General features: G+C 44.3%; 4 protein-coding genes across 13 annotated transcripts; 2 read left to right on the forward strand and 2 right to left on the reverse strand.

Moving 5' to 3' along the window:
* Nucleotides 1–13,626: 13,626 nt before the first annotated feature.
* LOC118397487 (protein NPAT-like) lies at nt 13,627–31,325 on the reverse strand. 4 transcript variants are annotated; one of them, XM_035792272.2, is made up of 17 exons: nt 31,138–31,325; nt 30,795–30,913; nt 30,606–30,666; nt 30,422–30,500; nt 30,272–30,312; nt 29,331–29,537; nt 29,083–29,158; nt 26,270–26,393; nt 25,877–25,968; nt 25,665–25,746; nt 25,454–25,550; nt 22,735–22,803; nt 21,255–22,565; nt 19,579–19,703; nt 19,349–19,439; nt 17,958–19,255; nt 13,627–17,767 (listed from the first exon to the last, which is right to left on the reverse strand). In XM_035792272.2, the coding sequence occupies exons 1-17, from the start codon at nt 31,172–31,174 to the stop codon at nt 17,687–17,689; spliced, it is 3,990 nt and encodes a 1,329-aa protein (XP_035648165.1). In that variant the 5' UTR covers nt 31,175–31,325; the 3' UTR covers nt 13,627–17,686. The 4 variants fall into 4 exon arrangements, with proteins under 4 accessions (XP_035648165.1, XP_035648162.1, XP_035648160.1 ...); XM_035792269.2 differs by having other exon boundaries at nt 22,684–22,803; nt 26,270–26,381; nt 31,138–31,324; XM_035792267.2 differs by having other exon boundaries at nt 22,684–22,803; nt 31,138–31,324.
* Nucleotides 31,326–31,392: 67 nt separating this feature from the next.
* Nucleotides 31,393–40,448, forward strand: LOC118397488 (serine-protein kinase ATM-like). 5 transcript variants are annotated; one of them, XR_004828425.2, is made up of 9 exons: nt 31,393–31,676; nt 32,402–32,613; nt 32,833–33,827; nt 33,991–34,092; nt 35,410–35,523; nt 35,614–36,131; nt 39,113–39,218; nt 39,763–39,892; nt 40,070–40,448. XR_004828425.2 is itself a non-coding variant. In XM_035792273.2 (2 exons), exons 1-2 carry the CDS (start codon nt 39,698–39,700, stop codon nt 40,151–40,153), a joined length of 279 nt encoding a protein of 92 aa, XP_035648166.1. In that variant the 5' UTR covers nt 39,408–39,697; the 3' UTR covers nt 40,154–40,448. The 5 variants fall into 5 exon arrangements, 1 of the variants encoding a protein (XP_035648166.1); XR_004828423.2 differs by having other exon boundaries at nt 32,833–33,312; nt 33,635–34,092; XR_004828424.2 differs by having other exon boundaries at nt 32,833–33,312; nt 33,660–34,092.
* Nucleotides 40,449–40,842: 394 nt separating this feature from the next.
* Nucleotides 40,843–51,664, reverse strand: LOC118397489 (beta-secretase 2-like). Of its 2 annotated transcripts, none has more exons than XM_035792274.2 (9): nt 51,099–51,664; nt 46,387–46,475; nt 45,917–46,130; nt 45,183–45,314; nt 44,506–44,640; nt 44,025–44,126; nt 43,599–43,748; nt 43,291–43,459; nt 40,843–43,173 (listed from the first exon to the last, which is right to left on the reverse strand). In XM_035792274.2, the coding sequence occupies exons 1-9, from the start codon at nt 51,387–51,389 to the stop codon at nt 42,929–42,931; spliced, it is 1,527 nt and encodes a 508-aa protein (XP_035648167.2). In that variant the 5' UTR covers nt 51,390–51,664; the 3' UTR covers nt 40,843–42,928. The 2 variants fall into 2 exon arrangements, with proteins under 2 accessions (XP_035648167.2, XP_035648168.2); XM_035792275.2 differs by lacking the exon at nt 51,099–51,664 and adding an exon at nt 46,616–48,456.
* A 24,573-nt stretch (nt 51,665–76,237) lies between these two features.
* LOC118397490 (cell adhesion molecule DSCAM-like) lies at nt 76,238–215,856 on the forward strand. 2 transcript variants are annotated; one of them, XM_035792276.1, is made up of 33 exons: nt 76,238–77,133; nt 94,795–95,112; nt 95,221–95,367; nt 177,765–177,911; nt 178,126–178,404; nt 178,625–178,900; nt 180,238–180,534; nt 181,693–181,965; nt 183,312–183,590; nt 183,877–183,996; nt 186,219–186,398; nt 198,343–198,539; nt 198,796–198,892; nt 199,109–199,237; nt 199,404–199,571; nt 200,082–200,152; nt 200,265–200,508; nt 200,766–200,912; nt 201,771–201,926; nt 202,169–202,299; nt 202,472–202,625; nt 202,801–202,918; nt 203,344–203,507; nt 203,699–203,797; nt 204,796–204,984; nt 205,787–206,077; nt 206,273–206,449; nt 207,003–207,033; nt 207,572–207,684; nt 207,789–207,938; nt 209,038–209,331; nt 209,435–209,737; nt 214,716–215,856. In XM_035792276.1, exons 1-33 carry the CDS (start codon nt 77,091–77,093, stop codon nt 215,114–215,116), a joined length of 6,183 nt encoding a protein of 2,060 aa, XP_035648169.1. In that variant the 5' UTR covers nt 76,238–77,090; the 3' UTR covers nt 215,117–215,856. The 2 variants fall into 2 exon arrangements, with proteins under 2 accessions (XP_035648169.1, XP_035648171.1); XM_035792278.1 differs by having other exon boundaries at nt 209,038–209,238.
* The last annotated feature ends 13,957 nt before the right edge of the window (nt 215,857–229,813 follow it).

Consider the following 229,813-nt stretch of genomic DNA (forward strand, 5'->3'; position numbering starts at 1 on the left):
CATTGTTTAAAGTGGCTAGTGATATATTTACATCATTTCCCATCAATTCCCATTATTAAAGTGGCTGGAGTTGAGTCAGTGTCAGTGTGTTGGCAGCAGCCACTCAATGTTAGTGGTGGCTGTTTAACAGTCTGATGGCCTTGAGATAGAAGCTGTTTTTCAGTCTCTCGGTCCCAGCTTTGATGCACCTGTACTGACCTCGCCTTCTGGATGATAGCGGAGTGAACAGGCAGTGGCTCAGGTGGTTGGTGTCCTTGATGATCTTTATGGCCTTCCTGTAACATCGGGTGGTTTTGGTGTCCTGGAGGGCAGGTAGTTTGCCCCCGGTGATGCGTTGTGCAGACCTCACTACCCTCTGGAGAGCCTTACGGTTGAGGGCGGAGAAGTTGCCGTACCAGGTGATACAGCCCGCCAGGATGCTCTCGATTGTGCATTTGTAGAAGTTTGTGAGTGCTTTTGGTGACAAGCCGAATTTCTTCAGCCTCCTGAGGTTGAAGAGGCGCTGCTGCGCCTTCTTCACGATGCTGTCTGTGTGAGTGGACCAATTCAGTTTGTCTGTGATGTGTATGCCGAGGAACTTAAAACTTGCTACCCTCTCCACTACTGTTCCATCGATGTGGATAGGGGGTGTTCCCTCTGCTGTTTCCTGAAGTCCACAATCATCTCCTTTGTTTTGTTGACGTTGAGTGTGAGGTTATTTTCCTGACACCACACTCCGAGGGCCCTCACCTCCTCCTGTAGGCCGTCTCGTCATTGTTGGTAATCAAGCCTACCACTGTTGTGCACACCGAATCAGCGTATTCGTCAATATTGTTATCTGACGCAATACGAAACATATCCCAGTCCACGTGATGGAAGCAGTCTTGGAGTGTGGAGTCAGCTTGGTCGGACCAGCATTGGACAGACCTCAGCGTGGGAGCCTCTTGTTTTAGTTTCTGTCTGTAGGCAGGGATCAACAAAATGGAGTCGTGGTCAGCTTTTCCGAAAGGGGGGCGGGGCAGGGCCTTATATGCGTCGCGGAAGTTAGAGTAACAATGATCCAAGGTTTTTCCACCCCTGGTTGCGCAATCGATATGCTGATAAAATTTAGGGAGTCTTGTTTTCAGATTAGCCTTGTTAAAATCCCCAGCTACAATGAATGCAGCCTCCGGATAAATGGATTCCAGTTTGCAAAGAGTCAAATAAAGTTCGTTCAGAGCCATCGATGTGTCTGCTTGGGGGGAAATATATACGGCTGTGATTATAATCGAGGAGAATTCTCTTGGTAGATAATGCGGTCTACATTTGATTGTGAGGAATTCTAAATCAGGTGAACAGAAGGATTTGAGTTCCTGTATGTTTCTTTCATCACACCATGTCTCATTAGCCATAAGGCATACGCCCCCGCCCCTCTTCTTACCAGAAAGATGTTTGTTTCTGTCGGCGCGATGCGTGGAGAAACCCGCTGGCTGCACCTCCTCGGATAGCGTCTCTCCAGTGAGCCATGTTTCCGTGAAGCAAAGAACGTTAGTCTCTGATGTCCCTCTGGAATGCTACCCTTGCTCGGATTTCATCAACCTTGTTGTCAAGAGACTGGACATTGGCGAGAAGAATGCTAGGGAGTGGTGCACGATGTGCCCGTCTCCGGAGTCTGACCAGAAGACCGCCTCGTTTCCCTCTTTTTCGGAGTCGTTTTTTTGGGTCACTGCATGGGATCCATTCCGTTGTCCTGTTTGAAAGGCAGAACACAGGATCCGCGTCGCGAAAAACATATTCTTGGTCGTACTGATGGTGAGTTGACGCTGATCTTATATTCAGTAGTTCTTCTCGACTGTATGTAACGAAACCTAAGATGACCTGGGGTACTAATGTAAGAAATAACACGTAAAAAAACAAAAAACTGCATAGTTTCCTAGGAACGCGAAGCGAGGCGGCCATCTCTGTCGGCGCCGGAATGCTTTACAACAGTCTTGAAGGAGTTAACACACATGCTGAGCACTTGTTGGCTGCTTTTCCTTCACTCTGCGGTCCAACTCATCCCAAACCATCTCAATTGGGTTGAGGTTGGGTGATTGTGGAGGCCAGGTCATCTGATGCAGCACTCCATCACTCTCCTTGGTCAAATAGCCTTTACACAGCCTGGAGGCGCAAACCAGATGGGATGGTGTATCGTGAAGGATGCTGTGGTAGCCATGCTGGTTAAGTGTGCATTGAATTCTAAATAAATTACTGACAGTGTCATCCCCACACCATCAAACCTCCTCCATGCTCCACAGTGGGAACCACACATGCAGAGATCATCCATTCACCTACTCTGCGTCTCACAAAGACAAAGCAGTTGGAACCAAACATCTCAAATTTGGATTCCAGACCAAAGGACAGATTTGCACTGGTCTAATGTCCAGTGCTTGTGTTTCTTGGCCCAAGCAAGTCTCTTCTTATTGGTGGCCTGTAGTAGTGGTTTCTTTACAGCATTTTGACCATGAGGTGTGTGTGTGTGTGTGTGTGTGTGTGTGTGTGTGTGTGTGTGTGTGTGTGTGTGTGTGTGTGTGTGTGTGTGTGTGTGTGTGTGTGTGTGTGTGTGTGTGTGTGTGTGTGTGTGTGTGTATGTATGTATATATATATATATATATATATATATATATATATATATATATATATATATGTATGTATATATATATATATATATATATATATATATATATATATATATATATATATATATATATAAATATTGACACTAAAATAACACATCCTAGATCTGAATGAATGAAATATTATTATTATTATTATTAAATATTGTTATTAAATACTTTTTTCTTTACATAGTGCTGACAACAAAATCACACAAATTATCAATGGAAATCAAATGTATCAACTCGTGGAGGTCTGGATTTGGAGTCACACTGAAAATTAAAGTGGAAAACCACACTACAGGCTGATCCAACTTTGATGTAATGTCCTTAAAACAAGTCAATATGAGGCTCAGTAGTGTGTGTGGCCTCCACGTGCCTGTATGACCTTCCTACAATGCCTGGGCATGCTCCTGATGAGGTGGCGGATGGTCTCCTGAGGGATCTCCTCCCAGACCTGGACTAAAGCATCCGCCAACTCCTGGACAGTCTGTGGTGCAACGTGGCGTTGGTGGATGGAGCGAGACATGATGTCCCAGCTGTGCTCAATTGGATTCAGGTCTGGGGAACGGACAGGCCAGTCCATAGCATCATTACCTTCCTCTTGCAGGAACTGCTGACACACTCCAGCCACATGAGGTCTAGCATTGTCTTGCATTAGGAGGAACCCAGGGCCAACCGCACCAGCAGATGGTCTCACAAGGGGTCTGAGGATCTCATCTCTGTACCTAATGGCAGTCAGGCTACCTCTGGCGAGCACATGGAGGGCTGTGCGGCCCCCCCAAAGAAATGCCACCCCACACCATGACTGACCCATCGCCAAACCGGTCATGCTGGAGGATGTTGCAGGCAGCAGAACGTTCTCCACGGCGTCTCCAGACTCACGTGCTCAGTGTGAACCTGCTTTCATCTGTGAAGAGCACAGGGCACCAGTGGCGAATTTGCCAATCTTGGTGTTCTCTGGCAAATGTCAAACGTCCTGCACGGTGTTGGGCTGTAAGCACAACCCCCACCTGTGGACGTCGGGCCCTCATACCACCCTCAGGGAGTCTGTAAATGACCGTTTGAGCAGACACATGCACATTTGTGGCATGCTGGAGGTCATTTTGCAAGGCTCTGGCAGTGCTCCTCCTGCTCATCCTTGCACAAAGGCGGAGGTAGCGGTCCTGCTGCTGGGTTGTTGCCCTCCTACGGCCTCCTCTATGTCTCCTGATGTACTGGCCTGTCTCCTGGTAGTGCCTCCATGCTCTGGACACTACGCTGACAGACACAGCAAACCTTCTTGCCACAGCTCGCATTGATGTGCCATCCTGGATGAGCTGCACTACCTGAGCCACTTGTGTGGGTTGTAGACTCAGTCTCATGCTATTGGAAATTCGTTAGTGACACCTCAAGTCAAGACCGGTAGAAAGGGAGGGAGTTGAGAGATTAATTTTCATCAGGATATTTTCTCCTGGTGTTATTGGTCGACTTTGGGCCTATGTGTTTTACTTAGTTGATGATGAAGTTATTAGCTTACTGCTTCATTGGCCTATAGGCTATTTCTGAGTTCTATGTGCTCATTTATTTAGCCGCCAATGGATTGCAGTGTATCAATGTGTCCATATGGCAGAGGCTGGTGCTCTTGCCTTAGAATTCAACTAACTTTTAGATTTGTATCCTTTTACTTAAGATTTTTATTATTCACCACGTTTTTGAGAAAATAAAACGTTATTATTGAATTGAAACTGTTCCCCAAAAATGCGCATATAAAAATAATCATAACTGGCATGCAGATCGGTAGAAAAATGGGTGGATAAATTGTCAGATTCATTTTGAAACTGGCTATGGTCTTTAAAACACCCATTTAAAAAAATAGTGAATGCACCAGCGTGTGCACACATTGGTCCTGTGTAAAAACTTGCCCGCCTAAGGAATCCAAGGCCCAACCAACTGACTCGTTCTTGTGCTGGCCCTGTTTCACCTCTTTCTTTTAGACCTATTGAAACCAAGTATTAATAAAAGCATTGTGATTAACAATTCCCTGTGCGTTTTGTTGTAGGTGCCATAAAACCTGGGAATAATATGGGAGGGGTTCTCAGAATGTCATTTTATAGTTCATGTGACATTTTTTATTAATTTAGCAGACACTCTGGGACTTAGTTATTGCTACAGGGAGACAGGACGGACAGCTGATCGTCCTCTCAGTGGCAGACCACGTGTAACAACACCTGCACAGGATTGGTACATTCAAACATCACACCTGTGGGACAGGTACAGGATGGCAACAACTGCCCGAGTTACACCAGGAACGCACAATTCCTCCAGTGCTCAGGCTGTCCACAATAGTATGAGAGAGGCTGGACTGAGGGCTTGTTGGCCTGTTGTAAGGCAGGTCCACACCAGACATCACCGGCAACAACGTTGCCTACGGGGAAAAAAAACCCACTGTCGCTGAACCAGACAGGACTGGAAAAAAGTGCTCTTCACTGACGAGTCACAGTTTTGTCTCACCAAGGAGTTTTGGTCGGATTCGCGTTTATCGTCAAATGAATGAGCATTACACAGAGGCCTGTACTCTGGAGCGGGATCAATTTGGAGGTGGAACATCCGTCATGGTCTGGGGCGGTGTGTCACAGCATCATCGGACTGAGCTTGTTGTCATTGCAGGCAATCTCAACACTGCGTTACAGGGAAGACATCCTCCTCCCCCATGTGGTACCCTTCCTGCAGGCTCATCCTGACATGACCCTCCAGGATGACCATGCCACCAGCCATACTGCTTGTTCTGTGTGTGATTTCCTGCAAGACAAGAATGTCAGTGTTCTGCCATGGCCAGTGAAGAGCCCGGATCTCAATCCCATTGAGCATGTCTGGGACCTTTTGGATCGGATGGTGAGGGCTAGTTGCCTTGGTGGAAGAGTGGGGTAACATCTCACAGCAGGTACTGGCAAATCTGGTGCAGTCCATGAGGAGATGTACTGCAGTACTTAATGCAGCTGGTGGCCACACCAGATACTGACTGTTACTTTTTATTTTGACACCCCCTTTGTTCAGGGACACATTATTCCATTTATGTTAGTCACATGTCTGTGGAACTTGTTCAGTTTATGTCTAGTTGTTGAAACTTATGTTCATACAAATATTCACATAATGTTAAGTTTGCTGAAAATAAATGCAGTTGACAGTGAGAGGACGTAACTTCAAAATGGAGGTGGCCTCAATGGCAACCAAGGGGCCAGGGTTCCGGTCCAGAAGCACGGTTTCTACTGCTCCTACAGTTTTGCTTCGGTACTGCAGGTTAACTGACGATTTCCATATATGGCCACATAAAGAAGTCAGATTAGAAAATTCCAAATAAGACACTTTATTCATCATCTTTGTGCACAAAACATCCATTGCATTTTTCAAATAATTGTCGCTGAGGCAGTATTTTTTTTTCATCACACAGAGCCGAAGATATGAACATTTTATATTAATCCAATGTCTGCCATGCGTTTGGGTGACATGACTTCGTAGCATGTCAGATCTTATTGGATAGGTATTTTAAGTATCAGCTAACCTTATATGTTATAGCAATGTGTCAGTCAATGACAGTCGATGACGTTGGACACAACCATTGGTTGATGCATTCAACGTCTGAGCAGGGGGACGAGACCTACAGTCGTGGCCAAAAGTTTAGAGAATGACACGAATATTAATTTCCACAAAGTTTGCTGTCTTTAGATAGTTTTGTCAGATGTTACTATGGAATACTGAAGTATAATTACAAGCATTTCATAAGTGTCAAAGGCTTTTATTGACAATTACATGAAGTTATTATATTTGCAGTGTTGACCCTTCTTTTTCAAGACCTCTGCAATCTGCCCTGGTATGCTGTCAATTAAAATTCTGGGCCACATCCTGACTGATGGCAGCCCATTCTTGCATAATCAATGCTTGGAGTTTGTCAGAATTTGTGGGTTTTTGTTTGCCCACCCGCCTCTTGAGGATGGACCACAAGTCTTAATGAGATTAAGGTCTGGGGAGTTTCCTGGCCATGGACCCAAAATATCAATGTTTTGTTCCCCGGGCCACTTAGTTATCACTTTTCCCTTATGGCAAGGTGCTTCATCCTGCTGGAAAAGGCATTGTTCATCGCCAAACTGTTCCTGGATGGTTGGGAGAAGTTGCTCTCGGAGGATGTGTTGGTACCAGTCTTTATTCATGGCTGTGTTCTTAGGCAAAATTGTGAGTGAGCCCACTCCCTTGGCTGAGAAGCAACTCCACACATTAATGGTCTCAGGATGCTTTACTGTTGGCATGACACAGGACTGATGGTAGCGCTCACCTTGTCTTCTCCGGACAAGCTTTTTTTCCGGATGCCCAAACAATCGGAAAGGGGATTTCATCAGAGAAAATGACTTTACCCCAGTCCTCAGCTGTCCAATCCCTGTACCTTTTGCAGAATATCAGTCTGTCCCTGATGTTTTTCCTGGAGAGAAGTGGCTTATTTGCTGCCCTTCTTGACACCAGACCATCCTCCAAAAGTCTTCACCTCACTGTGCGTGCAGATGCACTCACACCTGCCTGCTGCAAGTACAGCAAGCGCTGTACTGGTGGTGCCCCGATCCCGCAGCTGAATCAACTTTAGGAGACGGTCCTGGCGCTTGCTGGACTTTCTTTGGCATCCTGAAGCCTTCTTCACAACAATTGACCCGCTCTCCTTGAAGTTCTTGATGATCTGATAAATGGTTGGGTCTTTAAAAAAAAAAAAAAAAAAACTTTTTACCCCTTTTTTGTGGTATCCAATTGTTGTAATAGCTACTATCTTGTCTCATCGCTACAACTCCCGTACGGGCTCAGGAGAGACGAAGGTTGAAAGTCATGCGTCCTCCAATACACAACCCAACCAGCCGTACTGCTTCTTAACCACACAGCGCACATCCAACCCGGAAGCCAACCGCACCAATGCACCTGGCAAACTTGGTTAGCACGCACTGCGCCCGGCAGTGCGACAGGAGTCGCTGGTGCGCGATGAGACAAGGACATCCCTACCGACCTAACCCGGACGACGCTAGGCCAATTGTGCGTCGCCCCACGGACCTGCCGTCGCGGAAGGTTACGACAGAGCCTGGGCGCGAACCTAGGGACTCTGATGGCACAGCTGGCGCTGCAGTACAGCGCCCTTAACCACTGCGCCACCCGGGAGGCCCATTTAGGTGCAATCTCACTGGCAGCAATATCCTTGCCTGTGAAGCCCTTTTTGTGCAAAGCAATGATGACAGCACGTGTTTCCTTGCAGGTAACCATGGTTGACAGAGGAGGGACAATGATTCCAAGCACCACCCTCCTTTTGAAGCTGCCAGTCTGTTATTCGAACTCAATCAGCATGACAGAGTGATCTCCAGCCTTGTCCTCGTCAACACTCACACCTGTGTTAACGAGAGAATCACTGACATGATGTCAGCTGGTCCTTTTGTGGCAGGGCTGAAATGCAGTGGAAATGTTTTTTGGGGATTCAGTTCATTTGCATGGCAAAGAGGGTCTTTACAATTAATTGCAATTCATCTGATCACTCTTCATAACATTCTGGAGTATATGCAAATTTCCATCATACAAACTGAGGCAGCAGACTTTGTGAAAATGAATATTTGTGTCATTCTCAACTTTTGGCCACAACTGTATTGGCGCTTTCAAGACAACTGGGAACTCTGGAAAAAATACGAGGTCAAATCACAGCTTCAGGGATTTTCAGGTCAGAAAGTCGGAGTTCTAGAAAGATGCCAGAGTTTACGACTTGGAATTCCGAATTGAATGACCATTAAATGATTTTTCCAGTCAGAGCTCATATTCTTCTGAGTTTCTAGTTGTCTTGAACGCACTGAAGTTAAAGATTTCAGAGTTCCCAGTTGTTTTGAATGCGGCGTAAGTGTTTCATCCCAATTTTGGAGCCTTTCATGCAGCAGGGAACGGAAGTTGCTTGCTGATGGTAGCCAATTACTGCAGGACTTGTTAGGTTGAAGATTATGGTCATGTTCCCCTGCTCAGACTTTGCCTCAACCAATGGTTGCGTTCCATGTCATCAACTGTGTCATTGACTGACAGATTACTATACGATGTGGTTAGCTGATACAACACCTGGATAGGTATTTTAAGTAAGATTTGGCATGCGTCAGCAATGCCTGAGTAGAGGAAAACATATCATTGGCTGTACTACATCGTCTATCATCCTGAGCTCCCACATGATGACCTCTGACGTCACCTTCTGAGGATATTACCTCGATAACAGAATTGTCCACAGTTTAATCTCGGTTATCCAAAAGTAAATGACCACCAAGTTTGTCATTTCCTGTTTTATGGGGAATGCCATGAACAATTTTGATTAACTTTGTGCAAACCAAAACTCTTGGCCAAACCCCTCCCTTCCGCTAATTTCACCAATATCATGGCCAAAAAGTGAATTTATGTTTTCATACATTTTTACTATATAGACAATTTTGACTGTAATCTAGTGGAAACCGTTTATCATCCGCACACAGATTTGAAAATCACAGCACCACCTTTACCCAATCCTGATTTGTCCAAATAATAAATGGCAAAAACCCCAAACCAGGAACTACTGCTGCTCGAAATAGCATAATTATAAGTGAGCCTCGACATATTCTTGACAGATTATCAGATTCATCTGTCCGCGAGAGATTATTGTCAGTTAAGTGCAACAACAAAACATCATTTCTAAAAAAACAATTTATTAAAAGTACCGCATGATAGCGGTGCTATTAGTTTATGGTTGACATAGGCTAATCGCCAAAAACCTATCTGCGTTTCTCAATGGGTTTAACGCACTTGAACATATCAAACGAGTATTTACCACTTCACAACACTGTCCCACTTGGTTATGAACGCAGCATTTGCAAATTAACACATCCAACAAAAACATTTGACAGAAGGACACGCCCATTTCATGCCTCAAAAAACAAAGGTGTTTATTTTCAGTTGATTCATTGGAGATTCTACAGTTGAGGTAATTTTAATGCAGGTTTTTTTTATTAACTTAATTTTCATATTGACACATTGGTCAGACATGGAAATTCGCATTCCAGAGCAGGGACATAAAGTGGACTCAAGAACAGATCGTCAGCGAACTGAAATGGTTGAATATTTGGTATGAGAAAAGAAAGGACGGGAATAGCCAAACTGTTCACAACAGCAAGAACTGGACATATGTGACGCTGCCATGGACTGGGAAATAATGGCGATGAGTCCTGTTTGGAAATGCCCGAGATTAGTTTAATGTAAATAAATGGCATCCTCTGTCGAGGTTTCATTCAACAATGAGTTGGTAAAAGTCGTAGACCATCCGTTAATGTTTGGCCAACGTCTATACAACTTGACTGTGCCTCACACCATATTCCCTATCCGCCCAATATTGTACTAAATTAACGTTACTCCTTAGTTCAAGGACCTTACAAAATCTGTTTTTTAATGGGGGAAGTAAAGTAAAAACAGCAAATACTTCATCCACACGTGAGTCGATTCTCAATTGCGGTACGAGTCTACATATTCCCTAGGCCAATGGCTGGCAGATTGGATGCAGTACTTTTGAACAGGCCCCATGGAGTAAATTGGGCGCCCGAGTGGTGCAGCGGTTTAAGGCAATGCATCACTACAGAGCCTGGTTCGTTCCAGCCTGTATCACAACCGGCTGTGATTGGGAGTCCCAAAGAGCGGCGCGCAATTTTCCCAGCGTTGTCCAGGATAGGGTTTGGTTGGGGTAGCCTGTCATTGTAAGTAAGAATTTGTTCTCAACTGACTTGCCTAGATAAATAAAAATGTAATTGTCCGACCATCCTCAGTCCTTGGGTAAACTGCTTTTTTGCAGACATCCATTTCTCTCACATCAGTGCAAAGCAGGGGAACATGTGTAGTTCTGCTATTCAAATTAGGTAACCATTGGTGTTGTTTTTGGTATTAATTGGGGGTTAAACCTGTTATGCAATGGGTATTCTTTATGGCAATGATTTGCTTTCTTGGGTTTCTCCTTTTTAGAACAGGCGATAGACGCCGTCTGCATTGCGTTAACAGACTGACTTTAGTCCATGGACAAGACGACTTCCCAGGAGGAAGGTGGGGAGATTGAGGGTCAGGAGCAAATTGTAGCGTGTTCTCAGATTCAGAATGCAGAAAATTGTTGTTCAAATATCAATATGATTTTTCCATATTGGTAACACTGATGTGAAAGGGACACCAGCAAAAAGCAGTTGGCCAGACAATAACATAATTTAACATCATCATCCGTAACGGGTCTGCGGTCAAACGACCACACCTCATAACTGTCAAATGCTCCCTAAAACACTTCAGCGAGCAGGCCTTTCTAATTAACTTGGCCCGGGTATCCTGCAAGGACATTGACATCATTCCGTCAGTAGAGGATGCCTGGTTATTCTTTAAAAGTGCTTTCCTCACTATCTTAAATAAGCATGACCCATTAAACAAATGTAGAACCAGGAACAAATAGGCCCTGGTTCACTCCAGACCTAACTGCCCTTGACCAGCACAAAAACATCCTGTGGCGTACTGCATTAGCATCGAATAGCCCCCGCGATATGCAACTTTTCAGGGAAGTATGGAACCAATATACACAGGCAGTTAGGAAAGCAAAGGCTAGCCTTTTCTAACAGAAATTTGCATCCTGTAGCACAAACTTCATGGGACACTAAAGTCTATGGAGAATAAGAGCACATCCTCCCAGCTGCCCACTGCACTGAGGCTAGGAAACACTGTCACCACTGATAAATACGCGACAATTGAGAATAAGCATTTTTCTATGGCTGGCCATGCTTTCCACCTGGCTACCCCTACTCCGGTCAACAGCCCTGCATCCCCCGCAGTAACTTGTCCAAGCCTCCCCCATTTCTTCTTCACCCAAATCCAGATAGCTGATGTTCTGAAAGAGCTGCAAAATCTGGACCAAATCAGCCGGGCTAAACAATCTGGACCCTCTCTCTAAAATGAACCACCGAAATTGATGCAACCCCTTTTACTAGCCTGTTCAACCTCTCTTTCGTATTGTCTGAGATCCCCAAAGATTGGAAAGCTGCCGCGGTCATCCCTCTCTTGAAAGGGGTAGACACACTAGATCCAAACTGCTACAGACCTATATCTATCCTACCCTGCCTTTCTAAGGTCTTCAAAAGTCAAGTTAACAAGCAGATCACCGACCATTTCGAATCCCACCGTACCTTCTCTGCTATGCAATCTGGTTTCCGAGCTGGTCATGGGTGCACCTCAGCCACGTTCAAGGTCCTAAACGATATCATAACCGCCATCGATAAGAGACAACACTGTGCAGCTGTATTCATTGACCTGGCCAAGGCTTTCGACTCTGTCAATCACCACATTCTTATCGGCAGACTCAACAGCCTTGGTTTCTCAAATGACTGTTCACCAACTACTTCTCAGACAGAGTTCAGTGTGTCAAATCGGAGGGCCTGTTGTCCGGACCTCTGGCAGTCTCTATGGGGGTGCCACAGGGTTCAATTCTCGGGCCGACTCTTCTCTGTATACATCAATGACATTACTCTTGCTGCTGATGACTCTCTGGATCCACCTCTACACAGACGACACCATTCTGTATACTTCTGGCCCTCCTTTGGACACAGTGTTAACTATCCTCCAGACGAGCTTCAATGCCATACTACTCTCTTTCCATGGCCTCCAACTGCTCTTAAATGCATGATCTTCAACAGATTGCTGCCCACACCTGCCCGCCCGCCCAGCATCACTACTCTGGACGGGTTCTGACTTAGAATATGTGGACAACTACAAATACCTAGGTGTCTGGTTAGACTGTAAACTCTCCTTCCAGACTCACATTAAGCATCTCCAATCCAAAATTAAATCTAGAATCAGCTTCCTATTTCACAAAAAAGCATTCTTTACTCATGCTGCCAAACATACCCTTGTAAAACTGACTATCCTACCGATCCTCGACTTCGGCAATGTCATTTACAAAATAGCTTCCAACACTCTACTAAGCAAATTGGATGCAGTCTATCACAGTGCCATCTGTTTTGACACCAAAGCCCCATATACTACCCACCATTGCAACCTGTATGCTCTCGTTGGCTGGCCCTCGCTTCATATTCATCGCCAAACCCACTGGCCCCAGGTCATCTATAAGTCTTTGCTAGGTAAAGCCCCGTTTTATCTCAGCTCACTGGTCACCATAGAAGCACCCACCCATAGCACGCGCTCCAGCAGGTATATTTCACCAGTCACCCCCAAAGCCAATTCCTCCTTTGGCCACCTTTCCTTCCAGTTCTATGCTGCCAATGACTGGAACGAATTGCAAAAATCACTGAAGCTGGAGACTCATATCTCCCTCACTAGCTTTAAGCACCAGCTGTCAGAGCAACTCATAGATCACTGCACCTGTACATAGCCCACCTGTAATTAGCCCATCCAACAACCTCATCCCCATACTGTTATCTATTTTGCTCCTTTGCACCCTAGTGTCTCTACTTGTAAACTCATCTTCTGCACATCTATCACTCCAGTGTTTAATTGCTATATTGTAATTACTTTGCCACCATGGCCAATTTATTGCCTTACCTCCCTTATCCTACCTCATTTGTACACACTGTATTTAGACACTTTTATTGTATTATTGACTGTGTTTGTTTATTCCATTTGTAACTCTGTGTTGTTTGTATTGCACTGCTTTGCTTTATCTTGGCCAGGTCGCAGTTGTAAATGAGAACTTGTTCTCAACTAGCCTACCTGGTTAAATAAAAAAGTAAGGTTATTTATTTCTCTCTATGGGCCCAGCTCAAACCTAGTGCACTATATAGAAAGCAGGGGAACACGGGTGCCATTCTGCAATTCAAATTCGGTAGTGATAAACCATGTTGTTTTTGTAATTAATTGGGGGTGGGGCATCAAACTTTTTTTGCAATGGGTGTTTCGCTCAGTGACATTGTTGTTTTCGCTCTTGATAATGGAACTTATGTTTAAAGTAATGATTAGAATATTCCACCCCGAAACCATATAATTGTATGAAATTTATTAGAATCATAAAGTTACTAGTAATGATGTCTGTAGGTTTAGTCAGTAAAATTATATCTCTGTACAAAATGTCTTTATAGTATCTTAAACACAGACTGTCTGAGACAAATTTAGTGCCGGAATATGCTAGGGGCTCAGAGATTTGAGGAAGGACAGGGAGTGCTTCCCACGGTCTCCATAATCTTTGTCGGCTGGATAGTGATAAAGTATGTGCGTAGGATACCTACTGTTCGTGTGTATGTACAGTGGGGCAAAAAAGTATTTAGTCAGTCATCAATTGTGCAAGTTCTCCCACTTAAAAAGATGAGGCCTGTAATTTTCATCATAGGTACACTTCAACTATGACAGACTTTTTTTTTTTTTAAATCCAGAAAATCACATTGTAGGATTTTTAAAATGTATTTGCAAATTATGGTGGAAAATAAACTTTTGTTCTTGACCAAATAGTTCTCAATACTTTGTTATATACCCTTTGTTGGCAATGACAGAGGTCAAATGTTTTCTGTAAGTCTTCATAAGGTTTTCACATACTGTTGCTGGTATTTTGGCCCATTCCTCCATGCAGACCACCTCCAGACAGTGATGTTTTGGGGCTGTTGCTGGGCAACATGGACTTTCAACTCCCTCCAAAGATTTTCTATAGGGTTGAGATCTGGAGACTGGCTAGGCCACTCCAGGTCCTTGAAATGCTTCTTACGAAGCCACTCCTTCGTTGACCTGGGGTGTGTTTGGAATTATTGTCATGCTGAAAGACACCACCACGTTTCATCTTCAATGCTGATGCTGATGGAAGGAGGTTTTCCCTCAAAATCTCACGATACATGGCCCCATTCATTCTTTCCTTTACACGGATCAGTCGTCCTGGTCCCTTTGCAGAAAAACAGCCCCAAAGCATGATGTTTCCACCCCCATGCTTCACAGTAGGTATGGTGTTCTTTGGATGCAACTCAGCATTCTTTGTCCTCCAAACACAACAAGTTGAGTTAACAAAAGATATATTTTGGTTTCATCTGACCATATGACATTCTCCCAATCTTCTTCTGGATCATCCAAATGCTCTCTAGCAAACTTCAGACGGGCCTGGACATGTTCTGGCACTGCAGGATTTGAGTCCCTGGCGACGTAGTGTGTTACTGATGGTAGGCTTTGTTACTTTGGTCCCAGCTCTCTGCAGGTCATTCACTAGGTCCCCCCGTGTGGTTCTGGGATTTTTGCTCACCGTTCTTGTGATCATTTTGACCCCACGGGGTGAGATCTTGCATGGAGACCCAGATTGAGGGAGATTATCAGTGGTCTTGTATGTCTTCCATTTCCTAATAATTGCTCCCACAGTTGATTTCTTCAAACCAAGCTGCTTACCTATTGCAGATTCAGTCTTCCCAGCCTGGTGCAGGTCTACAATTTTGTTTCTGGTGTCCTTTGACAGCTCTTTGGTCTTGGCCATAGTGGAGTTTGGAGTGTGACTGTTTGAGGTTGTGGACAGGGGTCTTTTAAAATGATAACAAGTTCAAACAGGTGCCATTAATACAGGTAACGAGTGGAGGACAGAGCCTCTTAAAGAAGTTACAGGTCTGTGAGAGCCAGAAATCTTGCAAATACTTATTCTCCACCATAATTTGCAAATAAAGTCATTACAAAAATCCTACAATGTGATTTTCTGGATTTCTCTCATTTTGTCTGTTATAGTTGAAGTGTACCTATGATGAAAATTACAGGCCTCGTCTTTTTAAGTGGGAGAACTTGCACAATTGGTGGCTGACTAAGTACTTTTTTGCCCCACTGTATTTGGATAACTATCTATATTGACCCTTTTTGCACTAACTCTTGACTCTTCGCATACATTGCTGCTACTGTTTAATCATCTAGTCAGTTGCCTAGTCACTTTATCCATACATAGTGCCTTCAGAAATTATTCACACCTCTAGACTTAATTTTTTTTTTGCTGTGTTACAGCCTGAATTTAAAATTGAGATTGTCACTGGCCTACACACAATACCCCATAATGTCAGAGTGGAATTACATTTTTAGAAAATGTTTCAAATTAATTCAAAATGAAATGTCTTGAGTCAATAAGCATTCAACCCCTTCGTTATGGCAAGCCTAAATAAGTCCAGGAGTAAAAATGTGCTTAATTAACAAGTCACATAAGTTGCATGGACTCACTGTGTGCAATAGTGTTTAAAATTATTTTTGTACCCCACACATACAATTATCTGCAAGGTCCCTCAGTCAAGCAGTGAATTTCAAAAACAGATTCAACCACAAAGACCAGAGGTGTTTTCCAAAGAGGGCACATATTGGTAGATGTGTAAAAAAAAAAAAGCAGACATTGAATATACCTTTTAGCATGGTGAAGTTATTAATTACACTTTGGATTGTGTATTAATACACCCAGCCACTACAAAGATACAGGCGTCCTTCCTAACTCAGTTGACGGAGAGGAAGGAAACCGCTCAGGGATTTCACCATGAGGCCAATGGTGACTTTGAAACAGTTAAGAGTTGAATGGCTGTGATAGGAGAAAACTGAGGATGGATAAACATTTTAGTTACTCCACAATGCTAACCTAAATGACAGAGTGAAAAGGAAGCCTGTACAGAATTAAAATATTCCAAAACATGCATCCTGTTTTCAATAAGGCACTACAGTATAAGTGCGAAGAAATGTGGCAAGTAACTTAACACAGAGTTGTTTGGGGCAAATCCAACATCAGTGAGTACCACTTCAAATTTCAAGCATGTTATTGATATGCTTATCATCTGTAAGGACTCAAGTTTTTTTTATGATAAAAAGAAACGGAACATAGCTAAGCACAGGCAGAATCCGAGAGAAATCTTTCCAGTCAGACAAATTCACCTTTCAGTAGGACAATAACCTAAAACACAAGGCCAAAATTGCTTACCAAGACACAGCATCATATGATGCAAAATGCATCATATGGGCAAGACTTCTGTATTTTGAAAGTTACATGTCTTAAACTTGATTGCTTACATGCAAAATATTTTGGGACGAAATAAACAATGAACTAATGAAACAAATGCCAAAATATTGTATATTATATAACTAGGCAAGTCCATTAAGAAAAAAATCTTATTTACAATGACGGCCTACTACGGCCAAACCCTAATGTCTCTGGGCCAATTGTGCACCGCCCCATGGGACTCCCAATCAGGGACGGTTGTGATACAGCCTGGAATCAAACCAGGGTCTGTAGTGATGTCACTAGCACTGAGATGCAGTACCTTAGAAGAATCTCTACTGGCACAGCAGTCTATCACTGTGATGATATAAGCCTATTATTTAGTAGTAATTAACTCAAGTGAATCAAATGGTGCAATATTAATTTGGTTATAGTGAATTTCACAGATTGGGTTATCAGACTGTGTTCTGATAGTGATATTTTGCTTTGGACTGAAAACCGGTCAGTTTTTACCTGCACAGAAACAATATTAAATGAAACTAGATTTTTCTAAAACAAGATTTAATTTAAAATCACTAGTAAAGAAAACATCTGCACAAATGTATTTTATACACACACCACGCAGCCCAATTCTGATATTTTTTCCCACTAATTGGTCTTTTTGACCAATCTTTTTCACATCTGATCTGGTCAAAATACCAATTAGTGAAATAAAGTTCAGAATTGTGCTGCCTATCTTACCACAGCCATAGTGTGTTGGGTGGATCATTTAAAGTTTAGACACAGTGAAATGTTGAATTCTTGAAATTATTAATACAAGATTGGGAAACCATTCTTAACATTACAGTCCTTGAATGGAACCAAAGTGTTCTCAATCTAGCATTTCTGCAATAATGTCTATACAGTATATACATCACATGTATAATTAGTTGTTACGCCAAAGGATGTAGGACAAACCCTACAAGCAGGCATACCAACGAAGAAAAAATAGCTGAGGACATGCTCCACCTATGATTTAACCATAGGCACTGTGACAGTAAATTATGGCTTGTTCAATTCCTGGAGAGTAGGTAGGTAGTGTTTGGGAGATTCTCATATCATTGTCCAACTGCTATAACTCAACCCATCACTCATCATAATGCAGTGAAGACAGGAACTTATCCACATCCAAGTCATCGGGGAAGGAATCCATTAGTTTCTGTTGTTTCTGAGGGGTACACATCATAAAGAGATGCAGTGGTTTTAATGTGCTTTCTCATTATACAAGCAAAGAAGGAAACTGAGTTCACATTTAATGCAGGAGATTATGCCAAATATCTACAACTGGGTTGATGCAATCACATTCAATTATGAACCTCAGAAGAGATTAAGATACACCGATTCAATAGAAAATTCACCTTTGCTTTCTTCTTACTGCCAGATGAACCTGAGATATCTTTCTTTGCTGGCGGGCTGGCCAGGGGCTCAGGCTGCTTGCGCTTCTTGCTCTTGAAGGCTACAGGGGTCACTGCTCCAGCCCCCTCCTGGCGCAAGCTGTCTTTCAGTGGGGTGCCTGTCCTGGCAATGGCGGCTCGGGATAGGATCATCAGTGTGTGAGCCGCCATGTTGATGCTGTTTTCACTCCCTGCTTCGCTGGCTGGGCTGCAGGAGGGAAGGTCCGGGGTGGTGGGAGGGACCAGGTGCCTGGGGGTGCCCTCTCCGTTTCTGTCTAGCTTCTGACGTGCAGGGGTCCTGGGGCAGTATAGAGACTCCTGGAGACGGCCAGGGGTCCGAGGAAGAGGCAGCTCCAGACAGCCCATGCCAGGCTTCTTAGGAGGTGTGGAGGGAGGGTTTAGACCCTGGATGTTGTGGAGCATTTCAGCTGCCTGCTTGGTCAGTGGGCTGGTCTTGGAGGGGAATTTGCTGGAGCAAGCATGGGGGACAGGGGTTTGGGGGGCCGGGCTGAATGCTCTTGGTGCTGGTGTGGGCTGCTGCTCTCGCCTTCCCCCCTCCAGCTCATTCTCCTTATTGGCAGTGACATGAGGGGGATCCTGAGAAGATGTCCTTTTCTCTGTCCGTCCCTCCCGCTCCTTGGCAGGAGATTTCTCAGTAGGCTCTTGTCTATATGAGTCTTTCTCTTTCCTGCTCCCTGATCTCAGTCTGTGATCAGAGGAAGAGGACCTGGAGCTCTGGACATCCTTAGGTCCAGCTCCACCATTATCCTTCTTGTCTGCTGATTGAGATCTCTTCCTGGACTCTGACTGTGAAGCATCAGTCCTACTGCTACCAGCACTCTGAGATCTACTGGTACTTGCACTTTGACCTCTAGCATTTTGATCTGCGTCCCTCTTTGAAGGGGTCTTTTTCGCAGCTTCTTTCTGCTTTTGGACAGTGGAGGATTTCTCCATCTCTGTTCCGGTCCATGATGTCTGAGTGTTGTCTGTACATCTTACAGTCTCTATTCTCCTTTTTGGCCTGCTGCTCCCCAAGATAGCAGAGGCAGATTTAGGTATCTCTTTCTCCACCTGTTGGACAGGCAATACAGCAGTAGCTGTAGCTTTGGAGGTGGAAGTTTCACCAGCAGACCCATCAAAGCAAAGCATCCTCCTATGGCTGGGGCTCGAGCCAACTGCTCCCTTCTGCTGCCCTGTGCTTTCAGAGGATTGCGGGTGGACCTGCTTTGTAACTATATTCGATCCAGAAGCTCCCGTTTTTCCTGAAATGTACAAGCAAGCAACAACATTTGTGCATAAATTACAGGATAACAGTAAACAGACAATGACATGGAGGACTGAACACCATTCTTTACCTGAGACTGCAGTGTCCTTGGGAGCCAGTTTAGGGTCGGTATTCACTGCTGCTGGCTGCTTTGCTGAAGCAGGGCTAGGCATGGCTATTAACTGAAACAAACAAATGATCACTAGATGCACATGTTGTTGTAGCTAAATTAGCCTATTGGTTCAAGAAAAGGATTAAATGCAAATATGTAAAACAGTATAAAAAAAAAAGATTTAAAAAAAAAAGAGATGGAATGCTTACCTGATTAGGAACTACTGAGAACTGTGTTGCATTGTTCTGCCCAACAACAGATACAGGAACCCCCATGCTTTGCAGCATGGGCTGAACTGGTGAAGATATGATGAGTCTAGATCCTGGGAGGATAACTGGTTAGACATTTCCCACCAGCAAAACAGCATGGCAAATTAAGTGAGTGATGACTATTGGGGTCATTCAACTGTAAATGTATGCCAAACAAAAAAAACATTGATTTCAAAGTATACAACTTCATGCACAAAGTCTACTTTTAACAATTTACACAGAAAATGTGAATAAATTAAGTGTACTGCAAGAACTGTGCAGATGCAAAGTTTGGTAACAGAATTTCAGTAAAACATCCCTTCGTTTTTTTAAATCTACTTTTCCCCAAAATGTTTAAATATATGCTCTGAATTAAGAATTCAATGATGTCTGCAGAAAGAATGAGATGTCAGTTATTGACTCTCTTGGTTATTGAACTGCAGTAAGTGAAGTGGATTTACACACGGTAACAGAATTGAGGTAACGAAATTTCATAATGGATCCCTGATCTGTACTACACAGAAATGCATAATTATGGATATGAATATCATTCTATTCCTGGTGGTGTATCCTAAATAGTTACACATTGCATACTTGGGTATTATTCTACAAACTAGCTATAATTTTAATGAGCTCTGCCCCCAAACAAGACCAAATTTGGTTGGTCAGGACCGGACCAAATTTGAACCAATCATAAAAGTCTATGTTTCACAAGTTTGGACATCAAAGTACTGCTCAGTACAGTATATTAGTGTACTCAACTCTAGTGTGCTGTACTGTATTCTACTTTTCCTAATTGTACTGAACTGTGCTGTTCAATCTTGTGAACCAAAGTGTGGTTTGTGACTACTATGATTTCCCATTGTAGCCAATTGAATAACAGAAATTCCATTGACGATTTTTCAGAAATTCACATTTTAATCACTTAAGAAAAGTGTTAACAGTAAAAGCACCCTAACTAATTCATAGGTCTGCCCTTTCTTGTTACTTCTGAACTTTCATTATCTTCCCTCAAGAGGGAGAGAAATTAGAAAATATATTAAAGATGCTAGTTTTTGGTAACGGAACTTCAAGGCACATGGCAATGTTTCTTAAACTTACAGAAGGCAGAACAATTTCTCCAAAACGACATACAAAAGTGTTGATATAAGTCTTGTTTTGATGTATTGCTAATACCTTACAAGACCTTTCTAAGACTCCTTTTCTATCTGTTTGACCAGAAATCAAAGCCTTAGCTTATTCCTAATTTTTAGGATGGTAAATGGCCAGAAAAGGTATGCGTCGTAATACAAAATGTGACTCTTCGCATTCATTTGTCACACAATATGTAACTTTTTAGGCGACCCAACCAAATTCACATAAAAATGTGTGTTATAGATCTGTCACTTATTGAAAGCAAGTCTAACAAGCAGTAGATCTGTTTAAGTGCACTATTTCTATGCTTCCCGTTCTTAGATGACTCAGCAACTGATGATTTTCGGTTTTGTACACCAGCTTCAAAAAGCTGAATACACAATATTTTTGGTTAAGGAAAATATATTTCAAACTGAAATTAGGTGAACTATTAGAATTTTAGCAACCAGGAAATGGTGAGTGATTTGAATAGTGCATCTTTAAGTATTTATATACAGTCTTACCAGGGGAATAGCAGGGTGGAGTGGCCAGAGTATATGAGGTAGGGGGTACAGTCTGTACCTGTGGGGCGCCACTGGGTAATATCACCTTGTTGGACTGGGGGTCTGTAGCTGTTGTGTCTGTCACTAAGATGTAGCTGTTGGTGGATGTGGCTGAATCAAAGGGCAGCTGAATGTAGTAGCCAGGCTGTGTCAACGCAGATGACGTCCCTGCCAATGCTGCCACATCTCCTGCTTTCCCACTAAGAGGATTGGTCTCTGCTGGCAGGAGGACTTCTGTCCTCTGTAAACTGCTCACCGCCTGCACAGTCTCCTCCTGAGCCATTGGGGCTCCACTGAGGGCCGGGGCCTTAGCAGGTGACTTGGTGGGAGAGGAGAGGAAGATGGTGGGGATCCTATCCCCAGTGATGCTGGACACAGCCTGGTTCAGGGCAGAGTCACTGGAGGGCTCCTCCTGCTCATCGCTGATTATGATCTTCAGGGCAACAATCTTACTGGGGTCTACTTCCTTGCCTGTAGGGTTGGGGTTTGGGATGAAGGTTGGGGCAGCAGGAGTTGTTGTAACTGAGGGGACAGCCATAGAGTGTATGGTCTGTGGTAGAGGTTGTGAAATTCCTACACTGCTGGGAGGGGTAATATTCCTATGAGGCAGGTTAGAGGCCTGTATGGGAGCCTTGTTTGACTGATCCAGCATTGGCATGGAATTGGACAGGGCAGGTGAGGAGTTAAGAAGTGAAGCTTGGTTATCCATCACTTGTCTACCATCAGCCCCCACTGTGTTCTCATTGCCTAATATGTTTTTCACAGCAGAGATCGTCCTGGTTTCAGATGAAGGTGTGTTGCATGCTGACGCCGGACGAATTGTTCCACTCTCCTGTCTGACTGGCTCAAAGACATCTGGCGGAGCTATACTGTCAAGGGGGGTATTGAGAGGTTCGTCTATATCCACGCCTGATACATCCGGATTAAAGATGGAGCCTGAGTCAACCCTATCAGAGTCCTTTGCGGCAGAAGAAGCAGTGGCGGCAAGTTGATCAATACGTGCTGAGGGTCGAGTTGCAATATCTCCCCTTTTCACCCCTTTGCTACTGGATCCAGGAGTTGAGCTAGCTCCATTTCTCAACCCTCTGCTACTGAGTCCAGGAGTTGTTGAGATAGCTCCATTTCTCAACCCTCTGCTACTGGGTCCAGGAGTTGCCTTTGAAGTGCTTGAAACAGGAGGTGCAGATTTCCTTGTTTTCTTACTCTTGGGCTCTTGACTGGACTTTGTTACTCTATTTTCTTGTCCACATGTCGAGTTTTCAGGCCCAGTGCCTAAGAAATTAAAGATAAATCCCACTGTCAGAAAGAGATTGCTGATGAAGCATCAATAATGTTTAGTATATGATTCCAACAGGCATTATTTAAAAGGTCATGCGGATTTTGTCCATACCTGGGTCTCCAGTCTCAGGAGAGCCATCAATACATCTAGTCTCAGTCTCACCATTGTCTGTGGTGGTATTGCTCACGTTCCCAGCTCCTTGTTCAGTATCCTCACTGGTTTTGCTTTTGCCTTAATGCAAAGAATCAAGAGATTTAGTGGAATAATTACATTTTATAAAAGCTTAGTCAAACAATCACCAGACCCACTTCATGCATCGTCAGGAGCAACAAAATCCTGCACATGATCTAGATCAGGGGTGTCAAACTCAAATACCCAGTGGGCCAAAATGTAAAACCTGAACAGTCACGGGCCAACATTGAACAAATTAAACTTTTAATATGGACCCAAACAAGTTTTGCTTTAACATTGAATATGGAACAAGCATCGCTTATTACCATACAATATATAGTTCAATAGTGGAGACATGCAAAATCGAATTTCAAATGAAAAAACATCAATGGCATTCATTTATTAAATAAATAAAATTTAAATAAAAATTGTATGCCTCTTTTCTATTTGCAGCCTTCTGATTTAAATACCAAAATCAACTTTTTCCACTGGCTAATAATTTAAACAAATAAAATGATAATAAATCAAATCAACCATTCAAGCCCATGCCTTGTAGCAAGAAAAAGTGCATAAAGAAAACGTTAATTATTGCACACTGGTCTAATCTGATGTGCCCAAGCCAGATACCTGGCATCTCTTCTTGGATGCTAGTTCATCAATGTCTGGGCTCAAGCTCTGAGCTGAAGAAATCCTCAGTATCGAGCGAAGATGTTCATCAGTCAGACGTCTCCTGTGAGTTGTTTTGGTCATCTTCATCGAGGAGAAAAGTTGCTCGCGTAGATAAGTGCTGCCGAACATGGAGAGCATCTGAGCAGCTTGGATGCGGAGCTGAGGCATTGTGTCAGGGATGAACCGTGGAAACTGTGCGGCGCCCACAGCATCATACTTTGACTTCAGCGTGTCGTTGCACTGGAGTTCAATCAGCTCCATTTGGATGTTGGTTGGTGCATTTTCCACATCAACTGCGAAGGGATTACTAAGCAGTTCAAACTTGCATTTCTGGGCATCGAAGTCGGCAAATCGCCGGCTAAACTCAGCGGCGAGAACACTGAGTTTTTCAGCAAACTGTGCGCATGGGAACACGGCGGTAGAGATCTGCGCTTTTATGGATTGGCAGCAGGGAAAATGGCAAGGGTTTCCTTGCAGCATCTGATTCTCCCACAGGCACAGTTTAGTTTTGAAGGCCCTCACTGCAGCGTACATGTCTGTGATGATGCGCCCCCGCCCCTGAAGCTGCAGGTTCAGCGCATCGAGATGGCTCGAGATGTCACAGAGAAAGGCCAGCTCACACAGGAACTTTTGCTCCCGGAGCTCTGCTGTATCCTTCCCTTTGGTTTCCAGGAATTTACATATTTCCTCACGCAGCTCGAAACATCTGTTCAGTACTTTTCCTCTGCTTAGCCATCTCACCTCTGTGTGATACGGCACGTCTGCGTATTCCGAACCACACTCCTCCAGAAAAGATTTAAACAGGCGGTGATTTAGACCTTTGGCTCTTATAAAGTTAACTACCTGTGTTACTGTGGTCATAACATGTTCCATCTTTAGGGCTTTGGCACACAGTGCTTCCTGATGTATGATGCAGTGGTAAACAGTTAGCTCACCTGCACAGTTCTCTTCCCGCATCTTCTCCCGAACCATGCCCACCAGTCCACTCTTTTTACCGCACATCGCTGGCGCACCATCTGTCGTTAATCCAACGAGTTTATCCCACGGCAGCTTTATTTCAGTTACACATTTGGAAACCTCCTCAAAGATTTCCTTTCCTGTGGTTGTGCCATGCATTGATTTGAATCCTAATAGCTCCTCCGTAACACACAGATTTGAGTCCACTCCACGGATGAAGACTGACAGCTGAGCAGTATCAGATGCGTCGCAGCTCTTATCCACAGCGAGGGAGAACGCAACAAAATCTTTTCCCTTTTCCATCAGCTGGTCATACAGATTGGTGGCAAGATCACATGTGCGATCAGCTACTGTGTTCCTGCTCAGGCTCACGTTTGAAAATGCTTGTTTTTTCTCTGGGCATACGAGGTCACAAACCTTCATCATGCACTTTTTCACGAACTCTCCCTCATTAAAGGGCCGGGATGATTTTGCGATCTCTGCTGCCACTATATAACTAGCCTTTACAGCAGCCTCGCTTTGTGATGTGGCTTTTTTAAACATATGCTGTTGTGAAACCAAACTTCTATTCATCTCCTCTACTTTCTGGCTCCTTTGAGTCATGTCCAGGTCCTTGTATTTGTCATGGTGTTTCGTTTCATAGTGTCGTCGAATGTTGTACTCCTTACTTACAGCCACGTTGACTCCACAAACAAGACAAACAGGTTTGTCTTTTACATATGTAAACAGATATTCTGCCTCCCACTTGTCCAGAAAGCTCCTGTTTTCTGCCTTTCTTTTCGCCATTTTTGGGAAGGGTTAGCTCGCTGACAGTTGTAGCGTCTATGTTGCTATGACTACTGTCACAGAGGAGAGAGCGTTTCTGGGTACTGTCCTGATTGGCGCGCGAAAACAGCAGAGCATTATGGGATTCGTAGTATTAGTGGTGAATGCGCTGTATAATACCGGCGGGCCAGCTCTAGTAGTAATTTGGTATTGTCTCGCGGGCCAAATATAATTACCCCGCGGGCCAAATTTGGCCCACGGGCCAGAGTTTGACACCCATGATCTAGATGAAATCATCAGCAAAGATTAAAATGTTTACCGTAATCAAAGAGGTCAAAAAGAGCCTGGAAGGCTGGGTCGGACTCGGTCTGCTCCAAGATGTCTTGTATAACATCATTAGACATATGAATCTCCCCCTGCACAGAGTAAAATGTCAGTAGAAAGCACAAATCCACACTATGCACTAAAGACGGACAATGTTCTGCAAGTTCGAATGGAGTTATAGCAAGTCTGTCAGAACATGACATTACCTGCAGGCCCAGAATTTCATCTATTGACTGGTCAGGCTCCATGGTGCTGCATGATGCCTTTAAAGCCTGAGGACTGACATCACTAAAGTAGAGAGTAAGAAACACATGCACAGGTAAGAAATAATATCTACTCTACCAAACAGCCAAATGTAATACGTAATGAAGTCGGTACTGTTCAAATGTTACTCAAGAATATCTACTTTTATTATTACCTTGCTAGAATTTTGTTGATGTTTTCAGCAAGCTTCTCTTGTAAGGACTTGTCATTTAGAATCCTCTCTCTTGCATTTTGTATCAACATTTGCTGCAAAAACACAATTTAATGATAAATTCACATCAGTCAACTGGGTTTAATTGAAGCAAGTGTTTTTTTATATATAATTCTTTAAAATCTAGTCATATTAGTACATTTGGTCTCCGTTCCCTTAACCAGAGTTGAACAGCACATTCACCTTTGATAGAAAAACTAAACAAAAAGATGCTGCTCCATCTCCCCATCTCCTTCTTCCCTCACTTTAAATACAAATCAGGTAGTCCATGATGGCTTTGATCAATCCTGTTAACAGTGTTTCAAATGGAGAGTATTAACTTTGTTTTGTACTCACAGGGAAATTCTCTGTGACTGCCTCTTCACTCTGGGGCTCTGCTGTCAGGCTACTGGCCGCCATGTTGGCTCTTCCAGTCCCACCGGATCCACTGGAGCCCCCACCTCTCCTCCTGGGGGAGTCACTGGGAAGATTACTCTTTTATCATAACTCAATCTGCTAAGGATATGCATCTTTCCATTTCAAGACAATTCGATACGCATCTAGATACATGGGCTCCAATATGTTACAAGAACGATACGTTTTAGTTTGAAACAAGTCGGTGCGATTCGGTTTGAACATAGCAAAATTAGCTATGACACAGCCAACGACTATATAGCACAACTTTAGATTTCACTCCCATCTCAAAATAAAATCTATTGTAAGCCCCATTCAGCAGATACAGCCAGATAAGAGTTGCGTACCAGTAGCTTACTAAAACAGAATTTTCAACAGCGCATAGATAACAATAACTTAGCAAATGACATAGGTTGCCACAACTAATAAAGCCTAATATCACGCAAGCCATTGTAGTATTTTAATTCTGAAGGTGCCACACAGATATGGAAGTTCAAGAACAGGCCGCCTACCTCGCGTTGGTCAGCGCGCAGTTCGACTGGGCTACTGATATTGCCTGGTGTTGTTCGGCATGCAAAAATTAATTGTAGATAATTTACTGTCAATAGTTACAGTACCTTCAGAAAGTATTAGTCTTTTTTTTTTGTGTGCGTGTGAAATTTACCCCTTTTTTCTCCCCAATTTCGTGGTATCCAATTGTTGTAGTAGCTACTATCTTGTCTCGTCGCTACAACTCCCGTACGGGCTCGGGAGAGACGAAGGTTGAAAGTCATGCGTCCTCCGATACAAAACCCAACCAGCCGTACTGCTTCTTAACACAGGGTGCATCCAACCCGGAAGCCAGCCGCACCAATGTGTCGGAGGGTACACCGTGCACCTGGAAACCTTGGTTAGCGCTCACTGCGGCGGCCCGTCACAGGAGTCGCTGGTGCGCGATGAGACAAGGACATCCCTACCGACCAAGCCCTCCCGAACCCGGACGAAGCTAGGCCAATTGTGCGTCGCCCCACGGACCTCCTGGTCGCGGCCGGTTACGACAGAGCCTGGGCGCGACCCAGGGACTCTGATGGCACAGCTGGCGCTGCAGTAGTATTCATAACCTTGACTTATTCCACATTTTACAACCTGAATTCAGAATGGATTAAATAAGATTCTCTCTCACCCATCTACACATAATTACAAAGTGAAAACCTGTTTTTAGAAATCTTTGCAAATTTATTGAAAATTATATACAGAAATATAGGTATTCATACCCCTTTGCTATGACACTCCAAATTGAGCTTAGAGGTGCATCCAAGTCCACTTGTGGCCAATTCAATGATTTGGACATGATTTATAAAAACACACATACATATACATATACATACATATATATATCCCACAGTTGACAGTGCATGTCAGAGCAGCAACTATACCATGAAGTCCAAGGAACTGTCTGTAGATCTGAGATATTATTTTGATGGGAAGGGTATGAAACCATTTCTAGAGAGTTGCAAGTTTCCAAGAGCACATTATTGGAAAATGGAACTACCCCAGACTGTTTAGAGCTGGCCATCTGACCAATTAAGCAAGCGGGCAAGAAAGACCTTGGTCAGGGAGGTGAACAAGAACCTAACTCTGACAGTTCTTTGGCTGAGAAGGGAGAACCTGCCAGAAACACTCTCTACAGCACTTCACCAATCTGTGCTTTATGGGAGTGGCTAGACCAAAGCCACTCCTGAGAAAAAGGCACATGACAGCACGCCCGGAGTTTGCAAAAAGGCACATGAAAGACTCAGAGCATAAGGCAAAAGATTGTGGTCTGATGAGACAAAACTTCAACTCTTTGGCCTGAACGCAAAGTGATATGTCTGGAGAAAACCAGGCACAGCTCATCACTCGTCTAACACCGTCCCTACCAGTATGCTATGGGGATGCTTTTCAGCAACAGGGACTGGGAGAATGGTAAGGATAGAGGGAACAATGAATGGAGCCAAATACATGAAAATCCTTGATGAGAACCAGCTTCAAAGTGCAAACGACAGACGGGGCGAAGATTTACATTCCAACAGGACAATGACATCATGCCAAAGCAACAATGGAATGGCTACAGAACAAGAATGTTTAAGTCCTTGAGTGGCCCAGCCAAAGCCCAGACATGAATTGCATTGAAAACCTGTGGAAAGACTTGAAGATTGCTGTTCACCACCGCTCCCCATCTAATTTAACAGAGCTTGAGAAAATTTAGAAGGAAGAATAGGAGAAAAATCCCCAAATCCAGATGGGCAAAGCTGATACAGACCTGCCCAAGACGACTCAAAGTTGTAATTGCCACCAAAGGTGCTTCTACAAACTATTGACTCAAGAGTGTGAATACTCAGGTAAATTATATATTTCCGTATTTCATTTTCACAAAATGTACAAAAATGTTTTTAAAAATTCTCTCCACTTGGTCATTATGGTGTGTTGCCTGTAGATGGGTGTGAAAAAAAAAATCAATTTCCATTTGAATTCCATTTGTAACTACAAAATGTGGAATAAGTCAAGTGGTACGACTACTTACTTTCTGAAGGCACATGCAGTTCGATACTGAAGCAGTTATCACCAAGGATGAGAGGTAGAAAAATAACTTTAATATGAGCAAAACATATTAGTGAAGAGCCGATTGAATTGGTTGGAAAAATGCACACAGTTGAATTGGTATATTCCTACAATCTACACATGGGTAAGAAGAACTTACAAAGAAGTAAACAAATAGATGAGAATGACTATCTTACCATTTCCGACGCCCTGGGGATAATGGTCCTGTGGTTAACCGGTTGTCTGGAACCGTTATTTGCAAAGGTGACTCCCCTGTAATAAAAAGCAAGTGTCAATTATTCAATGAAGCTTTGACATTCTTTCCTATAAGTTGGTATTAATGTTCATAATGATGACAGCAATTGCCAGTTAAAATGAGATGTGATAGACAACTACTTTAACAACCTTCCCCAGTACACTGCTGCTCATGGATGAGTTTACTTACGGTTCACATTAATGAGCAGACGTCCTCCATCTTGGATCTGGGGCTGTGTGCCGCAGATGGGGGAGGGTCTGTTCTGTTGGGAGCTGGAGCAGACTGGGGTGGCGATGCCCTGGCCCGACGATGACAGAAACCCAGAGCTGGGGGACTGCGTTGATGACAAGGCTCTCTGTCGCCCCCTCATGTTCACGATCCCATTACGTGTGCGGACTGCAGAGGAAATAGGTTTATGAATCACATCATACAGCAGGTTTCCCCAATAGACAGCCCGTGGGTGAATTTATTTTATGTCAAATCGCTTTGACATAAAATATTGTAAAATCACCTGGAAATTAGTATTCCTACACATAAACAGAGAGGAATATATGATTGTATACCAATGTAATGAAGGTTTAAAATGATTATGTTTTTATCAAATACTTTGTTTGGGATTCTTGCATTCAATTTGCAGTGTTCAAAACAATGTGTTTTGTTTGATGTAATCTTTATAGTTATGCTGCCATATAGCCAGCAGTCTGCCTACTGTTTAGACAATGTTTGCAATGACGATGAAAGAATTACATTAAATTACTATTGACTGCTGATTTGTGAACAAGTGGCAGAGTCACAAGCGACTGAGCAGCAACTGAAAGGAGATAGGCTAGTAGATCCTGCATGCACAGATGTCTCTTGCAAACAGCAAGTCTGAATCCAGAAAATTCAGAACCACAGCCACTATATGATTTATTACTATATTCCAGGTAGGCCCCCCGCCCAAGGGGGAAAAAAAACTGCCCATGGCTGAATGTAATTAGGGACCCCTGTCATACTGCCATGGAGTTCAACACTCTGCCTGACAGCTTGAGCCACAACATTACAAAAAAGAGGCAATGAAATCCAAGTTCAGAGGTAGTACTAAAACCATAACCATTTAATGTGCAAGAATATTTAATTAAAGCACTTACGTCTTTGATTCTGGATAATAGCTGGGGAGTTTTGCATAGACCTAATGAAAGAAATACATAGAATTGAAAATGTCAGAAAGTGACACCATCAAACAGCAATCTGTTGGCAAGTTTTTCTTTGCCATTTTATAGATAAAAATAGGTCCTTACTTTATTTGATTGAGTGTGAAATCAAGCTTTTTCCACAATGATGTCATCATGACAGGTATTTGAGTCTCTTCAATCGTCTCTAAGGAGAAATAGCAGGGAAGTGTGACAACCAAGAATAAAATACAAACGTGAAAGTCCTTGTACTCATTTACTGAAAGTGGTAGTGGTCAGAGGTTATGCTTACCTTTAGCTTTGACAGCAACATACTCATTCAAAATAGTTGTCAGGTTTTTCCCAAAGAGGGACTGCAATGGGAATACACATGAATTAGCTACCTAGCTAAGTAACGTTAATCCACTAACGAACTCACTAACTATATAGTCATTACAGTGAAGAGTTGAGCACAGCTATATACAGTATGAAAAAAACTTACAAACACACAAGCAGGAATAGTTGCATCATCTGAGCTGTGTTCTGCGTACTCCTTCAAGTTGGGGCTTTCACGAATGAATGCCTGGCTTGTAGAACACAGTCCCTCTTGTTGCATGTATCCTGTAAAAGAAAACAGTGTACAAGAGTAGCAGAATTGGAGGCGTAGCTTTCCACAGTAAGAGGACAGCGAGTTGGTTGGCTTGCTACAGTGCAGCCCTGGACGCAATATCACCAGCAGGATATTGCAGATAGTATTCTAACGTTAGCTAGCTTACTGCCACTTCCACATAGCTAGGTAGCTTTAGGTTAGCAAGCAATACAAACAGGACCCAGTTCAGACTTACCTAAAACGAGCCGCGCTATGTCAGACGGAAGCAACATGGCTGCAATGTCGAATTATTGCAACAATTACAAGTTACATTATCTGTAAAATCAAGTAAAAATACATTAATCACGAATAAAGCAAGTAACGCTACATTTGGTCAAAACATCCAGGGTACAACATCCTACGATTCGTGAAAAGGCGGGGAACTCGAGCACACGTAACCCGGAATTTCCATCATATTTGGAAGGTGTGCATTATGGGAAATTGTGTTTCAATGGGGAGTGTCCACTTTCAGTTTTTAGCTCATTTCAAGTTACTTCCACGACGTTACATATAGAAGCTGATACCCGTTTTGTCATTGAAGTTTGTTTTGATGATTGTTATTACTGGTGGTGGCTTTTGCATCTCTGCACAAAACATTATGTTCTTGTATACAGAAAGAGGCTTATAGCTTCAGACAACTCCTCCGGTCTCCTGACACAGTGGAGGAGCTGCATCACATTCTGGAACCAGAGCATCTAAAGGCTCCAAGCAGCTCACCTGGGATGCAGGCCTCAGGTAGTATGTCTTCCTACACAGTTTATTACCCAGATGGGTTCTTCATTCTGAACTAGAACTATGAAATATCCTTGTTCATGGTACTGAGGGAGAGAGGAGAATGCAGAACATGTTATTGTTAGACATCAGGTATCCTATGGAAAGGAGGAGGGCCACAGTCTGCTTTCAGGTGTTGGGTTGTAATTTGAAATACTTGCTACACCAGAAGTTAATGGTTATCTCTAGGAGGAATGTATATGGTGGGGTCAATTAAGGTTGTGTGAGCCAGGGGCTTGGAATGTTATTGAGTAAGGGAAAGGCAATCACATGGTTGCGGTCACTGATAAGGTATGATGACAATAACACACACCCTAGTCAACTCCATTACTGCAAAAGGTGACCTGTATCATGCAAGGGAGTTGCCACAGTCATTTTTCAGTAGTTACGCGCCTCAGAGACTAAGTGTAAGTGGTCTAACGTGTAAACCTACTGAACTGAACTCTTAGCAATTGAGTCGACAGCAGTAGAGCTATTGGAGGACGGGATCATTGTAATGGCTGGAATGGAATATATGGAACAGAGTCAAACATGGTTTGGTTTCCATATGTTTCATAGCCTTCCATTCCAGCCATTACAATGAGCCCATCATCCTATAGTTCCTCCCACCAGCCTCCTCTGGTCAACAGTGAGACCTACCATCAAGAGACTTAATCCATTACACTGTGTGTGATCTGTTCTCTCTCCAGGCAGGAGAGACACTTGTCAGTGGTGGAGCACTTGGTCTGCTGCCATGAACTGCCATATGAGGGTGTGTCGGCTGGGTGAGGAGCTCCTGCCCTCTATGCTCTATGTATGGAGACAGATGAGGCGCAGCAGCACTCTCAAAGAGGAGATAGTAGAGTTATTCAACCTGCAGCTCTGTGTACATCATCTCAAGGGTCAAATACACAAGACACAGGTATGGCTGGAATGTTGTGAATAGACTGAAGACTGAAAAAACACCATTGTCATACGAATCTGTTTAGATGTTAAACAATAAAAACTGTGTAGAACAACAGACAGGTGTGAAGTGTTTTCATCACTGAAACCCTTGATGAAGTAGTATGCCATTTTAGATCATGATTGATACAGCCCATCTGATATATTTTCTTGCCCATGCCACCCCTCACTGTTCCAGGAGCCTATGCTGAGGACTGGGCCAAATGGCAGAGTCTACTCTATAACCTCTATGATGCCCTGGTGACTGAGATCAGCCAGATTGGGAGCCGGGAGAAATATGCCACAGGGTTGCGCCACATTGCTGTGAAGGAGAACCTTATTGAGCTAACTGGAGACATCAGATGATAAATCTAAGATCCTTAATTTTCACATCTTGACTTAATTTACCATTTCCAGGCTAAAACCTGAGCTGTGCTGACATAGTTCACCTGTCTTTAAGATGGTTTTGGTATTGTTGGTCTCATCTTCATGTTTTGGGTGTTTGACTGATTCTTAGCTCTATAGCGAAGATTGTAACCTTCAGATTCTGGATGTGACTCAGGCCCACCTCAGAGCCACCCAGAGAGGAAGTCCCCAGGGCACGCCCAGCAAGTGCAGACACATCGAGCTGGGCTGGGAGGTTCTACGAGACCACCTGCAGCCACACCATCATACCATGGTGAGAAAAGACTATCACACCAAGGTTCAGTGCTCATTAACTTGCCAAATATACTTATATTTAGTGCAGTCAAACTCTTCATATCTCAATATCCTCTGTGTTCCCCTACTCAACAATACAATGCTCCTATATAAGCTACAGATGACATTAGTGTTGACCTCTAAGTACCCCTCCATCGTGCCTGGCTAGGAGCTGGTTCCTCTGCTGTCATGTCATATAAAGTCACTTCCTCAACATTTGATTTACTAATTTACTCTTTGCAAATTACAGTGCATTGTGCTTTTAACTCTGAATGACCATTTCAATGTCTGTCTGTGTGCAGTGTTGCTGATCTGTGTTTGGCCCAGATCCTTCTCAAGGTCCTGTTCCTAAGCTTGGGCACTGGGTGGGACCATGCAGGGCCGTGGAGGGGGTCGGGCCCCCCAGCATCAAGGAGAACATCATGAGCTGGCTGCTGATGAACGAACAGAGTGAAGAGGCAGAGGAGAGCTCAAGATCACACCCTATCATCTGCAGTGGGCAGTTTATCACTGGGCTCATATCTCATTTTTATTCACGCTTAACCGCTCTGCTAGTGTTGTCTAATTGGGATTATTTTGCCTTGATACAATGTTTTATGTCTGTAATTGTTTTAACACATCCCTAATACAAGTTTGTGTCTTATTCCTCTTTGCCCAGGGATTTTCCTCACAACCTAATTCGCAGAATCCTTGTGCCTTTGACCCTCAAAGACACCCGAGCTGGCCTTATGTTTCTCCTCGGAGCAAAGGAACTTGAGAGGTGAGGGAAATGGGATCCTAAAACAGATCAATTTAACCATATTGTTATCAGTAGCGAGGTTTCCATTAATTTGGTGACATATTTTAATGTGAATATTCTCAAATCTGCATAAAAACAATATTCGCATTTTCCCACCAGAGATGTTTCCATCAAATTGACTTGTTGCAGATAAAAGGCTGTGCGTGATGACGAAGTGCATATAAAAATAACTTTTGCGGTTAAATTCCCACATACTGAATAAAAAATACAAGTTCAATTTTCAACTACTGATGGTTTTGCGAATGTGCCCAGCGAACTACTCGCAGATACAGTGTTCTAGGCTACTTACATGATGACATTATTATGGATAAGAGCACGATTATTTTTATTTGTCAAACGGCAGCCAAGCGTCGATCATCATGTCACCAGAATATGACCCTTGATATTTATTGGAAAGGAGAAATAAACTCACCATTCATTTATTTAATCTGTGGCCTAATAATGCATGCTTTCCTGAGTTGTAGTGGGAGGACCACACAACATTTACTCACATGACTCCAAGTTTACTACGATATGATGGTTATTATATCAATACTGGTGCATAAAGGTGTTTCCACTGCCATTTCTCGCATAATTAATTTTACTGACACAAAAACATCCCACCTTGTTTAGAATATTTTTTAGTTTTTGTCAACATTTGGAAAGTTTTTACTGAGAAATTTGCTATTTCTATCAGGCCAGTCTTTAAACTTTCTGTCATGTACTTTACTCGCATAAAAAGTTTTGATGAAAACCTGGCAGGTGTCCAAAAAATGTTGGGCAAGTCAGTATTTTACTTGGCAAGTCAGTTAAGAACAAATTCTTATTTACAATGATGGCCTACCCCGGCCAAACCCGGACAACGTTGGGCCAATTTTGCACCGCCCTTTGGGACTCCCAGTCACAGCCGGATGTGATGCAGCCAGGATTCGAACCAGGTACTGCTGTGAAGCATTTTTCACTGAGCTGCAGTGTCTTAGCCCACTGCGCCACTCCATAGATTTCATGCTGCCTCCAATCTTTCCCTCTGCTTAAAGTGCTGTGACTCAAGACCAAACTCAAGTGAAAGCGAAAGATAGCCTGAATGAGATTGAGAGCATGTACCTGCAGTTCAGTTTCAACGAGATGCCCTTTGACTCCATGGTGAAAGTGAAGGGAGTGATGGTGTCCTCAGCTATTACACCAATGGAACACTCTCACCAGCCTTAATGCCATCACTGAGGCTAATGTCTATGAAGTTAAAAAGTTAATATTTACATGTTTAACATGTCTACCATGCATGCTCTCTTCCATCCATAGGCTGTTCTTGGAGATGACACCGGACAGCGGACACCGGACATGCTTCCTCTGAAATGCCAGCAGACAGCCTTTGAGAACGTCTACCTGAAAGCCTAAGAAGGGATGAGGCTCCAGGTAAACCTGTCTTTCACATGTTACTCTGACAGACATTTTTATGGCCAGTCCATCTCACTATTCCTCTGCCCTCCCTGGTGTGTGTCACAGAAGAGCAGCTCTCCTGAATACCTGAATGACGAGACATTTAACCGCAAGGCCACGCTGCTGAAGAATGTGTCGGTGGTGCTGTGCTGCAGCCCCGTCTGTGAGAAACAGTCCCTCTTCGCCCTCTTCCAGTCCAACAAGGAGAACAACATAGAGGAGCCACTCATCAAAGAGCTAAGGGCAAATCATTTGGCTACACGTATTTACAGTCTCATAAGGTTAAACTGAAAGCACTTTATAGTGTAGGTGGATAACTCAGCCTTTCCACCGTCACTACATACAGTATCGCTGTCTGACTACTATCAGTATGCTATGATATTGACAGACTGAATGTTAACCTGGTTTGTCCCTCACCCCATGTAGATCCTGGGCAGTGAGTCCAGAGTTCTGGGCTACAGAAGTGTGGAGGGGTTTGTTAGCTCTCACCTGGATTACCTGGTGGCAGAGGGGCTGGGCTAGCCTGGCTATACCCTGGAGTCCTTCTCCTACACCCTGCTCAATCACCCCACTCTCTTCTACAGGTAGTTGCACATGCTTAGTTTACATTATACTTTAGCCCATAAGTTGTATGACCATAAAATAACTTTTAGTGAATTTACTGATCTGACAGAATTGGAGTGACGGAAGCAACTCCTCAGTACAAGGCACATGACAGCCCACTTGGAGTTTGCTAAAAGATACCTAAAGGACTCACAGACCATGAGAAACAAGATTCTTTGGTCTGATGAAACCAAGATTGAACTCTGGCTGAATGGCAACTGTCACGTCTGGAGGAAACCTGGCACCATCCCAACTCTCCTTCCGTGGCCTCCAACTGCTCTTAAACGCTAGTAAAACCAAATGCATGCTTTTTAAACATTCGCTGCCCGCACCCGCTCGCCCGACTAGCATCACGGTTCTGATTTAGAATATGAGGACAACTACAAATACCTAGGTGCCTGGCTAGACTGTAAACTATCCTTCCAGACTCATATCTCCAATCCAAAATTAAATCTAGAATCGGCTTCCTATTTCGCAACAAAGCCTCCTTCCCTCACACCGCCAAACATACCCTTGTAAAACTGACTATCCTACCGATCCTCGACTTCGGCGATGTCATTTACAAAATAGCTTCCAATACTCTACTCAGCAAACTGGATGCAGTCTATCACAGTACCATTTGTTTTGTCACCAAAGCCCCTTATACCACCCACCACTGCAACCTGTATGCTCTAGTCAGCTGACCCTCGCTACATATTTGTCGCCAGACCCACTGGCTCCAGGTCATCTATAAGTCTATGCTAGGTAAAGCTCCGCCTTATCTCAGCTCACTGGTCACAATAACAACACCCACACGTAGCATGCACTCCAGCAGGTATATCTCACTGGTCATCCCCAAAGCCAACACTTCATTTGGCCGGCCTTTCGTTCCAGTTCTCTGCTGCCAATGACTGGAACGAATTGCAAAAATCACTGAAGCTGGGGACTTATATTTCCCCCACTAACTTTAAACATCAGCTACCTGAGCAGCTAACTGATTGCTTCAGCTGTACAGTTGTGGCCAAAAGTTTTGAGAATGACGCAAATATAAAGTTTCACAAAGTCAGCTGCCTCAGTTTGTATGATGGCAATTTGCATATACTCCAGAATGTTATGAAGAGTGATCAGATGAATTGCAATTAATTGCAAAGTCCCGCTTTGCAATGCAAATGAACTGAATCCCCAAAAAACATTTCCACTGCATTTCAGCCCTGCCACAAAAGGACCAGCTGACATCCTGTCAATGATTCTCTTGTTAACACAGGTGTGTTGACGGGTGTTGACGAGGACAAGGCTGTGAGTGTTGACGAGGACAAGGCTGGAGATCACTCTGTCATGCTGATTGAGTTCAAATAACAGATTGGAAGCTTCAAAAAGAGGGTGGTGCTTGGAACCATTGTTCATCCTCTGTCAACCATAGTTACCTGCAAGGAAACACGTGCTGTCATCATTGCTTTGCACAAAAAGGGCTTCACAGGCAAGGATATTGCTGCCAGTAAGATTGCACCTAAATCAACCATTTATCGGATCATCAAGAACTTCAAGGAGAGCGGATCAATTGTTGTGAAAAAGGCTTCAGGGCGCCCAAGAAAGTCCAGCATGCGCCAGGACCGTCTCCTAAAGTTGATTCAGCTGCGGGATCGGGGCACCACCAGTACAGCGCTTGCTCAGGAATGGCAGCAGGTAGGTGTGAGTGCATCTGCACGCACAGTGAGGCGAAGACTTTTGGAGGATGGCCTGGTGTCAAGAAGGGCAGCAAAGAAGCCACTTCTCTAAAGGAAAAACATCAGGGACAGACTGATATTCTGCAAAGGGTACAGGGATTGGACTGCTGAGGACGGGGGTAAGGTCATTTTCTCTGATGAATCCCCTTTACAATTGTTTTGGGCATCTGGACAAAAGCTTGTCTGGAGAAGACAAGGTGAGCGTTACCATCAGTCCTGTGTCATGCCAACAGTAAAGCACCCAGAGACCATTCATGTGTGGAGTTGCTTCTCAGCCAAGGGAGTGGGCTCACTCACAATTTTGCCCAAGAACACAGCCATGAATAAAGAATGGTACCAACACATTCTCCGAGACCAACTTCTCCCAACCATCCAGGAACAGTTTGGTGACGAACAATGCCTTTTCCAGCAGGATGGAGCACCTTGCCATAAGGCAAAAGTGATAACTAAGTGGCTCGGGGAACAAAACATCGATATTTTGGCCAGGAAACTCCCCAGACCTTAATCCCACTGAGAATTTGTGGTCCATCCTCAAGAGGCGGGTGGACAAACAAAAAACCCACAAATTCTGACAAACTCCAAGCATTGATTATGCAAGAATGGGCTGCCATCAGTCAGGATGTGGCCCAGAAGTTAATTGAAAGCATGCCAGGGCGGATTGCAGAGGTCTTGAAAAAGAAAGGTGGGGATTCAATCTTGCAACCTTTCGGTCACCAACGCTCGAACCACTAGGCTACCTGTCGCCCAAATACAGGTGTGCCAAGATTTTAGCGTCATACCCAAGAATACTCGAGGCTGTAATTGCTGCCAAAGGTGCTTCAACAAAGTACTGAGTAAAGGTTCTGAATGCTTATGTAAATGTCACATTTCAGTTTTAGATTTTTTATACATTTGCAAAAATGTTGCTTTGTCATTACGGGGTATTGTGTGTAGATTGATGAGATGAAAACACTAATACGTTTTAGAATAAGGCCATAACGTAACCAAATGTGGAAAAAGTAATGGGGTCTGAATACTTTCCGAATGCACTGTATAAACTAGGATTGGGATCCAGTCCTTTTCACTTCATCCCCTGAATTGGCTGAATTGAAATGGAATTGGCCCAACCCTGGTGCCATGTCTACCAACCCTTTTAGGGTGCGCTAACTACAACCAGCAGCAGCAGCCAAGTGAACCTGCAGTAGAAGCTGTAAAAGCAGTCTTAATGTCTGTCTCTCGGACAGACCTAACTTTCTGTATCACTGTTGGACTTTCCACAGCAAATCTACTGCCTGATTCACAGTAACCTGGCGGACATTGTGGTGGAGCTGTTGATGACCCTGTATGATGGGCTGCTACTGAGGAGGGCAGAGGGGACCTGAGGAGGTGCATAGGATAATGTTCATTACACATCACTCCTTCACACTCCACAACCATTTACATTTTACATTTAAGTCATTTAGCAGACGCTCTTATCCAGAGCGACTTACAAATTGGTGCATACACCTTAAGACATCCAGTGGAACAGCCACTTTACAATAGTGCATCTAAATCTTTTTAAGGGGGGTGAGAAGGATTACTTACCCTATCCTAGGTATTCCTTGAAGAGGTGGGGTTTCAGGTGTCTCCGGAAGGTGGTGATTGACTCCGCTGTCCTGGCGTCGTGAGGGAGTTTGTTCCACCATTGGGGGGCCAGAGCAGCGAACAGTTTTGACTGGGCTGAGCGGGGACTGTACTTCCTCAGTGGTAGGGAGGCGAGCAGGCCAGAGGTGGATGAACGCAGTGCCCTTGTTTGGGTGTAGGGCCTGATCAGAGCCTGGAGGTACTGAGGTGCCGTTCCCCTCACAGCTCCGTAGGCAAGCACCATGGTCTTGTACTTGCATTCACAACCTTTCATTGTCTGTGATGATATGTTCCATGTTCTCTCTAGGGAACTGGACCCAGCCCCAATCCCACCCTCTTTCAGCTCCAATGTTATCAAAGCCACACTGGACTACTTCAGCAAATGTCACAGTGCCAGTCACCAGTCGTCCCTGGTGGCCATTTTATCCAGGACACTGGTAAAATGCTGTCCTTGTCTCATAATTGTGTTGCAATTGCTGTAGAATGTTATTATAACACAATGGAACAGAATTTGGCTTTACAAAATTGAGTGGTTTCCTGGGCCCAGTTTAAAAAAAAACATTTAATCTGGAAAGGAATCCGGATTCTGTGATCAGCTTGTGTTGTGATTCTAGATCTCCATCCAGAGGATCCTGCTGGCGGTGTGTCAGAAGGCAGCTGAGACGATCAATGCCTACGAGAGGATCCCAGGGCAGTGATTGGAGACATTAGCCTGTGTAGTGTGCTGGTTTTCCTGACTCTCTGTGGTCACTAAAAGATCCCATGGAATGTAAGAGTAGGGGTGTTAACCCTGGTGTCCTGGCGAAATTCCCAATCTGGTTCTCATACCCTCATGGCCACCTAATCATCCCCTGCTTCCAATTGGCTCATTCATCCCCACTCCTTTCCCATTTAACTATTCCCCAGGTCGTTGCTGTAAATTATGTGTTCTCAGTCAACTTATGTGGTAAAATAAGAGTTAAATCAAATAAAACACAACCACTTTCCAAATGACTTTTGGGCATTTACTGGTGTATGAAGTTACCGTCCCTTGTGTTCCTCTGTATAAGCCCTCCCCTTTGACCTGCCCATCATGCCGATAAAGAACCTATAAGATGTCGTCATTCCTACGATGGAGATCAAGGTAGAGAATGGGTTTGATCATCTGTGGTTCCCTCACTAATCAATCACTTGACATAATTGGATTTTTGTTATGCAATAGGATGTTTTGCAGCCATTTTGCATAGAATTTGCACTGTAATGTATGTATACACCATGTCACATGGTATACTTGCCACCCCTACTCTGCTCTCCACAACAATCATTACTATACCTACAACAAATATTTTCTTAAACATTTCGCTATTCCTCTGATGTACAGTACCAGTCAAATGTTTGGACACGCCTACTCATTCAATGGTTTCTCTTTATTTGTACTATTTTCTACATTGTAGAATAATAGTGAAGACATCAAAATTATGAAATAACACATATGGAATAATATAGCAACCAAAAGTGTTAAACAAATCAAAATATTTGAGATTCTTCAAAGTAGCCACCCTTTGCCTTTATAGCTTTGCACGGTCTAAGCATTCTCTCAACCAGACTGTAATCAATTATTAGGTTTCTGATGCAACGTTTATATGAGTAGTTTTCTTGTGTTGCTCAGAATTATTTTAATCAAATGTCTGATATATAATCTATTTGATTCTAGTATAGGTTCATTGTATCATAGGATAATAAATAGCTGATGTTAGATAAAGATAATTGGCTGTTGTACGAGAGAAATTGAGAGCCTACTCCCTCGAGTCAATCTGAGGTATTTAAATATGGACGGTTCCACACGAAATATGGATGGTTCCACCACCACTCATACAGACCTGACACCTGTTTGTTCAGTGTAGTGTTGAATGAATGGACTCACCTCAACAGGAGGACTTGCAAGTAAGTGTTTTTATTTATATTTTCTTACCTATAGAATGTGCCTATGCAGTTTTGAATGTTTTCTGTGTCTTATTTCCTACACCGTGGATATTAAGAATGAATAAATTGTTTTGTTTCATTGACTTCTAAGAATTGTAAAATGTCATATCTATAATAAGATTTCCTTAAGACAAAATTACCACTAATCCAGTAAGTTCCTCACTGTCTTCTGCATACTGTACTGTCTCCCCTATGCTTGAAGAGTGGTCTTGGTAGTTGCTCTTGAATGCAAGAGTAGAGAAACAGAACCTGCACCATGGTGCTCTCTACTAGTGTAACTCTTTATTCATAATATTCAAGTGAATGGTGAATTTCTTTTATCCAGGTTGGAATACAGGCCGGGCGTTTTATCACGTTGTAATGAGAGCCTTTACTTTAATCTGATCAATTTAATTATATACAATCACAATTTTGGCACTGATACATTTAAACAATCGTGAGTTTAAATTAAAACTGCACCTGATTTTGTTTCAAACACCTTTGCAAAAAAATATTTAACTTTTTGAAAATACAGTACAATACTTTTTTTTGGCCAATGCATTTCCCCTATTGAAATCATGGGTAACATAAAATGTAGAAAATATTATTTAACATAGAAATACTCCAATATAAATGTGGCCTTACAAATCAGGTTTCTGTATGTCTACTAATGGTGAGGTTTTGAAATATTATACAATCATTCATTTTGACTTAAATATCAACTACACAATGTCATTACAAAATCCTATTAACACGGATTGCTTCATTCTCACTCATACAGATGGAGTGATATTCATAATTTGACACTTTTGATAACTTTTTACAGTTAAACAGAATGTCGCAAACCCATGCTAGTTCCCATATGAGATGGCTGTGACTTGATAGCATTGTAAACGACAAGGGACGTATATCAACCTATGTGTATCATCTTCTATTGTCTGACCTCCTGGTTGTACTTTGAATAAAAACATTTAGTCAACTCCAACTCTTAATAAAACAGCTTGACAAAGGACATTTCCTACAAAACTTTCATCACACAGCAAAGAACAAAATTGTAATGAAAGAATGGTAATGATACCTATGGGGAACATTCAACAAACTTGAGTAATTTACAATATGCTATTTTGAGTTGAGGCTTCTGAGAAGTAAAAAGAAACATGGCTGTTTAAGAGATCTTAGGACCTTGTCTCAGGTGAGAGCAGTGCACTTCACTACCATGTTGTAGGCAGTGGGGAATCAGCAGGAAATATGTGCAAGAAGAGACTGGGCTGGCATAGATAGCATTCCTTTCTGCTACCCAACCAGTCTAATAATGTGTCTAAATTAAATCAGAGGTTGCTGTGAAACTGGAGTGCAAAAAAACTGGTAACATCTAAACTAAGAAAAGCATTCTCTGGTCAAACTACAGTCTCCATGATGTGTCCAGAGAACAGTCCTATTGGTCACTGCAGCCCCAACCCCTCCCCTCTCCCTGCCTCAGTAGAATTGGAACTCCCGGTGGCCATCGTCGTCCTACCCGAGGCCCGCCTCAGTCATTTGATGCGGTGGCGGACCAGCGAGGACTCATCAGTGATCTCGCCGGACCGGTCTCGGTGACGACAGGGCAGGACGAGGAGGAGGAGCAGGATGAGGAGCACCACGACACAGACGGCCACCAGGGCGTAGGAGATGACCCAGAGAAGGGGCTCCTTCAGCAGCCCTCCAGCAGCACAGTCAGATGCCACGTCTGCAGATGAGAAGGGCCCAGAGATCTCTGACACGGCTATCCCACCGTTCACTGCAGAGAGGAACCAGGGTTATAATAGCTAAGGTACTGTGGAATGTAAGAAGTGTATACAAAGAGCACTTGACCAGGCGCATCTAAAGACCCAATAATAATGTCTCCAGCACTCACCTGCACATCTGCTGACAGCGAAGCCCACTCTCTTCTCTGCCCGGTCGAAAACGACGTAGAAGCCCTCCATGACGGTTGCTCCTATCACCAGGCCGTTGGCTGACGACGAGATGCCGAAGCGGAAGCAGTCCAGCGTACCGTCCACATCTGTGATTGGCTGGATATACAGCTGTAGGGAGCAGCCACACTAATGTCAATAAAAGAGCTGTCGGCAAACAGATCTAAAGCTCATAACAAGATGGCTGATGTTGGTTAGAGTAAGCAAACAACAAACACAGAGGCAACATGGGGGACGTTTGTTGTGTCACCTGAGGGAGGATGGAGATTTTGAAGGACTGGCTGGTGTTGGTGCCTCTCAGGTAGATGGACAGTTTGGGGAAGAACCTCCACGGTGTCTCCCCCTTCAACCAGCAGGCCAGTTTAGTGCCACCCCAGAACCCTGAGGTGAAGTCCTGGATCTGGACCATAGAAAGACAGCGATGGATTAAGACTCCAATAAAATTACTCTGAGTTGTAAGAAAAAGGTGTACTTTACATAGATAACCACTCATTTTCTCTCAGATCCGTAGACCAGAACAAAGTTGCCATATAGGGGTGGACAAATATAAGCCATGGTATAGAAAGGAAATAAGTTGCAGTGTCCTCAGTCTACACAGTTACTGAAGTGTCCTCAGACAACCAGGTTATCCTAGAAGTTCTTTGTCATTTGATCATGGGCACAGCGGCTGACATACCAGAGATGTTCTTGAGATGGCCTCAACCACAGCACTGAACACATTCACAGGCAGCCGCAGAAGAGTGGTTCCACTGTCCACTATGGCTTTATCCTTGTTGTACTGAGAGAAGGAGAGAGAATGAAAGAGAGAGAGAGGAAGATGTATAAAGAAAGTTGCATATTTCATTTCAGAAGACCTTGATCAAACAAAAAGCTGAAATGTCCACATTGGTTCCTGGAAGGCTTCAGAAACAGGTTTACCACATTCTTGTGTCTCAGCTCAGGCATGCTTTATTAACTGTTGCTTTATATCCTCTTTCCAGACCTGCACTCCAGGCTCATCCAGAAAGAATGCTCACTAGAAACAGCCTTAGTCTTATGGCCACGGTTAGGCTTTGTTCCTCAAACCTGACGTGTTGTGCAGATTTGAAATACTTTGCAAACCATTTAGACCAGGAAAGGGCAATTCAGAAAACAACAGTGGACAGTTTGTCTCATACCTCTTTGCAGTCCAGATTTAGATTCTGATCCCCAACCTCCAGCTTCAATACTTCCACCTGATAGTACCACTCTTCCTTTATTGGGGTGTACCACATGGACCCCAAATACAATGTTGGTTCAACCCCTCCCATGACCTGAAACAAAACAGGGTTTTCATTCACTTGACAAATTAATGAATACAATGATAGCCTGAATACTGTAATACAACTACAATGGCATGCCTTAGCAATGTTTGGCATTGCATTGCAGACACTGATTACACCCCACTATCTCTCCCATCTGCTGCGCTCACTCACGTGGTCGGCTCAACCGCGACTGCTCTTAAAACACCAACAGACCTGCACTCGGCAAGGGGCTATCTTAGCTTAATTAGCCACTCGCTAACTAGATTGGGTGTCCAATGGGGCAACGCATTGAGAGGCGCAGAGACTTGCTAGCTATAATGCTTCTAAGAAGCACCATGCCGCTCAGTCTAATCCACCCTTGAAATGTTTATCTGGTCTGGGCGTCGGGAGAAATATTACGCCAAGCAATTGCCTAGCGTGTGTGAGATGAACAGCCTCAATAATCATCTTCTTTGACAGTACAACAACCAGCCTTTGTAAGGAAGTCCCCCCCACCCCACCATTCACTCCTCCCATTCATAACCTTTAGCTTTCTCCTCCTGACTACTCACAAGACTTCCCCCCGTGGGGTCGGCAGTGGTGCTGGCTGACAACCCAGCTCCGCACATCTGTAGGGAGAACACATCTGGGATGTCTGTCTGTCGTACCACGGAGTTAAAGAAAGGCTCCACCGAGGAGTCAGGCTGGGAAACAGGAGACATAAACACAAAACGCTCTGGTCATTAACTTAGTGTAAAATAGTGTAACGTATTGGCGGTCCTATTGGTCAATAGTGAAGCTGTAAGCACAGAGAATGACAGGAGAAAGTCTTATCAGTTATCACCCTGACTAAACAGGATCCCCCCCCCCCTCTATACCTTGATATATATACCATTTGAAGTCAAGGGCCAGATATATGCATGTGATGCATGACAAACATTCTGAAAATCATCTGAACCTGAACAAAGCTGAGATCCACAGTACAGAGTGGTCACTGTATGTCAATGATTTAAAATAGTTGACCTCAAAATCTGCATAAGGCATACATTGTGTAAGCTCAGAATAGCCTAACCAACATTACGCCCCATGGTTCTGTGTGATGATGAGATCACAGTTCCATTCTGAACAGTATCATGTGTGTGAACCTTCTCCGGTTGAGTTAATTTGATCTTTGATAACATTCAGCAGCTCTTCACGCCCCACCACGCTTACAGACACCACTGTGCCAAATCAAACAGACATGGCGATATCCTTCATATCCAGAGTCTCAGAGGGCATGAGGACCCCACCCCCCCTCCCCATTTACCCGAGCCAGCAGGGGGTAGGCCAGACCCAGGATGCCCTGCCAGTTGACCCCTGGGAGGAAGAATCCGTCGGAGGAAAAGATGGTGGCGATGTTGATGGTGAGGGTGCCAGCGATGCTGGGTATGAGGACGCGGTCGGTGCCCAGCTCGCCCTCCCAGTTGCCCTGGGTGTACTTGACGGCCACGCCCCTGCCAGTGGACTTGTACGTACTGGAGCTGAACAGAGGGACAGTCGGGGAGATTAAGCAGCACTCTTAGACAAAGGAAATCTTATCAAATGAATGCCTGAGACAATTATAAACAAACATAATTTATACTACAATCTGATCATGTTTTATGAGATTGATGTGAAACACTGATTATTTAATTAAGGCATTTTCTAATATTATGAGGCCACCAAATGTAATGCATAGCCTTCTCATTGACCCAATAGAAAGAGTTTCCACGGAGCAAATATGCGAGCCTGACTCACAGTGCTGTGTTGAAGAAGTGTGTGATAAAGGGATGTGCTGCTGCAGCCACTGCAAAGTTACTGCTTCCCGTATCAACCAGGATATTCAGCTGGAAAAACAAAAGAGTAGTGAGTACTTTATCAGTCATTCAACCATCTGCATTACTCCTCCGCACCCCTCTTTAAGACACCATAAACACACAAACTGACTCAGTCAGCGATCGTGATTTGAACAGGGCAGGTTATTTACTATGCTTCTGACGTCTGAAGATTTGGAAAAAAAAGCTCTCTGGTCTGGTATCTTTTGAAAAAACATGCCCACGTTACTCCCGCCCATTGCTCCATAGTCTAAAACTCTCTCCATCCTGGTATTTGTCAGCGGTGTGCGAGCAGGAGCGGAACATGAGCTAGCAAAGCAGCAGTTGAGATCTTGTCGTCTCAGGCATAAATTCAACTAGGGGAACTAATGAGATAACCAACTTCTGTCACATCGGTGACGCACAGAAGGGTCATTACTGAACATTCCTCATCATTAAAGAGGCTGTGCTCCGCTCGCAACAAAGGAGTTTATTTACCATTTAAATGTGTTAGGCTGCTTAACTAGCCTTTAAAGCACTTTGGATTGATGGAGGAGAGGCAACATAAAGGGAACACACAGGAAAGCGGTCTGCTGGTGTGACATTACACTTCCTGCGTCTTCCCTAAAGCAGCCTGAGGAAAATGTGATTTTCGGGATATTTGTTTCCATCCAACTAAAGCATGGGCTTCGTCAAAGCTAAGAATAAGAAGTAACTCATTCAGAAATTTTACAGTGAAGACCTTACTTGACACCCAGACAAAACAAATGTAGCATTCTGCTCTCAATAAATAGGCTGCTCGAGTATTCTGCATTCTTGTTGTCGACCCGGTTCTGAGAAGAAAACAAACCCAGTTAAGCAGGAACCATTGATGACCGACAAAACGGAGTAAATAGGCTTAGCTATCCCTCACAATATAGGCTATACAAAAACCCTAGCAGGATCTACACACAACACCCAATAATGACAAAGTGAAAACATGTTTAGACTTTTTTGCAAATGTATTGAAAATTAAATACAAATTATTAATTTACATAAGTATTCACACCCCTGAGTCAATATATTGCTACCATTTGGTAGCGATTACAGCTGTGAGCATTTCTGGGTAAGTCTCTAAGAGCTTTGGACACCTGGATTGTACAATATTTGCACATTATTGTTTTTAAAATTCTTCAAGCTCTGTCAAAAATGTAACTAGGTTATTACTTAACTCCATTGTATATTTGGCAATGGCATGCCTTATATTTTATGTTATTGTCCTGCTGAAAGGTGAATTTGTCTCTCAGGAAAGCAGACTGAACCAGGTTCTCCTCTAGGATTTTGCCTGTGCTTAGCTCCATTCCATTTCTTTTTATGTATAAAAAAAATAATAAACTCCCTAGTCCTTGCGAGGAAAAGCCTACCCATAACATGATACAGCCACCACCATGCTTAGAAATATGAAGAGTGGTACTCAGTGATGTGTTGAATTTGCACCAAACACTTTGATTTCAGGATATAAAGTTAATTTCTTTGCCACATTTTTGGCGGTTTTAAGTTAGTGCCTTATTGTAAACAGGATGCATATTCTGTACAGGCTTCCTTTCCACTCTGTCATTTAGGTTAGTATTGTGGAGTAAATCCAATGTTGTTGATCCATCTTCAGTTCTCTCCTATCACAGCAATTACAAACTCTAACAGTTTTAAAGTCACCATTGGCCTCACTGAAATCCCTGAGCGGTTTCCTTCCTCTCCGGCAACTGATTTAGGAAGGATGCCTGTATCTTTGTAGTGACTGGCTGTATTGATACACCATCAAAAGTGTAATTAATAACTTCACCCTGCTCAAAGAGATATTTAATGTCAGGTTTTTAAAAAAACAATCTACCAATATGTGCTCTTCTTTGCGAGGCTTTGGAAAACCTCCCTGATCTTTGTGTCTGAAATTCACTGCTCGACTGAGGGACCTTAAAATTATCTGTATGTGTGGGGTACAGAGATGAGGTAGTAATTCAAAAATCATGTTAAACACTATTATTGCACACACAGTCCATGCCACTTAAGCACATTTTTACTCCTGAACTTATTTAGGCTTGCCATAACAAAAGGGGTTGAATGCTTATTGACTCAAGACATTTAAGCTTTTCATTTTAAATTAATTAGTAAACATTTCTAAAAACATAATTCCACTTTGACATTATGGGGTATTGTGTGTAGGCCAGTGATACAAAATCTCAATTTAATCAATTTTATATTCAGGTTGTAACAACAAAATGTGTAAAAAGACAAGGGATATGAATACTTTCTGAAGGCACTGTACTTCCTCAAAGCTCTGTTGCGTCCCTATTAGTTGGACTGGCCGAAGTCCCACCACTATGGCTTTGCCATCTGAAACCCTACTGCCACCACACAGATGGCAGCACGCCACTCACGCTGGGCCCAAACCAGAAAGACCATCCTGACGCAGCCTGTTGCGGAAAACTAGGGGCATTTCCTTGTACCTCCAACCCTCTCAATCTTCTTCCGTACTCCCCTAGCTTGGCTGGGCGGAACCACCAGGCAAATCCCTTCTCTTCCCCATCCCTGTGCCAGCATAGCGGCTTGGTCGCCTGTGGTTGAGCCTTGCCTGGCTAATTAGCAGAGGCTCTGTGGCGGGGATGTGCATCTGCTACCTGTTTGTACCAATTAGCAGATGTGAGGCACTCCAGCCGACACCTCGGCTTAGCTGTGACGGGGCTAACAGATGTGGCAATTAGTGGTTCATCTGAATAACGCCTTGTTTAACACCAGGCCTTTAATTATATCATAGATAGAACTGTTTGAGGATTGGTGTTATTGTGCCCCCCTCCCCTTGTTCTCCCCCCTCTCTTCCCTCCCTACCTCTTCTCTCCCCTCCCAACCTCTCATCTGATTATAGTCAGAAGTGCTACTTAGCCAGGTTCATTTTAGTGAGGTCAGATTCCTTTAGTGTGATTATTCCACTAATAAGCACAAGGAAATGACAAGGCAGAAATATGCTTGATAAGATTGTGGGAACCAGAGTCTGGCTGTGCCATAGCCATGGTATCTTGCCAACACCCAACTCTTGGTCCAACAATAAAAAGTGTTCCAGCTAAGAACACACTGGCTTTATCAATAACATACTAACATATTGTAAACATTCCAAAGACTGAGAAGTGTGGGTACCTAAAACTGCATGCAATTAGGACCAAATGGCAAAACCAGGCATAAATGAGGACAGGGGGAAATAGATGGTGATGGAGAGGGAGATATTTATATGAAACCTAGAACAAAAGAACAGAAACCGTGGGCCACATTCCTCCAGATCCATTGGTGGAGTTTGAGCAGATTTCAGCTTTCTCCCTGAGCCTTTGTGCCTCATAATCCTGGTCAGCTGCCTGGCCAGTGGAGCCCAAGCAGAGGCTCGGGTCTAGCAGCATCATGTGAGCTCATGTGCGTGGGGGCTTACATGGCAGAACTAGGCCCTGGGCTCAGAGCTGGCTGCAGTCTCACTCTCGCCGTCACCCCCTCCTGCCCGCCCGCCCGTGCCCCAGGGGCTAACAGCCTCCCCACACCCTCTCTCCAGATCACATGCTGGCTAGAAAAACTATTTGCAGACAGACAGGCTTGGTCATAAGTTAGCCTACTAAATATCATGGCCTAAATGTGAACATGTATTGCATTATGTAGTTGAATTTGTAGGCTCTATTACAGTGTATTAACAACACACACACACACACACACACACACACACACACACACACACACACACACACACACACACACACACACACACACACACACACACACACACACACACTGAGAATACCAAACATTAGGAACACCTTCCAGTGCTTGACTGGAGCTCAGAGAAGCAGAGTACTGGCACCTCAAATTTTCTACTGCTTGAGCTCCTATTCCTCTTATAGAATATTAGCTCAAAAGTATTGTGGAGGTCCTGCACCTAAATATAAACAATACCAGCACCCAAAATGAGTACTGGAACACAGTTCAGTCAAAGTCAAGCACCTTCCTAATATTGAGTTGCATCCCCCCTTTTGCCCTCTGAACAGCCTCCATAACACCTCCACAAGGTGTTAAAAGCATTCCACAGGGATGCTGGCCTATGTTGACTCCAATCCTTCCAACAGTTGTATCATGTTGGCTGGATATCCTTTGGGTGGTGGACCATTCTTGATACACACGGGAAACTGTTGAGCATGAAAAACCCAGCAGCGTTGCAGTTCTTGACACAAAAAGTGCGCATGGCACCTACTACCATTCCCCGTTCAAAAGCACTTAAATCTTTTGTCTTGCCCATTCATCCTCTGAATGGCACACATACACAATCCATGCTTGAATTGTCTCAAGGCTTAAAAATGATTCTTTAACCTATCTCCTCTTCATCTACACTGATGGAAGTGGATTTTTAAAAAGTGACATCAATAAGGCATCATAGCTTTCACCTGTTCAATCTGTTATGAAAAAAGCAGCTGTTTTGCATACACACACACACACACACACACACACACACACACACACACACACACACACACACACACATATATATATATATATAAATAAATGTCTACTTCATTCGATTACATTTGGACTAAAGAGGTCAAGAAATGTATTCCACATTGAAAGCTTTAAAACAATAGGTCATATTTGTTTTACCTTTTGACCAGGGGTACCCAGTGTCATCTCCATGTAGTAACCTCTGCCAGAATCGCCTTGTAAGTTATTGACCATGTCCAAAAAGTTCACTATTCCAGCTGGATCAGATGCCAGGGACAGTCCATTTTCTGAGGCTTGTATTAGTTTCAGAGGAGTTAAATCCAAATCCAAAGAAGAGTTAAACTTACCTGTAAATATTTTAAGTGGAATGGTATAGAGAGATTTTGCCATTCCAAAACAGAGCATGATAAATAATGCTCTAATGGGGATCGAACCGTTATGGTAAGCCATGGCAAATATTATTCAAGTCAAACCTCGGAAAATGTCCAGCTCCTTGTTCAAAGTTTGCTCCTTAGTTTTCAGCTTGGCCATCATTAGACCTCTAGTGAGGTAATCATGTTGAACGTGATGTTCAGACGACGACGCTGAAGAAACATAAGAAACGACCTCGGCTTTCAAATTCAGACGCTTTCAGAAGTTTACTACTCTCTCCAAAAGTTATTTGCCTTATTTATTATTTTGGATGGATGACTTCCTGAATTCCATATCACGGATGTGACGAAGTGCCACCACTTTTATTTTTTTGGTCAGGGAAGATTTGCTTGGAGGGCGCCTATGGGCGCACCATAGAGATAGTTAGAGGACTTATATCTGTGTCTTTTTAAGCGTATGTGACAGCATGGGCAGCGTCAATGAGGCTACAACCCATAGCAATCCCCACCCAGTTGACTACTAGGACTACTTTAACATGGTGGAAGCCCTCAATGGCGCTGCCCATGATAAAATGTACTTTTGGACACTAGAGGCCTCTATCATTGTCAACGTGATTTCCCTGTGTTTTGTATATACTTCCACACTATGACTTTGGAATAATACTGTAAAATTGTGAACCTGATGATAATGCTGTTTTAGTGTAAGAGCTGTTTGAAAAGACCGGCTGAAATTTCTGCCTGTTTTGGTGGGATGGAGTGATATCACCATACAGTAAATTAGTTAATAGACCAATAAACAAAGAAAATTCCCAAACTCTGCCAATAACAGCTATTATTCAGTTTCCCCCTCCCTACTCAGATCACTCCCACACTAACTTAACATAGTAGGCATAAAATAATTGCCTAAAACTAGATCCCCTACATACTGGTCTTGAGGAGAAGAAGAAAAACTGTCCAGGGGAGGGTCTCTTCTGCACTGTTCAACCAATCTAGTCAATGTGGAGGAGAAGTTAAGATAGTGTCACCTTGTTATTAATGTCCAAAAGTGGAAGTCAGATTACAGGCTCTCTTTCCATTAACCCCTGAAAACTGGAACATCCGGCTGCTGGGAAACTCCCAGATAGTTGTCGCAAAATTCTTCCTTGAGAAATTGCAATTTGCTAAGAAACTATTTTTTGTTTGTTATTTTTTTACCAAATCAAATCAAATTGTATTGGTCATACACATGGTTAGCAGATGTTAATGCAAGTGTAGCGAAATGCTTGTGCTTCTAGTTCCAACAGTGCAGTAATATCTAATAAGTAATCTAACAATTCCCAACCACTACCGAATACACCCATCTAACAAGTAATCTAATAATTCCCCAACAACTTCCTAATACACACAAGTCTAAAGGGGTGAATGAGAATATGTACCTGTAAGTATATGGATGAGCGATGGCCAAGCGGCATAGGCAAGGTTCAGTAGATGGTATAAAATACAGTATTCATGTGATATGAGTAATGTAAGATATGTAGATATTATTAAAGTGGCCTTATTTAGAGTGCCATTGTTTAAAGTGACTAGTGATCCATTTATTAAAGTGCCCAGTGATTGGGTCTCAATACAGTATGTACATGAGATATGAGTAATGTAAGATACGTCGACATTATTAAAGTCGCATTATTTAGAAGGGGTATTGTTTAAAGTGACTAGTGATCCATTTACTAAATTGTCCAGTGATTGGGTCTCAATGTAGGCAGCAGCCTCTCTGAGTTAGTGATTGCTGTTTAGCAGTCTGATGGCCTTGAGATAGAAGCTGTTTCTCAATCTCTCGTTCTCAGCTTTGATGCATCTGTACTGACCTCGCCTTCTGGATGACAGCCGTGTGAACAGGCAGTGGCTCGGGTGGTTGTTGTCCTTGATGATCTTTTTGGCCTTCCTGTGACATCGGGTGCTGTAGGTGTCATGGAGGGCAGGTAGTTTGTCCCCGGTGATGCATTGTGCAGACTTCACTACCCTCTGGAGAGCCTTACGGTTGTGGGCGGAGCAGTTGCCGTACGATGCTGTGATACAGCCCGACAGGATGCTCTCGATTGTGCATCTGTAAAAGTTTGTCAGGGTTTGGGTGACAAGCCAACATTTCTTCAGCCTTGTGAGGTTAAAGAGGCGCTGTTGCGCCTTCTTCACCAGACTGTCCACACATTTCAGTTTGTCTGTGATGTGTACGCCCAGGAACTTGCAACTTTACACCTTCTCCACTGCTATCCCTTCGATGTGGATAAGGGGGTGCTCCCTCTGCTGTTTCCAGAAGTCCACGATCATCTCCTTTGTTTTGTTGACGTTGAGTGAGAGGTTGTTTTCCTGACACCACACCAGTGCCCTCACCTCCTCCCTGTAGGCTGTCTCGTCTTTGTTGGTGATCAAGCCCACTACTGTTGTGTCGTCTGCAAATTTGATGATTGAGTTGGAGGCGTGCATGGCCACACAGTCGTGGGTGAACAGGGAGTACAGGAGAGGGCTATTTTGTTACCTTACAATTTGGAATTTTGGGGGGGTTGTATATCATTTTGATTTACACAACATGCCTACCACTTTGAAGATGCAAAATATATTGTTTTATTGTGGAATGAACAATAAATAAGATTTTAAAAAACTTGAGCATGCATAACTATTCACCCCCCAAAGTCAATACTTTTTCATTACAGAATCACCTTTTGCAGCAATTACAGCTGCAAGTCTCTTGGGGTATGTCTCTTTAAGTTTGGCACATCTAGCCACTGGGATTTTTTGCCCATTCTTCAAGGCAAAACTGCTCCAGCTCCTTCAAGTTGGATGGGTTCCACTGGTGTACATCAATCTTTAAATCATACCACAGATTCTCGAATGGATTGAGGTCTGGGCTTTGACGAGGCCATTCCAAGACATTTAAATGTTTCTCCTTAAACCACTCGAGTGTTGCTTTAGTAGTATGCTTAGGGTCATTTTTTAAATAATTTATTATATAACTAGGCAAGTCAGTTAAGAACAAATTCTTATTTACAATGACAGCCTAGGAACAGTGGGTTCACTGCCTTGTTCAGGGGCAGAACAACAGATCTTTACCTTGTCAGCTCGGGGATTCAATCTAGCAACCTTTCGGTTACTGGCCCAATGCTCTAACCACTAGGCTGCCTGCAGCCCCATTGTCCTGCTCGAAGGTGAATCTCTGGAACACTGAAACAGGTTTCCCTCAAGTATTTCCCTGTATTTAGCGCCATCCATCATTACTTCAATTCTGACCAGTTTCTCAGTCGCTGCCGATGAAAAACATCCCCATAGCATGATGTTGCCACCACCATGCTTCACTGTGGGGATGTTATTCTCGGGGTGATGAGAGGTGTTGGGTTTGCACCAGACATAGCATTTACCTTGATGGCCAAAAAGCTCAATTTTAGGCTCATCTAACCAGAGTACCTTCTTCCAAATGTTTGAGGAGTCTCCCACATGCCTTTTGGTGAACACCAAACGTGTTTGCTTATTTTTTTCTTTTTCCTGGCCACTCTTCTGTAAAGCCCAGCTCTGTGGAGTGCACGGCTTAAAGTGGTCCTATGGACAGAAAGTCCAATCTCCGCTGTGGAGCCTTGCAGCTCCTTTAGGGTTATAATTGGTCTCTTTGTTGCCTCTGATTAATTCACTCCTTGCCGGTTTTACATTTACATTTACATTTAAGTCATTTAGCAGACGCTCTTATCCAGAGCGACTTACAAATTGGTGCATTCACCTTATGACATCCAGTGGAACAGCCACTTTACAATAGTGCATCTAAATCTTTTAAGGGGGGGGGGGGGTGAGAAGGATTACTTTATCCTATCCTAGGTATTCCTTAAAGAGGTGGGGTTTCAGGTGTCTCCGGAAGGTGGTGATTGACTCCGCTGTCCTGGCGTCGTGAGGGAGTTTGTTCCACCATTGGGGGGCCAGAGCAGCGAACAGTTTTGACTGGGCTGAGCGGGAACTGTACTTCCTCAGTGGTAGGGAGGCGAGCAGGCCAGAGGTGGATGAACGCAGTGCCCTTGTTTGGGTGTAGGGCCTGTACAGAGCCTGGAGGTACTGAGGTGCCGTTCCCCTCACAGCTCCATAGGCAAGCACCATGGTCTTGTAGCGGATGCGAGCTTCAACTGGAAGCCAGTGGAGAGAGCGGAGGAGCGGGGTGACGTGAGAGAACTTGGGAAGGTTGAACACCAGACGGGCTGCGGCGTTCTGGATGAGTTGTAGGGGTTTAATGGCACAGGCAGGGAGCCCAGCCAACAGCGAGTTGCAGTAATCCAGACGGGAGATGACAAGTGCTTGGATTAGGACCTGCGCCGCTTCCTGTGTGAGGCAGGGTCGTACTCTGCGGATGTTGTAGAGCATGAACCTACAGGAACGGGCCACCGCCTTGATGTTAGTTGAGAACGACAGGGTGTTGTCCAGGATCACGCCAAGGTTCTTAGCGCTCTGGGAGGAGGACACAATGGAGTTGTCAACCGTGATGGCGAGATCATGGAACGGGCAGTCCTTCCCTGGGAGGAAGAGCAGCTCCGTCTTGCCGAGGTTCAGCTTGAGGTGGTGATCCGTCATCCACACTGATATGTCTGCCAGACATGCTGAGATGCGATTCGCCACCTGGTCATCAGAAGGGGGAAAGGAGAAGATTAATTGTGTGTCGTCTGCATAGCAATGATAGGAGAGACCATGTGAGGTTATGACAGAGCCAAGTGACTTGGTGTATAGCGAGAATAGGAGAGGGCCTAGAACAGAGCCCTGGGGGACACCAGTGGTGAGAGCGCGTGGTGAGGAGACAGATTCTCGCCACGCCACCTGGTAGGAGCGACCTGTCAGGTAGGACGCAATCCAAGCGTGGGCCGCGCCGGAGATGCCCAACTCGGAGAGGGTGGAGAGGAGGATCTGATGGTTCACAGTATCGAAGGCAGCCGATAGGTCTAGAAGGATGAGAGCAGAGGAGAGAGAGTTAGCTTTAGCAGTGCGGAGCGCCTCCGTGATACAGAGAAGAGCAGTCTCAGTTGAATGACTAGTCTTGAAACCTGACTGATTTGGATCAAGAAGGTCATTCTGAGAGAGATAGCGGGAGAGCTGGCCAAGGACGGCACGTTCAAGAGTTTTGGAGAGAAAAGAAAGAAGGGATACTGGTCTGTAGTTGTTGACATCGGAGGGATCGAGTGTAGGTTTTTTCAGAAGGGGTGCAACTCTCGCTCTCTTGAAGACGGAAGGGACGTAGCCAGCGGTCAGGGATGAGTTGATGAGCGAGGTGAGGTAAGGGAGAAGGTCTCCGGAAATGGTCTGGAGAAGAGAGGAGGGGATAGGGTCAAGCGGGCAGGTTGTTGGCCGGCCGGCCGTCACAAGACGCGAGATTTCATCTGGAGAGAGAGGGGAGAAAGAGGTCAGAGCACAGGGTAGGGCAGTGTGAGCAGAACCAGCGGTGTCGTTTGACTTAGCAAACGAGGATCGGATGTCGTCAACCTTCTTTTCAAAATGGTTGACGAAGTCATCTGCAGAGAGGGAGGGGGGAGGAGGAGGATTCAGGAGGGAGGAGAAGGTGGCAAAGAGCTTCCTAGGGTTAGAGGCAGATGCTTGGAATTTAGAGTGGTAGAAAGTGGCTTTAGCAGCAGAGACAGAGGAGGAAAATGTAGAGAGGAGGGAGTGAAAGGATGCCAGGTCCGCAGGGAGGCGAGTTTTCCTCCATTTCCGCTCGGCTGCCCGGAGCCCTGTTCTGTGAGCTCGCAATGAGTCGTCGAGCCACGGAGCGGGAGGGGAGGACCGAGCCGGCCTGGAGGATAGGGGACATAGAGAGTCAAAGGATGCAGAAAGGGAGGAGAGGAGGGTTGAGGAGGCAGAATCAGGAGATAGGTTGGAGAAGGTTTGAGCAGAGGGAAGAGATGATAGGATGGAAGAGGAGAGAGTAGCGGGGGAGAGAGAGCGAAGGTTGGGACGGCGCGATACCATCCGAGTAGGGGCAGTGTGGGAAGTGTTGGATGAGAGCGAGAGGGAAAAGGATACAAGGTAGTGGTCGGAGACTTGGAGGGGAGTTGAAATGAGGTTAGTGGAAGAACAGCATCTAGTAAAGATGAGGTCGAGCGTATTGCCTGCCTTGTGAGTAGGGGGGGAAGGTGAGAGGGTGAGGTCAAAAGAGGAGAGGAGTGGAAAGAAGGAGGCAGAGAGGAATGAGTCAAAGGTAGACGTGGGGAGGTTAAAGTCGCCCAGAACTGTGAGAGGTGAGCCGTCCTCAGGAAAGGAGCTTATCAAGGCATCAAGCTCATTGATGAACTCTCCGAGGGAACCTGGAGGGCGATAAATGATAAGGATGTTAAGCTTGAAAGGGCTGGTAACTGTGACAGCATGGAATTCAAAGGAGGCGATAGACAGATGGGTAAGGGGTTTTGGTGGGAGGCCCTCTCTTGGCAGGTTTGTTGTTTTTAATAGTGGATTTAATGGTGCTCTGTGGGATGTTAAAAGTTTTGAATATTTTTTTATAATCCAACCCTGATCTGTACTTCTCCACAACTGTCTCCCTGACCTGTTTGGAGAGCTCCTTGGTCTTCATGGTGCCACTTTCTTTGTGGTACCCCTTTGCTTAGTGGTGTTGCAGACTCTGGGGCCTTTCAGAACAGGTGTATATATACTGACATCATGTGACCGATCATGGGACACTTAGATTGCACACAGGTGGACTTTATTTAACTAATCGTGTGACTTCTGAAGGTAATTAGTTGCACCAGATCTTATTTAAGGGGCTTCATAGCAAAGGGGGTGAATATACATGCACGCACCACTTTTCCACATACATTTTTTTAAAAGTTTTACTTCACCAATTTGTACTATTTTGTTTATGTCCATTACATGAAATCCAAATAAAAATCCATTTATATTACAGGTTGTAATGCAACAAAATAGGAAAAACGCCAAGGGGGATGAATACATTTGCAAGGCACTGTAGGTATTATTTTTGTCCAGATGGGATAGGGCAGCGTGCAATGTGATGGCGATTGCTTCATCTGTGGACCTGTTGCGGCGTTATGAAACCGAAGTGGGTCTAGGGTGGCCGGTAAGGTGGCGGTGATATGATCCTTGACTAGCCTCTCAAAGCACTTCATGATGACAGAAATGAGTGCTTCTTGGGTACAGGAGAAACGGTAGCCATCTTGAAGCATATGGGGACAACAGACTGGGATAGGGAGCGATTAAACATGTCAGTAAACACACCAGCCAGCTGGTCTGCTCATGCTCTGAGGACTCAGCTAGGGATGCTGTCTGGGCCAGCAGCCTTGTGAGGTACTTAATTGTTACCCGGAAATGATTTGATATTGAGATAAATTGGCAGCATTGGACCTTTAAAAGTGATTTGTGTGCTGTATGGCTAGTCTTTAAGTAGAGGAAATATTTTTTAATTTAGGACTTTTTTGTAAGATACAAAATAAATAGGCATACATGAGCTTATATTGTAAATGGAAGAATAACATGGAAATTATTTTGTATTCTTCAATGGTGAAACAGAATGACCCACACAATGACCCATGTGCACAGAGAGGTGTTATTGTCCTATTTGCATCGTGTTCTGATTTGACCCTTGCCCTCCTCGTCCTACCTCAGGCAACAACTGCTGATCCATATGATTGCATAAAAATGACCCAACTACCTGCTCCAGTGTCATTAAGTGACATTAAGGTGGATTCCCTTTAGGCCCTGTTTCACTCACTTGACCAATATGGTGTGGATGACCTGCAAACTGTCCAGTCCGTCTCTGTCACCACAAGTGGAGGGAGAGAGACCCTATGGGTCAGAAGGATCAATATGACACACCACATCACCACACTTTATTCTCTAAAAGCAGCACAGAGACAGGCACTGTCTCTCTCCACAACCCCAATGAGTTCCACTTGGGCTAAGACAGTTCCAGTGTCACATGTCCTCAGTGAAGTTCCACAGCCTACAGCGGAGCTGATAGAGTTTTAATCGCCAGGGAAAAGCATTTACCAAGCTGCTCCATAGCAACACAGCTGCATGCACTGTATGGCCTCACATGATACAATGAAATGGTACCTACTATGGATATCACCATTTATATAACACCTGATGTTCCTGTATTTGAACTGTACGTAATGTTAGCATCAATGCTTTCATTTGGCCTCTGCCTTTTAAGTCAAGAAATGTATTCCAGGCAGTCTGCAAGTCAACAATTCATCAGAGTTGTAACATCTCCACATTAAATGTGGAATGAAATTAAACAGAAAGAAAGGTTAGGCATGTGTTCCTAGGATAAAAAAAAATGAAATGTATACATGTGTATACCATGCTCCATGCCATGATTTAAATGCTAGTTTGAACTTCTGTTGATTGACCAAAATTATACCTGCCACTTTATGGCGTCATGTGAGTAGGGATAACAAAGCAAAATGGCTGTGGTATGAGAACAATGAATACAATGTTTGTTTCGAAACAAAATAGTTCAGTAATTGTGCTGTAAAAAAATGGTTTAATAATTTGCCAAGAAATATGGAATTACTGGACTTCTCTCACATGTCTCTCAAGGACTTCCTATCATCACAAAGGAGTGGTGAGTGTACTGTACTGTATTAGATTTATACAATATATCCTATTTTATTATAATTCCAGTTTTTTGGGGGGGAAAGAATTGAACTGAATTACATTTTCTCTGGCTCGGCTGGAATATTGGTATTATGTTTCCTTGGTGTGCATTCTATCCTTCTTAACTTCCTGTAAAGACATTATTATCATAAACTCATAGCAGCTTTATGGTCATTCATCATTTTGACTGTGTGTGTCTTTGTGCAGGGCCTCAATGGGCCAATCAGAACAAAGATATCTTTAAACTCTTCCTTGCACACATTGAGGGGATTCGAATAAGCTGCCCCAGAAGCCGGTGAGTGAGGTGAGCTCTGCTAAAACGGAATGATTTACGGAATCTGCATCGCTCTGTCATATTGTCATCAATGCAGTATGGTGCATCTCTTTTCCATAAAATATATGTTCAAATTCTCAAACTAGTTTTCATTGGGAAGACAGAAAGCGTTTTTATCAAAACCAATCACTTTTGCATGTGAAAACACAGAATCCTACTTATTACTGCAACCGTAACATAATTAACCTAACCTGCTTTGTAATTCTCGTAATCTCCTACTTAGGTTCTCCTAACCTGCTACGAAAAGTAAAATCTGACAAAAGCTGTATCTCACCTAGTCAAAACCCTAATCGAATCCCTTAATGCTGCTCCACCAATGACCAGAAGAGGGCACTCCTGGCCATTACCTTTCTTCCATGTGAGCTGGAGGCACTGTGACATACTGGTGAGCAAATTAGTCAGATTAGTAAACAGCCTCACAGTGCTGTGCAAAGCTTCTTCAGATGAACATTGGTTCCTAATCCTCACAGAGCTCTGATCACTACATCTGATGAGAGACCAGAGAGATGACCACACGGAGAAAGAAAAACAACTCTTCCTTCAAGTTACCCCCTTCATACATGTCAACTTCTAGAGTTTATATATACACATACGTCTAGATGAGATGAGATTTCACAGCCTAACACATTACAATTCTGGTACAATGTAAACATATGATGAGAACTTTTTTGGCTGAGACTATATATTTTGATTGCACACATCGTGATTGTATAATACAGTATTAGCTGTAGCAGTTGTGAGCATTGCATGCTCAGACTGCAATGAGGAGATCTGTGAAGTAACTAGACATTGTTGGCGTTTTTCACTTTCATTATGACCACAGTTGACATTATGGAGGCAGCGCATCCTCTGAAATGTCTTCACATAATTGTCCACCTGTTATGCATTCCTGTCCTTCCGTCCATCCACCTTGCCCTACCTATTGCCTTAGCCAGAGCACAACAATGGTGTAATCAGCATGCCTTGTTCAACAGGCATAATGACTGGGACATCTCTAAGTACATAATGCTCGTCTTAGACGCTGTGCATCTGTTGGCATTTCCATGTGACATTGGATACTGTGTAATTACAGCCAGGAAAGAGCTGGACAAGCTGGGATTAAAGGGGATGGAGCATAATGACCTGGCCACATGTTTCTGCTGAAAAGCTCATTTTCTACCATCACCCTGCTTGCCTGGGTCTTTTCATTGGGCAGGCAATAGCATTGTTTGTATAGAGATTCTTAGCCTGGCTACTCTGCTTCAGATTTTTGTGGAGATCAGAAAGTCTGTGGTCAAATCAAATCAATCAAATCAATCAATCAAATCATGCACCGAATACAACAAGTGTAGACCTTACCGTGAAATGCTTACTTACAAGCCCTTAACCAACAGTGCGGTTCAAGAAGAGTTCAAATATTTAGCATATAAACTAAAGTAAAAAAATTGTAAAAAGTAACACAATAAAATAACAATAACAAGGCTATATACAAGGGCTATATACAAGGGCTATATACAAGGGGTACCGAGTCAGTGTGTGGGGATAAAGGTTAGTTGAGGTAATTTATACATGTAGATAGGGGTGAAGTGACTATGCATAGATAATAAACAGAGAGTAGCAGCAGTGTAGAAAACAAATGGAGGGGGTAGTGGCCATTTAATTAATTGTTTAGCAGTCTTGTGGCTTGGGGGTAGAAGCCGTTAAGGAGCCTTTTGGTCCTAGACTTGGCACTCCGATACCGCTTGCCGTGCGGGAGCAGAGAAAACAGACGATTTTATGGGCTTTCCTCTGACACCGTCTATTATATAGGTCACGGATGGCAGGAAGCTTGGCGCCAGTGATGTACTGGGCCATACACACTACCCTCTGTAGCGCCTTACGGTCAGTTGCCGAGCAGTTGCCATACCAGGCTGTGATGCAACCGGTCAGGATGCTCTCGATGGTGCAGCTGTTTAACTTTTTGAGGATCTGGGGACCCGGGGTGTCAGATAGCCTAGTGGTTAGAGTGTTGTACTAGTAACTGAAAGGTTACAAGATTGAATCCCCGAGCTGACGAGGTAAAAATCAGTCGTTCTGCACCTGAACAAGGCAGTTAACCCACTAGGCCGCCATTGAAAGTAAGTATTTGTTCTTAACTGACTTGCCTAGTTAAATAAAGGTTTTTAAAAAAGCTACATTATTTTCAGTCTCCTGAGGGGCAAAAGGTTTTGTCGTGCCCACTTCATGACTGTCTTGGTGTGTTTGGACAATGATAGTTTGTTGGTGATGTGGACACCAAGGAACTGAAACTCTCAACCCGCTCCACTACAGCCCCGTCGATGTCAATGGGGGCCTGTTTGGCTCACCTTTTCCACCTAGTCCACGATCAGCTCCTTAGTCTTGCTCACATTGAGGGAGAGGTTCTTGTCCTGGCACCACACTGCCTCATACTTGCAAAGAGATTTGACCATCGTTGCCCTACAGAATGAGTTATACTCAAAGTCACTCATTGACCCTTAAAATGGGGATTACTGTGGATACATATGATACATAGTAGCAGCAAAGCAGTCCCTGTAGGAGTCAGGATCCCTGCCACCTCCTGCTCTTAGCCCCCACGACAGACACTACCCTTACCCACCGTTTGCATTATCACACACACACACACACACACACACACACACACACACACACACACACACACACACACACACACACACACACACACACACACACACACACACACACACACACACACACACACACACACACACACACACACACACACACACACACACACACACACACACACACCATCTGTGTTAGCATGGTGCCCGCCAGATGCTCACAGCATCACAACACAGATGTTCCTATGGTAGCAGCAGGAAGGGAGGCTGGTGGTTGGTGGCAGAGCAGGGTAGTTTTCATGGCATGGTGTTTAAAGTACAGTATGGAGCCCCTGGGGAAGAAAGAGTAACTCCAAAGAGCTCCCAGGATGAGTTCATATCTCCAAGGTCACGTGCAGTAGACAATCAGAGGCATGATACTGAGTTTTGTTACCAAGAGAGTGAGAGATCAGATACACTTACCAGATTTGTTGACTATCTGTAGGTCTATGTTCCACAGCAAATTGGTTCAGTTTGGTTAATTCATCGTTAAATGTCTGTTGTTGTTCGCTCTGTCCCTCTGTGCTACTGCTATCTATTCATTTCATGGCATGCAATCTGCATCTCCACTATCTCCCGCCCACCAGTGCTGTATGTGTTGTGTGGCTGTTTTCTGGTTCAGATATCCTTCTATAATGAAAGAAGGGCGCTTCCAGGGAGAAACACCCACCCGGCTGCTGCCTTAGCCGGGGTAAGAGAGTGCAGAGTGTGCTTGCCCCCTGGCTGTGTGCTGGTGATTGTGCTCTGAGAGGAGGAGATAAATAAACATAGAGGTGGGGAGGAAAGAGGGTCTTCATACATTTTTATGACCACATAGATAAGATCAGTTGTGTGCCATCGTTACTAGGCAACACTGCAACCCTGTGTTGGATTGAGTTGTGAAGCTGAGAAGTCAAATTCCACATTCTTATTGCCGTCATGCTTCTGCGTTTGTTAACAATCAGGCAGCTCACTGCTCCGTGCATGGTCTGTGTCAAGACCGAGAGACTAGTTTAGACTTTGAGTGATTAAAGGCAAACACATTATTGATAAGAGAATATCAAAATGCTATTACACCATTGTTATAACACTATAATAACATTGTGGTGAAATGATCTGATGATCATGATGGGTTGAAAAGGGTTGTTCATTTAGGAGATGAAATGCATAATGATGATTTATTGATCTTTCACTTTTCCAGTGAGGAATGGGAGAGAGGGAGGCAAGGGGAATGCAGCTATAAGCACCAAATCACCAAACAGCCCCTTTTCGTCCTCTCTATCCTTTCCTCCCTCGCTCCTTTCCTCCCTCTCTCCTCTCACTTTAGCCCCCTCTAGCCCCCTCAGCGCCCTAGTTTAGCACGTCAAGATTGGCTACAGATATGCTGCTCTGTGCCTTGGGGCTAGCCAATGGAAGGCCGTCAGTAGTTGCGGTAGTAGGGTGGGGCGTTGGTGTTGTGAAGTGGTACTGGATTGCTCGGGGAGTAGAGGTAGGGGGGTGGATAACTGCTCTCTATGGATGAAGGTGAATGGGTGACAAGTCATAGAGGGAGAAAGACAATGGAATGCATGTGTTTGTAAACATAATACATAATCAGTATTAGTCCACCAGTGGGGATCATATTTCTATGTTCTATATTTGTGATTTGTTTACACAAAATACTTTTATATTGATCCTGCAATACTGTTTGCAATGGTTGACATGTAATTTTTCTCTTGACCAAAGAACATCACTGCTCATTTTTATATCTTGAGCACTCAGACTCAAAAGCTCTCTCACTTGGCGGTCCTCATGTAGACTGTGTTGATATTGAATGATTCAAGTGTTTATCTCCTCTGAGAGTGATATGGTTGATAACAGAACACCATCATGTGTTGTCTTTCACAACATTCTCCCTCAGCCAACTTAACTCTACACACTGTTATATTTGGAGCCACACGCACAGTTTGTCACTTATCAGCATCATTGTTTTAGTCAACAAAGGGGATCATTTACTGGTGCTGTGGACAGTTCTATTCTGAGCTAATGGGTTGCATAGTGAGAGGGAACCTGATCCTCCTTTGGGTGACTTGGAAAAGGGCCGCCTGACATTTTTCTGATGATAGGTAAGTCTGTGTTTTGTTATAAGAGACACCCGGCTTCAGAGAAGTTGTCAAAACAAGAATGCTGTCCTGGCAATTACACCTAACCCACCATCTGCAGCACAAGTGCCATGGAAAGGCCAGGGGAATGATGATGGGAGAGAGGGTGAAGTGGATGGGCAGACTGGATAAAGGCAGCAGGCAGGGCCATCATGGAGACAGGTCAAACAGTTCATTAGATCTCTCTCATTGTTTTGGATGGAAAAAGTGCAGACAGGAATAAAACTAAAGAAATAGGCCTTCACCATTATGTATTTTTACCAAAAATAGGAACATTTTGAAAGTAACTTAAAATACTACAACAGTGTTTTTTTTAGTATAAAGTACTGTTGCATGACCACAGTTTGTATTGGATATGATGACATAGAAGAAACATCAGCAACACAAATATTCAACCCATTTTGTGAAAGCAATGTATTTCTGGTGAGTGTGTGTTTCTGGAGAGTCCTTCAATATAGAGATATTTATTTTTAGTTCTGTTGTTGTCTGCCACGACCACACGACAAGGGCAAGCCTACATGCAGTAGCCCATTGGCCTCATTATCAGATGCCTTTTCCAGTATTTGAACAACTTGATGGGAGGTTAAATTACACCCCACCTCCACCTAACCCCATGCCATATTCAAAATGTGATGTAAGAAGTCCTTCCATTATGTGTGTATACAGTATATCTGAAATACATTTACACTGATAAACCTGCATTGGAGTGGCTACTGCTTTGCTGAAAACTAACCATCTATGCCTAGCCTTACTTCATTAACATCTAGTACATTGTGAACAGTCAGTGGTCCAAGGATCGTGCTCTGGGAGTGTGAATGATGGTATTGTGTTTCACAATGTAAGTAAACCACAGAGATTTTACATCTATCACAACATTGAAGTGATAAATGAAAGCACCTGCTCTCCATGAAGAATTTAGGGTTTCAGTAACATTTGATATATACGTACAGTATATCACCTACTTATAAAATTCCTCCATTGAGTGTCATATTTTAAAATACGATGGAGATGTACAGTACCTTCGGAAAGTATTCAGACCTATCACGACTCAGGATATGAACCAGATGCAGACACAGGAGGCGGATAGTTCGTTTCTCACCATATTTATTATTAACAAAGGGGCAGGCAAAGGTCAGGTCGAGGGCAGGCAGAGGTTCGTAATCCAAGGCAGAGTCAATTAGGGACAGAACGGCAGGCAGGCTTAGAAAACAAGAACTAGAGAACTGGAAAAACGGGAAGCACCCTGGTAAAACTGACAAAACAAGACAAACTGGCAACAGACAAAAAGAAAACACAGGTATAAGTACACAGGGGATAATGGGGGAAAATGGTAGACAACTGATGGTGGGTGGAAACAAGCACAAGAAAGGTGAAACAGATCTGGGTGTGACACAGAACCCTTGACTTTTTCCCCATTTTGTTACGTTAGCCTTATCCTAAAATTGATTAAATACATTTAAAAATCACACAACCACACAATACCCCATAATGACAAAGTTAAAATAAGTTTTTTTGAAATTTTAGCAAATTCATGAAAAATAATAACAGTAATATCTTATTTACATAAGTATTCAGACCCTTTGCTATGAGACTCGAAATTGAGCTCAGGTGCATCCGGTTTCCATTGATCATCCTTGAGATGTTTCTACAACTTGATTGGAGACCATCTCTGGTAAAATCAATTTATTGGACATGATTTGGAAAGGCAGACACATGTCTATATAAAGTCCCACAGTTGACAGTGCATGTCAGAGCAAAACCAAGCCATGAGGTTGAAGGAATTGTCCGCAGAGCTCTAAGACAGGATTGTGTTGAGGCACAGATCTGCAGAAGAGTACAAAAAAATATCTGCAGCATTGAAGATCCCCAAGAACACAGTGGCTCCATCATTCTTAAATGGAAGAATTTTATGGGAGAGTGGCCAGACTGAAGCCACTTCTCAGTAAAAGTTTGCCAAAAAGTACCTAAAGGCAAAGGTCAGGTCGAGGGCAGGCAGAGGTTCGTAATTCCAAGGCAGAGTCAATTAGGGACAGAACGGCAGGCAGGCTTAGAAAACAAAAACTAGAGAACTGGAGATTCTCTGGTCTGATGAAACCAAGATTGAACTATTTGGCCTGAATGCCATGCGTCACGTCTGGAGGAAACCTGGCACCATCCCTACGGTGAAGCATGGTGGTGGCAGCATCATGCTGTGGGGATGTTTTTCAGCGGCAGGGACTGGTAGACTAGTCAGGATTGAGGCAAAGATGAACGGAGCAAAGTACAGAGAGATCCTTGATGAAAACCTGCTCCAGAGCACTCAGGACCAAAGACTGGGGCGATGGTTCACCTTCCAACGGGACAACAACCCTAAGCACACAGCCAAGACAAAGCAGGAGTGGCTTCGGGACAAGTCTCTGAATGTCCTTGAGTGGCCCAGTCAGAGCCTGGACTTGAACCCAATCGAGCGTCTCTGGAGAGATCTGAAAATAGCTGTGCAGTGATGCTCCCCATTCAATCTGACAGAGCTTGAGAGGATCTGCAGAAAAGAATGGGAGAAACTCCCCAATACAGGTGTGAAAAGCTTGTAGAATCATACCCAAGACGACTCGAGTCTGTAATTGCTGCCAAAGGTTCTTCAACAAAGTACTGAGTAAAGGGTCTGAATATTTCTGTAAATGTGATATTTCAGATTTTATTTTTAAGAAAATTAGCAAAAATGTATAAAAACCTGTTTTTGCTTTGTCATTATGGGGTATTGTATATATATTGATAAGGGTAAAAAAAACTATTTGATCAATTTTAGAATAAGGACGTAATGTCACAAAATGTGGAAAAAGTCAAGGGGTCTGAATACTTTCCGAATGCACTGTTTGTAATTATTCTTGAAGTCCATAATGTAAAAGGGCACTTTTCCCCTGTAACGGCGTTCTTCGTTTGTAGAAAGAGAGTCGGACCGAAATGCAGCGTGGTGGTTACTCATGATCTTTAATGAAGGATCGCGATACATGAAATAACTATTACAAAATACAAAACAACAAACGGAACGTGAAATCTAATTACAGCCTATCTGGTGAAACTACACAGAGACAGGAACAATCACCCACGAAATACACAGTGAAACCCCGGCTACCTAAATACGGTTCCCAATCAGAGACAACGAGAATCACCTGACTCTGATTGAGAACCGCCTCAGGCAGCCAAGCCTATACAACACCCCTACTCAGCCGCAATCCCAAATACTACAAACCCCAATACGAAAATACAATATATAAACCCATGTCACACCCTGGCCTGACCAAATATATGACGAAAACACAAAATACAATGACCAAGGCGTGACAGAATCCCCCCCCCCTAAGGTGCGGACTCCCGGACGCACCTCAAAACCATAGGGAGGGTCCGGGTGGGCGTCTGTCCATGGTGGCGGTTCCGGCTTGGGACGTGGACCCCACTCCATTAATGTCCTAGTTCCTCCCCTTCGCATCCTGGGATAATCCACCCTCGCCGCCGACCATGGCCTAATAGTCCCCACCCAAAACCCCACAGAACTGAGGAGCAGCTCGTGACTGAGGGGCATCTCGGGACTGAGGGACAGCTCGGGACTGAGGGGCAGCTCGGGACTGAGGGGCAGCTCGGGACTGAGGGGCAGCTCGGGATGAGGGGCAGCTCGGGACAGGGGCAGCTCGGGACTGAGGGGCAGCTCGAGACTGAGGGGCAGCTCGAGACTGAGGGGCAGCCCGGAACCGAGAGGAAGCCCAGTACTGAGAGGAAGCCCAGTACTGAGATGAAGCTCAGGTAGGTAGTAGGCTCCGGTAGATCCTGGCTGGCTGGCGGATCTGGAAGATTCAGGTTGACTAGCAGATCTGGAAGATTCTGGTTGACTGGCAGATCTGGTAGAATCGGGTTGACTGGCAGATCTAGAAGATCATGGTTGACTGGCAGATCTAGCTGCTCTATGCAGACTGGCAGATCTGGAAGAGACTGGTTGACTGGCAGATCTGGAAGAATCTGGTTGACTGGCAGATCTAGAGGATCATGGCTGACTGGCGGATCTAGCTGCTCTATGCAGGCTGACAGCTCTGGCTGCTTCATGCAGACTGACAGCTCTGACTGCTCCATGCAGGCTGACAGCACCCTGCAGACTGGCAGCTCCTTGCAGACTGACAGCTCCTTGCAGACTGACAGCTCCTTGCAGACTGGCAGCTCCTTGCAGACTGACAGTTCTGGTTGCTTCATGCAGACTGACAGCACCTTGCAGACTGACAGCTCCCTGCAGACTGGCAGCTCAGGCTGCTCCGAACAGGCAGGAGGCTCCGGCAGCGCTGTAGAGGAGGAAGGCTCTGATAGCGCTGAACAGGCGGGAGACTCCGACAGCGCAGGAGGGAAGGAAGGCTCTGATAGCGCTGAACAGACAGGAGACTCCGGTAGCGCAGGAGAGGAGAAAGGCTCCGACAGCACAGGAGAGGCTAGGTGCACTGTAGGCCTGATGCGTGGTGCTGGCACTGGTGATACTGGAGCGAGGACACGCACAGGAAGCCTGGTGCAGAGCGCTGCTACCGGAGGACTGGTGTGTGGAGGTGGCTCTGGATAGACCGGACCGTGCAGGCGCACTGGAGCTCTTGAGCACCAAGCCTGCCCAAGCTTACCTGGCTCGATGCCCACTCTAGCCCTGCCAATATGAAGGACTGGTATGAACCGCACCGGGCTATGCACCTGCACTGGAAACACAGTGCGCTCCATAGCATAACACGGTGTCTGCCCGGTCTCTCTAGCCCACCGGTAAGCACAGGGAGTTTGCGCAGGTCTCCTACCTGGCATAGCCATACTCCCATTAAGCCCCCCAATAATTTTTTTGGGCTGCTTTTCGGGCTTCCTTCCGGGTCGCCGTGCTGCCTCCTCATACCAGCGCCTCTCCGCTTTTTCAGCCTCTATTTCCTCCTTTGGGCGGCGATATTCACCAGGCTGAGCCCAGGGTCCTTTTCCGTCCAGTTCCTCCTCCCATGTCCAATTCTCCAAGTGGTGCAGCCTCTCCCACTGCAACTGCTCTTCACGATTAACAAGGAGAGTTGACTCAGATCTGACTCCTGACTCAGCCACTCTCCCTCTGAGCCCTCCCCCAATAAATATTTGGGGGTGACTTTCTGGTTTCGGTCTGCGCCGCCGTGTCTTTCTTTTCGACTCCATTTATCTATAGCCCTCTTCGCACTGCTCCAGCGAATCCCAGGCTGGCTCCTGCACTCTCTCTGGGTTGGCCGCCCACCTGTCTATTTCTTCCCACGTCGTATACTCCATTCCTCTGCTGTCCATAACGTCCTCCCTTCGCTGCTCCAGCTGCCTGTTACCACGCCACTCGGCCCGTGTGTGGTGGGTGATTCTGTAACGGCGTTCTTCGTTTGTAGAAAGAGAGTCGGACCGAAATGCAGCATGGTGTTTACTCATGATCTTTAATGAAGAATCGCGATACATGAAATAACTTTTACAAAATACAAAACAACAAACGGAACGTGAAATCTAATTACAGCCTATCTGGTGAAACTACACAGAGACAGGAACAATCACCCACGAAATACACAGTGAAACCCCGGGTACCTAAATACGGTTCCCAATCAGAGACAACGAGAATCACCTGACTCTGATTGAGAACCGCCTCAGGCAGCCAAGCCTATACAACACCCCTACTCAGCCGCAATCCCAAATACTACAAACCCCAATACGAAAATACAATATATAAACCCATGTCACACCCTGGCCTGACCAAATATATGACGAAAACACAAAATACAATGACCAAGGCGTGACATCCCCCTGCTGCCTACAGGTGTTGAATTTTAATTTGAGACAGTTTACTACAGCTGGAAAATAATCCTGCAGCAACGGGAAATGTGACATTTTCAGTGGATTATAATGAATTGTTGTAGGAGAAAATCAAGTCAGAAGCCTTTTTAAATCTCAAATACACTGCAAGTTTTACATTTACTGCATCGTAAATTAAGATCCTACATCTGTATACATCAGACATGGCTGAAAATCTATTTCATGGCACTGGTATTGTATCATTTATATTTTATTTTAGATGTCCATCAACATAAACCTCCTGGATACAAAAATGTGGAAGTACCTTTATTATTTAGGCCTACCAGCTTTATAGGCAGATCACTGAAGGCTATTAGATCTCCATTGATGCTATCTGGTATATTTATATTTGCCACCAAACACACAGAAACCGAGTGTGAAGGAGGAGCATAATGATGATATGAAAATATTGTGGAAGGTCACCTACTGTACTTCCTCGGAAAGAGATCCTTAACCTTGGATAACTATTTTACATGATTTTATTCATAGCTATTTATTCTCCCGTGTTTACCTTTTACGCAACGTGAATATCAACAACAAGGAGTGCAGATGTCATCACTGGACTTCGCTATGCACTTTACTAAATGGTGGCTATAAAGAACTACGAGAGACTCACTTGAAGTTACTTTAGACCACAAAGATGAGATAATGTGTAATTTGTGAGATTCACAAGGAAATGTTGTTTTGTAGAAAGGGCTTACATGATATTTCTAGCCACTTCCCTTCCTGTTCCTGCCAAGAGAAGGTGGTTGAAAGGAGACATACTTCTGACAGATGGAAGGTTGGTGCCTTCATAGAGGTTGACCTGGAAATGAATCCTGTCGGTGACAGGAGAACAATGATGCATTGTTATTACACCCTTATTATTTATGTAATAACATAAGTATTGCACAAATATCTCACTTGTGGGGATCACATTATGTTTGAGATGTAACTTTAACTAAATAATCCCTACACTATCAAAGGGGCACATTCAACTGCAGTATTTCATGTCCAAACGATGAAGCATCCCCAGTTTTTTTTATAAGGATCTCTATAATTGGCTTGATTACAGATATCATTAACATGCTCAAATTAAAAACAAAACGTTTTGTTTCTTGTTTAGTCTTTTAGTTAGCATGAAGCTGAATGGCTTACAGTGTATTCATACCCCTTAATTTATTGCACATTTTGTGTAAATCTGAATTATAAATGGATTAAATATATATTTTTTCTCTCACCCATCTCCACACAATAATTCCTAACAACTAAGTGAAAACATGTTTTTAGAAATGTTTGCAAATTTTTTGAAAATGTAATACAGAAATGTCTCATTTACAGTTGAAGTCAGAAGGTTACATACACCTTAGCCAAATACATTTGAACTCAGTTTTTCACAATTCCTTACATTTAATCCTAGTAAAAATTACCTGTCTTTGGTCAGTTAGGATCACCACTTTATTTTAAGAATGTGAAATGTCAGAATAGAGAGAATGATTTATTTCAGCTTTTATTTCTTTCATCACATTCCCAGTGGGTCAGACATTTACATACACTCAAATACTGTTTGGTAGCATTGCCTTTAAATTGTTTAAAGGCAATGGTGTTTATACTTGCAGCTAGCACTGCGATGCAGTGCCTTAGATCACTGCGCCACCCGGGAGGCAATGGGAGATTTTCAATGGGATTCAAGTCTGGACTTTGGCTGGGCCACTCAAGGACTCACAGTCTTGTTCTGAAGCCATTCCATCGTTGCTTTAACTGTATGCTTGGGGTCATTGTCCTGTTGGAACGTAAATCTTTGCACTCTGAAGCAGGTTCTCATCAAGGATTTTCCAGTATTTGGCTCCATTTCATTGTTTGGCCTCATCAGACAACATACTGAGTGGAAAGCTCCATATTTGTTCAATTTCACAATGGAAACGTTCAACACTAGACATTTTTTAAAACTCTTCTCCAGATTTATGCCTCATCACAATTCTATCTCAGATATCTAAGGACAGTGCCTTGGACTTCAGGGTATAGTTTCTGCTCTGTGGGACCTTGTATAGACCAGTGTGTTTCTTTCTAAACCATGTCCAAACATTTGAATTGGCCACAAGGGTACTCAAATCAAATTTTCTTTTAGTTAATTATCCTTTATTTAACTAGGCAAGTCAGTTAAGTACAAATTCTTATTTACAATGACGACCTAACCCGGCCAAACCCGGCCAACACTGGGCCAATTGTGCACCGTCTTATGGGACTCCCAATCATGGCCGGATGTGATGCAGCCTGGATGCGAGGTACTGCAGTGACGCCTCTTGCACTGAGATGCAGTGTTTTAGACCACTGTGCCACTCGGGAGCCAGAGTGGATAATCATTGTAGTGACATCTCAATGATGATCAAAGGAAATTGGATGTACATGAGCTCCATTTGGAGTGTCATAGCAAAGGAGTGTGAATACTTATGTAAATGAGAGATTTCTGTATTTCATTTTCAATAAATGAGCAAATATTTCTAAAAACATGTTTTCACTTTGTCATTATCGGGTATCGTGTGATAACAAAAATCTATTTTGAATTCAGGCTGTAATACAACAAAATGTGGAATAAGTCAAGGGGTATGAATACTTTCTGAAGGTACTGTTATGTCCAACGCACCATAATATTTCCATGCGATCAGACCCCTCCTCTGCTCTGTCCCTCCCCAGTCTGAACTATGTAGCAGAAAAAAACAACTATTGCTAGCTTAATAACCAATATCATTAACAGGTTCAAAATAAAGTCTGTTTTTAGTTGTTGGCATGCCGCTGGATGCTTTATTTATAACGCACCATAATTCCATGTCCAATCCCTCACCTGGGAGGATACAGAGCAGCCATGGCAGGCCCATTGGACAGACCTGATTGATAATGAGATGTAGCTGGACAAGACGAGCCCCTCAGGTGGTCTTCTAACAGGATTGCTTCCCATCATCTGTAGGGCGCATCCACAGGCCATCTCTGCCTCGGACATCCCAGCAATGAGCACCAGTAAACAGCCAAAACCACTGCACAGCCAGCCTCACAAAGCTACAGTCCCCTGTCTTGGGGCTGGGTCCATTGTGCTTCTACAAATGCACGAGCTTACAAACCCATGCAAATAGTTCCATACTAGAGCAGACCATTCTAAATCCAATGTAAGTGGTTTGCAGGCAGTGTTTGTTGACCCACTGGCCTGACTCCTCTTCCTGTCCGTCCCTGACCTCACTTTATTGGAGTGCTCATGATAAAAATACACTACATGACCAAAAGTATGTGGCCACCTGCTTGTCGAACATCTCATTACAAAATCATGGGCATTCATTTGGAGTTGGTCCCCCCTTTGCTGCTATAACAACCTCAACTCTTCTGAGAAGGCCTTCCACTAGATAGAACATTGGAACATTGCTGCGGGGACTTGCTTCCATTCAGCCACAAGAGCATTAGTGAGGTCGGGCACTGATGTTGGCCGATTAGGTCTGGCTCACAGTCGGTATTCCAATTCATCCCAACGGTGTTCGATGGGGTTGAGGCCAGGGCTCTGTGCAGGCCAGGCAAGTTCTTCCACACCGATCTTGACAAACCATTTCTGTATGGACTTTTCTTTGTGCAAAGGGCCATTGTCATGTTGAAACAGGAAAGGGCCTTCCCTAAACTGTTGCCAAAAAGTTAGAAGCGCAGAATCGTCTAAAACAGGGCTGCCCAACCCTCTTCCTGGATATTTACTGTCCTGTAGGTTTTCAGTCCAACCCTAATTTAGCTTATCTGATTCAGCTAGTTAAGGCCTTGTTGAGCAGCTAATTAGTAGAATCAGGTGTGTTAAATTAGGGTTGGACTGAAAACCCACAGGACGGTAGATCTTCAGGAGGAGGGTTGGGCAGCCCTGGTTTAGAATGTCATTGTATGCTGTAGCGTTAAGATTTCCCTTCACTGGAACTAAGGGGCCTACTGTAGCCCGAACCATGAAAAACCGCCCCAGACCATTATCCCTCATTCACCAAACTTTACAGTTGGCACTATGTGTTGGAGCAGGTAGCGTTCTCCTTGAATTCGCCAAACTGCATCCTATGACGGTGCCACGTTGAAAGTCACTGAGCTCTTCAGTAAGGCCATTCTACTGCCATTGTTTCACTATGGAGACTGCACGGCTGTGTGCTCGATTTTATACACCCGTCAGCAACGGGTGTTGGCGAAATAGCTGAATCCACTAATTTGAACGGGTGTTCATATACTTTTGTATATGTAGTATATATAGTATACCAAATTAAATGAACGCTAGACCATTTCAATTTGAATAAATCTCTTCTTGCGTCTGGAGAACTGTCCAGTGTAAGTAGCTTTTACCGAACAAAAGGAATGCTGTTGACGAGAGATGCTGGAACAGTGTGTTGAGAGAGTGAGACGGCGAGAGAGAACGTGCTGAGAACCAGGAAGAGGACACGTCCTCCTACAGCAACGTCCTCCTCACCAAGTCGAGAGACAGAGATAAAAACAACCAACAGAAAATCTGACAAACACTCATCCTTTTAAAATCGCTGATTTCAAGTAAATTATTCAGCAACTAATAACATAGCCTCCTCACCATAACGTATCCTCCTCATGGTTATTTTTCAGTAGTTAGAATTTTATTAGGATCCCCATTAGCTGTTGCAAAAGCAGCATCTACTCTTCCTGGGGTCCACATGAAACAGAACATAATACCGAACTATGATGCACAAAACAGCTCAAGGACAGTGGTACATACATTTAATTTAGCAGTCTATATGCCTGGAGAGGGATAGGGGCCAGTCCTGGATGTGTGACTGCAGACAGAGGATGCTGACAGACAGATCCTCTGTTTGCAGTGAATGGCCTCTTGTGCAGGTCTGATGATTTTAGAAGCTTATCAGACAGGATCTGCTCCTGGGCAGAGGCTGGGCAGGTCAATGTTAAATGCACCAAATCCAGCTAGAATTCACAATCAAAACAATAGCATAATGCTTGCTGATGTTAGAACATAATTTAGTATTCAATTCTATTTCAACACAATGCCAAAATGTAATGCCAACCAGAAATATAGTAAAAAATAAAGAACAAATTACTTTTAAAAATGTGTTTCAATAAGATATCGTTACATATTTTACATGCATTTCACCGACCTAATGGTAGATTTGAGTGTATGATTAATTCCAAATCAATTTATAAAATGATTTCCCACAAAATATATTATAAAAAAACTCAAGGGCTCTTTGCATCAATAACATTTTGAAGGCATAGTCCACTGTCCCTCTCCTGTATAAAAAAATACGTGTATCGTCATGTTCCTATTGTGCCTTTAATAAAAGTACCACTTATTTACTTACGCACGCACTTTGTGTGCCTGTATAACACCGTGCGTAAAATGTTCTCCTTGTTAACCGGCTCTTCAGGTGCGCCTTCTTTAACTGCAAATGTTCCCTCCCTGCTGTACATGCTCTCACCTAGCGCCTAGGAGGACTGGCTGGCGCCTCTGCTCCTTTAAGGGCAATGAGGAATTAAAGTGGCTGCAGAGGCAGGGGAGAGGGTTATGAGGCAGCGAGGGTTACCGCATGGACCAACGCGATTAAAAGGGCAGTGGGAAGATGCGCGTGCTTGCCTCTTGCTGGACGGAGAGCGGTGGTGAAGATGGTCTGACTTCAGCTCATCCGGATTGGGTTTTCATTCTTATTGAACTGACCATTTACTCTTTATTTTAAGTTATTTTATTTGTCACGTTTTGTTTCCCAACCTGCTTCTATTTTTCAGTTTTCGATTTAAGATGCGTTTTTTGGATTCCACATTGTTATTGTTTAGGTGTCCCGGTTTTAACACCCAGACATTTTTTTGAGGACCTATCGTTGCCCGCGTGCCACTACCCTGACTCAGCATCACACCTGGACTGCAGGCGAGCACTGTATCCCCATCGAGCATCCCTTTGAAGAGCAGGGGAAGTAGCAAGGCACGGAGGACCAGAGAAGAGCTGCGCAGAGTCGGATCACAGCTTTAACCAAGACAATCAGAGATACACATACTATATCCTCCAAGCGTAAAGGGTCGGAAAGGGGAGAGGAAGAGTAGGCTACGAGAGTACCAGGGAGGGAGTTATAGAGAAACAAGGAGGAGACGGTGAAAACATTCAGATCAGCAGAGATTTGGACTGGTTACTAGAAGCTAGTAGCAAATGTTTAACATTACACCTGCCACAGAACATAATTATAGGAAAGCAGCGGCCAAAGAGTGCGGAGGAAGACGAGAAAACATAGCTTTGGGGGATTTGAACGGAGCGGGGCATGTGGATATTTGCAGTTATCTTTTTCCAGAGCATCTTAAATGGTAAGTTTAATTTTCACATTTGAATGTTAGTTATGTCAGTAATTCAGTGAGTAAAGAAAAGTAGATTAGGGGGTTGGAGGTCACCTGTGTTACACATGATACCATTGTATGGTTGCCAACAGTGCTAGGGAGAGAGGAACCGGAGTGAAATGTGCTTTAATCTGTTTTACCTATAAAGCACATCATTGGTTAGTATTTGATAGAATCACATATATTATGTTTTTAGGCAGTTAGGGGATTTCTTATGATGCCTTCATTATTCAATTGCTTGCTGATGAAATAAATTGATGTTGCCTTGCCTTGTTCAAGAGAGGTTTGATAAAGTAGACGTGACCTTAAGGTTTAAACCTTAATTGTTGTCAGTTACATTTACTACATCGAATGTAACCCATATTTTCATGTCTGGATGTATATACCGGTAGTCTATGATTTCAGTCCGAAGTAGCATGGGCCTCAATAATGAGTGACGTATTTTATATACTGGACATTTGGTTTAACCCCCTTCCCCTCCCCCATCCAATGTATTTATTTAGAGTTGTATATTTTAAAATTCAATGTCGGGTATTCAGATTCGAAAGGATATTAGGGACATGTAAAAGCTGATAATGTAGCCTATCATTTTATGTGAATTAAATTGATTCGTTTAAGTCTATCCTTAGAGATTTATGATATTAGATTAAAATACTACATTGATTTTGAATACATGCATGCAAGTTTTCATTAAACAATGCAATGCATTTCTAGCCGTTGCACAGGGGTGTAGACAAATGAAGACATGTAAATGAACAATAATGGTGTATCAATGAGAGAGAAAAAATGTAAGCCACCAGGACCTGATAATGTTGAAAAATGGCTTACCAGAAAAGGGACCCCTGTAGACACTGCAAACACGTGTTTTATTTCTTATTGAGATAATGCTGGTAAATAGATTTGAAAGAGCTTGCAGGCCATATATAATGTAACAGAAATAAAAAACTATGATATTATACAATATTACACACAGAATTATTCTGTCTCCTTTCATGTGATCAATTCATATTGATTTGCAATCTCCAAAGATTGAAAAAGACCAAGAGATGATATAAAGACAATTTCTTAATGCATTCAGTTAAAAGGTGTGTGTGTGTATATTTGTGTAGTGTGTGTGTGTGCTTTCATAAATCTGTGAATTTGCAATGTGAAGCTGATCGGGGAGAAGAGTAAATTGATACAATTTATTACTTACACAGGATCAAATAAACCATTATTTATTGGATATAATCTCTTCCCCAGGAAGGGAGTTATGACAAGGCTGGGTGTGTACGGAAAGGGGTAGAAAATATATCTTCTTGCAAAATGTAAAAGCTGACAAGATGGGGGTGTTGCAGATATTGTAAGTTAACAGGGTAGAACCTCTGGTTGTGGTTATGTCGTAGAGGGTCGCTGAATTTACCGCATCAGGCAAAAAGGGGGCATTGGAGGTTTGGGATTAACCCATTGTAGCACATCGAGGGACGTTCATTTTCTACCAACGCAGATATGACAAGTTGAACCCAACCCACTTGGCAAGAAAATCAATGGTTAATTTCTAGTTCCTTGTTTCACTCCACTCCCCCTCCCTCCCCCCCAAAATCCCAAAACTTAAATGATACATATTTGACTATCATCCCCTTTTCCTTGTAATGCAATTCTCAGTCAGCTGCTTATTGACATCTATGTTAGGCTATTCCATCTCTACTCCACATAAAATCTTATCTCCCTCACTCACACTGGCTTCTGTGGAAACTCATAAAAGAACAATAAGCATTCGTTGTTAATCATTATAATTGTGCTGTGACATGAGATCAACTGTCTGGCCAGCCTGGATCCATATACTGTATAGTCTCAGAAGCCTTCATATTGACAACCTAATATAAGAATAGAATAAACGGTACATGCTAAATGTATATTGTATTATTTGGGAATGGCTTCATCCTTCTGTGTTGTTCTATTGTCCTACATGTTATGCCTTTGTGGACAGTGGGCATAGAATGCAGTTGGAGCTGTGATCATACTATATTTCGCTGCACTGTATTTCATTATGTTTTCTGTGTTTGGTTTTCTGAAGATGGTGATTATCATGATAATGATGAGGTCTGTATTGACTGAGCTGAGCTGACGATGGTAGAATGAAAGACCTTGTAGTTACACAGAGAAATTGGATTCTAGAAAATGTTTTCTTTTTAGAGTTAGGTTTATCTATAGATCCTATTAAATTACTGTTCTAAATACTCAATTTGTATTCTAATTCCTAATTCTATAGGTCTATCACATGCTCACTGGCCTTTCTCTATGGAAACCTCCATTATGGGTGTCAGGAAAGTGTGAGTTTGGCACAATAAGGCTATACTGAGCGGTGACCTGGAAGTGCTTGGTAAGGGCCCAGCCACTTCCTGAGCCCTTATTGTGCATATTCTGGCATAATGATAATTGGGGAAATTATACATGAAATGCACAATACAAGATACAGCTAAAATATCTAATTTTTGTGGAAACTGGGTCAGTAGATTAGTTTTCTCTGTTGTAATTAACCCCCGAATACAAAATACTACAGGTATGATATTTTTAAGCATTCTTATAATTTTAATTCTGGCCTATTAACTCCATTTATCCATATTTTCCGAAGATATTATGATTTTATTTTGAACCATTAAAGCATTTATAAAACATGAATTAATAATACGTAACTTAAAATATGTATTTATTTTGTGTACTGTGGGTTACCTTTGATCATTTTTATTCTAATTGAATTGTAATTAAGAGATACAGTAGGATATAGCTATCTTTAGATGACTAAGGAAACATGTTTATTTTTGCTCTCTGAAAGATGCCTTAAAGCAAAACCAATCCAAGCTCCAATTCTGTTTGTAAAAATTACGAGGCGAGGCAGCTCACATAGGGCCCTTATTCATGGGGTGCACGTTTGTCTTACTATTGTTTTGAACATTCGTTTTAGGACTGAGCGTTCTACTCAATGCATTGTCAATAAGTGCTGATAAAGATTTAATCAAAAGTGCATTACAGTGGCTTGCAAATACAATGAAATGTCAAAAGGAGGCAAATAATTAATAGGAAAAACCTTTGTCAGATTGACTTTAGATGTTAGCTAGCTAGGATTGGGGGAGACCACCAGATTTTAGCTAGCTAACGTTAGCATTGCTAGCTATTTTTGACAAACTTTGCTAGCCAATGACAACATTGCCATCTATCGAAAGTACATTTTACAACATATACTGTATATCATGGCAAAGTTGTTTCCTACTAAATATGTGCAATGTCAATGTATTACCAGCCCACTATACTGTAATTTAGACAAAAGAGTCATTGGCCTCCATTCACAATGACTGGGCTTATCACAACTTATTGGGCACCACTATGGCAGAGGGTGGCTTGAGAACGTTCATAACAATGGCATGACTCGACAGAGTGACTGAGGTGCAACCTGCAGATTCCAGCACAGTGATTGAGAGACAGACCTGAGCAAGGCCATTTGAGATGGCCTACATCTATTTTGTCTTCAATAAATTAACATTTACATTAAGGTCAATAGGTCACGCACACTTCTCATGTACACATTTCTATCTCAATCAACTTGCCCGTCTTTCACGTTGTCGAGAGATGACTCTATATATAAACTAAACAAACAGGGTAGCCTAGTGGATAGTGGTTAGAGCGTTGGACTAGTAACCGGAAGGTTGCAAATTCAAACCCCGAGCTGACAAGGTACAAATCTGTTGTTCTGCCCCTGAACAGGCAGTTAACCCACTGTTCCTAGGCCGTCATTGAAAATAAGAATTTGTTCTTAACTGACTTGCCTAGTTAAATAAAGGTAAAATATATATATATTTTTTTAACTCAACAGTTTCAACAATTTTACTGAGTTATAGTTCATATAAGGAAATCAGTCAATTTAAATAAATAAATTGGGCCCTAATCTATGGATTTCACGACTGGGCAGGGGTGCAGTCATGGGTGGGCCTGGGAGGGCATAGGCCCACCCACTTGGCACCCAAGCCCATCCACTGGGGAGCCAGGCCCAGCCAATCATAATTAGGGATTTATTACAGATAAAAATACTTCTCAGCAAACCCCCCTCCCTGCCAACATCACTTAGACTGCCAAGTTAGCATGACAACACATTAGGAACCTGAGAAGGGAAATGCAATGGAGACTGGGGGCAGCTTGATTTGACTAAACTTGGCAGAGAGGAGGAACCTGTGTTTCAGTGGAGTTAATCTACTGGGGGCAATTAAGGCAGCGCACTGATTACAGATCCATCTGTTCCTGTATAGTGAGGTGCTCCTCTTGTAAGACGTATGCCTTTGAATCCTCCATATCTATTTAAAGATCTTTAAGACTTACTGTATTTTGGTAGCAGTGGCCTCATGCAGGCAATTGAGGAGGACTTAGTGGACTAGACCTGAATGACAGAACATTTAGTAGATAGATGTGTTCAAAGTTGACCTGTTTTTCATACCCTACCATGAGACATCCATGTCTTCGTCACTGGAAAAAATAAACGATTGGGTTTTATATAATTTAAAAGCTTACAAACAGGGTTATCAAACTATTAAAACATTTCTTGAAATAAATGTTATCAGCCAAAACATGACACTCACCCTCAAGAGTATGCTGTGTCTCAACTGACGAGCCCAACGGGCTCGGAGAGCCGAAGGTCGAGTCATGTGTCCTCCGAAACATGATCCGCCAAAACGCGCTTCTTAACACCTGCCCGCTGAACCCGAAAGTCAGCCGCACCAATGTGTCGGAGGAAACACCATTCAACTGACGGCCGAAGTCAGTCTGTAGGTGCCTGGCCCACCACAAGGAGTCGTAAGAGTGCGTTGAGCCAAGTAAAGCCAAGTAAAGCCAAACTCTCCCCTAACCCGAAACGAGGCTGGGTCAGTTGTGCGCTGCGCCATGGTACTCCCGATCACGGCCGGTTGTGACACAGCCTGGGAATGAACCCGGGTCTGTAGTGAAGCCTGAATCACTGCGATGCAGTGCCTTAGGGCGCTGCACCACTCGGGAGGCCCTCAATGTATGTATTGATAGATACAGTACCTATCTGAGAAGTAAATGTGAGTTCAGTTCAAACATGATTTCATCACTTGTTTAAGGTCAATTATTCCCTACAGTAGTTCCCCTTTTCGAGGGTGTTTGCTTGTGGAAAAGTATGTGTGGTAGCATTGTTGTTGTCATTCCTGAGGAATGGTTGCTAATGGTAATGTCTGATAATGGAGACCCTGATGTGTAATAATGGATCTCCCAGTTCACACATACTGACTCCATAATGAAGATGCCTACTAAAGATGTTCAGCAGCCGTTTTGCAGTCTAATTAGTAATGGGGCATGGGAGACTCACAGTGGTGGTGGTATGTTTCACTGAATGTAAAATCTAATTACAAATCAGACTGTTTATCCTTAAGGATTCTGCTGAATCAGAACAATATAATTGCATTATCACCATGTAAATGGCTTTCACATTAAAATGTTAACTATACTGTTTAGCATCGACGGGGGGGAAAAAACGCACACAGATCTATATGTTTGATCAACCATGTAGAGAGGGGGGTGTGTCTGGCATAGACAGGTCATGTTATTTTATGTCGTGCTATTTTATGTCATGTTATTTTAAAAGGCTGAGCACCTAGAAAAGTGGCTAATGCAGTTTTTAGAGATTACCCACATCATAAATACATGCACTAACATTCTACCTATGTCTAATGCACATACTGTATGTTGGATTATAACTACTGTGTGTGTGTGTGTGTGTGTGTGTGTGTGTGTGTGTGTGTGTGTGTGTGTGTGTGTGTGTGTGTGTGTGTGTGTGTGTGTGTGTGTGTGTGTGTGTGTGTGTGTGTGTTTGTTTATAGAGCCCAAGTATGATGTAATGTAACTCATAAGAATGCAGTGAACAGGACAGATGTTGTAGGTGTGGTTGATGTGGCTAACCAAATCAAATTGTATTTGTCACATACTTCGTAAACAGTGTAGATTAACAGTGAAGTGCTTACTTATGGGCCCTTCTCAACAATGCAGAAAGAAAAAAGAGAAATAATAGAAAAATAATAACACAAGGAATAAATACACAATGAGTAACGATAACTATTCACAAAGTCACAAAGATCACATAGAATTTATGAGGGAAATAATTAATTAGTCACTTAATCTGGTACCTAAATGCCCATGCTTTGACCTACTCACCCATGTGAATTAACTTGATTGATCCCTATATGCCCAGTGCACGTGTTTGCTCTGGTATGGATGGATCACCTTGGTGACTCTCTAAGGGTTTGTCCCTTTGAGCTTGGTATTTTCCTCACATTTAATCTGCTTCTCTTTGTCTTATTGACTGCCACTCTTTTACCTCCTTCTAGTGTTTCATCTCTTGTACTGTCTCCTATGTCCTTATCACAGATAAACTTCTCAATCAGTCATTCTGTGAATGCACCAAGTTATGTTTCCTGAGGTATTTTACAATTAGAGTCTTCAGAGGCCTTTTATGCATAGTACCAATAGTAAAGTAGGCTGAGGGGTAATAGAGGCAGGACAGAGGCAAGGGTGGATAGACAGTGAAGGAAAGACAAATTAGTCCAGCTTGGTTTCTCGACACGGCTTTATTTTTAAACCTGGCACAGACGGTAAGATTTAAGACCAATTTAGTGCCTGCTATTATTAGCTGTCCATTTTAAAAGTGCTGTCATTTGCTGGGTTGAGGAAAGATGTGTGTGTAGGTGTGTGAATGTATCTGCTGTACCCAGAGGAGTCAGATTGATGCTTTTGCATCCTATGATCATTCTGGTGTGAGAGACTGCATGTCTTTGTGCTTATTTCTATATGCCATATGCTCAACTATGAATATTTCTGCTAACCCTAGAGTCACCTTTCATATTAATGTGTGCTGCTGGAAAAGACCAGAGTGGTTTAACGATCAAAGGCTAGAATCACTGTTATGGTTTCACTTTCTGGGCGTTTTCTACACTATAAGATGCAAATACTGTTTGTGTTCACAATATGCTAACTTCATATCTGTTCTCAGAATACAGAGAAAGAGACACAAACCACAGTGTATGAATGAGCCTGCCTTCCAATGAATTTGGATCAGTTACCAATTTGATGTTTTGATATGCACAGTTGCACCTCTAAAAAGAGGTGGTTCCTTTTTAAAGAATCTGTGTCCCCAGGAATCAGTAACTTTGTGACTGCTGGTAAATGTCTCATTAGTGTTGCTAGCCTGAGCTTTATTATGTGTTGCTTTCCCTCTCTCTATCAGCCTTTCCCCAGAAGTGATTATGCTAATTGCTGTTTGATCAGATGATTACATTATAATTCGATTAATCCGGAGTACTAAATGCTATGAATACATTTGCGTCTGCTTGGCTTGCTGGCTTTACAGAGCTAACGTCCCCTGTCACACAGCGAACACACAGGAGAAAGAGACTACCCTAGAACATGTATGTTTTGGAGGGATGGTGTGTAGTGAGGAAGGGGGATAATAAAGCAAGCAAGAGATTGACGGAGAAGAGAGGAGGAGGCAGGTTGGCTGGCTGGGGGATTCTTCAGGGAACACATGCTGTGCTCCTTAGTGTTAAATAAACATGTTTGCTTTACGGTTTGGATGTGATAAATGTTTAATATAATACGTCTATAACGATTGTCAAAAAGGTCTGGAGTATTTAAGTGAGTGTGGCACATAGCATATTTAAAGGGCCCTGGTTATGGGGCAGCTAATAAGATGACAGGAGCCAGCTGTTGTGACATTAGCACTGACACACTTCACAACGCCAGCTGTTCATGACAGACTTCTGTTTAACAACAGTGGAATGTGGATCAATGTGATCACTTCTGTTGGTTTCTCAGCTGGTGTTACATCACTGTCTAACAATAAATGGGGCGTTTGCAACTTATTTTACATTGTCTACATGGTTTATGATCACCTGGGCATTTTCAGTTGATTTTGTTGACCTTTTCACCTGTTCGCCTATTTTACTATTTTAATTCCACCTCCACGCTGTCTACATTTGCCACCACTCTGCAAGATGCTGTTCCCATAGCGAGCATGCAGGTTGGCAGTGATGAGTATATGCAGGACAACATCATTGATGCCCCTGCACCTGTGGTCAGTTCATCATTAATTCTGCAGAAAAGTAATCAGTCTCCTTCCAGTGTTTGTCTACATAGACAGTTATCCATCCACCATCTAAAGACCCCTCAAACTACGCTATCAACAGTATGTAATATACTAAATTATTCTAACTCTGTGTGAGGAAGCTAAGCAGGGTTGTATGTCAAAATACCGTTGACCCCATGTCCTCTTGACTTGGGGTGTGTTCAGTTCGGTTTACCGCTGCGTTTTTTAACAGCCTTCGCGGTATGTTTGATCCTGTTTGGTGGCTGTGGCGAGGTTTGGCCTGGTCAATATGGGTGTGACAATTAGAAATCGCAAAACTCGTGCAGCACACCATACACAATCGCCCTCTGGGCCACAATAATCATGCTGTCTTTAACTGGTTGTTCAGTACAGTAGCATTTCCTGTACAAAGGAATCCGACAAAGGATATAAGAAGAATTCAGCACACTATACTCAAAAGGTTCACTGCTCGTTCTTTATTCATACAGTCCAGTGTGACTATGCCCTCCTCATCTAAAAGGTTGCCACCCAGTGTTGGTCTACTATATCATTAAATGAAGATGGTCTAACATCTTGGCATTATCTCTGTAGGTTTAAGCAGTGGTTAAGTTTAGTCGACACGCATTGACTCCCCCATGCTACTCACTCTGCCGCTCACAGGATTGGTCAAGGGGATTAGCTTCAGCTTGCCATAAATACACCATGTTGTTTTCATTTATGTTCATTTGTTTGTGGAAATTTGACCCAATATGAAAATGCTGCACTACCAATTTCTTGAGAAATATGGAAAGAAACCTGAGTATTCCCTTATCAGTGTGGCTTGCAGTATGAATCATCCTTGAAAAGTCTGGGCACTGAGGAGGACAATCATTGAGTAATTTTAAGAATTTTGTATTCTCATGAGAATACAATTGTTTTCTCCCATCTATTTGATTGAATATGCAAATAGTTTGCTCGGGTTAATGCCTCAAAGAAACTCTTTCTCCACACTTTAGTGTTCATATTGCACCACAAAATACTATTATTTGTACCCTGGTACTTTTATTCAGCTGTAGTAGCAGCAGAGGGAGTTGCTATAGTTTGGTATCCAGTATACTGTAATCCCCCATCAGATTCTCTCCCTCCCGTTGGTTCATCAGCAGCATGATTTAGACATCAATGTCTGGAACGCTGACATTCTCCCTACTGGGATATGCTGCTGCTGCTGCCTCCTTCTCTATTAATGAGACATCCACTCTCACCCGTTTAACACATGAAAATAAAAGTAGATCTAGAGAGATGCACCGTGGGGCTCCGCTTTACCATATCCTACTCCTCTGACATCAGACGATGGATCTGTCTTTGCATATCACCAGTGAGCAGAGCAGAGCAGAGCAGACAGCGGCCCCTTTCTTCTGTCATGTCCTGGTTAATATTCATGAAAGCAAATTGGGAGACTGTCATTTAGCAAGTTCCTGTACAAGCCCTGTGTGTAGCCCCTGGGCAGAAAGAGGAGAATGCTTACTCACATTGGATAACCCCCCTCATTGCCCCCTACCTCTTTCCTTTTCTTCCCCATCTCCTGTCTCTGCTCCTGATCCCACTCCACCTCCCAGGCACAGCACAGAGGGCTGCTTTAATTACCCAGCGTTCCTGGTTGACAGAGCCTGTCACAGTGCAGCAGCTGCCCGCCCCGTCTCACCCTGCCCCGTGTGCCCAAGCCAACTGAGAGCCCGACGACAGGCCACTGGCTCACCAGACGTGACATGGGTGCCCTATAAAATACTTGGACCCAACTGATTAGTCCACCATCCAACTCTCTCTGGATCTCCCTATTTCTTTCTCTATTTTTCTGCTCTCTATGTCTGTCAGATGAGCTCATGTTAAAATGATGGGCAACATATGGAATAGCACCAATGGATGATTGCAATTTAAACAGTAAACATCCAAGCAAATGCAGTACATAAACTGTACATGTGGCTGTATTCATTAGAGGAAGGCAGTAAGGGGTTAAAGCATGCATACATGTTGTTCGAGTTTGTACCATCAGCATCGATTGCACGTTGAATTAAATGAAGCGCGTCCATAGTCCTGAAAGCCCTCTGTGATGGCTGATTACACCTGTCTGTCAGCTGATGAATTCTACTGCCTTTGATTGATCAGCTTAACTCAACAAATTTGAATATTCATATTTATAATCATATTCATGACAACTGTGTTGTGTAAACATTGGTTTTTCACACTGCACCTATATGTTAATATGGGGGCCTGTTCTGGGAGCAGATAATAATCATGCTAAGCATTCCATCCAAAAATCACAACAAGGCAGTTGCATAATGGCAGCGTGATTGAGAGTTATTTTCATATTAAAATGAGAGAGGAGCCATCTGGTGCTATGGAATGTTGATGTTAATGGACATAATTTCAATACTGAAGTAAAAGGATAATAGATTGCAAATTGTTGTTACACTCAAGTGTTACACTTTCGGAATTACTGCTCATTGATGTGTTTCATTACAGATGTTTTCATATTAGCATCATTGTTTTGTTTTACCAATCTAGTGCTGATACCACACATTTAATGGAATGATTAAGCTATCATTCTCTGTGCATATACATAAATTATTTCATGCACTGCTCTGCTCAGTTGCTTAGGAATTAAACATGCATTCACAGTAATGATATACTGATAATATTCCCAGGTGCATGTCACTACTGTACAGTAGTTACTTTTATATAGTATATCTAGTATGTCGATACCCCTTCAAATTAGTGCATTCGGCTATTTCAGCCACACCCGTTGCTGACAGGTGTAAAAACAAAATAGAGCACACAGCCATGCAAGCTCCATAGACAAACATTGGCAGTAGAATGGTCTTACTGAAGAGCTCAGTGACTTTCAACGTGGCAACATCAAGGATGCCACCTTTCTAACAAGTCAGTTCGTCAAATTTCGTCCCTGCTAGAGCTGCCCCGGTCAACTGTAAGTGCTGTTATTGTGAAGTGGAAAAATCTAGGAGCAACAATGGCTCAGCCACGAAGTGGTAGGCCACACAAGCTCACAGAATGGGACAGCCGAGTGCTGAAGCCTGTAGCATGTAAAAATCGCCTGTCCTTGCTTGCAACACTCACTACCGAGTTCCAAACTGCCTCTGGATGTCAGCACAAGAACTGTTAATTGGGAGCTTCATGAAATGGGTTTCCATTGCCGAGCAGCCGCAAACAAGCCTAAGATCACCATATGCAATGCCAAGTGTTGGCTGGAGTGGTGTAAAGCCGCCACCATTGGACTCTGGAGCAGTGGAGACGCGTTCTCTGGAGTGATGAATCACGCTTCACCATCTGGCAGTCCGAAGGACGAATCTGGGTTTGGCAGATGCCGGGAGAACACTATCGGTCCCAATGCATAGTGCCAACTGTTACGTTTGGTGGAGGAGGAATAATGGTCTGGGGCTGTTTTTCATGGTTTGAGCTAGGCCCCTTAGTTCCAGTGAAGGGAAATCTTAACGCTACAGGATACAATGACATTCTAGACGTTTCTGTGCTTCCAACTTTGTTGCAACAGTGTGGGGAAGGCCCTTTCCAGTTTTAGCATGACAATGCCCCTGTGCACAAAGCGAGGTACATACAGAAATGGTTTGTCGAGATCGGTGTGGAATAACTTCACTGGCCTGCACAGAGCCCTGACCTCAACCATATTGAACACCTTTGGGATGAATTGGAACGCTCACTTCAAACTAGGCCTAATCGCCCAACATCAGTGCCCGACCTCACTAATGCTCTTGTGGCTGAATGGAAGCAAGTTCCTGCAGCAATGTTCCAACATTTAGTGGAAAGCCTTCCCAGGAGAGTGGAGGCTGTTATAGCAGCAAAGGGGGGACCAACTCCATATTAATGCTCATGATTTTATCATGAGATGTTCGATGAGCAGGTGTCCACATATTTCTGGTCATATATGTGGTCCTCACGCAAAGCATCATGTGCCTCTGGCATAAACATTTTCCTTGTTTGTTTTCATGGTTAGATTCCCATCTCTGGGCTCTCCAACATTTGCTAATCTCAGAAAATAGAAATCTGTTAAGGGATATGTTTTGGATTTATATTCCCAACGAGAATCCTCCCCCCTTCTCACTGAAAAAGACGGTGGCGATGAAGTGGTCTTGTCTTTTTTCTTCTCCCTCCAGCTTTGCTGATAGAAACAAAGCTTGGTTAATTATGGATGCATATATAACATTATTGAACAGTGTCACTTCTTTAGTCTTTATGGTTCAGCCCATGAAAAATGATGGCAATTACACATTTCTTCTGTGGTTATTTAGTAAGTGGTTAGGTTTGAGAGGAGTTGTTCGGGCATGAGAAGCATGACGCTTTGTGGGGCTTCTGAGGAGGTTGTACCTGGGTGGAACTCATGTAGACCTCCTTGGTAAGGAATGGGTGTAGCAGTACAGTGACATGATACTCAGTATGATTAGATCCACAAGTACCTTAGACTTCTCTGCAGTTGGTCTTATCGAACCAATCTTTGTTATGACTACACTGTGCTAAATTGAGTTTCTTTTATGAGTTTTAAGTCTTATTGGTCATATGTACAGGATACACATGGTCTACACCGTCCAAGTAAATGCTTACTTGCAGGTTCCTTCTCAACAATGCAACAACAATAAGAAATAATAAAAGATAAGAATACCATCATAAAGTAAATGGCTCAGTAGGATAGATTAAATATGTACTCCCCAGTGTAAATGAACAAGGTGTCCAAGTCAAATTGAAGAGATGGCTTTTTGTTTGGGAATTCTATTCATCAGTGTTATTTCTGTTTGAAATGACTGGAAAGGACTTCTTGTTCCACTCGTTTTAGAAATGTAATGTGTGCTGCATCTGTGTTCTTTCTCAGTCATTGGCTCTGATTGCTCTTGATAAACCACCAAATATCTGTAACACAGAAATGTTTCACTGACACAGACTTTTAGAAAGGCGTCAAATACTATATTCAACATATCTTACATTTTTATCAATGCAATAGGGATTTGAATGTTTCTAAAATATTAACAACATCACCAATTATTGATTAATTATTTAAGACACCTATCTATACACTCCCTTGAAAAAAAGACTGGGTCTCAATGGTTAAATAAAGGTTAAATAAAAATAAATAAATACACGTCGATGATTTCAAAGAGAATTTTTCATTAATATTAGCACACCTACAGGTTGAGGATGTATTATCAATCGGCCACAAAGAAGGGTTCTATGTTTAGCCCCAGCTGAAAAAGGAATGAATTACAATTTGATAGGATTTTGATGTATTATTTTACAATTGAGTCTTTAACGCAGCTACAGACCCATACAGAGCAATACGATTTTCACTCCATTTTAAAAGATTTAAACAGGCACCACCTTGATAGAACTGCTTTTTTTATCTCAATCAATGTTATTTATTTATTATTGAGCAAATCATGATGGGCTTCAATGGATAAGCCTAGGTCATTCATAGACACAATTCAAACCTTCCTGAAGCTACAGTATGTTGCAGATGCTAGTATGGAGAGAGAGAGAGAGAGAGAGAGAGAGAGAGAGAGAGAGAGAGAGAGAGAGAGAGAGAGAGAGAGAGAGAGAGAGAGAGAGAGAGAGAGAGAGAGAGAGAGAAGCCTTCCTGTTGGAAGTCATGGGCGTAATGCAGCTAGACTCAGGATACCCTTAAGTGTCTGTGAAATCATGTGTGGGTGTGCATCATGAGTCACCCCTATCGTCTGTCCTGTATGTATGGCTGCCATTGACAGGTTGATCAGTCTGAGGAGGCTAATGCTCAGCTCGCGCCTCCATCACCCATTAAGGACTGATCTCAGTCACAGCCAGGGATTCTCTCAGGCCTACTCTCTGCCATAGACAACACTGTCTGACTGACTCATAGGGTCCCCTAAGAAATACAATTATGGATGAGCCACTGGTTATACAGGAGTGTGTTTTCTTTAACGCCCACTACAGTAAATGGGTTCAACTGGTAAGTCAGAGTGGCTACCATTGATGCCAACTTACCTCTGGACTGAACAGAAACTCTCACATCAGAAACTGCTGAGTAGAGCAATATGGACGTTTTTGTTGTTGTTGTTGTTGTTGTAATTATTTGTTTTTATTTTTGTATTTGTGTGTGCGTGTGTGCACGGATGGTTGTGTGTATCTCTTTGTGGGTCAAAGCCGCTGGAGCATAGAGAGGGTGGAAACCACTGCGATTTGAAACCTTGTTAGAAATGTATGAAGTGCTAAAATGTTTTATCCCCAGGGAGGCCTAGCTAGCTGTCACTGGTAAGCCATTTACTGCTAGGCACGGACTCTGACACCAGACAGAGATCCAGAGGTAGGCAGCAGGCAGGCACAGGATCATGCTCAGCCAGGAGTAGTTATACACAGAGTGTACAAAACATTAAGAACACCTTCCTAATATTGAGTTGCACCAATATTGTCCCTCAGAACAGCTTCAATTCGTTGGGGCATGGACTCTACAAGGTGTCGAAAACGTTCCACAGGGGTGCTGGCCCATGTTGACTCCAATGCTTCCCACAGTTGTGTCAAGTTGGCTGGATGTATTTTGGGTGGTGGACCATTCTTGAAACACATGGGAAACTGTTGAGTGTGAAAAACCCAGCATCCCAAGTACATACTACCATACAATATTTAGGCACTTAAATCTTGGCATTTATTATTATTATTATTATTATTATTTTGTTTTACCCATTCACCCTTTGAATGGTACACATGCACAATTCATGCCTCAATTGTCTAGAGGCTTAAAAATACTTATTTAACCCGTCTCCCCCCCCTCATCTACATTGATTGACGTGTTTTTAACAAGTGACATCAATATGTCATGGAAAGAGCAGGTGTTCATAATGCTTTGTACACCTAGTTTATACACCACTCAGTAATCAACCACCTAGAAATTAGCACTGAGCCACCTGATGCTAATTAGTCCCACTTCATGTTTCTCTCCCTTCCAAGGGAGCTACGTAACGACACACACTTTTACATCATCAACACTCTTTCCACCTTGTTGCTCCCCTGCTCAACCAAAGCAGCATACATGTTGTCTATGAGCAAATTACCTCACTTCAAGGACTGTTATTTTACTTTTATGTAATGAATGTGATTTAAGCGGTATCAAGGATTAGATGATGACTAAAAAGGTCCATATTAAAGACACTGTAAACATCAGGTTTATAACAAAAGCATTTATTGGTTTCATCATGGCCAAGTAAATCACTATCCTGATGTATTTACAAGTAAACATGCATATAATACCAGTCAAAACTTTGGACACACCTACTCATTCGAGGGTTTTTATTTATTCTTACTATTTTCTACATTTTGGAATAATAGTGAAGACATCCAAACTATGAAATAACACATATGGAATCATGTAGTAACCAAAAAAGTGTTAAACAAATCAAAATATATTTTATATTCTTCAAAGTAGCCACCCTTTGCCTTGATGCCAGCTGTGCACACTCTTGGCATTCTCTCAACCAGATTCATGAGGTAGTCACCTGGAATGCATTTCAATTAGCAGGTGTGCCCTGTTAAAAGTTCATTCGCAGAATTTATTTTCTTATTAATGCATTTGAGACAATCAGTTGTGTTTTGACAAAGTAGGGGTGGTATACAGAAGATATCCGTATTTGGTAAAAGACCAAGTCCATATTATGGCAAGAACAGCTCAAATAAGCAAAGAAAAATTACAGTCCATCATCAATATAAGACATGAAGGTCAGTCAATCCGGACAATTTGAAGAACTTTGAATGTTTCTTCAAGTGCAGTCGCAAACACCAGCATGCGCTATGATGAAACTGGCTCTCTTGAGGACCGCCACAGGAAAGGAAGACCCAGAGTTACCTCTGCTGCAGAGAACAAGTTTACTAGAGTTAACTGCACCTTAGATTGCAGCCCAAATAAATGCTTCACAGAGTTCAAGTAACAGACACATCTTAACATCAACTGTTCAGAGGAGACTGTGTGAATCAGGTCTTCATGATTGAATTACTGCAAAGAAACCACTACGAAAGGACATTAATAAGATGAAGAGACTTGCTTGGTCCAAGAAACACGAGCAATGGACATTAGACCGGTGGAAATCTGTCCGTTGGTTCAAATTTGAGATTTTTGGTTCCAAACGCTGTGTCGTTGTGAGACGCAGAGTAGGTGAACGGATGATCTCCGCATATGTGGTTCCCACCATGAAGCATGGAGGAGGAGGTGTGATGGTGTGGTGGGGCTTTGCTGGTGACACTGTCTCTGATTTATTGAGAATTCAAGCCACACTTAACCAGCATGGATGCCACAGCATTCTGCAGCGATACGCCATCCCATCTGGTTTGCATTTAGTGGGACTTTCGTTTGCTTTTCAACAGGACAACGACCCAAAACACACCTCCAGGCTGTGTAAGGGCTATTTGACCAAGAAGGAGAGTGATGAAGTGCTGAATCAGATGACCTGGCCTCCACAATCACCTGACATCAACCCAATTGAGATGGTTTATGATAATTTGGACCGCAGAGTGAAGAAAAAGCAGCCAACAAGTGCTCAGCATATGTGGGAACTCCTTCAAGACTGTTGGAAAAGCATTCCTCATGAAGCAGGTTGAGAGAATGCCAAAAGTGTGCAAAGCTGTCATCAAGCTACATTAAAGAATCTCATATATAATATGGATTTAGTTTTGTTGAACACTTTTTTGTTTACTACATTATTCGATATGTGTTATTTCATAGTTTTAATATCTTCACTGTTATTCTACAATGTAGAAAATAGTCCAAATAAAGAAAAACCCTTTAATGAGTAGGTGTATCCAAACTTTTGATTTGTACTGTATATTGGATCTTAATTTGACCAGTATTGTCGTAGCAAGTAGAGTAGAGTAGAGTAAACAGGCGCACTTTTATTCCGTACAACAATAGACACAAAAAATGTGTCCCAAAACACGGAACATAAACTATAAAAGTATTGCGCGTGAACATACACCGTTAACAATGAACAATTACACACAAAGACATGATGGGGAACAGAGGACTAAATACATGTAGATTGATTGGGGAATGAAAACCAGGTGTGTATGGAACAAGGCAAAACAAAGGGACAAAATGGAGCGGCGATGGCTAGAAAGCCGGTGACGCCGATCGCCAGTCGCCGAACGCCACACGAACAAGGAGAGGAGCCGACTTAGCCGGAAGTCGTGACAAAAATAATCCTGCAGCAACAGGATTTTAAATTTTAGTCCATAATGTTGCTTGATCAGTGGTTAGGCTATTAGCTGGCTAAAATGAGGCTACATGAAAAGTGTAATACTGGTAATATAACCATGTGTTAGTGCAGGTTTTCACTGAATTTATGTAAATCATTAAGCTGATCTGCATTTTCTCAGCAGGAAAATTTGCAGCAACAAAGTGTGATCAAATTAAGATCCTGCGCCTGTAGTATACCCAGTTAGTCAGTTGGCATGTCATCAAAAAATGTTGTTCTCTTTGTTCTCCTCTCTTGCAGTTTTTAGTGAAGATCTACGTTCCAGCTTATATTTTGTCAATGCATCTTTGCAAGAGGTAGTGTTTGCCAGCACCACAGGGACCCTGGTGCCCTGTCCCGCTGCAGGGGTGCCCCCCGCCTCGCTGCGCTGGTATCTGGCCACCGAAGAGGAGATCTACGATGTGCCCGGGATCCGCCACGTGCACCCCAATGGCACCCTCCAGATCTTTAACTTCCTCCCCTCCAGCTTTAGTAAGCTAATCCATGACAATACCTACTATTGCACAGCTGAAAATCCTTCAGGGAAAATAAGAAGTCAAGATGTCCACATTAAGGCCGGTAAGTGCTTCTTTTAAATAGTGACTGTTGTTTCATTCCTTAATTTCTGCTTGTACAGTATGTATTTAATTTGCTTTTGCCAAATGCCACCCCTCTTGCTATCCTCAGTATTTCGGGAACCCTACACCGTTCGGGTGGAGGACCAGAAAGCCATGAGAGGCAATGTAGCGGTCTTCAAGTGCATTATCCCTGCCTCCGTGGAGGCTTACGTCACTGTCGTATCGTGGGAGAAAGACACAGTCTCACTATCCTCAGGTAAGACAATATTCTTATATCTTGGTCAGAATTTTGTTCAATTCCTTGCTTGGACTCTTCTAATCAGCTATTGGATTACAAATTCAGAAGAGGGATTCTTAGGTGTAGCTAACAAAATTGGAATCATTCATTGCACAGGTTGATATTGTACATTAAATGTTAAATTGATGCCCACCCTCTGGGCAATTTTGCTTTATATGGTGCATTTAGAAAAACTATAGACAAGCACGCACCTCAAGCCATTTGACAGAGGGCGAATTGTGGGACATGTTTTAGTAACATGTTAAATGTGTCTGCTCAAGCACAAAGATCCCTTCCGTGATCCATGTCTGTGTGTACTGGTTGCTAGTCGAGGGCATCACTGTTTCTGCTGCTGGAAGGAGATATTATATGATCTATAATGACTGCACATGAGTTTTGCAGATTCAGACGAGTGAAAAAGATGCTAGCCTCTGTGAAACCTAGAAGTTATCACTTTTTACTGTCACATTCATAGCCTTGAAAAGTAGAGTAGCATGGGATGTGGAATTTTGACTTCTCTTGTTTAAATTACGTACTTAACTATATAACATAGGGCAGATGTGTAAAAGCTAGTGTTTTTTTTAAAGTGAATTTAGGTCATGCAGTATTGTATTCCTATGGAAGCTTTATTTTAATTTGTTCAACTTTTACAACTTTTACAACAGCCAGGGTATTGTGAAGGTGAATAATGTGTTTTATCATTACCCAGTTCTTAGGCGTGCTTTTACATGCATTACAAACAATCTAGATGGGATTGTCCCTGTTTATTCCACACGAGGCCTGCCAGAAGCATCATCAGCATGGTCAGAATCAGTGCTCTTTCCCTGCTAAATATTTGATGATGTCCTGATGCATGAGCAAATGCACCTTACACTGTTATGGAGAGGGTGTGTTTACGGCATGAGCAGGGGTTACAATGGGCATTAAAGGTGTGTGTTTTATTTCTTTACCAGGGGTTTGATCCCAGGTTGTGTGTGTGTATATGTTTGTATATATGTTAGCGTAAGGTTATCAACCAGGCCTGGAAACAAAGCAGATTGACCCAACCTATTCTTCTCTGAGGGTTGCCAGCCCTGCACTTTACATTTTTAATGAAAGAAGACTTGGTCTCGGTTGACACAAAATAAAGCTATCCAACTGCTGTGCTAAATGATTAATCTAAGGTTTTTGACTGGTACTATATGTATTTTATGGATTAATGTTTCATAAAATCCATTTAAAGTAGACACCTTAGCATGAAGTGTTATCCTATATATCTTAAAAATCATGTACAAGCGACTGGTTTGCATTGCGTCTCGTCTGAAGCCTTTGAATTTCCAGTGATTCATATCAGGGGAAAATATATGTATAATTACAGACTATGGCTGGTTTTAATTAATCAACTGTGATTGAAAAGTTAATTACAATATGAATGACCTCTTAAAATAAGGACTGCTTAGTAGTCATTTGAAGTGGCCCTGTTTTCAGTCTGAATGAGCACCGCAACTCACAAGCCCTAATGTTGCCACTAACTTACCATTAACCTGTCATGCATTTTAAAATGTACCTCACTGTGCAGCTTTTCAAATTCACGGCAGCCGCTCGGCTCCCCTCTGCTTTTGATAAACAATTGACAGAGCTAATAGGGAGATGAAAGAGAAAAGGAGTGCAGGCGGCTGCCTTTTATATGGGACGCCTAATGCATCTCCAGCTTTTATATGGGACGCCTAATGCATCTCCAGCTGTTTTATGTGTGTGTATCAAGTGGTGGGGCTGTTGAATATGGGATGGGCTGGACATCTTTTTGTCTTCCGCATCTGCTTTGCCTTTGTCTCTCACCTTTCACATGTGATCCAATTTAATGAGGGGGCCTTGATGGGAGAAAGGCTGATCAAAACTAGCTCTCTAAGGGATGCATACAACATGTGGGCATACAGGTTTGTATTCCAGTCCTATGGTTATACAATAACTTATTCTTCCTCTCTTCTCTCTCACACTCTTACTCTTTGTTTTGCTGGATGAAGTAGAGGTGGGGTTTGCTGCACAGTGAACCTGTCTCATTCAGAGCACGTCTCTGCATGGCCCTGCATTGGTCCTCTGGGTTTCAGTCTTCTCCAATGATGCTACACTCTGCACCTACTAGGAAACTTGTATTCATCCATGTGAGGTGGGACTTTGTCTTGAGCAAATGGCGTTCTGTGTATACAGTATCTTACACATGTAGTTTGCTGGCGTTCGCAAACAGTTGCACATATTTAAATGTTCATTTAAGTGTCAGGATGTTTCCATAGTGCTGCTGCATCAGACCTTTTTGCACCAAGTTTGTAGCCTGGTAGATCACATTGCCCCAGACAGACAGACCAACAGACAGGTACAAGGCCTGTGTATGAGCATGACAGCCAGTGTCTGTCTACTGTTGCTGGAGATAGTGCTTTCTCATTAGAACAAACACACGTGCCTTTCATCTTTTCAAGCTGAAGATTAAGCTGGAGATGGTGCAAGGAAAGCTTTTCTCAAGCATTAAGGCACAGGCTTACTGCAATGCTGGAGGGGAAGGATGGCTGTAAGCCTCTCCCTCCTCCTCTCTCCTCTCTTTCTCCTTTTCCTTCTCTCTCCTCTTTTACTCCCTCTCCTCTCTCCTCTCTTTTCACCTCTCCTTCTCGCTCCTCTCTCTTTCTCCTTCTCATTCTCTCTCCTCTCTTTCTCCATCTCCTCTCTCCCCTCTTTTTCCCTCTCCTCTCTCCTCTCTCCTCTCTTTTTCGCTCTCTCCTTCTCTTTTCCGTCTTTCTCCCTCTCCTTCTCTTTTCCGTCTTTCTCCCTCTCCTTCTCTCTCCTCTCTCCTCCTCTCTCTCCTTCTCATCACCTCTTTCCCTTCCTCACTTATAAGGAATGTTGTTGAAAGGCATTTGTTATTACATGTATTGGTGAATGCATTGTATACTGAGCAGCTTTCCTATTTCTTAGTGTTGGTACAATACCACAATGGTATTAAATGCAGTCATACAGTATGTACTGTATAATCTTCTGGATTTGACCTTCTATAAGGGTCGTAGTGGCCAGAGAAACGGGCCTTACGATTCTACTGATGCAGTCATAAAGTCTCTATCCTGGATGATCAGTGAGTCTTCTTCCCGTTCATCATTTACTGGCCTTGACTGTCAGCCTGCCATCCTCCATTGCATAACACTTGGCAGAATTCCCGAGTCAATTTACTGCTGGCTGCAAAACAATGTTTTCTATTTGGTTTATGCAAATGTACCATCTAATGTTCTGAGCATTACCAGAGCCTCTGGAAACATTTTTCAGTCACATTTATGTGGGCTGCTTCACAACTGTGTACTTTACACTAACTGTTTAAATGCTACTGCAATCTCTCCTCCTGCTCTTGATGCCACTCACCCTCATTCAAGGTACTTGAGTAGTGCTAATCAAAGCTTATCAAGGAGTTTGCCTGCTAATAGCATCAGTGTCTTAACCAGCCAATCTCCATAATGTCTGGGATGCCCTTACAGGAGCTAGAGTAGGGAAGGAAGGAAGCTATCATCACACAGCAGGGATTTATCTCGTCAGCTTCATGACGCCTCCCCATTTTTTCAAATCAAATCAAATCAAATGTTATTTGTCACATACACATGGTTAGCAGATGTTAATGCGAGTGTAGCGAAATGCTTGTGCTTCTAGTTCCGACAACGCAGTAATAACCAACAAGTAATCAAACTAACAATTCCAAAACTACTGTCTTATACACAGTGTAAGGGGATAAAGAATATGTACATAAAGATATATGAATGAGTGATGGTACAGAGCAGCATAGGCAAGATACAGTAGATGGTATTGAGTACAGTATATACATATGAGATGAGTATGTAAACAAAGTGGCATAGTTAAAGTGGCTAGTGATACATGTATTACATAAGGATGCAGTCGATGATATAGAGTACAGTATATACGTATGCATATGACATGAATAATGTAGGGTAAGTAACATTATATAAGGTAGCATTGTTTAAAGTGGCTAGTGATATATTTTACATCATTTCCCATCAATTCCCATTATTAAAGTGGCTGGAGTTGAGTCAGTGTCAGTGTGTTGGCAGCAGCCACTCAATGTTAGTGGTGGCTGTTTAACAGTCTGATGGCCTTGAGATAGAAGCTGTTTTTCAGTCTCTCGGTCCCATCTTTGATGCACCTGTACTGACCTCGCCTTCTGGATGATAGCGGGGTGAACAGGCAGTGGCTCGGGTGGTTGTTGTCCTTGATGATCTTTATGGCCTTCCTGTAACATCGGTTGTTGTAGGTGTCCTGGAGGGAAGGTAGTTTGCCCCCGGTGATGCGTTGTGCAGACCTCACTACCCTCTGGAGAGCCTTACGGTTGTGGGTGGAGCAGTTGCCGTACCAGGCGGTGATACAGCCCGCCAGGATGCTCTCGATTGTGCATCTGTAGAAGTTTGTGAGTGCTTTTGGTGACAAGCCGAATTTCTTCAGCCTCCTGAGGTTGAAGAGGCGTTGCTGCGCCTTCTTCACGATGCTGTTTGTGTGAGTGGACCAATTCAGTTTGTCTGTGATGTGTATGCCGAGGAACTTAAAACTTACTACCCTCTCCACTACTGTTCCATCGATGTGGATAGGGGGGTGTTCCCTCTGCTGTTTCCTGAGGTCCACAATCATCTCCTTAGTTTTGTTGACGTTGAGTGTGAGGTTATTTTCCTGACACCACACTCCAAGGGCCCTCACCTCCTCCCTGTAGGCCGTCTCGTCGTTGTTGGTAATCAAGCCTACCACTGTAGTGTCGTCCGCAAACTTGATGATTGAGTTGGAGGCGTGCGTGGCCACGCAGTCGTGGGTGAACAGGGAGTACAGGAGAGGGCTCAGAACGCACCCTTGTGGGGCCCCAGTGTTGAGGATCAGCGGGGTGGAGATGTTGTTGCCTACTGGGATTGACAGAGGGCACCTACAGGCAGGCAGAGACAGGACAGTTATATTTCCCCGGAACCAACCCTAAGTCAGGCCAACCTTGAAAAGAGGGCAGAAAGAAGCTCTTACTGGTTCTGTTGGTGTGCCGAGGGGGAAGAAGACAATGGAGAGGTGAGTGGGCGAGGCTGAAGCTTTCCTTGGTAAACATAGGCGTCCACACTGCATTGCATGGGCCGCATTGTTATCTCTCTCTCTCTCTTTCTCAGAAAGAGGGAGAGCATGATCTCTATCCAACCACAGAACGATTACGAGGCATCCCTGGGCTTGTGTGTGTGTGTGTGTGTGTGTGTGTGTGTGTGTGTGTGTGTGTGTGTGTGTGTGTGTGTGTGTGTGTGTGTGTGTGTGTGTGTGTGTGTGTGTGTGTGTGTGTGTGTGTGTGTGTGTGTGTGTGTGTGTGTGTGTGTGTGCCTGCGTGTGCTATTCCTCCCACCCTGCAGTAAAGCCTTGTGAAACAACACAGCACATCATTTTACTCCTGCTCCACCCAGAGCAGCAGCAACTGAAATGCTGACCCTCATCTTTCACTAGATCCCAGTTCATAGTCTACTCATGCACAGCTGCTAGAAAGCTGGGGAGATGGGGTATTGGGAGTGTGTGCACGACTGTGGAGAAGGATACAATCCAGAACTATCGATACTTGTGTGCATTAATCACGCGGCTGCCAGAGAGAATTATGGGAACATGAGCTGAAGGATGCATTTGTGCATTTGCAGCATGAATGCTGTTTGAAGGGGAGTTTGTGGAATTGGGGTGAGGGGAGAATGGACCCTTTTCTATGTGAGTAGGGTGTGCAGAGGAGATGGTCTGGGGTGGGTTGTTAATCTAAATGTACATCAACACAGTGATATTTTTGTTATATGGCCATATGAACTCTTGAGAACCGCACTGCTGGGTTTTCATTTCATGTTAAAAACATATTGTTCACACAACTCAGCCCTCAATATGAACCATAGAAGACATTTTGTTCTTCTATTTTATTAATATGTGAAGATGGCATGTTGGAGTAAACGAGTAACCAACGGTCTTTGCTATTGATGTTTGAAGTCCTCAGCTTTTCTGTGATGTGGGACAGAGGGAGGGAGGCAGTGTTGGGGTCAATTCAAATTCAAATCGGTCAATTCATAAATTAAGCTACATTTCCAATTCAATAATTGAGAAAAGGGCAACTATTTTCATGACTTCTGAATAAACTGGACAGGAGAAGCTATTCATTTCAGTTGTTCAATTTTTTAAATAAAAAATTCTGATCACTTCCTGAATTCAGTGACTTCAATTTGAAGTGACACCAACCATGGAGGGAGGGATATAATTGTTTGTATATTTTTACATTGTACAACATGAGTAAAACATCAATTGTATGAGGTGCACTCATCTCTTTTAGTAGGGATGTACAGTATAAATAAAGTAGTCAAGAGTATTACTGCAGTATTACAATAGTAGAGCAATGTTCTATTGGAGAGGCCGAGCACCAGATTTCCTGCTGATACAGTGCCTGCCTGTCACCCAGCCTAGCAGAGCTATAGAAAACAAACATAACTGTTGATCACAGTTAGAGCTCTGAGCAGGCGTTCTTACATCCCAGTCAAAGCTCTGAGCAGGTGTTCTTACATCACAGTTAGAGCTCTGAGCAGGCGTTCTTACATCACAGTCAAAGCTCTGAGCAGGTGTTCTTACATCACAGTTAGAGCTCTGAGCAGGCGTTCTTACATCACAGTCAAAGCTCTGAGCAAGCGTTCTTACATCACAGTTAGAGCTCTGAGCAGGCGTTCTTACATCACAGTCAAAGCGTTCTTACATCACAGTCAAAGCTCTGAGCAGGTGTTCTTACATCACAGTTAGAGCTCTGAGCAGGCGTTCTTACATCCCAGTCAAAGCTCTGAGCAGGTAATAATAATAATAATAATATATGCCATTTAGCAGACGCTTTTATCCAAAGCGACTTACAGTCATGTGTGCATACATTCTACGTATGGGTGGTCCCGGGAATCGAACCCACTACCCTGGCGTTACAAGCGCCATGCTCTACCAACTGAGCTACAGAAGTCAGAGCTCTGAGCAGGCGTTCTTACATCACAGTCAAAGCTCTGAGCAGGCGTTTTTACATCACAGTTAGAGCTCCGAGCAGGCGTTCTTACATCACAGTCAAAGCTCTGAGCAGGCGTTCTTACATCACAGTTAGAGCTCTGAGCAGGCGTTCTTACATCACAGTCAAAGCTCTGAGCAGGCGTTCTTACATCACAGTTAGAGCTCTGAGCAGGCGTTCTTACATCACAGTCAAAGCTCTGAGCAGGCGTTCTTACATCACAGTTAGAGCTCTGAGCAGGCGTTCTTACATCACAGTCAAAGCTCTGAGCAAGCGTTCTTACATCACAGTTAGAGCTCTGAGCAGGCGTTCTTACATCACAGTCAAAGCTCTGAGCAGGCGTTCTTACATCACAGTTAGAGCTCTGAGCAGGCGTTCTTACATCACAGTCAAAGCTCTGAGCAGGCGTTCTTACATCACAGTTAGAGCTCTGAGTAGGCATTCTTACATCACAGTCAAAGCTCTGAGCAGGCGTTCTTACATCATAGTTAGAGCTCTGAGCAGGCGTTCTTACATCACAGTCAAAGCTCTGAGCAGGTGTTCTTACATCACAGTCAAAGCTCTGAGCAGGTGTTCTTACATCACAGTTAGAGCTCTGAGCAGGCGTTCTTACATCACAGTTAGAGCTCTGAGCAGGCGTTCTTACATCACAGTCAAAGATCTGAGCAGGTGTTCTTACATCACAGTTAGAGCTATGAGCAGGCGTTCTTACATCACAGTCAAAGCTCTGAGCAGGTGTTCTTACATCACAGTTAGAGCTCTGAGCAGGCGTTCTTACATCACAGTTAGAGCTCTGAGCAGGCATTCTTACATCACAGTCAAAGCTCTGAGCAGGCGTTCTTACATCACAGTTAGAGCTCTGAGCAGGCGTTCTTACATTACAGTCAAAGCTCTGAGCAGGCGTTCTTACATCACAGTTAGAGCTCTGAGCAGGCGTTCTTACATCACAGTTAGAGCTCTGAGCAGGCGTTCTTACATCACAGTCAAAGCTCTGAGCAGGCGTTCTTACATCACAGTTAGAGCTCTGAGCAGGCGTTCTTACATTACAGTCAAAGCTCTGAGCAGGTGTTCTTACATCACAGTTAGAGCTCTGAGCAGGCGTTCTTACATCCCAGTCAAAGCTCTGAGCAGGTGTTCTTACATCACAGTTAGAGCTCTGAGCAGGCGTTCTTACATCACAGTCAAAGCTCTGAGCAAGCGTTCTTACATCACAGTTAGAGCTCTGAGCTGGCGTTCTTACATCACAGTCAAAGCTCTGGGCAGGCGTTCTTACATCACAGTTAGAGCTCTGAGCAGGCGTTCTTACATCACAGTCAAAGTTCTGAGCAGGCGTTCTTACATCACAGTTAGAGCTCTGAGTAGGCATTCTTACATCACAGTCAAAGCTCTGAGCAGGCGTTCTTACATCATAGTTAGAGCTCTGAGCAGGCGATCTTACATCACAGTCAAAGCTCTGAGCAGGTGTTCTTACATCACAGTTAGAGCCCTGAGCAGGCGTTCTTACATCACAGTTAGAGCTCTGAGCAGGCGTTCTTACATCACAGTCAAAGCTCTGAGCAGGCATTCTTACATCACAGTTAGAGCTCTGAGCAGGCGTTCTTACATCACAGTCAAAGCTCTGAGCAGGCATTTTTACATCACAGTTAGAGGTCTGAGCAGGCGATCTTACATCACAGTTAGAGCTCCTAGCAGGAGTTCTTACATCACAGTTTACTGAAAAATAAGAGCAATATGGCTGCCATTAGGCCGCTTAGGATGGAAATGATTAGTTGGGGATCTATGGAGCGATGTGTACTAAGTATGGTTTAATCTTTAATAAGCAGTGATGGGTTTATGGTATTTTGCATTTTGGTATCAGTCGTCGGAACTGGAATGGGCCTTTCCAGTGCTTATGGATTACACTGCTGTACTATTGGACTGGACCCAAGCCAGCCTACATCATGGCAGCTGGCCAAGAAACAGATTAGTAATAAGCACGGCGTGAGATAATTACGGGCAGACCAACCAATTAATTTCTGTTTATAAACCACTCCTAGATTTGAGGTTGTGTTTACCCATGGTGCAGTGGGGCAGGCGTCCCCTGGTCGGGGTGTATTGGTGGCAGGTGGCGAGGGTTGTGGTTAGCGCCTCTCATATGGTCTGGAACACAGGATAAACACAGAGAACAGAGGCCAATTGATATTCAATCAACCTCCCATAATGCAACAGTGTCTGATCCCATCTTAAAAGCCTTGAAAAATGCACTTAAAGAAACTAAAACACCCACTGAATGACCAATGGGATTTTATTTTCTCTCCTTCATGCTTTCAATTTAAGATGAATGCATCTTCCTCTCAGGGTGGTCAATCTAGAAAAATACAGTAAATCGCATTTAGTCCATTAAACTTTCACACGAAAGCTGTGAGCCATTCTGCCCATACTTGGGGCATTAACGTTGATTGGAAACAGTTAAGACATTGAAGACACTGAAGTAAACTAATCAAGTGGAGTGAAACTGCTTCTTGTGCGACAAAGAACTCATCTCAGACATCAAATGTCATTGCAGTTTTGGTGTTGTTGGTGGATATCATATTTGTATTCAAACAAAGCTGAGCTTAAATCATGCATTAAAAAAATATTTGATACAAATCTGTCATTAGTGTTAATATACAGTGTGTCTACAGTGTACCAGTGCTCCTCACCACTGCTCCCTGACAGTATTATCATTTTAAGGTGACCTTCCATCTCTGTTTCGATGGATGAAACATCAACCTTCATTGGCCCCTTTTCTACAGCCCTATATGGCCAATTCCTTCTTCTTCTTCCCCTTCTCCCTTCTTCCTTAACACTAACCCTAGGAACATGGACAAAGAACACCAGTGGCATGTCTTTGACCACTCCTTCCCCCTTCAGCCTACACTACAGTATGTCTCCCTTGAATGTGAGTATCAGACCTGCGGTGTGTGGTGGGTTTGTGGACATTGTTATCTATCCATCCAGGACGGACGGACCGTCAGACAGTTTTCATCAGGAGAGAATAGCAATTAGTGTTAGCATGGTGATATGGTTTAGGGTGTTGGGTAGCATGGTAGGGTCTCGGGGTTGTTCTAGGATAGGTCATTTGAGTGCTTCTGGTGGCAGCTGGGTGGAGGTGAGGCTCTCTCCTGGCTGTCACTAAGATGCTTATGGTCTAGAAAAGGGGTGGCCTGGATAGCTAACTGGGTGTGCAGGATTTTGTTCCAGCCATGTACTAATGTAACAACCCTGATTCAGCTTACCTGAAATAACAAAAGTGAGGATCGTAAAGTAGGGATGCGATTTATTTTGAGATGCACAGCCTTGGGCTTGGTAGGTGCACTCTTGACATTTTCCATTTCGTGCATACCGCAGTGAAAGGGAAAGCAATTATCTGTCCCTGTCTTCCTTTGGTATTATGGAGCCTTTCATAGTGTTGTTGACTGTGACGTCACAAGGTGGCGGCTGTGGAGACTGACCTTTTGACAGACGCAGCCTGCAATCTTCACATCCGTGTAGGAGTTCAGCCAGCCAATCAGAGCAGCTCCTGCTGCTGCACAGTCTTATCACCTGCATACAGCTGCTGCTGCCCCTGTGATGGAGCAAGGAGGACAGGGAGGGAGCGAGGGAAGGAGGGAGGGAAGAAGCAAGAGTGAGAGGGAGAGATGTTTCTGCGGTCCAAGAGGATGATTTCCGCTGCATGTACCAGGACATATCCATGTATTTTAAAGCACTACGTTCACATTTCATTTTTAGGGTTTGATATTGCTGTTGTGCTTAAACATATTTGAAGAAGAGTTTTTTTAATGCTGTTTGAAAAATGTTCAGTGCCTCAATCATTGCAATTAAGTATAATGTTAGAAAAAATGTTAAATAGGGTTTTAGAGCAAAAGCTTTGTAGCCTTAGTGAAATTAAATAAATAAAAAAAGCTCAATCCGAATTGATTTTCCTGTTAAATTCTGCTGTACTTGTTACCATGGAAACCTGGTCATGTTCCCCTGGCCTCCTAGGGCAAGTGTAATTGTTGTCTGTTTCTCAAAGCCAAATTCTCCAGCTCTCTCAATGGTTCATCTACCAATCACATTAAAAAAAACATTCTCAAGGATATATTCCTTTTGGAGTCTCTACAATTGGAGCTTTATGAACCTGCCTGTGTAGCATTTAGCAGCCTCTGAATACTTTCATAAGAAGATAGTGTACTATGTTTACCTTTGCTAGCAATGAAGTAATGCCTTCTCTTCTCCCGTTCTATTTGATTATACATTATTGCCTACTTCAAAGGACTGTTGCATTTGTAATGTAAAGAACTGCTTGTAGGGATGTACAGTAACTGCCATTGCCAAGCCTCTCTCATACTGTTTTTACAGGATTTATATTTCCTACCCAAATGAGAGGAGAGAGACAGCTTTCGATTTCTTGCAGGAATAATTAACTGAAATTTGGGCGGTATCGCATGCTTACTCAGCAAAAAGGCAGAGGGTTCTCAACTATTCGGCTTTGATTCAAAAGGGGCCTTGGGGTCACCAGTTTCCTCAGTATTTCAAGTCAGATGTTGTCCTGTCACTGTGTTGGACATATCCCAACATTCTCTTCCAGATCAATAGTAATTAATAGTCCTCCCTAGAGGGATACTGACTGAAGTGTCCATGTACTATATGGTAAACAGTCAGACAGCTCTGTAGAAGAGAGGTTTAGAATAGCTGGCATTTGATACTAGGCACAGTGGTCATATGTCACTTCCTAGCCCCTTTGCTGTTTTGATAAAGACATTCTGTACAGTATAAAAGCATGGGTCTGGTCTTAACTGGACACCTGGTGTTTACCTACACACCATCAATCAAAGTCCCCATGGCCAAAATTGTATTTTTGACAAATGTACATTTATTGAGAGATTGAGAGAAAGACTTGCCTAATATTTCTTGAAATCTCATGTTTATTTTATTGTTATTGTCATTTGATATTACAAATTATTATGTAGAAAGCCTGTTATTATTCTTAAATGTATTTCATTTGTCAGTAAGTGTCACGTTGAGACCTTTATTTTCTGTGTTTTGTGTTTAGTTAGTATGGTCAGGGCGTGAGTTGGGTGGGCAGTCTATGTTTGTTTTTCTATGTTTTGGTTATTTCTATGTTTCGGCCTAGTATGGTTCTCAATCAGAGGCAGGTGTCATTAGTTGTCTCTGATTGAGAATCATATTTAGGTGGCCTGGGTTTCACTGTGTGTTTGTGGGTGATTGTTCCTGTCTCTGTGTGTGCACCAGATAGGACTGTTTTGAGTTTTCACATTTTCTTGTTTTTGTTAGTTTGTTCATGTGTACCTTCACGTATTAAAAAGTACCATGGACAATTACCACGCCGCGTATTGGTCCTCTGATCCGTTTCGCCTCTCCTCTTCGGAAGAAGAGGAGGAAATTCATTACAGAATCACCCACCAAAATCGGACCAAGCGGCGTGGTAAAGGACAGCGACGACAGCAGCAGCAGCATCAACAACAGAGGCCACCATCACAGGACTCCTGGACATGGGAGGAGATACTGAACGGAGAGGGACCCTGGGCACGGGCTGGGGAAAATCGCAGCCCCAAAGCAGAGCTGGAGGCAGCGAAAGCTGAGCGGCGGCAATATGAGGAGCCAGCACGGCAGTGCGACAGGTACGAGAGGCAGCCCCAAATTTTTTTGGGGGGCACACGAGGTGTGGTACTAAGCCAGGTAGCAGACCTGAGCTCACTCCTCGTGTTCATGATAAGCAGCGCATTACTGGTCAGGCACCGTGTTATGCGGTTAAGCGCACGGTGTCGCCAGTGCGTGTCCATAGCCCGGTGCGCTATAGGGCAGCCCCGAGAGTGCCATGCGAGTGTGGGCATTGAGCCAGGGCGTATGGTGCCTGCTCAGCGGGTCTGGTCGCCGGTACGCAGTCTTGGTCCAGGTTATCCTGCGCCGGCTCTGCGTGCTGTGTCTCCGGGGCGCTGGGAGGGTGCAGTGCGTCCTCTGCCTGCGCTCCGCTCGTGCCGGGCAACTGTGGGAGTGGAGCCTAGGGGAGAGGTGCGTGTAGTAAGCACTAGATCTCCCGTGCTTACCCACAGCCCGGTTCAACCTGTGCCTGCACTCTGGAGGGTCCGGGCTAGAGTAGTTGTCCAGCCTGGGGAAGTGGTGCCAAGGTTGCGCACCAGAGCTCCAGTGCTCCCCCACCCCCCGGTCTTTCAGGCTCCTCCTAACACCAAGCCTCCTGAAGGTCTCCCCAGCCTGGTGGTTCCTGTGGCAGCCCCACGCACCAGGCTGTCTCTCAGTCTCCTCCCTGCAGGTGCTCCCGCCTATCCGGCGCCGCTGCCGGAGCCTCCCGCCTGTCCGGCGCCGCTGCCGGAGCCTCCCGCCTGTCCGGCGCCGCTGCCGGAGCCTCCCGCCTGTCCGGCGCCGCTGCCGGAGCCTCCCGCCTGTCCGGCGCCGCTGCCGGAGCCTCCCGCCTGTCCGGCGCCGCTGCCGGAGCCTCCCGCCTGTCCGGCGCCGCTGCCGGAGCGTCCCGCCTGTCCGGCGCCGCTGCCTCCTGTGGCAGCTCCACGCACCAGGCTGTCTCTGTCTCCTCCCTGCAGGTGCTCCCGCCTGTCCGGCGCCGCTGCCGGAGCGTCCCGCCTGCCCGGCGCCGCTGCCGGAGCCTCCCGCCTGTCCGGCGCCGCTGCCGGAGCGTCCCGCCTGTCCGGTGCCGCTGCCGGAGCGTCCCGCCTGTCCGGCGCCGCTGCCGGAGCGTCCCGCCTGTCCGGCGCCGCTGCCGGAGCCTCCCGCCTGTCCGGCGCCGCTGCCGGAGCCCCTCAGCCCAGAGGCGCCAGAGCCCCTGCCCCTCTGTCCAGAGCTTCTGCCCCTCTGTCCCGAGCTGCCCCTCTGTCCAGTGGGGTCATTGAGAGGGGTTGCCATGGTGAGAAAGCCACGGAGGCGGACAATAAAGCGGACTAAGACAATGGTGAAGTGGGGTCCGCGTCCCGCGCCAGAACCGCCACCGCGGACAGACGCCCACCCAGACCCTCCCCTATAGGTCAAGGTTTTGCGGCCGGAGTCCGCACCTTTGGGGGGGGGGGTACTGTCATGTTCTGACCTTTATTTTCTGTGTTTTGTGTTTAGTTAGTATGGTCAGGGCGTGAGTTGGGTGGGCAGTCTATGTTTGTTTTTCTATGTTTTGGTTATTTCTATGTTTCGGCCTAGTATGGTTCTCAATCAGAGGCAGGTGTCATTAGTTGTCTCTGATTGAGAATCATATTTAGGTGGCCTGGGTTTCACTGTGTGTTTGTGGGTGATTGTTCCTGTCTCTGTGTGTGCACCAGATAGGACTGTTTTGAGTTTTCACATTTTCTTGTTTTTGTTAGTTTGTTCATGTGTACCTTCACGTATTAAAAAGTACCATGGACAATTACCACGCCGCGTATTGGTCCTCTGATCCGTTTCGCCTCTCCTCTTCGGAAGAAGAGGAGGAAATTCATTACAGTAAGCTAGCTTGGCACACCTGTATTTAGGGAGTTTCTCACATTCTTCTCTGCAGATCCTCTCAAGCTCTGTCAGGTTGGATGGGGTGCATCGCAGCACAGTTATTTTTAGGCCTCTCCAGAGATGTTTGATCGGGTTCAAGTCTGGGCTCTTAGACATGTCCCGTAGCCACTCCTGCATTGTCTTTGCTGTGGGCTTAGGGTTGTTGACCTGTTGGAATGTGAACCTTCACCCCAGTCTGAGGACCTGTGCGCTCTGGAGCAGGTTTTTATCCAGGATCTCTCTGTACATTGCTCCGTTCATCTTTCCCTCAATCCTGACTAGTCTCTCAGTTCCTGCCGCTGAAAAACATCTCCACAGCATGATGCTGCCACCACCATGCTTCACTGTAGGGATGGTGCCAGGTTTCCTCCAGATGTGACGCTGGGCAATCAGACCAAAGTGTTCAATCTTGATTCCATCAGACCAGAGAATCTAATTTCTTTAGGTGCCTTTTGGTAAACTGTGGGCTGGCATGTGCCTTTTACTGAGGAGTGGCTTCCATCTGGCCACTACCATAAAGGCCTGATTGGTGGAGTGCTGCAGAGATGGTTGCTCTTCTGGAAGGTTCTCCCATCTCCACAGAGGAACTCTGGAGCTCTCCATGACCAAGCCCCTTCTCCCCCAATTGCTCAGTTAGACCGGGCGTCCAGCTCTAGGAAGAGTCTTGGTGGTTCCAAACTTCTTCCATTTAAGAAGGATGGAGGCTACTGTGTTCTTGGGGAACTTCAATGCTGCAGACCTCTTTTAGTACCTTTCCCCAGCACCATCGAGAGCACTGGTTGCATCACTGCCTGGTATGGCAACTGCTCGGCCTCCAACCGCAAGACACTACAGAGAGAGGTATGTATGGCCCAGTACATCACTTTGGCCAAGCTTCCTGCCATCTAGAACCTCCATACCAGGCGGTGTCAGGAAGGCCCTAAAAATTGTCAAGGACTCTAGCCACCCATGTCATAGACTGTTCTCTCTGCTACTGCATGGCAAGTGGTACCGGAGCGCCAAGTCTAGGTCCAAAATACTTCAGCTTCTACCCCTAAGCCAAAATACTCCTGAACAGCTAATCAAATGGCTAACCAGACCATTTGCATAGCCCCCCTTTTACGCTGCTGCTACTCTCTGTTTATTATCTATGAATAGTCACTTTAACTCCACCAACATGTGCATATTACCCCAATTACCTCAACTAACATTTTGACTCTGTACCAGTACCCCCTGTAAATATAGCCTCGCTATTGTTATTTTACTGTTGCTCTTTAATTATTTGTTACTGTTCTTTTTTCTTTTTCACTTATCTATTTACTTATTTTTTCTTAACTTCATTGTTGTCAGTAAGCATTTCACTGTAAGTTACAGTGAAGTACACACCTGTAATATTCAACGCATGTGACAAATACATTTCATTTGATTTGACACAATCCTGTCTCGGAGCTTCACGGACAATGTCATTCGATCTCATGGCTTTGTTTTTGCTCTGACATGCACTGTGGGACCTTACGTAGACAGGTGTGTGCCTTACCAAATCATGTCCAATCAATTGAAGTTACCAGAGGTGAACTCCAATCAAGTTGTAGAATCGTCTCAAAGATGCTCAATGGAAACAGAATGCACCTGAGCTCAATTTCGAGTTTCATAGATAAGGGTCTGAAAACTTATGTTAATAAGGTATTTCTATTTTTTTCTATAACCCTGTTTTAAAATGTTTTTCCATTTTAGAATAATGTAATGTAACAAAATGTGGAAAAAGTCAAGGGGTCTGAATACGTTCCGAATGCACTGTATATACACTGAGTGTATAAACATAAGGAACACCTTCCTAATATTGAGTTGCACCCCTTTTTGCTCTTAGAACAACCTCAATTCTTCGGGACATGAACAAGGTGCTGAAAGCGTTCCACAGGGATGCTGGCCATGTTGACTTCACTGCTTCCCACAGTTGTGTCAAGTTAGCTGGATGTCCTTTGGGTGGTGGACCATTCTTGATACATATGGGAAAGTGTTGAGTGTGAAAAACCAAGCAGTGTTGCAGTTCTTGACACACTCAAACTGGCACACCTGGCACCTACTACTATAACCTGTTCAAAGGCACAACTTTTGCCTGGCCCATCAACCTCTGAATGGCACACACACAATCCATGTCTCAATTGTCTCAAGTCTTAAAAATCATTCTTTAACCTATCTCTTCCCCTTCATCTACAGAGATTGAAGTGGATTTAACAGGATACATAATTAAGGGATCACGCATGGAAAGAGTTTCTAATGTCTTGTACACTCAGTGTATGTTTACCATTTTCCTATTTTGCCCCTCTCCCTGACTCTATTCCTCTCTCACCTCTTTCTCTCTCTCCCATTTTCCCTCTGAAATGCACTACTAAAACAAGTAAAAGTGATCATTTGAAACATCTATTGTGAGTGCCTGGCAGACAGATATAGGCTGCATAACTATCAGTTCTTCTGTGGAAGAAATCTATTTGCTTTGATGAAGCTGCTTGCATAATCCTTTAGTTACACTTGCCAGCTGTGAGCAAAGATATGGCACTTTGGGATTTTGCATGAGGACAAAGAGGATAAAGAAATGGGAGGACAGAGAAATGAAACTGATGCATGCATGTGCAGGGTCCTTTGCATGCCCAGGGTCCTTTGAGTTCTTTAAAATGACATTGAATTATAAGTGGAAGAAAACGTTGATGAGCACACGCCGTTTTAGGATAATTATAGGAAAGTTGGTGAAATGCTGAAAATAAAATGTCATATATACAGTACCAGTCAAGTTTGGACACACTGTAACGCTTGTCTTCGTCCTCCTCTGACGAGGAGTAAGAAATGTCAGGCCAATGCGCAGCGTGGTAAGTGTTCATCCTTTTAATAAACTGAACTGAACACTAAATACAAAGTAACAAAAGAGAACAAACGAAACAGCTCTGTCAGGTGCAACACACACTAAACAGAAAATAATCACAATAGACACAATAAATAAACACAATAGAAAACAGACTCCCTAAAAATGGTTCTCAATCAGGGACACCGATTGACAGCTGCCTCTGATTGAGAACCATACCAGGCCAAACACAGAAATAGCAAATCATAGAAAAACTAACATAGACAACCCACCCAACTCACGCCCCGACCATAATAAAACAAAGACATAACAAAAGAACTAAGGTCAGAACGTGACAGTACCCCCCCTACCCGAAGGTGCGGACTCCGCCTCCTCAACCGCCTCCGTGGCCTCTTTCGAGCGGCGACCCTCGCCGCCGACCTCGGACTGGACTGGGGACCCTAGCAATGGACAGGAGATTCCGGTGGCTCCTGGCTGACGGACGGCTCCGGCGGCTCCTGGCTGACGAGCGGCTCCGGCAGCTCCGGACAGACGGGCGACTCTGGCAGCTCCGGACAGACGGACGACTCTGGCAGTTTCGGACAGACTGGCGACTCTGGCAGCTTCGGACAGACGGGCGACTCTGGCAGCTCCGGACAGACGGGCGACTCTGGCAGCTCCGGACAGACGGGCGACTCTGGCAGCTCCGGACAGACGGGAGACTCTGGCAGCTCCGGACAGACGGGAGACTCTGGCAGCGCTGGACAGATGGGAGCACCTGTAGGGAGGAGACGGAGAGACAGCCTGGTGCGGGGGGCTGCCACCGGTGGGCTGGTGCGTGGAGGTGGCACCGGATAGACCGGACCGTGAAGGTGCACTGGAGCTCTCGAGCACCGAGCCTGCCCAACCCTACCAGGCTGAATGCTCCCCGTAGCCAGGCCAGTGCGGCGAGGTGGAATAGCCCGCACTGGGCTGTGCTGGCGAACCGGAGACACCATGCATAGGGCTGGTGCCATGTACCCCGGCCCGAGGAGACGCACTGGAGACCAGATCTGCTGAGCCGGCTTCATGGCACCTGGCCCGATGCCCACTCTAGCCCGGACGATACGAGGCGCTGCTATGTACCGCACCGGGCTATGCCTGCGCACGTGCGCCTCACAGCATAACACGGTGCCTGCCCGGTCCCTCTCTCTCCACGGTAAGCACGGGGAGTTGGCGAAGGTCTCCTGCCTGACTTCGCCACACTCCCCGTGTGCCCCCCACCAAGACATTTTTGGGGCTGCCTCTTGGGCTTCCAGCCACGCTGCCGTACTGCCTCCTCATACCGCCGCCTCTCAGCTTTCGCTGCCTCCAGCGCTGCCTTGGGATGGCAATGTTCCCCAGCCTGTGCCCAGGGACCTTTGCATGTCCAGGAGTCCTGAGATTGCTGATGCTGCTGCCCGTTACCACGCTGCTTGGTCCTTTGGTGGTGGGTGATTCTGTAACGCTTGTCTTCGTCCTCCTCTGACGAGGAGTAAGAAATGTCAGACCAATGCGCAGCGTGGTAAGTGTTCATCCTTTTAATAAACTGAAATGAACACTAAATACAAAGTAACAAAAGAGAACAAATGAAACAGCCACGTCTGGTGCAACACACACTAAACAGAAAATAATCACCCACAAAACACAATAGAAAACAGGCTCCCTAAATATGGTTCTCAATCAGGGACAACGATTGACAGCTGCCTCTGATTGAGAACCATACCAGGCCAAACACAGAAATAGCAAATCATAGAAAAACTAACATAGACAACCCACCCAACTCACGCCCTGACCATACTAAAACAAAGACATAACAAAAGAACTAAGGTCAGAACGTGACACACAACTCATTCAAGTTTTTTTTTCTTTATTTTGACTATTTTCTACATTGTAGAATAATAGTGAAGACATCAAAACTATGAAATAAAACATATCGAATCATTTAGCGACCAAAACAGTGTTAAAGAAATTAAAATATATTTTATATTTGAGATTCTTCCAAATAGCCACCCTTTTGCCTTGATGACAGCTTTGCACACTCTTGGTATTCTCCCAACCAGCTTCATGAGGAATGCAGTCTTGAAGGATTCCCACATATGCTGAGCACTTGTTGCACAGCCTGGAGGTGTGTTTTGGGTCATTGTCCTGTTGACATCAAATTATAGTTCCACTAAGCGCAAACCAGATGGGATGCTGTGGTAGCCATTCTGGTTAAGTGTGCCTTTAATTCTAAATAAATCTCTGTCAGTGTCACCAGCAAAGCACCCCAACACTTTCACATCTCCTCCTCCATGCTTCACGGTGGGAACCACACATGCGGAGATCATCAATTCACCTACTCTGCGTCTCACAAGACATGGTAGTTGGAACCAAAAATCTCAAATTTGGACTCACCAGACCAAAGAACAGATTTCCACCTGTCTAATGTCCATTGCTCGTGTTTCTTGGCCCAAGCAAGTCTCTTTTTCTTATTGGTGTCCTTCAGTAGCAGTTTCTTTGCAGCAATTCAACCATGAAGACCTGATTCACGCAGTCTCCTCTGAACAGTTCATGTTGAGATGTGTCTGTTACTAGAACTCTGTGAAGCATTTATTTGGGCTGCAATTTCTGAGGCTGGTAACTCTAATGAACTTATCCTCTGCAGCAGAGGTAACTCTGGGTCTTCCACTCCTGGCTCTCCAGTACCCATGAGAGCCAGTTTCATCATAGTGCTTAATGTTTTTTGCGACTGCACTTGAAGAAACGTTAAAAGTTCTTGACATTTTCTGGATTGACTGACCTTCATGTCTCAAAGTAATGATTGACTATCGTTTCTCTTTGTTTATTTGAGCTGTTCTTGCCATAATATGGGCTATCTTCCTTATACCACCCCTACCTACTGATTGGCTCAAACTCATTAATAAGGAAAGAAATTCCACAAATGAACTTTTAGCAAGGCACACCTGTTAATTGAAATGCATTCCAGGTGACTACCTCATGAAGCTGGTTGAGAGAATGCCAAGAGTGTGCAAATGTCGCTACTCCAAAAATGTATTTTATGCTGCTGCATAAATTATGTAATATGCCAGGGAGATATGTGTATACTGTAGCTAAGAAAGTAATACTAAGTGTATGTTGTGTTGTAAGCTGTTAGTAACCCATGTGCCACACCCTAATAATTTAGTCCCTTTCCCCCTCATAACGTAGCCGACTGTTCTGCCTTGGTGGTGCACATGTAGCCTAGAACCTGTTTTAGTGTTATGTGATCATCAAATATTGTAAGAGCTTTCATTGTCTGCTTATGCGCCTTTTATTTATCCTACGGTTCTGACTTGGTGTACAGGGAGAATACTGTAAGAACGACCCATGTTCTGAATTCAATGTTAATTTCATATAACAAATAGTTATATTGACCTACGTCCATCCTAGCTCGCTCATTAATCAAAATTATGGATTGCCTCTTATACGCTCGTCATCATTTGTTTAAGCAAGTCAGCCATAATAGCTATGTTTTTTGAAAAGGCAGCAAATGAGGCTGAATGAACTGGTTTGCCTCCAGACAAAAGGCTCACCTGAAAGTCAGGTGTAGCAGTGGTAAGGATTCACTACATGGTGCTGAAAAGAATGCTCTGCTGTTGGGACAGCTTTATGTAGGCCCTAACAGGTTGTGGTCACCGTTTGTAATCCGTTATAGTGCAATGAATGTATTGTTTAGTGTTGTGTTTTGTAGAGGCTTTGCTGGCATGCATCTAAAACTACTTAAGAACACCAATGAGTTTACCCCATCAAGTTTTACATGCTAAAATCGCCTCTGGCTCAGACTCTTCTGCCCTTGCGCCTGTATTCCAAGCCCTTTGTGTGTTCTGTGTGCTTGGGTTTAATGGACAGCTACTGAAAGCTATTCCAATATGTAGAGAAGCATGCTACACATTCCACTTACCAAGACCACTCATACCAGAGGGCTGCAAGAAAATTAACCATAGAACAGAGTGAGAAATCAAATGTGCCCTGATTTTTATTTTATACTTTTTGGGGGACTTCCACATACACTTCCTGTATTTACAACATGGCTGCCATCACTGTCTTTGGCCTTTTTCTGTCTGTCAGGCACAAATAACATTAACATTTCATTACCAGTGTGATACAATAGTAATGTATGTAAAAAAAAAATTGAAATTTCAGCATCCTGGCAGGTTGAAATATTTATGCCACTGCGAGGTAAATGGCTCCAAATCTGAGAGTGAAAATTGCAGAAGGATGCAAGAAGAAATTGCTTGTAAAGCTGGGCTCTCAAGGGCTGGGCTGCATAGTCAATGAAGTGAAGTGTGTATTGTACCCCCAGCATTGAGACTGCTTCATGCAAGCCCATCCTATTTTTACAGGGAAGACAGGTCTGTTGCTATGCTCTTTTGAGAAGGTCTCCTGCAGTAAAACAAAAGAGCATTCGCCACTATCACACCTCGTAGTGGACACAGAAGGAGAATTAGAGGCTCTGTGCTGGCTGGAGGTTTTTGTTGATAATTGATGATTTGTTCCGTTATGCACGCTGAAAAGGACAGTTGACACCTGCAGAAACGGACTACTGGATTGTAGCAAAGGTGTCAATGCATAGAAGAGAGCAAAAAAAAAGCAGACATACCACTATATATTTATACAGTATGTATAAATGATTTGAAGTATTTATCAAAGACATCATCCTTTGCTTAATAGATTTCATATGACAAACTTAAACGCACAAAATCAAATGTATTTGGTTGTAGAAGTTACTTCTATAGAATCTTGTATTTAGAATTTTAAAAAATATTATTATTTAATGATTTATATTAGAACATTTGGAATGAAAACACGTTTTTGACCGTTTTTTTTTAATGGGGCCTTGCTCTCAAGACTTGGAACAGTGCCACTGATCCAATATAATGCAGCTGTAATACAGCTGTAATATAAGAAAACATGTTAACAGTATTGTTGATATTATAATCTATACAAAGTTTTTAAACAGCATTTGTTTTGTTGCTGTGATTCTTGTTAATACAGGATAATACAGGATTATTATATTTTAAACAAAAGTTTATTCCTAATAACAGGGGTAGGGAAATGACATGTTAAGGCAGGCAGGGGTCAATTAGAAGGTATAAAGGGTCCAGAACGGCAGGCAGTCTCAGGGTCAAGGCAGACAGGGGTCAATAATCCAGAACGGTGGGGTAAGGTACAAAACGGCAGGCAATCTCAAGGTCAGGGCAGGCAGAATGGTCAAAACCCGGGAAGGATTAGAAAACAGGAGTAGAAAAACAGGCAGGACAAAGGAAAACGCTGGTAGGTATGAATGAACAAAACTAACTGGCAACAGACAAACAGAGAACACAGGTATAAATACACAGGGGATAATGGGGAAGATGGGCAACACCTGGAGGGAGGTGGAGACAAGCACACGGACAGGTGAAACAGATCAGGGTGTGACAGTATAGTTGGACTGCACACGTAATGTAATCAGTAATCATGTAGTGAAAAGTGTACCGTAAACATTGGAATCAAGAAGGTTAAATCAAAGTGAACTGCAGTCTGTTGCTAGAGTGACTAATTCTCAATATCCCCCACTGTTCAAGGATATGCCGTGTAACACAAAAGTCTTGATATGTATAGTATATGCATTCATAGCCTATTTAGAGTAGATGCCTGTTGTGTACAACTGTGCATGAATGCTGATGTGGATGCATGTGTGTGTATTTGTGTGCATGAGAAGAAGGAAAGTTATAGTGTGTGTGCATGTGAGAGAAATGAAAGGAAAAAGATTGAGTAAAGCAGTGTGTGTGGATGAGGCAGGTGATCAGGCTCCCAGTACATAGAGCTCCAGCTAGCTGCTGGTAATAATGGTTATTTTCTCCTCTCCTTTCCTCAGCATTTGTGCTCGGGCCTCTGGCAGATGGATTGTGGAACGTTACACCTTTTAATTGGGGGAGGCAGGGCGAGGCTGCTGTGGTGTTGCTGTAGTGTAATGGAAGCCTGGGAACAGAACAGCCTTGGCTGCTGCTCTGCTCTGGGGCCAGACAGGGAAGCAGGGAGCAGGCAGCTAACCAGGACAGCCAGTCCATTATCAGCAGAATACAAATAGCAGCTAGAGAGGAGGACTATGGATTAGGCCGTTCTATTACACAATGTTTTTCATGCTGCTTCAGAGGGAGGGGAGGGCTGCGGTGTGTCTGTCTGTATGGAGGGAAGGAACTCATCAAGTTGCATGTGTTTGACATGCACAGCGGCCCACACCTACATGTGGCAGATAGCAAAGTGGTTAGAGCGATGGGCCAGTAACTGGTCGCAGGTTCGAATAACTGAGCCAGCAAGGTGAAAATCTGTTGATGTGCCCTTGAGGAACACACTCAACCCTAATTTTCTCCAGGGGCGCTGTACTACTATGAAAAACAGCACATTTCATGTGACTAATATATATATATACAGTGGGGAGAACAAGTATTTGATACACTGCCGATTCTGCAGGTTTTCCTACTTACAAAGCATGTAGAGGTCTGTAATTTTTATCATAGGTAAACTTCAAATGTGAGAGACGGTATCTAAAACAAAAATCCAGAAAATCACAGTGTATGATTTTTAAGTAATTAATCTGCATTTTATTGCATGACATAAGTATTTGATCACCTACCAACCAGTAAGAATTCCGGCTCTCACAAATCTGTTAGTTTTTCTTTAAGAAGCCTTCCTGTTCTCCACTCATTACCTGTATTAACTGCACCTGTTTGAACTCGTTACCTGTATAAAAGACACAACTCCACTCGCTGTGTTTGGAGGAAGAAGAAGGATGAGTACAACCCCAAGAACACCATCCCAACCGTGAAGCATGGAGGTGGAAACATCATTATTTGGGAATGCTTATCTGCAAAGGGAACAGGACGACTGCACCATATTGAGGGGAGGATGGATGGGGACATGTATCGTGAGATCTTGGCCAACAACCTCCTTCCCTCAGTAAGAGCATTGAAGATGGGTCGTGGCTGGGTCTTCCAGCATGACAATGACTCGAAACACACAGCCAGGGCAACTAAGGAGTGGCTCCGTAAGCATCTCAAGGTCCTGGAGTGGCCTAGCCAGTCTCCAGACCTGAACCCAATAGAAAATCTTTGGAGGGAGCTGAAAGTCCATATTGCCCAGCGACAGCCCCGAAACCTGAAGGATCTGGAGAAGGTCTGTATGGAGGAGTGGGCCAAAATCCCTGCTGCAGTGTGTGCAAACCTGGTCAAGAACTACAGGAAACGTATGATCTCTGTAATTGCAAACAAAGGTTTCTGTACAAAATATTAAGTTCTGCTTTTCTGATGTATCAAATACTTATGTCATGCAATAAAATGCAAATTAATTACTTAAAAATCATACAATGTCATTTTCTGGATTTTTGTTTTAGATTCCGTCTCTCACAGTTGAAGTGTACCGATGATAAAATTACAGACCTCTACATGCTTTGTTAGTAGGAAAACCGGCAGAATCGGCAGTGTATCAAATGCTTGTTCTCCCCACAGTGCCAGTCAAAAGTTTGGACACACCTACTCATTCAAGGGTTTTTCTTTATTTTTACTATTTTCTACATTGTAGAATAATAGTGAAGACATCAAAACTGTGAAATAATACATTTGGAATCATGTAGTAACCAAAAAAGTGTTAAACGAATTCAAATATATTTTATTTTTGAGATTCTTCAAAGTAGCAACCCTTTGCCTTGATGGCAGCTTTGCACACTCTTGGCATTCTCTTAACCAGCTTCACGAGGTAGTCACCTGTAATGCATTTCCATTAACAGGTGTGTCTTGTTAAAAGTTAATTTGTGGAATTTCTTTCCTTATTAATGCATTTTAGTCAATCAGTTGTGTTGTGAGAAGGTATACAGAAGAAGTTTAGTATAAAACCAAGTCCATATTATGAAGAACAGGTCAAATAAGCAAAGAAACAAGCGTTCATCATTACTTTACGACATGAAGGTCAGTCAATCTGGAACATTTCAACAACTTTCAATGTTTCTTCAAATACAGTCGCAAAAAACATTATGTGCTATGTGTTTTACACGTGTTTTCACTTTGTCAATATGGGGAATTGTGTGTAGATTGCTAAGGATTCTATATGTTTTTAAAATCAATTTTATAATAAGGCTAATGTAACAAAATGTGTAAAAAGTCAAATGGTCTGAATACTTTCCGAAGGTACTGTATTTAAAAAAAATCTCTACTGTATGATGGATGATGATGTGATATTAGTAATGTAGGATGTTATTAGAAATGACAGTATATGATTTTCATATCATGATACACCCTGTAGGATGTATTTCCTATCCATTTGCATCAGTAGGTTTTTGTCTGTCATCCATTTGCCTTTTTCTGGTAGCGAAGACAATTATTACTTGAAAATTAAGTATGTCATTTGGGGATTTTGCTACGTATTTCACAAAGGGTGTCTTGATGGTAGTTTGTAGTGATGTGTGTGTGTGTGTCACTCTCCCTACATGTCATTCTTTTCCTGGGGAGGGTGTTTGTCATGTCTGATTATAGTTAACCCCTGTGAAGCGGCTGGTCCCTCCCTCCCTCCCTCCCTCCCTCACCCCTTCTGGTTTTCAGACAGGCAAAAACCAGAAGAGAATATTCCCCCTCAAGGTCTCCCTCCCTAGCTCTCCCACGGGTGGTGTCTCCTAGGAAACCGTGTCAGAGTTGACTGTGGAGCACAGATGGATCGCTGCCCTTTATCAGGTTATACCACTGGCCCATTAAAAAATAACCAGCCTACCACTGTGATGCTACTACAAACCCCTCTTCCCACCCTAAATGGACTGTCCCTTGTTCTACCCACCTGACACGTGTGGACATTGGGTGTGCCAGGCTGAAACAGGCAGGTTGTGTGGTGCTGAGGCTGTGTGTGTGGCTGAGTGATGGAGGAGGATATCTCCTAGTGAATAAGATGGAGTGAAGAGCATTTCTACACAAGTATCTTCTACCCTTACTGTGTCCTTGGGAGAGAAACAAAATGGAGACCACCCTTTTCTCTGTCTGTATAGACTGTCTGCTGGATATAACTGCTATCTTGATCATTTCTTACCACTTAGCACACAATGTACAAGTAACAAGGTAGGTGGTATTCACAGGACATAGCCTTCTGTATATGGGAGTGTAGGAAATGTTCAATAATAATTTAACACGAGGGCAGACATACACACAGTACCTACCTACTGTTTACATGTTCACAACCGCCTTGTTTCAAGTAACTGGTGCCTGAGAGAGACAATATATATGCCCTACAAACATGTTGTTTTAGAAGACTCCCAGAGATTATTATGGACAGTGTCTGCCTGACACACAATGTTTTTAGTACTTCATGACTTGACTTCCTGGCCATCATTAAAGGCAAACAGAGTGAAGATGAGCCTCTTTTACTTTGCATTAACTGTTAATCCAAACTGAACTTTTCTGTACTTAATTTATGTTTCTCCAGACGTTTGGTGAGACACTGACTCGGGTGGGCCTCACCTCACCCTGACCTCAGTCCTAGGGACCACCACAGCTAGTCAGGGAGTCAGAGATGGATGTGTTGGCCTTCAGTCAGACAGTCAGGCGGACACACAGTGACAGGCCTCTACAGTAATTACCCCAGCCAGGCCTCATCCACACAGGAATGTACTGCCATGTGGTAATCCTGGGAGTATATGGAGACGGGAGAAATTAGCATCCCACAAGAAAATAAATAAATGAATAAAGGAACATTAGGGGCTAATAGTCTGATCCATGTGTGTGGGTCTTGAAACAGAATCTGCTTTCTACCATCAGCGTCTGTTGGCACTCATCTCTAAACCGTCTAATAACAACAACAACAACAACAACAACAACAACATCTACAACAACTCACTTGTTGGGAGAATTAGAGATGGTATCCCCTTTATAGCCATAGTTTTCTCAAAGCTACAGTGTATCAAAGATGGAAGCCAAGCCATTTGATTGTGGAGGGGAAAAGTTCTCTATATTGTCAGCATCACATCCTCATTTGGATAGACCTACCGCCAGAGACAGTTTGTAAACCGATCAACCTGCCACCAAGCTTGTACTTACAACAATTTTGGTTCCCTGTCGATCCAGTTCTCTCTCCTTTTTTTGGCACCAGGGTATCTTTTCCAGGCTGATTTGCATCAGTAAACCAGGGTAAGCAAGGCTTTTAATGCCCAATGTGGCTGTAATGAGCTGTCGCATTACGCAGAGTGCTGAGGTTCAAGCTTATTAGTTGCTTGGTTGCTCATAACATTTATATTTTTCCTTCAGTACTTCACTGTTACAAATTTGTCAATTAGATTTTTCTCCATCCCCTCTCTTTTTTAATATACTGGTGCTCTAAATATAGACTCCTATTATGTACAAGGCCTGGGCCCTCTACTCAATTGTATCAGCGATCAGAACTGTGGACACACGACTCAGATATTGCAATAGAAGTTACACACTAATACTAGCTAGTGGTAGATAATGCTAGCCCCACAGAGATATCCCCTGGTTAACAGTAGGCTACGTGCTAGGCTAATTTAGATTGGAGGGAAAGGGGCTTTATCTGTGAATAATTGCCCATCTCCATACAGCTTTTTAGCTTTTTGGTCTTTATACTAAAGTAGTATGGTTTGAAGCTGTGAGATCATGCTTGAAGCCTGTATCACTGACTGGTACTTCAATAGTAGTCTAGCCTAATCCTAGCACACAGTGTATTGTGTCTAAAGCATCATAATATATTTGTTTACCTGAAGGACGTATGGAGGAGTGGGGTGGAAGCTGTCCAATTTTCCCTTTTCTTTCATTTAAAGCCTCATAATTTGAATGTACTGCAATTTAGAGGGACTAGGATTCAACACATGAACCATATGCAATTACTTTACCAAAAAGTGAGATTGGATATATTTTATAAGACATGATCTACAGAATGTGTACAGACAACCAGCAACAATAATAGATCAAGCTTAGCCTTGAACTGATTCCAGGTAATTCAGAGGATACGACCACATTTAGTTATCTTGAGAGAAAATGGAACAAGAAGAGAACACTAGGATAAAAGCCAACATTACAGAATATCCTACATGTACAGTGGGGAGAACAAGTATTTGATACACTGCCGATTTTGCAGGTTTTCCTACTTACAAAGCATGTAGAGGTCTGTCATTTTTATCATAAGTACACTTCAACTGTGAGAGACGGAATCTAAAACAAAATTCCAGAAAATCACATTGTATGATTTTTAAGTAATTAATCTGCATTTTATTGCATGACATAAGTATTTGATCACCTACCAACCAGTAAGAATTCCGGCTCTCACAGACCTGTTAGTTTTTCTTTAAGAAGCCTTCCTGTTCTCCACTCATTACCTGTATTAACTGCACCTGTTTGAACTCGTTACCTGTATAAAAGACACCTGTTGGCGCAATTATTAGAACATCTAAGAAGTTCAAGATGACGGTCAGTCACCCTCGGTCTGGGGCTCCATGCAAGGTCTCACCTCATGGGGCATCAATGATCATGAGGAAGGTGAGGGATCAGCCCAGAACTACATGGCAGGACCTGGTCAATGACCTGAAGAGAGCTGGGACCACAGTCTCAAAGAAAACCATTAGTAACACACTACGCTGTCATGGATTAAAATCCTGTAGCGCACGCAAGGTCCTCCTGCTCAAGCCAGCGCATGTCCAGGTCCGTCTAAAGTTTGCCAATGACAATCTGGATGATCCAGAGGAGAAATGGGAGAAGGTCATGTGGTCTGATGAGACAAAAATATAGCTTTTTGGTCTAAACTCCACTCGCCGTGTTTGAGGAAGAAGAAGGATGAGTACAACCCCAAGAACACCATCCTAACCGTGAAGCATGGAGGTGGAAACATTATTCTTTGGGGATGCTTTTCTACAAAGGGGACAGTATGACTGCACCGTATTGAGGGGAGGATGGATGGGGCCATGTATCGCAAGATCTTGGCCAACAACCTCCTTTCCTCAGTAAGCATTGAAGATGGGTCGTGGCTGGGTCTTCCAACAAGACAACGACCTGAAACACACAGCCAGGGCAACTAAGGAGTGGCTCCGAAGGAGTGGGCCAAAATCCCTGCTGCAGTGTGTGCAAATCTGGTCAAGAACTACAGGAAACGTATGATCTCTTTAATTGCAAACAAATGTTTCTGTACCAAATATTAAGTTCTGCTTTTCTGATGTATCAAATACTTATGTCATGCAATAAAATGCTAATTAATTACTTAAAAATCATACAATGTCATTTTCTGGATTTCTGTTTTAGATTCCGTCTCTCACAGTTGAAGTGTACCTATGATAAAAATTACAGGCCTCTACATGCTTTGTAAGAAGGAAAACCTATCAAATACTTGTTCTCCCCACTGTATGTAGGGCTCTGGGTAAGATATTAGGCCTGGATCTTACCGGTCTCTCTTCCTAGGCCTATGTCTCCTGTACAGTGTTCGATGTGCCAATTGATAACAAAAGGGAAGGCAAATTAGTTCTGGCTGAGAAAAGAGGCGTTCAATTAAGCATCCGTTTGTTTACTCAAAGATCCCAACCAAGAAGCTGAGTCTCTCGGGGTGGCAGCAAGTCCCTTGGGAGGCCAGTAATTAACGCTGAAGGGGGGGAGGAGGCGGGAGGTCCTGTTAAGCTGCGTTTTCATCTTCCAATTGCTACACCGTAAAATAATGTGCCCCGAGGCGACTGTTGACATTGTGTTCCAAGCCGTCACACTGTAGCGCTAGCTCTCCATTATTCTAATGTATTTATATATCACAGCTAAATGGAAGGCCCTGTTACAGATTCATCTACATAAAAGAGTACCGTAGCGCCGGAGGGCTTGAACAGATGAGAGCATTTAGTAAAGCCCCCGTCCCCCCTTACACAACCTTCTTCCACTGCGTAGCTTAACCTCTGCTGACTACTCTGTTAACTTGGCGCTTGTCATCGCCAAGAAGCAAGTTACCAAATGCCATGCTGTTTGTGGGTACACACACGCACACACACACACACACACACACACGCACACACACACACACACATGCACGCGCGCACACACACACACACGCACGCACGCATGCGCACATACACACACACACAAACATCTTTCTATGACAAAGAGAGCTATTCCCTCTGCAAACGGGTCTCAGATGATGAAAGTGAATCATTTCTGCTGTGGAGTGTGGATGTGAACGGAGGGATACCATTTTCATGTCTCTCTCTCTTTTCTCTCTCTCCATCTCTGCATAATGTAGTCTGTTTCGTTCCTCCTACGATGAGTGTACTGGAGCAAACTGGTTTCCAGCTGATGGCTTATTTTCCTGTGTCTGTGTGACGCCCAGGCTGTTTCATCACCGCCTGTCTTTCTGTGGGGCTGTCACCATCAGTGCCGCCGTCACCACAGCGAGGAAACCCCCGCCCCTGACGTCACCACCTTCTAATCCACAGCTGATTGACGGCTGCATTGGATATGGCTGGCGCTCTAACAAGGGTGGCAGCTTGTAGTGTGTATGTTTGTGTGGGTGTGTTTGTGCATGTGTGTGTAGGGTTATATTGAAATGGATGAGATGGACCATAACTGTCTTCAAAGAGGCCATTCGTCCCCATTCACCAGGTGCTGCCCCTCCGTTTCAAGCCTGTAAAGAGTGTTAATTACAGTCCATGTAATTAAGCCTGATATCTGAGTGCTCTGGCCTTAGGACAACGTTGCCTGAGCGTTTGTCCTGAACGTATGTACACATACGAGGAGGAGACCGATAAAATACGTCAAAGGCCATTTGTGACAGCTGGTTCATAATCAGATTACCTCCCGTTCAATCTGGGTTGGGGGGCGCAGTCCAACTTCTGGCAATTTGGGCTAGCCCAGCTGTGGTTACATTGGAGGACCTGCAGCCTACAGTATGTGACTGTAGCTAGTTCATTCTCTTTGACCCCTTTACCCTACGACCGGCCTTCCCTGGATGGGCCGGGTCAGGTTTCTCCCCTGTGTTTGATAGTGCCTGCTCTGCAGAAGGTGACTTGAAGGGAGTACTAGCGTGTCAGTGTGTCAGACAAGCTGATGACTTACATATACTCTGCCCCACTTATGCACGCACACTCCCTCGCCCTGTCCCTTTTCTCTCTCTCTCCCCTCCGCTTCTGCCTCTCTCTCCTCTCCTCTCCTCCCCTTCTCTCTCTCTCTCTCTCTCTCTCTCTCTCTCTCCCTCTCTCTCGCTACCCTCCCTTTCTCCCTCCTCTCTCTCTACTCCCCTTCTCTCTTGCTCTTGCTCTCTCTCTATCCTCCCCTTTTCCCTCTCATACTCTCTCTCTTCTCCTTTTCTCTCGCTCCCTTGCTCTGCCTACTGTCTAGCTCTGTGACGGTAATTAGTGTTGAAAAGGACATTTTCAGCAAAAGCTTTCAAATGCTATTTAGTTATCCCCTTGAGCTAGAGAGCCTGCCTCACCCCATACACCCTTCCTTGTTACTGTCTCTCTGTCTTATGATCGCTGTGCATCTTGATGCTTGTGCTTTTGGTTATTTGCATTTAGTTTGTTCTCAGCTTAGATATTTTCTCCCGTTTTTCTACTCTCTTTTCCCATAATCAGCTTGGAGCTGAGTAATGTGTGTGCATGTGTAAGTTTGTGTGTGTCTTTATAGTAAATGTTTGTTTGTGTTGTGAGGGAGATTGCCGGAGCAGTTTGGCACCTCTCAGCTGGACCTGCCAGAACCTCATAGTGATGACGCAGTGCGAAGGTCATCCACACCACAGGGGGCAGCATCCACACTTCAGATTCCCCACCAGGCTGTTTTCTCTCCCCCTCTGATTCACCACGGGCGTCTGCTGACCTCTCTCTGGGTCACAGGGGTGGCACTTCTCTGTGTCACAGCCCAGAAGCATCAACACCGCCTCCCTTCCCCACTTGGCCACCTGACCTGATACCCTACAGTATGTACAGTAAAATCTTACATTTCACAATAGAAGGGTTGTATCTGTATTGTCTTTCTCTGTTTGTTATTGCTGGGTTGGACCTGTACTGTACATACTTTACATTAAATACATTGGCTTTCCTGTGGTGGAACACAGTGGGTACCTCTGATGGGAAGGGTGGCATGCTTCCAATTGGGTTTACTAGGCTGTCACTCAAGATCTAAAGTTATCCCTGCCCCTCAGTACTGGGGTTCATTTCCTGGCACAGTGGAAACAGAGCCACACTCACTCTGTCTGACTGACAGCCATTCAATGAGATATCCACTTGAGTGTGGCTGAGTGTTCTGTTCTTCAAACAGATTATTTTCATTGGAGTCTACCGACAGTAATCTTCATTATAAATAAGCTGCTGTAAAATAGATAATGTTAAGAACTTAGTTACACCACAAGGTTATGTGCGGTGCTTTTTGTAACCAAATGTTAGCCTAGTTACCACATATATAATGTAGAAGAAAAATAGAGACATAATCTCATATGTCAGCTATTGTACAGTAGCAGCACTACAAACACACTGTCTGTAGCATCTCAGGGAGACAGCAGCAGAGCTGGTTAGTGTGACACTGGTTATTGTGACAGTCTCTCTGCAGCCTCCGACTGCAGTTATCCAGGAGAGGATGATGACGTCTTTGTCTGGGTTTTTCTTCCTGGGTGAACAGGGTGGATCTCCGGTCCCCCAGTCCCCCCATCTGGCATGTCTGTGATAGGACTCTTAGAGCTGAGAGAGGTATACACCACTGCTCTCTGCTCCTGTCACCGCTCTGCTCTACACCACCCCGCACCGCCTGTGACTCCCTGCCGTTGTCACAGTAACCATCTCACCTTCCCTCCCCAGTCACACCTAATGAGATGAGTGTATCTGCTGGAGGACAGAGAGAGAAAGACAGGGGAATCGGGAGCGAGGGGGAATGGAGAGCAGAGGCAGAGACAAGAGCCCCATAAGCAAGCTGGTCCTGGGGCTCTGTTCACAAACACAAACAGATCCCACAGAGCCCCAAGACAGCAACACAATTAGACACAACCAAATATTTGAGAAAACATAAAGATAATTACTTGACACGTTGGAAATAATTTACAAAAAAACTGAGCAAACTAGAATGCTATTTGGCCCTAAACAGAGCGTACACAGTGGCAGAATACCTGACCCAAAATTAAGGAAGTCTTTGACTATATACAGACTCAGTGAGCATAGCCTTGCTATTGAGAAGGGCCGCCAAAGGCAGACCTGGCTCTCAAGAGAAGACAGACTATGTGCACTAAATCAAATCAAATTTTCAAATCAAATTTATTTATATAGCCCTTCGTACATCAGCTGATATCTCAAAGTGCTGTACAGAAACCCAGCCTAAAACCCCAAACAGCAAACAATGCAGGTGTAAAAGCACGGTGGCTAGGAAAAACTCCCTAGAAAGGCCAAAACCTAGGAAGAAACCTAGAGAGGAACCGGGCTATGTGGGGTGGCCAGTCCTCTTCTGGCTGTGCCGGGTAGAGATTATAACAGAACATGACCAAGATGTTCAAATGTTCATAAATGACCAGCATGGTCGAATAATAATAAGGCAGAACAGTTGAAACTGGAGCAGCAGCATAGTCAGGTGGACTGGGGACAGCAAGGAGCCATCATGTCAGGTAGTCCTGGGGCACGGTCCTAGGGCTCAGGTCCTCCGAGAGAGAGAAAGAAAGAGAGAATTAGAGAGAGCATATGTGGGGTGGCCAGTCCTCTTCTGGCTGTGCCGGGTGGAGATTATAACAGAACGTGGCCAAGATGTTCAAATGTTCATAAATGACCAGCATGGTTGAATAATAGTAAGGCAGAACAGTTGAAACTGGAGCAGCAGCATGGCCAGGTGGACTGGGGACAGCAAGGAGTCATCATGTCAGGTAGTCCTGGGACATGGTCCTAGGGCCCAGGCCAGTTGAAACTGGAGCAGCAGCATGGCCAGGTGGACTGGGGACAGCAAGGAGTCATCATGTCAGGTAGTCCTGTGGCATGGTCCTAGGGCTCAGGTCCTCCGAGAGAGAGAAAGAAAGAGAGGAGAGAATTAGAGAACGCACACTTAGATTCACACAGGACACCGAATAGGACAGGAGAAGTACTCCAGATATAACAAACTGACCCTAGCCCCCCGACACATAAACTACTGCAGCATAAATACTGGAGGCTGAGACAGGAGGGGTCAGGAGACACTGTGGCCCCATCCGAGGACACCCCCGGACAGGGCCAAACAGGAAGGATATAACCCCACCCACTTTGCCAAAGCACAGCCCCCACACCACTAGAGGGATATCTTCAACCACCAACTTACCATCCTGAGACAAGGCCGAGTATAGCCCACAAAGATCTCCGCCACGGTACAACCCAAGGGGGGGCGCCAACCCAGACAGGCCGACCACAACAGTGGATCAACCCACCCAGGTGACGCACCCCCCCCCCCCAGGGACGGCACGAGAGAGCCCCAGCAAGCCAGTGACTCAGCCCCAGTAACAGGGTTAGAGGCAGAGAATCCCAGTGGAAAGAGGGGAACCGGCCAGGCAGAGACAGCAAGGGCGGTTCGTTGCTCCAGAGCCTTTCCGTTCACCTTCCCACTCCTGGGCCAGACTACACTCAATCATATGACCCACTGAAGAGATGAGTCTTCAGTAAAGACTTAAAGGTTGAGACCGAGTTTGCGTCTCTGACATGGGTAGGCAGACCGTTCCATAAAAATGGAGCTCTATAGGAGAAAGCCCTGCCTCCAGCTGTTTGCTTAGAAATTCTAGGGACAATTAGGAGGCCTGCGTCTTGTGACCGTAGCGTACGTGTAGGTATGTACGGCAGGACCAAATCAGAGAGGTAGGTAGGAGCAAGCCCATGTAATGCTTTGTAGGTTAGCAGTAAAACCTTGAAATCAGCCCTTGCTTTGACAGGAAGCCAGTGTAGAGAGGCTAGCACTGGAGTAATATGATCAAATTTTTTGGTTCTAGTCAGGATTCTAGCAGCCGTATTTAGCACTAACTGAAGTTTATTTAGTGCTTTATCCGGGTAGCCGGAAAATAGAGCATTGCAGTAGTCTAACCTAGAAGTGACAAAAGCATGGATTAATTTTTCTGCATCATTTTTGGACAGAAAGTTTCTGATTTTTGCAATGTTACGTAGATGGAAAAAGCTGTCCTCGAAATGGTCTTGATATGTTCTTCAAAAGAGAGATCAGGGTCCAGAGTAACGCCGAGGTCCTTCACAGTTTTATTTGAGACGACTGTACAACCATTAAGATGAATTGTCAGATTCAACAGAAGATCTCTTTGTTTCTTGGGACCTAGAACAAGCATCTCTGTTTTGTCCGAGTTTAATAGTAGAAAGTTTGCAGCCATCCACTTCCTTATGTCTGAAACACATGCTTCTAGCGAGGGCAATTTTGGGGCTTCACCATGTTTCATTGAAATGCACAGCTGTGTGTCATCCGCATAGCAGTGAACGTTTACATTATGTTTTCGAATAACATCCCCAAGAGGTAAAATATATAGTGAAAACAATAGTGGTCCTAAAACAGAACCTTGAGGAACACCGAAATTTACAGTTGATTTGTCAGAGGGCAAACCATTCACAGAGACAAACTGATATCTTTCCGACAGATAAGACCTAAACCAGGCCAGAACATGTCCGTGTAGACCAATTTGGGTTTCCAATCTCTCCAAAAGAATGTGGTGATCGATGGTATCAAAAGCAGCACTAAGGTCTAGGAGCACGAGGACAGATGCAGAGCCTCGGTCCGATGCCATTAAAATGTCATTTACCACCTTCACAAGTGCCGTCTCAGTGCTATGATGGGGTCTAAAACCAGACTGAAGCATTTCGTATACATTGTTTGTCTTCAGGAAGGCAGTGAGTTGCTGCGCAACAGCCTTCTCTAAAATCTTTGAGAGGAATGGAAGATTCGATATAGGCCGATAGTTTTTATATTTTCTGGGTCAAGGTTTGGCTTTTTCAAGAGAGGCTTTATTACTGCCACTTTTAGTGAGTTTGGTACACATCCAGTGGATAGAGAGCCGTTTATTATGTTCAACATAGGAGGGCCAAGCACAGGAAGCAGCTCTTTCAGTAGTTTAGTTGGAATAGGGTCCAGTATACAGCTTGAAGGTTTAGAGGCCATGATTATTTTCATCATTGTGTCAAGAGATATAGTACTAAAACACTTGAGCGTCTCTCTTGATCCTAGGTCCTGGCAGAGTTGTGCAGACTCAGGACAACTGAGGTTTGGAGGAATACGCAGGTTTAAAGAGGAGTCCGTAATTTGCTTTCTAATAATCATAATCTTTTCCTCAAAGAAGTTCATGAATTTATCACTGCTAAAGTGAAAGTCATCCTCTCTTGGGGAATGCTGCTTTTTAGTTAGCTTTGCCACAGTATCAAAAAGGAATTTCGGATTGTTCTTATTTTCCTCAATTAAGTTAGAAAAATAGGACGATCGAGCAGCAGTAAGGGCTCTTCGGTACTGCACGGTACCGTCCTTCCAAGCTAGTCGGAAGACTTCCAGTTTGGTGTGGCGCCATTTCCGTTCCAATTTTCTGGAAGCTTGCTTCAGAGCTCGGGTATTTTCTGTGTACCAGGGAGCTAGTTTCTTATGAGACATTTTTTTAGTTTTTAGGGGTGCAACTGCATCTAGGGTATTGCGCAAGGTTAAATTGAGATCCTCAGTTAGGTGGTTAACGGATTTTTGTCCTCTGCCCACAAAATGAGGTGGAAACTGAGCTGCACTTCCTAATCTTCTGCCAAATGTATGACCATATTAGAGACACATTCACTCAGATTACACAGACCCACAAAGAATTTGAAAACAAATCCAATATTGATAAACTCCCATATCTATTGGGTGAAATACCACAGTGTGCCATCACAGCAGCAAGATTTGTGACCTGTTGCCACAAGAGAAGGGCAACCAGTGAAGTGTTTATTTATCATTGCAACACTGTATATAGACAAAATATGACATTCACACAACTTTTGTGAGTGGAGAGAGAGAGAGAGAGAGGGCAGAGAGAGAGGAGAGGGAGGGAGACTTTCACCAACGGTATATGTCTATAAACATCCAATAACACTCTTGTTAATGGCTAATTACCCTGGACTAAGGAAATTGTGATTACAATCGGAGATGAAAATTAAATTAAAGGTAAATGTTCCTGGCACTGTTGCTTTCGGCTCCATTCTGCTCAATTCATACTGTAATGTAATTACTGTTATTGAAAACCTACAGGGGGGTAGCTCTCCAGGAACAGGGATGGAGCGAAAATCTACAGGGGGGTAGCTCTCCTGGAACAGGGTTGTAGAGAAAACCCACAGGACGCTAGCACTCCAGGAACAGCATTGGAAAGAAAACCCACAGGACGGTAGCTCTCCACGAACAGGGTTGGAGAGAAAACCCACAGGACGGTAGCTCTCCGGGAACAGGGTTGGAGAGAAAACCCACAGGATTGAAGAGCCCTGTACTAGACCAACAGCTGTTGCCAACAGCTCCAGACCTGTTGCCCTGCTGTGTGTGAGCATCTGTTCCTCAACGCTACAATGCTGTTTAAACTCCTGTATGTCTGTAGTGGTGCCCTAAAAGCCCCATCCGGAGCCATGAATCAAGCCTCCAGGGCCAGCCCAGATTGCCAATTATGCACTTGAATGGAGCCACCGAACACAAACGAGAGCAAGTGACGATGGCAATTTGAGTGAAAAAAAGCTTCACCAACAACAACAACATGGCTGTGGTTTATATGCAATCATATTTATATACCTGTCTTGACCGGAGGGAGAAAAAAATAATAAATAAATATTTTGTGCTTTTATGCCTCGGTCCTGTGTGTGTGTGTGTGTGTGTGTGTGTGTGTGTGTGTGTGTGTGTGTGTGTGTGTGTGTGTGTGTGTGTGTGTGTGTGTGTGTGTGTGTGTGTGTGTGTGTGTGTGTGTGTGTGTGTGTGTGTGGTTACCGGCATTCTGTCGTCTCTGTGAAACAGTAAGCAGTCTTTAATGCTGTTTTATTGTCTTTACCCCAGGTTTAATTAAAGCCAGTTTACATGTCCCACTAATTGTTTATGTGATTAACGGCACATTTGGACAGATGGTAATAGAGTTATATCACAGGGAATGGATCTCACACCTTAATCCTGTGTTATGACTGACCCAGGGTGGCCTGCTGAACTGGCAGGGTTGGACTGTTGCCCTTTGCCAGTATGAGGCTGCTGTATGGCTTGTGCAAGGGTCATATTGGCTATCTGTGTGTATGTTGGAATCTGGGTTGCGATTTGAACCGTATGTTTTACATATCTTTACCCTATAAATAAGGTATGGTTATATAATACAGAGGCAATCAGAAGAATGGTCAGATGTCAATAATGTACATGAGCACTTCTCTTCTCTAGAACATCAAATTCACACATGATCCTCCATGTGAAGGTCTCCTCAATTCACTAACTTGACTATCATCAGTCCCTGTGTGTTCAGTAATCAGGTGTCGGTGACAATATTAACAGTCGTCTGCTGCTTCCCACGTCAACATCAGACTGAGCAGCGCTCAGATTCACTCCAGTTTTTACCGTCAACGTAATTAGTCACATCTGAGTTTAATTACTTTGAGTGGAGGAAGTCGTAATCTCAAGTAGATCAAATTAAGCTCTATGCAAATCCTGAAGTGTCTCGTTTCTGTCTCTGTGGTGACAATCTATATTTGCGGTGGTAGCCACATGACGCTGCTCGGTTGTTAAATGGGATCTTAACACTGGAATCACCCCATTAGAATTGTTAAGTGAGTGGTTGCCTCCATGAGAATGGACTAATTGTGCGTCTGTGTGCGTGCGTCTGTGTGTGTGTGGTGTGTGTGTGTGTGTGTGTGTGTGTGTGTGTGTGTGTGTGTGTGTGTGTGTGTGTGTGTGTGTGTGTGTGTGTGTGTGTGTGTGTGTGTGTGTGTGTGTGTGTGTGTGTGTGTGTGTGTGTGTGTGTGTGTGTGTGTGTGTGTGTGAAATTGTGGCCAGAACAAAGTGTGGATTTATGTATGACATACGGTATGCCTAAATTGTGTTTTCAGAACCTCTTTAAGGTGTATGTAACAGGGACACTAGCAATAGCCTAGCTGTAGAGAATAAAAAAGAAAAAGACTATCTAGGCCAAGTAGCTATAGGAGTGGAGCGTGAAAAATGTTGGTGGCTACTCAGTCCAATGATAAGAGAATACAATGATGACATCATAACAACCGGTCTACATATGGTTGCGTTACATCAATTTCCATCATAGTTACAGACAGGAGAGAGGCAGGTCTCCTCTGAGTCACCATAGCCATGAAGTTTAGCGCTGTTACTCAGACACTGTCCAAGCACTTTTCCTTCACCGAAACTGTCAGACAAGCCAGTGGTGTACAGCACATAACCTTTGGGGGGCTCCTGAGTGGCGCATCTAAGGCACTGCATCTCAGTGTAAGAGGCGACTGCTAAATCAATGTGAATGTAAAAATTCTGATATGGGTCACATGTAAAACTGTGTGCGGGCATTCAGAAAAAAAGATTGCATATAGAAAGTAAATCAGATTTTAGTTCTTTAATTTAGTTAACTGTAACCTGTGTGCATAATTTCCAATCCCCCATATATATTTTTGTAAATATATACAGGACCAGTCAAAAGTTTGGACACAACTACTCATTCAAGGGTTTTTCTTTATTTCTACTATTTTCTACATTGTATAATTATAGTGAAGACATCAACACTGTGAAATAACACACATGGAATCATGTAGTAACCAAAACAATTCCAAGAGTGTGCAAAGCTGTCATCAAGGCAAAGAGTTGCTATTTTAAGAATCTCAAATATAAAATATATTTTGATTTGTTTACCACTTTTTTGGTTACTACATGATTCCATGTGTGTTATTTCATAGTTGTGATGTCTTCACTATAATTCTACAGTGTAGAAAATAGTAAAATTAAAGAAAAACCTTTGAATGGGAATGTGTTCTAAAACTTTTGACCAGTAATGTATGTATATCAAATCAAATCAAATTGTAAAAGTCACATGCACCGATTACAACAGGTAGACCTTACAGTGAAATGCTTACTTACAGTGAAATGCTTACTTACAGTGAAATGCTTACTTGCATTTTAACAATGCAGTTAAAAAAACATGAATAAGAAATGAAAGGACTTAAACAGCAGCAGTAAAATAACAATAGCGAGACTATATACAGGGGTACCGGTACAGAGTCAACGTGCGAGGGCACCGGTTAGTTGAGGTATTTGAGGTAATATGTACTATGTACAAGTAGGTAGAGTTATTAAAGTGACTATGCAGAGATAATAACAGAGAATAGCAACGGCGTCAAGGGGATGGGCAATGCAAATAGTCTGGGTGGCCATTTAATTAGATGTTCAGGAGTCTTATGGCTTGGGGGTAGAAGCTGTTTAGAAGCCTCTTAGACCTAGATTTGCTGTGTGGTAGCAGAGAGAACAGTCTATGACTAGGGTGACAGGAGTCTTTGACTATTTTTAGGGCCTTCCTCTGACACCGCCTGTTATATAGGTCCTGGATGGCAGGAAGCTTGGCCCCAGTGATGTACTGGGCCGTTCGCACTACCCGTGCCTTGCACACGGAGGCCGAGCAGTTGCCATACCAGGCAGTAATACAACCAGTCAGGAGGATGCTCTCGATGGTGCAGCTGTAAAACCTTTTGAGGATCTGAGGACCCATGCCAAATCTTTTCAGTCTCCTGAGGGGGAATAGGTTTTGTGGTGCCCTCTTCATGACTGTCTTGGTGTGCTTGGACCATGTTAGTTTGTTGGTGATGTGGACACCAAGAAACTTGAAGATCTCACTCAACCTGCTCCACTACAGCCCCGTCAATGAGAATGGGGACATGCTCGGTCCTCCTTTTCCTGTAGTCCACAATCATCCCCTTTGTCTTTATCACGTTGAGAGAGAGGTTGTTATAATATAATAATAATAATATAATAATAATATATATATAATATAACAATAATATAATAATATAATAATAATAATATATGCCATTTAGCAGACGCTTTTATCCAAAGCGACTTACAGTCATGTGTGCATACATTCTACGTATGGGTGGTCCCGGGAATCGAACCCACTACCCCACTACCCTGGCGTTACAAGCGCCATGCTCTACCAACTGAGCTACAGAAGGACCTGTTGTCCTGGCACCACACGGCCAGGTCTCTGACCTCCTCCCTCCTCCCTCCTCCCACTGTTGTGTCATCGGCAAGCTTATGAAGGTGTTGGAGTTGTGCCTGGCCGTGCAGTCATGAGAGAACAGGGAGAACAGGAAGGGACTGAGCACGCAACCCTGAGGGGCCCCTGTGTTGAGGATCAGTGTGGCAGATGTGTTTTTACCTACCCTTACCACCTGGGTGCGGCCCGTCAGGAAGTCTAGGATCCAGTTGCAGAGGGAGGTGTTTAGTCCCAGGGTCCTTAGCTTAGTGATGAGCTTTGAAGGCACTATGGTGTTGAACGCTGAGCTGCAGTCAATGAACAGCATTCTCACATAGGGGTTCATTTTGTCCAGGTGGGAAAGGGCAGTGTGGAGTGCAATAGAGATTGCTGTGGATCTGTGGATCTTTTAGGGTGGTATGCAAATTGGAGTGGGTATAGGGTTTCTGGGATACCATATCCGACGCAGGGCTTAGCCCTGCATTGAATCCTGTATTGACTCTTTGCCTGTTTGATAGTTTGTCGGAGGGCATAGCAGGATTTCTTATCAACTTTCGGTGTAGTGTCCCGCTCCTTGAAAGCAGCAGCTCTAGCCTTTAGCTCAGTGAGGATGTTGCCTGTAATCCATGGCTTCTGGTTGGGGTATGTAGGGAAGACATCATCGATGCACTTTTTGATGAAGCCAATGACTGATGTGGTGTACTCCTCAATGCCATCGGAAGAATCCCGGAACATATTCCTGTCTGTGCTAGCAAAGTCCTGCAGCTTAGCATCTGCATCATCTGACCACTTTTTTATAGACCGAGTCACTGGTGCTTCCTGCTTTAATTTTTGCTTGTAAGCAGCAATAAGAGGATAGAATTATGGTCAGATTTGCCAAATAGAGGGCGAGGGAGATCTTTGTACGCGTTTCTGTGTGTGGAGTGAAGGTGATCTAGAGTTGTTTTCCCTCTGGCTGCACGTTTAACATGCTGATAGAAATTTGGTAAGTTTCCCTTCATTAAAGTCCCCGACCACTAGGAACGCCGCATCTGGATGAGCGTTTTCCGGTTTTCTTATAGCGCAACAAAGTTTCCTTCACTCACGCCGCCAAACTTAGCCAAGTAAAACTGACAATCCTACTGATCCTCGACTTCGGCGATGTCATCTACAAAATAGCTTCCAATACTCTACTCAGCAAATTGGATGTAGTCTATCACAGTGCCATCCGTTTTGTTACCAAAGCGCCTTATACCACCCACCACTGCGACCTGTATGCTCTAGTCGGCTGGCCCTCGCTACATATTCGTCCCCAGACCCACTGGCTCCGGGTCATCTATACGTCTATGCTAGGTAGAGCTCCGCCTTATCTCAGCTCACTGGTCACAATAACAACACCCACCCGTAGCATGCGCTCCAGCAGGTATATCTCACTGGTGATCCCCAAAGCCAACACTTCCTTTGGCCACCTTTTCTTCCAGTTTTCTGCTGCCAGTGACTGGAACGAATTGCAAAAATCGCAGAAGCTGGAGACTTACATTCAAACATCTGCTATCTGAGTAGCTAACCGATCACTGCAGCTGTACATAGTCCACGTCAATAGCCCACCCAATCTACCTACCTCATCCCTTATTGTTTTTGTTTACTTTGCTGCTCTTTTGCACACCTGTATCACTACTTACCATCATCTACTCATCATCATCTGCTCATCTATCACTCCAGTGTTAATCTGCTAAATTGTAATTACTTTGCTACTATGGCCTATTTATTGCCGTACCTCCTCATACCATTTGCACACACTGTATTTCAACTTTCTTTTTTTTCTATTGTGTTATTGATTGTACGCTTGTTTATTCCATGTGTAACTCTGTGTTGTTGTTTCTGTCACACTGCTTTGCTTTATCTTGGCCAGGTCGCAGTTATAATTGAGAACTTGTTCTCAACTAGCCTACCTGGTTAAATAAAGGTGAAATAAATAAATAAAACATAATAATAATACAGCTCATTGAGTGCGGTGTTAGTGCCAGCATCGGTCTGTGGTGGTATGTATATATATATATATCATTTATAAGTCCAAAAATGGGTGTAGCAACTACAGATTGCCCCTTTAAGTCTATCAAAACTTTGAGCATGTGCCCATTTTTTTATCAGAATGTATAAGATTGGGCAATAAAAGCCCCACTTTTATCCCACAGGCTTGGATCCTCACTATGCAGCTGTTGCAAGAGTGCATTTTTCACTGGCTGTCCACTGGTTTCAAAAACAATGAGTGATAGCTTGCTTAAACTTCTTGAATTCAACCATTATTTGGTTAAAATACAATTGTAGACTTGTGAACAGCCATCCACAACAACCACAGTCCGTATGGCACAAATATCTAAATTAGAGAGCAGGAGTGTGATTCACATCAACGCGCTATCAACAATAAGTGATATCCGTGTTGCCGCAGACTACACCACAGCTGTCATACTTACCTCCAAGCGTTTATTCAATTGGATAATCTTTGGAAGACATTTTGTTTTTAATTTATCCGGTTTTTTTTTGCTTAGGGTAATTTTTAAAATTAATTTATTATATAACTAGGTAAGTCAGTTAAGAACAAATTCTTATTTACAATGACAGCCTAGGAACAGTGGGTTAACTGCCTTGTTCAGGGGCAGAACGGCAGATTTTTACCTTGTCAGCTCAGGGATTCGATCGAGCATCCTTTTGGTTACTGGCCCAATTCTCTAACCACTAGGCTACCTGCCGCCCCATATAGCTTGGACTGTAGCCTACAAAAGCCTATTCCTGCTCTTTTCCCGCAATCTGTCAAACACATTTGGAGTGTCATCATAGTGGTCTCTGACTTGTGGTCAGACTCACTCAGGTGGAACAAACTTGAACTTGCGCCTTTTTTCAATGCTGATTTGAATGTCATTGAGAAAACAGAGTGTCCGATTTTTTCCCACAAACGTCCTTTCTGAATTTAAAAGTAATCTTCTAAATAACTAAGTAGTTTTTCAAAAATATCTGTAATCTGATTACAATATTTTTGCTGGTAACGGATTATAGTTATTCAGTTATGTAACGGATGACATGTAATCTGTTACTCCCCAACCCTGTGGACAATAGAAAACATTAGTCTGGAGCACATTAGTCAGTTTTATACCCTCCCTTTGCAACCCTTCTCAAGTCATCAGGATTTATATACTGTATGTCAGATATGTATGATATTAGAACCTACACTTAATGCTCTCATCGACATCATACAAATGGCTTTATAAAATACATGTGATTAATTGGTTGACTTTATTTATTGAGTGATCATTCTGTCGAGCTAAATGATGAAGAGAGATCTTATTCACTCCCCACAACTTCAGCTGTTGGCTGTATGTTTGTTGTCATGCAGTCCTTTGACAATTTACACAACAGCTGGGCATTGTTCATGCAGTCACTAGTTCTGATATGAGGATCATCCCGTAAATAAATAGGCCAACTGTGGAGGCCCAGAGCTCTGGAGGATGCCTCCGGTTTGTAGAATCAAACCACTCATTTATGAATGGACATTCCACAGCCAATCACCATAATCCCATAGATTAAATCATGTTGGGTTTTGCTGAGATCATTTTCTTCTCATGTCAAATCTGCTCAAAGAGAATTCATAGTGAAATCTGCCAGGTTATTCATGCCGTGGCAGAAGACATGATGCAATATCAAGTGGCTTCCATAACAGATTAAGGAGATCTAATTTGTATCATAATCTCACATTACAGAATACAGCTCACAGAAGAGGGAGGTGGGGGGGGTAAGGGAGGGAGGAGGAGGAGAGGGACAGAGGGAGGGAAGAGGGACAGAGGGAGAGGGGGAGGGGAGAGAGAGAGAGAAGGAGAGGGAGAGAAGAAAGGGGGAGAGAGGGAGGAAGGGGAAAGGGGCTGGTTTCCTCGGACATCTGGTGATGAGGATGTGTTACTCCCTGTAGCATGCCTCCTCTAGATTGGCCGCTGAATATGTGATGATGAGGAATCACCAGAGATACTGTATGAGATGCATCAAAACAGAGCGAGGTTGCACCTAAGACACCGATTTAAGGTTGGTTTTTCATTTCCCTGTGCAATGGTTAAGTTTAGAACTTGGGGAGGATAAACAGATCCTAGATCTGTGCATAAGATGTAAAAACACAGGGCGATAAGGAGACCGCAGCCGTGGGCTTTCACGTTATGACAAATTGAGCCATCATTTCTCACAGTGACATATTGACCTTTGATGACAAGAATGATTACAAACAAAATAATTCACTTATTGGAGGAAATATAAAGTAGCATCCATACTAATTTTGTTCTGTCTCAACATATTCAATATACCTCTAACCTCTTTCTTAATCTGTGTTGGTTGTGTCATTGGCATCAAGTAAGTAAAAACAGTGTAGCGTTTGAAGTTTAGGAACAAAGGCAGTGTGTATGTGTTGAGGCCAGAGAGACAAGCTAGCAGCAGACGATGCTCAAGAAGCAACATACAGACTAATAATAATGACTCCTCGTCTGTTTTCCCCCTCAGACTGAGCTAATATAGTTTTTGCTGGGTAATGATACCGAGACGGGAGAGCATATTCCCAGTAATTGATCCTGCTGGCTACCGCCAAGCTCTAACGAGCTAAACGAGGAGGAAAACCCTCTCAGCCAAGAGCAGAGTTTTTTATAAGAGAGAGAAAGAGAAATTAATGCATGCAAGTTAGATTCAGGGAAGAATGCACTTTCTAATACAAAGACGTTCCTGGGGTTTATCCGTGGTTTCCGTGACGGTGGCATGCTGTAGCAGATCAAAGAGAGGAGTGTAAAATGGTTGGAGAGAGGGCTGCTTGAGCATTCTCTCCTTTTTCTTCTGCTGTAGAGAGGGAGGGGGAGAGGGAGGGAGCATGCGGACAGAGCACTCCCTCTTTCATCTCTTACAACATCCTCTGGGGGTTTGGGATATTCTGCGACCCCTATTTCAAAGGGGTTGCAGAACTGAAGATTCATCTCTCCTCTATCATGTTGTCTCTGTGCTGCTGAGTAGAAATCTAAGGGTTGCTGCAATTGTTGTCTTGTCTTTTTTTCTGATCAAACAAACACGCCTTTAATTTTCACCTGATAATACAGTCCGACATTGATTAATCAGGATGACACACAGACTAATAATTGCTATGTCTGCTTCTGAAAATTACTGTGTACTAGATCATCTCAGGGCTGGATTTAGTTTCTGAATAATTGTTCAATGTTAGGCTACATATTCATTTTCTGTCCTCTATGCAACGGATTGTGAACCTGCCTCCAGATACTGTATGATATCTTCAAATGCATCTAGACAGTGGAACCTCACACAGCACATACCATTTATACATTTGACTTTGTTTACATTCTGCGTGACTAACAGTTCACAAGAAGCAAGTGCTGTTGTTGATTAGTGCTGACTACACAATCACATAACAGCTATTTATTATAGGTTAATTGCTGGTGTATTAAATTAACCCATTTCTCCCCTTCTTTTCTCTTCCATTCATACCTTGGAATCATCCTGGAAACAGGTAAGCCATATAAATATATTGTACTGTGTTCAATTATCATAATTAGAAAAAAAATCTAGTACTGAAACTGAAATATTGTAGTGTAGCCAGTGGATTCAAATGTTTGTCAGGTGATTCAACAGCATCTCTAATCAGTAGTAATAACAGATAGAAAGTACAGTACTAGACAAATTACCAGAAGTCATCGCAACATAAGGATGCCTGGATGGTTTGAGAGTGGTGTTTGTAAGATAAAAGCCTAGGGTGTGTTGTTGTGTGATGCCTGAAACAGAGACAACAGAGAAAGGCTGCTGAATGCTGAATATTCTTGGCGCGTGCTCGGTGCTCGGGTTGGAGCCCAGAGATAAGACGTTTATGTTCTGCCAGCAGGGGGAAAAAGGCCAATGGGTGCCGTGGAGATGTGTAGACATCAATGGTTTAATGGCTTGAATCTAACTGGGGCCAATTAAAAGGCAAGCAGGGTGAGCAGGGTTGGGCGGCCATTCATTTCAGGGGAAATTGAGGTTGAAATGAGCCATTGTTCTGCCACACGGCCACATCATCGCATACTGAGTGCCAGATCTGCAATGGTACTCTAAAGGGTAGATAGAGGCGAGAGAGGGAGGAGGATTGCTGTCTTGAGTGGAGATTATGAACAGTGAATGGAGTGTGTGGAGAGAGATAGAGAGAGAAATGGAGAGACATCCACACATACAAAGACAGAGTGGGGAGGGGAGGGAGAGAGAGAAAGAGAGACAGGGGGGAAAGATCGAGAGGCAGAGTGAGAAAGAGAGAGAAAGACACTGGGAGACAAAATGCTTTGCATTTGATTTGGCTGTAGATGTCTTCCTTGTCTTTATGTCGATAGGAATTGTCTGGCTGTATTTTCTGCCCGTCTCTGTGCGGATAGGGCCAGGGGTTGCCTGGTAGAGTTTGAGTCGCATTCCCCAGGTGTGACATCAGCTGAACAGACACCACACACAGCCGAATTGCTGACTGAGCCATAGACGCACACACACACACAATGGCGATCATACATCACAGGTTATCAGGTGTGTGTGTATGGGTGGGAGGGTGGTTGCCATGCCATGCCATTACAGGACAGAGATTTGACCCTCAGCTTCTCACCTTTTCTTTAGAGAAACTCCTCACTGAGGTTGGGCACTAATGCTGGGTGATTAGGCCTGGCTTGCAGATGGCTTTCCAATTCATCCCAAAGGTGTTCGATGGGGTTGACGTTAGGGTTCTTCCACACCGATCTTGACAAACCATTTCTGCCATGACCTCGCTTTGTACACGGGGGCATTGTCATGCTGAAACAGGAAATGGCCTTCCCCAAACTGTTGCCACAAAGTTGGAAGCACAGAATCGTCAAGAATGTCATTGTATGCTGTACTGTAGCATTAAGATTTCCCTTCATTGGAACTAAGGGGCCTAGCTCGAACCATGAAAAACAGCCCCAGAACATTATTCCTCTTACACCAAACTTTACAGTTGGCACTATGCATTGGGGCAGGAGGGGACTCCTGACATCTGCCAAACCCAAATTCGTCTGTCAGACTGCCAGATGGTGAAGCGTGATTCATCACTCCAGAGAACGTGTTTCCACTGCTCCAGAGTCCAATGGCGGCGAGCTTTACACCCCTCCAGCCGACACTTGGCATTGTGCATGGTGATATTAGGCTTGTGTGCGGCTGCTTGGCCATGGAAACACATTTCATGAAGCTCCTGATGAACAGTTCTTGTGCTGATGTTGCTTCCAGAGGCCATTTGGAACTCAGTAGTGAGTGTTGCAACCAACTCTGCCGTCCCAGTCGGTGAGCTTGTTTAGCCTACCATTTCGCATCTAACCCGCTGTTGCTCCTAGACATTTCCAATTCACAATAATAGCACTTTGACCAGGGCAGCTCTAGCAGGCTCTACCAGTTCACTTCACCTATTTTGTGTGGACCGAGTCCTCTTTGCATTCACATTGCTTCGTTTAGAAAGGAACCAAGATATTTTTCCAACATACAGTCTGGGTTTTTACAAAGTGCAGGACAAGCCATTCAATCAGATTGTGTTATCGGACAGCTAGATATACCTACTTATATTATGGAAGCTAATAGCGTTTTGTTAAATTATTGTAACCAGAACATACTATTAACTTGTATCAAATCAAATCAAATGTATTTGTCACATACACATGGTTAGCAGATGTTAATGCGAGTGTAGCGAAATGCTTGTGCTTCTAGTTCCGACAATGCAGTAATAACCAACGAGTAATCTAACCTAACAATTCCAAAACTACTACCTTATACACACAAGTGTAAAGGGATAATGAATATGTACATAAAGATATATGAATGAGTGATGGTACAGAACAGCATAGGCAAGATGCAGTAGTTGGTATCGAGTACAGTATATACATATGAGGTGAGTAATGTAGGGTATGTAAACAAAGTGGCATAGTTTAAAGTGGCTAGTGATACATGTATTACATAAAGATGCAGTAGATGATATAGAGTACAGTATATACATGTAAACATTATATTAAGTAGCATTGTTTAATGTGGCTAGTGATATATTTTACATCAATTTCCATCAATTTCCATTATTAAAGTGGCTGGAGTTGAGTCAGTGTGTTGGCAGCAGCCACTCAATGTTAGTGGTGGCATTGAGATAGAAGCTGTTTTTCAGTCTCTCGGTTCCTGCTTTGATGCACCTGTACTGACCTCGCCTTCTGGATGATAGCGGGGTGAACAGGCAGTGGCTCGGGTGGTTGTTGTCCTTGATGGACTACCTTTATGGACTACCTGTGACATCGGGTGGTGTAGGTGTTCTGGAGGGCAGGTAATTTGCCCCTTGATGACGAGTTTGGAGGGTACTATGGTGTTAAATGCCGAGCTGTGGTCGATGAACAGCATTCTCACATAGGTATTCCACATAGGTATTCCTCTTGTCCAGATGGGTTAGGACAGCGTGCAGTGTGGTTAAGATTGCGTCGTCTGTGGACCTTTTTGGGCGGTAAGCAAATTGGAGTGGGTCTAGGGTGTCAGGTAGGGTGGAGGTGATATGGTCCTTGACTAGTCTCTCAAAGCACTTCATGATGATGTTGTCGTTTAGCTCAGTTACCTTAGCTTTCTTGGGAACAGGGACAATGGTGGCCTTCTTGAAGCATGTGGGAACAGTAGACTGGGATAAGGATTGATTTAATATGTCCGTAAACACACCAGCCAGCTGGTCTGCCCATGCTCTGAGGACGCGGCTGGGGATGCCGTCTGGGCCTGCAGCCTTGAGAGGGTTAACACGTTTAAATGTTTTACTCACGTTGGCTACAGTGAAGGAGAGTCTGCAGGTTTGGGTTGCAGGCTGTGTCAGTGGCACTCTATTGTCCTCAAAGCGGGCAAAAAAGTTATTTAGTCTGCCTGGGAGCAAGACATCCGGGTCCGTGACGGGGCTGGTTTTCTTTTTGTAATCCGTGATTGACTGTAGACCCTGCCACATACCTCTTGTGCCTGAGCCGTTGAATTGTGACTCTACTTTGTCTCTATACTGATGCTTAGCTTGTTTGATTGCCTTGCGGAGGGAATAGCTACACTGTTTGTATTCCGTCATGTTTCCGGTCACCTTGCCCTGGTTAAAAGCAGTGGTTCACGCTTTCAGTTTCACACGAATGCTGCCATCAATCCACGGTTTCTGGTTTGGGAATGTTGTAATCGTTGCAATGGGAACTACATCGTCAATGCACTTTCTAATGAACTCGCTCACCGAATCAGAGTATTCGTCAATGTTGTTGTTGGAAGCAATGCAGAACATATCCCAATCCACGTGATCGAAGCAGTCTTGAAGCGTGGAATCAGATTGGTCGGACCAGCGTTGAACAGACCTGAGCGCGGGAGCTTCTTGCTTTAGTTTCTGTTTGTAGGCAGGGAGCCACAAAATGGAGTCGGACAGCTGTACCTTTGATTGGTAACAGAATAAATAGCAAAAGAATAACTGCACAATAAATAATGCTGTAATTGAAACGTGTACACGGTAGGCTACTACCCCTTTAAGAGCTAGAATAGATTTTGTACCCCATGTTGTGATTTTCACCAAATATATTGTTTTCTCACACGATACAAACCCCAAAATCAATAAACATATTATGAAGATCGCTTAGCCTATAGATCACATTTTGCAAACAAATAATCTGAACTAAACCCTCCACACATTTTGGAATTTCTGTCCGCCCTTGACAATCACTAATCAATATCCAAAAACAGCACACATTTTTTTGCCCAAACCTGCAGATCATCTTCTTCTCTCTTTTGTGGCACCAATATGATGGTTTATGGCAAGGGAAACAGTGATGCAGTAGTCTAGTGTGTGGTGCAGGAATAATAACAAGTTAATCTGGGGATCTTCGCATTCACATTGCCCTAAAAAAGGGAACCGGAATTCAAGCGAACCGAACTCGGGCAACCTATCTGAGTTCACAGAAATTGTCTGAAAGGGACCAAATGTGAAAACACCCTATAGGGCCCCTCTCCGTTGAGCTTTCAATATCCTCTTATGACGGTTTCAAACTGTAACCCAGAGAGGCGTTCTGCCTGCGTGGCTGCTGAATGTGTCCACATGTGACCTTTGGTTAATGTCACACGTCACTGGCTTTAATGTCACCCCAACACAACATGACAGGGCTTTTTTCCAAACCCCATTTCCCTTCCCTGAAACAGAGGCATCGTCAAAGATATTTTAGTGTAGAGCAGGCAAGGTGGGCCCCATTAATTACCCCTGCGAGTGGCCTGGATGGAAGAAGGGCAGTCACCTGAAAAGGAGAAGCAGGGGCAGGGTGGTGGGGTGTAGGAGTGGGGTTCCCCAAGGGCGGGGGGGTGCTAGACGTGTGCGTGTAAAATGTATGGAATCAGCATGCTAAGGTGTTCTGAAAACCCACATTTGGTGTATTTAATTGATTTGAGGTTTTGATGTCATGTGTTTTCTGGATACACATCAGTTTAAAAATCTTTCTGAGTATTCCTTTCGAAAAATGCTCACATCCCAGTCAAATCTCACACACAAAAGAGAAAAAGCTTGGGGTTTATGACCATATCAGTACGGTGTTGTGAGGAATGACAGAACAGGGGATACTGCAGGATGGGCAGTGTCGGGCTCCATCCCAAATGGTACGCTATTCCCTATATTGAGTACTACTTTTGACAAGGGCTCATTTGGGACGAAGCCTCAGACAGAGACAGGTCCCTAAGATGGACGTGCCCCGGGCCCTAAGATGGACGTGCCCCGGGCCCTAAGATGGACGTGCCCCGGGCCCTAAGATGGACGTGCCCCGGGCCCCTGGCTGAAGGTAGTTTTTAACGAGCTCAACCTTACAAAACCATATGTGTCATCTGATTACTGTAGCTCTGCTGCATCCTCTGTCTCGCCCTCTTTCGTTCACTCTCTTTTACTCTCTCTCTCTCGTTTTGGATGCTTAATTGGAGTCATTGTCTGAAAGGACACTTGGGTTATATTGGGAAATTTACATTTTGTTGTTGTTCAGTATTAGATAATAGATTTGATAGTTTTTATTTATTCATTTTTAGGGGGTAGATACATGTATATTTTTTTGCTGTTGGCTAAACGTGTCAAAAGTGGTACAAGCAATGTGTGCTATTTAGGTGTAATCTAGTCAGATACAGAAGTTGTCCTCAGTATTCTAACACAACAATATCACAGTTGTCGTGTCTTTGGCTATGCCGGATTAAGTGATATGACATGCTATTGTATAAAATAATTTCTCTGTAATTAATATTACTTGATTGAGCTAATCATGTAAATGTAATTAACTAGAGAGTCGGGCACCACAAAATAATATTTATAGAGCTGTTATCTTCCGAATAAACTCTTAAAGACCTAGTAATATTTTACATCAATAGCAGTCAATATTAATCGTCATCTTAATTGAGTCTCATCTGAAAGTTGTAAATTCTTGGTTATCTGCACGAACCATGGCTAACAAGTTGATTCAGCAATACAAAATTGGGTTTAATTAGTTATTTACTAAATAACTAACTAATCACACAGAATTACACATACACATATTTAAATCATAACTTGATTACAAATTCATAAAGGAAAACGTCCCTAGCGGGCGGAACAGATATGACAGCTGGTTACACAAAAGAAAAGGGTCTGGGTTTGAGTGAAAAAGCGGGAAGACTGAGGAACAAAAGGCGAAGCTGTGCTATCGTAAATACAGTATATTATGCATTCTAAATGACCGCCCATTTGGAAAAGGAAAATGCAATAAATATTTACTCTGAGCTGCGCTTCGGTAGGTTGGTGGTAGATGGAAGACTGTGTTGCCCAACCGTGTCCTTTGTTCTTTGAAGAATGTCTCTGCTGGTAAATTGAATACGTTGTAGTAACGTCGTTGTGTGGTAGACGGGATACTCTGTCTGTTCCTTCCTAACCCTCGTTTGCAGCGGCTGTTGCTAACTCAACGGCTAAGAGGCATCACTTCTGTAGTGAATAAGAGTTCAACGTTCATACCATTCGCAACCAAAGCTCATGCTGATGTTGGCTTCGTTCTGTAGTTATTATCTGAACCATTCTGACATCGGACCATCGTCCTCACTTCCTTCGGAACAGGAGGTTATATTTTCGTCAAGGGCTTTTATAGGAAGGGAGAGGAGGGCGTGTTTGAAAAGTTTTATAGCCAATCCTCCGCCCTCCTTCACAGGGGCAGGCTACTGATTGAGCAGAGCCCTACCTTATGAAAACCCAAATATCACATTTTAGAAGCTAAAATCACATTACATCCCATCACAAATAATTTCATATTCAAACATTTAAATTGAACAACAATTCCATGTGAATCCGATGACTCTGATGTGTAGACTTTCCACAGTTTATGTCATCTTATCATTGATAAGAATGTCTCAGATGACAACCGAACTGACATCATATTCATTAAGTACCACCGCATATGTTCAACTGGTCGGATTACCAGAATATAGTTAATTTCCCCCCACCTTCTGATGTTCCCAGAATCTCTATGTTAACCAAAGGGTTTGCAAATGTAACATCAGTAGGGGTAGAGAGAGGAAAAAGGGGGGAAGAGGTATTTATGACTGTCATTAACCTACCCCCAGGCCAACGTCATGACACAGTCATACTTCAGTATTGAAGTATGATTGTGTAGGATACCTGATGAGACTATGTCGGCGAGTGGATATACTGCCTTTACCGTTCTATTGGCGAATGTGCAATCACTGGAGAATAAACTGGACAAGCTCCGTTCAAGTTCTTCAGATCAATGTTTCTCCGAGTCGTTGCTCAAAAAGGACATGGAAAATATAAATTAAGTTATTTTTTCTAAACATCGGCTGGACAGAACGGCAACGTCGGGTAAACTCAAGGGGGGTGGCGTGTCTCTTTCTTAACAAAGCTGTTCTCTAATATTAAGGAAGTCTCTATGTTCTGCTCGCCTGAGCTAGAATACCTCATAAGAAGCTGTAGACCATACTATTTACCAAGAGAGTTGTCATATATATTTTACCACCACAAAACGATGCTGGCACTAAGACAGCACTCAACAAGCTGTATATGGCCATAAGCAAACAAAAAAAATTCACCCAGAGGCGGCACTCCTAGTTGCTGGTGATTGTAATGCAGGTACTGAAATCATTTGACCTAATTTCTACCAGAATGTCACCTGTGCAACTAGATCACCTTTACTCCACACACAGAGACGCATAAAAAGCTCTCTCTTGCTTACAAGCAAAAACTCAAACAGGAAGTACCAGAAGTACTCAATATGGAAGTGGTCCGAAGAAGCTGATGCTAAGCTACAGGACTGTAGCTTAGTTTACCACATCAGTCACCGGCTTCATTAATAAGTGCATCTACAACGTCGTCCCCGCAGTGACCGTATGTACATACCCCAACCAGAAGCCATGGATTACTGACAATAACCGCACTGAGCTAAATTCTATAGCTGCCGCCTTCAAGGAGCGGGATACAAATCCAGACACCCAGACACCCTGGACTCACTTCAATCTATATTGCACTCCACACTGCCCTTTCCTATCCGGACAAAAGTTCAACGCCATAGTGCCCTCCAAGCTCATCACTAAGCTAAGGACCCTGGGACTGAACACCTCCCTCTGCAACTGGATCCTGGACTTTCTGATGGGCTGCCCCCAGGTGTTGAGGGTAGACAACAACACATCCGCCACACTGACCCTTAACATGCTTAGTCCCCTCCCGTACTCCCTGTTCACCCATCACCCACAACTGCGTGGCCTCGCACAACTCCAACACCATCATTAAGTTGTCTGACGAGACGACGGTGGTAGGCCTGATCATTGACGACGATGAGACAGCCTGTAGGGAGGAGGTCATGGACCTGGCAGTATGGTACCAGGACAACAATCTCTCCTTGTACATTCCCTCGTTATTTTATTGTGTTACCATTTCCTTTTTTTGGGTAAGTGCTCATAAACATTTCAGGGTTAAATCTACACCTGTTGTATGTGGAGCATGTGACAATTCATATTTGATTCACTGACCTGACAAACCATGGATCATTTATGAAAGGCATTGTCAATATTTTTGATGGCTTTTTTTCTCTAATTAATGTTTTTCATGTGGGCTTCGTGCTTTGTTTCATGCTAAACTATTTTCCAAGCCGATACTAACCAGGCCAATATGTAGCACTGACTGCTCAAGTCAGCATGCAGCAGCTCTCAATCATGATGGGGGACTTCTTGAAACACAGCGCCCTGGGGAATAATGGTTATTTTGCGTGTGTGTGTGCATGCGTGTGTGTACTGCACAGTACAGTATTTGACTTGATTATTTGAGGGGGATGGGGTGCTTGCTGGAAGTGAGGGAGAGGCAACAGTTGCCCTGACAACATCAGTAGCTGTCAACACCTCTGTCTTAATAGTGACAAATGGTACTTATTACATCAGCGTTAATTTCCCCCCATCTCCTTCAGATGAAGATACTTAGCCCTGCACTGATCAAATTGTGTCAGCATAATTACTAAGAACAGACCCTATTAAAAGCCAGGGCTTCAGATTCAGTGTCGAATCTCATGGTTAGGCCTATCATTCAGCTGCATCTCTGGGAGGCTGATGTAGACAACCCATATACTAATGTCCTTAAGTCCAGAACTCTACTCACTCAGACAGAAATACTGTAGGAGGACAGGCTAGGGGGTAATAGACATACGGCTCAATTCAATGGAACTACACTTCAGTATTTACAATACATAGGAGGAGCTTTTTCCCATGGTCAAATAAAATCACAGGATGGTTTTGATTCTGATACAACCTACTTTTCTTACCAATTAGACTCCCGTCACAGGTGCTTCCAGTTGTGTGTGTGGGCAGTAATTTGTCAACAAAGACACTGCATTGTAAGATAGTGTGTACGCTTATTACTATGAAATTATTAATGGGCCACCAGTCCTTTCTTGGACAAAATTGGTCTTCGAAGAAGACCTGACATATGAGTTATTTACAATAACTCAATAAGACAACATTTCAATAATAGTAATACATTGATTAATCTGAAGGTATGAATTATTTAAGAATCTATTGGAGTTATTTTCCAGAATAACAAGACAAACAAGTTATTCATACAATCAACATTTAAGAACACTAATCTAAATATTTACAATCATAATGAAAGTGATCATGAAAAGGTAGGGAATAGAATGAAAGACAAGAAGGAGACCTCAAGATATCTGAATATTAAAGACGTGATGCTCAGACTGCTGTCCTCGGCTCTGGTTAGGCCACATGGAAGTGAACAAAGGAAAGATGGTGGTGTTTCCTTTGTCCTGAGTTGAGGGGTTTCTTGGTGGTGGTTTCTTGCTCCTTTACTATGAGTTTGGATGGTCCCTCGTGCGCTGCTCCTTTGGGTTGTGTTACTCTGGGTTGGGTTACTCTGTCTGCTGGCTCTTCCTTTGAGTTGCAGAGGCTGTGGTCTAAATTGTCTTATCCTTATTTCCTTGAAGAAGGTTAGCTTAAATGTACCGTTTAGGCTACACTAACTCTTTAAAGAGTAAGTCTCCTTCTGAGACTGTTTAGTGCATGGGCTCTTCCGTCGTATTTTCACCTTTATTTAATTGACCAGTTAGGCCAGTTGAGAACAAGTTCTCATTTATACAACTTTGACCTGGCCAATACAAAGCAAAGCAGTGCGACAAAAACAACAACACAGAGTTACACATGGGATTAACAAACGTACAGTAAAAAAGACAATAGAAACATCTATGTACAGTGTGTGCAAATGTAGTAAGGTTAGGGAGGTAAGGCAATAAATAGGCCGTAGTGGCGAAATAATTACAATTTAGCAATTAAACACTGGAGTGATAGATGTGCAGAAAATGAATGTGCAAGTAGAGATACTGGGGTGCAAAAGAGAAACAATAACAAAAATAACAATATGAGGATGAGGTAGTTGGGTGTGCTATTTACATATGGGCTGTGTACAGGTACGGTGATCGGTAAGCTGCTCTGACAGCTGATGCTTAAAGTTAGTGAGGGAGATGTAAGTCTCCAGCTTCAGTGATTTTTGCAATTCGTTCCAGTCATTGGCAGCAGAGAACTGGAAGGAAAGGCGGCCAAAGGGGGTGTAGGCTTTGGGGATGACCAGTGAAATATACCTGCTGGAGCGCGTGTTATGGGTGGGTGTTGCTATGGAGACCAATGAGCTGAGATAAGGCAGGGCTTTACCTAGCAAAGACTTAGATGACCTGGAGCCAGTGGGTTTACAGGTACTATTCCCTAAAAGTTACTTTTTCCCTAACTTATCAGTTCACTACTTCTTGCCATTAAAGGCAAAGGTCCAGGCCCTGTGGTCTGCCTACTGAACATGGAGGTTCTTCTCCCTCCTCGATAGAGAACCAGCTTGATAGGTCCAGCAGGATAAGAGGCTAAGCGAGTGAGGGGGAGACGTCAGAGTCCTTTTGTAGTCCTGTGAGGTCACATAGTATCACACTCAGGTGTGAAGGGCCACTTTATGACCCTTTGTCTTAGGGAGAGAGAGAGAGAGAGAGAGAGTGCTAATTTGATATAGAGCAGACCTAACCCACTCTATGATATTAGTCAAAACAGGAAAATGTTACATATGGCTATAAATGAATAAGGACATTATCTCAAAAGAGAAAAATGTCCTTGTGTGCTACCTATATCCCCCCAATAGAATCCCCATACTTTAACAATGACAGCTTCTCCATCCTAGAGGCGGAGAAAAACAATTTCCAGGCTCAGGGACATGTACTAGTCTGTGGAAACCTAAATGCCAGAACTGGACAAGAACCTGACACCCTCAGCACACAGGGGGACAAACAACTATCTGGAGGTGACAGCATTCCCTCCCCCATATACCCCCCCTAGACACAACTACGACAACATAACCAACAGAAATGGGTCACAACTCCTGCAGCTCTGTCGCATGCTGGGTATGTACATAGTTAATGCTAGGCTTCGAGGGGACACCTATGGTAGGTACACCTATAGCTTATCTCTTGGCAGTAGTACTGTAGACTACTTTATCACTGACCTCAACCCAGAGTCTCTTAGAGCGTTCACAGTCAGCCCACTGACACCCCTATTAAATCACAGCAAAATCACACTTTACTTGAACAGATCTATGGTCAATCATGAGGCGTCAAAGCCAAAGGAACTGAATGATATTAAGAAATTCTAGCGATGGAAGGAAAATTGTGTGGAAATCTACCAAAAAACAATTAGGCAACAACAAATTCAATCCCTTCTAGACAATTTCCTGGACAAAAGGTTTGACTGTAATAGTGAAGGTGTACACTTGGCATTAGAAAACCTAAACAGTATATATTTTTTTTCTCGGCTTCCCTATCAAATCCCAACATTTGAACAACAATGACAAATGGTTTGCACAAACCTAAGAAAGAAATTGAGAAACCTATTCAACCAAAAAAGAGAAAACCTGAGCCTACGTCTTCACTATGGTGAATCACTAAAACAATAAAGAAATACACTACGGAAAAAGAAGGAACAGCAGGTCAGAAATCAGCTCAATTTAATTGAAGAATCCATTGAATCTAACCACTTCTGGGAAAATTTGAAAACTCTAAACAAACAACAACACAAAGAGTTATCTATCCTGTCCTGCAGGTGTGATATTCGGATGTACTGATCCTGTGCTGGTGTCGTTACAAGTGGTCTGCCACTGCGAAGACGATCAGCTGTCCGTCCTGTCTACCTGCAGCTCTGTCTTAGGCGTCTCACAGTACGGACATTGCACTTTATTGCCCTGGCCACATCTGCAGTCTTCATGCCTCCTTGCAGCATGCCTAAGGCACGTTCATGTAGATGAGCAGGAACCCTGGGCATCTTTCTTTTGTTGTTTTTCAGAGTCAGTAGAAAGGCCTCTTTAGTGTCCTAAGTCTTCATAACTGTGACCTTAATTGCTTACTGTCAGTAAGCTGTTAGTGTCTTAAAGACCGTTCCACAGGTGCATGTTCATTAATTGTTTATGGTTCATTGAACAAGCATGGGAAACAGTGTTTAAACCCTTTACAATTAAGATATGTAAGGTTATTTGGATTTTTACGAATTATCTTTGAAAGACAGGGTCCTGAAAAAGGGACGTAACAAATCTTAGAATCAACTATTAAAGACTACCAGATCCCACTGGATTCTCCAATTACATTGAGTGAACTACAGGACAAAATACAAACCCTCCAACCCAAAAAGGCCTGTGGGGTTGATGGTATCCTAAATGAAATGATCAAATATACAGACCACAAATTCCTATTGGCTATACTTAAACTCTATAACATCATCCTCAGCTCTTGCATCTTCTCCAATATTTGGAACCAAGGACTGATTACCCCAATCCACAAAAGTGGAGACAAATTTGACCCCAATAACTACCGGGGGATATGCATCAACAGCAACTCTCGGAAAATCCTCTGCATCATTAACAGCAGACTCATACATTTCCTCGGCGAAAACAATGTACTAAGCAAATGTCAAACTGGCTTTTTATGAAATTATCGTACGACAGACACCAGTCTCACAAGTCCTCAACTGGCAGCTTCATTAAATAGTACCCGCAAAAAAAACTCTGGGATGCTGGCATTCTAGGCAGAGTTGCAAAGAAAAAAACCCTATCTCAGACTGGCCAATAAAAAGAAAATATTTAAATGGGCAAAAGAACACAGACACTGGACATGGGAGCTCTGCCTAGAAGGCCAGCATCCCGGAGTCGCCTCTTCACTGTTGATGTTGAGACTGGTGTTTTGCGGGTACTATATAATGAGGCTGCCAGTTGAGGACTTGTGAGGTGTCTGTTTCTCAAACTAGACACTCTAATGTACTTGTCCTCTTGCTCAGTTATGCACCGGGGCCTCCCACTCCTCTTTCTATTCTGGTTAGAGCCAGTTTGTGCTGTTCTGTGAAGGGAGTAGAACACACCGTTGTACGACATCTTCAGTTTCTTGGCAATTTCTCACATGGGATAGCCTTCATTTCGCAGAACAAGAATATACTGACGAGATTCAGAAGAAAGTGCTTTGTTTCTGGCCATTTTGAGCCTGCAATCGAACGCACAAATGTTGATGCTCCAGATACTCAAGTAGTCTAAAGAAGGCCATATTTATTGCTTCTTTAATCACAACAACAGTTTTCAGCTGTGCTAACATAATTGCAAAAGGGTTTTCTAATGATCAATTAGCCTTTTAAAATTATCAACTTGGACTAGCTAACACAACGTGCCATTGGAACAGAGGAGTGATGGTTGCTGATAATGGGCCTCTGTAGATATTTCATAAAAAATCAGCCCTTTCCAGCTACAATAGTAATTTACAACATTAACAATGTCTACACTGTATTTCTGATTAGTTTGATGTTTTTTATTGGACAAAAAATAGCTTTTCTTTAAAAAACAAGGACATTTCTAAGTGACCCCAAACATTTGAACGGTAGTGTGTATTTCAACAAATTGGCTGTAGCACCCGGCGTCACCCAACTAGATTCTGAAGTCAAATGTCTACTGTTTGCTGATGATCTGATTCTTCTGTCCCCAACCAAGGAGGGCCTCCAGCAGCACCTAGAACTTCTGCACAGATTCTGTCAGACTTGGGCCCTGACAGTAAATCCCAGTAAGACAAAAATAATAGTGATCCAAAAAAGGTCCAGTTGCCAGGACAACGAATACAAATTCCATCGAGACACCATTGCCCTAGAGCACACCAAAACTTCTATACATACCTCGGCCTAAATATCAGCGCCACAGTAACTTCCACAAAGCTTCCACGATCTGAGAGACAAGGCAAGAAGGGCCTTCTATGCCATCAAAAGGAACATAAAATTCGACATACCAATTAGGATCTGGCTAAAAATACTTGAATCCGTTATAGAACCCATTGCCCTTTATGGTTGAGAGGTTCGCTCACCAACCAAGAATTCACAAAATGAGACTAACACCAAATTGAGTCACTGCATGCAGAATTCTGCCAAAATATCCAGTGTACAACGTAAAACACCAAATAATGCATGCAGAGCAGAATTAGGCCAATACCTAATGCTATAAATTAGAATGCTATTTGGCCCTAAATAGAGTACACAGCGGTAGAATACCTGACCCAAAATGAAGGAAGTCTTTGACTATATGCCGACTCAGTGAGCATAGCCTTGCTATTGAGAAAGGTCGCCAAAGGCAGACCCTGCTCTCAAGAGAAGACAGGCTAGGTGATCACTGCCCACAAAATGAGGTGAAAAATTAGCTGCACTTCCTAACCTCCTGCCAAATGTATGACCATATTAAAGACACATATTTCCCTCAGATTACACAGACCCACAAAGAATTTGAAAACAAATCCAATTTTGATAAACTCCCATATCTATTGGGTGAAATACCACAGTGTGCCATCACAGCATCAAGATTTGTGACCTGTTGCCACAAGAGAAGGGCAACCAGTGAAGAACAAACAACACTGTAAATACAACATATATTTATGTTTATTTATTTTCCCTTTTGTACTTTAACTATTTGCACATACCTACAACACTGTATATAGACATAATATGACATTTGAAATTTATTTATTATTTTGGAAACATATGTTTCCCATGCCAATAAAGCCCCTTAAATTTAAATTGAATTGAGAGAGAGCTTGGAGGAACTCAGTAGTCCATAACAGTTCAGCATTATAGACAGACAGTAAAAGGATGATCAACATTGTTCAACACATAACATTAAAACGACATGACGCTACAGGATGAACATTTCTATGGCAGGTTCAATTTAATTCCAGCCTCACTTTAGTTTTATGAAATAGAGAGCTTAAACCTAGCTTTAAAATAACTTGAATTACCATAAGCAATTCCAGTGGCTTAATATATGTGGGTTTGGTGTTGCCAATAGCTCAGTGGAGAATACTGTTGTTTGTCTCTTGTTGGTGACTGCATGGAGAGGGAAGGAAATTCACAAATTAGTGTTGTCTGATGGAAATGTGTGAATTGCTGTTGTTAAGCTGCTGCAATAATGAGGTTATGATGGCAGACTACTCATGGCACATTATTTAGACTCAGCCTGTATAAACTCACAGAACAGTTGGTTGGTGAAAATGGTGCTATATTGAATAACTAATTTTACAGTCTGTGGATATTCGACATTGTCAAATATACATGTAGTGCCAGTGGAAGAGTTTCCAGCTGTGGTGTTAGTTAGCTGGTTTAATGTGACACATACAGGGGTTCCTGTGGCATTGGCTATCATCTCTCTTGTAGCCTACACAGAATGTGGTTCTCAGATATAAAGACACTGCAGACTAGAGGTAATAATTTGACGGACAGAAGTGTGAATGTTGTTGTCTCTGGCTGGAGCAAGCACAGGCCTTTGTCTTCCCAGTTGATTGGTTTTGCTTGCAGTGTGCTGTCTGTTTGTGCTGCAGCTAGCATTAACCAGCCCATCAGGCATCTCTCAGGGATATTTAACTGCCATGAAATAGATTACCCCCACATACAAATATCCCACCCCACAGCTAAAATCCCACCATAGATCTATAGTCGCCTCTCCAACCATGCGCAATCCACAGCAACAACCACTGTTAATCCAGGAACCTTTTCTCATTGTTGGCTAGAGGTGCTCATACAAGAAGCCAGCTGTAGTAGAGTACATCTAAGGGTGGCCAGCCAGCCAGTCACTCTCTGCACTATACTGACCTTGGCTTCTGGTTGCATGGAAGCAGCATGGAGCCTCTGTTGTTGTCAGAGCAGAGGGAAGAAAGAAAGAAAAGAGATCTTTGAATACCTTTCATCAGGCCAGGAGTCAGAGAGAAAGAATAGCACTCCCTCATTATACAGTATCGTGTGGAGATGAGAGCGGTTGGTTGGTGCGTGGTCGTGGAATGGCACGGCGGGAGAACACCTCCACAATGGCACCAGGTATGCAGAGAGCACATGGAGGGAAGGTGGATTAATTATACATGCAAGTACAATACAGTAGCTCCCTGCCTGCCTGGCGTGTCTGTGCCCAGCCGGTCTCAGACTAAAGGCTTGCACACATCGCACCGAATGTGGATCTGCCATTCGCCTGACGATTGTTCAGCGTGCTGTTTCAGGGACCACCTGCTGTAGACGTCAAACTGCCAACATTTTTCATGCGTTTCTACATGTAAAATCGCTGCGCAATCAGTTTGCAAATTACATTCAGAGGTGCTAAGTACTCTTGGCCAGCAAACGCTATTGGTCTGTCTGAGCCCTAAGGCTGTGTGTTTATAGGATCTAAAGTACTGAAAAACTCAGGTCCCAGAGGTTATGCAGACTGGAGCTCTGGTGTTTTTGATGAGGCTAGTATAGTTCAATAATCTCCTGTATAGGCCTTGTATTACTTAGAAGGGTTAAAGACTCGTTGACATCACAACTTGAAGAGGGAGTTTGAAATACTAACAAGATGCATTTAACCTTTTGATGAATCAATTATTGTTGTATAAAACAGGTTAATTTAGGAAAGCCATTGTTGTTTGTGATAAAGTACTGTACAGGTCATTCTATACTCAACTACTGTACACTGTTAATATGTGTTAGTGGCTACCTGCATTTTTTTATCGGCTCCTTCACAATCCAAACTAGGTTTTTAATTGCCGTCTGTCTTTCGTCATGTAGAGAGCAAGGCTGGGAGGTCAACCTCTTCAAGAGTCTACTGGGATATGTGCTAATAGTGCTCACGGAAATGTTTTGGATAATTGTATAATCGAGCCATAATTGGTACTATATCAGATCTTCTATAGCACATGCTTTTATTTGCTACTTTGAGAGGTTTTCTTCTGTAAAGTACTGTACATACATTCTATACTGTATGCTATTTCAGATAAAATCCTTCAGATATAGTCCTAAATCACAGGTTCAAACCAGTGCTTTAATCAAAACTAAAGGTATTTGGATAAAGGTTAACTCCATATGATTTATTCAAATTACATATTTCACGTGTAAGATTTGTGTTTAAATATGCATAGTTCATCTCATGGCAGCTGGGCATTTTTTGCATGGATTGATTCAACCCAGCTGAATGATTTATGGTGAATGAAAAGGCATCTTTAATTTACTGAGGAGAGGTAAATAACACCAGCCACTCACTGCAAAATGGAGGACGCTTTCTTTACAGGCCAATCACAACAAGCCATCAAATAATTCCTCTAAAATCACTTCTTGATTTTACAGGTCTTTGATCTTTGAGGGGGTTAGGGTTGAGTGATGGATCAAATGAGTTACTATGTGGCCTTAAGGGGTGTTTTGATGTAGCACAAAGAGGAAGAGGGGAGATGGTGACACGCTTCGTCGCCCTTACACACACACTCATTATTGACGCTCCACAGTGTGCTGCGTCCCTACCCTACTCTACCCGTGGGTCGGTGTGGTGTGTCTGGGCCAGCTGTCTAGTGGGCTGGGCTCTGTGTACTGGAACAGATAGGATTATTTTATTGACCCTGCAGGTACAGGGTTCCCCCTCACCTCTACAGGCTGGCTAGCAACCCCTTCTAAACTCAAATGACACTAGTCAGCTCACATACAGTACATATAGATGAATAGGGAGAGAGGACCGAGAGAGGTAGAAAGGAGGAGAAAGTGAAAAGAGGGACTGAGAGGTGGCTAAAGGAGAGGAAGGTCCAGAGAGAGGGCTTGGTGTGTTAAATATTGTCCAGGGTGTGAGGACTGGGCTGTTGGTGAATGTAGCCTACGTACACTATGACAGCCATGATGGAGCCATGTGGTCAGCCAGCCGGGTGTCCATGCAGCCACCCAGCAGCACTACAGGCTGAGGAGGAGAGGAGCTCCCTCGCTCTTGTCCCTGAATGGTGAGGTCAGAAGCCCAGTGACCTGACCTCTATCAGACCAGATTAGAGATCAGATCAGACACAATGCACCGCTGACCTCAGAGCAGCCACCAATTAGACTCATGCCGTCAGAACAGAATACCCTGTCCAGGAGGACAAGGAGAGAGTGTGGAGGAGCAGGCAGAGCCCAGATCTCTGTCTGTACAATGTCCATATTGTAACGGCGTTCTTCGTTTGTGGAAAGAGAGTCGGACCGAAATGCAGCGTAGTGGTTACTCATGACTTTAATAGAAAAAGTGACACATGAAATAACGATACAAAATACAAAACAACGAACGGAACGTGAAACCTAATTACACCCTATCTGGTGAAACTACACAGAGATAGGAACAATCACCCACAAAATCCAAAGCGAAACCCAGGCCACCTAAATACGGTTCCCAATCAGAGACAACGAGAATCACCTGACTCTGATTGAGAATCGCCTCAGGCAGCCAAGCCTAAACAACACCCCTATTCAACCGTAATCCCAATAATACAAAAACCCCAATACGATATACAACAACATAAACCCATGTCACACCCTGGCCTGACCAAATAATAAAGAAAACACAAAATACAATGACCAAGGCGTGACACATATAATACCACACCTATTTCCCATAGATTTTTCACCCAGTAAAATACTACTTGAGTAAAAGTCTAAAACTATATGGTTTTAAATATACTTAAGTATCAAAAGTAAATGTAATTGCTAAAGTATCAAAAGTAATAGTACAAGTAATTTCTTATTCCTTATATTAAGCCAACCGGATGGCACAATTTTCTTGTTTTTTATTTATTTAGCCAGGTGCACACTCCAACATTCAGACATCATTTACAAATAAAGCATTTGTCTATAGTGAGTCCGTCAGATCAGAGGCAGTAGGGATGACCAGGGATGTTCTCTTGCAAAGTATGTGAGTTGGACAATTTCCCTGTGATTCTAAGCATTCAAAATGTAACGAGTACTTTTATGTGTCAGTGAAAATGCACGGAGTAAAAAGTTATTGGAGTAAGTTATATGGAGTAAAAAATTATTTTCTTTAGGAATGTAGTGAAGTAAAAGTAAAAGTTGTCAAAATATAAATAGCAAAATAAAGTATAGATACAATTTGTTTTTTAAGTGGTACTTAAAGTCATTGTACTACACCATTGCCCACTGGGCACACACTGGTTGAATTTCAATTAAATTTAGTTGATCCAACGTGAAATAGACGTTGGATTGACGTTTGTGCACAGTGGGAAGCCACATGGTAAGAATGATCCTATCCATAGTTTCTCTATTGAACTAGGAAACACAGTCTATGTCACCAGAGGATCCAGAACCCCCTCCCCTTAAAAAGGAGGACACACATTCTCATCTGTAAGTTGTGCCTTATTTTTATTTTTTAATTTTTTATTTTATTTCACCTTTATTTAACCAGGTAGGCTAGTTGAGAACAAGTTCTCATTTGCAACTGCGACCTGGCCAAGATAAAGCATAGCAGTGTGAACAGACAACACAGAGTTACACATGGAGTAAACAATTAGCAAGTCAATAACACAGTAGAAAAAAATGGGCAGTCTATATACAATGTGTGCAAAAGGCATGAGGAGGTAGGCGAATAATACAATTTTTGCAGATTAACACTGGAGTGATAAATGATCAGATGGGCATGTACAGGTAGAGATATTGGTGTGCAAAAGAGCAGAAAAGTTAATAAATAAAAACAGTATAAAAACAGTATGGGAATGAGGTAGGTGAAAATGGGTGAGCTATTTACCTATAGACTATGTACAGCTGCAGCGATCGGTTAGCTGCTCGGATAGCTGATGTTTGAAGTTGGTGAGGGAGATAAAAGTCTCCAACTTCAGCGATTTTTGCAATTCGTTCCAGTCACAGGCAGCAGAGTACTGGAACGAAAGGCGGCCAAATGAGGTGTTGGCTTTAGGGATGATCAGTGAGATACACCTGCTGGAGCGCGTGCTACGGATGGGTGTTGCCATCGTGACCAGTGAACTGAGATAAGGCGGAGCTTTACCTAGCATGGACTTGTAGATGACCTGGAGCCAGTGGGTCTGGCGACGAATATGTAGTGAGGGCCAGCCGACTAGAGCATACAAGTCGCAGTGGTGGGTGGTATAAGGTGCTTTAGTGACAAAACGGATGGCACTGTGATAGACTGCATCCAGTTTGCTGAGTAGAGTGTTGGAAGCCATTTTGTAGATGACATCGCCGAAGTCGAGGATCGGTAGGATAGTCAGTTTTACTAGGGTAAGCTTGGCAGCGTGAGTGAAGGAGGCTTTGTTGCGGAATAGAAAGCCGACTCTTGATTTGATTTTTGATTGGAGATGTTTGATGTGAGTCTGGAAGGAGAGTTTGCAGTCTAGCCAGACACCTAGGTACTTATAGATGTCCACATATTCAAGGTCGGAACCATCCAGGGTGGTGATGCTAGTCGGGCATGCGGGTGCAGGCAGCGATCGGTTGAAAAGCATGCATTTGGTTTTACTCGCGTTTAAGAGCAGTTGGAGGCCACGGAAGGAGTGCTGTATGGCATTGAAGCTCGTTTGGAGGTTTGATAGCACAGTGTCCAATGACGGGCCGAAAGTATATAGAATGGTGTCGTCTGCGTAGAGGTGGATCAGGGAATCGCCCGCAGCAAGAGCAACATCATTGATATATACAGAGAAAAGAGTCGGCCCGAGAATTGAACCCTGTGGCACCCCCATAGAGACTGCCAGAGGACCGGACAGCATGCCCTCCGATTTGACACACTGAACTCTGTCTGCAAAGTAATTGGTGAACCAGGCAAGGCAGTCATCCGAAAAACCGAGGCTGTTGAGTCTGCCGATAAGAATATGGTGATTGACAGAGTCGAAAGCCTTGGCGAGGTCGATGAAGACGGCTGCACAGTACTGTCTTTTATCGATTGCGGTTATGATATCATTTAGTACCTTGAGTGTGGCTGAGGTGCACCCGTGACCGGCTCGGAAACCAGATTGCACAGCGGAGAAGGTACGGTGGGATTCGAGATGGTCAGTGACCTGTTTGTTGACTTGGCTTTCGAAGACCTTAGATAGGCAGGGCAGGATGGATATAGGTCTATAGCAGTTTGGGTCCAGGGTGTCTCCCCCTTTGAAGAGGGGGATGACTGCGGCAGCTTTCCAATCCTTGGGGATCTCAGACGATATGAAAGAGAGGTTGAACAGGCTGGTAATAGGGGTTGCGACAATGGCGGCAGATAGTTTCAGAAATAGCGGGTCCAGATTGTCAAGCCCAGCTGATTTGTACGGGTCCAGGTTTTGCAGCTCTTTCAGAACATCTGCTATCTGGATTTGGGTAAAGGAGAACCTGGAGAGGCTTGGGTGAGGAACTACGGGGGGGGGGGCGGAGCTGTTGGCCGAGGTTGGAGTAGCCAGGCGGAAGGCATGGCCAGCCGTTGAGAAGTGCTTATTGAAGTTTTCGATAATCATGGATTTATCGATTCTAAGTATGAGAATCAGGAGAAATTTGATTTGTCGGGGCAAAGTGATGGTGACTGTGTGTTTCTGGAGAATGGAGGGAGTGCCAGCTCCTTCAGATCAGCAGGGCTGGGAAGGGAACGTGTGGAGCTGGGCTGGGTTGGGCTGGGAAGGGAACGTATGAAGCTGGGCTGAGCTGGGCTGAGCTGGGAAGGGAACGTGTAGAGCTGAGCTGGGCTGGGCTGGGAAGGGAACGTGTGGAGCTGAGCTGGGCTGGGAAGTGAACGTGTGGAGCTGGGCAGGGCTGTGCTGGGAAGAGAACCTGAGAAGATGGGCTGAGCTGGGCTGGGATGGGAACGTGTGGAGCTGGGCAGGGCTGGGAAGGGAACGTTTGAAGCTGGGCTGAGCTGAGCTAGTCTGGGAAGGGAACGTGTGAAGCTGGGCTGAGCTGAGCTGGGCTGGGAAGGGAACATGTGGAGCTGGGCAGGGCTGGGAAGGGAACGTGTGAAGCTGGGCTGAGCTGAGCTGAGCTGGGCTGGGAAGGGAACGTGTGAAGCTGGGCTGAGCTGAGCTGAGCTGGGCTGGGAAGGGAACGTGTGGAGCTGGACTGGGCAGGGCTGGACTGGGAACGTGTGGAGCTGGGCTGGGCTGGGAAGGGAATGTGTGGATCTGGGCTGAGCAGGGTTGGGCTGTTTGCCTTCATCACAAACATCAGGCTGCCTGTTTCAGTGACTTCGCCTCAGGTTCAGAAGCTTAATGTATACATGTATATACACTGAGTGTGCAAAAGCATTAAGGACACCTCCTCTTTTCATGACATAGACTGACCAGGTGAATCCAGGTGAAACTATTACCCCTTATTGATGTAAACTCCACTTCAATCAGTGTATATGAAAGCTAGGAGACAGGTTAAAGAAGGAATTTTAAGCCTTGGGACAATTGAGACAGATTGTGTATGTGTGCCATTCAGAGAGTGAAGTGCCTTTGAATGGGGTATGGTAGTAGGTGCCACTGGTAGGTGTCAATAACTATTTTGAAGGGGGGGGTGTATAAGAATACTCTGTGTATAATAGTACTGTATGTCTGGAGGATCTGTTACAGACTAACATTGATAGAAGAACAGGGACAGAATATCTCTGAGTGCTGTGAAATCAGAAGCCAGATAATGGAGGAGTCCGAGGCAAGGAGAGACTAATAGAAAAAAGAGCGAGATAGGAGAGAGAAAGACAATAGATTTTCTTTCATTTTGATTTTCTGCTGCAGTCTGCTGAGCCCCTGTCTTCTCTCTAGCATCCCCTCTTCCTGCTCTTCAGTCTGTCATAACACAATAACAGAGGTCTGACAGCTTCAAAGACACTGGATGAGCATGGAGGTGCTTGGGGAGAAAATTGCTGCAGAACACAGGCAGCTCAGTGGCAAGAGAGAAAAAAACATTTTGTCTCGCTCAAGATGGATTCCACTCGGAGATTGCAGGGTACCAAAGACAGAATCAAAATGGAGAACTCGAAAGGAAAAAAATAAAGGCTTTTTAGACATAATTGCTTTTGGTCTATGTTGGTGATATCAAATACTCTGATACAAATCACACAATTGTATATGTTCACTTTGATTGCACAATGTATTGTGCAATCAATATTGAATATTGAAGAAGTAAATCATACATATAATTTATGAATATCAATATGAAAGAGATGCTGCAGGGGTTATTATTGATGTACCTGTTCTCTTCAAACTTAAAAGAAAAGCCTGGCAATGATACACACACCTCCCTCTCTCCCTCCCTCTACGGATCTCACTGCTGGTTGCCCGTCTCACAAAATTGCATTGAAACCAGGAGCTAGAAGCTCCTTCAGGATATCAAATCCATGGACTCTGGTGTCTATTCTAACTAGGTCAACTTTTACATAAGCTGCAGACTCTTTCTCTCTCTCCTCTCTCTTGATATTTTCACTACCAATCTACACTACATTTACACACTACCAATCTATACCAATCCCCATTATGACAAAGCAAAAACAGATTTAAAAAAAAATGTTTGCAAATGCATTACAAATAAAAAAATATCACATTTACACAAGTATTCAGGCCCTTTCCTCAGTACTTTGTTGAAGCGCCTTTGGCAGCGATTACAGCCTCGAGTCTTCTTGGGTATGATGCTACAAGTTTGGCACACCTGTATTTGGGGAGTTTCTCTCATTCTTCTTTGCAGATAATCTCAAGATCTGTCAGGTTGGATGGGGAGTGTCGCTGCACAGCTATTTTAAGGTCTCTCCAGAGATGTTTGATCGGGTTCAAGTCTGGGCTCTGGCTGGACCACTCAAAGACATTCAGAGACTTGTCCTGTAGCCACTCCTATATTGTCTTGACTGTGTGCTTAGGGTCGTTGTCCTGTTGGCAGGTGAACCTTTGCCTTAGTCTGAGGTCCTGAGCACCCTGGAGCAGGTTTTCATGAAGGATCTCTCTGTACTTTGCTCCGTTAATGTTTCCCTCGATCCTGTGTAGTCTCCCAGTCCCGGACAGTGAAAAACATCCCCTCAGCATGGTGCTGCTGCCACCACCATGCTTCACTATAGGGATGGTGCCAGGCTTCCTCCAGGCATGATGCTTTGCATTCAGACCAAAGAGTTCAATCTTGGTTTCATCAGACCAGAGAATCTTGTTTTTAGGTGCCTTTTAGAAAACTTGAAGCGGGCTGTCATGTGCCTTTTACTGAGGAGTGGCTTCACTCTGGTCACTCTTCCATAAAGTCCTGATTGGTGGAGTGCTGCAGAGATGGTTGTCCTTCTGGAATGTTCTCCCATCTCCACACAGGAACTCTGGAGCTCTGTCAGAGTGACCATCGGGTTCTTGGTCATCTCCCTTGACCAAGGCCCTTCTCCTCTGATTGCTCAGTTTGGCCAGGCAACCAGCTCTAGGAATAGTCTTGGTGGTTCCACACTTTTTCCATTTACAGTTGAAGTCGGAAGTTCACATATACCTTAACCAAATACATTTAAACTCAGTTTTTCACAATTCCTGACATTTAATCATTTAAAAAATTACCTGTCTTAGGTCAGTTAGGATCACCACTTTATTTTAAGAATGGGAAATGTCAGAATAATAGTAGAGGGAATTATTTATTTCAGCTTTTATTTCTTTCATCACATTCCCATTGGATCAGAAGTGTACATACACTCAATTAGTATTAGTATTAGTATTTGCCTTTAAATTGTTTAACTTGGGTCAAACATTTTGGGTAGTCTTCCACAAGCTTCCCACAATAAGTTGGGTGAATTTTGGCCGATTCCTCCTGACAGAACTGGTGTAACTGAGTCAGATTTGTAGGCCTCCTTGCTCGCACATGCCTTTTCAGTTCTGCCCACAAATTTTCTATAGGATTGAGGTCAGGACTTTGTGTTGGCCACTCCAGTACCTTGACTTTGTTGTCCATAAGCCATTTTACCACAACTTTGGAAGTATGCTTGGGGTCATTGTTCATTTCGAAGTCCCATTTGCGACCAAGCTTTAACTTCCTGACTGATTTCTTGAGATGTTGCTTCAATATATCCACATAATTCTTCTCCTCATGATGCCATCTATTTTGTGAAGTGCACCAGACCCTACTGCAGCAAAGCACCCCCACAACAATTGATGGTGTTCTTCGGCTTGCAAGCCTCCCCCTTTTTCCTCCAAACATAACGATGGTCATTATGGCCAAACAGACCAGAGGACATTTCTCCAAAAAGTACGATCTTTGTCCCCATGTGCAGTTGCAAACCGTAGTCTGGCATTTTTTTGGTGGTTTTGGAGCAGTGGCTTCTTCCTTGCTGAGCAGCCTTTCAGGTTGTGTTGATATCGGACTCGTTTTACTGTGGCCTTTTGTACTTTTGTTAGGTGACCCAAACTGGGTCTGGGACATGCTTAACAACACAAGCTGTCCTACAATCTAAGTTAGATCCCCTCAATCTCACACAAATTATCAATGAACCTACAAGGTACAACCCCAAATCCGTAAACACGGGCACCCTCATAGATATCATCCTGACCAACCTGCCCTCTAATGATCTAATGACCTGCCGTCTGATCTCTTCAACCAGGATCTCAGCGATCACTGCCTCATTGCCTGCGTCCGTAATTGGTCTGCGGTCAAATGACCACCACTCATCACTGTCAAACGCTTCCAAAAACACTTCAGCGAGCAGGTCTTTCTAATCGACCTGGTCTGGGTATCCTGGAAGGATATTGACCTCATTCCGTCATTAGAGGATGCCTGGTTATTCTTTAAAAGTGCTTTCCTCACCATCTTAAACAAGCATGCCCCATTCAAAAAAAATGTAACCAGGAACAGATATAGCCCGTGGTTCACTCCAGACCTGACTGCCCTTGACCAGCACAAAAACATCCTGTGGCATACCACATTAGCATTGAACAGCCCCTGCGATATGCAACTTTTCAGGGAAGTTAGGAACCGATATCCACAGGCAGTGAGGAAAGCAAAGGCTGGCTTTCTCAAATAGAAATGTGCATCCTGTAGCACAAACTCCAAAACGTTCCGGGACAATGTAAAGTCCATGGAGAATAGGAGCACCTCCTCCCAGCTGCCCACTGCACTGAGGCTAGGAAACACTGTCACCACCGATAAATCTACGATAATTGAGAATTTCAATAAGCATTTTTCTACAGATGGCCATACTTTCCACCTGGCTACCCCTACCCCGGTCAACAGCCCTGCAACCCCACAGCAACTTGCCCGAGCCTCCCCCATTTCTCCTTCACCCAAATCCAGATAGCTGATGTTCTGAAAGAGTTGCAAAATCTGGACCCCTACAAATCGGCTGGGCTAGACAATCTGGACCCTCTCTTTCTAAAATTATCCTCTGCAATTGTTGCAACCCCTATTACTAGCCTGTTCAACCTCTCTTTCATATTGTCTGAGATCCCCAAAGATTGGAAAGCTGCCGCAGTCATCTTCCTCTTCAAAGGGGGAGACACTCTAAACGCAAACTGTTACAGACCTATATCTATCCTACCCTGCCTTTATAAGGTCTTCGAAAGCCAAGTTAACAAACAGATCACCGACCATTTCGAATCCCACCATACCTTCTCCGCTATGCAATCTGGTTTCCGAGCTGGTCTTGGGTGCGCCTCAGCCATGCTCAACGTCCTAAACAATATCATAACCGCCATCGATAAGAGACAATACTGTGCAGCCGTATTCATCGACCTGACCAAGGCTTTCGACTCTGTCAATCATCACATTCTTATCGGCAGACTCAACCACCTTGGTTTCTCAAATGACTGCTTCGCCTAGTTCATCAACTACTTCTCAGATAGAGTTCAGTGTATCTAATCAGAGGGCATGTTGTCCTGACGTCTGGCAGTCTCTATGGTGGTGCCACAGGGTTCAATTCTCGGGCTGACTTTTTTCTCTGTATACATCAATGATGTCGCTCTTGCTGCTGGTATTTCTCTGATCCACCTCTACGCAGACGACACCATTCTGTATACTTCTGGCCTTTCTTTGGACACTGTGTTAACTAACCTCCAGACAAGCTTCAATGCCATACAACTCTCATTCCGTGGCCTCCAACTGCTCTTAAATGCAAGTAAAACTAAATGCATGCTATTCAACCGATCGCTGCCCGCACCAGCCCGGCATCACTACTCTGGACGGTTCTGACTTAGAATATGTGGACAATTACAAATACCTAGGTGTCTGGTTAGACTGTAAACTCTGCTTCCAGACTCACATTAAGCATCTCCAATCAAAAATTAAATCTAGAATTGGCTTTCTATTTCGCATCAAAGCGTCCTTCACTCATGCTGCCAAACATACCCTCGTAAAACTGACTATCCTACCGATCCTTGACTTCGGCGATGTCATTTACAAAATAGCCTCCAACACTCTACTCAGCAAATTGAATGCAGTCTATCACAGTGCCATCCATTTTATCACCAAAGCCCCATATACTACCTACCACTGTAACTTGTATGTTCTCGTTGGCTGGCCCTCGCTTCATATTCATCGCCAAACCCACTGGCTCCAGGTCATCTATAAGTCTTTGCTCATCTCTTGTGACTCCCCATCCCGCATGCGGGAGCGTAATCATCGCCGGACACTAATTAGCATAACGCAATGGACATAAATATCCCTAGAAAATATTCCTATTCATGAAAATCACAAATGAAATATATTGAGACACAGCTTAGCCTTTTGTTAATCACCCTGTCATCTCAGATTTTCAAAATATGCTTTACAGCCAACGCTAGACAAGCATTTGTGTAAGTTTATCGATTGCCTAGCATAGCATTTTGTCCAGCTAGCAGCAGGTAACTTGGTCACGGAAATCAGAAAAGCAATGAAATTAAATCGTTTACCTTTGATGAGCTTCGGATGTTTTCACTCACGAGATTCCCTGTTAGATAGCAAATGTTCCTTTTTTCCAAAAATATTATTTTTGTAGGCGAAATAGCTCCGTTTGTTCTTCATGTTTGGCTGAGAAATCGCCTGGAAATTGCAGTCACGAAAACGGCGAAAAATATTCCAAATTAGCTCCATAATATCGACAGAAAAATGGCAAACTTTGTTTATAATCAATCCTCAAGGTGTTTTTCAAATATCTATTCGATAATATATCCATTGGGACAATTCGTTTTTCAGTAGGACCGATTGGAGTAATGGCTACCTCTGTATTTTACGCGAGAATCTCTCTGGCAGCATCAGGTGACCACTTGCGCAATGTAGCCGCTTACGGGTATTCTTCAACATAAATGCGTAAAACTACGTCACAATGCTGTAGACACCTTCGGGAAGACGGAGAAAGAGTAATCTGGTTGATAGCCCATTCACAGCTCAATAGGGACTCATTGGAACGCAGCACTTTCAAAACATGGGGCACTTCCAGATTGGATTTTTCTCAGGCTTTCGCCTGCAACATCAGTTCTGTTATACTCACAGACAATATTTTTACAGTTTTGGAAACTTTAGAGTGTTTTCTATCCTAAGTTGTCAATTATATGCATATTCTAGCATCTTGTCCTGTCAAAATATCCTGTTTACTACAGGAACGTTTTTTTCTCTCCAAAAATGAAAATACTGCCCCCGAGTCACAACAGGCTAGGTAAACCCCGTCTTATCTCAGCTCACTGGTCATCATAGCAGCACCCACCCATAGCACAGGCTCCAGCAGGTATATTTCACTGGTCACCCCAAAGCCAATTCCTCCTTTGAATGCCTTTTCTTCCAGTTCTCTGCTGCCAATGACTGGAACGAATTGCAAAAATCAATGAAGCTGGAGACCTCACTAACTTTAAGAATCGGGTGTCAAAGCAACTCACAGATCCTTGCACCTGTACATAGCCCATCTGTAAATAGCCCATCCAACTACCTCATCCCCATATTGTTGTTTATTTGTTTTGCTCCTTTGCACCCCAGTATCTCTGCTTGCACATTCATCTTCTGCACATCTATCACTCCAGTGTTAATTGCTAAATTGTAATTACTTCGCCACTACGGCCTATTTTTCGCCGTACCTCTCTAATCTTACCTCATTTGCACACGCTGTATATACTTTTAAAAATGTTGTGTTATTGACAGTACGTTTGTTTATTCCATGTGTAACTCTGTGCTGTTTGTGTCGCACTGCTTTGCTTTATCTTGGCCAGGCCGCAGTTGCAAATGAGAACTTGTTCTCAACTGGCCTACCTGTTGTTCTGGGATTGATTTGCAATTTTCGCACCAAAGTACATTCATCTCTAGGAGACAGAACGCGTCTCCTTCTTGAGTGGTATGACGGCTGCGTGGTCCCATGGTGTTTATGCTTGCGTACTATTGTTTGTACAGATGAACGTGGTACCTTCAGGCATTTGGAAATTGCTCCCAAGGATGAACCAGACTTGTGGAGGTCTACAATTTTTTGGCTGATTTCTTTTGATTTTCCCATGATGTCAAGCAAAGAGGCACTGAGTTTGAGAGTAGGCCTTGAAATACATCCACAGGTACACCTCCAATTGACTCAAATCATGTCAATTAACTTATCAGAAGCTTCTAAAGCCATGACATAATTTTTTTGAATTTTCCAAGCTGTTTAAAAGCACAGTCAACTTAGTGTATGTCAATTTATGACCCACTGGAATTGTGAATAAGTTAAATAATCTGTCTGTACAATTGTTGGAAAAATGACTTGTGTCATGCACAAAGTAGATGTCCTAACCGACTTGCCAAAACTATAATTTGTTAACAAGAAATGTGTGGAGTGGTTGAAAAACAAGTTTTAATGACTCCAACCTAAGTGTATATAAACTTCAGACTTCAGCTGTAAGTATGATGGAGGCCACTGTGTTCTTGGGGACCTTCAATGCTGCAGACATTTTTTGGTACCTTTCCCCAGATCCATGCCTCGACACAATCCTGCCTCGGAGCTCTAGGAACAATTCCTTCAACCTCCTATCTTGGTTTCTGACATGCACTGTCATCTGTGGGACCTTATATAGACAGGTGTGTGTCTTTCCAAATCATGTCCAATCAATTGAATTTACCACATTTGGACTCCAATCAAGTTGTAGAAACATCTCAAGGATGATCAATGGAAACAGGATGCACCTGAGCTCAATATCTAGTCTCATAGCAAAGGGTCTGAATACTTATGTAAAAAATGTATCTGTTTTTTATGTTTTATAAATATACAGAAATGTCTAAAAACCTGTTTTCGCTTTGTCATAATGGTGTATTGTCTGTAGATTGATGAGGATTTTTTTTCTCCATTTGATAAAAAAGCTGTAATGTAACAAAATGTGGAAAAGGTCAAGGGGTCTGAATACTTTCTGAAGGCACTATATTTGTAATTATGTATTAATATAAACAATAGATATTGAATTAATGATTAAATATGCCCATATTAAATTGAGGTTTTTCTGGTCCTTTTGTATATTTGACCAATTGGTAACTTTGTAAAAAAAACACATACTGTTCCTATGCTTGACTTGTCATTGATTCTCTGTACATTTCAGGCCACATGGGGCCTGTAAGCATGACGTTTTACAGTCTATTTTGATCAGGCTTTATCTAAAGACATCCTCCTCGTTGTCAGAGACAAGGCACGGCCCTGCTACTATAGCTGGTTTTAACTGAAGCTGCCCCTGGCTGGTGTACCCTGGGACCTAAAGGCTCACTAAGCTGTCTCTGTCGTAGCATGCTCGCCAAAGCACAGTGAAGACAATCTCTCTAAATTCATTTTTCGATCAGTTTTGACATCAATCTGCTCTCATGGGGATAACGCATGGTTGCAAGAGGAAGGTATCATTCCTTATGGATGTTGACAACCCCACTCAGTCGGGTTTGATCCCCAGAATTAACATAATATTACTGCACAGACTGAACTGCTAGTGACACCCAAAGAGGACTTGGTTTCTGAAGCAGAGGTTCAGACCAGATAGATTACTGGAGCTAGGGAGGACAGAGGTCAAATGTGAAGGTTATTTCAGGTAAAAGGTCTTGGTATGATGTGTTCAAGGATATGCACTACATGACCAAAAGCATGTGGACACCTGCTTGTGGAACATCTCATTCTAAAACCATGGGCATTAGTATAGAGTTGGGCCCCCCTTTGCTGCTCTAACAGCCTCCAAAAGGTGGCAGAGTAGCCTAGTTGTTAGAGTGTTGGACTAGTAACCGGAAGGTTGCAAGTTCAAACCCCCGAGCTGTCGTTCTGCCCCTGAACAAGGCAGTTAACCCACTGTTTCTAGGCCATCATTGAAATTAGGAATTTGTTCTTAACTGACTTGCCTAGTTAAATAAAGGTAAAATAAATAAACAACTATTCTGGGAGGCTTTCCACTAAATGTTGGAACATTGCTGCAGGGACTTGCTTCCATTCAGCCACAAGTGCATTAGTGAGGTCATTACTGATGTTTGGGCAATTAGGCCTGGCCCGCAGTCGGAAGTTCTTCCACATCGATCTTGACAAACAATTTCTGTATGGACCTCCTGAAATCTTGCTCTGATTTATCATCCAAATGGTCCCAGAGATAACATGAAGTGTCGTTTTGTTAGACAAAATCCTTTTTCATATCCTAAAAAGGTCCATATAGTATGAACAATCGATTTTGTATTTCCACCCGTTCTATTTGCAAAGACAGGAATCTGTGAAAATCTAACCCTAAACGTTGTTTCAACCAGTCAAATCACGTCCGTTTGTATTCGTCAGAGTTCCTAGAACGTAACCAGACTTCACTATATCATAAGGGGTGTAGTATATCCTATAGAACACCATGTTTGATCAGAGAGCGACGCCTTCATGGCATGCCGATGACGTGGGCGGTCTTCACTTGAACAACTCGGGGGCCAATCGGGGTCAAATAAAGATAGCTAGATAGCCAATGAGACCCTGTATCTGTCGTAAAATGTAGCTACTAACCTTGTACGACAGCATGCCTTTTATGTTATGAAAACTGGTTGTTTTGCAAATGTTGAATTTATAATATGGCTACTAATACTGGAAAAGCTAAATCAAAGTCCAAGTATACAGATTTGACAATATTCTGACATAAAAATGTAATATGAATGCAAATGTCTCCTCCACGATTTGCCCAAATGTACCTGGGTGACTTCGCACTAAATGGCATGTAGTTCGCTCATACTTTAAGTTATCCATCTGAAACTTTTCACACACACTGCTGCCATCTTGTGGACACCATAGGAATTACAAACAGAGTGATGGCTGGAACTGGGTCCTTTCTGTTGCATTTCAAAGATGGTGGTAGAAAAAAACTGTTGTTTTTTTCTTTGTATTTTCTTCTACCAGATTTATTGTGTTATATTATCCTACATTCAATTCAAATTTCCACAAACCTCACAATGTTTCCTTTTAAATGGTACTAATAATTGCTTCAGGGCTTGAGCTACAGGCAGTTAGATTAGGGTATGTCATTTAGGCGAAAATTGAAAAAAAGCCGGCTATCCCTAGATTTCCCATCATTAAAACTAAGGGGCCTAGCCCAAACTATAAAAAAGAGCCCCAGACCCTTAGTCTTGCTCCACCAAACTTTACAGTTGGCACTATATATTGGGCCAGGTAGAGTAATGCTGGCATCTTCCAAACCCAGATCAGTCCATCGGACTGCCATGTGGTGAAGTGTGATTCATCACTCCAGTAAAGGCATTTTCACAGCTCCAGAGTCCAATGGTGGCGGCTTTACACCACTCCAGCATATACTTGGCATTGCACATGGTGGTCTTAGGCTGGTGTGCTGCTCAGCCATGGAAACCCATTTCATGAAGCTCCCGACGAAGAGTTATTGTGCTGATGTTGCTTCAAGAGGTAGTTTGGAACTTGGTAGTGAGTGTTGCAACTGAGGACAGACGATTTTTACGCGCTACACGCTTCAGCACTCGCTGGTCCCGTTCTGTGAGCTTGTGTGGCCTAGCACTTTGCGGCTGAGCCGTTGTTGCCCCTAGACATTTCCACTTCACAATAACAGCTGTTACAGTTGACCGGGGCAGCTCTAGCAGGGCCGAAATTTGATCAAGTGACTTGTTGGAAAGTCACTGAAAGTCACTGAGCTCTTCAGTACAACCATTCTACTGCCAATGTTTGTCTATGGCGATTGCATGGCTGTTTGCTCGATTTCATACACCTGTCAGCAACAGGTATGGCAGAAATAGCCGAATTCACTCATTTGAAGGGGTGTCCATATACGTTTGTATATACAGTGCATTTGGAAAGTATTCAGACCCCTTGACTTTTTCCACATTTTGTTACATCACAGCCTTATTCTAAAACATTGTTTAATTTAAATTTCCCTCCTCAATCTACACACAGTACCCCATAATGACAAAGCAGAAACAGATTTTTAGACATTTTTGCAAATGTATAACAAATAAAAAACTGAAGTATCACATTTACATAAGTATTCAGGCTCTTTACTCAGTACTTTGTTGAAGCATCTTTGGCAGTGATTACAGCCTTGAGTCTTCTTGGGTACGATGCTACAAGCTTGGCACACCTGTATTTGGGGAGCTTCTCCCATTCTTTACACATCCTCTCAAGCTTTGTCAGGTTGGATGGGGAGCGTCGCTGCACAGATATCTTCAGGTCTCTCCAGAGATGTTCGATCATGTTTAAGTCCGGGCTCTGGCTAGGCAACTCAAGGAAATTCAGAGACTTGTCCCGAAGCCACTCCTGCATTGTCTTGGCTCTTTGCTTAGGGTCATTGTCCTATTTGAAGGTGAACCTTTACCCCAGTCTGATGTCCTGAGCGCTCTAGAGCATGTTTTCATCAAGGATCTCTCTGTACTTCGCTCCCTCAACCCTGACTAGTCTCCCAGTCCCTGCCGCTGAAAAACATTCCCTCACCATGATGCTGCCACCACCATACTTCACAGTAGGGATGGTTCCATGTTTCCTCCAGATGCGACACTTGGCATTCAGGCCAAAGAGTTAAATCTTGGTTTCATCAAACCAGAGAATCTTTAGGTTCCGTTTGGCAAAATCCATGTGCCTCTTCCTGAAGAGTGGCTTCCGTCTGGCCACTGTACCATAAAGACCTGATTGGTGGAGTGCTGCAGAGATGGTTGTCCTTCTGGAAGGTTCTCCATAGAGCAGGGCTATCCAAACCTATTCCTGGAGAGTTACGCTCCTGTAGGTTTTCACTCCAACCCCAGTGGCAACCAACCTGATTCAGCTTTTCAACCAGTTAATTATTACAATCAGGTGTGCTAGATGAGGGATGGAGTGAAAACCTACAGGACTGTAGCTCTCCGGGAATAGGGTTCGACAGCCCTGTCATAGAGGAAGTCAAGAGCTCTTTCAGAGTGACCATTGGGTTCTTGGTCACCTCCCTGACCAATGCTCTTCTCCCCCGATTGCTCAGTTTGGCTGGGTGGCCACCTCTAGGAAGAGTCTTGGTGGTTCCGAACTTCTTCCATTTAAGAATGATGGAGGCCCCTGTGTTCTTGGGGATCTTCAATGCTGCATTGTTTGGTACCCTTCCCTTGATCTGTGCCTCGACACAATCCTGTCTCGGAGCTCTACAGACAATTCCTTCGACCTCATGGCTTGGTTTTTGCTCTGACATGCAGTCAACTGTGGGACCTTATATGGACAGGTGTGTGCCTTTCCAAATGTCCAATCAGTTGAATTTACCACAGGTAGACTCGAATCAAGTTGTAGAAACATCTCAAGGATGATCAGTGGAAACAGCATGCACCTGATCTCATAGCAAAGGGTCTGAATACATATGTAAATAAGGTATTTCTGTTTTTATTTTTAATACATTTGGAAAAACTTCTTTAAACCTGTTTTCGCTTTGTCATTATGGTGTATTGTGTGTAGACTGAGCATTTTTTTTATTTAATCCATTTTAGAAAAAGTCTGTAACGTAACAAAATGTCGAAAATGTCAAGTGGTCTGAATACTTTCCAAATGCACTGCACAGTGTATACTGTATATATCAGATCATTCATGTTTGTGAATGCCATGGATTATGCAGGACCAGGTGTATCTTCTAACTGGATGGATAGTTTTCTATTGAGCTGATTGGCCAGACGACCTCCTGGATTTTTTTATGTGAATAACCCCTCCCCTCTCTTTTTCTCTTCTAGGACCTAGATTTCTCATCACAACCACAGGAGCCTTGTATATTCTGGATGTCCAGAATGAGGATGGATTGTATAACTACCGCTGCACCACACGGCATCGCTACACGGGCGAGACCAGGCAAAGCAACAGCGCCCGGCTTTTTGTGTCAGGTCAGTCTATGGTGCCCTAAATCCCTTAAATAACGGTACTCCAGAAACATCTAGATTTCTGTACAGTACACAATGTTGCAGTAATATATCAGAAACTTCTGCATCTTCATATATTGCAATGTCCACAACACAGTGAATGCTATCGTAACACTATCTCTTCTAATAGTGAACTCTATTCTTATCATAACATATTCTCTCTATTATCTCCCATAAGATCCCACTAACTCAGAGCCGGGGATTCTGGATGGCTTTGACCGTCGGGAGGTCATGGCGTCCCATCGGGTAGAGCTGCCCTGTAAGGCGTCGGGCCATCCCATGCCCAAGTACCGCTGGCTGAAGGACAACAGCCCCCTGGAGCCCGACACACGTTTCCACCAGAGTGTCACTGGCTTGCTGATAGAGAGCGCCCAGCCCACCGACTCTGGCACCTACGTGTGTGAGGTGTGGAACAGCTATGGCAACGCTGAGGTGGTGGGCCGGCTGCTTGTCAAACGTGAGTCCAAACACCACATCACACTCACACATCAGGAGCTATCCCAGCCTGGGTACCATGATGTCTCTGCGTTAGCTGCTATAGCCCTGTCACTTTGTTTACCTATTTGTTTGATAATGTTCACACAACAAAATATTTATTTCATGGTATAACAATGTCATAGGCCTCCAGTTTGGTTTGTGGTTTTTGATGTGTGTTCTGTGTTTTCTCTGGTGTCCAGAGCCCCTGAAGGCGGTGGTCAGCCCACGAAAGGTGAAGGGCAGCGTGGGGAGTAAGGTGTCCTTGCATTGCAGTGTCAGTGGCTCGGATGAGTACGAGCTGTCGTGGTACCGTAACGGAGAGATCATCTACCCCGGAAACAACGTGCGGATCACAGGCATCAGCAGGGAGAACCTGATCATGGAGGGCATGGCCAAGAGCGACGGAGGGGCCTACCAATGTTTCGCCAGGAAGAACAAAATGTCCGCTCAGGATTTTGTTCCGGTCATCTTGGAGGGTGAGATACAGTAGTGGTTTCTTGTAAGATCAAAGTTGCTATGACAGTTATTGGATATATTTATGATGTTGTAACAAGACAGTGGTTAGAATATATTACCATGTGTTTTTTTCCCATGTGTACTGTACTGCTTGGCAGTTGACTGAGCGTTCACGGTTTTATGTTGTGTGCAGGAGCGCAACTTTTGTGTTAGAAGTGGGGGGGGGGGGCCTCCCGGGTGGCGCAGTGGTGAAGGGCGCTGTTCTGCAGCGCCAGCTGTGCCACCAGAGACTCTGGGTTCGCGCGACCGGGAGGTCCGTGGGGCGACGCACAATTGGCCTAGCGTCGTCCGGGGTTAGGGAGGGTTTGGCTGGTATGGAAATCCTTGTCTCATCTCGCACCAGCGACTCCTGTGGTGGGCTGGGCGCTGTGCGCGCCAACCAAGGTTGCCAGGTGCATGGTGTTTCCTCCAACACATTGGTGTGGCTGGCTTCCGGGTTGGATGGCGCTGTGTTAAGAAGCTGTGCGGCATGGTTGGGTTGTGTATCGGAGGACGCATGACTTTCAACCTTCGTCTCTCCCAAGCCCGTACGGGAGTTGTAGCGATGAGATGAGATAGTAGCTACTAAACAAATGGATACCACGAAATTGGGGAGAAAAAGGGGTAAAAAATTCAACAACAAAAAACAAAAAAAAAGAAGTGGGGGGGACATAATTATTGTTCCATTTTTTTATCCAGTCAGATAAACTCAGCCTACCTGACCACTCTGAGGTGTCTGCATAGTCCTAAAGCACACCATTGCCTCACATTCCATGATAAAACTGGGGGGGGGACAAAAATGCAATTTCAAAATGTGGGGGGGACATGTCCCCCCTGTACCCAGTGAACGTTTCACCCCTGGTTGTGTGTATGTTTTGTCTCCATGTATGTTTAGTAGCACCAGCGGTGACTTAGCACAAAGGGATTTTGGCCCTGGATCGATGCAGGGCCTGTGTTAATGCGTTTTGTTGTGCTGCTGTAGAGCAGCCAGTGTCATTAGGGCTACTATCCCAGTCAGCTTTAAACTGCTTACCTGAGCCTGGTTGCTTGGGCAACTGTCTCGCGTGGCCACAGAACTGTATAAGGAGGATATTGATCATCTATAATGATGTAGAACATACCAGGGTTAGCAGATAGCAACAGCAGGCCACTCTAAAATAAAGCTGTTTTTTATTTGGCCAAGCCTGCCCCCAATAATGGCAGGCAAAGAAAAAAGGTAGGTGGACAGGTTTGAGTGACAGATGATAGATATTCTATTGCTGCTTTTGTTCAGTCTTATTAACCATTATTCATGGTCTCCATTTCTCTCCCCTTTCAGACGGCACTCCGAAGATTCTGTCCTCCTTCAGTGAGAAGGTGGTCAACCCCAACGAACCGGTCTTCCTGGTGTGTAACGTCAAAGGCACTCCCCCTCCCTCCTGCACCTGGAACCTGGACGACGACCCGGTCATCAAGGACAACCACCACCACCCCGGCCACTACGAGACCAACGAGGGCCACGTGGTCAGCCAGCTGAACATCACTCACACTAAGGAGGTGGACGGAGGGGTGTATCGCTGCACCTGCAGGAACTCAGCTGGGGCAGTCTACCACCAGGCTCGAATAAACGTAAGAGGTGCTTGTCAGATCAGCTCCTCCAAAACAACAAAAACATACACCTAACTCATGTTTGTTTGGTTTCCAAATTCAATGCCTGTTTCTTTGAGGTTTTTGTTGTATTCTCCCTCCTTTGTAAAGTGCCTACAGATTCCTAACCTTTTTACTTTTTACTCATTTTCAGATTTTTTTGTTGTCTTTCTTTCTTTCTTTCTCTTTGCTCCCTTTATTCCTCCGTTGCAGCTTTTGGACTCCATTGTTTAGTTTCCCCTAATTTTGTATCCCTGTGTGAATCTCTCATCGCATCGTCCCTCTATGCTCTTAGTGTGATTGTGATACTCCAGGTCTTTTTCTCTTCTATCCCGACACTGCTTGTCGTCACCCATATCTGGTTGGCCTGTTTGCATGTCAGTCCCTCATACTGTCAATAACAATGCCAGGTCACAACCACCCATGTTTTGTTAGTGTGTGTTTGTGTGTATTGTGTGTATGATCCATACATAACATGTCTGTTCTATTGACTGTGTCTTATTTGTTGAACATAATACCTCTCTTGTCTTTAATAGTCATCTGATCCTCTCCACAGATCACTGTTGCTGAGATGATTCCCGTCAGCTGATTTGCACTGCTGTTCCATGTGTAGATGTTTAAACACAGTTGACCAATTTATTATTATTTTCTTTGTAGGCCTTACTGACAGGCAGGTTTTCAGTCCAGTGTGGTGTAACTGTTGAGCGTCACATAGGTTAACTTTGTTTCTAGGCTGGTGGTGGTTTTATCTTTAGACTGCAAAAGGGAATATAGTTCTCGCTCTCTTGTTTCCTTAGTTAGTTTTTACTTATTATATTGTGGCTGAATGTATAGATTATTTATTCAGACAAGACAATTAGTTTCAAGTTGCTCTTGGATTTGTAATTCAGTTAACTCATACGGTGAATATTGTCCACTAAAGTGTTCTGTCTTTCAGCTGTCAGCCAACCCTACCTTGTCCTTGTCTAATATGGTCCTGATTTCACAGCCCTCTCTTCAGAGTCTACCATGAGGTCCTGTGGTAAAAACTAACACATTTGGGTGTGCTGTCAATACATACGGCTTGATGTTGCTGACTGTCATGTCACAATCCCCTCACCCATAAATGTGTTTATAGAGAGCTCTCTCTCCCTCTCTGTATTTTTAGGGGCTGCCAGCATCCGTCCAATGAAAAACATCACGGCCATCGCAGGGCGGGACGCGTACGTCCACTGTCGCGTTATTGGCTACCCGTATTATTCCATCAAGTGGTATAAGAACTCCCACCTGCTCCCCTTCAACCACAGGCAGAGGGCTTTTGAGAACAACGGCACTCTGAAGCTGTCTAACGTGCAGGAGCTGGACCAGGGAGAGTACAATTGCAGGGTATTGGTCAAACCTCACCAAGAGACCAATCAGAGCGTCCATCTCAGTGTCAAAGGTAGGAAGAGCCTGTCTCCTTGACTCATGCACTGTGACAGTACACAGTAAACACACTAGCATACCACACTTGGGTAAGTGTAAAGGACGTCACACTGCTTGCTTAGCGAGTTCCTCTTCCTCTTGATTTGGCCCACACCTGGCGCAAACTCCTGACCTCTGCCATGCTAGCACACACGACCACCCTCCTGAAGTTTCTTACCAGTCGGCACCACATGAAAAGCTAGCTATTCATTGGCGCAAGTGAGGACACTGCAGGCTGAGGAGTAAGTTTCACACATCTCCATGTGATACATAAGCATTCTAAGAGGCATGAGAGTGTAGACAGTAGAACATGGCAAAGCTGTAGGCAGAGATAGGAAGTGACCTCGCAATGACCATACTCCCAGTGGCCTTCACATCAAATTGTGTAACATAAGCTACAGTAACACATTCACCACTGCTACGACTGCACTGCTATGGGATGTGAGACTAAGCTAGGGTCATTAGTATGACTGCACGTACAGTAGCGATTGAGCTTGATTACCAGAGGCCCAAGAATACGTAATGGTAACGTTAACAAGTGATTCCCCACGCCTCATATCCATGTCATGAAGGATGCAGCCACTGCTTAACTTAAGACATTTCCATAAGATGAGCCTGGGGGGGCGGGGGAAAAGGGTGACCACATGATATAAAGCAACACTTCCCCGCTACAAGTACCTTAGTTAATTTGCTCTGCTCATGCTTCAAATTCTGAAAGCGGCTGGTGAGATCCCAGGAGTCCATTATCCCTACTTTGTTGTGAATTAAATCAGTGCTGAAGTGCTGCTTATTTTAATGTCATTTTAACTTGTTGATTCTCAAATACGGCTGACTTGCGAGATGGCTGGAGAGTCCCCTGAGAAGGTGCAACAGTGGACTTACTGAGGAGGATCTCACATCTAGGTCATTATCTAGTCTAGCATGAGGCCTGATTCTCCAATCATTTGTTTAACATGGTGGTTTTTCCCTACTTGAGGATCGTTAGGTTTTCTTTAATCTTCTCTTTTTTAGACAGACATGGCATGAATCGCCAAAATACATAATCACCCTTTCAACTGTTTCTGGAATAGTACACCTGTGCTTGGTACTGTTTGCTCTGACTCAGAGTACAGAATGTTCGGCTAGACAGGAGGAATGACTAAGGTGGAATTATGTGATGATTCACTCTTAGTCCTTTTGAGTTTAGAGTCTAAACAACGATTTCCAAGGACCAAAGGGATTGATAGAAGATTGAAGTATGACACACAGGAGATTGGACCGGTATAGTGTATTGTCTCTCAGCCTAATGTGGTTATGGTCATCTCTCCCCCTCTTCCCCTCCAGTTCCACCGTACATCCAGCCCTTTGCATTCCAGCGGTTCTCCATTGGCCAGCGTGTCTTCATCCCCTGCGTGGTAATGTCAGGTGACCAGCCCCTGGACATCACATGGCAAAAGGACGGGCGGCCAATCCCTGCCAGTCTGGGGGTCACCATTGACAACATAGAGTTCACCAGCTCACTGCGGATCTCCAACCTGTCCCCAGACCACAACGGAAACTACACCTGCATTGCGCGCAACGAGGCTGCAGCCGTTGAGCACCAGAGTCAGCTCATTGTCAGGGGTGAGAGGAGGCTAGCACGTTGTTCCTCTGTCTCTGTCACTGCTTCTAGATGTATCTCTCTTAGACTCCCTCCTCTTCTTACTCCCTGACTCTTACTGTCTTTCTTTCTCTCTCTGTTTCTGTTTGTTTCTCTGCTCCTCTCTCCGTTGCTTCGCATCTGTCTTTATACTGTATATTTCTCTCCACTGCACACTTTTTTGTCAATCTTAATCTATCTCTCATACTATCTTTCTATCTCAGAAGTACTAGTAAGTCAGTCTGTGTGTGGTTCCCTCTGCTCCTCCAGTTCCTCCCCAGTTTGTGGTGCAGCCCACAGACCAGGATGGGATCTATGGCAAAACTGTGACCCTCAACTGCTCTGCTGAGGGTTATCCACGCCCCACCCTCGTATGGAAACACTCCAAAGGTAAACATATACGTAAATCAAGCATCAGAAGACTGTCGGTAGCATTAATTCAATGGTTATACAAACGTATTAAAGGACATTGTTTCGGGATGTAACAGCAGCTGTTTTGGATAGAGTAACTGTAGTTGTAATTGAACACATATGGTTTCATCCACAGCCCATGTATGATGTGGTTCAACAACTGCAGGTGTACACATACACTCTCACAAGTCACAGATGTGAAGCCACTGTGGGTTGTTTGGTGGGGGAGCTACCAGTGAGGTGGGAGAAAGCAGGTGAATAAAGTGGCACAGCACTTGACCAGGATAGCTGAAGAGGGTACCCAGGTGTTTGCTGCTCCGTCCATAACACGGGTGAAATCTTCCCCCAATGGAGAGACGACAACTAATCCAACCAATGGTGTGGCGTGTGGGGGCAGTGTGAGGGGCATCAAAGGTGTGGGTCAGGGCCAGACTCAGCAGCCAGGCTTTGATGGGATTTGTTTTTGACTTGGGCTCCCTGGGACCGAGAGGAGATTGGGTTTGATGTGAGAGAGACGCTCCTGAATATCTTAGACGCCCTGTCTGATTAATAACGCCTGACAGAACCTTGATCCTTCACTACGGCGATGGCGAGAGAAGACTTGGCCGGCGCCTTTATCTGAGATGTACCTCTAATTTATAAGTGCAAGTGTCTGTGTTGCTGTATATTATGGCACTGGAGATGCTTTTTATTCTCCCAGTCAGGTGTTAGCAGAGCAGAGCAACAGAGAAATAGAAAAGTGAATAAGGAAAGGTCAGCTGGTATTATCATAACTGCTAGCTTTCTCTGGATATGCAAAATCCATGATCCAAGAGCACTTTCTCTGTCTCTCTGTCTCTCTGTCTCTCTCTCTCTGTCTCTATGTCTCACTCTCTCTCTCTGTCTCTCTCTTTCTTTCTCTCTCTTTCACTTTCTGTCTCTCTCTCTATCTCTCTCTCTTCTCGTTTACAAGGCAGCAGAGTGGGAATAGTACTGCCACTTGACCCCTCGTTAACCAGAAGCACTTGACTGCATTTTTAATTAAGGACCAAAACCCACAGCTCACGAAATGTCCTTATCTTTACACGCTAACTTTAGCGCATGCTGATATCTGGCCCAGTTCAGACATATGTTTAATACTCTATGAGCGAGCCTGGATGTGTTGCTACAGCTCTGAGTGGGTTTCCATTCCCAGGCAGCTCATTGACCTGAACATTTTCAGCATTAGACATTTCCTACACTACAGTAAGTCATTTTGACCTTTTTGAATGAGACTGTCCAACATTACCTCCAACGGAAACATGGATGATTATAGAAAATATACTTGTTCCCTGATATGTGAAAAGTATAATGCTGTGTGCTGGTATGCTGAAGTATACCTCACCACCAGAGATATTTGAATACTATTTGACCCACAAAAGTGTGTACATACTAATACTAATCTTTGTGTTTCACCAAGACAAAATCGATGCTTTGGGGATTAGGTTGTATTTACCCCAAAATATATGTACAATACATTTTTCCGTCTTTGATGTGTAGATTTGTACATGTACATGCCTACAAGTTCAGTGTTGTTCACATGAAAAATACCAATCATAGCTTACAGGCATCAAATCCTGAGAGTCAGTGGATAAATAAATCCTCACATGTAAAAACAAAGGAAAAGAAAAGTACTTTGCTGTGTAAAGGAAACGGCACATCATTTCATTGGCTGATTCCTTGTTTCAAGGCCTCATTGCAGTCTTGTTGTTTTCTTCCTTTACAATCTGCTCTGGTGTTGAACATGGGCACCATCTCTTTCATGATTACCCACTTTTAGTGGCTACATTCTCCACAACAGCTGCTGAGGTTTAGGGGCAGCGTTAAGATGCATGTTTACTGTCCTTAAATCCCTAAAGCTTTGTCACTGAAGCGTTACACGCTGTACAAGTTGAATAAGGATGTGCATCTGTCAATAGTCTGCACCCAAAACATGAGCTTTAAAAACAAAAACAGTAGTAGCTTTGGGTTTAAATTAGTTAGGGGAAATTGTAGAACACCACCCCCATGTGCTCTTAAGCTTACTTTGCTTATGCCATAAATACAATGGTTCCGATTAAGGATTAGAGGATATTGTAGACTTCTACATTCAAAATGTTTATGATGGTGATTTTTGAAACGTGCTAAATGCATTTGAAATGTGTATCATCCATGATTCATGTCCCTCCTTGTCTCCACCCCAGGTAACGGGGTTCCCCAGTTCCAGCCCATCGCCCTGAACTCTGGCTCCCGTATCCAGCTGCTGGTCAACGGCTCTCTGCTAATCAAACACGTGCTAGAGGAGGACAGCGGCTACTACCTGTGTAAGGTCAGCAACGATGTGGGAGCTGACGTTAGCAAGTCCATGTACCTCACCGTCAAAAGTAAGACTCCAAAACTACTGTAACGTTTCTTTTTGACTTCCTTGTTAGACAAACTGTTTGGTTTTGTTGGGTGAAGCATCAAATGACAAGTATGTATTTCATTGTTTTTATTTAACCTTTATTTAACTGTATCATGTCTGTGAATTTGGGTCTGAGGAAAGAAGGGTAAGTGTAAAATGTTGACCCCACAGTATAGTCACTGGTACTTTGGCCATGGGGGGGTGGCGGGGTGTGACCATGTGTTTTTTGTTGAGCAGCTAAGGACTTTATGTCCCCTCCATTACACGTTCAACTCTTCATTCAAGCAGAGTCTGCCATGTGGAAAAGAGAGGGAGAGAGCACAACACCACTACACCACTGTGCTCTCTCTTTCTCTGCCCTGCTTTCTCTATCTCTATCTCACTCTTTCACCCTGTCTGTCTGTCTGTCTGTCTGTCTGTCTGTCTGTCTGTCTGTCTGTCTGTCTGTCTGTCTGTCTGTCTGTCTGTCTGTCTGCCTGCCTGCCTGCCTGCCTGCCTGCCTGCCTGCCTGCCTGCCTGTCTGTCTGTCTGTCTGTCTGTCTGTCTGTCTGTCTGTCTGCCTGTCTGCCTGTCTGTCTCTCTCTCTTTCAGTCTGTTTGTCTGTGTCTGTGTATGATAATGATACTGTTGCCCTACTTGTACTACATTGCCTGCATCACATTTGTTATCTACTGTATGCCATCTCTCATGCCATCTCTCATGCCATCTCTCATGCCATCTCTCATGCCATCTCTCATGCCATCTCTCAATCTGTATTTCCCTGAAGTCACAGACATGTCTTGTACCACCCCATATGTTATCTACTGGTATCAGCCCTGTCCCTGGCTGCGTATTGATTTGTATTACAGTGTTCTCCTATAGCCTTGTAGACATCATGTGTGAATGACAAGAGGGAGAGGACCTGCCTTGCCAGGTCTATTTTAATCAGTACCAGCAGCAGCCAAATGTAACTAACTGTAGCATCACTAATCACTTTCTGGTTACAAAACCAACCTGAGACAGAACCAAGAGGAACTGGGATACAGTTCAGTGACATGAGGTCACTCATTAGACACTGTCATTCCAAAGGTTTCGAACAATGGACCTTAGGGTTGCTCAGATGGCCTATAGGCTACTGTAGTAACTGTACATTGAATCATCACACCGTTTAAACAGACACAGTCTGAGTGATGAGTCATGACATACTGAAAGAAGGACATGGTTTTGTATTGGAGTCCAGACAGTTTGTGGTGTCTCTCTCTCTGCTGTGTTGACTGGTGTGGCTGCAGAATGTGGAGTATGTTAATGACCTGGTCACCAGTCTCCTGGCACTGCCAGTCTGGCTTAGATGCGTGGGGGAAGTATTCTCATTTGATGGTGCTCAGATGTGAGGAGAGCTTATTTTCTGTTGCTGTTCTTATCAAGCTGTTGCAGGAGCCCCCCTGCTAAGTCGCTCTCTCTGTCAGAGCCAAATGCAGCTCCCTCCTGGCATTGACTGCTACATAATAATGCAAACACACACACAAACACACATAGACAGACATACACATGCAAATATGGTCAGACACGTGTGCTCCTACAGTACACACAATGCCACATTTACACACACACATGCGCGCACACTATCTCTAACATGCATCCATTCAGATTCACATAATGTAAATAAATACACCCTCTCACACACCCTCTCACACACATCAGTAACCATACATTCACATGTACACATCATAAATTCACACAGGCTTTTAGGTTCCATCTCATGCCTTTGTGTTTCATATATTTACTCTGATTGGTGTAAACAAGCATGAACAATCTATTTAGACAGAGTCTCTGATCATGGTGCGGCTAAGACACTGAGAAGATCAAATAAAATCAAATGTTATTTGTCACATGTGCTGAATACAACAGGTGTTCGTTCACCTTACAGTGAAGTGCTTACCTACAAACCTTTAACCAATAATGCCGTCTTAGGAAAATACACAAAAAAAAAGTAAGAGATAAGAATAGCAAATTAAAGAGCAACAGTAAATAACAATAGTGGGGCTACTGGTACAGAGTCAATGTGTGGGGCACCTTTGTCGAGGTAATTGAGGTAATATGTACATGTAGGTAGAGTTATTAAAGTGACTATGCATAGATGATAACAGAGAGTCGCAACAGTGTTCCAGTGTTCCAGAGGGGGTGGGGGGAATGCAAATAGTCCGGGTAGCCATTTGATTAGATGTTCAGGAGTCTTATGGTTTGGGGGTAGAAGCTATTTAGGAACCTCTTGGACCTAGACTTGGCGCTCCGGTACTGCTTGCCATGTGGTAGCAGAGAGAATAGTCTATGACTAGGGTGGATGGAGTCGATGACCATTTTTAGGGCCTTCCTCTGACACCAAACCAGGCATTGATTCAACCCGTCAGGATCCTCTCGATGGTGCAGCTGTAAATCCTTTTGAGGATCTGAGGACCCATGCCAAATCTTTTCAGTCTCCTGAGGGGGAATAGGTTTTGTCGTGCCCTCTTCACGACTGTCTTGGTGTGCTTGGACAATATTAGTTTGTTGGTGATGTGGACGCCAAGGTACTTGAAGCTCTCAACCTGCTCCACTACAGCCCTGATGATGAGAATGGGGACATGCTCGGTCCTCCTTTTCCTGTAGTCCACAATCATCCCCTTTGTCTTGATCAAGTTGAGGGAGAGGTTGTTGTCCTTGCACCACACGGTCAGGTCTCTGACCTCCTCCCTATAGACTGTCTCATCGTAATCGGGGATCAGGCCCTACCACTGTTGTGTCATCAGCAAACTTAATGAGGGTGTTGGAGTCGTGCATGGCCGTGCAGTCATGAGTAAACAGGGAGTACAGGAGGCTGAGCACGCACCCTTGAGGGGCCCCCGTGTTGAAGATCAGTGTGGCGGATGTGTTGTTACCTACCCTTACCACCTGGGGGCGGCCCTGTCAGGAAGTCCAGGATCCAGTTGCAGAGGGAGGTGTTTAGTCCCAGGGTCCTTAGCTTATTGATGAGCTTTGAGGGCACTATGATGTTGAACGCTGAGCTGTACTCAATGAATAGCATTCTCACATAGGTGTTCCTTTTGTCCAGGTGGGAAAGGGCAGTGTGGAGTGCAATAGAGATCACATCATCTGTGGATCTGTTGGGGTGGTATGCAAATTGGAGTGGGTCTAGGGTTTCTGAGATAATGGTGTTGATGTGAGCCATTACCAGCCTTTCATTTCATGGCTACAAACGTAGCCCACTACCATGGGTCGGTAGTCATTTAGGAAGGTTACCTTAGTGTTCTTGGGCACAGGGACTATGGTGGTCTGCTTGAAACATGTTGGTATTACAGACTCAGACAGGGAGAGGTTGAAAATGTCAGTGAAGACACTTGCCAGTTGGTCAGTGCATGCTCGAAGTACACGTTCTAGTAATCCGTCTGGCCCTGCGGCCTTGTGAATGACGAGCGTCAGACCCGGTGTAGTACGATTCGTTCTTAGTCCTGTATTGATGCTTTGCCTGTTTGATGGTTCGTCGGAGGGCATAGCAGTAATTGTTATAAGCTTCCGGGTTAGAGTCTCGCTCCTTGAAAGCGGCAACTCTACCCTTTAGCTCAGTGCGAATGTTGCCTGTAATACATGGCTTCTGGTTGGGGTATGTACGTACAGTCACTGTGGGGATGACGTCCTCGATGCACTTATTCTTAAAGCCGCTGACTTATGTGGTGTACTCCTCAATGCCATCGGAAGAATCCCAGAACATATTGCAGTCTGTGCTAGCATCTGCTTCATCTGACCACTTTTTTATAGACCGAGTCACTGGTGCTTCCTGTTTAAATGTTTTCTTGTAAGCAGGAATCAGGAGGATATAATTATGGTCAGATTTGCCAAATGAGGGCGAGGGAGAGCTTTGTATGCGTCTCTATGTGTGGAGTAAAGGTGGTCTAGAATTTTTTTCCCTCTGGTTGCACATTTAACATGCTGATAGAAATGAGATAAACGGATTCAAATTTCCCTGCTTTAAAGTCCCCGGCCACTAGGAGCGCCGCCTCTGTTTGCTTATGGCGGTATACAGCTCATTGAACGCGGTTTTAGTGACAGCATCAGTCTGTGGTGGTATGTAGGCAGCTACGAAAAATACAGATGAAAACTCTCTAGGTAGATAGTGTGGACTACAGCTTATCATGAGATACTCTACCTTAGGCGTGCAAAACCACGAGACTTCCTTAGATATCGTGCACCAGCTGTTGTTCACATACTGTATATGCATAGGCCCCCACCCCGTGTCTTACCAGAGGCTGCTGTTCTGTCCTGCCGATGGAGTATATAACCCGTCAGCCTTATGTTCTTAATGTCGTCGTTCAATCACGACTCGGTAAAACAAAAGATATTACAGTTTTTAATGTGCCATCGGTAGGATATACGTGCTTTCAGCTTGTCCCATTTATTTTCCAGCGATTGAACATTAGCTAGCAGGACGGAAGGCTAGGGCAGATTAGCCACTCGTCGCCTCATCCTCGCAAGGCACCCTGATCTTTTTCCACTAAATCTCTGTTTCCTTCTCCAGCGAATCATGGGGATCTGGGCCTGATCGGGTGTCTGTAGTAGTATATCCCTTCCATTCGACTGATTAACAAAAACTATTTGTCCATTTTGAGGTGAGCAATCACAGTTCTGATGTCCAGAAGATCTTTTCGGTCATAAGAGACGGTAGCAACAACATTATGTACAAAACAAGTTATGAACAATGCAAAAAAACTAACAAAATAGCATGGTTGGTTAAAAGCCGATAAGACGGCAGCCCTCCCCTCCGGCGCCATTGTTCACAGATGCAACAGACAGTGGCTGTATGCTAGCTAGCATGGCTACGATGCCCTGGCCTACTCCACCCAGTGTACTGTACAGTATGAGCTTGTCATAGTTAATGAGGCTAACATGGAAGTGCTTATGTAGCACTCTGTGTTTCCATCAGTACATTAGCTCACTGAAGGCCATGGTTGCCATGCAGCGGCTAGACCTGTGGTGACACTGACTCTCAGCCCTCCTAGAGACAGCAAATTTACACAGCCAATCAGCAATTGGCTGGGCCCAGGCACCATTACTTTTTTCACATTAGCACACAGGTCATTGGTCAGCATGCCATAAACAGTAGCTAAGCAGTTGATTAATGCCTACTTATCACTGACAGACCATTGGCTGTACACCGTAGCCATGCCCAACAACAGCAATACACTTCCAGACACAAGAAAGTATCTTCCTCTCCTCTCTACCTTCTTTTCCCTCGAGGTATTTGTCTCCTGTTGTCATCGCAGCGTTCTGTGGCAGTGTGGTGGTGAGTGAGTGTGAGAGAGTAATTGTGCAGGAGAACAGGGCATTAAAGTGGCTCCACCCAACCAGTCATCCTTGTACTGTATGGCCTGTGAGAAGAATGCTGGGCCGGCCTGAGGAGTGTGTGTGTATGTATTGTAAATATGCGTGTGTGGGTGTATTGTAGGCTATATGCATTTAATTGTGCGTGTGTGTGTGTGTGTGTGTGTGTGTGTGTGTGTGTGTGTGTGTGTGTGTGTGTGTGTGTGTGTGTGTGTGTGTGTGTGTGTGTGTGTGTGTGTGTGTGTGTGTGTGTTTGGGGGGTATTGCCCAGTGAGGCATTGCGTGGCGTGGTGGCCTACTTTTCCACGATGCCCGGCGAGGAGAGATGATGAAATGAGGGTTGAAGCGTATTATCCTCACACAGCACCGTCACCCCAGCCTCCGTCCCAGATCAGCCTCCACCATGACACTGAGACCAGCACGCCCCAGGACACACAATATCATTGGGAATGAACAGGGGGAGGAGGGGAGAGCAAGAGATTTGCTTTTAATGTATCAGTCTCAGTCTTTCATAGCCTACTGTAATTGTGTGTGTATGTGTGAGCTGGCTACATTGTACTGTACTGTACTGTACTGTAGGTTAGGATGGAGGAGGTAGGTGGAGAGCTGCTCCTGACCACCAGATTCAGTAAGCCTTCAAAAGCTTCATCAGGAAGACGCAGGGAGATTTAGGGCTGTTATAGAAAGGGCCGTTACAGTAACACAAATTGTAAAGGGGACCTACTGTGAGCGTGTCTCTGTGTAGTGAGCTGTATAGATTCACTACTTTATAGATTCCTGCTCGTTCTCTTCTATAGCCTACTCTCATTTCCTGTTTATTTTTACTCAAATCTCTCAAGACTATTTTAATTTAATGACGATCGACATCTTGGAGAGGGGAAATTCTGATTATCCAAAAATCCCAGAGTTGTGATGTCTTTGGGGCTTTTGTTAGTGGTATCCATCATGCTACTGGGGGGTTGGAAGCTATCATTACATGATGGTACAGCTGTACTCTTGTCACTCATCATAATATCACATTTCATGCCTTATAACCCCTGAACTGTGCACTCAGACTCAAGATGCTTTCTGTAAAAGTGTACTTATTCGCTTGAGTGGATTGAAAAGGAAGACCATTAGTGTTTCAGTATGCACTGCTGCCTGCCTGCCCTCCCTCTCCTAACTATCCTGTGTGTGTGTGTGTGTGCACATTTGTGCATGCATGTGTGTGTCACCGGCCGATGAAGCTCTTCAGTGCGTTTCTGCTTCATTTAAACCCATCAGTACTTAAATTAGAGACAGACTAAGTAAGGGCACAGGGGAACAGCTATTTGCATGTGGTGTTCTACCTTATTTTCAGTCCCTCTCTTCTACAGAGAAGGGGTACAGATCAAAAAGATACAATGATTTTTCTCCTGCTGTGCAGATAATACATTTCCCTCAAAATGTGTACACCTTAGCCAACTAGAAATCCTACATTAAGATGTTTTCATTTTATTTGATATACCAATGTTTTGGGGATTTCCCTGGATTTCCCTAAATGAAACTCTATAATGTTCTGTTCATCATGCACAATTTCAAGACCGGCAGTTTTTGCAATTCATACCTTTTAATAATGCTACTGGATGATTGTTTTCTTAGTCAGTTGTAGTCCATCTCCATCCAATATGGCAACCTCCCCCTCAGTCTCCCTCTGCCCAGTGACACATAGCCAGCCCTGACTGGGACCTGACAGACAGATAGGAATAGAAACCTCCTCCTCAGTCTCCCTCTGCCCAGTGACACATAGCCAGCCCTGACTGGGACCTGACAGACAGATAGGAATAGAAACCTCCTCCTCAGTCTCCCTCTGCCCAGTGACACATAGCCAGCCCTGACTGGGACCTGACAGACAGATAGGAATAGAAACCTCCTCCTCAGTCTCCCTCTGCCCAGTGACACATAGCCAGCCCTGACTGGGACCTGACAGACAGATAGGAATAGAAACCTCCTCCTCAGTCTCCCTCTGCCCAGTGACACATAGCCAGCCCTGACTGGGACCTGACAGACAGATAGGAATAGAAACCTCCTCCTCAGTCTCCCTCTGCCCAGTGACACATAGCCAGCCCTGACTGGGACCTGACAGACAGATAGGAATAGAAACCTCCTCCTCAGTCTCCCTCTGCCTAGTGACACATAGCCAGCCCTCACTGGGACCTGACAGACAGATAGGAATAGAAACCTCCTCCTCAGTCTCCCTCTGCCCAGTGACACATAGCCAGCCCTGACTGGGACCTGACAGACAGATAGGAATAGAAACCTCCTCCTCAGTCTCCCTCTGCCTAGTGACACATAGCCAGCCCTCACTGGGACCTGACAGACAGATAGGAATAGAAACCTCCTCCTCAGTCTCCCTCTGCCCAGTGACACATAGCCAGCCCTGACTGGGACCTGACAGACAGATAGGAATAGAAACCTCCTCCTCAGTCTCCCTCTGCCCAGTGACACATAGCCAGCCCTGACTGGGACCTGACAGACAGATAGGAATAGAAACCTCCTCCTCAGTCTCCCTCTGCCCAGTGACACATAGCCAGCCCTGACTGGGACCTGACAGACAGATAGGAATAGAAACCTCCTCCTCAGTCTCCCTCTGCCCAGTGACACATAGCCAGCCCTGACTGGGACCTGACAGACAGATAGGAATAGAAACCTCCTCCTCAGTCTCCCTCTGCCCAGTGACACATAGCCAGCCCTGACTGGGACCTGACAGACAGATAGGAATAGAAACCTCCTCCTCAGTCTCCCTCTGCCCAGTGACACATAGCCAGCCCTGACTGGGACCTGACAGACAGATAGGAATAGAAACCTCCTCCTCAGTCTCCCTCTGCCTAGTGACACATAGCCAGCCCTCACTGGGACCTGACAGACAGATAGGAATAGAAACCTCCTCCTCAGTCTCCCTCTGCCCAGTGACACATAGCCAGCCCTGACTGGGACCTGACAGACAGATAGGAATAGAAACCTCCTCCTCAGTCTCCCTCTGCCTAGTGACACATAGCCAGCCCTCACTGGGACCTGACAGACAGATAGGAATAGAAACCTCCTCCTCAGTCTCCCTCTGCCCAGTGACACATAGCCAGCCCTGACTGGGACCTGACAGACAGATAGGAATAGAAACCTCCTCCTCAGTCTCCCTCTGCCTAGTGACACATAGCCAGCCCTCACTGGGACCTGACAGACAGATAGGGATAGAAACCTCCTCCTCAGTCTCCCTCTGCCCAGTGACACATAGCCAGCCCTCACTGGGACCTGACAGACAGATAGGAATAGAAACCTCCTCCTCAGTCTCCCTCTGCCCAGTGACACATAGCCAGCCCTGACTGGGACCTGACAGACAGATAGGAATAGAAACCTCCTCCTCAGTCTCCCTCTGCCTAGTGACACATAGCCAGCCCTCACTGGGACCTGACAGACAGATAGGAATAGAAACCTCCTCCTCAGTCTCCCTCTGCCCAGTGACACATAGCCAGCCCTGACTGGGACCTGACAGACAGATAGGAATAGAAACCTCAGTCCCCTCAGTCTCCCTCTGCCCAGTGAAACCTCCTCCTCAGTCTCCCTCTGCCCAGTGAGCACATAGCCAGCCCTGACTGGGACCTGACAGACAGATAGGAATAGAAACCTCCTCCTCAGTCTCCCTCTGCCCAGTGACACATAGCCAGACCTGACTGGGACCTGACAGACAGATAGGAATAGAAACCTCCTCCTCAGTCTCCCTCTGCCCAGTGACACATAGCCAGCCCTGACTGGGACCTGACAGACAGATAGGAATAGAAACCTCCTCCTCAGTCTCCCTCTGCCTAGTGACACATAGCCAGCCCTGACTGGGACCTGACAGACAGATAGGAATAGAAACCTCCTCCTCAGTCTCCCTCTGCCCAGTGACACATAGCCAGCCCTGACTGGGACCTGACAGACAGATAGGAATAGAAACCTCCTCCTCAGTCTCCCTCTGCCCAGTGACACATAGCCAGCCCTCACTGGGACCTGACAGACAGATAGGAATAGAAACCTCCTCCTCAGTCTCCCTCTGCCCAGTGACACATAGCCAGCCCTGACTGGGACCTGACAGACAGATAGGAATAGAAACCTCCTCCTCAGTCTCCCTCTGCCCAGGGACACATAGCCAGCCCTGACTGGGACCCGACAGACAGATAGGAATAGAAACCTCCTCCCTCTCTCTGTCTCGCTCTCTCTCTCTCCCCTTCTCTCTTTCTCTCCCTACTGCGCTTTATTACCAGGCTCTGTAACATCGCTGGATATTAAAAAATATACATCAACGAAGCAATTATGGGCCATCAAAAAGAATACTGGAAGCCTGGGGGGCTACTGAGGGCTGTTTGGTGAATGTAGGCAGGAGAGAGGAGTCTAGCTGAGAGCAGCCTTTTGTTGTCCCCCAACCTTCTTTAACAAGTCTCAGGTTGTTGTGAGGATGGTTTAAGATGGAGAACACCTTGAGCTGCCTGTTTGTTTTCGGTCATCTTTGACACCTGAGGCCTTTACTGTAGCAGTACTGGGAGTGTCACAGCAAACTGAGTATGACACTGTGACAGCACAGAGGAGGCAGTCTGTAGCTTTAACAGACAGCCACAGCAGACAGACATTTCCCTGCAATTTGATCATGTGGACCTGTGCTGATCACACAGTGATGGAGCTAGGTTATGTGCCAGAGGTACGTGTGTGATAACAATAGCAGATCATTTGCCTGTGTTGTTCGAAAGGAATGTCAGAACTAGGATTCTTCTTATTTTCTGAATTTTTTCTCCCCTCCTCCGGCTCCCCCTCTTCCCCCCTCCCCACAAAGGCGGAGCGCTCATCAAGGCATGCCCTCGGTCTCACGGGGGCAGGAGTAGGAGAACATCAGGCAGGTCCCCTGCTGACTCCGCCCGCCACGGCGCTGCCTGATGCCTCAGATGTAGAAACTACCCCTGTTAAGGAGCAATAACATTTAGAGAAGGCTGAGGAGGATTTTTGAATGTGCCTCACTTAAAATTCATAGTTGTCACGCTAAATAAATCAGCGTTCTTTGGCGTAGCTTGAGAGTGAATAAGAGATGAGGCTTAAACGTTGGCAGACCTTAGTCTGACACATTCAATCATGTCAGAGACGGGCTGTCAGCTAGCAGAGCCGCATCTCCCTCCTACACACACACCCCTCTGAGTGTGTCACCTGGGATTATGTGTGGTTTGTTTTTTCTGCATGTCTTTCTCTGTTTCTCTGAATTTGTGTGTGTATGTGTGTGTTCTGTGTATGAGTGTTGCCTTCTTGTGTTGGTGTGCGACTGTGTGTGTGTAGAAGACGGCGGAGAGGTTGAGGCTCTGAGTGTGTGTGTGGAGAGGTAGTGAGACAGCAGTGGGGCCAGAGGAGTTGTCTTGTCTGCTGTGTATGAATAATCAAAGTGGGCTCTCATCATTAAATCATAGCTGTCCTGGTGGGATAGGAGAGAGAGGAGAGAGATCACAGTTACACTGCTGCAGGGGAACATGCTCTCAGACAGTGTTTCTGAGACGTGCCACGAGTCCTCTCTGCTTGTACTACCCACTTAGCTTCTGGAGAAACAGCTCCTTTAACACACACACACACACACACACACACACACACACACACACACACACACACACACACACACACACACACACACACACACACACACACACACACACACACACACACACACACACACACACACACACACACACACAGAGGAGAATGGCTACAGCACCAGCCCCCTGACTTATCCCATTGTCTTAGCCAGTAGGATGTACTGTATGGATGATCTTGTTAAACACATACAGTAAACATACACATTCATATACAATACATTATTTTATCTGCTTTGAAGTCCATTCCTCTCTGAAACATCAGCAACAATGCACTGTACATACAGCATGTGCTGCCTTGGTAACAGATATCAATACAGCAGGTTGTACCATTAAGGCTTTCAATGTAACTGTGATCTACACAAACCTATGTGAGACAGTACAGGACTGTGTTGTGTATCTGTACAGTAGTAGAAGACACCTGCAGCAGTTTATAGCTGTACTGGGGTATTTCCCCAAATATACACACACACACACACACAAACACACACACACACATATAGCCGCTGCTAATAAGCGCGGTGCGTCATAGTGTCGTAACGCCAGACGAGCTCTACACACCATGGGGAGTTCAGACTAGTCACGGCTTTCCTCTGCTCCGTAGCACCCTGTCTCTGTCTCTGTCTCTGTCTGAGACGCTCTGCCTCAGGAACAACACGTAAACAGTTGCTGTCTGTCTGTAGCAAATATGCTGTAGCAGAGACCAGATTGCTTACCTGAAGGCCTGTTTTTGAACCATTAGTGTTCAATATATTGTGGGAACCAGGGCGATCTAAATGGGAGTTCATGCCTCTCCATAGTTGACTATTCTCATGTTGGGAATGAGTCCCCCCTTAGGCTTTAGGGTGGCAGAGGCCAGTCTGTGAACTTATAGTGAATTGTTAAAGGAGAATGTATGAGCCTCTGTTGAGTTGAATAAAAGTTACAATCTCTGCATCAATCTCTCCCTTTCTTTCCTCTCCCTCTCTCCCTCAGTCCCAGCCATGATCACGTCGTACCCCAACACCACCATGGCCACGGTGGGCCAGCAGAAGGAGATGAGCTGCACGGCCCACGGGGAGAAGCCCATCATGGTGCGCTGGGAGAAGGAGGAACGCATCATCAACCCAGAGACCAGCCGCTACACCGTCGCGGTCAAAGAGGTGGCTGACGAGGTCATCTCCACTCTGAAGGTGCGCTGGGGGCCTGGGGCCTCCACCTCAAAAGGGGGTGATGTATATTGTTGTGTTTGTACTGAGCTGGTATTAGTATAGTACGCTCTCAATATAGCATGAATAGTTATAGTAGCCTTTGAACTTGAAGTGATTGATGCTGGAGATTTTGTGTAGCCTATAAAATAACCAGAGGTTATTATCAGTTGAATACTGAACTATGATGGTGCATTATGGTGATGCTTCCTGGTTAAAAACACCTTTGACCTCTCCTCAGATTTTGCCCAGTGTTCGGGAAGATTCTGGATTCTTCTCCTGCCATGCCATCAACTCCTATGGTGAAGACAGAGGGATCATTCAGTTAACAGTACAAGGTAAACCCCTGGCTTCTGCTCCAGCTTCTTAACCTGTTTCTTCACAGTGGAACCTTTCTGTTGCTACTGTAAGTTGTTCCTGACTACATAAGCCAACATCTCTGGGCCTTAGTTAACTTCAGCCTGCAGTTTGTTTTCTCCTTGTCAGGACAACTAAGTGAACAGGTTAACCTCTCTATCTAATCTGTGCGTGTGTGTGGTGTTAAACCCGTTTAGAACCTCCAGACCCTCCCGAGGTGGAGATCCGAGAGGTCAGAGACCGGACCATTGCCCTCCGCTGGACCATGGGCTTCGACGGAAACAGCCCCATCACAGGATATGACATTGAGTGCAAGAACAAATCAGGTAGTGCTGGCATATAGGCCTATGGAATAACGTGATAAATCCATAGGAAATTGCATATGACATAGTTATAACTAAATATGTTTCTGCATTAGCAAACTTGTTTGTTGTTGGTTGTCATGTCATACAGAGATGCTAATAGGTTCATTGTGTTTGCCCCTTCCCCCAGCCTCGTGGAATTCAGCCCAGATAACAAAAGACGTGTCCCCCCAGCTGAACCAGGCCACCATTATAGACCTGCACCCCTCCTCCACCTACAACATCCGCATTTTTGCCAAGAACGACATCGGCAAGAGCGATACCAGCAACGAGCTCACTATCACCACTGACGAAGCAGGTCAGCCCACGCAGATCTCTCCTTCACCGGGTCAAAACAGCATGTAGTTATGTTCCAAACCAGGTTGACACATATTCTGTTTGTCTTCAGATTTTAGTCATGGATATGTATTTATTTGTATTGTAATATTCCCTTGAATACAGTAAAGGTCTGTCTCTCGTTCATAACAGAGCAAACATATTTCTAGTGCTGCATCGCCATCTAGTGAAATATTTCCTAAATATAATTAATGTCTGAAAAGCCTCCGTCAAAGATGGTGGATTATACAGATGATTCAAAAAGGCCTTTTACCATGGAACATTTTTTTCACAGTTCTGGTCTACTTAAGGGGTGTCTCTCCCATATGCACCAATGCGATAGCAGCTGGGTCTAGTCTACTTAATTAATTTGCCACACACCAACCAGAAAAAAGTATTGCTTTCCTCTATGGTCTCTGCTATCATCTCTGCCTCATTCAACTGAATCTCTCATAAGAGTATTTTGTGTTAATATTACACATCTGTTCTACAGCCCCCGATGGCCCCCCACAAGAAGTACAACTGGAGGCCACCTCTCCACAAAGCATCAAAGTCACCTGGAAGGTACTGTGTCTTCATGGAGTTAAACAGACAGATTTTCCTGTTTCTATCTGTGTCATGAGTATGTACAGTCTGATCCATCCCTCCTCCTCCTCGTCCTCCTCCTGCTCCTCAGGCCCCCCACAAGCACCTTCAGAATGGGGTGATCCGGGGCTACCAGGTGGGTTACAGAGAGTACAGCTCTGGAGGCAGCTTCCAGTTTAACATCATCAGCATGGACACCACAGGGGACAGCAGCGAGAGCATCACCCTGGACAACCTGAGGAAGTTCACTGAGTATGGGGTGGTGGTGCAGGCGGCTAACCGTGCAGGCACCGGGCCCTCCTCTCAGGAGGTCATCACCAAAACACTGGAGGATGGTTAGTATGGATCAAGGGGTTAAGGGGTGGGGTAGGGTAGAGTTGTGTGTGTGTGTGTGTGCGTGTGCCTGCATTCACAGTGTAAATTCACTGCCGTAGGTAGACTACCATCTTCTGGATGATTGCTGAATTACCTCAAACCGAAAGATTTGAAATCAGCAATACAGTTAGAAGTCAGTAGGGGGAGTTAATTCAGCCTAGTTTGACCATTGTCTGTACATTTGTCCTAACTTTGTTTCCCTCCTGTCCCTTAACAGTCCCCTCGCGTCCCCCTGAGAATGTCCTGGCCATGGCCAAGTCTCCAGAAGTCATCTCTCTTTCCTGGTTGACCCTGCCCAAAGAGGCCCTCAATGGAAACCTGCAGGGCTACAGAGTCATCTACTGGGCCAATCTGCCAGATGGAGGTAGGGGCTTATTAACAGACACTCAGAACACACCAGCTAGCAGGCACTTAGCGGACCACTGGTGGTGTGAGCACTATGATCATAATGGTTTTAGCCCAGTCTCTAATTTTCTTACTTGGCAGATTTGCACCCCTAGCTTAGTTTTTATTATTAGTAGTAGTTTAGTTTTTAGTTTTCTCAACAGGCAACACTAGATTATGGGTTTTCTTTTTGAATTTTTGCAATATTTCAGCAACATTGCCATTTTCTCCTTAATTTCATTCTGCCAGTGTTGGTCAAATGAGTTACAAATTAAACGTATAGCTTTACTTATAAATCAACTATCCAATGAGTATTATATCTCAATAGACACATCCTGTTCTGTATATAATCTAGTCCATTAGTTGTTTAGTAGCTTCATTCTAGTGAGGTGGGTTATATGGAGGAAGGTACCACAGGGCCAGAGTGGGCAGCACCCAGAGCTTAACACCCTGCTCCTGCTCAGGCCCTGTGGATGGGATCCAGCCTGCAGCCTGCCGGGCCTCCATCAATAATTCACTGCTTCAGCTCTGTCTACAAGGACACTCAGTCAAGGACAGAGGAGACGCAGCAGACAGAGCACTACTGCCAGTAGTCAGTCATTGCAATATCACAGATACTACCTCGGTCAAAAATCACAGTATTTTACTGTGTATGGGCATCATCTTGTATGGTAGTTTGCAGTGTGGTCTTACAGGGAGCATGTTATAGGCTTATTGTGTTGTTGTGGTCACTGTACTGTAGTTCTTTGAATTCTATCACACTGGATCATAGACTTGATTTGACATGGTGTGAGAGTGAGTGATAAACTGTTGTGTAACCGTTGTGTGACATTGTCAGAGTTGGGAGAGATCAGGAACGTGACCACCTCCTACCCGTCTCTGGAACTGGATGGTCTGGAGAAATACACCAACTACAGCATCCAGGTTCTGGCCTTCACCCGGGCCGGGGACGGGGTGCGCAGCGAGCAGATCTTCACCCGGACCAAGGAAGACAGTGAGATACAAATCCTGGCTTGAGATACACTTGAGATAGATGTGGATCATTGCTTTCACATTGACATCACAGCATGATTCCTGCAAAAGTTCAAGCTATGCATGAATACGTCAAATCAGATTTCAGGAATAAAGCACTGTCTGCAATGGGCTTGAATAGGGTCATGAGCCCATATGTTTCTATTAATACTTGCAGTATATATGTATGTTTAACATAATCTTTACTCTCCTTCCTCCCTCTAGTCCCTGGGCCTCCAGCGGGGGTTAAGGCCGCAGCCTCCACCAGCTCCGTGGTGTTTGTGTCCTGGCTCCCTCCTCTCAAACTCAACGGCATCATTAGGAAGTACATCGTCTTCTGCTCCAACCACCCCACTGTACGGAGCTCTATTATCATTACCACAGCTCTCATTATAACGCCGCCTCCAGTCCTGCCATTCTGGGCTGTATTTGAAAGTCCTGTACGGAGAGAGAATACTCTTGAAGATTACTCCCCTGTTAAATGCACAGATGTGTAACCCCCTTCCCTTTCTCTGTCCCTCTCTCCAGGTGATGAGTGAGTTTGAGGCTTCTCCTGATGTATATTTCTACAGAGTGCCAAACCTGGCCCGCAACAGGAAGTACAGCATCTGGGTGGTTGCCGTGACAGCCGCTGGGCGAGGCAACAGCAGTGAGACCATCACAGTGGAACCCCGGGCCAAAGGTACAGGCTGCCTGTGTAATAGTGTAACTATCAAAACTAATCTGGCTGAAGTATTATTGATTGCACTATGGTGTTGGCATCTATGATATTGCTTGCGTTCTGTTTTTATTCATCATTGTTTTTCATAGGAGTAGAATGGTACAGTCACAGTGGTGCATGTATGTAACCCCCATAGCTCCGGCCAGGATCCTGACGTTCAACGGAACAGTGACTACACCCTGGATGAGGGACATCATTCTGCCCTGCAAGGCGGTCGGAGATCCACCCCCCACCATCAAGTGGCTGAAGGGAAAGTAAGTCAAGGCCATAGAGATGTATAGAGATCGCAACGTTTTATCTGTGCCATTATGGCTTCTGTGACAGTCATTGAGGCTATCTACATTTTAAAGTATTCATTTTGTTCTTATTTTGACGTTTGAAAAAAGTGCAAAGCTAATATTGGTGACTTACCGCCACCTGCAGGGCTGGAGTCTTGAAGCAAATATTGTGTGTCGTTCATTTATTGTAGCCACTCTATAGCGGTCATATAGCTTTAAGCTGTTTACGAACTAGGCAAACCATGCAAAACGGGGTTATTTCCAAGTAATGATCTCTATACATCTCTATGGTCAACACCCATCTGTCACATGATTCAACACAATGCAGGAATGTCTTTTTTTTTTTTACTCTGATCACATACTGTACTGAATATCATGTGGTCAACTCTACCTCTCAACAGCAATGGTACCCCTGCTCCTGTTCTGATTGACGGACGCCACAGTGTCCATAGCAACGCTAGTTTCATCATCCGGACGGTGAAAGCAGAGGACTCTGGGAACTACAGCTGTGTGGCCAGCAACAACTGGGGCTCTGATGAAATCACGCTGAACCTGCAGGTTCAAGGTAAGACAGAGAGAGATGCAAAAGGAGAATTGTCCAAAACTGTCCAATACTAATTGGTACTAACACTTCAAAGGCCTTTCTATGTAGGTTAGCAGTAGGTCTTCTGAGAACACTTAGTGGATAGTTTGATGTAGCACAGATGCTTTGTTGTCATGGATCTAGTTCAAAACATCATTCCTTTTGTTCTACAGTTCCTCCAGACCAACCACGCCTCACAGTTACCAAGACAACTACCACGTCAATCACTCTGTCCTGGATACCTGGGGACAATGGAGGAAGCTCCATCAGAGGTGAGTGACATTAGGCCATTTGGACACACCAGAGACACCTCTACAAGGCATAGACCTCCTTTCCGACACCCCAGTGACACTTCAACAAGACAAATATTCCCATTCAGACACACTAACTAATGACATTTCAACAAGAGATAAAGTAGACCTCCATTCAGACACACTAACTAATGACATTTCAACAAGAGATAAAGTAGACCTCCATTCAGACACACTAACTAATGACATTTCAACAAGAGATAAAGTAGACCTCCATTTGGGCAAACCAACAACACCTCAACAAGCCACTGGTAACTACTAAGACACACAAATGACACTTCAGTTACACGGCTAGTATCCTATTAGGACATTGGGTGAACAAAATCATCTTACAAGGCCCTCCACTTCTCATTATCTTAGACAGGCCTGGTAATTGCGCTGAGTGGGGTGCTAAAACAGTGGAGAGGGAATAGATTAAAAAGGAACAAAGTAGATTAGGTGGGTTAAAGTGGAAGGTTAAACCACTCAGTCAAGAAGAAAGCCCAATCACATTTGGAGTTGCACTGGTGATTTATCATAGCTGGTCATCACTGGAACACAACAGGCTTCTGGCCTCTCAGGCTTTTTAAAATAGATTTTAAGGGATATCCAGGATGATTTCCTATGGTATTTGTTTTCATGTCATGAGTCAAATGATTTTGTTTAGTCTTTGCTCTAACACCAATACAGTGTCTTATTTGCCTCTTGTCCGAGTAAATGGTGGCTATGATCAGGTGCTGTTGTCCTGCCTTATGTTACATTTAATGTTAATCAATCTCAATGGCATGTTTATAGGTATTTAGCCGATGTCTAACACTGAACAATCTGTTGGAAGGGAAGTGCAAATACTACAAGGTTCCACTTTGCTGTGCCAGCACTGTGAGTGATTATCTGGGTAATGTAGTTATTAGATTAACTTGGAGTATGTTGGGAGAGATTTTACAGTTATGCTCTGTCTCTGTCTTTTTCTCTTTCTGTAGGCTACATCCTGCAGTACTCAGAGGACAACAGTGAGCAGTGGGGCAGCTTTCCCATCAGCCCTAGTGAGCGGTCGTACCGTCTGGAGAACCTGAAGTGTGGCACCTGGTACAAGTTCACCCTGACTGCTCAGAACGGAGTGGGCCCCGGACGCATCAGTGAGATCATTGAAGCAAAGACCCACGGAAAAGGTGCAGTCTTTTTAGCAAGGATGGGCAACTGGCCCTCGGATCAAGTTTTTTTTTTTTTTTTTTTACTCAGTCGGGTTCTAAACGTTCTATTGGAAGTTAGAATAGTTGAATACACAAAGTGCAATTTTGAAATTTGGTTGTGCATCAGTAGTTTTTATCTTATGTCAGTCAATGATAGTCAATCAATTAGCCACGTCAGCTAAACATTTCTAGATTGATAAATTAGTCTAGCGGCCAGCTATCTAAACTTAGTAATCATGGTCGAATTACCGGCCGAGGGGCCCCATTGATTTTGTTAGTCAGTCTCACTCAGATATCACAGATATCACAAACTGCAAACACTTCTCTCCACCCTATGGTAAAATGTAAAACTGCTAATTTTCCTCTCCACCCCATGGCAAAATGAGTAGAATTGCATGAAATTAGTTATAAAACTGCAACATTTTTTTTTTAAACGTAAAAAAAAATCAGTCCACTGTCAAGAGGGGGGCTGCTAAAATGTTTTGCTCACAACGTGGTGGCGGTGGGGTGGGGTGTGTGTGGGCGCATGTGGGTATGCAGACCTACAAGCAACTTTTTTGTGGCCCCCACCCCCTTCAATGTTGCCCATCCATGCTCTATAGCATCTCCACCACCACTGTCCCCTTAGAACTGACTCTAACTCAGCAGTTCTATCCAACATTTTATCAAGCAATCCCTCAGACTAGCTCAATTATTATGTGACCTGATCTGGCTCATGAATAAAATGTTACAGGCATCCTTAGAAGTCTACATCTGATCTCTTCTCCCCTCTTCTTTCCAGAGCCCCAGTTTGCCAAAGAACATGAGCTGTTTGCCAGCATCAACTCCACCCGGGTCAGGCTCAATCTAATTGGGTGGAACAATGGTGGCTGCCCAATCACCTCGTTCACCCTGGAGTACCATCCGATGGACACGGCAACGTGGACCACGGCTCAGCGCACCTCCCTAACCAAGAGCTACATCCTGTATGACCTGGCGGAGGCAACCTGGTACGAGCTGCAGATGAAAGTGGTCAATAGCGCCGGCTCCGCTGAGAAGAAGATCATGTTCGCCACGCTCAACGCCGATGGAAGTGAGTTCAGTTCAGTGGTCTTCTAATATGATACATTTTTTTCCTGAACCAGGATAATTTCATATACCAAAGAAGGCCTTCCAAAGAGACATATTTGACTACGATGCCTCAACCCTGGTGGTGCATCCTTAAATAGTCATGCCTGATACTCAGGATGGTAGGTTCCCCAAGCTTATCTGGTTCCTCCCTCCGCAGGCACCATCCCTCCTCTGTTGAAGACAGTGGACCCCATCACAGACAACATGTCAGGCAACGAGGGGCTGAAGATGATGGTGACCATCACCTGTATCCTGGTGGCTGCTGTCATGGTCTTCATCCTCCTGATGGTGCTGAAGAGGAGGAGGAGGGAGCAGAGGCTCAAGAGGCTACGCGGTGAGTCAGAACACACTCACAAGCACGTACACACACAATAGAAACAAAGCACTTAATAACACACAAGCACTTTTTAGAGCTGTATGCTTCATGCTCAAGAGAGTGAGGATCAATTAACCTGAGCAGAACCAGTAGAATTCTGACTATTGACTTTCATTATGTAATAGATTGTTTTACTTAACTAGGCAAGTCAGTTAGGAACACATTCTTATTTACAATGGCAGCCTAGGAACAGTGGGTTAACTGCCTTGTTCAGGGGCAGAACGACAGATTTTTACCTTGTCAGCTCAGGGATTTGATCTCGCAACACTTTTGGTTACTGGCCCAACACTCTAACCACTAGGCTATCTGCCGCCACAAGAGGCTAAGAGGCTATCAGTTTAGCTAACAGCGTAGAACGGTCTGATCAGATCTAGTGTTCCACTTTTAATTTGCCCCACTCTAATGTTCTAGTTTTGCACATCTAGGAAATTAGCTTGGTGCTTTTGATTTTAATATGTTAGCTTCTGTCAACTCTGCGTTGTTACTAATTTACTATATGCTGACTTTACAGATGCAAAAAGCCTGGCAGAAATGCTGATGAGGTACGTGAAGAGGAATACATGTTAACTTTAGATAGGAATCATAAAATACTTTAAACTAACTGTCCAGTGTTTCCAGATTTCTATTAAGTATTACCTATAATTACTTACAATATGAGTGAAATAGTTTCCCTTCCAACGTTCTTTTATTCCGTTTTTTTAAAACAACTTTTCTGTGTTGGAATGGTGTGTGCGTACCCCGACAACAGGATGTTGTGGGCATATACCAGCCATTAAAAATATTAATACAAATAGATTGCTGATGATTGGCCAGCTCATCCTCCTCAGGAGTATGATATATATACTGTATGAGGAAATAGCAAGTCTTTTTAAAAGAGTCTTTTTGAGTTTCAAGTTTGAGGTAGGGTTTTTGAAGCGTTTTTTTCCCTCCAATTTATGCTTTGGCCACAAATACGTCTACAGGATGAGTCAGCAACGTTATTTGAGTATGAGTTATCAAAATATGAGTTTTTAAAACTGATATTTTCACTGGACAGTTACTAACTATGACTGAATACTTGCAAACAATACTATCTCCTAGTAAAAACACACGGACACCAGACACATCCAACAAGCAGCAGACCATGAGAATGCACATCGATATCCCCCGAGCCCAGCTGCTCATCGAGGAGAGAGATACTATGGAGATTATTGGTGAGACCCCTGTCTTCCCCACCAGTATGCTTATCCCTTGCATGTTATATTTGATAATCTTTTCTAAGAACTCATTGTCTCCCTCCCTGTTTTCTGTCTGACAGACGACAGGTCGACGGTGCTGCTGACTGATAATGACTTTGGGGAGACGTCCAAACAGAAGTCGTCCACGGTCACGCACACAGTCCACTACCAGTCCCTGTCGCAGGCCACCGGCCCACTGGTGGACGTCTCCGACGCCCGGCCTGGAACCAGTAAGAGCCTATTTAATCACCTCTATATCCCACCCCTCACCACCTTTACTCTGACGTACAGTAAGCTACTAGCCTAATGTCATCCCCTGGAAACATAAGAGATGCTCTTTGTCAAGATTCACATTTTTTTATATAGTTGCATTCAATCCAAGCATCATTGTACATATTTCTCTCTCATGTGCATGTAACTGTACCCCAGTCCTCCAATCAGTGTTTAGACTTTAGAGTTTTTTTAATAAACAATTAACCTCCAGGTATCCACATACCCTGATCCCAAATCCATTCTAAGCAAACTAGAATCTTCAGCTTATCATAGTTTCAACACTCAGATCCACTTACAGAGCCCACAGCCCAGAGCAATGTGAGTCAAGGCAGTGGCTAGACAGTGGCCTATGGAGGCTCTTGCTGCTGAGCCAGTCGAGTTGAGCTGATGAAGAGTGGAGAGGCCTCTGGCTCCATCTGACCGCTCACCTGATTGGGCTCATTGAGGCTGGCCAGGAAGCACAGTGGGCCCAAAAAAATGAATAAACAATAAGCACAGTGAGCCTGAACCTTATCTGCTGACTCAGCCACATCTATCCAGAGTGTTGGGCAAACACTGACCGCTGTGCCAGTTTCCAACCCACTGATGGAATTACTACTATCTACTACTATTACCACTGCTATTCTTCTCTGGCTTCTCCAGGCCGGATCTAATCATGGCCGTTCTCAAGGGACATTCTGATTTGGTGCCATTGATGCATAGCACAGTAGGTTAAATGTCTGGGTCAGACCAAATATGATACTATTTTTGTCTTTGGGAAATATTATATTGACTGTGAAAGGTTAGGATGATACTGTAATTTCAAACCTAGGAATTATTATTGATCAATAGATGTTTGTGTAATTTGATACACAGACAATTAAGACTCAATATACAGTATGCAATTTACTTTCTAGTAGCTCTTCAGTGGTATGTCTGAAATGACACCCTTTTCTATATGGACACTGGTCAAAAGTAGTGCACTACATAGGGGATAGGGTGTCAATTCTGACACTGCCTAGGCCTGACACTGCCTAGGCCTCTCACCAGTAAAGACCTTGGCCCTTTCATGCCCAGACCCCACAGCACGCCGCACTGCCAAAGCAGGCCCTGCAGCCAGCAGGAACCGCTATGCCAGCCAGTGGACCCTGAACCGGCCACAACCACCCACCTCCTCCCACACCCTGAGCACAGACTGGAGACTGCCCACACCGCGTGCTGCCGGCTCTGTGGACAAGGAGAGTGACAGCTACAGCGTCAGCCCATCGCAGGACACAGGTACTGGACTGACCCTATGTCTCACATACAACATTAGTCTGCAGCAAAGGGGAGACCACTACTACTGTACGTGGAAGGGTCAGAGTGCTCACGGTATGTTTTAAGATATTTCCTATATATCTTAGGAAATTTCAGCTATATACATACACTATAATGGATGTTGTGTCTCTGTGTGTGTTTGTGTGTGACTACGCAGACCGCGCGCGGAGCAGCATGGTGTCGACGGAGAGCGCGTCGTCCACGTACGAGGAGCTGGCCCGGGCCTACGAGCACGCCAAGATGGAGGAGCACCTGCGGCACGCCAAGTTCACTATCACAGAGTGCTTCATCTCCGACACCTCCTCGGAGCAAATGACGGCCGGCACCAACGACTACACAGACAGCCTGGCATCTAGCACGCCGTCTGAGTCAGGCATCTGCAGGTTCACAGCCTCCCCGCCCAAGCCTCAGGACATCAGCCGGGTCATGAACATGGCCGCACCAAAGGCCCACAGACCGGGTAAGGAGAAGGCAGCACTCATATACAGAACAGACATACACTGCAAACACACAGTACAGTTCAAACCTTACTGAAAGGAAATGATTATGTATTATTTTCCTCATTACTCTAGATCAGTGTTTTCCAACTCGGGTCCTCCCCCAACAGGCATATGTCCCTCAACAAGCACACCTGATTCTACTAATCATCAAGCCCTTGACAAGTTGAATCAGATGTTTTCGTCTGGGGCTACAACAAAAATGTGTACTGTTGGGGGTACTAGAGGACCGGAGTTGGAAAACACTGCTATAGATAGCAGTTCAGTTCTGCTCCAATTAGGCCTTGGGTCACAGCATTACAACTGTAACTTCCACAGCTCTCTGGCCTGTTCAAAGTTAAGTTTCATAGCTTTCATTTAACACGGCATTTTACAAAATGCCTATTGCAAAATAGTGATCATGAGATACTCTTCCTCAGATAACACCTCTGGCATGCTGTTAATGCTCGATGAAGTACAAACACCATTAAAACCCAGTAATACCCTTCACAGTGCTGTGTTTAGCTTCAGCTCTCTGCTGAAATGTCTGCACATGGAGGAGCTGTCCTTACGTCCATCTGTCAGGCTATCCGCCTTTCTGACACTGTCATCTCCCGGGTTGGCCTCATATGACCTGCTTCTTCTCACCTCCCATTCCTATTGGTTACACTGTCTAGCGCAGTTTGTGGACAGACCAAACAGACTGGGTTGAAATACATAGATATGAGGAAATTCCCATTTTCAAATACTTTTTGTAAAAAATACACACATACACAGAGACAGAATGTATTGTGCGTTTAGTGAGTCCTGGCCTGCCTAGTTGTCATTCTGGGCTGGGGGTATGAAGACTAGCTAGTTGTTGATGGTGTCTGGAGGTAGGGACTGGGCTGGGGTCAACGACACGAGGTAGACCGGTTTTGGCTATCTGAGCTGGGTCTTGAGTTTCCGTTCCTCATTATGTTTTCATGGTGAGTACACAAGCCATCTGCCCACAGTCATCAGCCAGCAGGAGACTTAAACCGTCAGCTAAGGGCAAGTAGAGGCTATCTGTCAAGCCAATCTAAAGCTATTGTCTGTCAATACAAAACAGCACTTAACTTCCACAATGGAGACGTTCAGCGTGATATCGGTCTTTCAGACGCAGAGCCTGATGTAGCGTCGTGCTAACCCTGGTTTCACTTTCATCCAGCGGGAGTTGGGCAACACCAGCGACACATAGACAAGTTTAGAGGTTTCTACAGTAAGTCCCTGTTGAAGACCGTTGTTACCAGTCTTGTATGCCATCAGCCAGCTCTGTTGTGGCACACACTGTGGAATTCACCCATGTTAGTTTGAACACAGTTCATTTTTGTGTGCTTTTTCCCAGTGAGTGTCAGTATGATCAGGAAAAAAAGTCAATTTTCAATATAAAATGTCAACGATCTGTCTGTCTGTCTGTCTGTCTGTCTGTCTGTCTGTCTGTCTGTCTGTCTGTCTGTCTGTCAGTAGCCCCCTGCCCCCCTTCTGTAGTAATGTACCTTTGCCCTGAGTTGACACTGTGACCTCATCTGTCATTCACACAGGGATACGGAGGAGGGCACATGTCAATCACAATCACACACACCTGATACTGATACAGTAGGTCAACCTGGGGTCAGTGGGTCAACCTGGCAAGCCCATTTCTTTGTGTGTGTGTGTGTGTGTGTGTGTGTGTGTGTGTGTGTGTGTGTGTGTGTGTGTGTGTGTGTGTGTGTGTGTGTGTGTGTGTGTGTGTGTGTGTGTGTGTGTGTGTGTGTGTGTGTGTGTGTGTGTGTGTGTGCGAGTGCGTGTGTGTGTGTGACAATAGAGTGATTGGGGCAAGCTGGATGGAAACATTGGGCAACGATCTGTGTGACCGCTCATAAACAGTCTGTCCTGTGCAATTACTGTTATGAGCCAATCATAGAGGATGATCTTGAGGTTCTCAGCTCATAAACATTTACTGCAACACTGTTTCTTGTGTTGAGTAGTCAAAATGTGATGGGCCTTTAAACAAGCCAAGGTGTCTCTGTGTGTTTGGGTGTGTTTGGGTGTGTGTGGGTGCGTGTGGGTGTGGGCATGCGCGATGTGTCTGTATGTTTACTAGTGTGTGGGTAGTTGAAGGCTAGATTACAGAAAATGAGAACAGCTTCCATTAGCGCAGATCGACTTGGGCACACAGAATGTTGAAACATTCATATTCATCAACCCCCAAACCCCCGCATAGAGACATAATGCATGACTGGGAATCATTGTTGTGTAGCTGATATAAGTTGTGCCATTACCCACGCCCTGCAATTTACAGCCTGATGGATTTCAGCTAAATAAATTCCCAATGAGCTCCCAAAGAAAAGCTTTAAAATGGTTGCCATTTACAGGTTTTAATAAAGCCTATTAGATACACAGTAAATTATTCATGCTCCCTGTGAACTCTGGGATTAAGTCACTAAGGTCACATGTAGGATACAATCTACATAGATGGGCCGGTCCTCCTCTATGTGGTGGGGGATAATGATTTGGCATTGAAAAGGCCAGTCACTGAAGCCTGCTGATCTCTGTGGCCTCTGAAAGATTAATATTGAAGACATCCATTAGAACAGTAATGGAACAGTACACGTCTCCCCACCACTCCTAATCAAGTGTAAAATCTTCAGTACGACTCATACATCTCTGGCTACTGGACACATCTACTGGACGGCTACTGGACACGTTTGTGATTATCTAATTTACTAAATGAAATATGTAATTTATTTAGTGGATGAGTTACATTTACAGCAGAAGTGATGGTGTCATCATCCACTCAACCGTATCCAGTGATTCACTGTCTGCATGGGGGAATACTGTGTTGAGAAGTATTTTAAAGTGCTGCAGTGTCATTAACTAAATGTACGCTTGGGTTACGTCACATGCTTGGTTTATTCTGGTCCTGGACAGCAAAGAATCTGTCTCTGAATGAGATTTGAAGCACCTTTTTGCTTCAGTTAACCCCAAGTACAGATGAGGAGAGTTTGAGAGTGGGCAGTGCAGGACTGTTCGATGTGATAGTCCTGAAGAAATGGAAAGGTGATTTGAATATGAATCTGACAGGTTAATGCAGCAATATCATAGGATAAGTAATCCCTTCGCCAAGCCATGTAAAATTATATCGTCCTGAAATCATTATAGAATCTGTATCCTCCTGACTCAATATGATAGATTGGATTACATTATCCAAACTGAAATCATATTTCCTCCACTCATATGAGTTCCTATCATATACCATGTATCCTGACAGTAAGTACTGTACATACCATATGAAAAGACTCGAAAGTAACCGAGTAATGCTGACATTGATAATTTTCCTCCCAGCTCAGTGTAGTGAGTGTACCCCTCTAACCTTCCTGATTGGGTACCCCTCTAACCTTCCTGATTGGGTACCCCTCTAACCTTCCTGATTGGGTAACCCTCTAACCTTCCTGACTGGGTACCCTTCTAACCTTCCTGATTGGTTACCCCGCTAACCTTCCTGACTGGGTACCCTTCTAACCTTCCTGACTGGGTACCCATCTAACCTTCCTGATTGGATACCCCGCTAACCTTCCTGATTGGTTACCCCTCTAACCTTCCTGACTTGGTACCCCTCTAACCTTCCTGATTGGGTACCGCACTAACCTTCCTGACTGGGTACCCCTCTAACCTTCCTGACTGGGTACCCCTCTAACCTTCCTGACTGGGTACCCCGCTAACCTTCCTGATTGGTTACCCCGCTAACCTTCCTGACTGGGTACCCCTCTAACCTTCCTGACTGGGTACCCCTCTAACCTTCCTGACTGGGTACCCCTCTAACCTTCCTGACTGGGTACCCCGCTAACCTTCCTGATTGGTTACCCCGCTAACCTTCCTGACTGGGTACCCCTCTAACCTTCCTGACTGGGTACCCCTCTAACCTTCCTGACTGGGTACCCCTCTAACCTTCCTGACTGGGTACCCCTCTAACCTTCCTGACTGGGTACCCCGCTAACCTTCCTGACTGGGTACCCCACTAACCTGCCTGACTGGTACCCCTCTAACCTTCCTGACTGGGTACCCCGCTAACCTTCCTGACTGGGTACCCCACTAACCTGCCTGACTGGTACCCCTCTAACCTTCCTGACTGGGTACCCCTCTAACCTTCCTGACTGGGTACCCCGCTAACCTTCCTGATTGGTTACCCCGCTAACCTTCCTGACTGGGTACCCCTCTAACCTTCCTGACTGGGTACCCCTCTAACCTTCCTGACTGGGTACCCCTCTAACCTTCCTGACTGGGTACCCCTCTAACCTTCCTGACTGGGTACCCCGCTAACCTTCCTGACTGGGTACCCCACTAACCTGCCTGACTGGTACCCCTCTAACCTTCCTGACTGGGTACCCCACTAACCTGCCTGACTGGTACCCCTCTAACCTTCCTGACTGGGTACCCCGCTAACCTTCCTGATTGGTTACCCCGCTAACCTTCCTGACTGGGTACCCCGCTAACCTTCCTGACTGGTACCCCTCTAACCTTCCTGACTGGGTACCCCGCTAACCTTCCTGATTGGTTACCCCGCTAACCTTCCTGACTGGGTACCCCGCTAACCTTCCTGACTGGTACCCCACTAACCTGCCTGACTGGTACCCCTCTAACCTTCCTGACTGGGTACCCCGCTAACCTTCCTGACTGGTACCCCTCTAACCTTCCTGACTGGTACCCCTCTAACCTTCCTGACTGGTTACCCCGCTAACCTTCCTGACTGGGTACTCTTCTAACCTTCCTGACTGGTACCCCTCTAACCTTCCTGATTGGGTACCCCGCTAACTTTCCTGACTTTTTACCCCGCTAACCTTCCTGATTGGTTACCCCTCTAACCTTCCTGATTGGTTACCCCTCTAACCTTCCTGATTGGTTACCCCTCTAACCTTCCTGACTGGTTACCTCTCTAACCCCCTCTCTGGTCTCATCCCTCAGGTGGAGAGCTGGTGCACCTGCCCCCGTACCTACGCATGGACTTCCTGTTAAACCGTGGCTCTGTGTCGGGAGGCCGGGGGTCCAACGGTGGTAACGGGGGAGGGGAGGCAGTGGCGTTGGGCCAGGCGTGTCTGGAGCCCCAGAAGAGCCGCACCCTGAAACGGCCCCCGCTCCTGGAGCCCACACCCATGGAGGTGCCCACGTCCAGGGAGGTGCAGCAGTGGCAGCCAGGGACTGCCTCCACCCTGCCCCAGCGTGAGCCCACTGGCCGTGAGGCCACCGGAGACCTGGCCCAGGCACAGGCCGCCAAGCTCAGTAGCTCACAGGAGTCCCTGCTAGATTCCAGAGGACACTTAAAACAGAGCAACAACCCCTACGCAAAGTCCTACACACTGGTATAACACAAGGAGTTACACACTCCAGGACTTGGACTGTATACTGTACTGCAGCTCTACACAGAGAGCTGGCACAGAACTATGATGATGATGGACACTTTTCAACAACAACTGAAGTTGTATATTTCTGACTCCAAGTATTCCTTTATTTTGTTCTTTCTCCCTTCTTTCCTCTTCTGGCTGTCTCATTTCTCTGTTTTATTTTCTATTTTGAGTATTATTTTATTCTAAACACCATATGAAATTGCCAAAATAATGTATTTAAATTTGACAGAGAAAAAAAAATACTATTGAATTTATATCAAGGATAATTACAGTCATTCTTATTATATATAAAAATATAGAAATGTCTAAAAACAAGAAGAAGAAGAGGAGGACTCTGCAAGGGGATATTGCTTTCTTCATTTATTTATTTTGTATGTCGCAGTGTGATCAAATCGATGATTAGGTATCTGGCCGTTTTTCAACAACGAGAGGAGTCAAGGAAAAGAACTCCATTAAAGCTGAACCTGTCTGTCCATGCCGTCTACTCAATCTACTCAGATAGATTGTTACTACGTTCTTCAACCTTTCCAATGACTGCATGGAAATCTATGACAATTATAGGAATGGCTGGAAAATCCAAAAGAGAATTTTGTCACACTATGAAAATTATATAATGTGAATATATATAAAAGAGATCACTTTTATTTGTGGATATTACAAGGAAAATGATTTGGTTAATAAAGTCCTTAGTCATGTTTGCACACGTGGGTTTGATTGGAGATACTACTGTTTCTTCTCTCTGTTCCTCCATCCCAGCCACCACAGAGCCCAGCACACAGATCACTTAATCAAATCTAATTTTATTTGTCACATGCACCATTTACAACAGGTGTAGTAGACCTTTTATTTTTTATTTTATCTTTAGTTAACTATGCAAGTCATTTAAGAACAACTTCTTATTTTCAATGACGGCCTGGGAACAGTGGGATAACTGCCTGGTCAGGGGCAGAACAACAGATTTGTACCTTGTCAGCTCGGGGGTTTGAACTTGCAACCTTCCGGTTCCTAGTCCAACGCTCTAACCACTAGGCCACCCTGCCACCTTACTGTGAATTAACCAACAATGCAGCGTAAAAGAAAAGTATGCGCGAAAAAATGTACTAAATAAACTAAAGGAAAAATAGTAATACAATAGAATAACAATACCCAGGCTATATACAAGAGGTACCAATACCGAGTCAATGTGCAAAGGTACATGTAAGTCGAGGTAACTGCAATAATTGGTCTTGGTGTATACATGGTAAATTATTCTGAACAGGTCACCTGGATTGGATGTCTCACATTATAATAGCAAGTAGAGGGCAGGCAGGGTATAGACATCACTGCTCCCTATCAGACCTCAGGGGTATCTGAGTCCAGTGACCCCTTCACCTTTAGTGCAGAGGGCTCTCTGCTTAAATAAGTATGATTTATCTACAGTAGTGACAACTTATTGGTACATTCACCTGAAAGCCCAAATCTAATTTTAACACTGTAGTGAAGGGTATTGACAAGACCTTATACTTATTTCAGTGAGATGACAAACTAATGAAAGATGAGACTTCCTGTGTCTTAGTCTATATTTCGAGTCCTTTAGCACTGGTTGTACCAGCGCTCTTTTGATGTGACTTTGAATGGCTCTCACTGGGTTGGCCTGGAGTTGTCACCACCAACAGAGTGCACTGTGTAGTCACTCAACACAGCACCTCTTTGACAATAAATGAGGAGGAATTGGTTTAGCTTTAGAGAGGGCTGTACAGTACTTAAACACATTGTGACATTCTCATGGGAAGCTTCAAGGGCAGTACAGGAACCCGCTGTAGTCTATACAGCCACTTGGAGCGTCGCAAGACTCTAGCGCACAGAACCCAATAAATTATTCATCCCCACAACGACATTGGGTCCCAGATCAGGTTTACATTGTCACACACTGATCCCTATAACAGAATATGGGGCACCACACACACACACACACACACACACACACACACACACACACACACACACACACACACACACACACACACACACACACACACACACACACACACACACACACACACACACACACACACACACACACACACACACACACACACACACACACACACACACACACACACACACACACACAGCACTATGCCACTGCAGGGAGTGGTAGTAACATCTTAATGAACGTACTACGTCTCTGGAAAGTTAGAAACAATACGGAGGTGGGGCTATTGGGTTTGTCTACTGTCCAAATGGGTCTGCATGTAGACACAGCATCTATAATGCAGCACTGGAGATCTGATGAGCTACTCTACTGAGCCTGAGGAGTCACATCACAGCTATGGGGCTTACGTAATGACAGAAGTAGGCACTTGTTGTGTTTTGAAAAACATTGGAGCCTTTTGTTGTGCTTCACACATCTACAGTACATGTTGACTTATTCCTAATTGACTTGACATCACATATATACTGTACATACTAACATGATGTAACTGTTCCTGTCTTTACATGGAAAGTGTGGTTATAACTCATTTATTCTACACATCGTCACTGTCTGATGAAAACCTTGAAACAAATTGTTGGTCAATATAAATGTTTTCTTTTCATTTATTGAAAGCAGCAACTCCCCTCAATGTACTCTGAATATTTCATGACTCTAGTACCAAAAGCAAAATGTGTTCGAAATAGCTTCGGATGTTTTATAATTGTACGTTCGTTAAATGGAAATTATGGAGAAAAAATATAATTTTCCTAAATGGTTTTGGTTTAGGGTAATGGGGTTTCCATAAGACAGCAACAATATTGAACATTTTCATCATTTAGCAGACACTCTTATCCAGAGCCACTTACAGTAGTGAATGTATACTATTTCCGTATTGGTGCCCCATGGGAATCAAACCCACAACCCTGGCGTTGCACGCACCATACTCTACCAACTGAGCCACACAGGACAATATGAGCATATATATATATATGTCAGTGATAAGTAGGTGCCATGTACAGTAGTGAATGTACTGTGCTGATTTCACTCTCATACATTAAGTATTTGTTCCTCTGACCGGAGGCCATTATTCCACCTCCCAATGCGCACACCTTAGAGAAGCTCTAAACCTAATCAGATTTTAGATACAGACACGACGACCTTCCCCTGGGGAAACAAGACGTGAATGCCTCAGTGTCAATCAGGAGAGATTCACAACTTTTTCTGAAGTCATAGCCTGCATCCAAATGTGAAAATGGTGTTACTTACAGTATAAACTGATGAGCTCATTCAGAAAGTGTTTTTGGGGTTCGGAAATGATAAGACAGTTTTGTAGCACAGTGTACAAGGACCGTACAGCCTCACAGGGAGTGAATGTACAGTAGAAGAGGGGTTTCATGGCTTTTCCCACTCTATCTGAGATGGGCTGGAATTCTAAAGTTGTGTGTGTGTGTGTGAGCTGATTTGGCTAGAGGTCAGAGATAATGCCCTGAGGATGGTTCTATTGGTTAGGGAGGCTCTGAGGGGATTGTGCTGCAGTGTCAGTTTAGGCAGGTTTGGAATAGACCACCACTCACCCGTAAGCCTCATAATGAGGTGCCAGAAGAACAGGCATCAGATGGGGGCAATTTGGAGCTCATGAAATACTGGGCATCTCCCTGGAGGTAACCCTGTGCTGCTTTCATCTGTCAGCCCTTGTCCTCCTCACAAGACCAGTCTTCCCCCATGATCCTTCTGACACTGTCTCCTTCTCTCTTCTCTCTCTCTGGATCCTGAAGCTGTCTTGTCCATGTCCTAACTGAAGCTGTCTTGTCCGTGTCCTAACTGAAGCTGTCTTGTCCGTGTCCTAACTGAAGCTGTCTTGTCCGTGTCCTAACTGAAGCTGTCTTGTCCGTGTCCTAACTGAAGCTGTCTTGTCCGTGTCCTAACTGAAACTGTCTTGTCCTTGTCCTAACTGAAGCTGTCTTGTCCTTGTCCTAACTGAAGCTGTCTTGTCCTTGTCCTAACTGAAGCTGTCTTGTCCGTGTCCTAACTGAAGCTGTCTTGTCCTTGTCCTAACTGAAGCTGTCTTGTCCGTGTCCTAACTGAAACTGTCTTGTCCGTGTTCTAACTGAAGCTGTCTTGTCCTTGTCCTAACTGAAGCTGTCTTGTCCATGTCCTAACTGAAGCTGTCTTGTCCGTGTCCTAACTGAAGCTGTCTTGTCCGTGTCCTAACTGAAGCTGTCTTGTCCGTGTCCTAACTGAAGCTGTCTTGTCCGTGTCCTAACTGAAGCTGTCTTGTCCGTGTCCTAACTGAAGCTGTCTTGTCCGTGTCCTAACTGAAGCTGTCTTGTCCGTGTCCTAACTGAAGCTGTCTTGTCCTTGTCCTAACTGAAGCTGTCTTGTCCGTGTCCTAACTGAAGCTGTCTTGTCCGTGTCCTAACTTAAGCTGACTTGTCCTTGTCCTAACTGAAGCTGTCTTGTCCGTGTCCTAACTGAAGCTGTCTTGTCCGTGTCCTAACTGAAGCTGTCTTGTCCGTGTTCTAACTGAAGGGTCTGAGCTGCGCTGCTGGATGCTTCTGACAACAAATGGTCTCTCATGAGCTTCCTCTATTCCTCTATCATCAGACTGGACTAGGTGGGAGACTTGGTTGGGTTGGCGTCCTCCTGGCGAGGGGGTGGATTTATCACCTTATGCCACATAACTGTATTCATCTCCTCATCCCTCCTTGCCCCCATCCCAACTTCCTCTGAAGTAGGCCTAGAAACCAAATGAACCATGGCGGTGGTCTGAGATTTACACACCACCCTCCAGGGCATGCGAAAAGTTTATTAACTGCTCTCTTAAATCAGCCAGACAGAATTCTCCCATCTGATCGGCTAGAGGAATATGCAGCTCCTAGATTGTGAGATCAAATCAAATAAAATGTTATTTGTCACATACACATGGTTAGCAGATGTTAATGCGAGTGTAGCGAAATGCTTGTGCTTCTAGTTCCGACAATGCAGTGATAACCAACAAGTAATCTAACTAACAATTCCAAAACTACTGTCTTATACACAGTGTAAGGGGATAAAGAATATGTACATAAGGATATATGAATGAGTGATGGTACAGGGCAGCATACAGTAGATGGTATCGAGTACAGTATATAGATATGAGATGAGTATGTAGACAAAGTAAACAAAGTGGCATAGTTAAAGTGGCTAGTGATACATGTATTACATAAGGATGCAGTCGATGATATAGAGTACTGTATATACGTATGCATATGAGATGAATAATGTAGGGTAAGTAACATTATATAAGGTAGCATTGTTTAAAGTGGCTAGTGATATATTTACATCATTTCCCATCAATTCCCATTATTAAAGTGGCTGGAGTTGGGTCAGTGTCAATGACAGTGTGTTGGCAGCAGCCACTCAATGTTAGTGGTGGCTGTTTAACAGTCTGATGGCCATGAGATAGAAGCTGTTTTTCAGTCTCTCGGTCCCAGCTTTGATGCACCTGTACTGACCTCGCCTTCTGGATGATAGCGGGGTGAACAGGCAGTGGCTTGGGTGGTTGATGTCCTTGATGATCTTTATGGCCTTCCTGTGACATCGGGTGGTGTAGGTGTCCTGGAGGGCAGGTAGTTTGCCCCCGGTGATGCGTTGTGCAGACCTCACTACCCTCTGGAGAGCCTTACGGTTGAGGGCAGAGCAGTTGCCGTACCAGGCGGTGATACAGCCCGCCAGGATGCTCTCGATTGTGCATCTGTAGAAGTTTGTGAGTGCTTTTGGTGACAAGCCGAATTTCTTCAGCCTCCTGAGGTTGAAGAGGCGCTGCTGCGCCTTCTTCACGACGCTGTCAGTGTGAGTGGACCAATTCAGTTTGTCTGTGATGTGTATGCCGAGGAACTTAAAACTTGCTACCCTCTCCACTACTGTTCCATCGATGTGGATAGGGGGGTGTTCCCTCTGCTGTTTCCTGAAGTCCACAATCATCTCCTTAGTTTTGTTGACGTTGAGTGTGAGGTTATTTTCCTGACACCACACTCCGAGGGCCCTCACCTCCTACCTGTAGGCCGTCTCGTCTACCACTGTAGTGTCGTCCGCAAACTTGATGATTGAGTTGGAGGCGTGCGTGGCCACGCAGTCGTGGGTGAACAGGGAGTACAGGAGAGGGCTCAGAACGCACCCTTGATTGATTGATTGATTGATTGATTGATTGATTGATTGATTGGTCTAGGATAGACAGGTCCTGACGGACAGGCGGCTATCTCGATTCCTCTTAATTAGTTCCTTTTTATTACTATCCATACAGTATGGAGGCTACACAGTCCATGAGGGACTGCAAATGAAACATATATGTGGTCGGGGATGTCAATAGGACCCTTCACAACCTACCTCATACCTTATAGTACCTCATGTTCACCTCATTATAATTATAGTATAGCACCTCATCATCAGTATCTTATAGTAAGTATCATTATAGTATCTTATAGTACAGCATGAGTCTCTTATAGTACCTCATTATCAGTATCTTATAGTACCTCACCATTATCTTATAGTACCACATAAGTATCTCTGTTAGTACCTCATTATCACATGTAATGTAACGGTTTTCTTTAGGTGAAGTAGAGGCGGACCAAAATGCAGCGTGGTTGTTATTCATTGTACTTTAATAAAGAAACTGTTCACGAATAAACTAACAAAACAACAAATGTGCGAAAACCTAAAACAGTCCTATCTGGTGCAAAACACAGAGACAGGAACAATCACCCACAAACACACAGTGAAACCCAGGCTACCTAAATATGGTTCCCAATCAGAGACAATGACTAACACCTGCCTCTGATTGAGAACCATATCAGGCCAGACCTAGAAGTAGACAAACAAGACATCCAACATAGAATGCCCACTCAGATCACACCCTGAACAACCAAAACATAGAAACATACAAAGCAAACTATGGTCAGGGTGTGACATGTAAGGTGTTCTTTGTACTACGAGTAGTGGCTCTATTCTACAAGATTTATCCATGTTATTTGTGGTTCCTATTCACGGATAGCTGAAAGTGGGTGCATGTAGATTAAAGGCATGTTTTGGGTCACGTCAGTACCTCTCTGTATATAGGACATCCTAGTGACTATTATACAGTCCTTGTCAACCAAAGTCAATGAGTGTCTGGGGTAAATCATGTAAGTAGGCCAGTCTGCCTGGAGTTGGTCAAACAATTTTAGGTTGCCTGCCTGCTGCTGATCACCCCAGGGATGATGATTCTACACGAACATTAAGGAAGCTTAACACTCTCTGACCTCTATGGCAGTACTTCCAAACACTTTCTATGCTCTTGGGGATTTTCCCCAATTTTCTTTAACTCTGAAATATACTGAACAAAAATATAAATGCAACATGTAACAATTTCAACCATTATACTGAGTTACAGTTCATTTAAAGAAATCAGTAAATGTAAATAAATATATTAGTATTAATATATTAATATAATCTATGGATTTCACATAACTGGGCAGGGGCACAGCCATGGGTGAACCTGGGAGGGCATAGGCCCACCCACTTGGGAAACAGGCCCACCCACTGGGGAGCCAGGTCCAGCCAATCAGAATGATTTATTCTTCACAAAAGGGCTTTATTACAGACAGAAATACTCCTTGGTGTCATCAGCAGTCCGGGTGGCTGGTCTTAGACGATCCCGCACCTGAAGAAGCTGAATGTGGAGGTCCTGGGCTGGCGCGGTTACGCGTGGACTGTGGTTGTGAGGCCGGTTGGACACACTGCCAAATTCTCTCAAACGATGTTGGAGGCGACTTGTGGTTAAGAAATTAACATTAAATTCTCTAGCAACAAGCTTTGTTAGAAATTCCTGCAGTCAGCATGCGTATTGCACATTCCTTCAAAACTTGAGACATCTGTAGCATTGTGTTGTGTGACAAAACTGCACATTTTAGTGGCCTTTTATTGTCCTCAGCACAAGGTGCACCTGCGTAATGACCATGCTGTTTAATCAGATTCTTGATATGCCACACCTGTCAGGTGGATGGATTATCTTAGCAAAGGAGAAATGCTTAATAACAGGGATGTAAACAAATTCGTGCACAAAATGTGAGAGAAATTGTAAGGGTTTTCTTCTGGTGAAAGAGAGGCGGACCAAAATGCAGCGTGGTGGTTATTCATGTTTTTAATAAAGACGACTATACATGAACAGACTATACAAAACAAGAAAAGTGAAAACCTAAACAGTCCTATCTGGTGCAAACACAGAGACAGGAACAATCACCCACAAAACCCAACACAAAACAGGCTACCTAAATATGGTTCCCAATCAGAGACAATGACTAACACCTGCCTCTGATTGAGAACCATATCAGGCCAAACATAGAAATAGACAAACCAGACACACAACATAGAATGCCCACCCAGCTCACGTTCTGACCAACACTAAAACAAGGAAAACACATACGAACGATGGACAGAACGTGACAGAAATAAGCTTTTTGGGCATTGGAACATTTCTGGGATCTTTTATTTCAGCTCATGAAACACAAACACATTACATGTTGCGTTAATATTTTTGTCCAGTATATATTTAGCATTTTGACAATGAAAAGGAGGGCATTCATTACAATTTTGTGTGTTTTATGTGGTAAAATGGTCCCTTTACTTGAGCGAGGCCATAGAAGTTAGAACCATTAGAGATGATCAGATTGCTGTTGAGTGTTTAATATGAGCATTATGTTACAGTAACAACACATCTTCATGTTCACATTATGACTAAATCCAGTTGTTACCATAAGGATGAACAACAAAGGTGTTGTTATATATAGTACATGTAGATGTTCAACCTTGAGACAGTCAGGCCTGCTGCGAGAGTTGCCCCTTTTCTCTATTTGCTAACCCCCTACGGAGAAAATTGAGGCAATTTGGAGAGATACATACATACCTGAAATATGCGTAGGTGATTTTTCTCCATTGTAATGACCACAAAATACCGCAATACATGCTTTTTTCACACAACAGGGAAATCCATGGTGTAGAAATCAGTATAGTGTCTATATCTTCTATAACTTCTAATCTTTAAGATACAGTTCTTATTTCTAATTGGAAATACACATCAATGCATGCGGCAATTCCAAAAGGATAGGAGGAGTAAAACTGTAAAATCAATCAAAAAAAGTCAGGATGAACACACCTGAGAACTATGTCTATAATGGTGGCACCTGTGAATAGTTGTGACCCATTATTGGTTAGAAATACTCAGTAGTTCAGGGGGTGGCCCAGAATTACTGAGGCTACTGGAGGAACCTGGCTGCTCCAATCATTTCTAGGTCATTGTTCAAGGTGGTGAAAGACCCTGTATGGAAACACAGAGGGTTGAATGAGGTTGTGTTATAATGGGGATCACTGGCATTTCAGAAACACTGAGACATACAGTAGTTTATGAATGTTTCACCTTGAAGTTCATTTATACATTTTTAATGAATAGGTCAATTTTCATGAGGTTTAATCAAATTAATTTACAAGTTCACTGGTTAAGTAATTTGCCCACAGTGGCATTAGTATTATATTATTCCAATATTATTCTGTTTAAACAGCCTGTTCGGAGAACTTTCATCCTGCTCTAATTGCAAAGTTGATAATATACAGCATCATTCTCCACATAGATAGTAATACCTGTGGTGTGAAGGTAACTCAATGTGTTTGTACTTCATACCTGGTAGAAGACAAAGGCACTGTTTGTTCAGTGAAATGTGTACCTTCATCACAGAGGAATTCCCTGGCCACAGGTCACAGGTCACCCCAATCAGTTTCACCCACGCCAATGGGCACATAAAAGACCTAACAACCTGCATCTTACATCATGGATGACCAGGTTTCCTTCCTTCATTGGTCCCAGAGACCAGATGAGTCTATTCAAATCACCACTGAACACCTGGCTCAAGGTTTAATTGGAGATAAGGGGCGGTTATACTGTATGCCCTCCATTACCCCTAACGCCCCAATTAAATATTTTCATGTGCAATGACAGTGGTTTTAGAAGAGCAAGGGAAGCATTGACGTTGTGATAGTCCATCTTTAGTTCCAACTTAATGGAGCTCTCTGACAGGCCAGATTGAAAACTGAATCCTGGCTGATTCCATTATGGCCCCTAACCCGAACCCTAGCTCCAAGTCCACATCCTGGTTCATCCGTAACCCTAGCTCCAAGTCCACATCCTGGTTCATCCGTAACCCTAGCCCCAACCCTAACCCTAGCTCCATGTCCACATCCTGGTTCATCCGTAACCCTAGCTCCGTGTCCACATCCTGGTTCATCCATAACCCTAGCCCCAACCCTAACCCTAACCCTAGCTCCAAGTCCACATCCTGGTTCATCCGTAACCCTAGCCCCAACCCTAACCCTAGCTCCATGTCCACATCCTGGTTCATCCGTAACCCTAGCTCCATGTCCACATCCTGGTTCATCCGTAACCCGAGCCCCAACCCTAAACCTAACCCTAGCTCCATGTCCACATCCTGGTTCATCCGTAACCCTAGCTCCATGTCCACATCCTGGTTCATCCGTAACCCTAACCCTAACCCTAACCCTAGCTCCATGTCCACATCCTGGTTCATCCGTAACCCGAGCCCCAACCCTAATCCTAACCCTAGCTCCATGTCCACATCCTGGTTCATCTGTAACCCTAGCCTCAACCCTAACCCTAACCCTAGCTCCATGTCCACATCCTGGTTCATCCGTAATCCTAGCTCCATGTCCACATCCTGGTTCATCCGTAACCCTAGCTCCATGTCCACATCCTGGTTCATCCGTAACCCTAGCTCCATGTCCACATCCTGGTTCATCCGTAACCCTAGCCCCAACCCTAATCCTAACCCTAGCTCCATGTCCACATCCTGGTTCATCCGTAACCCTAGCCCCAACCCTAACCCTAACCCTAGCTACATGTCCACATCCTGGTTCATCTGTAACCCTAGCCTCAACCCTAACCCTAACCCTAGCTCCATGTCCACATCCTGGTTCATCCGTAACCCTAGCCCCAACCCTAACCCTAACCCTAGCTCCATGTCCACATCCTGGTTCATCCGTAACCCTAGCCCCAACCCTAACCCTAACCCTAGCTCCATGGCCACATCCTGGTTCATCCGTAACCCTAGCCCCAACCCTAACCCTAGCTCCATGTCCACATCCTGGTTCATCCGTAACCCTAGCTCCATGTCCACATCCTGGTTCATCCGTAACCCTAGCCCCAACCCTAACCCTAGCTCCATGTCCACATCCTGGTTCATCCGTAACCCTAGCTCCATGTCCACATCCTGGTTCATCCGTAACCCTAGCCCCAACCCTAACCCTAACCCTAGCTCCATGTCCACATCCTGGTTCATCCGTAACCCTAGCCCCAACCCTAACCCTAGCTCCATGTCCACATCCTGGTTCATCCGTAACCCTAGCTCCATGTCCACATCCTGGTTCATCCGTAACCCTAGCCCCAACCCTAACCCTAACCCTAGCTCCATGTCCACATCCTGGTTCATCCGTAACCCTAGCTCCCTGTCCACATCCTGGTTCATCCGTAACCCTAGCCCCAACCCTAACCCTAACCCTAGCTCCATGTCCACATCCTGGTTCATCCGTAACCCTAGCCCCAACCCTAACCCTAACCCTAGCTCCATGTCCACATCCTGGTTCATCCGTAATCCTAGCCCCAACCCTAACCCTAGCTCCATGTCCACATCCTGGTTCATCCGTAACCCTAGCTCCATGTCCACATCCTAGTTCATCCGTAACCCTAGCCCCAACCCTAACCCTAACCTGAGCTACATGTCCACATCCTGGTTCATCTTTAACCCTAGCCTCAACCCTAACCCTAACCCTAGCTCCATGTCCACATCCTGGTTCATCCATAACCCTAGCCCCAACCCTAACCCTAACCCTAGCTCCATGGCCACATCCTGGTTCATCCGTAACCCTAGCCCCAACCCTAACCCTAGCTCCATGTCCACATCCTGGTTCATCCGTAACCCTAGCTCCATGTCCACATCCTGATTCATCCGTAACCCTAGCCCCAACCCTAACCCTAACCCTAGCTCCATGTCCACATCCTGGTTCAACCGTAACCCTAGCCCCAACCCTAACCCTAGCTCCATGTCCACATCCTGGTTCATCCGTAACCCTAGCTCCATGTCCACATCCTGGTTCATCCGTAACCCTAGCCCCAACCCTAACCCTAACCCTAGCTCCATGTCCACATCCTGGTTCATCCGTAACCCTAGCTCCATGTCCACATCCTGGTTCATCCGTAACCCTAGCCCTAGCCCCAACCCTAACCCTAACCCTAGCTCCATGTCCACATCCTGGTTCATCCGTAACCCTAGCCCCAACCCTAACCCTAGCTCCATGTCCACATCCTGGTTCATCCGTAACCCTAGCTCCATGTCCACATCCTAGTTCATCCGTAACCCTAGCCCCAACCCTAACCCTAACCCTAGCTCCATGTCCACATCCTGGTTCATCCATAACCCTAGCCCCAACCCTAACCCTAACCCTAGCTCCATGTCCACATCCTGGTTCATCCGTAACCCTAGCCCCAACCCTAACCCTAACCCTAGCTCCATGTCCACATCCTGGTTCATCCGTAATCCTAGCCCCAACCCTAACCCTAGCTCCATGTCCACATCCTGGTTCATCCGTAACCCTAGCTCCATGTCCACATCCTGGTTCATCCGTAACCCGAGCCCCAACCCTAAACCTAACCCTAGCTCCATGTCCACATCCTGGTTCATCCGTAACCCTAGCTCCATGTCCACATCCTGGTTCATCCGTAACCCTAGCCCCAACCCTAACCCTAACCCTAGCTCCATGTCCACATCCTGGTTCATCCGTAACCCTAGCTCCCTGTCCACATCCTGGTTCATCCGTAACCCTAGCCCCAACCCTAACCCTAACCCTAGCTCCATGTCCACATCCTGGTTCATCCGTAACCCTAGCCCCAACCCTAACCCTAACCCTAGCTCCATGTCCACATCCTGGTTCATCCGTAATCCTAGCCCCAACCCTAACCCTAGCTCCATGTCCACATCCTGGTTCATCCGTAACCCTAGCTCCATGTCCACATCCTAGTTCATCCGTAACCCTAGCCCCAACCCTAACCCTAACCTGAGCTACATGTCCACATCCTGGTTCATCTTTAACCCTAGCCTCAACCCTAACCCTAACCCTAGCTCCATGTCCACATCCTGGTTCATCCATAACCCTAGCCCCAACCCTAACCCTAACCCTAGCTCCATGGCCACATCCTGGTTCATCCGTAACCCTAGCCCCAACCCTAACCCTAGCTCCATGTCCACATCCTGGTTCATCCGTAACCCTAGCTCCATGTCCACATCCTGATTCATCCGTAACCCTAGCCCCAACCCTAACCCTAACCCTAGCTCCATGTCCACATCCTGGTTCAACCGTAACCCTAGCCCCAACCCTAACCCTAGCTCCATGTCCACATCCTGGTTCATCCGTAACCCTAGCTCCATGTCCACATCCTGGTTCATCCGTAACCCTAGCCCCAACCCTAACCCTAACCCTAGCTCCATGTCCACATCCTGGTTCATCCGTAACCCTAGCTCCATGTCCACATCCTGGTTCATCCGTAACCCTAGCCCTAGCCCCAACCCTAACCCTAACCCTAGCTCCATGTCCACATCCTGGTTCATCCGTAACCCTAGCCCCAACCCTAACCCTAGCTCCATGTCCACATCCTGGTTCATCCGTAACCCTAGCTCCATGTCCACATCCTAGTTCATCCGTAACCCTAGCCCCAACCCTAACCCTAACCCTAGCTCCATGTCCACATCCTGGTTCATCCGTAACCCTAGCCCCAACCCTAACCCTAACCCTAGCTCCATGTCCACATCCTGGTTCATCCGTAACCCTAGCCCCAACCCTAACCCTAACCCTAGCTCCATGTCCACATCCTGGTTCATCCGTAATCCTAGCCCCAACCCTAACCCTAGCTCCATGTCCACATCCTGGTTCATCCGTAACCCTAGCTCCATGTCCACATCCTGGTTCATCCGTAACCCGAGCCCCAACCCTAAACCTAACCCTAGCTCCATGTCCACATCCTGGTTCATCCGTAACCCTAGCTCCATGTCCACATCCTGGTTCATCCGTAACCCTAACCCTAACCCTAACCCTAACCCTAGCTCCATGTCCACATCCTGGTTCATCCGTAATCCGAGCCCCAACCCTAATCCTAACCCTAGCTCCATGTCCACATCCTGGTTCATCTGTAACCCTAGCCTCAACCCTAACCCTAACCCTAGCTCCATGTCCACATCCTGGTTCATCCGTAATCCTAGCTCCATGTCCACATCCTGGTTCATCCGTAACCCTAGCTCCATGTCCACATCCTGGTTCATCCGTAACCCTAGCTCCATGTCCACATCCTGGTTCATCCGTAACCCTAGCCCCAACCCTAATCCTAACCCTAGCTCCAAGTCCACATCCTGGTTCATCCGTAACCCTAGCCCCAACCCTAACCCTAACCCTAGCTACATGTCCACATCCTGGTTCATCTGTAACCCTAGCCTCAACCCTAACCCTAACCCTAGCTCCATGTCCACATCCTGGTTCATCCGTAACCCTAGCCCCAACCCTAACCCTAACCCTAGCTCCATGGCCACATCCTGGTTCATCCGTAACCCTCAACCCTAACCCTAGCTCCATGTCCACAT

The sequence above is a fragment of the Oncorhynchus keta genome, chromosome 18 (assembly GCF_023373465.1).
Source record: "Oncorhynchus keta strain PuntledgeMale-10-30-2019 chromosome 18, Oket_V2, whole genome shotgun sequence".
Lineage (NCBI taxonomy): Eukaryota > Metazoa > Chordata > Actinopteri > Salmoniformes > Salmonidae > Oncorhynchus > Oncorhynchus keta.

Coding starts and splice junctions, on each gene's coding strand:
- LOC118397487 (XM_035792267.2), bottom strand. CDS start 31,174: ATGTTGCTTCCGTCTGACATAGCGCGGCTCGTTTTAG. Junction 25,969..26,269: donor CAGTCACAGAGAATTTCCCT/GTGAGTACAAAA, acceptor GTGTTTTTGCAG/CAAATGTTGATACAAAATGC. Junction 25,747..25,876: donor ATCAACAAAATTCTAGCAAG/GTAATAATAAAA, acceptor TCTCTACTTTAG/TGATGTCAGTCCTCAGGCTT.
- LOC118397488 (XM_035792273.2), top strand. CDS start 39,698: ATGGTCTTGTACTTGCATTCACAACCTTTCATTGTCTGTGATGATATG. Junction 39,893..40,069: donor CCATTTTATCCAGGACACTG/GTAAAATGCTGT, acceptor TTGTGATTCTAG/ATCTCCATCCAGAGGATCCT.
- LOC118397489 (XM_035792274.2), bottom strand. CDS start 51,389: ATGGCTTACCATAACGGTTCGATCCCCATTAGAGCATTATTTATCATG. Junction 46,131..46,386: donor CACTTCTTCAACACAGCACT/GTGAGTCAGGCT, acceptor CCCTCTGTTCAG/CTCCAGTACGTACAAGTCCA. Junction 44,127..44,505: donor TAAATCTGGACTGCAAAGAG/GTATGAGACAAA, acceptor TCCTTCTCTCAG/TACAACAAGGATAAAGCCAT.
- LOC118397490 (XM_035792276.1), top strand. CDS start 77,091: ATGTGGATATTTGCAGTTATCTTTTTCCAGAGCATCTTAAATG. Junction 202,626..202,800: donor AGTGGAACCCCGGGCCAAAG/GTACAGGCTGCC, acceptor TAACCCCCATAG/CTCCGGCCAGGATCCTGACG. Junction 206,450..207,002: donor GAGGCTCAAGAGGCTACGCG/GTGAGTCAGAAC, acceptor CTGACTTTACAG/ATGCAAAAAGCCTGGCAGAA.